At 38.1% G+C, this 226,085-nt stretch overlaps 12 protein-coding genes and 2 pseudogenes across 46 annotated transcripts; all 14 read right to left on the bottom strand.

Moving 5' to 3' along the window:
- Positions 1-19,753: 19,753 nt before the first annotated feature.
- On the bottom strand, positions 19,754-129,134 carry LOC306889427 (protocadherin gamma-C5-like; the record flags this gene model as incomplete). 31 transcript variants are annotated; one of them, XM_079448348.1, is made up of 6 exons in its annotated part: positions 19,760-21,597; positions 23,142-23,260; positions 24,096-24,149; positions 24,661-24,719; positions 28,429-28,453; positions 33,936-36,461. In XM_079448348.1, 6 exons carry the CDS (start codon positions 36,350-36,352, stop codon positions 21,368-21,370), a joined length of 2,904 nt encoding a protein of 967 aa, XP_079304474.1. In that variant the 3' UTR covers positions 19,760-21,367. The 31 variants fall into 31 exon arrangements, with proteins under 31 accessions (XP_079304459.1, XP_079304460.1, XP_079304474.1 ...); XM_079448339.1 differs by lacking the exons at positions 28,429-28,453; positions 33,936-36,461 and adding an exon at positions 114,033-116,602; XM_079448331.1 differs by lacking the exons at positions 28,429-28,453; positions 33,936-36,461 and adding an exon at positions 105,848-108,476.
- LOC306889983 (protocadherin gamma-C5-like) lies at positions 37,607-38,806 on the bottom strand (annotated as a pseudogene). Its single transcript has one exon. The product of its transcript is annotated as a protocadherin gamma-C5-like (transcript).
- Positions 76,127-78,550, bottom strand: LOC306889980 (protocadherin gamma-A2-like; the record flags this gene model as incomplete). Its single annotated transcript, XM_079449400.1, has 1 exon — positions 76,127-78,550. The coding sequence occupies one exon, from the start codon at positions 78,548-78,550 to the stop codon at positions 76,127-76,129; it is 2,424 nt and encodes an 807-aa protein (XP_079305526.1).
- LOC306889975 (protocadherin gamma-A12-like) lies at positions 97,720-101,506 on the bottom strand (the record flags this gene model as incomplete). Its single annotated transcript, XM_079449386.1, has 3 exons — positions 97,720-97,749; positions 97,834-98,821; positions 100,920-101,506. 3 exons carry the CDS (start codon positions 101,504-101,506, stop codon positions 97,720-97,722), a joined length of 1,605 nt encoding a protein of 534 aa, XP_079305512.1.
- On the bottom strand, positions 109,680-113,328 carry LOC306889974 (protocadherin gamma-A6-like; annotated as a pseudogene). The gene is made up of 2 exons: positions 112,955-113,328; positions 109,680-111,673 (listed from the first exon to the last, which is right to left on the bottom strand). The product of its transcript is annotated as a protocadherin gamma-A6-like (transcript).
- On the bottom strand, positions 116,886-136,132 carry LOC306889431 (protocadherin beta-7-like). Of its 2 annotated transcripts, none has more exons than XM_079448358.1 (2): positions 133,596-136,125; positions 116,886-117,210 (listed from the first exon to the last, which is right to left on the bottom strand). In XM_079448358.1, the coding sequence occupies exons 1-2, from the start codon at positions 136,002-136,004 to the stop codon at positions 117,187-117,189; spliced, it is 2,433 nt and encodes an 810-aa protein (XP_079304484.1). In that variant the 5' UTR covers positions 136,005-136,125; the 3' UTR covers positions 116,886-117,186. The 2 variants fall into 2 exon arrangements, with proteins under 2 accessions (XP_079304484.1, XP_079304485.1); XM_079448359.1 differs by lacking the exon at positions 116,886-117,210 and adding an exon at positions 133,280-133,380 and having other exon boundaries at positions 133,596-136,132.
- On the bottom strand, positions 130,212-132,632 carry LOC306889973 (protocadherin beta-15-like; the record flags this gene model as incomplete). Its single annotated transcript, XM_079449385.1, has 1 exon — positions 130,212-132,632. The coding sequence occupies one exon, from the start codon at positions 132,630-132,632 to the stop codon at positions 130,212-130,214; it is 2,421 nt and encodes an 806-aa protein (XP_079305511.1).
- A 997-nt stretch (positions 136,133-137,129) lies between the features above and the next one.
- Positions 137,130-139,448, bottom strand: LOC306889157 (protocadherin gamma-A12-like; the record flags this gene model as incomplete). The annotated part of the gene is made up of 1 exon (XM_079447885.1): positions 137,130-139,448. The coding sequence occupies one exon, from the start codon at positions 139,446-139,448 to the stop codon at positions 137,130-137,132; it is 2,319 nt and encodes a 772-aa protein (XP_079304011.1).
- An 865-nt stretch (positions 139,449-140,313) lies between these two features.
- Positions 140,314-143,154, bottom strand: LOC306889430 (protocadherin beta-15-like). The gene is made up of 2 exons (XM_079448357.1): positions 140,630-143,154; positions 140,314-140,414 (listed from the first exon to the last, which is right to left on the bottom strand). The coding sequence occupies exons 1-2, from the start codon at positions 143,150-143,152 to the stop codon at positions 140,385-140,387; spliced, it is 2,553 nt and encodes an 850-aa protein (XP_079304483.1). The 5' UTR covers positions 143,153-143,154; the 3' UTR covers positions 140,314-140,384.
- An 853-nt stretch (positions 143,155-144,007) lies between these two features.
- Positions 144,008-149,938, bottom strand: LOC306889156 (uncharacterized protein; the record flags this gene model as incomplete). The annotated part of the gene is made up of 3 exons (XM_079447884.1): positions 144,008-144,040; positions 144,082-146,411; positions 147,532-149,938. 3 exons carry the CDS (start codon positions 149,936-149,938, stop codon positions 144,008-144,010), a joined length of 4,770 nt encoding a protein of 1,589 aa, XP_079304010.1.
- Positions 149,939-153,026: 3,088 nt separating this feature from the next.
- On the bottom strand, positions 153,027-183,344 carry LOC306889429 (protocadherin alpha-C2-like). 2 transcript variants are annotated; one of them, XM_079448356.1, is made up of 4 exons: positions 180,877-183,344; positions 165,637-165,695; positions 162,588-162,676; positions 153,027-155,696 (listed from the first exon to the last, which is right to left on the bottom strand). In XM_079448356.1, the coding sequence occupies exons 1-4, from the start codon at positions 183,241-183,243 to the stop codon at positions 155,383-155,385; spliced, it is 2,829 nt and encodes a 942-aa protein (XP_079304482.1). In that variant the 5' UTR covers positions 183,244-183,344; the 3' UTR covers positions 153,027-155,382. The 2 variants fall into 2 exon arrangements, with proteins under 2 accessions (XP_079304482.1, XP_079304481.1); XM_079448355.1 differs by lacking the exon at positions 180,877-183,344 and adding an exon at positions 167,350-170,076.
- Positions 183,345-184,973: 1,629 nt separating this feature from the next.
- On the bottom strand, positions 184,974-187,313 carry LOC306889155 (protocadherin alpha-2-like; the record flags this gene model as incomplete). Its single annotated transcript, XM_079447883.1, has 1 exon — positions 184,974-187,313. One exon carries the CDS (start codon positions 187,311-187,313, stop codon positions 184,974-184,976), a length of 2,340 nt encoding a protein of 779 aa, XP_079304009.1.
- Positions 187,314-187,465: 152 nt separating this feature from the next.
- On the bottom strand, positions 187,466-196,982 carry LOC306889153 (uncharacterized protein; the record flags this gene model as incomplete). The annotated part of the gene is made up of 5 exons (XM_079447880.1): positions 187,466-187,576; positions 188,518-190,975; positions 191,864-192,432; positions 193,876-194,052; positions 194,619-196,982. The coding sequence occupies 5 exons, from the start codon at positions 196,980-196,982 to the stop codon at positions 187,466-187,468; spliced, it is 5,679 nt and encodes a 1,892-aa protein (XP_079304006.1).
- Positions 196,983-197,779: 797 nt separating this feature from the next.
- On the bottom strand, positions 197,780-224,934 carry LOC306889151 (uncharacterized protein; the record flags this gene model as incomplete). Its single annotated transcript, XM_079447878.1, has 8 exons — positions 222,185-224,934; positions 221,602-221,663; positions 221,114-221,226; positions 220,695-220,927; positions 217,350-219,808; positions 201,357-202,401; positions 199,968-200,095; positions 197,780-199,832 (listed from the first exon to the last, which is right to left on the bottom strand). The coding sequence occupies exons 1-8, from the start codon at positions 224,687-224,689 to the stop codon at positions 197,780-197,782; spliced, it is 8,598 nt and encodes a 2,865-aa protein (XP_079304004.1). The 5' UTR covers positions 224,690-224,934.
- Positions 224,935-226,085: the final 1,151 nt, after the last annotated feature.

Below are 226,085 nucleotides of genomic sequence, written 5' to 3'. Positions count from 1 at the left end.
AACTTCTGTAGTGTGCTTGGATGAAAAAAATGTTTTGTTAAGGAAATGTCCATATTACTTGTGCCAAACATGCACATGTTAAAAGGTCGGGACAAAACACTCTGATAGGCTATGCAAAAAAACATGTAGTCTAGAGTTTCAAAACCATTATTTAATAAACTTAAAGGGGTTATATTGCGCGAATACATGTTTTCTGTGGCTTTGGTGTGTTATAAGTTGCCCATGCATGTATTAGACACGTAAAATTGCTAAAATTAAAGTATCGGAACAAAAGATGTCACCCAGACCTGCCTGAAACACCTCGTGTAACCACACTCCCACAAATCTACGTCAGTTTGTGGTATGATTTGAGTATGACCACCCAAATGTAAACGCAAGGTGAGCAACCTGTCAGTACAATTTCTTTGGAACCTGATGTTCCAAATATGAGAATATAAGGGGCGTTACCCTACAAGATTATTAATTAGCATTTTTGGGAAAATGGAGGACATACAGATGTTATACTTAAGGGTGAATAATTAATGGCATCATTTAAATTTTTCATCGGAGTAACCCTTTAATTGAATGACACTTTACACTTCAACTTGACACTTGATGCAGACTTTAATGTTTACCCATAAAGTCCATGAAACCGCAGCGTGTCCCGTTTGTCATTGCTCACTGCCCCACCCTTGATAATATATGTATAGTAGTAGCTAAATCATTTTTAATGGTTAGTAATACTTACTTGCGTTCTCTTTCATCAGCATATCCATCTTGACAGCTCAATCATCATATCTCTCACATCCCTTGCTTCAGTCCAGATGTTTGGTAAATTTCTCTGCAGCCTCCAAATATAGTGCATCACTGTCTTCTGCATGTAGTGACGTTGAGTACAACAACAGCAGAGTGAAATTCTCTTTTTTATCCTCTGTTTATACATAAAAACTCTGGTTAATCAGCTTAAAATAGTACTGTAATAGAAAGAACAACACCATACATGTGATCTGATCTTCAAATGCACCCACACGTATACTATTTTGATATCATCATTTAATCAGTTAATCACTCACTTTTGAATTCTCCTTGATAAACAGCTATAGGCCTATATCAGCAAATGTCAGGGATCAGAGATTAAAGTTGTATTACTCATTACTCACTTATACTTGTAGTAAAAATAGTGACTAACATAAAACAAGCTGTAACATATCCTGCAATTAATATAAACTGTGAAATGTCAATACCACTAGATGTCGCCATTTACCTACAAATGAAACCCAGACTGTCCAATTTGACGGCGGAGGGGGGAGAGAGAATGATCATGATTTTGAGCAATGATCTTGCATTTATTTGGGGTGTTTATTAGCTGGCTAATGAGTGCACACTATTGTGAACTCTCTTTGTTTAGAATTTCATACATTACTTCATATAGGCTACAACCTATTGTTTGTTATGTATAAAAATTATATTATTGAGTCATTATTAAGTTTTTAATTTATTGGTATAGCTGTGTCATGGTATCTACAACTTTTTGTATTAAACAGAATCCTGCAAACAAGCAGGGACTGAATGAGATGTTGATTACAGGGAAGGAATAACAGTTATAACAAGAAAATGATTGTAAGCTGTCATACAATATGGACAATTGTTATCACAACAGAGGTAAGTCAAGTAAAAGATATAATTTTCGTCCCTGCCTCTCTTACCTCCATAATTATGTCAATTCATTTGATACAAAATGACCATAGTGCAGTGTCTGTTTCAGAAAAAGTGCCATATATTCACTGCAGTCGAGTGCTCCTGCCTGCCTGATGCCCTTGAGGCTCAAGCGCAGCTCTTTAAGATGCAGAGAACGTTGCCTGCATCCGGCTGCAGCAGAATACTGTAAAACTCCTCATGTTTTTCTATTACATGACCGGTTCAATCAATCGATTATATTTTACAAAAGCATTATTTTCTAAGACTAAGAAAATGTTCCTCGCAATTAGAAAGGCTGTTTTAAATAAACAAAGATTTAGTAAAATGTTTTTATTGAACACCTATAGTCATTTGTATCATATAGATAGACAAGGGAAAGGGTAAGCAAGTGTTTAATATTTAAGTATGATTCTCAGTTTCATCAGTGTAGCTTGTTCTGCACTGTTCTGCTGTTCTTAGAGTGAGTTTAAGACAGGGGCTCTTAATTTGTAAGAATGCACGAGCAATGCAATGCAATGCATCAGGAGGACAGAAGAGTACCAAAAAGTCTTAATACAAAGTAAGTACAATGAGTTAAAGCAAAAATAATTCAATTAAAATTACAATGTACAAATTCCAGATATTATCAGCAAAAATATTGCATACATTTAATGAATGAATATGCAACATGGTGCTGGATGTGAGAATTTGGATGACCGAGGATTCTGATGCACGATTATTCCTTTTCTTTTCAATAATTACGATGCTAGTATCAACAATTAAACTTTTATTAGGATATAGTGCTTAAAACTGGAGCAGACAAGTAACCACGTTGCCCTCACACATGTTTCTTCTTTACCCCAGCACCACACCCTTCAAGAAAGACAAAAATAAAAGTCCATACTAGAATGAGAAATAACCATAATAAATCACATCATTATGAAATAAAACACAAATGAACTACAAAGTTATTCATATTAGGCCTATATATAAACATATATTAAAAATTCTGCTTCAGAGTTGAAATATTGCAAATGTTCTATTACGTGTACAGCAATAGTATCTGTATGAATAATTGTCTGTAATAATTATCTCATAGATTTCTTATTGAAAAGTGAGCATTTCTCAGGGACAGAAAGAAATTTATTGAAAAAAAATATTATATACAGTATATATATATATATATATATATATTGTATATTTTAAAGTGTGAAATCAGTTATTACTAGTTAATAATCAGTTAGTAAACCAGTGTTATTGGCAGTATGTTTTTGAACTATTAGAGGATTGAAGGCACACATTTGATCTGTTTGCATGCTTCCTGAATTTTTAACCAACTGCCATTGCACTTGTATGTTTCCAATTGTTGTTAAACAAAAATAATTTGAAATAAAACAGTTTTAATCTATTGTTTAGAATGATAATTTTTTCTTTTTTATTTGCCACTTTTGTCATAATTAAGGGCAGATAATGAGGTCCAATAATTGCTGTACAGCTCTTCAGCAAATACAAAGAATGATGGCAGCAATAATAGGCTACCTTTGTTTGTTTCCATCACTCCATCACTAAATGAGACTATGATACTGTAATAATACTGATCATTCTATTATTCTCAGGTAAATTATTTTGATCAACAGGCGATATATTTTGTTTCCGAAAATGATTTAAATGCAGATTTTGAAGTCTTTCATTCATATGTCGTGCAGATTCACGTGATTACATCAATTGGCTTGACTGACTTTGCTTCTAAATAATATGTGCAAATAGGCTAGTTCATTTGGTTATTTTTTATACATAAATCAAATCTGTGTGGAATAAAATAGAATAAATAAAAACATGTATCAGTGTTTGTGATTTTATTTTTTTATCATTAGTTGAGGATGTTCTGTTTCTTTTGCACAGTTTTTTACAGAAAACTAAAAAAGGTATATAAAATAAAATGAACACTTGTAGTTGCACAAATCAAACGCCAGATGTGCGCAAGTGAGTCGCACTGAAACCCCACCCCCTGGGCGGGCTTCCATTGTCTGCTCCGCCTATTTCCTGCTGTAGTTCCGCCTATTTTTTCCCCTTCTCGCGGCCCCGCCCGACCATCTGCCACAATGCCGACATTTCCTGCACTCCAGCTGCCAGCCCTGAGTTTATTCCCTTCCTGCTTTTCTGCTGCTAACAGGATGAAAGGATCCCATTCATCCATCGCCCCCCTCCTCACCCCCTTCCTTTATTCCGTCTCCATGGGAAACAAGCAACTCTGGGGCAAAAGAAAATGCCGCATATGTGCTGTCCTCACGCCAAGCGCGTCAGCAAGCAGAAATGTATTGTTTGGGGTTTTAAAGTTTAAAGAGACATAGTACGAACACTTCAGACATACAAACACTAAGTAGCCTGTCATTCGAACTACAAACCCCAAACTAATTGAGCCCAACTAGCCTGTCCCTTTAAGCTTTTGCAGTATAACAAATTACATGTAAATATGCATTCTTGATTTGGGACCTGTGTGGGGCATTAACTGATGGAATAAAGACAAATAAGAAAACTTTATAAACTGTATAATAGAAATTTCTCAACAAACTAACAGGGAACAAACAGTTATAATCGAACCAGAGAAAGCACAGTTAAAGTGGAGGTAATACTAGAACATGTTTTCCTCACCATAAGAAATACAATTCTAGGTCACCCCCTCCTTTTGGCATCCTGAGTAAGTCCACAACTCAAGGCCTTTTATGGGAATAAAAGAGTCAAACAGAGGAGAGAAAGTTGAGAACAGACAGAACTAATATTGATACACAGAAGCGTATATGATTAACTACAGAAGTTTCTCGGTCATGAGATGAATGCAATGTGTTATTTGTTTGTGTCACAAGTCAAGAACTATCTTGTGAGTTTAGCTTTAGTTAATGGATTACATGGCCTTTACAGCTTGTCTATAGCTTGTGGTTTCTTGCTGTAGGCTAAGTGCGCATGTGATTTGTTGTAATGAATGCACTGTGCTGTTGGATCACATGCCATTCGTTTGTATCTCTGAGGAAAACAAATTAGTTAAGAATTCCTTTCTTTATGACCCACACACACACACACATATCCACACACACACTATCAGTGTGTCAGTAGGGGGAGCTATTGAACCATGGATGGGCATGTTGTGCTTAAAGGTTTAGCCCCCATTTTATATTTCTAATCCAAATTCTCTTTTTTAATACTATACTACTCGTGCTAACCTAAAGGGACTGGTGTTGTGTTCTCAATAATAGCATAACTTTGATTCATTTTTAATCCTCCCACCCCCCTGCCTAATGTGAATCATGCCTAGTCACCCACACACAGACTGACACGAATTTGGCCTGGAAGAGGGAAAGGAGGTTATGGGGGCTGTAAAAAGGGACAGAATCCTCCCAAGACACAACTTAGCTGAGGATTAGTAAACGCAGCCATCTGTCTATCTCTGTATCTGCACAAAGTGTGTGTTTGAAAGAGACAGACAGAGCTTAATGCTATTCTATTCTATTGTATCATTTTTTATTTTTGGTCTTTTCATGTTATAGTACAGCCCTTTGGGAGACACTGGTTGTATTATAAACCAATGTGTAGTTATATTGGTTTACTTCTTGAATTGTTTTACATTGTCTTTTTCTTAAGACCGACATTTTGGTGATCTGTGTTTGGGGGTTGGGGTGCTTTTTAGAAAGAATGCTGATGGATGCAGTTGCTGGTTTGACCTCTGTAGTGTCAGGGTTATTCCTGGAGCAGCTGCCAGTGAGTCTGGTTGAGAGTGGGTGGCTGGATGCAAAAAAAGGCCAAGAAAGTTAATTTGTAACACTGAACTGGTCTGTGCATCTGTTGTGCTGTTTGTCACTATAGTTATGCTTACATGCAACATACTGTATCTTTCACTGTCAGCGGCTGTGTAGATCACGTGCTTTCGGTATTCAAAACATCTTTTTGTTTTTTAATGTGTTGGTATACTTCCTGTGTTATTGGCTGTGCTAAACAAAGCCTGGATGCTTTATTACCTTCTCTTCTCCCACAATGTAAATCAGCTTCTGCATGTGCCGTGCATTGGGTTTCATAGAAATATGTTTGCATACAGACCTACATACTTTGCAAATGTGCAAATGCAAAAAAGGTATTTGCATTTACATTGGGTACAGTGCCCAAATGAGGCATGGCTGATTAACTTCAAACAAATACAGACGTTTTTTACCTTTCAAGCTGTGGCCTTTTTATTATCAATATCAGTTTTCGGTTAAAAATGCAATTTTATCTCAAACGTTCTTTCTCAGTATGTCTGTATGTCCATCACAATCTCTTTTGCAGTTGTACGATGAGGACAGTTGGGGGCACTACAATATCATTGCATGTCTTTCTGTGGCTGATAAAGGTGTGTGTGTGTGTGTGTGTGTCAACAATGGTTTAGACAGAACCCAGATGCATGCAAAAGGGTTAATTTAGAAAACTTTTATTAAATAAACAGTGCTAGAAAACTTGAGACAGGAAGGACAGAGTCCTGACAGTGTGTGTGTCTCCTCTCTGCTGTGACACTGTGCTTTATTTGTCAAGAAAGTCCTTGGAAAATAATTCCAGAAGTTTATCTAATCAGAGCAGGCCTCTGTTGTGATGCGTTTATGGAATGTGTATGAAGGATTAGGGTGGCCACACTGGGATAGATGAAAGTGTTCGGGTGTGAGGTGGAAACTTATTGTTCAATTTATCTGCTGTAGCCCAAAAAGAGAGCAACAGTCTCTCAAAGCCCTTTAAGAAAGAGGAGACGTACAATTACAACTATGAAGACCAAAATACAGCACATTTAACCCATTTATTCTTCTGGAGATGAGGGACTACATGGAAAATCTGGGACTCTTGTAGCTTTGCGTGACACGTGAAAAACCAGGAGATTTTGTGTCTTTGTTCAGAACAGCTCTGCAGAGATATTACAAGACCCTTTATGGCAATCCTGCTTTCTATGTATACTGGGTTTAGTATGTGTTTACATAATATGTCTGTGCACTGTGCATATTAATTTTGTATTTCCCTGTATATATTTAAAAAATACATTAAAAAGACTAAATGTTTATATATTATTTAAATGATTTACTTATATCAATATATACATGCAGATATTTCCTAAATACAATCATTTATGTGTATGTTTTTATAAATACAAAATTAAAATGCACAGCGCACAGCCATACAGTTTATAATGTAAGTATATAATTGAAAACACAAACCTTTATTCTGGATGCGGTTAATCATTGAACGCTGCTATTTAGGCTAATGTTCAACTTTGATACTTGTAAAGTAGGCCTACACTTTAAGCTCTTTGTCAAGATGTTACATGCTCTCCTGTTTGTAAGTCACTTTGGATAAAAGCATTAATAAATGTAAACGTAAGGGTTGCAGAATTTTATACAATAAACTATGTCATAACTTATTTAAAGTTTTTTCATAAACTTCATGCAGTGCAAGTTTTCGATGTGTCTTTAAAGGCTAAAACAGAGTTTTGGTGTTTTTGTATTTTACCTTTTACATTTTTTGTGATGTTTGACCTTTTACAGCGATTTTGCCTAGCTTCAACTGTAGGTTTAATTTCTTTCGCAGTTTTGCATTCAGAAACCTTGTTTCTATGTGGCTATGCACATCTGTTTCTAATCAAGCTGCCATGGTCCACATTCCTCTGCGTTGTGTGTGTGTGTGTGTGTGTGTGTGCGAGTGTCTGTTCCAGCTACCCTTCTCTTGTTCCACATAAAAGTTCACATAAAAACACATTACTTATTACTGTGCAATAATTCCTGTTTGTTTTTAATGAATCCTAGAATAAAAATATATAGATTGTATAGCTTTTCCATTATTTATAATAGTGTATTCTAACAAGAGGAATTCCTGACCTCCCCCCATTTCTTGAGTCAGAATTTACATTGTCTGTGTGATTGCTGACCAGCAGAGAGATGAGAAGAGGAAAGAAAACCCTTCTCTGAAATGTTTAGTGACTTATATATCGTGTGCATGTTTTTCTCATATTGAATGACACATAGATGTAGTTTTCTGCTCTTACCAGTAGAGGTTAGTGTTGTTTTGTGGAGAGTAGATAGCTCAGATTATTATAGTGTGTATGTGAGTGAATGATTGTGTGAGGGGGGGGCACATGTGTGTTAGTGGGTCAGCTGTAGTTTCACCGTGTTTCCTTTAGTGGTCAGTGTTGTCGATGAAGCATTGCAGCTCTTCTATGAGTTGTGTGACTGTGGAGATTATCAGCCAGATGGTGCTGCTATTGTTTCCACAGTTAAAAACTGAATCCATCCTGTTTAAAGTATAAACTATATTTGAATACCAGGTGTCATAATCCTTGACTAATGAAAAAATGATGTTGTATGGGACCAGGTTTGAATTTATTTAGTCTCTGTTGCTTTCATCTGTTTAAAATGCATGTTTATGGATAAATGTACACACCTTTGAGTTTGCAATCATATTTAGAATGGTATAAAGCTTAGAATCAGTGACATGAATCAATATAGTTTTTTAGTTATGTAGTTCCTGTATTCAGTATTGTATAGCAAGTCTCTGTTATTACATAAAATAAGTTACTGGATTCTTGTTGTTACCGGATAGTTGAAATATTTAGCTAATAAACAAGATTTGAGGTAAACATTTCTTGAAATATATACATTTATATGGAATGTAATCTTAGCTTTATTGCATTTTACTCTAATTATAGTTTGCATACACAAAATATGTGGCAAATTAATTTGGACATTTAAAAAATAAATGGATATTATATTGAGTGCAGAATGTCACAGTATAAAACACTGATAAAACTGCTTCATATTATGAAACTTGAAAATATTTGTGCTTCTGGGGCATGGTTTTTAATGCCATGGTGATGCCCACTAGATGGGGTGTAAGATCTGTACTACAGTCAGAAAGTGCTGATGTAATTTGGAGCAGACCATCAATGAGATTGTGGTGGGGGTAAGCTGCCTAAAAGTGTGTCAGTAGGGGTATTGATTCAGTGTAGAATGGGTAAAGGAAGAAAGAGGGAGTGCATGTTTTCACATTAGATATTTTATACCAGGTCAAAATATCACATTTTAACATTTTGCACTATATAAGCCTCTCCCATTTAAATCATGGCCGTTTAGAAAAGAATCCACATTATAATTATATGTATTTTCAAAATTGAATCAACTTTCTCCTTTGTAATTAGAATGTTTAATGTGCAGGAGAGGTGTGTATATGATCAAAAGTGACATGAAGACATGGCTTACTGCAATCTATTGCTCGGCAAATCCATCAGAATCCAGTGAATGTGGTTTTATGGATTAATATGTATTGCTTTTTGTATAGAATTGCAATAGCCACACTTTTTTTCTAAACGACAGGACCTCGGCAGAATATATTCAGTTATTTCAATATTTTTATTTTTAAAAAGTCAATGTTTTGGCTATTCTGTATGTGGCAGACTGAAACTAAACAATGTCTTTGTCTCATTGAGTTTCTTTGTGTCCTTGAGTGCAATTGTTTGTTTTTGACCTTGTCTAATGACATAAAAAGCACAACAAGAAATACACTTTCTTCGTTTGCTTGCAGTTGAAGGCCAACAGATGAATAAAACAATGTCGAGCTTATTTTGGAAAGTCGGGCATGTGTCATATATTTTCATTACAGCATCTACAATCACTGTGTCTGTGGTCTCTGAAATGTATTTGGATGGTAGGCATGATGAGCCAGATTGGAGTCTTTATCAGATTACAGACCTGATTTAATGATCTGCCCAGCAGCAGTACCGGATGAGAGTGTTGTCTGGCTGGCACTTTGGGTATAATTGCAAATAAACAAGAAACAATATGAGTACATACTTTGTTCTAAATATGTTTAACAGTTTTTCATTGTTTGGCGGATCGTAGTCAGGATTGCTCAAAGAGGAAGACTTCTATAGTTGCTGCATATTAAAGTAATGATAATTCTGCCATCTTTAACTTATCGTATTTATTTTAGTGTTACACATTTCTTTAAGTCTGGAGAGAAGGAAGTATGTTAATATTAGAAATGTTCCAATGTGTGCTCTTTGTTATTAAGATCACATGGCCATTTGTGCACATAACCAAATTCCCCTTTTCTGTATGTGGCATGTAGATCTCTTGTGCCACACTCTTTGTCCTTATTTATAAGACTTCTATATTCCACTCTAGCATAACAGCCTCCCAGACACACTTCCTCTTTCACACAAAAGCGGGATCCATTTCCCTCTCTCCCCCAGCTTTGTGGAAGAGAACAAAGGCTGAGCGTGTGCCATCGCAAACTGTCTGGCCTTCTGTGCTGGAATGTGGCCTGTTTGTGTGTGTGTTAGTGAATGATGGCTGTAGGTCATATATTAGTGCCAAAGGTCTCTCAATAAAGGGACATCTGCACAGCCATAACACAAAACAACAATTATCATTATAATGGTACACAATCACAACTATTTAAAGAAACAGAACGCTCAAAAATAAAATTGAGACATGGGTTATACCTTCCAAAAGTAACATGGACTGTATTTATAACACTTTTGAGGTGTTTTTAAATAATACATCTTTAAATGGACAGTTCGCCCCAAAATTCTATCATCATTTACTTACCATCAGATTGTTTTCTGCTAAACACAGAGACACTAATTTCATTTCTGGGACATCATCCACCAACATAATAGAAAAACAAAACAAAATTCAGTTCTGTTGAACACAAAATTTGAAATTTTGAAGAATTTAGGTAAACACACATTTCACCTTTGACTACCATAACATTTTTTCTAGTAGTCAATGATGTCCCACTAGTGAAAATTACATTCTTCCAAATATATTTTTCTGTGTTCATCAGAACAAAGTAATTTATACAGGTATGAAATAAAATGGGGTGAGTAAATAATGACCATATTTTCATTTTTGGGTAAACTATGGCTTTAAAACTTTGTGTTTCTACTTGTATTAACATTTTTGCAGAAAGGATAGCCTCTAAATGACTGATCAAGTAATGCATGTTACATGTTGCTGCTGTCCTTCTTAAACCTTGTAGAACCTTTTTTTGATTTACATTTTTAAAAAGTGCTTGTCTTTGCAAAAGTTCAGATTTTTCCATTCCCTGACAAACAGCGGAATTTGGACATCCGGAGCCTTATAGACAATAAAGAAATATTTCCCATTCTGATGTTTTTTCTTTTGGTACTTTTATGAACCTTTTTCATTTGTCTGCTATACAAATAGATGTAAAATGTAAATGTTCTCTGATGTTTTGGTCTTAACTTCATGATCCATTTTTTTCTTTATGTCTGTCTTCAAAGTGAAGCGCTTTAAAGTTAAGTCCTCCAGTGTATTCAAGCCTGACTCACTCTATACCGGGTCATTTCTTCAGAATTCAATTAGAGCTTTTCTTTTTTTATGCTTGCGTTTTAACAGAGTGTTCCTCACAGGAACAGAGTGTTAATGGAGTTAGAACATTGTCACATCCCAGAATAGATTCTTTAAAAGCAAGTTACAGGCAATAAATGTATTATCTCCCCTCTTTCTGCAGTTCGCATGGCGCCATAGGCAACCTCCCTGTTTCTTTCTACAGATAGAAGTAATGCTTAGTATTGCAGGGTTTTGTCCTGCTTTGCTTTGGGTTTGTTTGAGAACAGATGGACCATTTGTGAATTCAGGCTTCACCACACACTGCATGGACCAAATATAATCAGTGGGTTGATAGCGGAAGCACAGCCTTATGAGACTGCATGATACCACATGCAGGTGAACACCCATCACACACATGCACGTCGTAGGATTACGAGATGACATATATATTGTGGTGGTATTGAAACTGCAATACACAAAGATAACGCTCGTTGGTATCACCTTCGATCAGCTTTATTATGCCTGCTTTTTTCTTTTATCTTCTGGTTTTCTAATACCACATTTTATGAGCTGAAGTTGTGCTTTGTTTATATGATTGTTCTGCTTAATGTAAATCTGATCTAAATTGGACATCTGTTCCCTCACTTTTGGCCAACAGACTCAGTCTCTCACATGTAGTTCGCCTTACTGTCATGCAAAGATATCTTTTCAGGCATAACCATGGTTGCCACTATCTCCAATCTTACAGAGGAGCATGGGCTATCCGCTTTTATACTCACTGGCAATAATATTCTCTTCTGCCCTCCCTGTTCCTCTCCTTCGCTCCTACCCTCCATTTCGCACATGCACACACAGCACGGCACTGCAGGGGTTAAAGAAATCTGCTTCACCCTGACAGAATCTAACTCTGACCTAAATAATCCAAAATGGCTGCTGTGTAGCTCAATATAAATGTATCTCATTCTTTCTTAGCTGCTCATTGTCCATCTCTATCCTCCATCTCACTCTGTCTTGATCCAGTACTGTATGACTCTGAAATAAACAGTTACACTCTATAATAAGGACTTATTTATTAACATTTGTTAATAACTAACATGAACTGACAATGAGCATTTATTAAGTTGTTAATGTTAGTTAAAAATATTCAGTTGTTCATTGTTTGATTGTTAGCTCATTGTGTGTTTACTAATGTTACCAACGTTTGATGTCAAGAATGTATTTGTAAATGTTGGATTTAACATTAAGATTCTTAAATGTGGTTGAAATATTGTTAATTCCTAACCAATGTACTTAACTAATGATAACAAAATGAAACGTATCGTTAAGTGTTACCATACATATAAAGATGCGGTCACCAAATTTCAGACCTGCGGTCTCTGTCAGAATCATGGTGTTAACAGTAGGGTGTGTTGGCTGTGTGATCACTGTGTTACACCATGTGTTCCTCTGCAGGGATGAGCTATGCTAATCCTCCGTCTCTGAGCTTAGCACAGATCAGATCAGCAGTTTGTTTTCTTTGTGTTTTTCAGCACCTGCGGTTAAAAGTTCAACCTCAGGACGGTCACATGTGTGTCAGAGAGTTTTGAGGATTCTGGGCATGTCCATGAATACTTTCACCGATTTGCTCCATTCCTTAATGGAGCAAATAGGTGAACTATCAATTCTATTGCCAATGGCAGCTTAAATGTTGGCATGATAGTTGTACTTTAGTTCTTTATCTGTCATGGTAGGAGTCAACATTTGTGGCTTCAGTATTTGTTAAGTCTGAGGAGAAAGTGGGTCTGTTTCTTCCCTAGAACTTGAGCTGATGAGTGGTTAATTATAAAAATCAATGAGAAATGAAATGTCATTTGATAAAATAAATGAATAGATGCAGCTTCATAAAAGGAAGATGGATTTGTGGGCAATAAAGTACATGAGAGACCAGTGGATGAAAGAGAATTTTTAGACGACGTGCGTGCTTCATCTGATGTTAAAATGGTCTCACAAGACGTGTTTTGCATTAAGCGAAGCAAAACAAGTCAGGTGATCATTGCATGAGGTCACAGCTAGATCAGACCGTCTCTAAACTGCCGTCCCACTGCTTCAGTCATCACTTAAATGCATTATTCTGCCCAAGGGCAAAGTCAGCCAATCAGCTTTAAGAACTACATGTAAGTAGAAGCTGATTGGAGGAAGTGTGCACGAGTCTCCAGGTAAAACAAGTTGCCCTTGTAGGAAAAACAACACCCCTGCCACACTGACCCTTTGTTGTTAGATTAGATGGATGGATGGATGGATGGAGAGAGAGAGAGAGAGAGAGAGATAGAGATATATCTATATATATCTCTATATATATATATATCTATATATATATATATATATATATATATATAGAGAGAGAGAGAGAGAGAGAGAGAGAGATAGATAGAGAGATAGAGATAGAGATAGATAGATAGATAGATAGATAGATAGATAGATAGATAGATAGATAGATAGATAGATAGATAGATAGATAGATAGATAGATAGATAGATCTTCATCTGTGTTAAATCACAGTCACCCTCATGCAATCTAAAACATACGATGGCATTACATGGATGCATGTAAATCATGTACAGTGTGGAATTACACTTCCATGGTTGTTTAGAGCAGAACCAGAGAGAGACGTCTCATCACCCTGCCCTTCATCTGTCAGTCTGTCACAACTTAATTAGCTTCAGGCTAACCGTACAAAATGGCGATACAATACAAAATCACCACACATCAGTGCCTCATGCTTTAGATGGAAGCATAGTACTTATTTTTACATCAAAGGACACCATACACTGCTTGGGAATTTATAATTGTCATAAGAAACAAATCAAATATCTTCAATATCGGTTTGCTTACAGACACAATGTAATAGCAAAAATTTTGATGTATTTGTTAAGGCTACAACTGTGATGCAAATGCTTTTTACGACATGAACTGTATCATGGCTAACAATGAATCCCTTTTTACGTCAGCAAAACATTTTCATAGATATGTGACATGGGATGTCTTTTATATTGTGTGGAATTTTCCACATTATCTCCTACAAGCATGACACGGCTATGAATCACTCTTCACACCCACATTTTGATATTTGACTGTGGTCCTATGTATAAATCTAGGGCACGTTTTATGGTCAGTATAAATCAGACTGACATGATTGATGATGATGGTGGGGTGGGTCAGTCTACGACCTAGAATGTTTCTATTTGTATGTGTAGTTCTGTCTGTATAAGCTCTTGCTGACTGACAGTACTGGCTTACAGTAGAGTATATTGTCTCGTTGTCTTTCTTCACAATCTCGTATGAACTGTGACAGCAGAGCAGTCAGTCGCTCGACCCACATCAGTGTGGCAGACGGCATGGAGGAACAATTGGGCTACTGTCAGGAAGGGGGAGGCCTACACAAACAACAACACATTTCTCTAGTGACCAACTAAATGATTATCTGCCGAATTACTGCTTTCTTCAGCCTAGTAGGTCCTGCCCACTCATCCCCTGAGTGCTGTTTATTCTAATCTTATAAAAAACATTCAGTCAGTACAACAGAGAATGAAACGCTATGCAGAAATGTGACTGAAATAGTGCATGGATATGTAGTGGATGTTTTGTTTCCTTTGTTCAGTGGGTGGAATAAACTTCTAGATATTTGGCATTTCACATAGAAAAGACTCACATTTTAATACAAACATTTGATTTCATGATTCATTCATGCTTTCATAAAACAAAAACATTTGCGATTGAACTGATTTTAAAAGGATCACATATGATCATCCTGAATATGACAAATAATTATATTGTTCTTATTTGAAAGCGAGACCGGTTAAAAATCAACACTTTCGTCCTTTTGTAAACCATTTTCTTCTGCCATTCCCCCTATAAAATGTCGTCATCTCTTCTTTGTCTGTTGCCATGGTTACCTTGCTTCTTGTTCATGATGAGGTTCCTCTCCCCCAGCCTGTGTGTGCATGTTTGTGTGGTAGTGTAATATGGCATGTTTGTTAATGTACTTGTATTCCATCCATGGTTGCAAAATAAAGAAAGAAAGAAAGAAAGGAACAAAGAAAAAAGTATTAAATATTAAATTCATTACATTATTAAATTAATTTAAAATGCATAGTAAATAAGAGCAGGGGAACGGTGGGTGTGTGTGTACGGAGATGACTGTAATCTTCTTACAGTGATGACACACTGTGCAGCTTTAAGCATGATAGTTTTGGCACAGGAGGAACAAGAAAAAGGCAATAGGAATGATTGAATCAGAGAGAATTATGTGATACTTGCATACAGATATAAACTTCTGCATAAGATCAGCTTAGGCTTTTAGTACTATTTTTACTCCAGCGACCTGGAAAAAGCATTGCTGTTGCACTGGGGGGTTAAAGTTGAGCTACGACCGCATAGTTGGCAAATCTAGGTTTAGGGATGCAAGGTTGCTATAGAAACGGCAACGGCTGATGGAAGTTGGGGACAGACCCGTTTTATGAACCCACGCTCTGCAGAGCCTCTGTGGTGCATAAATATTATATAGGACAAGGACCCGCTGCGCTGACATGAATCTATAAATATAGACGAGCTTTGAAAGGAACGATGTGTAGTAGGAAAAGAAATGGCATGTTTGGATGTAGAAAGAGGAGGAGGGAGAATAAAGGACTGAAGAAGGAAGAGAGATGCTGGTGGGGGTTTGGTGGTAAAGGTGACGTCATGTTGCATCCCTTTGATGGCTGTGAAGTGGGGCAATGAAGCGTTTATATTCTTAGCAGACCGTATGATTTTTTCACACTCTTTGCAATCTGCAGGCATGTCTAAAGGAAGGAAAATAAACTCTTTCTGTAGAGTTTTTTGTTGATGGAAGATATAGCTGCATTTTTTTCTTTATGGTAATGTCTATATATATATATATATATGTGTGTGAGTGTCAAAATAAATTAGCTTGCCCTGTCATCTCACTAGTGCAAGTCTTCACATTCCCATAGATGGATTTTATTGACTTTTTAGCACAGCAGCCCGATGACTAGATGAAGAGAGAGATAAACGTTCTCCTTTTAAGTCTCTGTGTTCAAAATGTCGTTTTCGGATGCTCAAAATCTTCTGTGCTACCCTTGTGATGGTGGGAGGGCTTTGTCGACAGCCTGGTTTCCATGACAACGGCAGCTGCACAGGTTTTGTGTGTGCTGCCGACTCTATATTCGCTCTGAGCAGGGTGGGGGAGGTAATAGAGTTGGGAGGAGGTGGGGTGCGGATGCTTGTTCGCCTGGCAGATGGAGTCCTTTTATTCCGGCGGAAATACTCACTCACTCCTGTTCTCCCTCTGAATGACTTGAGTGCTGCATCACAAAGCGAGGAGAAGCAACAAATCTGTTACCAGAAACACAAACCTTACTGTCTGGAGGTTTTGTGTGCAAATTAGTGCACAGAAGCCAATACGTTTGAGCAGTAAGGTACTAAAACCCATTGATGGTGATCAGGTTATATTTAAAGAGATGTCTTTAAAGATGCATTTCATTGTCCGCTGATCTTTTGCAAGTACATTGGATTCAGTATTTTAAACCGCCAACGGGTCCAAAATTACATCATAAAAGTATTCCCTTAATGTTAACATGTACTTCTGTAACTCTAAGCTTTCAAATGATCCCACATTTGATAGTTTCTGGAGAAGTGCACCATTTTGGCATTTATTGTAAATTAAAATTTTTCATAATGCTCAATGTCCAACATGTTCAAGTTATGAAGCTCTTATTCTACAGATTCTAGATCTCCAGTTGGATTTATTGATATTTTACCACAGATCGAATGCGAATTAATTATGATGTATGAAATTGATATTTGTAAACAAACAACACATCCATTGAATATCTGAGCTAATAACTGCATCCCACAATTACACTTTGCCACAAATGCTACACAATCTTTTTCATTAGGGTATGTTTTCTACAAAATACGTCCATTGCTACCTCTTTCGTGGTTTTAAAAGTTAATTATCCGCTTCCAATATCTCCCATCAACGTGCTGCGTCAGCAACATGATATAAAAACTTGTATAGTTAGAAAATTCTGTAAAATATCTGAACCTCTGTCTATCCACATAAGAATCAGTGCATCCGGAAATTCACAGCGCTTCACTTTTTCCACAGCGCTTCATTTTTTACAGCCTTATTCCAAAATGGATTCAATTAATTATTTTCCTCAAAATTCTATAAACAATACCCCATAATGACAATGTGATAGTCATTATGGGGTATTGTTTGTAGAAGCTCTATCGGAAGCTCAGACTCTGACCTCTACATAGACCTTCATTTGTCCAAATAGGCAAATCAGAGGCTGAGATATGGCAATGCGCAAGAGGGGAGGCTGACCAAAACACAATATAGCATGTTTGTGTTCACCACGAGAAAACTCAACCCCAAGTTTGGCTTGTAAAATGCACTTTCAGCCATATTACATGCAATTTTGAGAGGTTAACTGTAAAAAATATTCAATTTACACCAGTGTATGTGGTTCTGGGATCTTGGTATGCCAAATTCAGGCATAAATTACAAAAAAGGACACTTGAGTTGCTTTGGAATAATAATTGAATACCACATGATAGAGACAATGTGATTCCTCTATTTGTTGAGAACCTTTGGAAGTAATACACTTTCAAAAACAGACTTAAGAATCTTTTTTATCAAAAGCACCTTTATTTTTGTGTCTTTTACATGGACTGACAAAACATACAATGTTTATCACTTTCAGCAGTTTATTATGAAATTTGGATGGGTTTCCTGGAATATGCAACATTTTGTATTTACACCACTGTATGTGGATATAGTGTGCCTATAAAATTCAGTATGCCAAATTCATGCGGAAATCCCCAAGAAGGGCTCAGAGTTAAACGGGTTAAATGAACTGACCTTTCTCTGATGGAATGACCCGTGGCTTGGTGTGATGACAGCTGAAAAGACCATCTGCCCTGCAAGTGATGCTTCTGTGTAGGTCCACAGGCTCTGATCAATGACCTTATTTATGCTGGTTAACAGACAGCTCTGATTGAACTGCGTAAATGGGGCCATTGAATGTTGCTGCATGGTGAACTCGGAGATGAGAAAAAAGCTAAGCTTCTTATGCTCTTATGCTTATGCTTGTAGTTTTTATTTTCTATTTTGAAGTTACGCCAAGTAAACGTTGTTTGCTGTCAGGCAGCAGCAGTCATTCAAGAAGTTTGGTACTGTAGATGGCTGCATAATCTGGGATTCAGAGAAAATGAAGACTTTAACACTGAAAAATCTGCTTTAACACTTTAACACTGGAGATCTGCCTGTCTGATGATGCTTAATTTGTGCTTTTTCTCTTGAGAATTTGCAGTTATTAGAAAGTCATGCGTATGACCTCTAATCCAGCTGTAGCCTCTCTGAGTCATTCCCTGCGGCGAGATACTGTCTCAGCCGCTTATGCGCTTCTAAAACCCTACTGCAATTCCACAGTTATCTGAAGACTGAGTATAGGTTTTATCTATATATATATATTTTTAAAGCACAGTTATAACAAATAAGTTTCACTCTTCTTAATAGTCTGACCCCTGTGAGATCAGTAATTTTTACTATTTGATGTTTGTGCCATTGTATGCATTTCACCTGACTGACTGAAAGCGCATGCTGCTGTTTCTCAGAATATTGGTGCCTTTCTCTCATCACCAAGGCAACCACTGCAGTTGTGTGAGGGGTCGGCCATTTTGTGGGAAAGAGGAAATGGCTTCGGTGAGAGCAGCCGGCCTGCTTTAATTCAATGGAGGGTTAAACCTTTAAAGAAGCTCATCTCATTTGACCGTGTTCTCAGCTTTAGTCGATACAATCTATAATGTTATTGTGTAAGTGCATTAAAGAACACATGACCTTGGGTTTCACGTTGATGGTGCTCTGCGAACTGCAATTTGTAACGTTGGTGTTGAATCAGCATTTTTCAGTTGCGTCACTACAATCACTTTAGCACATAAGGTAAATTTTTGTTTGTGACAGGCACTTTGACCAGGACAATTGAATGTATTAAGCTATTTAACAGCCGTTGAGTCAATGGCTTTTAAAGTTGAAATGAAATCAAGATCAAGAATACAGCAATTTAGTGTTTCTGAACAAAAAAATGGCAGATTGGGTTAAAGGTTTTGCGTGATAATCACATATTTCTGTTTTATTATTTGCTTGTTTTGAGGTGTTGATAATCTTTATATAATGCATGACAAAAAAGCATCACCAAAACACTAATTTTGCTGTGTTTGTGTCTTCTGTGTTTGTGTCTGCCTCTGCTTTGGAAACGAGAATTTAGACAATGCCCTACTTTCTAAATCTCTTTTTAGTAACAAGGTTTCTGAATCAACATAATGCTTAAAATGGGTCATATGTTTTAAAGCTACAGATGTGCTCATTTAGATTAGCTTTTGTAGGTCACTGTGGAAAAATAAGCACCAACTTATTAGTGTGCATTGTTTTTATTTGCACTACAAAACTAGGAAACTAGGAAAGAACTATAAGTTGTGTGAAGTATGAAAAATGTTCTGAATTCATTAATATTGTCATCTTTGCATGCCTGAATTAAAATATGTTATTTCTTTTTAACCTAGTGGTGATTTTCACAAAATCATATCACATTTCCTGTTTTTATATCATTGTTAAATCATACAAAACCGCACATCTGAGTATTTCCTGTCATGTTCGCAGAACAAGTAAACGAATAAAGCAATGATTACAGCTCAATCCCGACTTTGAGTTCTGACAAAATTTTATTTAAAATGTAAGTGTTCCAATAATAAAGTAAAACATAAATCAACAGCAATATAAATATTAGCTTATAAAATCATAAATGTGAGATGAGGTGCTAAGCATCGCTTAAAAATAATCACAATCAAATACAGAAAGGAAGCCAAGCAGCAGACAGACATTTATATATATAGATAGATATTCATAGTCAAACAGACAGGGGTGGCATTCCAGTATCATAATCGACTGGTTGGAATTACAAGCACAGAAAAGTACAGTTAGATGTGGGGAGGGTTGGTAGTCTAAACATTAAGTGTTGTCTGTTATTTTTCAAAGTTTAGGTGACTGGAGAAGAGGAAAGAAAGTAAAATCCAGGGGGAAAACACAAAAATATGCACATACTTCACAAGCTACGATTGCATGATTGAAAATTGTATGTACAGTTTGGTTAGTTAATGATCTTGAAGGTTTTTATTCTACAACACTACACTGTATCTTTTTCTATTGTCTTTTTTCATCACATTTTCTTTAAAAATACTGAAACATTCCTGTAACAGCCAGCTTTCGTGGCTCTAATGTTTGTACAGGCAGGTTACATATTTTATATACATTGCGGCGGTGATTATGGTGTAAAACAATGAACAGAATCCTTTCACGATCAGAGATCCATTCAAGTGCAGTGTTGTGTGTACAATATCCCTTTGACAATCCTTAGTGTGCCTTGTATTCATTACTAACTAAACGTTTACAACACATTGTTACTGCGTAGATCTTACAAAGTCCTCACCAATCCACTTTCTAAAGTGTTATACAAAACACCCTTTCACTGTGACCCAAATTATCCTGACTTGACAGAGGCTGGGACATCAGTTATCTCTTCCAAAAACACTGTTTACTTAATGCATTTCCAAAGGATTCATATACCACGCTAACAGGTAAATGATAACAATGAATAATAAAACTATGTAACCCTAACATTAAGCTCTGATTTACTGCCTAGTTAATAAAAAGACTGAAATCATTTTTGATATCATGCCAACAGTCCAATATCTCATTTAATGCATTATCTTACTCTGAAAACAGACATAACATCTTAATATGCTTAAGCGTGTCCCCTTATTTAGTTGTTTGTCCTCTCCACTGCATAGTTTAGCTCAATACTCTTGTTTGTCAGTCAGGGTATAGGTTGTGGCACATTATAAAAGCCTAACAGCATTTTATTATTAACCACAAAAAGCATCTACTTTGCTTTAATCAAAAGAACACAAACGGCCTAACACGTGACATTTGAAAAAAAATTATACTTGGTGTAGTAAAGCTATTTACAGGACAGAGTTTTCTGTCTGAGATAGAGCTCATGGAATCTGAACACATCACCTCTTTGCCCGTAAATCGCTGTCCCAAGAGGACGATAAATGCTCTGAGAACTCTCAGCTTGGGTTATTGATCAAGAGACCAGATACAATCAAAAACACATTGAATTCAAAGAATGGGAGAACCCAACAAATAAAATCCACAGCATTTTTAAATGTAGGCTTTTTTGATTCTTCAAATCAACGGACACATTTTAAGGGGGGAAATGCTCAGATCCCATAATTCTGCAGCTTCCGTTGTCTTACTTCTTGTCTTTCTTGGTGGGCTTCTTCTTGCTGGCTGGTGTCTGAGCTGCTTTGGGGGCTTCGGCAGGGGGGAGGGCTTGGGGAGGAGGGAGGGCCTGCTGGGGTACCTGCTGCTGAGGGTTGGGTGTAAGAGTTGCGGTGCTGCCCGGGATGTAAACGTTCTGACGGTAGTCTTGGCCGTACTGCAGGTTGTAGCGAGGTCCCAGAGTCGCGGTGGCTTCACTTGCTTCTGACAGAAACAGGGCAGCATCAAAAAAGAACAAATAGAAAAGAAGAGAGAGACAAGTAGAGCTTTAGAGTGATCTTTTTCAGAACAGGGCTCAAATCTCACACAGCCGCTCAAGAACTGCATTGCAGCTTCTTCAGTAACCTGCCTCTGCCTGCCCATCCCCCCATGCATTATGTATGACGTAACATTGACGTACACAAATCACACACTCAGCACCGCTCTTACAAGAACAGCATACGCACATGCACGGTATTCATACTTCCTGTAAAAAGCACTGAGGAAAGTGACTCTATCCTTTAAAGGCATGTTATGTCTTTATGCTGCAATATATTACATTTGTGTGCATTCATTTATTTTGTCACAGTAATTTTCGATTTCACCAATCAAACTACCATTCAAGTAAAAACATGACAGTGAGTTTTAAACATGGTCAGTCTAATCCAGTCCCAAGTCATAAATAACCAATCGGTATTTAATGGTTCATACCAGTTCATTCATAAAACATTTAGTGCCGTGTTACTAAATAAGCACATGCTAAATTAATCTCTGAATACACTCACAAACTCCTGAGATTGTGTTTAATAGAAAGATAATGGTCATGTTATCTAGACAAGAACAGCAGCACAGAGCTGTCGTTCGGATTGCAGCTGCTGAGACGGAGAAAGACTCGTGTGTCTCTTTATACTCAATTAGGTTGACTCCATAACAGTCAATGACTGGTAAGGTCTATTGTACTCTGTAGAAGCTGCACTCTCTCTTCCTTTTCCGGCTTCCTAACACACTTCAGTATCTGATGGATCAAAAATCCTTGATTTATCATGTGTATGTGCACATCGTCTTAGCTAAAAAGACCACCAATGTTGTGATTTGCCAATTCGTTGTTTAACTGTTCAAACCAGTTGGATTATTATAAACACCTAGTTTATGATGTTAGCAATAGTATTCTTTTGTCTTGGCTAATCTGTAAGGTTTGGCGCAATTATCCGTGTTTTTTATTTGTAAAAGTGTTACCATTCGTATCACTGTTAAATGCTGTCAAGTTCGGGTTAAATGTGGAAAAACCCAACCACTGGTTTAAACAAACCTGCTAGAAAATGCTTACAATTGCATATTTAACCCAACCATACAGTAGGTTGATGCAATCTAGCATATATAAAACAACTGAACAGTTGGGTTTGTCCGTATTTTACCCAACCAAGTATTAAAAAAAACAAGCAATTTGTGCATGGTTTAACTGATGTCCAAATGGTGGTTGCTATGATTTTACTACAAACTGAATTTATAATAAAACTAAAGTTGTTATAGTGGTTGTGCATGTTTCATTTTCATTAAAGGTACTCTAGCGAGGAAATCTATGACTGCTCAAGGTGTTTGTTTCAGCAAGCTTTGCTTATGTGCTTTGTAATGTGTTTCTCTATTTTCTTTCAACTGATGATTTGTAAAAACAAAACAGGCGAAATGCTGAGACAGAGGAGCAGTAGTGATAACGAAAAACAGATATGCCTTAGAAGGGTGATGGAAAGTCATGAATTGAGATTCACCGTTTGCTGCAGCCATCAGAGCCTGGAGCTGTTCGGCTTCGGTAGGGGGGTTGGGCCATGGTCCTGTTCCAGCAATGACACCAGGACCGGCACCTGCCTCATCAGGACGAACTCCAGCCCTACACAAGAGAGTGGGGGTTAGTGACTGAATACGTACACAAACAGACGCTTTTACATATGCTTAACACAATGCCTTCAGCATTTTCTCTCTCTCTGCATTATTCTACCTCTCACACATATGAGAACATCAGCCCCCGAGTTTGCTAGCAGAAACACACTCGCTTTATTAGCTGAGACGGCCATTTTGTGTAAGAGGGCACGGCAGGACAGTGCAGTCAGAAAATGAAGGCTTGGGTAGGACACAGCAGAGGTTTGACGTGGTGTAAACAGACAGGAAAGAAGATTGAAATATAGAAACAGAATTGTTGTTTCGTCTGATTACACCACGTGACACGTGACAAGACCACAAACTGCAAACTTTGCCCTTCGTTCAAATCTCAATTACTCCCCACAAAAAGCGTACGTTTTTTCAAAGTACGTTTTGGTTAGCTCTCACTTTTAGAAATCACATATGCTTAAATGAAGATCGATTCCATATTCCACCTTGTAAGGACAGACTTCACAGACTTGGCTCTACAAAGCCGAAATAAATTAAACTCAAACAAACAAGTATTTACTAAGCACAGGTTAACACAACGCAATGACATCCTGCAGAGCGAGATGCAACAAACAGCTATCAGCGATACACACACATCCAAACGTATTCTCCTAAAGTGAGCTGCATGTAATATATGTTCACATTTATAAGTGTAGACGCACTCTGGGAAACATTGGACAGCATGTCGCTGGAAGCTGCAGAACATGTATTTGGAAAGACCTAAACACAACATTCCACTAGAAGGCTACATCAGATAATGCCAAGCTCTAGCACACTAATCTTCTCCTCCACTCTACCTGGACTTCTCGTATGGAGTCCATCTCTGCTGCAGGGTATGGAACCTGTGTTGGCTGAAACATAAGCACAGCAACATGCAGCCGTCACTCAAGCACCCTACATCCCATCAGGACGAGACTAACCCGCACATTGGATATGTGAGATGGTCTTAAATGTTGTCAAATGTTTTGTAGGCTTATCATTTTTTGCAGATGTTTCTGATTATTTATTTTGTCATTCTAAACACAGGGGGAGGAACGCTGTAGGAAGGAAGGTATAGATATTTTTATTTGAGTGCTGTCCTAGATTTCTAGATTATTAACACTATAGTCTAACCTCCAAAAGGGTTACTTACTGGCCTCCTCTTCACCTTGTCTAATTTAAAGTGCCTTGCATTCAAGTACGATTTCTCTCACATTGAATAAAAACGTTCTTGTGTCATCATAAATAGCTGTGTTTATTAAGCAACCCAATGGTTTTATTTTAGCTCATCATAGATTTTGATATGATTTTGTACCAACGGACTGTAGAATATCCTCATACAATTTCTGAATCTGCACAGGGGCAAATTAACTGAACACTCACCCGCTTGGTCCGGGCCTCTGGTTGGGGGGAAACCTCCAGTCAGGGTTGGGTGGCTTTTGCTGAAAATGATAAGAAAAGGCATTTTATTAAAACTTTTGTTCAACACAGAAATTCATAAGCACTAATAGCCCGCTCTGGAGTCCTCCATGCCATCATGTTGGTCTGGGATTCTGAAACACAAACTAGTCTAGTCAACAACACAGTTGAATCAAAGCACATCTTCTGTTTATCCCCCGAGCTGTTTCAAATGGCACCTTTTACCAAAAAAGCTGAAATAACCAGAGCAGCAAAAAAGTGAGGTAGGAAGCAGGTAGAGAGATAGAGTGTGTAAATAATTGATCAATCGATTATGTTGCTGACATGCATGATTGAATGTACATGTGGCGAACACACACCGGTCTGTATCAAACAAAATATGAGCTCACCAAAATATGATGTGGATTATAGCTAAAACCAGGAAAACCGTAAATGGTAAAAATACAGTATATCACAACAATTAAAAATATTCTGCATATAAGAATGCATACAGTGTTGATTTTTGGCTTGCAGTGTTTATTCAAGAGAGTCTCTCAAACGTAGATTGCACTCTCCAAACTACCTCTCATAGACAAACCATTATAAGCCACAGTTTTTGTTATAATGTACAGTATACAACCTCATTCAGCTGTTTACGCTATGTAAACCATAATCACAAAAATATCTACCTCTAATCTAATTTAAGATTAGAATTGAATTCATATTAAACGTTCCTTGAAATAGTGTGGATCTGATGGTCTACCTCTTAACACACTTATAGGATTGAATAGTCAGAAAGATGAGTCATAATGACCGGAGCTATATTCTGAATGCCTTTCAGAGGACTAGCTGTTTTAGTACAATTTCCGAGAAATTAATGTTGCATTAAAACCCTGCAAGATTTATATAATTTATTATCAGGATTGAATTGTGGTTTATTTTAATAAAACAAATTATTTCTCACCTTCACAAGTGAGTGAGTGAAGAGTCTTTTTGAGAGACGCATGCTTAGAGTGCTTTGTGGGGCTTTAACAAACACAAAGTCGCTCCTGCTGGAGATGCTGGCATAACCAGGTGCGTATTTATCCCGCGAGGCCCCCACAACCTCCATGTATCTGACTGGACCGTCTGTGTTTAGCTGGAGGTGAAGGTTGTGGTGTTGGTGCGCATGATGTGCCTTCCTGAAACCGAGTTTTTGCGTGAGGAACGTAATGTAACTGTGATGCCCGAGCCAGCGCACCACAATAGCAATGATAGTCAGGACAGAGAAGCCGATAACAAAGGACAGAGTGATAATAAGGTATAGGCCGAGATCCGACTCACTTGATTTTTCAGAAGTAAACCTGCGTTCAAAGGAGATATCTGAGGATTTCCCCCCCAGTGTGATGTTAACCGCTACGCTAGTAGAGATAGAGGGTGTGCCATTGTCTTTAACAATCACAATGAGACTAAAGACAGACTTGCCCTCCTCTGCCGCCAGTTTATGTGCTGTACGCAGCTCTCCAGTATGAGCACCAATGTGAAACATTCCTGCATCAGGCCCTGAAAGGCTGTAGAATAACCAAGCGTTATGCCCACTGTCACCATCAACAAATGCTATCCGATTGACTAGATGTTCAGTGTCAGCTGTGCTAGGTACCATAAACTGCAGTGTTCTGTCAGATGGAAGTGAAGGGTAAATCAAGACAGGAGGGTGGTCGTTCTTATCTATAATAAAAACATGCACTGTGACGTTGGAGCTCAGAGTCGGTGTTCCCTTATCAAAAACCTGCACTACAATTTGAAATGCATTAATTTGCTCATAGTCAAATTTTCTAATGGCATATATCTGGCCGCTCTCTGAGTTTATATAGACATATGAAGACACAGAGGTACCAAAAGCTTTACTCTCCATGATTGAGAAACAGATTGTGGAATTCTCACCCACATCTGGGTCTGAGGCAGACACAGACAAAAGTGGAGCATTTGGGGCATTGTTTTCAGCTATGTCCACTGAATAGGAAGGCTGCGAAAAGACTGGGGGGTTATCATTAACATCTGAAAGACGTAACACAATGTATTCCTGCGATGAACGGGGTGGGGAACCAAAGTCTGTTGCCGTCACGCTAATGTTATATTCAGCCACAGCCTCTCTGTCCAGAAAGCCATCGGTCATTAAGGTTAGGAATCCCTTATAGGGAGAACTCATCTTAAAAGGAAGCCCATAAGGGATCTGAACATTAACTTCACCATTTTTTCCTGTGTCTTCATCTCTTAATCTGATGAGCGCTATGACAGTACCTGAATTTACATCTTCATTGATTACAGGAGAAACCAGATTAATGCTGATTACAGGAGTATTGTCATTCACATCGATAATCTCTATTTTGATAGTCCATGAGCTCTCCATTGAAGGTGTTCCTTTGTCCTTAGCTAGAACCGTGATGTCATAGATATGAGTAATCTCGTGATCTACAAATCCTGTAACTCTAATTTTGCCAGTAAGAGAATCCACACCAAAGAGTTGCAATACATTATGGGGGGTGTATTTATCAAACATATACGATATTTCTCCGTTCAGACCATGGTCAGCGTCAGAAGCGTTAAGAGTTGTAACTAAAGTTCCAACAGGTGAATTTTCTAAAAGCCTGACTCTTTTTGCTGGATTATAAAACTCTGGCGCGTTATCGTTAACATCAAGAATATGCATAATAATGGCAGTATTTCCAGATTTTTCTGTGATACCACCATCCACCGCAGTCAAAATTAATCTGAATGTATTCTTCTTTTCTCTGTCAAGTGGCTTGTTTAAGACCAAAACGGGAATTTTACTTCCGTCACTTTTAGTTTCTACTTTCAGAATGAAACAATCATTTTGACTAAGAAAGTAAGCGCGCAGTGAATTTGTTCCCACGTCAGGGTCGTGCGCGCTTTCTAAACGGAACGTCGTCCCGGGTGCAGCCGCTTCTGAAACTTCCAAAGAAGTGTTTTTGTTTTGAAACAGTGGCGCGTTGTCATTAACATCCACGATTTCAATTGTGACGCTATGCATTTCCAAAGGATTTCGAAGAGAAATCTGAATTCGTATATAACAGTGTAAACGTCCTCCGCACATACTCTCTCTGTCCATTGTTTGTTTGACCACCAAAGCTCCAGTTGTCAGGTCTACGTCAACATATTTGTCTTTATATTCCGAGATTATTTCCATGTCCCTTGGAGATATCATTTGAATGTCCATCCCTATATCTTTAGTCAAGTGTCCAATAATAGTTCCTTTTTTAGATTCCTCGGCTGTGGAGTATAAAAGTTCCGATGCATGCGTTGCAAATAATAACACATGCAGAACAATCCAAATTAAAGCCCAATCCAATGATCTATGAAAAATCTCCTTCCTCTCCATTTTAGGTGTGCATTTTTTAACACTATAGACTCCTTCGGGACATAATTACATTGTTTATAATCGTTGATTGTGCCGCACTGAACACCTACACAATTTGTTGTAACTCTATAAAGCTCGAGAGATCAACAAGCGTGTGTGGGACGGGTGAAGGCGAACACGGGGTGGAGCTTAAAATAAATGTTTTGCTATTGGCTGAAAGTTACTTTGCCCAGACAAAAAAAAACCCACACAATTTCCCTGACCGGGCGCTGTCCTCAACAGTGGTGCTGATTCTAGCGTAAATGCTTCTCCCACCAATCATCGCTCAACTAAAACTAAGTAAATCAAGGTTAAAAAAACAATTTATTTATGGAATTTAAATATTTATGTCTCACCTGTTGGCACTCGAACGTCCACGCGCTGTCTGGTAATGACGCATCAAGCACATTTAGTGTGTCTGTGAAGTTTGTCGTGCTACTTGGTTTGAGTAGAGTAAAATCACTAAATTCTGACATTGGAGAGAGATAAGACCCGAAAGACTGACTCTGAGACATCATGTCTCCTCCAAGTACTTCCACGTATTTAATGGGTCCGTCAGTGTTTAGTTGAATCTGGAGGTTTTTGTTGGGGTTCCTGTAATCAGAATCAGTTCGTCTGATACAGCATGTTGAACTTCCTCGCGCACACTTCACTAGTAAGATAAAAAACGTCAGCAAAGACAACAACGACACAGATGCCACAGAGATGATCAAGTACAAAGTAATTTTTCCACTTTTTTTGCTGGGTTCTGCAGTTTTCTTATCATAGTCTGAGATTGGCTCATGGAAACCATCCTCTATTAGTATTTCCACAGTCACCGTAGTGGACTTCTCTGGTTCTCCATTATCCTTTATTTCTATTGTCAGTCTCTGGGATGAGTCATCTTGCTCTGAAACAGAGCGCTTAGTCCTCACCTCTCCGGTATGTAAATTCACATTAAACAGAGACATGTCCGTGGCATCTGCGATCCTGTATGAAATCCAAGCATTGTGACCCGAGTCAGCGTCCACCGCTGTTACTTTTGTAATGAGATGCCCTGATTTAGCAGACCGAGGCATCCTCTGATGGGATACAGACCCCATGACTGTGGAGGGGTAAATTACAGCAGGGACATTGTCATTCTGGTCCAGAATAAACACATAAACTGTGGCGTTACTGGTTAGAGATGGAGATCCATGATCTCTAGCCTGAACTATGACCTCGTACACCTTTATTTTCTCAAAATCAAACGAATGCATACTAAATATGCTACCGTTTTCCGAGTTTATATACATATATGATGATATAGGTGTATGAAATACTTTAGGGTTCTCAATAGTATATGAAATTTTACCATTTAAACCGGTATCAACGTCTGTGGCGGATACTGAACAAATAATGGATCCTGGAGTATTATTCTCTCTTACGTATACATAATACACATTATTAGAGAACGCCGGGGCATTATCATTAACATCAAGAATTTTAACTGTAATTATAGTTTTGCTACTTAAAGGTGGTGAGCCTGAATCAAATGCTGTGATTTCTACGTTATACTCTGGAAAAATTTCGCGATCTAAAACCCCATTTGTAACTAATGAATATTCATTTGAGAATGACGGTTTTAAAATAAAAGAAAGGCCAGAAGGCGTATGCAGTGTAACTTTTCCATTGACACCGGAGTCGATGTCTCGTGCGCTTATTAAAGCTACAACCGTACCGCTTGGAGCATCCTCGCGGACAGGGCTTGGTTTAGACGTAATAACTATTTGCGGCGGATTGTCGTTAATATCTGATACTTCAATTTCGACTGTACAATGGCCTTCCATTTCAGGAACCCCTTTATCTTTAGCGCTTATTTCAATGTTGTACATAGGAGTGGTCTCATAGTCCAAGTCCCCATTCAAAAACATTTCTCCGGTTTTCTCATCAATTCGAAACAAAGAGCGCAGAGAATCAGAAGTGTGTTCCCCTAAAGAATACTGTATCTCTCCATTTGGCCCTTCGTCTAAGTCTGTTGCTTCAACCTTTAAAAATGACGTGTCCCGCTTAGCGTTTTCGTTAATAGCCACTTTGTATGCAGTTTTCTCAAACACGGGATTGTTGTCATTGATATCCAGCACAGTGACATTAATTTGTAAACTTCCAGTTTTAACCGGGGTTCCTCCGTCTAATGCCGTTAGCAGCAGCTGATGCATACTTTTCTTCTCGCGATCAAGGGCTTTCTCCAGTACTAATTCAGGTACCTTTCGGCCATCTCCAAGATCCTTTACCTTTAAACTAAAGCAATCGTCTTTGCTTAAAGTGTACGATTTCAAAGAGTTACTGCCGACATCTGGGTCTACTGCACCCTCAAGAGGAAAGCGCATACCTGGTACGGTCGATTCTGCTATTTTTAAAACACGATCCGTTGACTGAAAATGCGGGTAATTGTCATTAATATCCTGTATGTCAACTTCCACTCGATAAAGTTGCAAAGGGTCCTCGATAACGATTTGGAGAGGTAACAGACAGAGCGCGTTTTTTCCACAAAGACTCTCTCTGTCGATTCTCTCATTAACCACAATCTCGCCTCTGCTTAAATCCACGTTGAAAAACTGCTTGCCTGATTCAGAGGTTATTCGCAATTTACGCTCATAAAGCTCAGATATTTTCAAGCCTAAATCTTTAGCAATATTTCCAACGACAGCGCCAACGTTAAGTTCTTCTGGAATGGAGTAGCGAGTCTGTCCTTCTGTCATAATCCAGAAAAGAATAAAAAGAAAACAGAAAAGCCAAAGACGCTTCCACCCTCTCAATACAATCCTTTTCGTCATTTTGATTTAAAATCCAGACGATTCACCGTGCCAATACAAACTTCGGATCCCACCAAAAAGGCGATTTGCTTGTACATTTTTTCTCAAATATATATTACAGTCCATTTTGCCCGAGCGATTAGAGCATCCCCTGTTTCTGCTTGGTCTGAACATTGTAATGTCAGTGTGGGGGAGGGAGTGGATCTCTTTGTACAATTCTGCATGTCATTGGTGGAGAAAGGAACTGCAATAACCAATAGCAACGGAGCAGTCTCTTAAAGGAACACGTTATACAGAATCTGAACCTGCTGTCAAACTCCCAGCAAAGAACCTTTATATATTTTCAAAGTAAATACATACTTTAGAAAAAAGCCCGAAAATAGCAGATTTTAATTAATCAGCAATGTAATTTTAAGGGGGGATGAGTAGAAAAACGTCCAATAATAATAAAACATACATTATAATAAATCATAATCTTTATAACAAAAGCACAGTTTAAAATGCCTAGCAAATGAATGCAAAAACAAACTTTTTTTTGTTAAAGGATGTTTTGGCTGTATTGGTTATTAAAATCTTCTATAAATCAACTATTTTGGATGCTCACCTGTTGACTTTCAAACGTCTACGTGCTATCGGGCAGAGAGGAATCAATCACGTTGAGTGTGTCTGTAAAGTTTGTAGTGCTGCTGGTTTTTACCCGGGTTAATTCTCTGAATTCTGACATTGGAGAGAGATAAGATCCAAATGACTGACTTTGTGATATTATGTCACCTCCTAGAACCTTCACATACTTAATGTCAGTGTTAAGCTGGATCTGCAGATCTCTGTTGGAGTGCTTGGAACCATTATGGGTCCATCTGACACAGCAGTTCGATCTGCATCTATTGCTTTGTGCGCCTTTCACCTTTGAGAGGAAAAATGTCACCAAAGACAATAAAGACACAGAGGCAAGGGAAATGATAAGATATGGAGTAATTCTGCCACTTTTTTTGTTGAGTTCTTTTAACAACGATGCACCGGACGGGTTATTTTCCTTTATGTAAACGTTGTATGACGTCTGCAGGAATACGGGAGGGTTGTCGTTAACGTCCAGAACTGTTAAGTTAACAACTTTTACTGATTTTAGTGCAGGTAAACCAAAGTCGGTGGCTATTACTTCTATTATATATTCTGCACTGGCTTCACGATCTAAGAGCTTGTCCTTAACTAAAGAATAATAGTTATCAAATTATTGTTTTAGTTTGAAAGGCGAATTTGGAGAAACATATAGTTCCGTTTTCCCGTTTATACTAGAATCTTAGTCCTTGACGTTAATTAGGGCAACCTAATGCAACCGACTGTTGCATTTTCTGTCACAGGATTGGGTGAAGATGTTAAAATAATATCTGGAGGGTTGTCATTCTAGTCAATAATATCAATCGGGGCAGAAGAGTGACCTTCTAACTCTGGATTTCCTTTGTCTTTAGCGCATCAAACATATATGATTTCGTCGTCTCGTAATCTAGGATTCGATTCACTGTGATTTCTCCATTCTCTCTGTGAATACTAAAAGCTTACCTTACAGAATCTGGCGTGTGCGAGTAAGACTTTAAACTGTTACTGCCCACATCTAAGTCCTCAGCACTTTCGAGGGGAAGTCGTGCGCCTGGAGCAATTTATTCTGATATTTTTAATATGCCGTCTTTGGTATCAAAATTGGGTGCATTGTCATTTATATATTTTATTTCAATCTCAACGTGATGCAACTGTAAAGGAGTTTCTATAACAACCTGCAGTGGCATCAGACAGCTGTTTTTTTGTCCACAAAAGCTTTTCTCTGTCTATTCTGCCGTTGACAACCAGCTCACCCTTCCCTTCACACTAAAACTGTCTGTCCAATTCAGAGGCTATTCGTAACTTACGATTTGTAAGATCTGAAATGTCTAAATCGAGATGTCCTGCGACAAAACCTTCTTCCAGTTCTTTTGCTATAGTGTATCTGAGCTTTAATTGTATTCCACAAGAGAGAGAACCCAAACAGCAGAAGTGCTGCCTGATTCCACCCACGGATCCACCTATGTCTCATTTCCCTGGTGCTTTTAATTTTCCAATAGAGAATTGTGCCTTGCAGATCCACATTTTGAAAAATGTCAGATCAATTTTAGTCAGCTTCCCAACCAAGAGTGTATCGTTCAGCTCTCAACATTCTGTTTGGGAGGGAGTGGATCCCTTTGTGTTCTCTCACATCATCGGTAAAAGGCTCACCTGGCTTGTAAAATGGGTTGGACGGATTCTCTAAAAAGGCATGTGATGTACGTTTCTCTGGTTTTGTACAGTGTCTGTGGTTTTAATTATTATTATAAGTAGTAAATAATAATAACGAAGTTTATAATTTGCAACCATACATTTGTCAGTTGTATTAATATTATATAATAAGCCAACACAAACCATATAGTTAGTTTAGAACGCAGCTGCCAGAGTTCTAACCAGGTCCAGAAAATACGATCACATAACCCCAATTTTATCAACCCTTCACTGGCTACCCATTAAGTAACGTATTGACTTTAAAGTTCTTTTAATCACTTATAAAGCCTTAAAGGGTTTAGCCCCTACCTACCTAACAGAGCTTCTATCACACTACAACCCATCACGCTCTCTAAGATCTCAAAACGCAGGACTTTTGATAATACCTAGAATAACTAAATCCACCAAAGGGGGTCGAGCTTTCTCATACGTAGCACCTAAACTCTGGAATAGCCTTCCTGATATTATTCGAGGATCAGACACACTCGCCAAATTTAAATCTAGATTAAAGACACATCTTTTCAGTCAAGCATTCACTTAATGCAAAATATGCTAAATAAACCACCAGGAGATGCTGACATTAGATATTATTTACTTGAATAATTTGATTTATTATATAAAACACCATGTAGTGTGTTTTACCCTTTCTTGGGTTTTTCGTTTTTCCCCTGTAAAGCTGCTTTGGAACAATGCAAATTGTGAAAGGCGCTATATAAATAAAATTGAATTGAATTGAATATCTTTTTCTAAGTGACTATTGTTTTAAATACTGTATTTGGCTCACCTGTTGGCTCTCAAATGTCCACGCGCTGTCTGGTAAAGACGCATCAAGCACGTTTAGCGTGTCTGTAAAGGTTGCAGTGCTGCTGGGCTTAATGAGCGTGAGATCACTAAATTCCGACATTGGAGAGAGATAGGAACCAAAGGACTGACTCTGAGACATCATGTCGCCTCCTAGAACCTCCACATACTTAATGGGCCCGTCAGTGTTGAGCTGGATCTGAAGGTTTCTGTTGGGATTCGTATATCCAGAATTTGATCTCTTAATGCAGCAGTTCCCAGTACTGCCTCGTGCGCATTTCACAAGTAAGATGAAAAATGTCATCAGACACAACAAAGACACAGACGCCAAAGAGATGATCAGATATAATGTTATTTTGCCCGTTTTCTTGTCGGCTTCAGGTCTGATTTTACGGTAGTCTGAAATGGGCTCATGAAACCCATCCTCTATTAATATATCCAATGTGACTGTGGTGGACTGGATTGGCTCTCCGTTATCCTTTATCTCTATTAACAGTTTCTGAGATTGGTCATCCTGCTCTGAGACAGAGCGTTTAGTCCTCACCTCTCCCGTATGTAAATTCACATTGAACAATGACACGTCCGTTGCCTCCACAAGTCTGTAAAAAATCCAAGCGTTATGGCCCGAGTCAGCGTCCACTGCTGTTACTTTTGTTACTAGATGTCCTGATTTAGCAGAATGGGGCATCCTCTGATGCGACACAGTCCCCGTGACTGTAGAGGGGTAAATTACAGATGGGGCGTTATCATTTTGGTCCAGAATAAACACATGGACCGTGGCGTTGCTACTGAGGGATGGAGAGCCATGGTCTTTAGCCTGCACTACAACACTTAGCAGTTTCACTTTTTCATAATCAAAAGAGCTCATACTGTAAATAGTCCCATTTTCTGAATTTATATAAAAATAAGATGATGTTGGCACATTAATTGAACTTGAATCCACAATAGAGTACGTCACAATAGCGTTCTTATCCTTGTCAATATCATTAGCGGTTACAGAAAACAAAGACACACCGGCCTGTTTGTTCTCTTGTATATAAATGTTATATACGGACTGTGAGAATAGTGGAGGATTGTCATTAATATCAAGTACTTTCACATTTAAAATCTTCACAGTTTCTAAAGGTGGTATACCGGAGTCCGTGGCTTCTATTACTACCTTATATTCAGAATTAACTTCACGGTCCAGAAAAGATTCTGTGATTAACGAATAATGGTTAAGAAATGAAGGTTTCAGCTTGAAAGGAACACCCGGAGAGACCGAAACCTTAACTTTGCCATTGTCACCGGAATCCAAATCTTTCACGTTAATAAGAGCCACTACTGTTCCAACTGTCGCATTTTCAGGCACAGGACTCGGAGAAGATGTTAGGATAATTTCTGGTGGGTTGTCATTCTCATCTACGACATCTATCTGAACAGATGCCTGCCCCTCTAGCCCTGGACTCCCTTTGTCTTTCGCGCAAACATCAAACGTATATAACTTTTTTGTTTCGTAATCAATTTTTCCATTTACCGTGATATCGCCAGTTTCAGCGTTCACACTAAAAGCCGATCTTACACGCTCAGGCGTGTGAGCACCGAAAAAATACTCTATTTCACCGTTAAGACCTTCATCTAAATCCGTCGCTTTTATTTTCATCACACTCGCGCCAATGATAGCTCCTTCTGAAACAGAAGCTTTGTATGCAGCTACGTCAAAATTGGGTTCATTGTCGTTTATGTCTTGAACGATTATTTTCAATAAGCATGTGCCAGATTTAACTGGATTGCCTCCATCAAGGGCTGTTAATATTAGTTTGTGTACGGAGAGTTCCTCTCGATCCAAATACTTATCTACCACAAGCTCCGGTATAATTCTTCCATCCTTTAGACTTTTTACATTTAGACGAAAAAAATTGTTATTGCTAAGTGAATAAGTCCTTAGGCTATTGCTGCCAACATCTAGGTCTTCGGCACTTTCAAGGGTAAATCGTGCGCCTGGCGCAACTGATTCATGTATTTGTAATATGCCATCTTTCGTGTGGAAGTTTGGCGCATTGTCATTAATATCTTGTATTTCTATCTCGATCCTATGCATTTGTAATGGATTCTCAATAACTACCTGCAATGGCATTAGACAACTGGCGCTTTGTCCACAGAGCGTCTCTCTGTCAATTCTTCCATTAACAACCAGTTCACCCTTCCCTGAATCCACAGCAAAATATTGCTCACTGGACTCGGATGATATCTGTAACTTACGCTCGGCGATATCCGAAATGTCAAAACCAAGATCCTTAGCGATGTTTCCAACGACAGATCCTTCCTTTAACTCTTCAGGTATTGTGTAGCGAATCTGAGCTCCAATTTTAATCCACAATAAAGAAAAAACGAACAGCCATGGCGCTGCCCATTTCAATGCACCTATCCTCCTACGTCTCATTGCTTTGCTGGTAATATTCCCATCAATAAACGTTCCTTATACTTCCACAGATAAACTAAATGTTATTCCTCATTTCAAATTGCGACCACTCAACGCGTCTTCATCCCCATAAACCGTGCGTATTTCCCTTCTCTACAGCTCTCATCATACTCCTCCTCTCGCAAGGGGAGGGAGTAGATCCCTTTGTGCGGTCTAATACCTGATTGGTATAGAGCTCGTTGCTCTCTCGTCCAATAGACGGTTTTCTGGTAATGGCATAACCATGTCTCTGTGCTTTGGGTTACACGTCATGGTGAATTGCGCTCTGTTTTGTGGTAGCCACTTCAATATGTATTTCTTGGTTACCCAAATATTTTATAGCCAAATATTTATTGCAAAGTTTAGATTATTAGCATAACATAACAGATAATGTTGTGCATTTCTAATTGTTTTAATGTTTTTTATTAGCGGGAACATAATTAATCTTATTCACTTTTTATAAAGCCTTTTGTGATTTACTAATAAATAAGGTCGTATAAATTTATATATAATTTATGTTTCAAAATAAGTATACTGCCGTCATTACCCATATTTTTGGGTAATGCTCTTTATTTAGATTATCATCAGCCTAAATGTACACCATTTCTTAATGTAATGCAAAAAAGAATTTCTTTGGTAACATTTTTATTTATTATAAATACATATTATTATTTAAAGGCTTTAAACTTCACATACACACATGTACATATTTAAAATAAATGTATTTATGTGATTGCACGTGACGTGGGAGCTGCAGTTAGTACTGTGCCTTGAACGAAATCAGCACAAAACAGAGTGACAATTAATGAAATTAGAGCTTTAGCCAAACTACTCCACGAATCTGCATTACAATAAATAACAGTTCACACATTCATAGATCGTCCCTGCAGTTTTAAAGTTTGACCTATGAGACCCATTTTTTTGTTCAGGGTCACATATAAGCAATTATTTAATCTGAAGTGAAGTGCAGCTCTGACCTAGGCTGCAAAGTTTTTATTTATGGATGGGAAGCCCACTCCTGGAGCTGTCCATGGTTCTGAAATGAAACTGTAGCTATCTTAAATTGAACAATTAGGATTAGGCAGTGCTTCTAAAATGATAACGTGCTATTGTTTATTGATGTATATTTCAGTTAAATTATAATTTGCTCACCTGTTGGCTTTCAAATCTCCACGCGCTGGTAATGATGCATCAAGCACGTTTAGCGTGTCTGTAAAGTTTGTAGTGCTGCTAGGTTTAACTAACGTGAAGTAACTGAATTCTGACATTGTAGAGAGAGTTTTTCAGTTTCCTGTTGACTACTGATCTGATCTTATGATGATCTGAAATGGGCTTTATGAAATGCGTCCTCTATTAATTTATCCACTATGACGGTGCTGGGCTGGATTGACTCGCCATTGTCCTTTATCTCAAGTAAGAGTCTCTGAGAGGGGTCATCCTGCTCTGAAACCGAGCGTTTAGTCCTCACTTCTCCCGTATGCAAATTTACAATGAACATAGAAGGGTCTGTGGCATCTGCGAGCCTGTAGAAAAGCCATGCGTTATGGCCTGAGTCTGCGTCCTGCTGTTACCTTAATAATGAAATGTCCAACTTTAGCAGAATGCAGAATCCTCTGATAGGAAATAGATGCCATGAGTGTGGAGGGGTAAATTACAGCTGGGGCATTATCGTTTTGGTCCTGAATAAACACATGGACCATGGCGTTGCTACTGAGAGATGGAGAGCCATGATCTTTAGCTTGCACTACAACACTGAACAGTTTCACTTTCTCATAATCAAATGAGCTCATGCTGTAAATTGTCCCATTCTCAGAGTTAATGTAAAAATATGATGATGCTTGGATCTGGTATGAGCGTAAGTCCAGGATAGAGTATGTCAGTATAGCGTTCTTATCCTGGTCAACATCAGAAGCAAATACAGAAAACGACGAAGCACCTGCATGGTTGTTTTCTTTTATATAAACGTTCTATTCGGACTGTGAGAAGAGCGGAGGATTATCGTTTACATTTACTTTCACATTTACATTTGCCATAGATTTTAACGGTGGTACACTGGAGTCTGTGGCCTGTATTTTTACATTGTATTCAGAATAATCCTCACGGTCTAAGGAAGAGTCAGTAACCAACGAATAATGGTTATCAAAAGATTATTTCAATTTAAAAGGTGCACTGACATTGACAAATAACTCAACTTTGCCATTATTCCCCGAGTCCAAGTCATTGACGTTAATCATAGCTACTACCGTTCCAATTGTAGAATTTTCAGACACAGGGTTGTGTTAAGATGTTTCATCAATAGATGCAGTCATTATCATCTATTACATCAATCTGAACAGATGACTGCCCCTCTAGCTCTGGATTCCCTCTGTCTTTAGCACAGACTTCAAAATTGTAAGACTTTACTGTCTCGTAATCTAGTTTTCCAATTACTGCCATCTTTTGTGTTTGGCGCATTGTCATTTATTTCTTGTCTTTCTATCTCAAACTTATGCAACTGTAATGGATTCTCAATAACGATCTGCAGCGACATAAGACAACTGGCGCTTTCTCCACAGAGCGTCTCTTAGTCTATTCTTCGATAAACTACCAGTTCACCCTTCCCTAAATCCAAACCGAAATACTGTTCATTTGATTCAGATGCTATCCGTAATTTACACTCGTTGATATCTGAAATGTAAAAACCAAGATCCTTGCGAAATTCTCAACAACAGATCCTTCCTTTAACTCTTCAGGTATCGTGTAGCGTATCTGAGCTCCGATTGTATTCCACAATAGACAGAAATCAAACAGCCAAAGCGCTGCCTCTTTCCATCGTCTGACCCTCCCGTGTTTCATCTCGCTGATAAACCTGTTATTCCCATAAACCAATTTTTGCATTATGTTCACAGAAAAAGAAAACGTTATTCTTCATTTTCGAATTATTATGTCTGCTTAAAGCATCCTCATTGTGGTAAATTATTAAGCCTATCCGTGTACGTTCCTTAGGTCTCTTCATTGAACAAATCATCTGGTTGGGGGAGGGAGTGGATCCCATGTACACTCTAAACCATAATTGGTAAGAGCTAAGCTCGAAGTCGTCCAATAGGTGCTTTGCGGTGGCTTAAAGAAAACAAGTTATTTTTGGGTAAAGCATCCTAAAGATTTGTTGTAAGTAGTCTCCCAGAATAATTTTAAACATATTCATAACCATATATATATATATATATATTTTTTTTTTTTCTTTAAGATGCATTGAAGAATAATTTAAGCAAACTGCAATATGCCGTGTTAAATTCTGTAATGTTTGTAGACCTCAATTTGATACTTCATCAATACTCGACGATTAATTAATTATTATTAATGTGGATAATGCAATTTCTCAAGACATTTCTCAAGACATTCACAATGGACTTAACTTTAACGACATATAAAATAACAAATCTGTAGCAATGGGCATTCGAGCAATAAAGCATTCTTATACTTGCAGTTAACTTCACGCCTCAGTGATACACGCTTTCAATCGGACTGATTGTTCAGTTAAGCTGACAGAAACGCAAGAACATATTCAAAAACACAAACAAGGCACCGCAAAATATATTTCGAGAGAACAAAAAAACGCTAATTGTAATTTCAGTTTCAGAAATGTATTTCCCTCCCTATCCCCTAAGTGGATTAAAACTTTAAACAGTTCAAATATGTGTTTTCCAGAAAACAAAATAAAAACATTATTTAAATACTATTCTGTATCTCACCTGTTGGCTCTCAAACGTCCACGCGCTGTCTGGCAACGATGCATCAAGCACGTTTAGCGTGTCTGTAAAGTTTGTAGTGCTGCTAGGCTTAACTAATGTGAAATCACTGAATTCTGACATTGGCGAAAGATATGATCCAAATGATTGACTCTGAGACATCATGTCGCCTCCTAGAACCTCCACATACTTAATGGGCCCGTCAGTGTTGAGCTGGATCTGAAGGTTTCTGTTGGGATTCGTATATCCAGAATTTGATCTCTTAATGCAGCAGTTCCCAGTACTGCCTCGTGCGCATTTCACAAGTAAGATGAAAAATGTCATCAGACACAACAAAGACACAGACGCCAAAGAGATGATCAGATATAATGTTATTTTGCCCGTTTTCTTGTCGGCTTCAGGTCTGATCTTACGATAGTCTGAAATGGGCTCATGAAACCCGTCCTCTATTAATATATCTACTGTGACTGTGGTGGACTGGATTGGCTCTCCGTTATCCTTTATCTCTATCAACAGTCTCTGAGATGGGTCATCCTGCTCTGAAACCGACCGCTTAGTCCTCACCTCTCCCGTATGTAAATTCACATTGAACAAAGACGCATCCGTGGCCTCCGCGAGCCTGTAAAAAATCCAAGCGTTGTGACCCGAATCAGCGTCCACTGCTGTTACTTTCGTAACAAGATGTCCTGCTTTAGCTGAGCGTGGCATTCTTTGATGTGTGACGGACCCTGTTACTGCAGATGGGTAAATGATAGAGGGAACATTGTCGTTTTGGTCCAGAATAAACACATGGACCGTTGCGTTGCTACTCAAAGATGGAAAGCCGTGATCTTTAGCCTGCACTACAACACTAAACCGTTTCACTTTCTCATAATCAAATGAACTCATGCTGTAAATAGTTCCATTTTCTGAGTTAATGTAAAAATACGACGAGGCGGGTATATGATTCGAACTTAAATCGAGAATTGAGTAACTGAGGAAAGCATTCTTATCTTGGTCGATATCAGACGCAGATACAGAAAATAATGATGCTCCCGGTGGACTATTTTCCTTTGTGTAAACGATATATGAGGACTGTGAGAAAAATGGGCCGTTGTCATTCACATCAAGCACTTTTACGTTGACCGTTTTTGTTGATTTTAAAGACGGTACACCAGAATCTGTGGCTACCAATTCTATGTTATATTCTTCATTGGTTTCACGATCCAAGACAGAGTCAGTAATCAAAGAATAATGATTATCGAACGCTGGTTTCAGTTTAAAGGGAAGACGTGCGGATAGGTTTAAATGTACTTTTCCGTTATCACCGGAGTCCAAATCTTTGACGTTAATCAGAGCTACAACAGTACCAACCGTCGCATTTTCGGACACTGGACTGGGTAAAGACGTCAAAATAATTTCTGGGACGTTGTCGTTTTCATCAACAATGTGTAGCCTCACTGACGAATGGCCCTCTTGCTCTGGACTCCCTTTGTCTTTAGCGCACACATCAAACGAGTATAATTTTGTTATCTCGTAATCAAGCTTTCCAGTTACTGTAATCTCTCCCGTTTCATCGTTGATATTGAAAGATTTTCTCACGGAATCTGGTGTACGCGCACCAAAATAATACCGTATTTCACCGTTAAGACCTTCATCCAAATCAGTCGCTTTTACACTTAAAACATTTGAACCAAATTGAGCGCTCTCCAGCACCGACGCTTTATATTGAGATTGTTCAAATTTTGGCTCATTGTCATTAATATCTTGAACGAATACTTGTATCAAACTAGTTCCTGATGTCACTGGATCTCCACCATCTAATGCAGTTAAAATTATTTTGTACATAGACTGTTTCTCTCTATCTAGTGGTTTGTCAACTATCAGTTCGGGTACTTTTTTACCATCTTCAAGTGTTTTCACATTTAAACGAAAAACTGCGTTGTTACTCAAAGAATATGAACTCAGACTATTTTTACCGACATCTAAATCCTCTGCACTTTCCAGTGGAAATCGTGCACCCAGAGCTACGTTCTCAGCTATTTTTAAAATGGTCTCTTTTGTTAGAAAATTTGGTGCATTGTCATTTATATCTTGTATTTCTATATCAACGCGATGTAGCTGCAATGGGTTCTCTATTACAATTTGTAAAGGCATCAGACAACTGCCGCTTTGTCCACATAGCGCCTCCCTGTCTATTCTGCCATTGACTACTAGCTCACCAGTCCTCGTGTCTAAGCTAAAATACTGTGTACTAGAATCCGAGGCTATCCGTAATTTACGATTAGCGATGTCTGAAATGTCCAGACCAATGTCCTTTGCGACGTTTCCAACAACAGACCCTTCCTTAAGCTCCTCTGGTATGGTGTAGCGAATCTGCGCTTCAGAGTTGTGCCATAACAGAGAGAAACAAAACAGCCAAATTGCTGCCCGTTTCCACATTCGGATGCGTCTCATTTCCACAGTATTTTTAACCGTTCCATCAAAGAATGCTTCGCTTAAATCCACAGATAAACGTAGGTTTTCCTCTCATTTTAAAATCGTAAATCCAGTCCGATTGTGCGTTCGGTTTTGTGGTGATCAGCTTCATAACGTGTGTGTATGGGTCTGCATAGCTCTCAAGTCATTGTACCGCTGCCCAACTAGGGGAGGCAGTAGATCCCTTTGTAAATTCTTGAATCTCATTGGCGCTGAGCGCAGTGCCCCACTGTCCAATGGATGACGAAATCTCTTTTAAAGGCACACGCACACTGTCCATGGTCCTGAAATGTACCTTAACAAGCTTAGCGACAGTGAGCCCCAACACATAAACATCTAGTGTTTGCGAGCAACTCACCCTTGCCAGAATAGCTAAAGCTATCCTTAGAAGCAATCTTCTTCTGATAAAGTGTAGCGAGTCTGAGATCTGACTGTATTCTAATTATCATATTACCGAGGCATACATCACACAGACATACATGGATGTGTTGAAAGAAGCAATGTATTCGGAAATACCTTCACAAAGCTTTACCATTGTTCTTATTTTTATTGCAAGACAAACCGAAAAACTGTGATTAGACTATATACTGTTGGTACCCAAAACTAAATTTGATCAATGAGTGAACGTAATGATGAAAAAAGGACAAATTATATTTTTTATAGCTCCTTCTAAAAATTTGCCTTCACGTTGAAAATAAGTGGTTATTTGGAAAACATAAATTGTATCTGTCTATCACCTTTTTCTATTGAGATATGGCTGCACTGAAAAAAACAAACAAATAGTAGGATTTACCAAAAAACTATGTGCAATGATTTGGCACAATTGTTTTTAATCTTACTAGTATTATTTTCAGTGTAAGGTTAGGATCATGTGTAAAGGGTTTTATTGTAGTATATTATAATTGTTTTAATACTAATTTTGTTTCATATTTAAATATATATATATATGTATATATGTTAATTACTAGTAATTATATTCAAGAATTGACAAAGTTTTACTGAATGTTCCGAACTGAAGCGCAATATCAAGATATAATGACGTTTCAGTGGTGCAATGAAAATACACTTTTCATTTAGTGCCCTATTGAGTCACGCTGTCCAGGCATGTGGTGCTGAAATCGACCAGTGGGTGTCGACGTTTTCTAATTTTTCTCAAACACAAACATAATTATTTGCGCTAATATACCAAGTGTATACAAAATCCAATCAAAACATCATCCATTGAACAAATACACAAAGTCACGCGCTCACCTGTTGGCTTTCAAACGTCCACGCGCTGTCTGGTAATGACGCATCAAGCACATTTAGCGTGTCTGTAAAGTTTGTAGTGCTGCAGGGTTTAACAAGCGTAAAGTCACTGAATTCTGACATTGGAGAGAGATAGGAACCGAAGGATTGACTCTGAGACATCATGTCGCCTCCCAAAACCTCCACATACTTAATGGGACCGTCAGTGTTGAGTTGGATCTGAAGGTTTCTGTTGCTACTTTTGTATCCAGAATCTGCGGTTCGGATACAGCAACTCGAGCTGCCACTATTGCTGCGTGCGCATTTTATTATTAAGATGGAAAAAGTCATAAAAACCATAAGTGACACAGCGGCCAAAGAAATAATCAAGTATAACGTGATTTTACCATTCTTCGTATTGGTTTCTGTGCTTTTTTCACGAAAGTCTTTTATAGTTTCAGGAAACGCATCCTCTATAATTATATCCACTGTGACAGTCACCGATTTCACCGGGTCTCCATTATCCTTTATCTCAATCACTAGCCTCTGAGAGGAGTCATCCTGTTCTGAAACCGAACGTTTAGTCCGCACCTCTCCCGTTTGTAAATTCACATTAAACAGAGATGCGTCCGTTCCTTCTGCGATCCTGTAAAATAGCCAGGCATTGTGGCCCGAATCAGCGTCCACTGCTGTTATCTTGGTAACGAGATGTCCCGTTTTAGCAGAACGGGGCATCCTCTGGTGGGAGACAGACCCTGTGATTGTAGAGGGGTAAATGACAGCAGGGACATTGTCGTTCTGATCCAGAATAAACACACGGACAGTGGCGTTGCTGTGGAGAGGCGGGGAGCCATTGTCTTTGGCTTGCACGACAATTTCAAACACCTTCATTTTCTCGTAGTCAAAAGAGTGCATGCTAAATATGCTGCCATTTTCTGAGTTTATGTATACATAAGAAGAGACGAGTACGTCTCGAGCTTTAGTATCGAGAACTGAATAGACAATTTTGCCATTTTCTCCCATGTCTAAATCTGACGCTGTCACCGATGCTAGAATCGATCCTGGGGCGTTGTTCTCTATTATGTAAACGGAATACACGGGTTCAGAAAAAACAGGAGGGTTATCATTGACATCTAATATATTAACTGTAATATGTTTACTAGATACAAGTGAAGGTGTTCCAGAGTCTGACGCTATAAGTTCAATATGATACAAAGGGTACTTTTCTCGATCCAACTGGGCATCGGTGACCAGTGCGTAATGGTTTGAAAATGTAGGCTTTAATTTAAAAGGAGTACCAGGCGATATGGCAAGGGTTACGTTTCCATTTAGCCCTGAATCCAAATCTTTAATATTTATTAACGCTATCATATCCCCAGCTGGCGCATCTTCTGGCACATGTTTGGGTGAGGAAGCTATAGTAATCTCAGGTGCATTATCGTTTATGTCTATAACAGCCACCTGGATTCTACAATGCCCTTCCATAATCGGCGCTCCTTTGTCTCTGGCGCGAATGTCAAATTTGTACGTGGAGCTTAATTCATAGTCAAGACTTCTTAATATAGTTAATTCACCGGTTTTTGAATTCATAGAAAATACATGTTTAATTGGTTCGGGTGTGAGTGATCCAAACGCATACTGAATTTCACCGTTTACTCCATCATCCAAGTCGATTGCTTTAACTATCTGTATAATCGTACCTGGAGCGGAGTTCTCTGTTACTTTAATTTCGTACAAATCATGTTCAAATGTAGGCGCATTATCATTCGCATCTAACAATCTTACAGTTATTTGGGTTGTGCCAGATCTTGCTGGATCACCTCCATCAATACCTGTTAAGATTAAATGATGTATTGACTGTTTCTCTCTATCAACCGCTTTCTGTAGAACAATTTCTGGGACTTTAGTTCCGTCTTTGTCATTTTTAACATTTAGGACAAAGAAATCGTTTTTATTTAAAGAATACGTGCGCAGAGAGTTTGATCCAACATCTGGGTCTTGTGCAGGCTCCAAACGAAATCTAGCCCCAGTTAGTGTGGACTCTGATACATCAATAATATGTGTATCTGAAAGGAAACTTGGAGAGTTGTCATTTATATCCTGGACGTCCACTTCCACACGGTAGAACTGTAGTGGATCCTCGATTATGAGTTGTAGTGGTAACATACAACTCGTGCTTTGTCCGCATAACGTCTCCCTGTCTATAATTTCATTCACAAGTAGCTCACCATTCCGCAAATTCAGACTAAAATACTGCTTACCGGATTCAGATGCTATCCGCAATTTACGGTCAGATATCTCAGATACATCCAATCTAAGATCTTTAGCTACATTTCCAACAATAGATCCTTCCTTCAGCTCCTCCGGAATTGTAAAACGAAGCTGCGCGTCTGTATTGCTCCAAAGGACAGCGAAACAGACCAGCGCTTGCCAGAAAATAAATTTCCTTTGTATTTGAGTCCTCATTTCCACACACGATGGATTGTTGTTAAGCACTGTGTCCCAATATACATCTTACGTGCGTAATCGATGACAAAAATAATTCACTATTTTAAAATCCATAAAACACCAAAATTGTTTTAGACTGTAATACATTGCTGCAAGTGAACTGCATGTTGTCTCTAGCCTGTGCATTATGATTTCAGCATTCCGTCTGGGGGAGGAAGTAGATCTCTTTGTGCACGTCAGCCCTGGTATTGGTTGAGCGCTGTCCAATCATGACAAGGGCTGCTTTAAAGGCATAGTTCCAAACAAAACGCCCAGCAGAAAAAAATATTTTTTAAATGTGAAGCAAGAACAACAAACTGTTATCCTTTCTTAAGATGACAAATAGTAATGCAAAACATTATTAATAATTTTAAAATAAATAAACTGCAACTTAAATGTGATAAAAAGAGCCCAAATTGCATTTAATGTAAATAGTAAAACAGGCTACACACACGAATGTGACTTTGCTTAGCAACTTCCATAATTACATCCAACATTGTGGGTTCGATCCCAGGGGGATTGCAGATACCTATGTATAGGATAATGCTATGTAAGTCGCTTTGGATAAAAGCGTCTACCAAATACCTAAATGTAAATTATTTCCAAATCCTGCTCTCAGATGCCACCCCCAACGAATTACGCTACGTTTTCTTATCTTTTACATCGAATAAAAATCAATAAACTCATTAACAGAATACCAAAAGTTCTGGGTGTGTGAGATTAGAGAGACCCCACAAACATGTCTGGACTAAAACAATGCTAGCAAAGAAATGTATAGCGTGTATGAATACCGTTAAAAGTTATGAGACAAACTCATCTGAGTTACCAAGATACTTAATTTGCTCACCCGTTATGAATGGATACAAAATAGCACGCGCTCACCTGTTGGCTTTCGAATATCCACGCGCTGTCTGGTAATGACGCATCAAGCACGTTTAGCGTGTCTGTAAAGTTTATAGTGCTGCTGGGTTTAACCAGGGTTAAATCGCTGAATTCTGACACAGGAGAGAGATATGATCCAAAGGACTGACTCTGAGACATCATGTCGCCTCCAAGAACTTCTACATACTTAATGGGTCCATCAGTGTTGAGCTGGATCTGAAGGTTTCTGTTGGAATTCTTGTATCCAGAATCAGTTCGCCTTAAGCAGCAATGTGAATTGCCCAGGCTGTTTCTAACGCATTTCACAATTAATGTAAACAGTGTCAACAGCGATAAAACGGACACTGTGCCCAAAGAAATGATCAAATATAATGTGATTTTACCACTTTTCTTGTTGTTCTCCGTAGTTTTCATTCGGTAATCCGAGATGGGCTCATGAATGCCTTCCTCTATTATTATATCCACGGTCACTGTTGTTGACTGAATTGGCTCTCCATTATCTTTTACTTCAATTAACAGTCTCTGAGAGGAGTCATCCTGCTCTACAAAAGAGCGCTTAGTTCGCACCTCTCCCGTATGTAAATTCACATTAAACAGAGAAGCATCCGTGGCTTCCGCGAGCCGGTAGAAAAGCCATGCGTTATGGCCCGAGTCAGCGTCCACTGCTGTTACCTTAGTAACGAGATGTCCGACTTTAGCAGAACGGGTCATCCTCTGATGAGAGACAGATCCCATGGTTGTTGAGGGGTAAATGATAGCCGGGGCGTTGTCATTTTGATCCAGAATAAATACATGAACAGTGGCGTTGCTACTGAGAGGAGGGGAGCCGTTGTCTTTGGCATGCACGACAATGTGAAACACCTTCGTTTTTTCATAATCAAAAGAGTGCATGCTAAATATGCTACCATTTTCGGAGTTCATGTATACGTAAGAAGAGACGGGCATGTCTCGAGTATTAGTCTCAATAACTGAATAAACGATTTGGGCATTGTCTCCCGTATCTAGATCGGATGCCGTCACCGATGCTAATATTGATCCTGGGGCACTATTTTCTTTCATATAAACGGAGTATACAGTTTCAGAAAAAACCGGAGGATTATCGTTGACATCTAGTATATTAACTGTGATGAGTTTGCTCGATAGCAGCTGAGGTGTTCCAGAGTCTTTCGCTTTAAGCTCAATTTGATATGTAGGAAAAGCTTCTCGATCTAAAGGCTCGTTTGTAACGAGTGCGTAATGGTTTGAAAACGTTGGCTTTAATTTAAAAGGGGTGCCTGCTGACATGTCAAGTGTTACGTTTCCATTGACTCCCGAATCTAAATCTTTAACATTTATTAATGCTACCATAGTCCCAGTGGGCGCGTCTTCTCGAACGGGTTTTGGAGAGGACGTGATGGTGATTTCAGGAGTGTTATCATTAACATCTAAAACAGCCACTTGGATTCTACAGTGACTCTCCATTGCAAGTTGCCCTTTGTCTTTAGCACGTATGTCAATTTTATATGAGGTACTAATTTCATAGTCAAGATGGTTATACACGACTAATTCGCCTGTTACTGGATTAATAGCAAACAAACTTTGAATTGTTTCAGGTGTATGTGCACCAAATGAATACTCAACCTCACTGTTTGCACCGTCATCAGAGTCAATTGCTTTAACAGTGAGTATTATTGTACCTGGGACTGTGCTCTCCGTCACTTTAATATCATATAACTCTAGTTCAAATATAGGAGCATTATCATTTGCGTCAAGAATTTTAATAGTTATCTGGGTTGTACCTGAACGCGGGGGATCGCCGCCATCAATACCTGTCAAAATAAGATGGTGCACAGACTGTTTCTCTCTGTCGACAGGTTTTTCTAAAACGATTTCTGGAACTTTAGTGCCATCTTTATCGTTTTTTATTTGCAAAACAAAATGCTCGTTTTTATTAAGAGAATATGTGCGCAATGAGTTTGTTCCGGCGTCAGGATCCTGCGCAGGTTCCAATCGAAACCTCACTCCCATCAACGTTGACTCTGGTACCTCAATAACATTTATTTCCGAAAGGAACATTGGAGAGTTGTCGTTTATATCCTGGATGTCAACCTCAACACGGTAAAACTGTAATGGATCTTCGATTATGACTTGCAGTGGTAACACACAACTCGTGCTCTGTCCGCAAAACGTCTCCCTGTCTATAATTTCATTCACAAGTAGGTCGCCATTCCGCAGATTTAGACTAAAGTATTGCTTACCAGACTCCGATGCTATCCTTAATTTTCGATTAGAGATCTCCGATACTTCCAAACCGAGATCTTTAGCTACATTCCCAACAACAGATCCTTCCTTGAGCTCCTCCGGTATTGTGTAACGAAGCTGCGCCTCTGTATTGCTCCACAAAACAGCGAAGCAGAACAGTGCTTGCCAGAACCATATTTTCCTTTGTATTTGAGTCCTCATTTCCACGTACGAGAGGTTACCGCCGAATCTAATATCCTGACGTTCATCTTATGAACGTAATCGGCCACAAAGTGAACTCAACATTTTACAATGTGACTCCTATAATTCTATCTTGCTGTTACATTCGTTGCTGTTACAAGCGTCTGTGCGCTATGGCTTTCTGCATTGGGACTGGGGGAGGGAGTAGATCCCTTTGTACAATTCTGCTGCGTTATTGGTTGAGCGTTCTCCAGTCATGGCAAGAATCAGTTTTAAAGAAACAGAGTAAGGCTCTGTTTAAAGAAACAGGGTATTTTCTCAAATGTTCAATTTACACAGAGAGAGAAGGCGAGAGAGAGAGAGAGAGAGAGAGAGAGAAAGAGAGAGTTTGCAAAACATCAAAGAGCTGCTGCAGAATTTAATGTGGATGGCTTTATAGACCAGAATCAAAGTGACATTGATATAAAACTTCTATAAACACCTATACACAAACTTTCATTTATTATTACTCATAGCGACATTTAATACATGTAATACACATAAATACATGTAAGCAATAAGCTATATTAAATTCAAATGTAATGTACTGTACAGTAATGTAGGCACTGTACATTAACTTAATAACGAATTTATTGTACCATATAATTAATCTTGTATTTTTGTCAATTTATTGTCAACGTTTATTTAAAAAATGTTAATTAAAAAGACGTTTAAATTAAATAAATGAAATGTCACCCACAGATTGACATCAATAATACAAACTATAAAATTGCACGCGCTCACCTGTTGACTCTCAAACGTCCACGCGCTGTCTGGTAAAGACGCATCAAGCACGTTTAGCGTGTCTGTAAAGGTTGCAGTGCTGCTGGGCTTAATGAGGGTGAGATCACTGAATTCTGACATTGGAGAGAGATATGATCCAAAGGACTGACTCTGAGACATCATTTCGCCTCCCAGAACCTCCACATACTTAATGGGTCCGTCAGTGTTAAGTTGGATCTGAAGGTTTCTGTTGGGATTTTTGTATCCAGAATCAGTTCGTCGTACGCAGCATCCAGAATTCATCATGCTGTTTTTAACGCACTTCACAATCAGCGTGAAAAATGTCAACAGAGAAAAAACGGATACCGTTCCCAAAGAGATGATCAAATACAAAGTTATTTTGCCGTTTTTTTTGTTGTCTTCTGTAGTTTTCAAACGATAGTCTGAGATGGGCTCGGGAAACCCGTCCTCTATTAATATATCTACTGTGACGGTGGTGGACTGGATTGGCTCTCCATTATCTTTTATCTCTATCAACAGTCTCTGAGAGGGGTCATCCTGCTCTGAAACCGAGCGTTTAGTCCTCACCTCTCCAGTATGTAAATTCACATTGAACAGAGAAGCGTCTGTGGCCTCCGCGATCCTGTAGAATAGCCAGGCGTTGTGGCCTGAATCAGCATCTACGGCGGTTACTTTAGTAACAAGATGTCCCGTTTTAGCCGAACGAGGCATTCTCTGATGCGAAACAGACCCCGTGACAATAGATGGGTAAATAACAGCGGGGACATTATCGTTCTTATCCAAAATAAACACGTGGACAGTAGCATTGCTACTTAGAGATGGGGTGCCATGGTCTTTAGCCTGGACGTGAATCTGAAACACTTTGATTTTTTCAAAGTCAAACGATTGCATACTAAATAAACTACCGTTATCTGAATTTATATAGATATAAGAGGAGACTGGAACGTCTTGAATTTTAGAGTCCAAAATGGAATACGATATTTTTGCATTTTCACCCATGTCTGGGTCATGGGCTGAGACTGAGCACAAAATTGAATCATGGCCACTGTTTTCCTTAACATAAACTGTGTAAGACTTATCCGAGAACACTGGAGGGTTGTCATTTACGTCCGAAATTCCGATTGTGACCACCTTCCAACTAGATAGAGATGGCGAGCCGGCATCAGCCGCGTTTAAAACCACTTTATACTCGGAATATGACTCCCTGTCTAGGGGACCATATGTAAGTAAAGCGTAATGATTGGAAATCGTGGGGCTCAATCTAAACGGTGGTCCGGGTGTCAGCGTAAGCCTCACTTTCCCGTTTTCTCCAAAATCGGCATCTTTTGTACTAATTAATGACACTACTGTACCATTAGGGGAATTTTCAGGTATTGGACTTGACAGGGATGTAATTGTTATATCAGGTGCGTTGTCATTTACATCATTAACCTTTACTTTAACACTGCAGTGGCCCTCCATTTGTGGATTTCCTTTGTCTTTTGCAACTATATCAAATTTATATAAGTTCGATTTTTCATGGTCGAGCTTTCCTTTTACTGTGATGGCTCCCGTTTGTTGATTAATATCAAACAATGTTGTATCTGAAATTTCGTCTGCAAAGAAATACTCTACCTCTCCGTTTAACGCATCATCCAAATCTATTGCTTTGACTCTTAAAATTTCTTTTTGAATTGTTTCGTTTTCATCAACAGTTGTCTCATAAAAGGGTTTTTCAAATTCAGGAGCATTGTCATTATTGTCTAAAACAAAAACTGTAATTTCGCAAGTACCTGTGCGCACTGGAACCCCTCCATCAGATGCCGTTAATATTAATTTATGAACCGGCTGCTTTTCTCGGTCAAGAGAATGTTTTAATATTAATTCTGGGATTTTTACCCCATCTTGCGTTTTCACGTTTAAAATAAAATTATCATTATTGCTCAGACTGTATGATTTTAAAGAGTTGGACTGTACGTCTGAATCAACGGCACTCTCTAAGAGGAATTTAGCACCCGAATTAATAGATTCCGGTATATTCAAAATGCGCTCATTAGATTTAAAATTAGGCGTGTTGTCGTTAATATCTTGCACTTCAATCTCAACTCTATGCATCTGCAGGGGGTTTTCTAAAACAGCTTGAAGAGGCAAAACACATGGGACATTATATCCACATAGATCCTCTCTATCAATTCTCTCATTCACAATAAGACCACCTTTTTCGACATCCAGGATGAAATACTGCTTACCAGTCTCAGATGCTATTTGTAGTTTACGATCTATAATCTTAGTTACATCCAAACTGAGGTCTTTGGCGATATTTCCAACAACAGATCCTTCGCGTAGCTCCTCTGGGATTGTGTATCGAATCTGAGCTTCTATTGTACTCAAAAGAAGAACATAGGCACAGCACAACCAAATTCTCCTCTTAAAGAATATAGATTTCATCATCTCTGCATCCAAGGCTCTTGACGTTTTATCCAAACTTCCTTAGGATTTCAAAAAAACGGAACCCATTACATATTTCCAAGCAGTATTTTGATGACATATTTCCATTTAGCGTGGTCCTTTGATAAAAACGAGTATTCACGCTTTCTCTATGCTCAGAAGGAGCAACTGTGGGGAGGGAGTGGATCTCTTTGTCAAAATCCCTGTCTCATTGGTGGCCTGCGCATATCACTGCAACCAATCCAGTTCTCTGAATGTCTTAAAGGGGTCGTAGGCAAACAAGCAAAAAGATTCAAAGGTAAAGTGCATGAAATAGTACTAGTAGTATAAGTATATTGCAAACAAAATATAAATAGATTGCTTATTAAAGACCGCAATTTATTAATGCAGTTATTGGAATTCGGATGTTTATAATAATTTATAAATATAATCTATAATTATGTACGCTTGTCGATATTATTATTTTGTTATTGTAGTTTTTTTATTCTGATGCTTATATTTGTCTATAAACATAATCTCTAAATATTTATTGCTTTCATAATTATTATAAATTTTTTATAATTGTTCTGCTTATTTTAATAAACATCTCAGGCAAACATTTTAGTCTCCATTCGGAAATTGTGCCGAATGTGCCGTCATGTGGTGACAGAGAAGCGCTGCACTACCCGCAGTGTTGGAGAGACGTGCATAGTGTTGTGTGAGAGAGGTGGGGGCAACGCTGGAAGCTTAAGATAATGTATCCTACATATTAAATTAATATTCTCAGTATTAATTAATGTTACTGCTTCTAAAAAGGGCAACTGAATAACAGTAGTGGTTGTATTATTATTCAAAGGCTCATATATAAGTGCAATACTGCATGGCTCTTGCAACAAAGGACACAACACGAGCGGAGGATACGGAGTGAGAGGAGCAGCCGCAGAGTAAACTGAGCGTTTCAGCACCACGCGGGTGAACAGCGCCACACAGGCGGCCAGATTCAGCACCTACACTCACATGTTCGCAGTGAAACATTTTTACTTAAAAACACAGACTGTTTTTGCTTAAAATAGCAGGTCTTCTGAAGTCGAATGAAACAGGCAACAATATTGGGATCCTTTATCCCTCATTCCTAGAAATGTCCTTCACCATAAGCACTTACCTTGAAATTTGCAATTTAAATCTGCTTATTCCTACGCAGTCAAGAGGTTTGTTTACACACAATGCTTATATGGTCAATTAGAGACACATAGTTAGGAACCTTAAAATGTTCATTAAGGTTTGCTGCAAAATATTAAATATATATATATATATTTAATGGTATTCAGTAGTATTAACCAACAAATTAATGTTGGCCACAGGATAATCCTCTGTTGTGTCCGTGACAAGAGGCCTGTTTTTCTTTTTTGTTCACAGCCTGTTTGCAGTGGATCTTACAATATTTTACATCAAAATATAATGTGTGTTGTGTTTAAAAATGACAATAGACAGCAAGTCATTCTAACATATTCACCATATACATTTAATTAAAACATTCAAGTGAATGTTATTAAATGTTTATGTTAGGGAAATAATTTTGTGTAAGATACAATGCATTAAGTAAGTGTGATTTCTATAAAAAAGACAGGTACATCCAAAATCTGTATGTGTGTTATTGTGATTTACTTGCGGATAAATACATTAACAAACCTGTTTGCTTAGCCAACAGCTGAAACATTACATGTCAGAGATGTTGACCTTTTGTATTAGGGACATGCATTTAATACAGAAAAAGAGTTTGCTCTTACCTTGTTAGTGAAAGCCGTGAAAAACAGAGGTAGGATGTGCCCAACAAAGAAAAGAAAAAAATATTGTCAGTTACAATGTATTTGTCATCAAAAGTTTCTTTTAACAACGCTATTCAAAACATAATTTTAATTAAACTAAACGCAGATGGACAGTAGGTAGCTGGAAAGTGTCGTATATTTTCTGCTTTGAATAGAATAGATCTTGCCAAATGTGTAATCATAAAAATATCACAATAAAACATTTTTAACAATTGGAAGTGTGCAAAATATATAACTTCTTGAGAGAACAACACTTATAATGTCGACACCTTCACTCAGCACAAGAGGGAGCATGGGAGAAGCAGGAGAGCATATCTACTAAATCCCCCCATTATTAAATGTGCAAGCATCCCACCCCTCTAACATGAAAATGGAATAGTCTGTGACACTGCCTGTTGTCATAGAAACACGTGTTGTCAAGGGAGTAGTGTGTGTTACAGAAGGAGAGAGTGTATAGACATCTATATCTATATATCTGTAGGTGGAGTGGGCTGTGTTCAAGCTGTCCAAGGGAAAAAGTCAAAAGAGAAAAATAACATTTATTGTGAAGCACTGCATTTGAACATTTAGGCAGCAATTGTAACATTTTAAGTCTATAAATATATACAGAAAATAAGTGTTGAAATCAAACACTGCATTTGTTGGCACAATTCAAGGTCTGTTTATCAGCATTTGCATGCAGTCCAGCCCTGGTAGGTGTGCACAGACACAGGATTGAGAAGGCAAATATAGGACAAAGAATCTCACTGCAGAGAGAAATCCCCCCCCCGCCTGAGAGTCAGCATTCTGCCCAACACTAGCACAGCTCAGAGCTGCACTCAAAACATCACCCTGTGATTCTATCTTCATGATTCAAATCGACTCCTAGGCCTTGTGCAGTTATCTCTATGTTGTTGTTAGAGATTTTACAAATAAGATAATATTTTATTATAAAGGAACAGCATCACCATGACCAAAAAAGCTAGACGAAATGTCTGCCCCATTAGTCGTTACTGGAGAACTATTGATACAATTTTAAAGCTTTAAATAATCAGCTATTAAAAACAATAAGCAATTAGAAAATAAAGTTGAATTAATTAAGTTTGAAATGCTGTAAATATTACAGAAAGTGATGCTTAACAAGTGCTCTTGGTGTTTCCTAAAACATAACAGCATTTTGAGCAGTGGGCTGCGCAGAACGGATTAGTGTTAATTGTGACACACATTTGGTGCTGAATTAAGTTTTAGATATTTGCAGAGATGCCACTCCCTATTTGAATCTAATCCTGATCTCACACATAGCTGTGTTATGTGTATAATTATGCAGCTGTACAATCATACTGTTCTTTATCTGCATGACTCTTTTGGTTAAAAGGAAACGTTCAAATGTACCAGTTAATGCAGGGGTGTCTGTGCATCAGAGCTAACTGTGTAGTTTCAAATCAGCTTTAGGAGACACAAGATACAGTGTTCAGAAGCCAAATAGAACATCCCTTTCTCTCTGTGTTTTGTAAAACGGCCATGCTGTCTTTGTATCTAGTATATGTCTATATGTGTGTGTGTGTGTGCATGTCCACAAACAGTATGTAAACAACATGTGCAAACATTGCTGTGTGGATTTACATGTTGATTTACTTATTTTACATACTGCAATATTGGTTATTTTCCAGGGAATATAGTGCAGAAATATATTGCTTGAATACACTGTAAACTGGATAAAAGTCAAAGAATTCTGTATACTGTATGTAAATGATAAATTGCAGAACAACTAAACCAACGAAAACAGTCACTTTATATACTGCTGAGCCCCACATAGATATTAAAAATTACTTTGCCAGACACAAAATTGCATTCAACACTAAACAAGAAAAGGCAAAACAAACTAGATCAGAACACACACATGAAGGAGAGAGCTAGCGAGGAAGATTATTTACCTTTATGTACTTTTTGTTGCTCTAATGTTTTAAATCACCCACAACATTTTGACAAAATGTTTAAGTGTTTCTTTGAGTGAACAATTTCTTTAAATGACAATGCCAGTATATCAAAGGGAGCACTGTGGTGTTTACATTAAAGAACATACAAGAATTGTATTTATTAGTCCAAATACCATCTAAACAACATTGTGCAGTAAAATACTTGACAGTCAAACAATCCCAAATACATGGAAATTTCCTCTTAATGCAGACATTAAACTAGCTGACTCAGAGCATTGACCTTAGGCTGTGCAAGATCGTTTGAAGAGGATGTACAAAAAGCACCAAAAGTATTAATATTGGCTAACGTTTACTCTTCTGACAAAATTACGCATCAGTGAACAAAATGACTTGCTTTAAGTTTATATACTCCAGTATGGAAGCGAATAAGAGACATAATGTTTTGAAATTTAACAGCCAATGAATACTTGAGTTTGAATTATTTTACTTTGGAAACCTTGTATCTGAATTTATTTGTTTCGAATTTACCTCTATGAAATTTAAATATGAAAATTCTTGATTTTTCATTTTAAAAACTGGAATTTAATGCTCACAAATTCAGATACAAAACAAAATCAACTTACAGAATTTCAGATAAAATACATTCAGGTTGATCAAATTCGATTGCTCTTATTCAGATCTAAAATTTCAAGTTAATATTTTTCAAAGAAAACATATGTCTAATTCGACTGCTCAAATTCAGATCGAAAAATTCAAGTTAAATATTCACATGGTAACATCCGGGCTACCCAGGATAGGAAAAACAGTTGAGCCCAGAGCCCGTCTGCAATTGAACCGCACCGACGTCGGGCGGCCTATCAGAGCACGTCAACCTGACTGTCTGTCATGACTCATGATCCAAGAAGAGGCAAAGTCACGTATATTAAACCTGTAAAGAAGATGACTTCTAGGGAAAACGAAGGCGATCCGGTAGTTTGCTGTTTATGTACAATCAGACTCGACAGAACAAAAGTATGTTGTTGCTGATTATTTTTTGGAACACATAACTGTTAGCTATGGTTTGTTGTGTGACTCGTCTCTCTATGTAGGTAAGTCAGCTAGGCAACACGTTATAGCCAGCAGGAAAACTTCTCCGGTTACTTTCGTAACCTCGGTTCCCTGAGAAGCGAGAACGAGACATCTGTATAGGTGTCTGTGGCCTAGTGGTTAGAGCGTTGGACTTGTGATCAGAAATTTGCTGATTCGGATCTCAGTGCCAGCAGGTCATGATTGAAGTGCCATATATGCAACATTCTTGTCTTTCACGTGCTTATTTGTACTTTTTCACGTTTTGGTATATAATTGCAATGTTTTTCACTCATGTCTATTCAAAAAATATATAAAAAATAAATTACAACAAAACGAGCAGTTTGCTGATCTTTGTCTTTATTGAATATTACACATTGTTTGGTCTGCTTTGTAATATGACTGCAATTAAAATCTCAGCGCTATGCATACATGACTGCCTCCATATATGATTTAATAATCCCTTAAGTACTTCATTCAGTTCTTTTCTCTCCTTGACAAGTTACAAACGCTGTCTACTGTTGTTAGCCGTTAGCACTAGGTATAAGGAGGGGCTCTGGCATAGATAAGAAACCCTTATTTTAGTTAGATCGAAGGGTCTTTAAGAGAAAGCGTAAAAGCGAACAAAACCCATTGACATCCGTTTTTAAAAAACTAGCCTGTTGTCTCCTTTGCTGTGTTCCGATGAAGCCAAGGTGATAGCATTAGCCGTTGCGCTTTTGGTTTTGGCGTGAGGGAGGAGCTGAGGAGATTAAGTCTCACATCACACAACAGCAGATTCGACTAGGAGCAGGCACGATTCAGATATCTTAAAATATAATTGTGACTAGTCGAAACTGAATTAGAGATATCTTTAAATACTTTGCGTATTTGTGACGCGATAATTTTAGATATCTATGAGGTCATTACAGATATCTAAAATAGAGTTTTGACTGGTCAAAACATATTTACAGATATCTCGAATAATATTTCTTACTAGCGCAATTATAAATGCAGATATCTCTAATTATCAATTTGACTAGTGAAATTACAATTATGACTCGTCGAAATACATTTAAAACTATCTAAAATATATTTTATGGATAGTCAAACCCAAGGTTTTTATGTCAAAACGGCTTGTCGTAAGAAGTCATCTTCTTTACAGGTTTAATATACGTGACTTTGCCTCTTCTTGGATCATGACAGACAGTCAGGTTGACGTTCTCTGATAGGCCGCCCGACGTCGGTTCATTGGTTCGGTTCAATTGTTCGGTTCAATTGTTCGGTTCAATGGTTCGGTTCATTGGTTCGGTTCAATTGTTCGGTTCAATGGTTCGGTTCAATGGTGCGGTTCAATTGCAGACGGGCTCTGGGCTCAACTGTTTTTCCTATCCTGGGTAGCCCGGATGTTACCGTTTGAATATTTAACTTGAATTTTTCGATCTGAATTTGAGCAGTCGAATGTTTTCTTTGAAAAATATTAACTTGAAATTTTAGATCTGAATAAGAGCAATCGAATTTGATCAACCTGAATGTATTTTATCTGAAATTCTGTAAGTTGATTTTGTTTTGTATCTGAATTTGTGAGCATTAAATTCCAGTTTTTAAAATGGAAATCAAGAATTTTCATATTTAAATTTCATAGAGGTAAATTCGAAACAAATAAATTCAGATACAAGGTTTCCAAAGTAAAATAATTCAAACTCAAGTATTCATTGGCTATTAAATTTCAAAACATTATGTCTCTTATTTGCTTCCATACTCCAGCACACAAAATACATAACTTTTAAAAACTAATTACAGTGAAAATTGTAATTCTAAATTAAATTCACTAGACAAGCCTTTTACAGTCTTTGATTAAATCACGTTATCAAGTTAAAGGGATAGTTTACACAGAAATGAAAATTCGAGTTGTTTCAAATCTGTATAAATGTCTTTATTCTGATGGACACAGAGAAAGATATTTGGAAGAATGCGTATAATCAAACAGATTTGCCCCCATTGATTCCCAAAGTAAGAAAAATGACTTCATCATTTTTTAAGTTCTGTTGAACATGAAATAATATATTTTGAAGAATTTAGGACAGGAAACTGTTCTGGGGCACTATTGACTACCATTGTATCTTTCTCTTTGTTCATCAGAAGAAAATCCTTTATACAGATTTGAACTCGAGGGTGTGTAAATGATGACAGCATTTTTTCAACATCTCTCTCTTTGTTTCTCTCTGTGTGTGTGGGTGTACCCTGGTGCATCATGTGTCAATACTGCAATATATAGAAGAGAAGTGGTTCACATCTCTTGTAAGCAAAACAATAAAACACAATTGTATACACACCTGTAATACAATGAAAAAGAAGTCTGTCAAAACGCAAATAAGCTTTTGGCAAACTTTTGCTGGTGCCACAAACTTATAAAAGACTGTCTCACCTCTAAAGTCAAGTCATCATTCCCTTCCTGTTTTTCCCTCTGAACTGTCCCCAAACGGCTTTGGCTCACCAGTGTGTTTTGACTGTAGGGTCTGACAAACTTCACATCACTCATCCTTGAGTCAGTGGTCCCGCACATTTCATAATTATACACTTGCTGTAATGTGCCATCCGCATAAACTGGTGGGTAATATGGAATGACAGGTAGATTTCCCCCAGATTTATAAAACAGCTTATTCTGCCTCCATCTGTAGATTTTCACTGAAATTATTGCAATAATTGAGACTATAAAGAGCAGCGACACTACAGCAAGAGCCAAAATCAAATAAAAAGTCAGATCGTTGTTATATTCCTTGTCGTGTGTAGAGTCTGTGAATTCTGAAAGCACTTCAGGAAAATTATCAGCAACTGCCACATTAATGGTGACGACAGCTGAGCGTGAGGGCTGTCCATTATCCTCCACAACAACAGTGAGTTTTTGTTTGACAGCATCTTTATCAGTCACTTGTCGCACAGTTCTTATTTCTCCATTCTGTAAACCCACTTCAAACAGCGCTCTGTCTGTAGCTTTCTGTAGTTTATAGGAGAGCCAGGCATTCTGTCCAGAGTCCACATCAACAGCTACAACTTTAGTGACCAGATAACCAACATCTGCTGAACGAGACACAATCTCAGCCACCACAGAACCACCAGTTTGTACAGGATACAGAACCTGAGGAGCGTTGTCATTCTGATCTTGAATGAAGATGTTAAGAGTCACATTGTTGGATAAAGGTGGTGAGCCCCCATCTTGAGCTTTCACTTTTATTTGAAAAGATTTCATTTGTTCATAATCAAATGATTTTTCTGCATAGATCACACCAGTCTCTGAATTTATAGAAATGTAAGATGAAAGTGGTGATCCATTTAAATCTCCATCAATTAGAAAATATGAAATTTTGGCATTTTGCCCCCAGTCCATGTCCTCTGCTTTGACAGATAGTATAGTTGCAGATGGTGGGTTATTTTCAGCTATAAAAGCATTATATGATTCCTGCTCAAACTGAGGTGCAAAATCATTAACATCAGATATCTTTAGTTTCAAAATCTCTTTACTTGAAAGAGGTGGGTTACCTCCATCAACAGCAGTTATAGTGATATTATACTCTGATGCCTGTTCCCTGTCTAATTCTGAGTCTGTCACCAGATTGTAATAATTAGTCAATGTGGAGACGATTTTAAATGGAGAGTTTAGATCAATAGAGCATGAAATCTTACTGTTATCACCGGAGTCTAGATCTTGAACATTTAACATTGCTATAACAGTGCCAGGTGCTGCATCTTCAGACACTGCACCTGAAAATGACATTATTGTCATTTTTGGTATATTATCATTTACATCTATCACATCAATAACTATCTCACTTGAGTCAGTCAAACCACCGTTATCTTTAGCTTTGACTTTGATTTTGAATTGCTTGTGTTTTTCGTAATCTATGTCACCCATGACTTTTACCTCACCAGAATCCGCATATATTGAGAACAAAGATTTAACTGTAGATGTAGCGTGCTCAAAATAATACTGTATATTGTGACTCGACTCGTCAGCATCTGTCGCACTTACTGTTGTCACGACTGTACCTTTAACAGCATTTTCAATAACCGATGCTTTGTAAGACGATTGACTAAACACGGGCGCATTGTCATTGCCATCAATAATAATAATATTTATCTGCACAGTTGCTGATCTTTGTGGTTTTCCACCATCAAAAGCAGTCAGAATTAAATTATGATGTTTTTCTTTTTCTCTGTCTAATGGAGAATGAAGTATCATCTCGACGTTTTTACTTCCATCTTCAGCATTCTGAACATTCAATTTAAAACGATCGGTGGGGTGAAGAGTATATTTCTGTAGTGTATTCACACCCACATCTGGATCTATTGCGCTCTCTAATGGAAAGCGCGCACCAGGCAGCGCTAATTCACTGATTTCTAGTTCGATTTTTGATTTCTGAAACGCAGGACTGTTGTCATTGATGTCTTGTATGTCAACTGTCACACGATAAAGCTCAATCGGGTTATCCAAAATAACATCAAAACTGAAACTACAGGCTGATATCTCTCCACATAATTCCTCTCTGTCTATTTTATTCTTTATAACCAGATGGCCGTTCTCATTGTCGAGTCCAATGTACTCACTGCTCTCCGCGCTGAACACACGCGCTTTTCCTGAAATCAGTCGTTTCGTTTCAAGTCCAAGATCCGATGCGATATTTCCAACAATCGAGCCCACAGACATTTCCTCAGGTATAGAATAACGAATCTGTCCGGTCACTTCAGCCGCAAATAAAGAAAGCGCACATACTGTATTGAATAGCCAACCATACAAACAGCCTTTTCCTCCCGACTCCATTTCGACAAACAATAAATGTATCTGATGCATCCAAAGCAAAATATGATGATAAAGAAGGTCGTTTATGTGGATTAACAAAGCAACGGTCTTTGAAAAGCAATTTGTCGGTCTGTTTTGTAGCATCCAGTATCGCCGTTTATGTTGTCTGTTGGCTATTTTGTGAGTGAGATAGGTTTTTGTCAAAGAAATGGAGAACAGCCCCACAATAAGGATATAAGGTTGAACAGCGGCACTTAGAGTCAAAATATAGCACTGCAGGATAGCAACTTATTTAACTAAATGTAGGAAGTATTTAAATAAAAAAGCACAGCACCGGTATTAACTCAGAGTGACATGGCACTTTATGCACTGAGGCCATTGGCACATTTCACCGTCCTAAGTGACATGTCCGGTGGTACATCTGGTTTCCAGTGGAATGTTCCCAAGGCACTGTGATAACGGTTACTGGTACGGCTGGTGGACTGTACAAACGCGAACAGGACGCATGTTCCAGGGTGTGATCTACCGTAGAACGCGTTGGGGACAACATGATTGTGATATTACTGTGACAAAAGAATTGTATATAATGTCGGCACAACAAAGCTCCAAAAATATCAAAAAGCTATTTAAAAGACTTTCGCATGGCGCGTGACGTTTCGAGCACACTAGGCTCTTTATCAGACGACGATATTGTCGGTTATAATTATCCGACAACACTCCTAATGCTTGATAAAATGAGTTGCTGACTTTAAAAATCTTCTTCAACGTGATTGCTTGTGTAAAACAGCGGATACATTGTTTCTGTAGGCTACTTTAAATTATTATTTACTCTAAATACTCTGCATGTATTTAGAAGTAATTTAATAAAGGTTACATGTATGTAATGCACGTACCATTTTTTTTGCCAATTTACCAACGTTGCCAATTTTTTATTAATTTAATATTTAATTGATTTAATAATCCTTATATTTCAATTTATATAACATTATTGTATGGGAGCGGGAGTGAGACTTCAAGAACCTTCAAGAAGACCTCAAGAATCAACTCTGATCAAAGGAGTGTCACTATTTGGGTAGGTACACCTCTAATGACATTAGTGGCATGAGAATGATACTATTGTAATCTTTACATTTCAATTGACAACTTGGTTTACATAAAATGTGGGAAAACCAAAAAGGATTAAGAACGTATGAAGTGCCGACGCTATTATTATATTCTATTATTATTGTTAATTCATCAGTTCGGGGCAGGCGAAACCAAGCTGAACACCGGTTCACTTCCAGCTAATAATATAAAAATAACGTAAACAATATGTTTAGTGTTAAAACTGTCAATGAAGCATTTGATATAATACATCTATAATAATATAAAAAGGACATTTATTGATGATAATTTGTAACAAGGTGAATATTATGCGCAGAATGTAAAATACTCACATACATACATCTAACGCTGTTGCGTGTTTTATAAGTGTACATTTGCTTCAATAAACGACATGACCAAACCTTTAATACCTGTCTATGTATAATACGACATGTTGCCCTCCGTCATGCATGAAACGATAGGATTATTTTCGATGAGACGCACATCTTTCAGTTTGCATAGTCCAGCGCTAGATGGATGTCAGGTTGCCGGATGGAAGCGAGTTGGATTTATTATTGTTTTTGCGCGCAAATGCATTAAAGGGGGCATGATATTACTAAAACGAATAATATATTTTGTTTTAGATGTAATGCAATGTGTATACATGATTTAAGGTTCCAAAACTCTGTATTTCCCTTATACTTTGCATGTTGAATTTCCTCTTTGCCCCGTCTCCCTGAAGCGCAGAGTTACAAAACTCATCGCTCTAAAAGCGAGGTGTGCTATGATTAGCCATGTTAACCAGTGTGTAGTGATTTGGTCGAATACTGCAATCGTTTGACGGAAATGTAACGCCTCTTACCATACTTGCGAATATCAGGTTCCAATGCAATTGTACTGTAAGATACAAAGCGTAACGACAGAGAGAGATTGAATTACATACTGCTTTCAAACACAAGCTTTAAAGTCAGCTATACCAACTTTGAAACTGGGCGTATTATTAGACCAATCGTAAATTTCTTTGTGTTAATAAGCGACATGATTGTCTCATTCTTCAGTAATTCGTTTTCTTCACGTAACCTAGTCGACTTAATACACCAAACGAAATCTTCATAATGTAATAATTATGTCCCCATGAGTCGGTATAGATAGCCTACATAGCATAGTGGGGTCTCTCCCGGAGGTGTTACAACATGCGTCCTGTTCGCAATTGTCCAGACCACTGCCCACCACAAGGGAAAACTGATGTGCCACTAAACAAATTGGCATTTGCCAATGGCATCTGTGTGTAAGATGCCATGTCACCTAATGTTCGAATACTTCGCGTTATTGCGTGCACAGACCTCATCATAAAAGACGTTAAAACATGAATAGCCTATTAGCGATGCTAGCACATACTAATTTATAAACATGACTGGTAATTCTTCAGCACCACGGACAGTACTTTTTAGTGCACATCATCTTGTCTTGTCTCTCTTTCTTTACTCCTTTCTCTCTCTCCTATGGTGCTTCACTCTGTCATCATCACTTTTGTTCTACACCTGATACTTTTACACCTCACTTTATTTTCATGGTAATATAACATGTTTTTTTATTTTTTCGTTATTATTTAATATAACGTTTTTTATCAGTTGTTCTTAAGACTACAATGTTAATATGTTATTGTACAGTCCATTACATAGTATTGGTATCAAATGATATGACATTTTGTACTTAAAAACTGGCTAAAAAGTTAAAAAAAATTATAATAATGAACTAACATTTGTCTCCATCAGAGAGCCCCTTCTTCTTTATCATTTTGTGAAAGATAAAGATACACTAGAGTTTCTATCACAAAAGAGCAAGCAGTTTATTATTAATATAGAAGCCATCCATACTGTCGGTTTCTAAATGTACGCATTGACTTATGTCACATGGTACTCAAATCAAAGAGAGAGAGAGAGAGAGAGAGAGAGAGAGGGAGAGTATGGTAGTGGATGTTTTGTGACAAAACTACAAAGAGTCTCAATAGAGCCATATGAGATGTTTTTAAATGTGTTCAAACATGGTGACATTGTTAGGTCTCACCTCTGAATGTAGGTCATGACTATCATGTTCCTTCTTTTCTCTCTGAACTGTCCCCAAACGGCTTTGGCTCACCAGTGTGTTCTGACTGTAGGGTCTGACAAACTTCACATCACTCATCCTTGAGTCAGTGGTCCCGCACATTTCATAATTATACACTTGCTGTAATGTGCCATCCGCATAAACTGGTGGGTAATATGGAATCACAGGTAGATTTGCTCCAGATTTATAAAACAACTTATTCTGCCTCCATCTGTAGATTTTGACTGAAATTATTGCAATAATTGAGACTATAAAGAGCAGTGACACTACAGCAAGAGCCAAAATCAAATAAAAAGTCAGATCGTTGTTATATTCCTTGTCGTGTGTAGAGTCTGTGAATTCTGAAAGCACTTCAGGAAAATTATCAGCAACTGCCACATTAATGGTGACGACAGCTGAGCGTGAGGGCTGTCCGTTATCCTCCACAACAACAGTGAGTTTTTGTTTGACAGCATCTTTATCAGTCACTTGTCGCACAGTTCTTATTTCTCCATTCTGTAAACCCACTTCAAACAGCGCTCTGTCTGTAGCTTTCTGTAGTTTATAGGAGAGCCAGGCATTCTGTCCAGAGTCCACATCAACAGCTACAACTTTAGTGACCAGATAACCAACATCTGCAGAACGAGGCACAATCTCAGCCACCACAGAACCACCAGTTTGTACAGGATACAGAACCTGAGGAGCGTTATCATTCTGATCTTGAATGAAGATGTTAAGAGTCACATTGTTGGATAAAGGTGGTGAACCCCCATCTTGAGCTTTTACTTTGATTTTAAAAGATTTCATTTGTTCATAATCAAATGATTTTTCTGCATAGATCACACCAGTCTCTGAATTTATAGAAATGTAAGATGTCAGTGGTGATCCATTTAAATCTCCATCAATTAGAAAATATGAAATTTTGGCATTTTTCCCCCAGTCCATGTCCTCTGCTTTGACAGATAGTATAGTTGTAGATAGTGGGTTATTTTCAGATGTAAAAGCATTATATGATTCCTGCTGAAATTGAGGTGCGTGATCATTCACATCGGACATCTTCAGTTTCAAAATCTCTTTACTTGAAAGTGGTGGGTTACCTCCATCGACAACAGTTATAGTGATATTATACTCTGCTATGTGTTCCCTGTCTAATTCTGAGTCTGTCACCAGATTGTAATGATTAGTCAAGGACGAGACAATTTTAAATGGAGAGTTAAGATCAATAGAGCATGAAATCTTACTGTTATCACCGGAGTCTAGATCTTGAACATTTAACATTGCTATAACAGTGCCAGGTGCTGCATCTTCAGATATTGCAGTTGAAACAGACATCAGTGTAATTTTTGGTTTATTATCATTAACATCAAGAACATCAATAATAATCTCACTAGAGTCAGTTAAATCTCCGTGATCTTTAGCTTTAATTTTAAATGTAAACTGCTTGTGTTTTTCATAATCTATGTCACCTATGACTTTAACTTCACCAGTATCCACATCTATAGAGAAAAAAGATTTGACTGTGGAGGTCGCGTGCTCAAAATAATACTGTATAGTGTGACTCGACTCGTCAGCATCTGTCGCACTTACTGTTGTCACGACTGAACCTTTAGCAGCATTTTCGACAACTGATGCTATGTAAGACGATTGACTAAACACGGGCGCATTGTCATTGCCATCAATAACGACAATATTTATCTGTACAGTTGCGGACCTTTGTGGTTTTCCACCATCGAAAGCTGTTAAAATTAAGTGATGATGTTTTTCTTTTTCTCTGTCTAATGGAGAATGAAGTATCATCTCAACATGTTTGTTACCACTAGCACCGCTCTGGACATTCAGTTTAAAATGATCGGTGGGGTGAAGAGTATATTTCTGTAGTGTATTCACACCCACATCTGGATCTATTGCGCTCTCTAATGGAAAGCGCGCACCGGGTACCGCTAATTCACTGATGTTTTTTTCAATTTTAGATTTCGGAAACGCAGGACTGTTGTCATTGATGTCTTGTATGTCAACTGTCACACGATAAAGCTCCATCGGGTTATCCAAAATAACATTAAAACTGACACTACAGGCTGATATCTCTCCACATAATTCCTCTCTGTCTATTTTATTCTTTATAACCAGATGGCCGTTCTCATTGTCGAGTCCAATGTACTCACTGCTCTCCGCGCTGAACACACGCGCTTTTCCTGAAATCAGTCGTTTCGTTTCAAGTCCAAGATCCGAGGCGATATTTCCAACAATCGAGCCAACAGACATTTCCTCAGGTATAGAATAACGAATCTGTCCAGTCACTTCAGCCGCAAAAAGCGCACATACTGTATAGAATAGCCAACAATACCGCCAGCCTTTTCCTCCCGACTCCATTTTTGGTAAACAAAGATTGAGCAGTGGCATCCTAAGCAAAATGAATGATGTATATAAGATGGTGGTTAAGTCTAAATGCTCATTTCTATACGCAACAAAATCAGGAAATAGAAAGCGATTTTCGGTCTGTTAGGTAGCATCCAGTGTTGCCGTTTATGTTGTCTAAATTATGCCTTTGCTTTAGCCTTTGTTGAGAGAGAACGCAAGAAAATGTCTACAAAGGTTGGACAGCGGCACTTAGAGTCGAAAAATAGCACTGTCACTGCACATTGATCACTGGGGGGAACATAACAACGAATTGAAAAATATACAGGAGGTAAACACACCTTACAATTGCGCAAAGACCTTAGCAGAGATGGAATGCTTTAAAACTACAGTAATAACATATTTGGTATATATATTAATTACTTTTATTGTATAAGCGCCAGGAAAGAGAGGAAATGCTCGAATATCTGTGGTAAGACTTAACTACATTACTATGACCAGGGCTCTCAAGTGTTATAAACAGTTTGGAGTGAGACAATATCTGTTAGGAGAGGAGCCACTCAAACAGCGTCCCCTCAGCCCCACCAAATTCTCACAAAGGTCAATAGCAGTTTCATTTTACTATTGTTATAATTGACCAGCACAAATACTCATTTTACAAATTGGTTAATATGATAAAAGAAAGACAAATGAACCCAAATGAAATAAATAGTTTATGTGTTTAGTTATATAATATATAACTAAAAGCTAAGGCAAAGCATTAAATGTCACAATTATATTGTCTTTTATATGCATTGTCTTCAAATACTCATGTTTAATCAGTTATTTCAACCAATAAGAATAATGACAAACTGTAGACAGTAAAATATTATCAAAACCAACAAAAGCCATATTTTAACTGCACTAGCATGCATGGTTTATTACTGTTTAATGCTGGCCATATTTAAACCAATATTACAAAATGTATGATTAACTCAAGTCAACATTCATTTACATACAAAAACACTAATCAAATAGCTAAACTTTTTCTCTTGAGCTCTGCTGGGGAAAGAAAGTCAGGAGGGTTTGGAATATGATGGTCGGTAAATTATCACATATTACATATTAAAATGGGCATTTTGATAAATAAATGTACAAAATTAATGTAAAAGGTAAAACGTTTATTAATAAATAATTAACAAACATAATATAATTCTTAAAGTATATATATTCAAATAGCTAGAAACGTAAGATAATGTGTTTATTAATATTTACTAATACACTTATTAAACATTACCTTATGATTAACAGATCATTGTATAATGTAAATTGAAAGCTTTTGTTATTGTTATTGTTATTGAGTATGATATGGCTAAAGTTAGGGACAGGTTTATTGACATGGTTGGTTAAGGGGGTCAACAGTATACAGGGTTCAATTCGAAGACTATGATCAAATATCATTTTAATTTTTTCTGGATGCTGTACGATTCAAGGAATATTATATTCAATTGTACACAATTGTGTGCTAATGTAAATGTCGACATTCAACATTGCTATAACAGTGCCAGGTGCCAAGTGCATCTTCAGACACTGCACTGAAAAATTACATTATTGTAATTTTTGGTATCATTTAAATGACATCAATAACTATCTCACTTCAGTCAGTCAAACCACCATTATCTTTAGCTTTGACTTTGAATTGCTTGTGTTTTCGTAATCCATGTAAGCTATGACTTTTACCTCACCAGAATCTGCATCTATTGAGAACAAAGATATTACTGTAGATGTAGCGTGCTCAAAATAATACTGTATATTGTTACTCGACTCGTCAGCGTCTGTCGCGCTAACTGTTGTCACGACCGTGCCTTTAACAGCCTTTTCAATAACCTATGTTTTGTAAAACAATTGGCTTAACACAGGCGCATTTTTGTTTACATCAATAAAAAAACATTTATCTGTAGTTGCAGATATTTGCGATATTCCACCATCGAAAGCAGTCAGAATTAAATAATTATGTTTTTCTTTTTCTCTGTCTAAAGGAGAATTAAGTATCATCTGGACGTTTTTGCTTCCATCTTCAGCTTTCTGAAATGCAGGGCTGTTGTCACTTGTGTCTTGTATGTCAACTGTAACGCGATAAGACTCCATCTGGATATCCAAACTAACATAAAAACTTGTTCTGGGTTCCTTAACCATCTATCCCAACAAGGAGCTGTTTATCGGCGAGGGCGAACTCGTGAAATTGTTTACTCTGTTTATCTCTTGCTTTAACGTTCTTTAAGTCACAAATACACTATATTGATCTTCTACTACAAAAAACACTTGTAATAATTATTGAAGTAACTCGCTCTTAAAGCTACGACTTCTAAACCAATATTGTGAGGTGGTCACATGCAACAGGAGTGAAAGGCTAAGGGGTCAATTAAAGGGAGAACATGGTGTTTTGGATACAAGCCCTTTCACATGTTGCTGTACCCTAAGAAGCGCATTTTGAAGGCCTAATCCAATAAACAACAGGAGCAAGCGTAGCACAACACAAATGATAATTCAACTTTTATAAAGGACCAAAGAGAGAACAGAGTCTGTAAATACTAACGCAAGAGAGTGACTAAGTAAATGAACACAGGTGAACTGCATGGGAACTCAGAAAAAATAGTCAAAACTGGTTGACAAAAAAAGAAAAACAACACAACAAAATATCCCCCAAAACTGTCACAAGCGCTCAAAAACATATTAATAAAGTTTGATGAGACACTTTTAAATCCTCAAACAAAGAACATTGTTAGGTCTCACCTCTAAAGTCAGGTCATTATTCTCCTGTTCCTGTTTTTCTCTCTGAACTGTCCCCAAACGGCTTTGGCTCACCAGTGTGTTCTGACTGTAGGGTCTGACAAACTTCACATCACTCATCCTTGAGTCAGTGGTGCCGCACATTTCATAATTATACACTTGCTGTAATGTGCCGTCCGCATAAACTGGTGGGTAATATGGAATCACAGGTAGATTTGCTCCAGATTTATAAAACAACTTATTCTGCCTCCATCTGTAGATTTTCACTGAAATTATTGAAATAATTGAGACTATAAAGAGCAGCGACACTACAGCAAGAGCCAAAATCAAATAAAAAGTCAGATCGTTGTTATATTCCTTGTCGTGTGTAGAGTCTGTGAATTCTGAAAGCACTTCAGGAAAATTATCAGCAACTGCCACATTAATGGTGACCACAGCTGAGCGTGAGGGCTGTCCGTTATCCTCCACAACAACAGTGAGTTTTTGTTTGACAGCATCTTTATCAGTCACTTGTCGCACAGTTCTTATTTCTCCATTCTGTAAACCCACTTCAAACAGCGCTCTGTCTGTAGCTTTCTGTAGTTTATAGGAGAGCCAGGCATTCTGTCCAGAGTCCACATCAACAGCTACAACTTTAGTGACCAGATAACCAACATCTGCTGAACGAGGCACAATCTCAGCCACCACAGAACCACCAGTTTGTACAGGATACAGAACCTGAGGTGTGTTGTCATTTTGATCTTGAATGAATATGTTTAGACTGACATTGTTGGATAAAGGTGGTGAGCCCCCATCTTGAGCTTTCACTTTGATTTTAAAAGATTTCATTTGTTCATAATCAAATGATTTTTCTGCATAGATCACACCAGTCTCTGAATTTATAGAAATGTAAGATGTCAGTGGTGATCCATTTAAATCTCCATCAATAAGAATATAAGACATTTTGGCATTTTTCCCCCAGTCCATGTCCTCTGCTTTGACAGATAGTATAGTTGTAGATGGTGGGTTATTTTCAGATATAAAAGCATTATATGATTCCTGCTCAAACTGAGGTGCATGATCATTAACATCAGATATCTTTAGTTTCAAAATCTCTTTACTTGAAAGAGGTGGGTTACCTCCATCGACAGCAGTTATAGTGATATTGTATTCTGCTATGTGTTCCCTGTCTAATTCTGAGTCTGTCACCAGATTGTAATAATTAGTCAAGGATGAGACGATTTTAAATGGAGAGTTTAGATCAATAGAGCATGAAATCTTACTGTTATCACCGGAGTCTAGATCTTGAACATTTAACATTGCTATAACAGTGCCAGGTGCTGAATCTTCAGACACTGCACCAGAAAATGTCATTACTGTAATTTTTGGTATATTATCATTTACATCACTTACATCGATAATTAATTCACTTGAATCAGTCAAACCACCGTTATCTTTAGCCTTAATTTTGACTGTAAACTGCTTTTGTTTTTCATAATCTATGTCACCTATGACTTTAACCTCTCCAGAAGATGCATCTATAGACAACAAAGCTTTTATTGTAGAGGTCGCGTGCTCAAAATAATACTGTATATTGTGACTCGACTCGTCAGCATCTGTCGCACTTACTGTTGTTACGACTGAACCTTTGGCAGCGTTTTCAACAACGGATGCTTTGTAAGACGATTGGCTGAACACCGGAGCGTTGTCATTTACATCAATAACAATAATATTCATTTGTACAGTTGCTGATCTTTGTGGTTTTCCACCATCGAAGGCAGTCAGAATTAAATGATGGTGTTTGTTTTTTTCTCTGTCTAATGGAGAATGAAGAATCATCTCGACATGTTTGGTTTCACCAGCACCACTATGAATATTCAGTTTAAAATGATCGGTGGGGTGAAGAGTATATTTCTGTAGTGTATTCACACCCACATCTGGATCTATTGCGCTCTCTAACGGAAAGCGCGCACCGGGTACCGCTAGTTCACTGATTTCTAGTTCGATTTTTGATTTCTGAAATGCAGGACTGTTGTCATTGATGTCTTGTATGTCAACTGTAACTCGATAAAGCTCAATCGGGTTATCCAAAATAACATCAAAACCGAAACTACAGGCTGATATCTCTCCACATAATTCCTCTCTGTCTATTTTATTCTTTATAACCAGATGGCCGTTCTCTTTGTCGAGTCCAATGTACTCACTGCTCTCCGCGCTGAACACACGCGCTTTTCCTGAAATCAGTCGTTTCGTTTCAAGTCCAAGATCCGATGCGATATTTCCAACAATCGAGCCCACAGACATTTCCTCAGGTATAGAATAACGAATCTGTCCGGTCACTTCAGCCGCAAATAAAGAAAGCGCACATACTGTATTGAATAGCCAACCATACAAACAGCCTTTTCCTCCCGACTCCATTTCGACAAACAATAAATGTATCTGATGCATCCAAAGCAAAATATGATGATAAAGAAGGTCGTTTATGTAGATTAACAAAGCAACGGTCTTTGAAAAGCAATTTGTCGGTCTGTTTTGTAGCATCCAGTATCGCCGTTTATGTTGTCTGTTGGCTATTTTGTGAGTGAGATAGGTTTTTGTCAAAGAAATGGAGAACAGCCCCACAATAAGGATATAAGGTTGAACAGCGGCACTTAGAGTCGAAATATAGCACTGCAGGATAGCAACTTATTTAACAAAATGTAGGAAGTATTTAAATAAAAAAGCACAGCACCGGTATTAACTCAGAGTGACATGGCACTTTATGCACTGAGGCCATTGGCACATTTCACTGTCCTAAGTGACATGTCCGGTGGTACATCTGGTTTCCAGTGGAATGTTCCCAAGGCACTGTGATAACGGGCACTGGTACGGCTGGTGGACTGTACAATCGCTAACAGGACGCATGTTCCAGGGAGTGATCTACCGAAGAACGCGTTGGGGACAACATGATTGTGATATTACTGTGACAAAAGAATTGTATATAATGTCGGCACAACAAAGCTCCAAAAATATCAAAAAGCTATTTATAAGACTTTCGCATTGGCGCGTGACGTTTCGAGCACACTAGGCTCTTTATCAGACGACGATATTGTCGGTTATAATTATCCGACAACACTCCTAATGCTTGATAAAATGAGTTGCTGACTTTAAAAATCTTCTTCAACGTGATTGCTTGTGTAAAACAGCGGATACATTGTTTCTGTAGGCTACTTTAAATTATTATTTACTCTAAATACTCTGCATGTATTTAGAAGTAATTTAATAAAGGTTACATGTATGTAATGCACGTACCAATTTTTTTGCCAATTTACCAACGTTGCCAATTTTTTATTAATTTAATATTTAATTGATTTAATAATCCTTATATTTCAATTTATATAACATTATTGTATGGGAGCGGGAGTGAGACTTCAAGAACCTTCAAGAAGACCTCAAGAATCAACTCTGATCAAAGGAGTGTCACTATTTGGGTAGGTACACCTCTAATGACATTAGTGGCATTAGAATGATACTATGGTTATCTTTACATTTCAATTGACATCTTGGTTTACATAAAATGTGGGAAAACCAAAAAGGATTAAGAACGTATGAAGTGCCGATGCTATTATTATATTCTATTATTATTGTTAATTCATCAGTTCGGGGCAGGCGAAACCAAGCTGAACACCGGTTCACTTCGAGCAAATAATATAAAAATGACGTAAACAATACGTTTAGCATTAAAACTGTCAATGAAGCATTTGATATAATACATCTTTAATAATATAAAAAGGACATTTCTTGATGATAATTTGTAACAAGGTGAATATTATGCGCAGAATGTAAAATACTCACATACATACATCTAACGCTGTTGCGTGTATTATAAGTGTATACTTGCTTCAATAAACGACATGACCAAACCTTTAATACCTGTCTATGTATAATACGACATGTTGCCCTCCGTCATGCATGAAACGATAGGATTATTTTCGATGAGACGCACATCTTTCAGTTTGCATAGTCCAGCGCTATGGATGTCAGGTTGCCGGATGGAAGCGAGTTGGATTTATTATTGTTTTTGCGCACAAATGCATTAAAGGGGGCATGATATTACTAAAACGAATAATATATTTTGTTTTAGATGTAATGCAATGTGTAAACATGATTTAAGGTTCAAAAACGCTGTATTTCCCTTATACTGTGCATGTTTCAATTTCCTCTTTGCCCCGTCTCCCTGAAGCGCAGAGTTACAAAACTCATCGCTCTAAAAGCGAGGTGTGCTATGATTAGCCATGTTAACCAGTGTGTAGTGATTTGGTCGAATACTGCAAGCGTTTGACGGAAATGTAACGCCTCATACCATACTTGCGAATATCAGGTTCCAATGCAACTGTACTCTAAGATACAAAGCGTAACGACAGAGAGAGATTGAATTACATACTGCTTTCAAACACAAGCTTTAAAGTCAGCTATACCAACTTCAAAACTGGGCGTATTATTAGATCAATCGTACATTATTTTGTGTTAATAAGCGATATGATTGTCTAATTCTTCAGAAATTCGTTTTCTTCAAGTAACCTAATACACCAAACTCAAAACAAAATCTTCATAATGTAATAATTATGTCCCCATGAGTCGGTATTATTAGCCTACATAGTGGGGTCTCTCCCGGAGGTGTTACAACATGCGTCCTGTTCGCAATTTTCCACATACCACAGTCCACCACAAGGGAAACCTAATGTGCCACTAAACAAATTGGCATGTGCCAATGGCATCTGTTTGTAAGATGCCATGTCACCTAATGTTCGAATACTTCGCGTTATTGCGTGCACAGACCTCATCATAAAAGACGTTAAAACATGAATAGCCTATTAGCGATGCTAACACATACTAATTTATAAACATGACTGGTAATTGTTCAGCACCACGGACAGTACTTTTTAGTGCACATCATCTTGTCTTGTCTCTCTTTCTTTACTCCTTTCTCTCTCTCCTATGGTGCTTCACTCTGTCATCATCACTCTTGTTCTACACCTGATACTTTTACACCTCACTTTATTTTCATGGTAATATATCATGTTTTAGATTTTTTCGTTATAATGTAATATAACGTTTTTTATCAGTTGTTCTTAAGACTATAATGTTAATATGTTATTGGACAGTCCATTACATAGTGTTGGTATCATATGATATGACATGGTACCAACTGGCTTAAAAGTTAAAAAGAATTATAATAATGAACTAACAATTGTCTCCATCAGAGAGCCCCTTTAGCCTCTTTTTCTTTATCATTTTGTGAAAGACACAGATACACTAGAGTTTCTATCACAAAAGAGCAAGCAGCTTATTATTAATAAAGAAGCCATCCACACTGTTGGTTTCTAAATATATGCATCAACTTATGTCACGTGGTACTAAAATCAGAGAGAGAGAGAGAGAGAGAGAGAGAGAGAGAGTATGGTAGTGGATGTTTTGTGACCAAACTACAAAGACCCTCAATAGAGCCATATGACATGTTTTTAAATATGTTAAAACATGGTGACATTGTTAGGTCTCACCTCTGAATGTAGGTCACGACTTTCATGTTCTTTCTTTTCTCTGGGAACTGTCCCCAAACGGCTTTGGCTCACCAGTATGTTCTGACTGTAGGGTCTGACAAACTTCACGTCACTCATCCTTGAGTCAGTGGTCCCGCACATTTCATAATTATACACTTGCTGTAATGTGCCATCCGCATAAACTGGTGGGTAATATGGAATCACAGGTAGATTTGCTCCAGATTTATAAAACAACTTATTCTGCCTCCATCTGTAGATTTTCACTGAAATTATTGCAATAATTGAGACTATAAAGAGCAGTGACACTACAGCAAGAGCCAAAATCAAATAAAAAGTCAGATTGTTGTTATATTCCTTGTCGTGTGTAGAGTCTGTGAATTCTGAAAGCACTTCAGGAAAATTATCAGCAACTGCCACATTAATGGTGACCACAGCTGAGCGTGAGGGTTGTCCGTTGTCCTCCACAACAACAGTGAGTTTTTGTTTGACAGCATCTTTATCAGTCACTTGTCGCACAGTTCTTATTTCTCCATTCTGTAAACCCACTTCAAACAGCGCTCTGTCTGTAGCTTTCTGTAGTTTATAGGAGAGCCAGGCATTCTGTCCAGAGTCCACATCAACAGCTACAACTTTAGTGACCAGATAACCAACATCTGCAGAACGTGGCACAATCTCAGCCACCACAGAACCACCAGTTTGTACAGGATACAGAACCTGAGGAGCGTTGTCATTCTGATCTTGAATGAAGATGTTAAGAGTCACATTGTTGGATAAAGGTGGTGAGCCCCCATCTTGAGCTTTCACTTTTATTTTAAAAGATTTCATTTGTTCATAATCAAATGATTTTTCTGCATAGATCACACCAGTCTCTGAATTTATAGAAATGTAAGATGAAAGTGGTGATCCATTTAAATCTCCATCAATTAGAAAATATGAAATTTTGGCATTTTGCCCCCAGTCCATGTCTTCTGCTTTGACAGATAGTATAGTTTTAGATGTTGGGTTATTTTCAGATATAAAAGCATTATATGATTCCTGCTGAAACTGAGGTGGATGATCATTAACATCAGATATCTTTAGTTTCAAAATCTCTTTACTTGAAAGTGGTGGGTTACCTCCATCAACAGCAGTTATAGTGATATTATACTCTGCTATCTGTTCCCTGTCTAATTCTGAGTCTGTCACCAGATTGTAATAATTAGTCAAGGATGAGACGATTTTAAATGGAGAGTTAAGATCAATAGAGCATGAAGTCTTACTGTTATCACCGGAGTCTAGATCTTGAACATTTAACATTGCTATAACAGTGCCAGGTGCTGCATCTTCAGATATTGCAGTTGAAACAGACATCAGTGTAATTTTTGGTTTATTATCATTTACATCAAGAACATCAATAATAATCTCACTAGAGTCAGTTAAATCTCCGTGATCTTTAGCTTTAATTTTAAATGTAAACTGCTTTTGTTTTTCATAATCTATGTCACCTATGACTTTAACTTCACCAGTATCCACATCTATAGAGAAAAAAGATTTAACCGTGGAGGTCGCGTGCTCAAAATAATACTGTATATTGTGACTCGACTCGTCAGCATCTGTCGCAATTACTGTTGTCACGACTGAACCTTTAGCAGCATTTTCGACAACTGATGCTTTGTAAGACGATTGACTAAACACGGGCGCATTGTCATTTACATCAAGAACAACAATATTTATCTGTACAGTTGCGGACCTTTGTGGTTTTCCACCATCGAAAGCTGTTAAAATTAAGTGATGATGTTTTTCTTTTTCTCTGTCTAATGGAGAATGAAGTATCATCTCAACATGTTTGTTACCACTAGCACCGCTCTGGACATTCAGTTTAAAATGATCGGTGGGGTGAAGAGTATATTTCTGTAGTGTATTCACACCCACATCTGGATCTATTGCGCTCTCTAATGGAAAGCGCGCACCGGGTACCGCTAATTCACTGATGTTTTTTTCAATTTTAGATTTCGGAAACGCAGGACTGTTGTCATTGATGTCTTGTATGTCAACTGTAACTCGATAAAGCTCCATCGGGGTGTCCAAGATAACATCAAAACTGACACTACACGCGGATATCTCTCCACATAATTCCTCTCTGTCTATTTTATTCTTTATAACCAGATGGCCGTTCTCATTGTCGAGTCCAATGTACTCACTGCTCTCCGCGCTGAACACACGCGCTTTTCCTGAAATCAGTCGTTTCGTTTCAAGTCCAAGATCCGATGCGATATTTCCAACAATCGAGCCCACAGACATTTCCTCAGGTATAGAATAACGAATCTGTCCGGTCACGTCAGCCGCAAACAAAGAAAGCGCACATACTGTATAGAATAGCCAACCATATTTCCAGCCTTTTCCCTGCGACTCCATTTTTGGTAAACAAAGATTGAGCAGTGGCATCCAAAGCAAAATGTATGATGTGTATAAGAAATATAAGAAGTATACAAAGTCAAAATAAAAATTTCTATACGTAAAAAATCAGGAAATGGAAAGCGATTTTTCGGTCTGTTAGCATCCAGGGTTGCCGTTAATGTTGTATGAATTATGCCTTTGCGTTAGCCTTTGTTGAGAGAGAACGCAAGAATGTGTCTACAAAGGTTGGACAGCGGCACTTAGAGTCGAAATATAGCACTGCTACTGCACAATGATAACTTAATGGGTGAAAACATAATAACGAATTGAAAAATATACAGGAGCTAAACACACCATACACCTGCGCACAGACCTCAGCAGAGATGTAATGGTTTAAAAATACAAGAATAACATATTTTGTGTAGTTTTTCTAATTACTCTGTTAAAAATGTATATAGTATAAGAGCCGGAAATGAGAGGAAATGGTCGAATATCTGGTAAGACTTAACAAAATTACTGTGACCAGGGCTCTCAAGTTTTATCAAAAGTTTTGAATGAGATCATATCTGTTAGGAGAGGAGCCACTCAAAGCCACTCAAACAGCGTCCCTTCAAACCCCACCCAATTCTCACAAAGGTTTCTAGCAGTTACATTTTACTATTGTTATAATTGACCAGCACAATTGTCTTCAAATACTCATGTTTAATAAGTAATTTCAAACAATAAGAATAATGACAAACTGTAGACACTAGACAGTAAAATATTATCAAAACCAACAAAAGCCATCTTTTAACTGCACTAGCATGCATGGTTTATTACTGTTTAATGCTGGTCATATTTACACCAATATTACAAAATGTATGATTCGTGTAATTTAATTGTAATATAAAGTGCAAGTTATATATCAAACATAAATGATAAAAAAGAAAAAAACAAACAGATCTCATCCCCATTGACTCACAGAGTATTTATATTCCCTACAGTAAATAGGGTGATATAATCAGTTTGGTTACTGACATTCTTCCAAATACATTCCATTGTGTTTGGCAAAACAAAATACCCTCAGATTGTTCCAAACCTATATAAATGTGAGTAAATGGTGACAGAATTTTCATTTTTTAGTGAACTGCCCCTTTAATGAGCATATGATCATGTCATAAATAAAAAAAACAAGCACTGCAAGATACAAAAACAACGTTGATGCTTTTGGTGTTGTTATTATAATTAGACCTAATGTACTATTGCTCTTTTATGACATGACATTAGCACCTAATGTACTATTGCTCTTTTATGACATTTCGCTTAATGCTCCCCGAACTCTTTGTAAGTTGCTTTGGAAAAAGCGTCTGCTAAATGACTAAATGTAAATTAGACATTAAAATTGTTTTGCATGTCATGTTCTTACTGGTATTTGCAATAGTAAATATTCACATTGCATGACAGATAAACGTTTATTTAATCTGCGAATAGAGATAAAACAAGTGAAAAACAGTCAATAACTTCATAATCTCACGTTATAAAGAATGAAACGGACTGTATGAAACTCCCTTTATAATAAATGAGTCTTACTGATCGTACAGTATCTGCCGCCAACAAATCTCTTCTACACCGGTGACTCATCTAAACTTCTGATTGGTCCATACGTTCATGCGCTGTCTATGATTGGTTGTGATGACACAGGGACTCATTGGGCGACTCACAGGGGATGCGTGAGACTTGGAAAGATCTGCTATGACCTTTATGAAAACATGAAAATAAAACAAATGAAATGTATCATTAAAGTTGAGACATGGTTACTGTTAAAATACAGACTGGAGCTCTGTTAGTTAACCAATTTGTGAAGTTAACCTTTTCTATTTAGGACAGTGAAAACGTTATAAAGAGAGATGTATAGGGCTACAAAGGCAACATTTGCGATAATTATTTCACCGCTCACTTTCTTTTAAGCAGAGAAAATGATAAACAATATCACTGGAAGGGGAAAGATGCTAAAAGGTGCAGGTGACAATGCACCTGCAAAATGGATGAACCTCATTTCTAGCAACACAATATGGACAACAATCAGAGCGTAAGTAGCCTACTGAATGTGAATGAAGATTTTACAAGCGGATATCTCTCCACATAACTCCTCTGTCTACTTTTCCTGAAATCAATCGTTTTGGTTCAAGTACGAGATCCGAGGCGATATTCCAATAATTGAGCCCACAGACATTTCCTCAGGTATAGAATAACCAATCAGTCCAGTCACTTCAGCTGCAAAGAAATACTACGCACATACTGTATATAATAGCCAACCATACACCCAGCCGTTTTCTCCCGACTCCATTTTTGACAAACATAGATTGAGCAGTGGTATCCAAAGCAAAATGTATGATGTATATTAGATGATGGTTTAGTAAAAATGTCAAATTCTTTATGTAAAAAAAATGGAAATGAAAAGCAGTTTGTCTGTCTATGTCATCTCGCATCCAGTGTTACCGTTTGTGTTGTCTGAATTATATATTTGCATTAGCCTTTGTTGAAGAGAGAGAACGCAAGGATATAATTCACAATGATCACTGGGGGAAAACATAACAACGAATTGAATAATATACAGTAGCTAAACACATAAAACTGTAAACAGACCTCAGCAGAGAATGAATGGTTTAAGAGAAAATATATTGGGATTTGTATTGTCTACTTATCATTTATATTGTACTTATTATAACAATATATAACATTTTTAAGTATTGTATTGTCAGAGTTTTTATTAATAACTTCTCTGTATTGATTCATCACTTCCTCCTCACCCTATCTTCTCTCATCCCTGATGTTTCCCTTTGACCGTATTATCAGCTACAGTTGACACTACTATACATAACTTGTTTTAATGTTGACAATGCTATATAATATATTTTGTATATTATAACTTGCTAATTTATTTTACCAAGAGGTATACATTAATAAAACTTTACTTTATATAAATTATTAATTCATATTGATTATATAGTGTTCAGGTATTTGGTAATTGTGTTTTGATTTGCCTTAATACAAATATGATGCATAATAATATTAATAATTAACATTGTCATCATAATAATAATTATTCTAATAGTTAGAGATGCACTGGTACAATATTTCTCTTGCTGATTGTTCAGTGTGATGTATGTCAAAGCCGATTCCATATTCTGAAGAATAAAATGACATTTCTTAACTTTCAAAGTGTTATGCATGTAATGTCTGTTACTACTGAACATGAAGCTGGTGATGATTTTTAAAATGTTCTTATCAGATCACAAAGTCATTGAATTTTGATTGACATGCTATAACAGCTCTGGTCATCAACTGTTTTTAAACTATAAAAACATGCCAATAGCTGAAAGTGTAAAAATAGCTTTTATTGGCCCATATTCTGTGCATCTTTAAAAAATAATCATCGACATTGTTTAATCTGTTTATCTCTTGCTTTAACGTTTTTAAGTCACAAATACACTATATTGATTTCCTATATTGATGTTGCTGTACCCTAAGAAGCGCATGTCGAAGGCCTAATCCAATAAATGAAGATGAGGCATCCAGGAGCAGGCGTAGTACAACAAAAATGATAATTCAAATATTATAAAGGACCAAAGAGAGAACAGAGACTGTAAATACTAACGCAAGAGAGTGACTAAGTAAATGAACACAGGTGAAGGTGAACAGCAAACTTAGTCAAAACTGGTTGATAAAAACAGGAAAAACCACAACAAAATATCCATAACTGTCACAAGCGCTCAAAAACATATTATTGCAGTTTGATGAAACACTTTTAAATCCTCAAACAAAGAACTTTGTAAGGTCTCACCTCTGAATGTAGGTCATGGCTATCATGTTCCTTCTTTTCTCTCTGAACTGTCCCCAAACGGCTTTGGCTCACCAGTGTGTTCTGACTGTAGGGTCTGACAAACTTCACATCACTCATCCTTGAGTCAGTGGTCCCGCACATTTCATAATTATACACTTGCTGTAATGTGCTGTCCGCATAAACTGGTGGGTAATATGGAATCACAGGTAGATTTGCTCCAGATTTATAAAACAGCTTATTCTGCCTCCATCTGTAGATTTTCACTGAAATGATTGCAATAATTGAGACTATAAAGAGCAGCGACACTACAGCAAGAGCAAAAATTAAATAAAAAGTCAGATTGTTGTTATATTCCTTGTCAAGTGTGGAGTCTGTGAATTCTGAAAGCACTTCAGGAAAATTATCAGCAACTGCCACATTAATGGTGACGACAGCTGAGCGTGAGGGCTGTCCGTTGTCCTCCACAACAACAGTGAGTTTTTGTTTGACAGCATCTTTATCAGTCACTTGTCGCACAGTTCTTATTTCTCCATTCTGTAAACCCACTTCAAACAGCGCTCTGTCTGTAGCTTTCTGTAGTTTATAGGAGAGCCAGGCATTCTGTCCAGAGTCCACATCAACAGCTACAACTTTAGTGACCAGATAACCAACATCTGCAGAACGAGGCACAATCTCAGCCACCACAGAACCACTAGTTTGTACAGGATACAGAACCTGAGGAGCGTTGTCATTCTGATCTTGAATGAAAATGTTAAGAGTCACGTTGTTGGATAAAGGTGGTGAGCCCCCATCTTGAGCTTTCACTTTGATTTTAAAAGATTTCATTTGTTCATAATCAAATGATTTTTCTGCATAGATCACACCAGTCTCTGAATTTATAGAAATGTAAGATGTCAGTGGTGATCCATTTAAATCTCCATCAATAAGAATATAAGACATTTTGGCATTTTGCCCCCAGTCCATGTCCTCTGCTTTGACAGATAGTATAGTTGTAGATGGTGGGTTATTTTCAGATATAAAAGCATTATATGATTCCTTCTCAAACTGAGGTGCATGATCATTAACATCAGATATTTTTAGTTTCAAAATCTCTTTACTTGAAAGAGGTGGGTTACCGCCATCAACAGCAGTTATAGTGATATTGTATTCTGCTATCTGTTCCCTGTCTAATTCTGAGTCTGTCACCAGATTGTAATAATTAGTCAAGGATGAGACGATTTTAAATGGAGAGTTTAGATCAATAGAGCATGAAATCTTACTGTTATCACCGGAGTCTAGATCTTGAACATTTAACATTGCTATAACAGTGCCAGGTGCTGCATCTTCAGATACTGCGGTGGAAAAAGACATTAGTGTAACTTTTGGTATATTATCATTTACATCAATTACATCAATAATTATGTCACTAGAGTCAGTCAAACCTCCGTGATCCTTAGACTTTATGTTGATTGTAAACTGCTTATTTTTTTCATAGTCTATGTCACCTATGACTGTAACCTTCCCAGAATCTGAATTTATAGAAAACAAAGTTTTGATTGTAATGGACGCGTGCTCAAAATAATACTGTATATTGTTACTCGACTCGTCAGCATCTGTCGCACTTACTGTTGTCACGACTGAACCTTTAGCAGCATTTTCAAAAACGGACGCTTTGTAAGACGATTGGCTAAACACGGGCGCATTGTCATTTACATCAATAACAATAATATTTATTTTCACGGTTGCCGATCTTTGAGGTTTTCCGCCATCGAAGGCAGTCAGAATTAAAGTATGGTGTTTTTCTTTTTCTCTGTCTAATGGAGAATGAAGAATCATCTCGACGTGTTTGCTAAGACCACCACCACTATGAATATTCAGTTTAAAATGATCGGCGGGGTGAAGAGTATATTTCTGTAGTGTATTCACACCCACATCTGGATCTATTGCGCTCTCTAAAACAAAGCGCGCACCAGGCACCGCTAATTCACTGATTTCTAGTTCAATTTTAGATTTCTGAAACGCAGGACTGTTGTCATTGATGTCTTGTATGTCAACTGTTACTCGATAAAGCTCCATCGGGTTATCCAAAATAACATCAAAACTGACACTACAGGCTGATATCTCTCCACATAATTCCTCTCTGTCTATTTTATTCTTTATAACCAGATGGCCGTTCTCATTGTCGAGTCCAATGTACTCACTGCTCTCCGCGCTGAACACACGCGCTTTTCCTGAAATCAGTCGTTTCGTTTCAAGTCCAAGATCCGATGCGATATTTCCAACAATCGAGCCCACAGACATTTCCTCAGGTATAGAATAACGAATCTGTCCGGTCACTTCAGCCGCAAACAAAGAAAGCGCACATACTGTATAGAATAGCCAACAATACAAACAGCCTTTTCCTCCCGACTCCATTTTTGACAAACAAAGATTGAGCAGTGGCATCCAAAATAAAATGTATGATGTATATTAGATGCTGGTTTAGTAAAAATGCCAAATTCTTCACGTAAAAAAAATGGACAGCAGTTTTTCTGTCTGTTATGTGCATCCAGTGTTGCCGTTTCGTATCTGAATTATGCCTTAGCATTAGCTTTTGTAGAAGAGAGAGAACTCAAGAATATGTCAACAAAGGTTGGACAGCGGCACTTAGAGTCGAAATATTGCACTGCTACTGCACAATGATCACATAATGGTGGGAAATATAAAACCGCATTTAATGAATACAGGAGTTAAACACACCACAAAACTGCGCACCTACCTCAGCAGAGACGCAATGGTTTAAAAATGCAGGGATCAAATATTTGGTTTAGGTTTTTTAAATAACTTATCCGTCGATATCTAACAATATATGTATTGAAATATATAGCCTAACTATGATCATTTATAAGCATTGTGAAATCAAAGTAATGTTTAATTAATATGTTCTATGTATTGGTTCTTCTATCCTTCCTCACGCAATTTTTTCTCATCCCTGATGCTTCACTTTGACTTTTATTACCCATTTACTACATTTGACACTTTTACTTATTAATTATTTTTCTGTTAACATAATGTCATTTAATATATTTTGTATATAATATCTTGCTACTTTATCATACCAAGGACTATACATTAAAATATAAATACTATGTATTATTTGAATATTAATTTATGATGGATATAGTGTCAGGGTTTGGTAAGGAAGAACCCAAGCGCAGGTAGCAGGGATGAAGGGGTTAACGAATAGACTTTAATAATAAAACAGGAACAAAACATAAACACCCTCGATGGGGAAAACACTATTAAACAAGATACCAACTGAAAACTAAACACTCAACAAGACTAGCAAACACTCAATAGGATTATCAGGAAACATGAACACTCCAACAGGGCAGGAAACATGAATACGTACAACCAACAAGCACAAGACAATAGACAAGAGGGTATTATATAGGGAGACTAACAAAGGGGATAACGATGGGCAGGTGTGGGTAATGCGACACAGGAGGAGAGCTATACTAGAAACGAGAGGGGCAGGGCCAAATGACGAGACAGGAGAGAACGCATATTATGTCCTGATTGACCATAATATGCTCCTCTTCACATAAAACACGTGGGTCTGTCATGATTCTGCCCCTAGACCAGAAAATCAAGACAAGAGCAGGCAGAATCATGACATATAGTGTTTGGTAAATTGGTTATGGCTTCCCTTTTTAATAATAATACAAATAATAATCATCATCATCATTGACTGCATTGTTTTCTCTTTTAACGTCCTGCTTAGCATTCCTCAAAAGTCACAAATACAGTATATTTATTTCCTGCAACAACAAAAAACACTTGTAATATTTATTAAAGTTATTAGCTCGAAATGCTACTGATGACTTCAAAGCCAATATTGTCAGGTTTTGTCACATGCATGAGGAGAAAAGGCCAAGGTGTCAAATTAAAGGAGAACAGTGTGTTTGGGTGACAAGCAGTCCCGGATAAAGAATTCAGGGATCCCTGGGCACGTGTGTCTTGTAGACCCCCCCATACGCAGGATCAATTGCCAATTTACAAACTATGATCACAAACTGAAGGACAATATCAACACCTGTACACATTCTCCATCAAATAGGATTTACACCACAACAATACTTTTCTGGACCGGTAGCAAAAATATCAAGACATTTCCCAGCGTACTGTAATTCACTGTCGTTTGCAAGCACTGCCTCGCCTACCTATTAATTCAGTTCTATCAGATTCTTCCATAATTTACAGACAAAACTGATTATCTAATAACGAAGGCTAAAACTTGGTAAAGTATGGCAGTTAGTCTTGATCAGCATTATATCAAAATTCATTACTGGCGAAGAAACACCACCAAATACAATTAAAAAAAACTCTTAGATTTTGATATTTTTAAAACAACCGTGAGGGTATTCTAACTTAGTGTTACAGGTTCTTTTCGGACCGCTCTGCACTTGACTATATTCTTTCACAAAGCCCTAACCATGTGCATATTAATAGATGAAATGTGTTCGTGTTATACATTCAAACAGTCGATAACAGTGACATGTTCTTGGAAACGCTGTTTTGTATTCACTTCATTAAGAGTCACCTGTCAAATGTGCTGCTTCTTCTTGCCGCTAACTGAGACAATCCCTGCACTGGGAACAGCACTCGCGGGACAGCACTGGCAACATTTTCCCACTCAATGAAAGCTTTATCGGAAGGTTCCTGGATATTTCGCTACGTGCTTCTCCTGAACAAAAACTACAAAGGGTCTTGTAAAAGTTACTAAATCAAGACACAGACTTGCCTACGTCAGAAACACTGTTTTGTGTGCGCACTTGCGTGTGTGCAGGCCAGAGAGGCACACAGAATGAATATAGCGAAAAAAATGTTATATGTGAAAAATGTTCCACCTTTCTTGGACCGCAAGCACACATGGGCCCCTGGGCCGGTGCCCATAAAGCCCATTGGATAATCCAGCCCCGCTAACAAGCCCTGTGAGGTGTTGCTATAAGTGTACAACAAAGGCGTAATCCAACAAATAGTCTTAAATAATAAATCCACAATAAATAAACACAAGGCGTCCAGGAGCAGGTGTAGCACAACACAAATGATCATTTTACTTTCATAACCAGCCAAAGAGAGAACAGAACAGGGAGTGTAAATACTAACGGAGAAGAGGGACTAATGACGTAAGTAAATAAACACAGATGAGCTGGAAACACAGGAAACTAAGTCAAAATGGGTTAACAAAAACAGGTAAAATCACAACTAAATATCCATAACTGTTACAAGCGCTCCAAAAAAAATGTTATACAGATTAATGAAAAACTTTTAAATCCTCAAACAAAAAACATTGTAAGGTCTCACCTCTAAAGTCAGGTCATCATTCCCTTCCTTATTTTCTCTCTGAACTGTCCCCAAACGGCTTTGGCTCACCAGTGTGTTCTGACTGTAGGGTCTGACAAACTTCACATCACTCATCCTTGAGTCAGTGGTCCCGCACATTTCATAATTATACACTTGCTGTAATGTGCCGTCCGCATAAACTGGTGGGTAGTATGGAATCACAGGTAGATTTGCTCCAGATTTATAAAACAACTTATTCTGCCTCCATCTGTAGATTTTCACTGAAATTATTGCAATGATTGAGACTATAAAGAGCAGCGACACTACAGCAAGAGCCAAAATCAAATAAAAAGTCAGATCGTTGTTATATTCCTTGTCGTGTGTAGAGTCTGTGAATTCTGAAAGCACTTCAGGAAAATTATCAGCAACTGCCACATTAATGGTGACGACAGCTGAGCGTGAGGGCTGTCCATTATCCTCCACAACAACAGTGAGTTTTTGTTTGACAGCATCTTTATCAGTCACTTGTCGCACAGTTCTTATTTCTCCATTCTGTAAACCCACTACAAACAGCGCTCTGTCTGCAGCTTTCTGTAGTTTATAGGTGAGCCAGGCATTCTGTCCAGAGTCCACATCAACAGCTACAACTTTAGTGACCAGATAACCAACATCTGCAGAACGAGGCACAATCTCAGCCACCACAGAACCACCAGTTTGTACAGGATACAGAACCTGAGGAGCGTTGTCATTCTGATCTTGAATGAATATGTTTAGAGTCATGTTGTTGGATAAAGGTGGTGAGCCCCCATCTTGAGCTTTCACTTTTATTTTAAAAGATTTAATTTGTTCATAATCAAATGATTTTTCTGCATAGATCACACCAGTCTCTGAATTTATAGAAATGTAAGATGTCAGTGGTGATCCATTTAAATCTCCATCAACAAGAAAATATGAAATCTTGGCATTTTGCCCCCAGTCCATGTCTTCTGCTTTGACAGATAGTATAGTTTTAGATGTTGGGTTATTTTCAGATATAAAAGCATTATATGATTCCTGCTCAAACTGAGGTGGATGATCATTAACATCAGATATCTTTAGTTTCAAAATCTCTTTACTTGAAAGAGGTGGGTTACCTTCATCGACAGCAGTTATAGTGATATTGTATTCTGCTATGTGTTCCCTGTCTAATTCTGAGTCTGTCACCAGATTGTAATAATTTGTCAAAGAGGAGACGATTTTAAATGGAGAATTTAGATCAATAGAGCATGAAATCTTACTATTATCACCGGAGTCTAGATCTTGAATATTTAACATTGCTATAACAGTGCCAGGTGCTGCATCTTCAGATACTGCACCGGAAAAAGACATTATTGTTATTTTTGGTTTGTTATCATTTACATCAATTACATCAACAATAATCTCACTAGAGTCAGTTAAATCTCCGTGATCTTTGGCATTGACTTTGATTTTGAACTGCTTGTGTTTTTCGTAATCTATGTCACCTATCACTTTAACCTCTCCAGATTCCGCGTCGATGGAAAACAAAGCTTTAACTGTGGAGGTCGCGTGCTCAAAATAATACTGTATATTGTGACTCGACTCGTCAGCATCTGTCGCACTTACTGTTGTTACGACTGAACCTTTAGCAGCATTTTCGACAACTGATGCTTTGTAAGACGATTGACTAAACACGGGCGCATTGTCATTTACATCAAGAACGACAATATTTATCTGTACAGTTGCGGACCTTTGTGGTTTTCCACCATCGAAAGCTGTTAAAATTAAATTATGATGTTTTTCTTTTTCTCTGTCCAAATGATAATGAAGAATCATCTCTACGCTTTTGCTTCCATCTTCAGCATTCTGAACATTGAGTTTAAAATGATCGGTGGGGTGAAGAGTATATTTCTGTAGGGTATTAAATCCCACGTCCCGATCTATTGCGCTCTCTAAAAGAAAGCGCGCACCAGGTACCGCTAATTCACTGATGTTTTTTTCAATTTTAGATTTCCGAAATGCAGGACTGTTGTCATTGATGTCTTGTATGTCAACTGTAACTCGATAAAGCTCCATCGGGTTATCCAAAATAACATCAAAACTGACACTACAGGCTGATATCTCTCCACATAATTCCTCTCTGTCTATTTTATTCTTTATAACCAGATGGCCGTTCTCCTTGTCGAGTCCAATGTACTCACTGCTCTCCGCGGTGAACACACGCGCTTTTCCTGAAATCAGTCGTTTCGTTTCAAGTCCAAGATCGGATGCGATATTTCCAACAATCGAGCCCACAGACATTTCCTCAGGTATAGAATAACGAATCTGTCCAGTCACTTCAGCCGCAAATAAAGAAAGCGCACATACTGTATAGAATAGCCAACAATACTCCCAGCCTTTTCCTCGCGACTCCATTTTTGAGCAACAAAGATTGAGCAGAGGTAGCCAAAGGAAAATTTACGAAATAATATGATGGTTTAGTCCAAATGCCAATTGATAAGACTATAGCCTACATAAAAAAACCTGGAGACAGAAAGCGATTTCGGTCTGTTATGTAGCATCCAGTGTTCCGTTTATGTTGTCTGAATGGTGCGTTCGCTTTTGGCTATGTTGAAGAGAAAGATAATGTCTACAAAGGTTGGACAGCGGCACTTAGAGTCGAAATATAGCACTGCTACTGCACAATGATTACTTATTGGGGCAAAACATAACAAAGAATTGAAAATATATAGGAGCTAAACACACCAAAAAGGGGGCACAGACCTCAGCAGAGACAGTTTTAAAATGCAGGGATTAAATATTTGGTTTAGTATTTTAAAACTACTTCTCCGTTCATATTGCATTTAGCAATGTGTAAAACTACAGTAATTATTTATTAGCATTGTAAAATAAGAATAAGGTTTAATTAACACTTTCTCTGTATTGGTTCTTCACTCCTTCTTCACTCCATCTTCTCTCATCCCTGATGCTTCAGTTTGACTTTATCACCCAATTACTACAGCTGACAAGTTTTCTTATTACTTATTTTTATGTTAAAAATGTTATTCCATATTTTTCGTATATTAGGGCTTGGTACTTTCTCATACCAAGACTATAACTTAATACAGAAATACTAGACATCCATAATCAATTGACTTTCAAATAGTATGTGCTATTTTATTTGGTAAATTTGTTATGGCTTACTTTTATATTTATAATAGCAGTAGTAATAATAATAATAATAATCATTGACTGCATTGTTTTCTGTTAATGTTTAGCTTTGGCATACCTCAAAAGTCACAAATATACTACATTGATTTTATACAAAAAAACACTTGTAATCATTGTTAAAGTTATTCACTCAAAATGCTACTGATGACTTCTAAGCCAATATTGTCAGGTTTTGGCACATGCACGAGGAGTATAAGGCCAAGGGGTCAAATTAATGGAGAATAGGGTATTTGAGTGACAAGCCCTGTGAGGTGTTGCTTTACTATATAACGTGCTCAGTGAAGGCATAATCCAACACACAGTCTTTAATAATAAATCCACAGAGAAACAAACATAAAGCATCCAGGAGCAGGCATGGCACAACACAAATTATAATATATATTATCTAATCAGCCAAAGAGAGAACAGAACGGGGAGTGTAAATACTAACGGGAGAGAGGGACTGATGACTTAAGTAAATAAACACAGGTGAACTGAGAACACAGGAAACTTAGTCAAAACAGGTAAATAAAAACAGGTATAACAACAACTAAATATCCATAACTGTTGAAATTGCTCAAAAACATGTTTACTAAAGATTTATGAGAGACTTTTATATCCTTAAACAAAGAACATTGTAAGGTCTCACCTCTAAAGTCAGGTCATTATTCTCCTGTTCCTGTTTTTCTCTCTGAACTGTCCCCAAACGGCTTTGGCTCACCAGTGTGTTCTGACTGTAGGGCCTGACAAACTTCACGTCACTCATCCTTGAGTCAGTGGTCCCGCACATTTCATAATTATACACTTGCTGTAATGTGCCGTCCGCATAAACTGGTGGGTAGTATGGAATCACAGGTAGATTTGCTCCAGATTTATAAAACAACTTATTCTGCCTCCATCTGTAGATTTTCACTGAAATGATTGCAATGATTGAGACTATAAAGAGCAGCGACACTACGGCAAGAGCCAAAATCAAATAAAAAGTCAGATCGTTGTTATATTCCTTGTCATGTGTAGAGTCTGTGAATTCTGAAAGCATTTCAGGAAAATTATCAGCAACTGCCACATTAATGGTGACCACAGCTGAGCGTGAGGGCTGGCCGTTGTCCTCCACAACAACAGTGAGTTTTTGTTTGACAGTATCTTTATCAGTCACTTGTCGCACAGTTCTTATTTCTCCATTCTGTAAACCCACTTCAAACAGCGCTCTGTCTGTAGCTTTCTGTAGTTTATAGGAGAGCCAGGCATTCTGTCCAGAGTCCACATCAACAGCTACAACTTTAGTGACCAGATAACCAACATCTGCAGAACGAGGCACAATCTCAGCCACCACAGAACCACCAGTTTGTACAGGATACAGAACCTGAGGTGTGTTGTCATTCTGATCTTGAATGAAGATGTTAAGAGTCACATTGTTGGATAAAGGTGGTGAACCCCCATCTTGAGCTTTAACTTTGATTTTAAAAGATTTAATTTGTTCATAATCAAATGATTTTTCTGCATAGATCAAACCAGTCTCTGAATTTATAGAAATGTAAGATGTCAGTGGTGACCCATTTAAATCTCCATCAACAAGAAAATACGAAATTTTGGCATTTGACCCCCTATCCACGTCCTCTGCTTTGATAGATAGTATAGTTGTAGATGGTGGGTTATTTTCAGATATAAAAGCATTATATGATTCCTGCTCAAACTGAGGTGGATGATCATTAACATCAGATATCTTTAGTTTCAAAATCTCTTTACTTGAAAGAGGTGGGTTACCTCCATCAACAGCAGTTATAGTAATATTGTATTCTGCTATCTGTTCCCTGTCTAATTCTGAGTCTGTCACCAGATTGTAATGATTAGTCAAGGATGAGACTATTTTAAATGGAGAGTTTAGATCAATAGAGCATGAAATCTTACTGTTATCACCGGAGTCTAGATCTTGAACATTTAACATTGCTATAACAGTGCCAGGTGCTGCATCTTCAGACACTGCACTGGAAAAAGACATTATTGTAATTTTTGGTTTGTTATCGTTTGCATCAATTACATCAATAATGATGTCGCTCAAGTCAGTCAAATCTCCGTGATCTTTAGCTTTGACTTTGATTTTGAACTGCTTGTGTTTTTCATAATCTATGTCACCTATCACTTTAACATCGCCTGAATATGCGTCCATTGAAAACAAAGCTGTTATTGTAGAGGGCACGTGCTCAAAATAATACTGTATAGTGTGACTCGACTCGTCAGCATCTGTCGCACTTACTGTTGTAATCACTGTACCTTTGGCAGCATTTTCAACAACGGAAGTTTTGTAAGACGATTGGCTAAACACGGGCGCATTGTCATTGCCATCAATAACGACAATATTTATCTGAACAGTCGCGGACCTTTGTGGTTTTCCACCATCGAAAGCTGTCAAAATTAAATTATGGTTATTTTCTTTTTCTCTGTCCAATTGATAATGAAGAATCATCTCGACGTTTTTACTTCCGTCTTCAGCAGTCTGTACATTCAGTTTAAAATGATCGGTGGGGTAAAGAATATATTTCTGTAGTGTATTCACTCCCACGTCTACATCTATTGCGCTCTCCAAGGGAAAGCGCGCACCAAGTACCGCTAATTCATTAATTTCCTGAACAATTTTAGAATTCTGAAACGCAGGACTGTTGTCATTTATGTCTTGTATGTCAACTGTCACACGATAAAGCTCCATCGGGTTATCCAAAATAATATTAAAACTGACACTACAGGCTGATATCTCTCCACATAATTCCTCTCTGTCTATTTTATTCTTAATAACCAGATGGCCGTTCTCCTTGTCGAGTCCAATGTACTCACTGCTCTCCGCGGTGAACACACGCGCTTTTCCTGAAATCAGTCGTTTCGTTTCAAGTCCAAGATCCGATGCGATATTTCCAACAATCGAGCCCACAGACATTTCCTCAGGTATAGAATAACGAATCTGTCCAGTCACTTCAGTAGCAAACAAAGAAAGCGCACATACTGTATAGAATATCCAACCATACAAACAGCCTTTTCCTCCCGACTCCATTTTTGACAAACAACGATTCAGAAGGAAAATTAAAAGGAACACCGTAGTATGACTTTCAGATAACATTTCAGTCAAAATGCCCTTTACTTAGGCTTAAAGAATTTGGAGACGGAGCAAAAAAATTGTCGGTCTGTCATGTAGCATCCAGTGTTGCCGTCGATGTATAAATGATGCTAGCTTCAGGCTTTGTTAAGAGAAAACGCAAGAGTAAGTCTGCAAAGGATAAAGAGCGGCACTTAGAGTCAAATCTCAGCACTGCAGTGTGATTTTATTGAAGTATAGAAAGACTTAGAGATGCCGCGCACAGGCCTCGGCAAAGACGAAATTATTCAAATTCAACTGATTACCTGTTATGTATATAATGCTTATAATAATGTAGTACCATGGTAACCCCACAATAAGTATTTATTAGTGTTTTTTATCAAAAAAAATTCAGCTCTCTTTCTTCACTTTCCCTTCTCTCATCCCTGCTTTCTTCATGTGGCCTAATTTCTTTCTTTACAGAGCTGACACCTATACGGTCATCTTAAAATGTATAATTGTATCAACCCTATTTTGTCATTAAAATGGCTTGCCATCAAATAGCATTAGTTTACACTGATATAATATTTAATTAAATTTAAAATTTTGAGAGCCTGATCATTAAAGTTTCTTAGGTTTAAATACTTTCGGATGCAATATATACTTATTCAAGTTTATTGTCGCACACTGTATAATGTTATAAATGCCTAGATTTTCTAACTATAAAATACAAGCACCATCCCCTCTGACTGCAAGTGATTATGTATAAATAGGTTAAGCAGGTTATGTCACATGTTATAAGACCAAAAATGAGGGGTGAGGAGGTGTTGGGCATATAAGGCAAAACATGTGATGATGGAATAATTCCTCAAACAAGGCACATTTAAAACCTCACCTCTGAATGTAGGTCATTATTCTCCTGTTCCTTCTTTTCTCTCTGAACTGTCCCCAAACGGCTTTGGCTCACCAGTGTGTTCTGACTGTAGGGTCTGACAAACTTCACATCACTCATCCTTGAGTCAGTGGTCCCGCACATTTCATAATTATACACTTGCTGTAATGTGCCGTCCGCATAAACTGGTGGGTAGTATGGAATCACAGGTAGATTTGCTCCAGATTTATAAAACAACTTATTCTGCCTCCATCTGTAGATTTTCACTGAAATTATTGCAATAATTGAGACTATAAAGAGCAGGGACACTACAGCAAGAGCCAAAATTAAATAAAAAGTCAGATCGTTGTTATATTCCTTGTCAAGTGTGGAGTCTGTGAATTCTGAAAGCACTTCAGGAAAATTATCAGCAACTGCCACATTAATGGTGACCACAGCTGAGCGTGAGGGCTGTCCGTTATCCTCCACAACAACAGTGAGTTTTTGTTTGACAGCATCTTTATCAGTCACTTGTCGCACAGTTCTTATTTCTCCATTCTGTAAACCCACTTCAAACAGCGCTCTGTCTGTAGCTTTCTGTAGTTTATAGGAGAGCCAGGCATTCTGTCCAGAGTCCACATCAACAGCTACAACTTTAGTGACCAGATAACCAACATCTGCAGAACGAGGCACAATCTCAGCCACCACAGAACCACCAGTTTGTACAGGATACAGAACCTGAGGGCTGTTGTCATTCTGATCTTGAATAATAATTCTTACAGTCACATTACTACTGAGTGGAGGAGAGCCTCCATCCTGTGCTTTCACTCTGAAAGTGAAATGTTTTAGTTGCTCATAGTCAAAAGAGCTTATTGCCGTTATCACTCCACTGTCAGGGTGAACTGACACAAATGAAGAGACAGAGACTCCATTAACAGTGCTGTCTTCTAGAATGTATGAAACACGTGCATTCTGATTCCAATCAGCATCGCTGGCTTTAACTGTAAATATAGACAAACCAGGTTTGTTATTCTCAATGACGCAGGCCTCGCAGTTGCTTTTCTCAAAGGTAGGAGCGTTGTCATTCACATCTGATATCTGTAAAGTGAGAGGGGTACTGCTGTACAGGGCAGGTGCTCCCTGATCAGAGCAGGTAATGCTGACATTGTATTCAGCTTCTCTTTCTCTGTCCAAATGCTGCTCTATACGCAGACTGATGAAATTGCTGGATGCAGCTGTAAGAGAGAATGGAATATTCTCATTTATGGAGCATTTGACCTGACCGTTCACACCAGAGTCGGCATCATCTACTTTCATCATGGCAACAACTGTTCCAGGCATCGAGTCTTCAGACACAAAATTTGACATAGAAAGTATGTTTATCAGTGGTTTATTATCATTAACGTCTATCACATCAATTATTAGTTTACAAGAATCTGAAAGCCCCCCTTGATCTTTAGCCTGAATGTCGAGCTGGTGGAAACTTGCTTTTTCAAAGTCAACCCTACCATTTAAAGTTACCTCGCCACTATGCTGATCTATAATAAACATATTTCCCACACTATCTTCTGTGCTTGCAACGTAGTACGTCACGTGACCATTAGATCCCTCGTCTGCATCAGTGGCACTGACTGTAGTCAATTTAGCTCCTCTTACTGCATTCTCAGATAGTGTGGCTTTATAAACCTTTTGCGTAAACACAGGTGCATTATCATTCGCGTCTAGCACAATTACACGTATTTCAACAGATCCAGACAATTGCGGATCACCACTGTCAATCGCTGTTAGTAACAACGTAATAGACTCCTTCTTTTCTCTATCAAGTGGTCTTTGCAAAACCATTTCGACGTTTTTATTAGCACCTGGTTGGGTGTGTAGTTCAAGAGCAAAATTGTCGGTTGGTCTGAGAGAATAGCTTTGAAGACCATTTACTCCCACATCCGCATCCACGGCTCTCTCCAGCATGAATTTCGCACCCTTTACAGCAGACTCGCTGATTTCAAATTGAATTAGCTTTTTCTGAAAAGTGGGGGGATTATCGTTTATGTCCGTAATTTCAACCGTGATTGTATATAATTCCATCGGGTTTTCCAAAATCATCTGAAGATGCAAAGCACACGGAGTCGTTTTGGCACAAAGAAACTCGCGATCCATTTTCTCTCGAATAAGCAGTAACCCCTTTTCTTTATCTAGGCCTATGTATTCAGCACTGTCTCCTGTAAATATACGTGCTTTTCCTGTCTTTAGTCGTTGTAAATCCAATCCTAAATCCTGCGCGATATTTCCCACCACAGATCCTTTAGATATTTCTTCTGGAATGGAGTAACTGACCTGTCCTCGCGCTATACGAGAGACGACGATGAAAAAAAAAAACGAGTAATATATCAGGATACTAGCCATTTTTAATGCAACAAATATAAAAATAAAAACAAGGTTCTTGATTTCCAAGTATATTTCTAAATGGTTTATTTCAAAGGCAAATCATATTTTATCAGACAAAGAAAAATATTTTCCGTTTGGTTCGTCACTAAGCGAGTCGATAGCCTCCTCTTTTCCGTTCTCACTGAATACATGAGATGATGAGGTTGGATTTAAAAAAAGCATACTATCCCTTTGCTAAGTTGACAAACAGCGGCACTCTGAGCCTAAATCTAGCACTACAGTTGAACACTTTTTACTATTATCTTAAGAAAACAAATCTGCCACAAATATATTTAAAATAGGCTATTCTATAGAAAATGTGCTTTGTTTTTATGTAAATGAAAATAACTTGCTATTAATGTAGTGTGGCGCTGTCCAACAAGTGGCGCTGAAAACAGACAGGCTATCAAATAAATAAATAATATTATTTAGAATTTGAAAGGGAAGCATAGTAATTTCTAAGTCTAATTTAGTCATTTCGAGTTAAAAAAAAACGTAGTAAAAACAGCATTGTCACATTATGGCGCTGTCCAGTAAATGGTGCTGAACTAGTTTTAAGATAAAAGTTTAGTCTACTTTTCACCGAACTTTTTTTAGTAACATTGTTTGGTCAAGCATAAAAACATTCTTACCGATAGTGTCGAGTATTCACCTTCCAAAACGTCAATTTCCTTATTAGCACGTTGAATTGTTTCAGTAAATGTTGGATCCATCACTAAAACACTCTGAGCCCCGAGTGTTGCAAACTTAGAGTCGCTTTTCCTCGAGTCAGTGGTCATGCACACTTCATAATTATATCCGCGTGGCAGCGTTCCCGTAATTCCTGTATCTGTATAGTTTGGTGGGTAGTATGGAATAACAGGCATATTTGACTGATAGAAGATGCGAGATTGTCTCCATTTGTAGATTTTTACTGATATAATCACAACTACGCACGTGATACAAAGGAATGAAACAGCAGCCAGCGCAAGAGTTAAATAAAAAGTCAGGTATTCGGTGTGCTCTTTGGCAGTTGTATCTGCGAGTTCGTAGAGTATTCCAGGAAGGCTGTCAGCCACAGCAACAGCCACGTTTATATTAACCAGGGCTGAGCGTGAAGGCTGTCCGTTATCCTCCACAACAACAGTGAGTTTTTGTTTGACAGCATCTTTATCAGTCACTTGTCGCACAGTTCTTATTTCTCCATTCTGTAAACCCACTTCAAACAGCGCTCTGTCTGTAGCTTTCTGTAGTTTATAGGAGAGCCAGGCATTCTGTCCGGAGTCCACATCAACAGCTACAACTTTAGTGACCAGATAACCAACATCTGCAGAACGAGGCACAATCTCAGTCACAAGAAAGCCTCCAGTTTGTACAGGATACAGAACATGAGGCGAATTGTCATTCTGATCTTGAATAATCATTTTTACCGACACATTACTACTGAGAAGAGCAGAGCCTCGATCTTGCGCCCTTACGCGAAAGTGGAAATGTTTCAGTTGCTCGTAGTCAAACGAGCGCTTAGCTGTAATTACTCCCGTGTCCGGGTGAACAGACACGTATGATGAGACAGAAAATCCATTGACAGTACTTTCCTCTAGAATATATGAAACACGTGCATTCTGATTCCAATCAGGGTCACTGGATTTAATTTCATTTATAGAAATACCAGGTGTGTTGTTTTCGATGACGCATGCTTCATAGTGACTTTTCTCAAAAATAGGCGCGTTATCATTCTCGTCGGTTATTTGTACACGAAAAGAAGCACTGCTGGAGAGCGCCGGCCCTCCGTTATCAGCACATATTACAGTTATATTGTACTCAGCTTTCGTCTCCCTGTCCAGTTCCTGTTCTGTTTGCAAGCTTCAGAAACTGCGAGATGACAATGTAATAGCAAAAGGAAGATCTTCGTTTACGACGCAGTGAACCTGGCCATTCATACCGGAGTCTAAATCGTCCACATTTAGCATTGCAACAACAGTACCAGACCTAGACCCCTCAGATATAGAATGGGAATGAGACAGAACACTAATACTAGGCGAATTATCATTAATGTCCAGCACATCAATAATTACTTTACATGCGTTATAAAGTCCTCCTTTATCTTTTGCCTGAATATTAAGTTCACAATGGTTCACCTTTTCATAGTCGATCTGGCCATTTAATGATAATTCACCATTTTGTTCATTAATTAAAAACATGTCGGCCACATTACTGTCCATTGTATCAGATATGTAATATGTAACTACACTGTTAGACCCTTCGTCTGCATCAGATGCGCTCACAGCTCTTAATATTGTACCTTTTGTTTAATTTTCTGCTATAGCGATTTTGTATGACTTTTGTACAAAGACAGGCACATTGTCATTATTATCTAAGACTGTAATGTGAATCTGCACCGTGCCTGAAAGCACAGGATCGCCGCCATCAAATTCTTCTAACCATAAAGTATGCTAGCTTTGCGTTTCTCTATCGAGTGTTTTTTGTAAAATCATTTCAACATTCTTAGTGCCATCTTCCTGACTGTGCAATTCAAGACGAAATTTATCAGTCGGTTTAAGCGAATAGATTTGAAGAGCGTTTTGACCTATGTCCGGATCTGAGGCTCTCCCGAGCATAAAACTAGCACCCGGCACTGCTGATTCGCTGATCTCAAATCTAAAATAATTTTTCTGAAAAGTAGGCGCTTTATCGTTTATATCAGTGACTTCCACTGTAATTGTGTACAGTTCCATTGGGTTTTCCAAAATCATTTGAAGATGCAAGGCGCACGGGGTTGTTTTTGCACAAAGATACTCGCGATCCATTTTCTCTCTGATCAGAAGCAGGCCCGTGTTTCTATTGAGCTCGATGTATTCAGTGCTGTCTTTCGTAAATATACGTGCTTTTCCTGATTTTATCCGTGGTAAATCCAACCCCCCTGCGCAATATTTGAGGTCACTTGGGTAAAGCTTGTTCAAAATGAGATAATTACCGTTAAGTTACTCATTTAAAAATAAACAGATGTTTACACAGCATTGTCACATGGCGCTGTCCAGCAAGCGGTGCTGAAAATGTTTCCACATTAATTTATACTTAGAGAATATACAATGCTCTTACCGTTTCTGTCGAGTATTCACATTCCAAAACGTTATTCTCCTTGATTAGAAGTTGCATAGTTTGTTTAAAACTGTGGTCCATCACTACAACATTCTTACCGCCGAGCGTTGAAAACTTACAGTCGCTTTTCCTCGAGTCAGTGGTCATGCACACTTCATAATTATATCCGCGTGGCAAAGTTCCAGTTATTCCTGCATCTGTATAGTTCTGTAAATCAACTTCAAACAGCGCTCTGTCTGTAGCTTTCTGTAGTTTATAGGAGAGCCAGGCATTCTGTCCAGAGTCCACATCAACAGCCACCACTTTAGTCACGAGATAACCAACATCTGCAGAACGAGGCACAATCTCAGCCACCACAGAACCACCAGTTTGTACAGGATACAGAACCTGAGGAGCGTTGTCATTCTGATCTCGAATAATAATTGTTATTGTCACGTTACTACTGAGCGGATGAGAACCTCTGTCTTGCGCTGTTACTTTAAACGTGAAATATTTTAGTTGCTCATAGTCAAAAGAGTGCATAGTTGTGATCTCTCCACTGTCAGTGTGAACTGACGCATATGAAGAGACGGAGACTCCATTCAAATTGCTGTCTTCCAGAACATAAGTAACGCGTGCATTCTGATTCCAATCTGAAATGCAGGCTTTAACAGTAAATATCGAAACACCTGGTGTGTTATTCTCCACCACATAGGTCTCGTAGCTACTTTTCTCAAATATAGGGGCATTGTCATTTACATCTGATATCTGCACACGGAGAGAGACACTGCTGGAAAGTGTGGGCATGCCCTCATCAGTACATGTAACAATAATATCGTACTGAATGTCTCTCTCTCTGTCCAGGTCCTGCTCTGTTTGCAAGCTAAAGAAACCATTAGACGGAGACGTAAGATCAAATGGAATGTTATTATTTATATGGCAGTGAACCTGGCCGTTTACACCGGAGTCAAGATCATTTATATTTAACATTGCAACAACAGTGCCGGGGGAAGATGCCTCTGATATAGAATTTGAAATAGACAGGATGTTTATCACTGGTTTGTTGTCATTTACATCAGTGAGATCGACGATAACCTTACACGAGTCAGATAGCCCCTCCTGATCGCGTGCTTGTATGTTAAGTTGATGACAACTTGCTTTTTTAAAGTCAGCTATGCCTTTTAATGTTATTTTTCCGCTCTGTGAGTCCACCATAAACAAATCATTAAAGTCTTTAATGTTCGACATGAAATACGTTACAATACCATTCAAACCTGTATCTGCATCAGTGGCGCTGACAGAAGTAATTACAGAGTCTTTGGGTGAATTTTCAGGAAGAGTGGCTTTGTAGACCCTTTGTGTGAAAACAGAGGCTTCTGTAACACCATCTCCATATTTTTTTCACTGTCCGTTAGGCTTTGCAAACTGAGAATAAAATTATCTGTCGGTTGGAGTGAATAACTGAGAAGTTTATTGACTATTAACTCCTACATCCAGATCTATCGCATTTTCTAACATAAATCTTGCTCCGGTCACAGCTGACTCGCTTATTTCAAAATGAATCTCACCTTTTGGAAAACTCGGGGCGTTGTCATTGATGTTGGTTATTTCAACTGTAATTTTACATTAGCTGAAAATGAAAAGCGCAAGGAGTTGTTTTACCACAAAGAACCACGCGGTCGATTTTCTCCTCGGTGAGAAGTACGCCTTTTCATTTAATCCGATGTATTCCACGTTGTCCCCAGGAAATATGCGCGCCTTGCCTCATCTAAGTCTTTTCACTTCCAATCCCAAATCTTGAGAAATATTTCCAACTATCGACCCTTTTGTAATTTCTTCTGGAATCGAGTAGCTGACCTGTCCCCTCACTTCGTATCGGAAGAGAACCATAAAAAAGCGATAGATGCCACACAAAACATCTATCTACCAGCTCAACCAAAATATTGCCTCAAATAATTAGGCTTTTTTCATCACTCTGACATCAACGGTTGGTAGGTCTGAAAAATACAGACTCTTCGCTTTGTTAATCAACAGCGGCCCTAAGAGCCTTGAAAAGGAAATGCACTCAAGCAATAGGTAAACAGGCACCTGGATGTAAAAAGATTTGTCAAACTAAAGGTCCAGTTTTACTTAAAATATTTATCGTCTGTAAGTCATTTAAAGCATATTAAAGGCATCGGTTCCTTGGTTATAATTTTTTTTTTAGCTAAATTGAGAATTTCTATTAAAGTCTGAAAAGTGATACGATAAAACGTCTACAAAAATAATAAAATATACAAACAAAATAATGTATTTCAGTTCATAAAAAGTTATGTGAAGAGTTAGCCGAACATGGGTATTATATGAGATTATACTTCTGAAATGATCTGTCGCTGTCCAGTGCGTGGTGCTGAAACGTGTAATTATGTATAGTTCCTATGGTGTGTATAATAACTCAAAACAGAGCCATTACTCCTCTCACCATTGAGTTTGGAAAGCATTTCTGAACAATTCCATAACAACTACAGCATCTTTACCGCTCACTTGTCGCACAATATTTATTCCACTATTCTGCAAACCCACTTTGAAACGTGTAACGTGTAACATGACTGTATTAAAATACATCGTAACTGCAGTTGATCTAGTATTTTAGTATTATTATTCTTCCCCCATGGTAGTCTATGGTAGCCCTATGAACCGTATGTAGGAAAGTGGTGAACATTAGCACTCATTAGTCTCGTGGCCAAGGATGGGGTCTCTAGCACTCACCCTATAGCGCCACCAACAGTTAAAAATGCACTTTTCAAACGGCTTTAACTTTTGAACCAATTGATGTTCATGTGCTTAGTATAAGTGATTGCACATCAAGCTCATCGCATTCCTCATCTCGCATTAAAACTCCTCCCATTACATTGAGGCCATTTTGAAAAGTAGGCCTACAGTATTAGGTTTATTCGATACTCCTCCAACAAATTTGAGTCAATTGTCACGAAAATTGTCCACGAAAAGTACAGAAGTACTTATCCGGAATTTAGATTTTCACCTTCATTCGAAGTTAACGACACTGACGTAAAAATGGAGGTTATATCTCAGTCATTTTTCAATCTAACGGTTCAAAACTTTGTACACATGCTTCACACCTGGGACAGGGGGTCCTTGCCAAAACGGGGAACAGCGCCACCTATGGGTCGCGAGATTTGGAAGATGCCTATTTTTGCCTATAACTTTTGAAATGTTTGTCAGAAAATCGTGATCTCGGTGTCCAAGCATTCCAAGAAATTGGGCCGGATCGGGTTATTATGTTGCAATTGAATGATCGGTGTACGATTTTGAAATGTGTTAAAAACCGCGTTATAATTTGAACCGTGTGACGTTTCGGTGCAGTGTATCATTACTTCCGCTAGCGCCTCAGAATGGAGTTTACCACCTTGCATAGCTGCCACAAATACGGCTAGAGGACAGCTAGTCGTTGCTAATGACAAGATCAAAAGCTAGATAAAGGATACAAATTCTTTGTTGAACAGTACCCGTTTGATTATGAAGTTTGATTACCCATGCAAGTGTTTTCTTTTTGTGTTAGCGATGGTGCTAGGATAAGTACTTGAATAAGTGTTCTGTCAGTCAATAACGTTACGTTACAAAATAATAACATGCCTGATACTAAACACAATAATAATCTTACTGATGTCTTGACCACTCATAATTTCAGTCACTGTTGTTAAATTCTTGTGTGTCGGCAAAACGGAAGTTATGATACACTGCTTTGCAAAAGGCGAAATTTGAACAGCGTCATTGTGAAAAGGGGCCTATTAGTGTCCCGAAAGTGCCTGTGACGCTTTAAGACAGTGCCACCTAGCTAATGTAAATTCTTTGACAAATAAGTCAGCTGAATGGTACACCTTGTAAATTGCAAGAGGTTGCTGCTTTGAACCTCGTCTAGCACATTCCTACATTTCAGTTTGCAAGTACGTGCACAAATAGTGTACCTAAACAAACGAAATGTAATGTCATTAAAGATATGAAATAAAATCAAGTGCAATTTAAAGCATGTAATGTAAATATATACACACAGAAACAAGGTAATTGCAAAATGACTTTCTTTCGTTGTCACTTCTGACATCTGTTCCTCCTAGACACTGTATTTCTGCTACTTTTGCTCTACTGTTTCATTTCGTGTCATGGGTCATTTTGTTTGTTGAAATATTTAAAAAAATTTCAACAAACACTCGTCCCTTGCTTCGACATCAAATTCGTATTGCTTTACTTTTTCGCAGTCCAGCATTCCAATTACAGTAATGCCAGTGCTTTCAGCTAAACAATTTCAGCTATAACTTTTGAATTATCAACGCTGTAAGAAACCAATTTATTTGGGCCCTTATATCCCTTATATAATGCCCTAGTATCTTCTGTCTTGTGTCGGATCATTGTATGGGTGTCAGATGTTGCTTTGGTCACACGCCTTGTCCAGTGGTCAAATGTAAGTCTAGTGTAGTCTTTAGTATATTGTAGTCTTGTCTACAGTTGTATTTAGTTATATCTAGCTTTATGTAGTCAGTTTATGTTCCTGTGTACCCTTCCTGTTCTATTATTGTACCCCTTGTTTTGTATTTATTATTAAAAAACCCTTGCTAACCCCTTACCCGCTGTCTGCACTTGGGTCCTCTATCTCTGTTCCAGCAACACGTCCCTGACAAAACTGACTGGTTGAAAACTGGTGCATTGTCATTTACATCTAACACAGTAATCTCTATTTTCGTGTTACCAGATCTTTGCGGATTTCTACCATGAACCGCTGTGAGAATGAGAGATATTTTAACATATTTTATCCCACTTGGTCGTGCATGGTGTTTTAAAAAAAAAGATAATTTGGTGACATTATATAGTTTTGGATATTATTGCACATAATCGGAACAATTCTCTCATTTACAACCAAAATCCCTTTGTCTGTTTTTAGCGCTGTGTACGATGCGGGCCCGACCCAAATGAAGCCTTTGCACATCCAAAACAAGATCATGAGCTATATTCCCCATCAGCGATCCTTTCTTCATCTCCTCTTGAACTTAATAGTGAATCTGTGTGCTGCTGTTTGAGATACTGTATAACAAACAGCTGTGAACAAAAACATCCTCTATACTAAAACAGAATCCAGTGGTTTGCTTCACGATATATAACCTAGAAGCCTCGTGCTAACTGTATTCGCAATCATTTTACAAAATGTTTAAAAAACATACATCCAGTAACATTCAACAATTGATCAACATAATCAGGTAATCTGTATTTCTTCACCACCAACACCCTTTTATCTCCTCCACAATTGCCTCGCAAGCATCACCACCGCTTCACTGAACAGGCAGTTGGAAAGCATGCACATATCTGCAATCAAACAGCGGCCCTTAGAGTTGAGATTTATGTATAACACTTAAAATACTAGATACTGTATTTGGTAGTGGTTAATTATAAAATTTAAGAAATTAACCACACTGTAAAAAATTTAATCAAAAGTCAAATTATTTATAATCCAACGGTTCAGAAACGACACGAGTTGATTCGATCTCAATATTACGTATGTTATATTACATTGAACATTTAAGGTAAACAAATTGTTCTTACCATTTCAGGAGACTCTGGATCTTCTAATAAATTCTTGTCCTTCATTGCGTGCTGCATCGTCTCAGTAAACCTTGGGTCAACCACTAAAACACTTTGACCACCAAGTGTAGAAAACTTACAGTCACTTTTTCTCGAATCAGTCGTCATACACACTTCATAATTATAGCCGTGTGGAAGAGTTCCAGTAACTCCTGTGTCTGCGTAATGCGATGGGTAGTATGGAATAACCGGAAGATTTGACTGATAGAAGCGAGACTGCCTCCATCTGTAGATTTTAACTGATATTATGACAACGACGCAGGTAATAAACAGGAAGGAGACAGCGGCCAATGCAAGAACCAAATAAAAAGTTAGATTGTTGTCATATTCTTTGTTGTGCACTGAGTCCGTAAATTCTGAAAGCAATTCAGGAAAGCTGTCAGCAACTGCCACATTAATGGTGACCACAGCTGAGCGTGAGGGCTGTCCATTATCTTCCACAATAATAGTTAGTTTTTGTTTGACAGCATCTTTATCAGTCACTTGTCGCATAGTTCTTATTTCTCCATTCTGTAAACCCACTTCAAACAGCGCTCTGTCTGTAGCTTTCTGTAGTTTATAGGAGAGCCAGGCATTCTGTCCAGAGTCCACATCAACAGCCACCACTTTAGTGACCAGATAACCAACATCTGCAGAACGGGGCACAATCTCAGCCACCACGGAGCCACCAGTTTGTACAGGATACAGAACCTGAGGAGCGTTGTCATTCTGATCTTGTATTATAATATCTAAAGTCACATTTGTGTAAAGAGGTAGAGAACCTCCATCTTGAGCTTTCACACAAACATGAACACTTTTCATTTGCTCATAATCAAAAGCGCGCAATGCGTGTACCACTCCACTGTCAGCATTTACGGAAATGAAAGACGAAACAGGGGCTCCACCCACTGTTGTCTCATCTAAAAGATACGAGATTCTAGCATTCTGGTTCCAGTCATCGTCTTGAGCACTAAAAGTGAATATGGACAAGCCAGGTTGATTATTTTCCGTAACGTATGTTGTGTAAACACTCTTTTGGAACCTAGGGGGGTTATCATTAACATCAGATACTTTCAGATTTAAAGTTTTTAGACTGAAAAGTGCAGGTGACCCTGAATCTGTAGCTGTGATGGTGATGTTATACTCCTCCACACGTTCACGGTCTAATGCAGCACCAGTAACTAAAGTGTAATAATTGCGTAATGAGGACTGGAGTTTGAATGGCATATTTTGATTTACTGTACAACTAACTTGACCATTGTCTCCTGCATCTTGGTCCTTGACACTAACAATAGCAATAGTAGTGCCAACAGGTGCGTCCTCATTCACTGGGCTTGAAAATGACATAACACTGATAACAGGGGCATTGTCATTTACATCAATTAATTCAACTATGACTTTAGCTGAGTTTCCTAAACCACCCTGATCTTTTGCCTCGATGCCAATTTCGTACTTTTTGGCTCTTTCATAATCAAGTATCCCGGTTAGAGTTATAACGCCTGTTTTTTCATCAATTTTAAAAATATCATTAATGTTACCCTTAATGTTAGCAAAACTGTATGCAATCAAACCGTATGATCCACTGTCTGCATCACTGGCATTTACAATTGTTATATACGTTCCTTTGGATGCATTTTCTTCTATTGCTGCTCTGTAAACCGATTGGTTAAATACTGGTGCGTTGTCATTCGCGTCTAACACAGTTACCTCTATTTTGATATTACCAGATCTGTGGGGGTTTCCTCCATCGACCGCTGTAAGAATGAGAGATAGTCGTGGATGTTGCTCTCTATCGAGAGTTTTCTGAAGCACCATTTCCGCATATTTAACTCCATCGGGGCGCGAATGTTGTTTTAGAATAAAATTGTCATTTGCTGACAAAATATAATTTTGGAGCGCATTCACACCTACATCAGGATCATCCGCGCCGCCCAGTAAGAAGCGCGCCCCAAGTGTGGCCGATTCACTTATTTCTAGATTAATTTCATCCTTAGGAAATGTAGGAGAGTGATCGTTTACGTCGAGTATTTCAACCGTAACATGATGAAGTTCCATTGGATTATCAAGTATTATTTCAAAAGTGAAGCTGCACGGAGTGGTTTCAGCGCAAAGCTGCTCTCGGTCAATTCTCTCTTTTACAACCAAAGTCCCTTTGTCTGTTTTTAGCTCCGCATATTGAGTGCTGTCGCCAGATACGATACGTGCCCGACCCGAGCGCAGTCTTTGCACACCGAGACCAAGATCATGCGCTATATTCCCGATAAGCGATCCCTTCTTCATTTCCTCTGGAACAGAGTAACGAATCTGTGCGGCAATGTCTGGGATATAACAAGCAGACATGAAGAATAAGATCCTGCATAGGAAAACAGAATCCATTGGTTGGATTTACGACGTATACCTAGAAGCCTCGAGCTTGCAGTGATCGCAATCGTTTCAAAAAGTATAATTACAGACACCCGATGATTTTCAACAATGGAAATATGTACTCAAAAGTCCACTTCTTCTGGTCCTTGTCGGTAAATCTGTCTTTCTTCACCAACACTCTTTTATCGATGGCGATGCTACAATTGCCTCGCCAGCATCACCACTGCTTCACATAACTGAAGGCTACACATTTTTGTGCAAACCAACAGCGGCCCTTAGAGTTGAGATCAAAGAATAACACTACAACATACTAAATAGGGGGTAACAGTCTATAATTTTAACAAAAATAAAATAATCCATAAACAATTCAATCCTATGCGCAATAGTTCTATGCAAATCGTTTGTTTGATAAACTAGAATTTGTTAAACTCGCACCTATATAACCAATCAAAGCTTTAGGTAAAGTAAGTTCTAAAAAGGCACAAAATATATACATTTGACACTTAATAGTAGACCTTAAATACAACATCGGCATTATTTCAAGCAATTATGGTCAATCATTCTGGTCTTTACGATTAAGATTTAAATGACAGGAAAGGCAGTGGAATTATAGATTTATGTCACAATTAGTCATAAGACGCTTTATAAATATATTCACAGTGTCATCACTGCTTGAATAAAAATGTAATTGATGATTGATGTGATTTACTATAAACTTATATAGCATTTATAGGTCCAAACATTGTTTTTGTTCATGTCCCACAACTCTGGTCACAAAATTAAGATACAGAAGATAATTGAATTACAATATAACATAATTTCAAATGGAATTGCTAAAAATACACATTTATTTACAGTACTGTACACTGTGTAGTTTACTGATTATTTGGATAATTTTATGATAAGTAAACGTGCCTGTCCCACACGTTTGAGTCCTTACCGCAACAATGAAAATAGGCTTTTTTATGAATTTTTATCAAAGACAAACAAATCTAGTTTTATTGCGTATTCCATTAAATATCAATCAACCTGCAGGTGGTTTGTTTAGATTTTAGCCATAATTACAAAAAAACAGTTTACTTATACAATAAAACGTATTAAAACATGAGCACATAATAAAAACATGATTTGTGAAATTGTTTATTTTGGTTCATTTTGGAATCCTACTCGTCATATATTCTAATTCACAGGGGATTTATTTTGGACAGTCAAAATTGCCCGTTGCAGAAACAACCATTATATTTAAATATTACATATATTAATTTAAGGTACTGTTAAAATAGGATTAATTGTTTTGACTTGATTTAATTTTTTAAATTATTTGGTTTGATTCAATCCAATTTTTTGGTATTTAATCTAAAAACTATTAATTATAGTCTTTTAACATGTAATAGATTTTAAGTTGTCTCACAAAACACATTTATGTTAAATTTGATAATAAATTGAGCATTTAATGAATAGTAGTTGTTCTCACCATTTCAGGGATTTCGCGATCTTCTAAGAACTTGTCCTTCGTTGCGCGCTGCCTCGTCTCAGCAAAACTTGGGTCAACCACTAAAACACTTTGACCACCGAGTGTAGTAAACTTATGGTCACTTTTTCTTGAGTCAGTCGTCATACACACTTCATAATTATAGCAGTGTGGAAGAGTTCCAGTAGCTCCAGTGTCTGCGTAATGCGATGGATAATACGGAATAACCGGAAGATGTGACTGATACAAGCGAGACTGTCTCCATCTGTAAATTTTTACTGATATTATGACAACAACGCAGGTAATAAACAGGAAAGAAACAGCTGCCAGTGCCAGAACTAAATAAAAAGTCAGGTTGTCATATTGATTAATGTGACCGGAGTTCGTAAATTCTGAGATCACCGGAAAGCTGTCGGCAACTGCCACATTAATGGTGACCACAGCTGAGCGTGAGGGCTGTCCGTTGTCCTCCACAACAACAGTGAGTTTTTGTTTGACAGCATCTTTATCAGTCACTTGTCGCACAGTTCTTATTTCTCCATTCTGTAAACCCACTTCAAACAGCGCTCTGTCTGTAGCTTTCTGTAGTTTATAGGAGAGCCAGGCATTTTGTCCAGAGTCCACATCAACAGCCACCACTTTGGTGACGAGATAACCAACATCTGCAGAACGAGGCACAATCTCAGTCACCACAGAACCACCAGTGTGTACAGGATACAGAATCTGAGGAGCGTTGTCATTCTGATCTTGTAATATAATATCTAAAGTCACATTTGTGCTGAGAGGTGGAGAGCCTCCATCTTGTGCTTTCACAATAACCTGAATACTTTTTATATGCTCGTAGTCAAAAGCGCGCAATGCGTGTACCACTCCACTGTCAGCATATATTGATATTAAAGATGAAACAGGAGCTCCACCCACTGTAGTCTCATTTAGAAGATACGAGATTCTAGCATTCTGGTTCCAGTCATCGTCTTGAGCACTAAACGTGAATATGGACACACCGGGTTGATTATTTTCAGTTAAATATGTTGTGAAAACACTTTTTTGGAACTTAGGAGGATTGTCATTAACATCTGATATTTTAAACTCTAATGTTTTCTGACTGGAAAGCGCAGGTGACCCCGAATCTGTAGCCGTGATTGTGATGTTATATTCTGCCACACGTTCACGATCTAAAGCAGCGTCAGTTACTAACGTGTAGTAATGTCGTAATGAGGACTGAAGTTTAAATGGCATATTTCGACCAACTGTACAGCTAACCTGACCATTTTCTCCTGAATCCAGATCTTTAACATTGAGGATAGCCACGGTGGTTCCAAGAGGTGCGTCCTCACTCACTGTGCTTGAAAATGACATAACGCTAACAACCGGTGCATTATCATTTACATCAATCAGTTCAACAATTACTTTAGCAGTCTCCTAAACCTCCCTGGTCCTTTGCTTCGATATCAAATTCATATTTATTATTTTTTTCGTAATCAAGCGCCCCATTTAAAATTACGACACCTGTGCTTTCATTTATCTTAAAAATCTCATCAATTATTTTCGAATTTGCAAAGCTATAAGAAACTAATTGATTTACTCCATTGTCTGCATCACTAGCATTAACAACAGTTATATACGTTCCCTCGGGCGCATTTTCTGCTATTATAGCTCTGTAAACCGACTGGTTGAAAACAGGAGCGTTGTCATTTACATCGAGTACAGTTACCTCGATTTTAACATTACCAGATCTTTGCGGATTTCCTCCATCGACGGCTGTGACGACGAGAGAAATTCGTGAATATTTCTCTCTGTCTAGAGGCTTCTGAAGAACCATTTCAGCATATTTTACACCACTTGGCCGTGTATGCTGTTTTAATATAAAATTATCATTGGGTGACACTATATAGTTTTGGATACCGTTCACGCCTACATCAGAATCATGTGCGCTACCCAGTAGAAAACGAGTTCCTGGTGTTACCGATTCACTTATTTCAACAGTGGCGGCCGGCCAATAGAGGGCGCTAGGGCGCCGCCCCCCTTAAGCCACAAAAAAAAAAATTAAAACAATTAAAACAAAAATAGTAATAATAATGAGAAAAACATCAGTATGTCAATATTTGTGTGTTTTAAATATGGAATGCACCCAGTAATACATGTAAAATATGATACAAAATCATATTTGCAACATTTCCTCTGCCTGTCTGACCGCTTCATCAGCTCTGGGGCGATAGAGAAAGCGCCCCAAGGAGGCGGGTCTATGTAGCAGTTAAGCCAATTGCTAATTTAAGATATGAATGTATGACATAAAATTTAGCCAATCAGCGTTCTTAAATAGAATCCAAGAAGGGCGATCATTTTATCGCCCCAAGCCCTGATAAAATAAGGACTGGGCTCTAGGGGCGCCATTTTTACTAAACGACAATGGCGAGCGCGGACGTTACTCCTCCAAGACCCAACCCTAACTCGGTGAAATCTCTCCTCCAAGATCCGTTTGAGAGGAGAACTTTGTCGGAGAAAGTTCGGGTGAAAGAGCTGGGCCCAGATCAACCTGACCTCTCAATCAAACAGCAGGCTAGCGAAAAAGGGAAGCAGTATATGCGCGGCTTCTCCCGTAGCTTCACACACACACACACACACGTTTCTTTGTATATAGTTGACCTTAGCATAAAAATCATTCAGTTATATATGGTACTCTGAAAAATGTTAATAGTGTGTTTGCTAATATTACTGTATATATGTTTTGTATCAATTAATTGTTGCAGTTCTGGAGCACATTAACAATTAGTTACATTTAGTTTGATCATAAAATACTTTATGCTATTCTTCCAGTCAAAGGTTTGAGTTCAGCCACTTGATATCCATTTCTATATTATACATCCTTTATACAGTGTAAGAATTCCTATAAACTTTATAATAATTTAATGTTATTGTCCACTTTCCACTCTGTCCTGACAGCATGCATATTGTGTTGCCTATTTACTACCAATGGCACCAACAGCCTTTCCAAAAGATGTTACTTATATGTAGAAATAGTCAATTGTTTACAAGTTCAGTTTAAATGCAAATAAAAGGCTTGTGTTTGTGCATCATGATGTTTATGTTTTTGTGTACGAATGCCTCAACTTTTTAATATTGGCATTAAATAATTACTGACTATTTCACTGAGCACTGCTGTCCTGCAGTTTGTGTTAAATTTTATTGCGATGGTTACGGAAACAAAAAAGTATGGCACAGCCCCACCGAGAATATTTTTCACCAGCCGCCACTGTATTTCAATAATTATTTGTTCTTTAGTAAATGCTGGCGAGTGATCGTTTACATCCAGTATTTCAACCGTAACATGATGTAGTTCCATGGGATTGTCAAGTATTATTTCAAAGGTGAAGCTGCACGGAGTGGTTTCAGCGCAAATCTGCTCTCGGTCAATTCTCTCATTTACAACCAAAGTCCCTTTGTCTGTTTTTAGCTCTGCGTATTGAGTGTTGTCGCCAGATACGATACGAGCCCGACCCGAGCGCAGTCTTTGCACATCCAAACCAAAATCATGAGCTATATTCCCGATAAGAAATCCTTTCTTCATCTCCTCTGGAATGGAGTAACGTATTTGTGAACTAATGTCTGAGATATAACAAAAAGCCATAACGAATAAGACCCTCCAAACGAAAACATGATTCAAAGGTTGTCTTCGCAATTGCTTAGCAATAAGCATCGTGCATGCAGTTTTCGCAATCATTTTAAAAAGATCCGATTAATGGCCCCCAAAGACGTGCAACAATCGAAGCATTCACACAGTAATCCAGTTCATCTGCCGCTTGTCGGTAAAATTAAGGTTTTCCTATCGGCACTATCTTTCAATCTCTCCACCACAATTGCACGACCAGCACTGCTTCTCTTAGCGGGCGGTGGCAAATCATGAGATCATAGGGTACAAATGTCTGCAAGCCAACAGCGGCCCTTGCAGTTAAGATGAATGAACAGCAAACATTTGAGCAGATCATGAGCTTATGCTTATAAACTTTGTAAATTATCGATTTAAAGGATCAAATAACATCGTTCTGTTTCATCTCATCCTAAACGGCCAGTTATGTTTTGAAGATTGGACTTCGTACAACGGGCAATTTAATTCCCCTCTTATTATTCAGTATATATTTAGGTATATATTTCAGTATAATTCAGGTTTTTAAAATGTTTATGTGTCGTTGGCATAGCCTTAAAGTTCATTCTGTTTAATTTTAGCTTCAAATAAAGCCAGCAATTTGGATTTTCAATATAAAACACATTTAAATTGTTTCACATGTGTGGTCAATATTACATCAATATTTTAATTAGATTTTCTGGTCTTACCATTTCGGGCAAACTAGGGTCGTCCAAGCAGTTGATGTCTTTCATTGCGTGATGCATAGTTTCTGTAAAACTGGGGTCCATCACCACAACATTCTGACCGCCAAGCGTAGAAAACGTACAGTCCCTTTTCCTCGAGTCAGTAGTCATGCACACTTCATAATTATATCCGTGTGGAAGAGTTCCGGTAATTCCTGTGTCTGTGTAATTTGGTGGGTAGTATGGAATAACAGGCAGATTTGTTTGATAGAAGATGCGTGATTTTCTCCATTTGTAGATTTTTATTGATATTATGACAACTACGCAAGTAATAAACAGGAAAGAGACAGCAGCCAGCGCAAGAACTAAATAAAAAGTCAGATTCACATCATATTCTTGGATATGTCCAGAGTCCATAAATTCTGAAAGCACTTCAGGAAAATGATCAGCAACTGCGACATTAATAGTTACCACAGCTGAGCGTGAGGGCTGTCCGTTGTCCTCCACAACAACAGTGAGTTTTTGTTTGACAGCATCTTTATCAGTCACTTGTCGCACAGTTCTTATTTCTCCATTCTGTAAATCCACTACAAACAGCGCTCTGTCTGTAGCTTTCTGTAGTTTATAGGAGAGCCAGGCATTTTGTCCTGAGTCCACATCAACAGCCACCACTTTGGTGACGAGATAACCAACATCTGCAGAACGAGGCACAATCTCAGCCACCACAGAACCACCAGTTTGTACAGGATACAGAACCTGAGGAGCGTTGTCATTCTGATCCTGAACATTTATGTTTATCGTTACCTCAGAGCTTAAGGGTGGGGAACCTCCATCTCGAGCTGTCACGTTAAAAGCGAAAGATTTCAACTGTTCAAAGTCAAAAGATTTGACTGCGTGAATAGCGCCAGTTTCTGAATTTACTGATACGAAAGAGTCTAGCCGCTCCCCGTGCATGTCTACATCCTTTAGAAAATATGCCAATTGTGCATTGGGACCTGAATCCGCGTCAAGTGCTTTAACAGTCAGAATAGGTAAACCAGGAGAGTTATTTTCGTGAATGAATGTTTTATATTCCTCCGAATCAAATTTAGGCGTGTTGTCATTGACATCGGAAATTTTCAGAGTAACAGTTTTGTTAGCGTGCCGTTGTGGCGTTCCTTGGTCTAATGCCTGGATCGATATGTTATATTCAGCTAGACTTTCTCGATCAAGCATGTCATCAGTAACCAAGCTGTAATAGTCAGAGAGAGATGATTCAATCTTAAATGGGATGTTTTGATTGATTGAGCACTCAACAACACCATTTCTAGCCGAATCGGCATCTTCTACGTTTATGACAGCTATAGTCGTTCCTATAGGGGAATTTTCAGGAATTGTGTTTGAAAGGGACATTAGTTGTATGGTTGGAGAATTATCATTTTCATCAATAACATCTATAACAATTTTGCAAGTATCAGAGAGACCTCCTTTGTCCCTTGCATTAACGTTTAGTTGATAACTGTTTTGAGATTCATAATCTAAATTGGCAAGAAGCGTGATCTGACCGGAATCTGAGTTTATCTCAAAAAGCTCCTTTGCTTCATTACTTGCAAGGGCGAAGGAATATGAAACGTGACCGTTTACTCCTTCGTCAGCATCAATAGCGCTAACAATACCTATGACAGCACCAGGACGAGCATATTCACTGACTTCACTTTTAAAAACAGACTGTTTACACACGGGTGCATTATCATTAGCATCCAGTACATTAACATAAATTCTTACTGTGCCCGATTTCTGAGGTGAGCCGCCATCAGTTGCAACTACAATAAGTCTAATCTGATTTAGTTCTTCCCGATCCAGCGCTCGCTGTAAAACCATTTCAATGTATTTGCTTCCATCATTCTGGCTATGCACATTCAGTTTAAACCTATCACTTGGATGTAATTTATAGCTCTGTATACCATTTAGGCCTACATCTTTATCTATAGCACTATCCAAGGGGAAGCGAGCTCCCACGACTGCGTTTTCAGCTATACTTATATTAACACATTCTTTCGGAAATAACGGTGCATTGTCGTTGATATCTTGCAACTCAACGGTGACCCGATGTAACTGAATGGGGTTTTCAACGATAAGATCGAAGCTAAAGCTGCATGGCGTTGTTTGCTTACAGAGCTCCTCGCGATCAATCCTTTCTCTAATAACTAGAGTTTCTTTGTCTCGGCTCAGGTCAACATACTGTCTACCGCCCTTTGTTACAACGCGAGCTTTTCCAGATATCAGTCTACTTATCTCAATCCCCAAGTCCTTGGCGATGTTGCAAACAAATGATCCTTCTGGCATTTCCTCGGGTATAGAATATCGCGCATTGCAAAAGACGACGTCCACTCGAAAGAAGCAGAGAATAAAAAACACAATCTGCCATTTTAAACGTGTGCTAACCATCCAAGGGTTGTGTAAACTGCTGGACAAGCTAAAAAAATCCATCGTTATAAATCGTGTCGTCAAACCAAGTAAAACATCAAAATACACAATTGGGTCCTTTCAGTACAAATAAAAGGCTTCATCTGACCAACCTACAAACATCAGACAAATTACTCGCCGAAGACTCTTCAGCTGTTATTCAACAGCGGCACTTAGAGTTATAGAGTTGCAAATACAAGCCCAGTACTCCTGGTATATATATAACACTAACAATAGAATACTACTACAGTACAACCATTTAACTACTAAAAAAATAAAAGAAGCGATTTATATGTGAGACACAGGCAGTTTAATCAGTTACGGGACATAAGGGGACACCGCACATCATTTCAGCACCATCGGAATGAACAGCGCCCGATGGATGCAATACAGGAACACAATGACAAAAAACCTCTGTCAGCACTTGCCAGGTATAAGCCACATTTATAAATGACTACAGCCAGGTACAATATGCGATAATAGTAATTCAACGTGTTACAGTGAACATTTAAAGATTTGCGAAAAATAAAAATTATTTAAAAAAATACAAAAACTAAAAAGTTAGGAAAAACACATACAACTGTACTATTAATCACAGACCAAATCCCTTGAAATACTATAGAGACACACAAATATTTTTTTCCCTTTACAATACTTTGGATTCCTGTAAATCATCTAAATTACTGTTGTTCTAATCAGGATTGTCCAAAAGTCTTCATCCATAATTAAGAATTTAGGAAGTAAGATTATGTCTTACCTGTAGAGGAACATCCAGCGTTGTCACAGAGAAGGGCATGGAAAGACAAAAGTGAGATTTAAAATGTTAGGACGGTTTATGTGTAGTGTAAGCATTTTAAGAAGACCGCTTATCTGCAAATTATGGTTACTTAGAAGAAAAACAACATGTTTCATACGATTGGTCAAACTATGCTTTTGAATTTACATACCTTAAAACAACTTATGTAGGTTATTAAAATAGATAGAATTAAAACAATTCACACAGGTCATTGTGTTCAAACATTTACATCCCCATTGCTGTTAATTTACAATATAAATCCCTCAATTGTCTAAGATACAAAAAAACTAGATCTTAACATTATGTAGCCACTGTGCAGAGAATGCAGTTCAGAATAGCGCACTGAAAAAAAAGGACAGTACTCATCATACCCTTAAAAAACACATTTGCACCTAAAGGGTACTAATTTGTACCAAATATCTATATATACTGTATATACAGTGCTTAAAAAATGAAGAGTTTATGTGCGAAAACAGAAAACTTTTATTAATATAGCTTGGAATGCACAATATTGTTTTTTTGATTTTCAGTTTTTGCTAATTAAATCTTTTAATTGAATACACCACCACCCAATGTAAGGTTTGTGGCACAGTTGCCCTATTCTAACACTAAAATAAAATAGAAAATGTATGTTTCTGTAATGGTTAATACACCAGCATGTGTAAACTTCAGCACAGTATCATTTCTAATGCTAAAATATAATTGTTGTTGTTATCCACACATTTTTGCATTCATAATCAGAAAAAATATACTCTGTTTTTATTCATATGCTTAATTTAATTGTAGACCTTAAAGGCGGGTGTTCAATTTCTCTAAGCCATTGTTGATGTTCAAATCACCAAAACAAACACACCCTTACCCCATCTTTCGCTTTCGTCAGTGCTCAGCTCAACAAATTTGAGCATGTCTGTCCTGTGCATTGTGCACCTTACTGCTGATTGGCTACAAGGTTGTTTTGGTACTCGGCCCGACTTTGTCTAAACAAGCGTAATTCAGAAATCAGACACCCCAGCTTAAATAGAAAATAAGTTTAAATGGTGGTCTGTTAATTAAATGCTTGATTAATAAGAAGTTGAATGTGCCGGAGAGATTCCTGAAATAATTTGAGTTTCTCTCTATTAGATCAATAGGCATTCTAATAAGTTTGATAAACACTCTGTATGTTTGGACCTTATTAAAGGGTACAGTCCCAATGAGTTTTCTGAAAGTGCAACTTCACTGCTCAGGATAAACAGGAACATTACAACATGACCAATCATTGATCTTTAAGGAAACACTACATGGTCCGTAAACCTTCTTTTGGAAAACTTTGCAATAAGGTTGTATTTGTTAACATTAATATCTTCATTAACTTACATGAACTCACAGATGAATATAGTTTTTCAGTGTTCGTAGTTCTTATTTTTATTGTTTACTATATTGTAAAATATTATTGCAGATGCTGCATGTGGTATTAACATTTAGATATACAGTACATTTAGTCATTTAGCAGACGCTTTTACATTGGGTAATGACATCACAGCATCATGTAAATGTCACAAGGAGTTACAAGTTAGGAAGAGTGTTGGTGACTATTTATGACATTTTATGTAGTGGTACTACATTAATACACCACAAAAACAAGAATGATCAGCTACAAATTCTCTCAAACACAAGCATGTATGCACCTTGTAACATTTATTTTAATGACTTGAAGTAAAAGGGATAGTTCACCCATTAAATGAAAATTCTATCAACATTTACTCACCCTCAGATTGTTCCAAATCTGAATACATTTCTTTGTTCTGCGAAACACAAATGAAGATAATCGGAACAAGGTCAGTAACCAAACACATCTTATCGCCCATTGACTCAAAGTATTATTATTTCTTCCCCTACTATGGCGGTAAATTGGGGATGAGATCTATTTGGTAACTGATATTCTTCCAGATATCTTCCATTTTGTTTAGCAGAACAGAGAAATGTAAACAGGTTTGTAACAATCTGAGGGTGAGTAAATGATAACAGAATTTACATTTATTGGGTGAACTATCACTTTAAATATATCAGAAAGCCACAACACAATGACACTGAATATTTCTGAATAACAGCAAACAAATATTTATTTAAATATGCTTGCTAAAAGTTATAAATGTTCTTGTCACACATTACAAAACTCAAGATTTACTCCACATTACCCACACAAACACACACACACATTAACAGACCATTACACTCTCTCACAAAGACACAAGCAAATAAAGGCCTGGAGCTAAAACATGCCTCTTTGTAAGATACACTTTAGTCAAAAAGAGTGTTCATATTTCCAAGAGAGAGTTTAATGCAATGCTTTTCACAGAACATGTTAACTAATTGAGTTCTGCCTTTCTGACCTTTTCTAAAAACATGAAAAAAATACTAGCATGGTAGGGCCAAACAATACATGATGAAAGATTTTGTAGAAGTGCAAGCATTTTATGAATTTATATTAAAAAGAAATTAATAATTTACCAGGGTGGGGTAATTGGGTTTTTGTCCTTCCTCGTCACTATATGTGTTGGTTGTATTTATGGAACTGAACATATTTTGAGAAGGAACTGGGTTTTCATTGTAAGACGAGACGAACTTGAAGTCGCTGGTGCGTGAGCCTGTGGTTAAATATGTGTCATATTTATAAGCGCTGTGGAGAGTTCCTGCTCCATCCACCTCTGCATAGTGGGGAGGCAGATAGGCACTGGGGACTGCAACTGCTCCATCAAACAACAGTCTGGGCTTTCGCCTGCGACAAACCTTAACGGCCACAACCAGAATAATAAAAGTAATAAAAAATGTGGAAACTGACACAAGTGCAATAATTAAGTATGATGTTAATTGTGCATTATTCTCTTCAAACACTGTGTCCTTAAGGTCTGGAACTTCTGCAAGATTATCTGAAATAAGTAAATGAAGAGTGCAGGTTGTAGACAGAGGTGGTTTTCCATTATCCTTCAATGAAATGATGAGATTCTGCTTCATGTCGTCAGATTCCAAAATATCTCGTTGTGTTCTGATCTCTCCGCTGTGAAGACCGATACTGAAAAGTCCCGGATCAGTAGATTTCATGATCTGATAGGAGAGCCATGCGTTCTGTCCAGAATCACCATCCACAGCGATCACCTTTGACACCAGAGAACCTGAGAGAGTCGTTTTAGGAATAATCTCAGTCATTGAAGATTTACCGTCTGGAACAGGGTATAATATCTGTGGAGAGTTATCATTCTCATCTGTTATGAAGACTTTCACAGTCACATCACTGCTGAGCCGTGGAGAGCCATTATCTCTGGCAACGACCTGGACTGTAAAGTTTCTGAACTGCTCATAGTCAAATGATCTTACAGCATGAATCACCCCAGTATCTCCATTGATAGATAAATATGAAGACACAGGAATGCCATTGACTTCACTGGGTAGCAGAGAGTAAAGTACAGTGCCATTTTGCCTCCAGTCTGAATCTGTTGCCCTTACAGAACAAATAGATGTGCCAGGTTTGCTGTTCTCAGTCACGTAAGTGCTGTATAATTGGTCCACAAATACAGGGGGGTTGTCATTGATATCAGAAACTGATATATATATGGTTGTGAACGATGACAATGCCGGTGTGCCCCCATCAGTCGCCGTCACAGTTATGTTATATTGGCTTTCAAGCTCACGATCAAGAGGACCTGTTGTCACTATTGAATAATAATTTTTGATAGATGGGTTTAGCTTAAAAGGAACATTTTCCTGAATAGCACATACGACCTTCTTATTATCCCCTGTGTCTTTATCCTGAATATTAATAATAGCTACTTCAGTTCCGGGCTCAGCATTCTCTGGTATTTGGTTTTCTGTTGACTTCAAATGTATTACAGGAGTATTGTCATTAAGATCAATTATGTCTATATCAACTTTAGCATTAGAGGCCAAGCCAGAACCATCCTTGGCCTGAATACGTATTTCATAGTGGTTTTTATCTTCGTAGTCTATTAGTCCGATGACTTTAATTTCCCCACTCGAATTATTGATAGAAAAGAGCCTGGATGCCTTGTCTGAAATTCTGTTAAATTCATACACAACATTTCCGTTTACTCCTTCATCAGCATCTAAAGCGCTTACTGTTACCACCACGGTATTCAAGGGTGAATTTTCCAAAATGCTGGCTTTATAAACAGGCTGAGTAAATATGGGGACATTATCATTCGCATCCAGAACAATTACATGAATGACAACTGTACCAGATCTAACAGGAGTTCCGCCATCGATTGCGACAAGTACCAAATCCATATTTTTCTTTTGCTCCCGATCTAGTTCTTTTTGTAATACCAGTTGGCAATATTTTCCTCCATCTGAATTTGAATGAACTGCTAAAGAAAAGTGTTCGTTTTCCTCAAGTGAATAATTTTGAATACCATTACGGCCCTCATCCGCATCGTGCGCCTCTTCCAATGGGAAACGTGTTCCGGTGCCAAGGTATTCCCCAATTTCAAGTTTGATCAGATTATTAGGAAAGCGCGGCGTGTTGTCATTTACATCTTCTATTTTCACTGAAATCCGATGCAGCTCTAAAGGATTTTCCAAGACTAGATCATATTTCAAAGTGCACGATGATTTCGAACCGCATAACTCCTCTCGATCAATCCGATCCGCCACAAAGAATTCTCCTTTCTGCGGGTTAATCTCACAAAAACGGTTTCCATTTTCATCCGTGTCTAATCGAGCTGTGCGAAACAAAAGCCCGTCCATTTTAAGACCGAGATCCCTGGCTATATTTCCTATGACAGATCCTTGTTTCATCTCCTCTGGTATGGAATAGCTTAAATCTCCACTGCTTTTGTGCACAAACAGCACAATGAAAGCCATACATGTCGACCAAGAAAGGCATCCGAACGTGAATGCCATTATTGGTGCGAATAATATTAAATTTCCCCTTCAACAACCGCTGGGATGTTTACATCGATCCACAGACCGTACAATGATGTGTATAAACGAGGTGTCTCGTTTAAAGCAACATAAAATGGGGGGGGGGGGGTGAAGTCTACTGCATCCTTAGTCAATAGCGACCCTATGAGTTAAAGAATTGCATTACACTTTATTACGATTTGACTTCTATTGCAGTCTATTTTGATTCAGCAACCAATTCGAACAGATAATTATTTATTTTCGCACGATGACATACAATATATGCAACAATATATTACACTTAAAACAGAAGAATGTACTGTTTTACTTACAATTTAGAATTTCTGTTTTTTTATTTTTTATTCAAAATTGTATTGCCCCTCGTTCAAGGTTATAAATGCTTTGCTGTTCTATATGCTTATAAATAAGGATAGTTCATCCATTTACCTTTCGCACAATTTCAGATTTTCAGATTTAGATTGACTTTTACTCTTTATACGTACTCTTCGTTATTTATTTTTCATGTGTTCTTTTACGAAAATCTACTATTATTTATTTTATATAGCCTACGATTTTGATACAATAACCCAAATTAATATTTATTTTAGCAAACCATACTATATAAATAAACAATAAAATTTTCGTAAGGGTTAACAGCATATACTCTCACCGCGTTTTTCACCTATAGGAATTTTCGAGATGCATCATTTTAATTCGTTTTGTTTATTTGTATTAGTTAAAAAGGTTTAAGCTGGTCATTATTTCCTTAAAATTTAACAATATGTCAATATTGCAGCTAAGAAAATATATAATTGTCTTACCTCGTTCGTCTCTTCTGTGTTGATTAGAGTAACAGGTGTCCCAACATAATCGCATTCGTTTGATTTTAGATTGTCACCAGCTGGAATTGTGTTTTCATTGTAAGATCTTATGAATTTAAAGTCACTGGTGCGCGAGCCCGTTGTTAGATATGCGTCGTAATTGTAAGTGCTACGGAGAGTCCCTGCACAATCCACGTCTGCATAGTTAGGAGGCAGATAAGCGCTTGGTATAGCGACTGCACCATCGAACAACAGTCTGGGCTTTCTCCTGCGACAAACCTTCACAGCCAGGATTATTACAATAAATGTCAAGAAAAAGGTGGACACGGACACTAATGCAATGATCAAGTATAACGTTAATTTAGAGTCACCCTCCTCATAAGCCATATCTTTAAGTTCTGGAACTTCAGAAAGGTTGTCAGAAATTAGTAAATATACAGCGCAGGTTGTAGAGAGAGATGGTTGTCCGTTATCCTTCACTGAAATTATGAGATTCTGCTTCATATTATTAGATTCAGAAATGTCTCGTTGTGTTCTAATCTCTCCACTATGTTTACCAATGAGGAAAAGTCCCGGATCAGTAGATTTTACGATCTGATAGGAGAGCCATGCGTTCTGTCCAGAATCACCATCCACAGCGATAACCTTTGACACCAGAGAACCTGAGAGAGTCGTTTTAGGAATAATTTCAGTCATTGAAGATTTTCCATCTGGAACAGGGTATAATATCTGTGGAGGGTTATCATTCTCGTCTGTTATAAAGACTTTCAGAGTCACGTTACTGCTGAGAGGAGGGGATCCGTTATCTCTGGCAACAACTTGTATTGTGAACTTTTTGAACTGCTCATAATCAAACGATCTGACGGCATGAATCAACCCTGTATCTCCATTGATAGATAAATATGAAGACACTGGTATGCCCTTGACTTCACTGGGTACCAGAGAGTAAAGTACGGTGCCATTTTGCCTCCAGTCTGGGTCATTTGCACTGACAGAACAAACAGATGTGCCTGGTTTGTTGTTTTCTGTCACATAAGCACTGTAGGACTGCTGATCAAAGACAGGTGCATTGTCATTCACATCAGAGACAGATAAATGAATTGTAATGGAGGTGGATAATGGTGGAGATCCCCCATCAGTTGCTGTGACAGTAATGTTGTAATCAGATTCTTTCTCTCGATCTAAAGCGTTTGTAGTCACTAGAGAGAAATAATTCTTAATAGATGGGTTTAGTTTAAAAGGAACATTTGGCTGAACAGAGCAACGAATCTGCCGATTTTCTCCAGAATCTTTATCTTGAACATTAATGATACCCACCTCAGTACCTGGCATTGAATTCTCAGGAATTGGGTTATTCAATGATTTCAAAATGATTCTGGGTGGGTTGTCATTAACGTCACTTATATCTATGATCATTTTAGCTGTTGATGATAATCCAGATGCATCTTGAGCGTGAATCCCCATTTCATATTCTCTTTCATTTTCGTAATCAATCTCTCCGATCACCATAATCTGTCCTGTTGTCTTGTCAATAGAAAATGTTTTTGCAGTCATATCTGATATTCTACTGAATTCATACGACACTTCTCCGTTCGGACCTTCATCGGCATCTGTAGCACTCACTGTGATTATTGATGTACCAGGTGGTGTATTTTCAGGCAGAGTAACCTTATAAACAGACTGAATGAATACTGGCACATTATCATTAGCATCTAGAACAGTAATGTGTATGACAGCAGTACCAGATCTCTGTGGAGTACCACCATCGGTTGCTGTAAGAATCATATTTATCTCCTTCTGTTGTTCACGATCCAATTCTTTTTCAAGTACGAGTTCAGCGTATTTTCCTCCGTCTGCAGAATCACGAACACTTAAAGAAAAATGTTCATTTTTCTGTATTGAGTAGCTCTTCACGGCGTTATGTCCAATATCAGAATCATGTGCCTCAAGTAAACGGAATCGCTGTCCCTTATCTGCTGATTCTCTGATTTCAAAATTAATGCGCTCATTGGGGAAACGAGGTGCATTGTCATTTATATCCTGAATTTCCAGTAAAATGCGATGCACTTCAAGAGGATTTTCTAGCACAAGCTCATAACTGAGAATGCAGGAAAATCGAGAGCTCCTCCCGGTCTACAGTCTCTACCACGAATAAATCACCAGAATTTAGATTAATATCACAATACCGTTTTCTGTTATCCTCTGTGTCTATACGAGCCTTTCGATCGGATAATTGTTTTACATTAATTCCGAGATCCTTGGCCACATTTCCGATCACATACTGGCGCTTCATTTCTTCTGGTACATTGTAGCTCAAATCTGCACAAAAGATTTTCAGTGGAAACACAAGAAGAGCCACCAAACACGCACGGAAAGGAATTTTGAGTCCGTTTTCCATATTTGTAGAGTTGATATTAAATTAGTGTTTATTTTCCGCACGATAACTCTTAAACGCATGCTGTCATTTTTTCCGGCGTCGACAGACGACTACTCCATTTTGTGCCGGGTGAATTTTAACAGGCAGAGCTGCTGTTGCATATATTATATGTAGGAGGAGAGATGCATCACTCGGCACTGTTGGTGAGTAGCGACACTCTGAGTATTTTCTGTTCATTGCATTATTTTAAATTTACGCATTTGGCAGATGCTTTTATCAAAGCGACGTGCAATGCATCATCCTAATGCAATTTATACATAGGTATGTGCAATCCACTGGGGTCGAACTGACAACCTTCCGTTGTTAACGCAAAGCTCTTACCACTGAAAAACAGGAAAGCTTGTATGCATTCTATACGAAAAACCTATCGGAATAACAAGTCTAACTACAAAAAGTATTACTACTTTCAAACCGGATTTTAAACGTCATGTACTTTAAACTGATTTTGGAAAGTAATTGAAAATATTTCTTATGTGCTCAAGTTAAAAGTCTGCTGTCCGCGTCTTTGGTGCTGAAACTGGTTGACTTCGCCTAAATAATAAACGAAAAACAGCTTAATTACTCTTTTTACAAAAAATATTTGAAAGGGAAACTTTTTATTTATTCTTCGAACAATCATTACAAATTTTTATAAGTGAGAGTTGATTTAAAGATATCCCCAAAAAAATAGTTAATTTGTGTTTATAAGTGAAAGTTAATTAAAAAATTGTGCTAAAAATGTATTTAACTTTTGAAAGTGAGCGAAAACGGATACGCTACTTTAAATGCGGCTTAGAAGAGCAATGGATAATCTGATAATGACTGTTAAAGTGCCCAATAGCTCATCAACAAAAACAATAAAGATAATAATAAAATAAATCGTTTAAATCTCTCTTTATATTCCAAAACTGATGACATTGTTCTTTTCTGTTTTATCGGTAATGCAAAAAATATATGCAAGTTGCATTAAATGATAAGATCATAATATTTAGGTAAAAATTATTCGTTTAGATGTAAAGATTTTTCCTAAGAATATAAATGTATTTAGAATACCTGCAATGAAATCCGCACATAAAGGTAATGTAAGTGATGCTGATAATACACAGTTTTTAAAGATCGTAAACTGTGACTCTTTATATTGTAAAAAAGGTTCTCTTTTGATTGTTGACTTTAATGTAATATACTGTATGTAATAATATTATACCTTCGGTATTACAAGTTTTTTTAATACTTTATATTAGGAAAATAAGATTTCATGATTTATTGTAATACAGAGTCCACATGAATCATCTTACCTCATCGTCGTCCTCTGTAACGTCTAATGATATCATGTTTGGGTCGAAATATCTATTTTGTTCCTGTTTCAGAGTGCCTCCAGCTGCAAGCGTGCTGTCATTATAGGATCTAACGAATTTAAAGTCACTGGTGCGCGAGCCCGTTGTGAGATACGCGTCATAATTGTAAGTGCTGCGGAGAGTTCCTGCTCCATCCACCTCTGCATAGTTAGGAGGGAGATATGCGCCGGGGACTGCTACAGCTCCATCGAACAACAGTCTGGGCTTTCTCCTGCGACAAACCTTCAAGGCCAGAATCAGTGTAATGAAGGTCAGGAAAAAGGTGGACACAGACACTAATGCAATGATCAAGTATGACGTTAATTTGGAGTTGCTCTCCTCATAAGTCATATCTTTAAGTTCTGGAACTTCAGAAAGGTTGTCGGAAATTAGTAAATATACAGTGCAGGTTGAGGAGAGAGATGGTCGTCCGTTATCCATCACTGAAATGATGACATTCTGCTTCATATTGTCAGATTCAGAAATGTCTCGTTGTGTTTTGATCTCTCCACTATGGAGACCAATGCTGAAAAGTCCCGGATTAGTAGTTTTCACAATCTGATAGGAGAGCCATGCGTTCTGTCCAGAATCACCATCCACAGCGATCACCTTTGACACCAGAGAACCTGAGAGAGTCGTTTTAGGAATAATCTCAGTCATTGAAGATTTTCCGTCTGGGACAGGGTATAATATCTGTGGAGAGTTATCATTCTCATCTGTTATGAAGACTTTCACACTCACATTGCTGCTGAGTGGAGGGGATCCGTTATCTCTGGCAACAACTTGGATAGTAAAGTTTCTGAACTGTTCATAGTCAAATGATCTTATAGCCTGAATCGCTCCGGTCTCTCCATTCATTGATATAAATGAGGACACTGGAACACCATTGACCTCACTGTACACCAGAGAGTAAACTACAGTTCCGTTCTGTCTCCAGTCTGGGTCATTTGCACTGACAGAACAAACAGATGTGCCCGGTTTGTTGTTTTCAGTCACATAAGCACTATAGGACTGCTGCTCAAAGACAGGTGGATTGTCATTCACATCAGAGACAGTTAAATGAATTGTCATGGAGGTGGATAATGGTGGAGATCCCCCATCAGTTGCTGTGACAGTAATGTTGTAATCAGATTCTTTCTCTCGATCTAAAGCATCTGTAGTCACTAGAGAGAAATAATTCTTAATAGATGGGTTTAGTTTGAAAGGAACATTTTGCTGAATAGCGCAACGAATCTGCCAATTTTCTCCTGAATCTTTGTCTTGAACATTAATGATACCCACCTCAGTACCTGACATTGCATTCTCAGGAATCGGGTTATTCAACGATTTCAGAATGATTCTAGGTGGGTTGTCATTCACGTCCCTTATATCTATGATCACTTTAGCGGTTGATGATAATCCAGATGCGTCTTTTGCTTGAATTCCCATTTCATAATTGTGTTCTTCCTCGTAATCAATTTCTCCGATTACCACAATTTGTCCATTTGTTTTATCAATAGAAAATAATTTTGCAGCTTTATCTGACATTCTGCTGAATTCATATGATACTTCTCCGTTTGGACCTTCATCGGCATCTGTCGCACTCACTGTGATTATTGATGTACCGGGTGGTGCATTTTCAGGCAGAGTAACCTTATAAACAGACCGACTGAATACTGGCACATTATCATTAGCATCTAGAACAGTAATGTGTATGACAGCAGTACCAGATCTCTGTGGAGTACCACCATCAGTTGCCGTGAGTATCATGTCTATCTCCTTCTGTTGTTCACGATCCAGTTCCTTTTGTAGTACGAGTTCAGCGAATTTTCCCCCATCTGCAGTATCATGTACAGTTAAAGCAAAATGTTCATTTTTCTGTAGTGTGTAGCTCTTCACTGCGTTATGTCCAATATCAGAATCATGTGCCTCGTCCAAACGGAATCGCTGTCCTTTATCTGCTGATTCTGTGATTTCAAAGATAATGCGCTCGTTTGGAAATCTTGGTGCGTTGTCATTTACATCCTGAATTTGTAAAATTATACGATGCACTTCAAGGGGATTTTCTAGAACAAGCTCATAACTGCGAATGCAGGAAATGCGAGAACCACAAAGCTCCTCCCGGTTTATTGTATCCGCCACGATTAAATCCCCAGTTTTTATATTAACATCACAATATCGTTTGCTGTTATCCTCTGTGTCTATGCGAGCCTTTCGAGCGGACAATTGTTTTACATCAAGCCTCAGATCCTTTGCTACATTTCCGATCACATACTGGCGCTTCATTTCTTCTGGAACATTGTAGTTCAGATCTGCACAATTGATTCTCAGAGGAAACACAAAGAGAGTAACAAAACACGTATAAAAAGTAATTGAAAATCCCTTTTCCATATTTGGATAATTGATGTTGCCTATGGTTTATTTGCCCAAAAGAATCTCGTAAATCATGGTATTCCAAAATAAATCCAGCGTCGACGGACGATTACTCCATTTTGTGCCGGGTGATTTCTAACAGACTGACTGAGCTGCTGTTGCATGCATTAAATGTAGGAGGAGAGACGCATCACTCTGCACTCTGGGTGAATAGCGACACTCCGAGTATTTTCTTCTCATTGCATCGTGTATTTTACGAAGAAACGAAATGGATAAAGCAATGGTAATGGCAGAGTATAAGGCCAACTATTCCGTAAGTGTATTACTGTGAAATTGTAATCTACTTTAACATGAATAACATTGAAAAGGAATATAAAAATAATAGGCCTATTTCTTAAAGGCCAAAGTGAAAGATCTATAGAGGCACTGTCCGTGTTTGTGGTACTGAAACCAGCTGACTTCGCATAAATAAGATACGAAACAAAATTTCCAGTTTGAAATAAATAAAAATATTGGCAAACGAAAGAGAACTGCGTTTTTCGTTTAGTCGAGCTATAAGTTCTTTTTTATCAAAAAACTGATTCCATTTATTGATCTCAAATATACCGTTACTGTCAAAATAGTGCTAAAACTTAATTTTACGTTTGGATATGACCTATAAGAAATACGTTACTTTACAAACGGCTTAGAACAGCATTTGACAGTCTGTTACTGAGGATAGGGCTCAATTATTCATTAACAAAGGCCAGAACGGAAACAAAAGAGAAAAAAGAAAAATTTAAAAAAGTAAAACTATTTCAAATATTGCAAAATCACAACATTGTATAATGTTTTATTGGTAACGTAAATTGTGTGCGAGTAGAAACAAATTATGAGATCAACTGTACCGTAAATCACAAATCTCTGTTTTATATTCGTTTTCAATAGGCTACTGCAATAAGGGTTATTCGGTTCACAGCAATAAAATCAGGACGATAACATAAGTATAACACTTTACCATAAGGCTTGTGGATAAACTGTGACACTGTGAGTTCCTCATTGTTTGCTAACTTTAATGTTAGATATGCCATAATATTCTAACTGCCGGTTATTAAAAAAGCATTCGTAGTTAAAAGAAGCTATGAGTTGTTGTAAAAAGAAGAGTTAATAGTTTCTTACCTCGCCGTCATCTTCTGTAACGTCTAATGATATTATTTTTGCGTCAAAATGTCTATTGTGTTCCGGTTTCAGAGTTCCTTCAGCTGGAAGTGTGTTGTCATTGTACGATGTAACGAATTTAAAGTCACTGGTGCGCGAGCCCGTTGTTAGATAAGCGTCGTAATTGTAAGAGCTGCAGAGAGTTCCTGCTCCATCCACCTCTGCATAGTTGGGAGGCAGATAGGCACTGGGCACTGCGACTGCCCCATCAAAAAACAGTCTGGGCTTTCTCCGGCGACAAACCTTCAGGGCCACAATCAGTATAATAAATGTCAGGAAAAAGGTAGACACGGACACTAATGCAATGATCAAGTATGATGTTAATTTGGAGTCACCCTCCTCATAAGCCATATCTTTAAGGTCTGGAACTTCAGAAAGGTTGTCAGAAATTATTAAATTTACAGCACATGTTGTAGAAAGAGATGATTGTCCGTTATCCTTCACTGAAATAATAATGTTCTGCTTCATATTGTCAGATTCAGAAATGTCTCGTTGTGTTCTGATCTCTCCACTATGGAGACCAATGCGAAAAAGTCCTGGATCGGTAGATTTCACGATCTGATAGGAGAGCCATGCGTTCTGTCCAGAATCACCATCCACAGCGATAACCTTTGACACCAGAGAACCTGAGAGAGTCGTTTTAGGAATAATCTCAGTCATTGAAGATTTTCCGTCTGGAACAGGGTATAATATCTGTGGAGAGTTATCATTCTCATCTGTTATGAAAACTTTCACAGTCACATCACTGCTGAGCGGTGGAGAGCCATTATCTCTGGCAACAACCTGGACTGTAAAGTTTCTGAACTGTTCATAGTCAAATGATCTTACAGCATGAATCACTCCTGTATCTCCATTAATCGATATAAATGAGGACACTGGAACACCATTGACCTCACTGGACACCAGAGAGTAAACTACAGTTCCGTTCTGTCTCCAGTCTGGGTCATTTGCACTTACAGAACAAACAGATGTGCCCGGTTTGTTGTTTTCAGTCACATAAGCACTATAGGACTGCTGCTCAAAGACAGGTGGATTGTCATTCACATCAGAGACAGATAAATGAATTGTAATGGAGGTGGATAATGGTGGAGATCCCCCATCAGTTGCTGTGACAGTTATGTTGTAATCAGATTCTTTCTCTCGATCTAAAGTGTTTGTAGTCACTAGAGAGAAATCATTTTTAACAGATGGGTTTAGTTTAAAAGGAACATTTGGCTGAACAGAGCAACGAATCTGCCGATTTTCTCCTGAATCTTTGTCTTGAACATTAATGATAGCCACCTCAGTACCTGGCATTGAATTCTCAGGAATCGGGTTATTCAGAGATTTCACAATGATTCTGGGGGGGTTGTCATTAACGTCACTTATCTCTATTATGACTTTAGCTGTCGATGACAATCCAGATGCATCTTGAGCGTGAATTCCCATCTCATATTTCTTTTCGTTTTCGTAATCAATTTCTCCAGTCACCACAATTTGTCCACTTATCTTATCAATAGAAAATAGTTTTGCAGCTTTATCTGATATTTTACTGAATTCATATGATACTTCTCCGTTTGGACCTTCATCGGCATCTGTCGCACTCACTGTAATTACTGATGTACCCGGTGGTGTATTTTCAGGCAGAGTGACCTTATAAACAGACTGACTGAATACTGGCACATTATCATTAGCATCTAGAACAGTAATGTGTATAACAGCAGTACCAGATCTCTGTGGAGTACCACCATCGGTTGCTGTAAGGATCATATTTATCTCCTTCTGTTGTTCACGATCAAGTTCTTTTTCTAGAACGAGTTCAGCGTATTTTCCTCCATCCGCATTATCATGTAGGGTTAAAATAAAATTGTCGTTTTTCTGTATTGAGTAGCTCTTCACGGCGTTATGTCCAATGTCTGAATCATGTGCCTCGTACAAACGGAATCGCTGTCCTTTAACTGCTGATTCTCTGATTTCCAAATTGATACGGTCGTTTGGAAATCTTGGTGCGTTGTCATTTATATCCTGAATTTGCAGTAAAATGCGATGCACTTCAAGAGGATTCTCTAGTACAAGCTCATAACTGAGTAAGCAGGGAATTTGAGAGCTACAAAGCTCCTCCCGGTCTATAGTCTCTACCACGATTAAATCACCAGAATTTAGATTAATATCACAATACCGTTTGCTGTTATCCTCTGTGTCTATACGAGCCTTTCGAACGGATAATTGTTTAGCATCAATACCGAGATCCTTGGCTACATTACCAATCACGTACTGGCGCTTCATTTCTTCTGGAACAGCGTAACTCAGATTACAATAGATTCTCAAAGGAAAGACAAGGAGAGCAACGAAACACCCACAAAAATTAAGTAAAAATCCGTGTTCCATATTTGAATCGTTGATGTTGGCCTATGCTTTATTTATCCAAAAGGAATTCTTGACGCATTTCAATATTTTTTCCAGCATCGACGAACGACTACTCCATTTTGTTCCGGGTTATACTAACAGACAGAACTGCTGTTGCGTATATTAAATGTAGAAGGGGAGACGCATTATTCTGCACTCTTGGTAAATAGTGACACTTTGAGTATGATTTGTTCATTGCAACATTCGTGTATTTGACTACAAGAAAAAAAACACGAGAGGAATAATGCAATTTAACAGAAGTATTACTATTTTCAAACTGGAATATTTAAAAAAGCGATCTTCTTTCAAATAACTGATATTGGAACTGTGTAAAAAAGCATCACCCAGGTAAAGTAAAGACGTCTGCACAGGCGCTGTCCTCGTTTATGGTGCTGAAACCGACTGAATTTGCATAGACAATGTACTAAAAAATTTAACTTCTAATTTTTTTAAAATCATCTTAATAAACAACAGAAATGATTGACGCCCCGTTAATCGACCGAATATTTACAAACGGCATAAAACAACAATGTATGATATGAGACTGTCGATGAGCTATTGATTATAAATCAAAGACATAAAGGAAGCCAACAGGACAAAAGAATAAGTAAACCTCTGAATGTTTTCTTAAACTGCTAAATGCAGCATTATATATTGTTTTATTGGCATGGTAAAATAGTCAAAAATTTTAAATTCGTTTTTAACAATGCAATACATTATTGTAGGCTCCCTGCAATAAAAGGGGAAGAAAAATGATAAATTCATAGCCTTAAAGCTTATGGTTAAAATCATATCGTGAGAGGTTTACATTGATTGCCAACTTTAATATATGCCACAATACTCTAACTGGTGTTATTTCTTTCCAAAAACTTTACACAAAAGTTAGATGAAGCTACGCAGATTATTGGGTTAAAAAATTATCTACAAGAGCGAATTAACTCTTACCTCACTGTCATCTTCTGTAAGGTCTAATGTTAATATGTTGGGATCAAACTGTCTGTTGCGTTCCTGTTTCAGAGTTCCTTCAGCTGGAAGTGTGTTGTCATTATACGATCTGACAAACTTAAAGTCACTGGTGCGCGAGCCCGTTGTTAGATAAGCGTCGTAATTGTAAGAGCTGCAGAGAGTTCCTGCTCCATCCACCTCTGCATAGTTGGGAGGCAGATAGGCACTGGGCACTGCGACTGCCCCATCAAAAAACAGTCTGGGCTTTCTCCGGCGACAAACCTTCAGGGCCACAATCAGTGTAATAAATGTCAGGAAAAAGGTAGACACGGACACTAATGCAATGATCAAGTATGATGTTAATTTGGAGTCACCCTCCTCATAAGCCATATCTTTAAGTTCTGGAACTTCAGAAAGGTTGTCAGAAATTATTAAATTTACAGCACATGTTGTAGAAAGAGATGATTGTCCGTTATCCTTCACTGAAATAATAATGTTCTGCTTCATATTGTCAGATTCAGAAATGTCTCGTTGTGTTCTGATCTCTCCACTATGGAGACCAATGCGAAAAAGTCCTGGATCGGTAGATTTCACGATCTGATAGGAGAGCCATGCGTTCTGTCCAGAATCACCATCCACAGCGATCACCTTTGACACCAGAGAACCTGAGAGAGTCGTTTTAGGAATAATCTCAGTCATTGAAGATTTTCCGTCTGGAACAGGGTATAATATCTGTGGAGAGTTATCATTCTCATCTGTTATGAAAACTTTCACAGTCACATCACTGCTGAGCGGTGGAGAGCCATTATCTCTGGCAACAACCTGGACTGTAAAGTTTCTGAACTGTTCATAGTCAAATGATCTTACAGCATGAATCACTCCTGTATCTCCATTAACAGATATAAATGAGGACACTGGAACACCATTTACTTCACTGGAAACCAGAGAGTAAACTACAGTTCCGTTCTGTCTCCAGTCTGGGTCATTTGCACTTACAGAACAAACAGATGTGCCCGGTTTGTTGTTTTCAGTCACATAAGCACTATAGGACTGCTGCTCAAAGACAGGTGGATTGTCATTCACATCAGAGACAGATAAATGAATTGTAATGGAGGTGGATAATGGTGGAGATCCCCCATCAGTTGCTGTGACAGTAATGTTGTAATCAGATTCTTTTTCTCGATCTAAAGCGTTTGTAGTCACTAGAGAGAAATAGTTCTTAATAGATGGGTTTAGTTTGAAAGGAACATTTTGTTGAATAGCGCAACGAATCTGCCGATTTTCTCCAGAATCTTTGTCTTGGACATTAATGATACCCACCTCAGTCCCTGGCATTGCATTCTCAGGAATCGGGTTATTCAACGATTTCAGAATGATTCTGGGTGGGTTGTCATTCACGTCACTTATATCTATGATCACTTTAGCGGTTGATGATAATCCAGATGCGTCTTTTGCTTGAATTCCCATTTCATAATAGTGTTCTTCCTCGTAATCAATTTCTCCGATTACCATAATTTGTCCATTTGTTTTATCAATAGAAAATAATTTTGCAGCTTTATCTGACATTCTGCTGAATTCATACGACACTTCTCCGTTTGGACCTTCATCGGCATCTGTCGCACTCACTGTGATTACTGGTGTACCGGCTGGTGCATTTTCAGGCAGAGTAACTTTATAAACAGACTGACTGAATACTGGCACATTATCATTAGCATCTAGAACAGTAATGTGTATGACAGCAGTACCAGATCTCTGTGGAGTACCACCATCAGTTGCCGTGAGTATCATGTCTATCTCCTTTTGTTGTTCACGATCCAGTTCCTTTTGTAGTACGAGCTCAGCGAATTTTCCCCCATCTGCAGTATCATGTACAGTTAAAGCAAAATGTTCATTTTTCTGTAGTGTGTAGCTCTTCACTGCGTTATGTCCAATATCAGAATCATGTGCCTCGTCCAAACGGAATCGCTGTCCTTTATCTGCTGATTCTCTGATTTCGAAGTTAATGCGCTCGTTTGGAAATCTTGGTGCATTGTCATTTACATCCTGAATTTGTAAAATTATACGATGCACTTCAAGAGGATTTTCTAGAACAAGCTCATAACTGCGAATGCAGGAAATGCGAGAACCACAAAGCTCCTCCCGGTTTATTGTATCCGCCACGATTAAATCCCCAGTTTTTATATTAACATCACAATATCGTTTGCTGTTATCCTCTGTGTCTATGCGAGCCTTTCGAGCGGACAATTGTTTTACATCAAGCCTCAGATCCTTTGCTACATTTCCGATCACATAGTGGCGCTTCATTTCTTCTGGAACATTGTAGTTCAGATCTGCACAATTGATTCTCAGAGGAAACACAAAGAGAGTAACAAAACACGTATAAAAAGTAATTGAAAATCCCTTTTCCATATTTGGATAATTGATGTTGCCTATGGTTTATTTGCCCAAAAGAATCTCGTAAATCATGGTATTCCAAAATAAATCCAGCGTCGACGGACGATTACTCCATTTTGTGCCGGGTGATTTCTAACAGACTGACTGAGCTGCTGTTGCATGCATTAAATGTAGGAGGAGAGACGCATCACTCTGCACTCTGGGTGAATAGCGACACTCCGAGTATTTTCTGCTCATTGCATCGTGTATTTTACGAAGAAACGAAATGGATAAAGCAATGGTAATGGCAGAGTATAAGGCCAACTATTCCGTAAGTGTATTACTGTGAAATTGTAATCTACTTTAACATGAATAACATTGAAAAGGAATATAAAAATATTAGGCCTATTTCTTAAAGGCCAAAGTGAAAGATCTATAGAGGCACTGTCCGTGTTTGTGGTACTGAAACCAGCTGACTTCGCATAAATAAGATACGAAACAAAATTTCCAGTTTGAAATAAATAAAAATATTGGCAAACGAAAGAGAACTGCGTTTTTCGTTTAGTCGAGCTATAAGTTCTTTTTTATCAAAAAACTGATTCCATTTATTGATCTCAAATATACCGTTACTGTCAAAATAGTGCTAAAACTTAATTTTACGTTTGGATATGACCTATAAGAAATACGTTACTTTACAAACGTCTTAGAACAGCATTTGACAGTCTGTTACTGAGGATAGGGCTCAATTATTCATTAACAAAGGCCAGAACGGAAACAAAAGAGAAAAAAGAAAAATTTAAAAAAGTAAAACTATTTCAAATATTGCAAAATCACAACATTGTATAATGTTTTATTGGTAACGTAAATTGTGTGCGAGTAGAAACAAATTATGAGATCAACTGTACCGTAAATCACAAATCTCTGTTTTATATTCGTTTTCAATAGGCTACTGCAATAAGGGTTATTCGGTTCACAGCAATAAAATCAGGATGGTAACATAAGTATAACACTTTACCATAAGGCTTGTGGATAAACTGTGACACTGTGAGTTCCTCATTGTTTGCTAACTTTAATGTTAGATATGCCATAATATTCTAACTGCCGGTTATTAAAAAAGCATTCGTAGTTAAAAGAAGCTATGAGTTGTTGTAAAAAGAAGAGTTAATAGTTTCTTACCTCGCCGTCATCTTCTGTAACGTCTAATGATATTATTTTTGCGTCAAAATGTCTATTGTGTTCCGGTTTCAGAGTTCCTTCAGCTGGAAGTGTGTTGTCATTGTACGATGTAACGAATTTAAAGTCACTGGTGCGCGAGCCCGTTGTTAGATAAGCGTCGTAATTGTAAGAGCTGCAGAGAGTTCCTGCTCCATCCACCTCTGCATAGTTGGGAGGCAGATAGGCACTGGGCACTGCGACTGCCCCATCAAAAAACAGTCTGGGCTTTCTCCGGCGACAAACCTTCAGGGCCACAATCAGTATAATAAATGTCAGGAAAAAGGTAGACACGGACACTAATGCAATGATCAAGTATGATGTTAATTTGGAGTCACCCTCCTCATAAGCCATATCTTTAAGGTCTGGAACTTCAGAAAGGTTGTCAGAAATTATTACATTTACAGCACATGTTGTAGAAAGAGATGATTGTCCGTTATCCTTTACTGAAATAATAATGTTCTGCTTCATATTGTCAGATTCAGAAATGTCTCGTTGTGTTCTGATCTCTCCACTATGGAGACCAATGCGAAAAAGTCCTGGATCGGTAGATTTCACGATCTGATAGGAGAGCCATGCGTTCTGTCCAGAATCACCATCCACAGCGATAACCTTTGACACCAGAGAACCTGAGAGAGTCGTTTTAGGAATAATCTCAGTCATTGAAGATTTTCCGTCTGGAACAGGGTATAATATCTGTGGAGAGTTATCATTCTCATCTGTTATGAAAACTTTCACAGTCACATCACTGCTGAGCGGTGGAGAGCCATTATCTCTGGCAACAACCTGGACTGTAAAGTTTCTGAACTGTTCATAGTCAAATGATCTTACAGCATGAATCACTCCTGTATCTCCATTAATAGATATAAATGAGGACACTGGAACACCATTGACCTCACTGGACACCAGAGAGTAAACTACAGTTCCGTTCTGTCTCCAGTCTGGGTCATTTGCACTTACAGAACAAACAGATGTGCCCGGTTTGTTGTTTTCAGTCACATAAGCACTATAGGACTGCTGCTCAAAGACAGGTGGATTGTCATTCACATCAGAGACAGATAAATGAATTGTAATGGAGGTGGATAATGGTGGAGATCCCCCATCAGTTGCTGTGACAGTTATGTTGTAATCAGATTCTTTCTCTCGATCTAAAGTGTTTGTAGTCACTAGAGAGAAATAATTTTTAACAGATGGGTTTAGTTTAAAAGGAACATTTGGCTGAACAGAGCAACGAATCTGCCGATTTTCTCCTGAATCTTTGTCTTGAACATTAATGATAGCCACCTCAGTACCTGGCATTGAATTCTCAGGAATCGGGTTATTCAGAGATTTCACAATGATTCTGGGGGGGTTGTCATTAACGTCCCTTATCTCTATTATGACTTTAGCTGTCGATGACAATCCAGATGCATCTTGAGCGTGAATTCCCATCTCATATTTCTTTTCGTTTTCGTAATCAATTTCTCCAGTCACCACAATTTGTCCACTTATCTTATCAATAGAAAATAGTTTTGCAGCTTTATCTGATATTTTACTGAATTCATATGATACTTCTCCGTTTAGACCTTCATCGGCATCTGTCGCACTCACTGTAATTACTGATGTACCCGGTGGTGTATTTTCAGGCAGAGTGACCTTATAAACAGACTGACTGAATACTGGCACATTATCATTAGCATCTAGAACAGTAATGTGTATAACAGCAGTACCAGATCTCTGTGGAGTACCACCATCGGTTGCTGTAAGGATCATATTTATCTCCTTCTGTTGTTCACGATCAAGTTCTTTTTCTAGAACGAGTTCAGCGTATTTTCCTCCATCCGCATTATCATGTAGGGTTAAAATAAAATTGTCGTTTTTCTGTATTGAGTAGCTCTTCACGGCGTTATGTCCAATGTCTGAATCATGTGCCTCGTACAAACGGAATCGCTGTCCTTTATCTGCTGATTCTCTGATTTCCAAATTGATACGGTCGTTTGGAAATCTTGGTGCGTTGTCATTTATATCCTGAATTTGCAGTAAAATGCGATGCACTTCAAGAGGATTCTCTAGTACAAGCTCATAACTGAGTAAGCAGGGAATTTGAGAGCTACAAAGCTCCTCCCGGTCTATAGTCTCTACCACGATTAAATCACCAGAATTTAGATTAATATCACAATACCGTTTGCTGTTATCCTCTGTGTCTATACGAGCCTTTCGAACGGATAATTGTTTAGCATCAATACCGAGATCCTTGGCTACATTACCAATCACGTACTGGCGCTTCATTTCTTCTGGAACAGCGTAACTCAGATTACAATAGATTCTCAAAGGAAAGACAAGGAGAGCAACGAAACACCCACAAAAATTAAGTAAAAATCCGTGTTCCATATTTGAATCGTTGATGTTGGCCTATGCTTTATTTATCCAAAAGGAATTCTTGACGCATTTCAATATTTTTTCCAGCATCGACGAACGACTACTCCATTTTGTTCCGGGTTATACTAACAGACAGAACTGCTGTTGCGTATATTAAATGTAGAAGGGGAGACGCATTATTCTGCACTCTTGGTAAATAGTGACACTTTGAGTATGATTTGTTCATTGCAACATTCGTGTATTTGACTACAAGAAAAAAAACACGAGAGGAATAATGCAATTTAACAGAAGTATTACTATTTTCAAACTGGAATATTTAAAAAAGCGATCTTCTTTCAAATAACTGATATTGGAACTGTGTAAAAAAGCATCACCCAGGTAAAGTAAAGACGTCTGCACAGACGCTGTCCTCGTTTATGGTGCTGAAACCGACTGAAATTGCATAGACAATGTACTAAAAAATTAACTTCTAATTTTTTTAAATCATCTTAATAAACAACAGAAATGATTGACGCCCCGTTATTCGACCGAATATTACTCATTTTTATACATGCATGAAAAATATCGTTTAGTTTCAAAGTGGGAGTTAATTTAGAATTATGGTTAAAAAGAAGTATAATCTTTGTAAGTGACAGAAAATAAAATACGCGACTTTACAAACGGCATAAAACAACAATGGATGATATGAGACTGTCGATGAGCTATTGATTATAAATCAAAGACATAAAGGAAGCCAACAGGACAAAAGAATAAGTAAACCTCTGAATGTTTTCTTAAACTGCTAAATGCAGCATTATATATTGTTTTATTGGCATGGTAAAATAGTCAAAAATTTTAAATTCGTTTTTAACAATGCAATACATTATTGTAGGCTCCCTGCAATAAAAGGGGAAGAAAAATGATAAATTCATAGCCTTAAAGCTTATGGTTAAAATCATATCGTGAGAGGTTTACATTGATTGCCAACTTTAATATATGCCACAATACTCTAACTGGTGTTATTTCTTTCCAAAAACTTTACACAAAAGTTAGATGAAGCTACGCAGATTATTGGGTTAAAAAATTATCTACAAGAGCGAATTAACTCTTACCTCACTGTCATCTTCTGTAAGGTCTAATGTTAATATGTTGGGATCAAACTGTCTGTTGCGTTCCTGTTTCAGAGTTCCTTCAGCTGGAAGTGTGTTGTCATTATACGATCTGACAAACTTAAAGTCACTGGTGCGCGAGCCCGTTGTTAGATAAGCGTCGTAATTGTAAGAGCTGCAGAGAGTTCCTGCTCCATCCACCTCTGCATAGTTGGGAGGCAGATAGGCACTGGGCACTGCGACTGCCCCATCAAACAACAGTCTGGGCTTTCTCCTGCGACAAACCTTCAGGGCCACAATCAGTGTAATAAATGTCAGGAAAAAGGTAGACACGGACACTAATGCAATGATCAAGTATGATGTTAATTTGGAGTCACCCTCCTCATAAGCCATATCTTTAAGGTCTGGAACTTCAGAAAGGTTGTCAGAAATTATTAAATTTACAGCACATGTTGTAGAAAGAGATGATTGTCCGTTATCCTTTACTGAAATAATAATGTTCTGCTTCATATTGTCAGATTCAGAAATGTCTCGTTGTGTTCTGATCTCTCCACTATGGAGACCAATGCGAAAAAGTCCTGGATCGGTAGATTTCACGATCTGATAGGAGAGCCATGCGTTCTGTCCAGAATCACCATCCACAGCGATAACCTTTGACACCAGAGAACCTGAGAGAGTCGTTTTAGGAATAATCTCAGTCATTGAAGATTTTCCGTCTGGAACAGGGTATAATATCTGTGGAGAGTTATCATTCTCATCTGTTATGAAAACTTTCACAGTCACATCACTGCTGAGCGGTGGAGAGCCATTATCTCTGGCAACAACCTGGACTGTAAAGTTTCTGAACTGTTCATAGTCAAATGATCTTACAGCATGAATCACTCCTGTATCTCCATTAACAGATATAAATGAGGACACTGGAACACCATTTACTTCACTGGACACCAGAGAGTAAACTACAGTTCCGTTCTGTCTCCAGTCTGGGTCATTTGCACTTACAGAACAAACAGATGTGCCCGGTTTGTTGTTTTCAGTCACATAAGCACTATAGGACTGCTGCTCAAAGACAGGTGGATTGTCATTCACATCAGAGACAGATAAATGAATTGTAATGAAGGTGGATAATGGTGGAGATCCCCCATCAGTTGCTGTGACAGTAATGTTGAAATCAGATTCTTTCTCTCGATCTAAAGCGTTTGTAGTCACTAGAGAGAAATAATTCTTAATAGATGGGTTTAGTTTAAAAGGAACATTTGGCTGAACAGAGCAACGAATCTGGCGATTTTCTCCTGAATCTTTGTCTTGGACATTAATGATACCCACCTCAGTACCTGGCATTGAATTCTCAGGAATCGGGTTATTCAACGATTTCAGAACGATTCTGGGTGGGTTGTCATTTACGTCTCTTATATCTATGATCACTTTAGCTGTTGATGATAATCCAGATGCGTCTTGAGCATGAATTCCCATTTCGTATTCTTTTTCATTTTCGTAATCAATTTCTCCAATCACCATAATCTGTCCTGTTGTCTTGTCAATAGAAAATGTTTTTGAAGCCTTATTTGAAATTCTGCTGAATTCATATGAAACTTCACCGTTTGGACCTTCGTCAGCATCTGTCGCACTTACTGTGATTACTGATGTACCCGGTGGTGTATTTTCAGACAGAGTAACCTTATAAACAGACTGACTGAATACTGGCACATTATCATTAGCATCTAGAACAGTAATGTGTATGACAGCAGTACCAGATCTCTGTGGAGTACCACCATCGGTTGCAGTGAGTATCATGTCTATCTCCTTCTGTTCTTCACGATCCAGTTCCCTTTCCAGTACAAGCTCAGCGTATTTTCCCCCATCTACAGTCTCACCAACACTTAAAGCAAAATTTTCATTTTTCTGTAGTGAGTAGCTCTTCACGGCGTTATGTCCAATATCAGAATCATGTGCCTCAAGTAAACGGAATCGCTGTCCTTTATCTGCTGATTCTCTGATTTCAAAGTTAATGCGCTCATTGGGGAAACGAGGTGCATTGTCATTTACATCCTGAATTTGTAGTAAAATGCGATGCACGTCAAGAGGATTTTCTAGTACAAGCTCATAACTGAGAATGCAGGAAAATCGTGAACCGCAAAGCTCCTCCCGGTCTACAGTCTCTACCACGATTAAATCACCAGAATTTAGATTAATATCACAATACCGTTTGCTATTATCCTCTGTGTCTATACGAGCCTTTCGAGCGGATAATTGTTTTACATTAATCCCGAGATCCTTGGCCACATTTCCGATCACATATTGACGCTTCATTTCCTCGGGAACATTGTAGCTCAGATCTGCACAAAAGATGATCATAGGAAACACAAGGAGAGCTACTAAAGATGCACAAAAAGGAATTGAGAATCCGTTTTCCATAATTGGAGAGTTAATGTTGATTCGTTTATTTATCCAACGTTGACTCTTAAAGCTTGCTGTAAAAATAAATTCCTGTCTTCGACGGACGACTACTCCATTTTGTGCTGCTTTCATTAACACACAGAGCTGCTGTTGCATATATTAAATGTAGGAGGGGGAGACGCATTACTCCGCACTGTTGGTGAATAGCGACACCCTGAGTATTTTCAGTTTATAGCAATATTCGTGAATTTTACGAAAAACCGAGAGGAATAAAGTAAGCTAGCCACAGAAAGTATTATTATATTCAAATGTGATTTGTTAACTTCAAATACTTTAAAGTGAATGATTTTGGAAAGTGATTGAAAATAGCACGTTTTCAACAGTACAAATAATCTACACAAGCACTGTCCGCGTTTGTGGCGCTGGACGAAAACATTTGAACTACTTTTACAAAATTAACTTTTTAACTAAAATATAAGCGTTATTCTTCAGTTCTTCAAACAATTAATATTATTTTTATAATTGAGATCTAATTCAACATTCGTTATAAAAATCAATTTAACCTTTGAAAGTGACCGAAAACAAATACGCTATTTTACAAACGGGAACAGCAATGGATATTATGAGAATGACTGATAAAGGCCTCCTATAGTTCATTAACAAACTGCCTCAAGATTTTTTTCCTTCATTAAGTTAATCTCTTTATATATTCCAAAACGTAAAACAACTTTTTTTGGTAACGCACAAGTTTTGCAATAAGCGAGTTGCAATAAATGAGAAGAAATATTTAGCAAAAGATGAAAATCTCAATTTATTTAAATACAGTGTTTTTAGATTTGCGATAAAGATCAGCCCAAACAAGTAAAATATACATATGATCGACAGCTTTTATGGCTTCTAAACTGTGACTATTAATAAGTGAGGTTCTCTTTGATTGCTCATTTTAATGCAAGACGTGTCATACTATTTTAACTAATGGTACTTTTTTCAAATACTGTATAGTTTAACAAGGTACATGAACTGTTGTAATGAAGAGTCCATATGATTGAATTATATCTTACCTCATCGTCGTCCTCTGTCCCGTCTAGTGTTATCATGATCGGTTTAAAGTGTCTACAGTGTTCCTGTTTTAGAGTGCCCTCAGCAGGAAGTGTGTTGTCATTGTATGATGTAACGAACTTGAAGTCACTGGTTCGGGATCCCGTAGTGAGATACGCGTCGTAATTGTAAGAGCTGCAAAGAGTTCCTGCTCCATCCACATCTGCATAGTTTGGAGGCAGATAGGCACTGGGGATTGAGACTGCGCCATCAAACAACATTCTGGGCTTTCTCCTGCGACAAACCTTCAGGGCCACAATCAGTGTAATAAATGTCAGGAAAAGGGTGGACACGGACACTAATGCAATGATCAAGTATGATGTTAATTTAGAGTCACCCTCCTCATAAGTCATATCTTTAAGTTCTGGAACTTCAGAAAGGTTGTCAGAAATTAGTAAATATACAGCGCAGGTTGTAGAGAGAGATGGTTGTCCGTTATCCTTCACTGAAATAATGAGATTCTGCTTCATATTGTCAGATTCGGAAATGTCTCGTTGTGTTCTGATCTCTCCACTATGTTGACCAATGCTGAAAAGTCCCGGATCGGTAGATTTCAAAATCTGATAGGTGAGCCATGCGTTCTGTCCAGAATCACCATCCACAGCGATCACCTTTGACACCAGAGAGCCTGAGAGAGTCGTTTTAGGCAGAATCTCAGTCATTGAAGATTTTCTGTCTGGAACAGGGTATAATATCTGTGGAGGGTTATCATTCTCGTCTGTTATAAAGACTTTCAGAGTCACGTTACTGCTGAGAGGAGGGGATCCGTTATCTCTGGCAGCAACTTGGACTGTAAAGTTTCTGAACTGCTCATAATCAAATGATCTTATAGCCTGAATCACTCCTGTATCTCCATTAATCGATATAAATGAGGACACTGGAACACTGTTTACCTCACTGGGCATTAGAGAGTAAAGTACTGTGCCATTTTGCCTCCAGTCTGGGTCATTTGCACTGACAGAACAAACAGATGTGCCTGGTTTGTTGTTTTCAGTCACATAAGCACTATAGGACTGCTGCTCAAAGACAGGTGGATTGTCATTCACATCTGAGATGGATAAATTAATTATCATGGAGGTGGATAATGGTGGAGATCCCCCATCAGTTGCTGTGACAGTAATGTTGTAATGTGACTCTTTTTCTCGATCTAAAGCGTTTGTAGTCACTAGAGAGAAATAATTCTTAATAGATGGGTTTAGTTTAAAAGGAACATTTGGCTGAACAGAGCAACGAATCTGCCGATTTTCTCCTGAATCTTTGTCTTGAATATTAATGATACCCACCTCAGTACCCAGGACTGCATTCTCAGGTATGGGGTTATTCAAAGACTTCAGAATGATTCTGGGTGGGTTGTCATTTACGTCACTTATATCTATGATCACTTTTGCAGTTGATGATAAGCCAGATGCATCTTTGGCATGAATTCCCATTGTGTAGTTTTGTTCTTTCTCGTAATCAATTTCTCCGATTACCACAATCTGTCCTGTTGTTTTATCAATAGAAAATAATTGTACTGCTTTAGCTGATATTTTACTGAATTCATAAGATACTTCTCTGTTTGGACCTTCATCGGCATCTGTCGCACTCACTGTGATTACTGGTGTACCGGGTGGTGTATTTTCAGGCAGAGTAACCTTATAAACAGGCTGACTGAATACTGGCACATTATCATTAGCATCTAGAACAGTAATGTGTATGACAGCAGTACCAGATCTCTGTGGAGTACCACCATCGGTCGCTGTGAGTATCATGTCTATCTCCTTCTGTTGTTCACGATCAAGTTCTTTTTCTAGAACGAGTTCTGCATATTTTCCGCCATCTGCAGAGTCGTGTAGTGTTAAAGAAAAATGTTCATTTATCTGTAGTGTGTAGCTCTTCACGGCGTTATGTCCGATGTCAGAATCATGTGCCTCGTCCAAACGGAATCGCTGTCCTTTAACTGCTGATTCTGTGATTTCAAAATGAATGCGCTCATGTGGAAATTCTGGTGCGTTGTCATTTATATCCTGAATTTGCAGTAAAATGCGATGCACTTCAAGAGGATTTTCAAGTACAAGCTCATAACTGAGAATGCAAGAAGATCGAGAACCACAAAGCTCCTCCCGGTCTACAGTCTCTACCACGATTAAATCACCAGAACTTAAATTAATATCAAAATAAGGCTTGCTGTTTTCCTCTGTGTCTATACGAGACTTTCGAGCGGATAATTGTTTTACATTAATCCCGAGATCCTTGGCTATATTTCCAATCACATACTGTCGCTTCATTTCTTCTGGAACATTGTAGTTCAGATCTGCACAATAGATTATCGGAGGATAGGCAAGGAGAGCAACAAAACATGCACAAAATCGAAAAAAAAATCCGTGTACCATTTTGGGAGAGTTGATGTTACCTCTATAATTTATTTGTCCATAAGAAACACTTGACGCCGGGTATTTCAATAATCGCCGACGAAAGACTACTCCATTTTGTTAAGGGGTTTCTTACAGACAGAGCTGCTATTGCATACATTAAATGTAGGAGGAGAGACGCATAGCGCTTCACTCTTGGTGAATAGTGACACTCTGAGTATTTTAAGTTTATTGCAACATTCTTGTATTTGTCAAAAAATGTATGAATAAAGACAGTTAACAACAGGAGTGTTACTATTTTCAAACTGGAATATTTCAAATTAGTTTTAATTTATTTAAAGTGAATTAAGAGGTTATTTTTTAATTCGTTCAAAGTATAGAAGTCTGCACAGGCGTTGTCCGCGTTTGTGGTGCTGAAACCAAATGACATAGCACAGACAATGTACGAAAAGATATTACCTATAATAAATAAAAATCATATTCGTAATGACAGAGAAATGTTTTAAATACCGTTCTTCGACCAAACCGTACTTAATGTTTTACATGAAAAAAATCTCGTCTGCTGTATTAGACTCAAAGCGAAGGTTCAATTAAAATAAAGTGTTTATATTCGTGTAATCTCTGTCAGAAAAGAAATACGCTCCTTTTCAAACGGCTTAGACCACCAATGAGAATGGCTGATAAATGATTCAATAGCTCATTAAAAAGATATAAATTAATAAAGCATGACAAAATAATAATTAAAGTAAACATCTGTATTATTTGTAAGGTAAAATGTTTGCCCAAATGATAAGATGAATACAACAAATTTAAAATCTATTTTTTAGGCTCCCTGCAATGAAATATTGATGCCAATATAGCGATGCCAATATAACCTTAAAGCGTGTGGATAAACTGAGTGTTGTAAATTGGTGAGAGTTTCTCATTGATTTCCCACTTTAAGATATGCTACAATATTCTAACTGGTATATTTTTAAACTATACACAGTAGTTAAAAAATGAAGCTACATATATTGTTATTATAAAAATGTCTCGACGAGAGTGAATCGTCTCTTACCTCACTATTATCTTCTGTAACGTCTAATGTTAATATGCTGGAGTCAAACTGTCTGTTGTGTTCCTGTTTCAGAGTTCCTTCAGCTGGAAGTGTGTTGTCATTATACGATCTGACAAACTTGAAGTCACTGGTGCGCGAGCCCGTTGTTAGATAAGCGTCGTAATTGTAAGAGCTGCAGAGAGTTCCTGCTCCATCCACCTCTGCATAGTTTGGAGGCAGATAGGCACTGGGCACTGCGACTGCTCCATCAAACAACAGTCTGGGCTTTCTCCTGCGACAAACCTTTAGCGCCACAATCAATGTAATAAATGTCAGGAAAAACGTGGACACGGACACTAATGCAATGATCAAGTATGACGTTAATTTAGAGTCACCCTCCTCATAAGTCATATCTTTAAGTTCTGGAACTTCAGAAAGGTTGTCAGAAATTAGTAAATACACAGCGCAGGTTGTAGAGAGAGATGGTTGTCCGTTATCCTTCACTGAAATAATGAGATTCTGCTTCATATTGTCAGATTCGGAAATGTCTCGTTGTGTTCTGATCTCTCCACTATGGAGACCAATGCTGAAAATTCCCGGATCGGTAGATTTCACGATATGATAGGAGAGCCATGCGTTCTGTCCAGAATCACCATCCACAGCGATCACCTTTGACACCGGAGAACCTGAGAGAGTCGTTTTAGGAATAATCTCAGTCATTGAAGATTTTCCGTCTGGAACAGGGTATAATATCTGTGGAGAGTTATCATTCTCATCTGTTATGAAAACTTTCACAGTCACGTTACTGGTGAGCGGTGGAGAGCCATTATCTCTGGCAACAACCTGGATTGTAAAGTTTCTGAACTGCTCATAGTCAAATGATCTTATAGCCTGAATCACTCCTGTATCTCCATTAATCGATATAAATGAGGACACTGGAAGACCATTGACCTCACTGGACAACAGAGAGTAAACTACAGTTCCGTTCTGTCTCCAGTCTGGGTCATTTGCACTGACAGAACAAACAGATGTGCCCGGTTTGTTGTTTTCTGTCACATAAGCACTGTATGACTGCATCTCAAAGACAGGTGGATTGTCATTCACATCAGAGACAGATAAATGAATTGTCATGGAGGTGAATAATGGTGGAGATCCCCCATCAGTTGCTGTGACAGTGATGTTGTAATCAGATTCTTTTTCTCGATCTAAAGCGTTTGTAGTCACTAGAGAGAAATAATTCTTAATAGATGGGTTTAGTTTAAAAGGAACATTTTGCTGAATAGCGCAACGAATCTGCCGATTTTCTCCTGAATCTTGGTCTTGAACATTAATGATAGCCACCTCAGTACCTGGCATTGAATCCTCAGGTATCTGGTTATTCAGAGATTTCAGAATGATTCTAGGTGGGTTGTCATTAACGTCACTTATATCTATGATCACCTTAGCGGTTGATGACAATCCAGATGCGTCTTTGGCCTGAATTCCTATTTCAAATTTTCTGTCTTTTTCGTAATCAACAATTGCAATAACCAAAATATTTCCCGTTGTTTTATCAATATAAAATAATTTTGCAGCTTTATCTGACATTCTGCTGAATTCATACGACACTTCTCCGTTTGGACCTTCATCCTCATCTGTCGCACTCACTGTGATTACTGGTGTACCGGGTGGTGCATTTTCAGGCAGAGTAACCTTATAAACAGACTGACTGAATACTGGCACATTATCATTAGCATCTAGAACAGTAATGTGTATGACAGCAGTACCAGATCTCTGTGGAGTACCACCATCAGTTGCTGTGAGTATCATGTCTATCTCCTTCTGTTGTTCACGATCCAGTTCTTTTTCTAGTACGAGTTCAGCGTATTTCCCCCCATCCATAGTATCATGTATCGCTACCGCAAAATATTCATTTTTTTGTAGTGAGTAGCTCTTCACTGCGTTAAGTCCAATGTCTGAGTCATGTGCTTCATCCAGCCGGAATCGCTGTCCTTTAACTGCTGATTCTCTGATTTCAAAGTCAATGCGCTCATTTGGAAATCTTGGTGCGTTGTCATTTATATCCTGAATTTCCAGTAAAATGCGATGCACTTCAAGAGGATTTTCCAAGAAAAGCTCATATTTGAGAATGCAGGGAATTTGGGATTCGCAAAACTCCTCCCGGTCTACAGTCTCCGCCACGATTAAATCACCAGAATTTATATGAATATCACAATACCGTTTGCTGTTATCCTCTGTGTCTATACGAGCCTTTCGAGCGGATAATTCTTTAACATCAATCCTGAGATCCTTGGCCACATTTCCGATCACATAGTGGCGCTTCATTTCTTCTGGAACATTGTAGCTCAAATCTGCAGAGACGATTTTAAGAGGAAAAAAAACAAGAGCGACAAAACACGTACAAAAAAGAACTAGAAATCTTATGTAGTCCATATTGATGTTTCACTCTTGTTGCTGTTTTACCAACGCCGCAATCCAAATGCTTATTAAATATTTAATTCATTACTTTTTAACAATGATATCTGCATTGACAGACGTTTACTCCATTTATTGCAGTCCTTATTTCTGCCAGACGTGGCTACGTTTGCATTACACTATTTGTGGGTGGAGAGTCTCAACACTTCGCATTGCTGGTGAATAGTGACACTATGAGTCTTTTCAGGTCATTGCATCATTCGTGAATTTTATGACAAGACGGAATGGCTTAATCAAGTTTTTATCTTAGTACTCTTTAACCTCGGTTTACCTTGAAAGTTTTTAAATCGTTTTTATTTACTGAATTATTCATTTATAAAAAAGTAAATTTTCACAGCGAAAGTAAAAGATTCAAGGCGCTGTCCAGCTTTGTGGTGCTGAAAATGTCTGGCCTCACAGATTAATTAAAGGTTATACCAAAATGATTCCGAATTCATACAAAATTATTTTCAAGCAATATTTATATGAACTGAAACTGCAACACGTATCTCCTTCAGTATTCTCATCCATATTTTCACGACAACGTTCTTATACTGCGTGTTGTTTTTATGCTTCTTAGCAAGTTACTTCCCATTTATATGAGGTATGCTTGCCAATACATATGTGTGTGTACATATTGTTGTTTTCTTCAATGTCAAGAGTTGTCATGCTCGGATCAAAATCTTCTTTTCTGTTTTCAGTGTCAGTGTTATCACCAACAGAATGTGTGTTTTTATTTTCTGATCTAACAAAACTAAAGTCACTGGTACATTTGCCAGTTGGAAGAGTCCTAATTGTAAGTGCTGCAGAGAGTTCCTGCTCCATCCACCTTTACAAAATCTGCCTCCACTTCCTGGAGGCAGATGGGCACTGCGACTGCCCCATCGAAACAACAGTCTGGGTTTTCTTTTGCAGGACAAAAATCTCAGGGCCATAATCAGTGTAGTAAATGTCTGGGAAAAGAGTTTAATTTAGAGTTGTTCCCCTCACAAAGCATATCTTTAAATTCTGGAACCAAGATTGTAAGAAGTTATTAAAATAACAGCACAGGTTAATGAGAGAGATGGCTGTCCATTAGCCTTCACTGAAATGATGGTGTTCTGCTTCAAATTGTCAGATTCAGAAATGTTTTGATCTCTCCACTTGGATACCAATGCTGAAAAGTCCTGGATCAGTACATTTCACAATCTGATAGGAGAGCCATGCGTTCTGTCCAGAATCACCATCCACAGCTATCATCTTTGACACAAGAGAGCCTGAGAGAGTCGTTTTAGGAATAATCTCAGTCATTGAAGATCTTCTGTCTGGAACAGGGTATAATATCTGTGGAGAGTTATCATTCTCATCTGTTATGAAGACTTTCACAGTCACATCACTGTTGAGTGGTGGAAAGTCATTATCTCTGCCAACAACTTGGACTGTGAAGTTTCTGAGCTGTTCATAGTCAAATGAGCTTTCATCATGAATCACTCCAGTATATGCATTAAAATATATAAATGAGGACACCGGGACACGATTAATCTCACTGGAATCAAATGATCAGAAGAGCATTGATGCAATCCATTACTGCCATTTAATCCAACACATATTAGATGTGTTCGCCATATTTTCGTGGTCTAAAGTAAATTTGTTGTATTGAAATCCTCATAAAATGGTTGATTTAAGTATGTCATGGACACCAGTGCTTTTCGACAAATGTCAACAGAATAGAAAAACACAGCATCTGATGGGTGTGTGCTTATGCCCAAGAAAACAAAGTTAAAGAAGCACGACCCTCTTCGGTTAATTTGAGATTAGCTTAATCTGCTGCAGTCCAGGCATTTTAAATGATAGTTTCAACAAAATTTGCCACGTATGTAATGTTTTTTAAAAATGTAGCTTTATTTTTTGTGTTCCATTTTTTTTTTAGCTCCTAAAGAACGTAAGTAAATGAAAAGCTCATAAATAGCTTAACATTGCTCCAAAAAAGACAGATCAATAAATAAGCACTAATAATAATGAGAAAAATACTTTTAGCTATATCCTAGATCTCCATGAAATTTTGTTTACAAAATGAGAAATTATTTTTAAGAGCTTAATACATACACTGCAGTAGACTTTTAGTTTGCCACTGCAGAAGAATTATGCAAATACAAAACTAAAAAGTATCTTAAAAAGAATACTGTGCAGTTATTCGTATTGAGTTATTCGCATTATCAAAATATTATTCCTATATCAGGTAATATTAAGGGTGCTGTGCAACGTAAAAATGATCTATTGACATTTTGTGTTTGTCAGATGTTGCCACAAACGGGAGTATGCTATTTCAGCACCACGGACAGCACATTCTATTATCACAGGACTACTGGAATAGAAAGTTGTGCACATACAATTGTTATTGGCTCAAGGGTTTTTTAATGTTTGTTTTTTATTATATATATAAATATATTAACTTATGAATTACATGTGTCTTTTGCAAAGACTGAAGCTCAGTGGTAAGAGCATGGTGTTAACAATGCCGAGGTTATGGGTTCGAACCCAGGGCATTGCACATACTTAGAAACAAATGTATAGCATAATGCAATGCAAGTCGGTTTGGATAAAAGCGTCTGCCTAATGCATAAATTTAAATGGAATCAAATGCACCAATGCTTTACTAACCTACAAAAGCCTGAAGACCCACTAATAGTCTTGCATAAAGGCTTATTCATGTTACCATGCACTGTATCAGGTTAATAGTTCTCATTCAAGGTAGGTTGCTATGTTAAAGTGTTGATATGCGAGCCAGTTTTATGAGCCAGCATTTCTCATATGTAAGAAGAAAATGCATACATGTTTTGCATACAGCATATTAGTGCTGGTGGTGAATAATGAATAATAAGAATGTAGTATAAATTTGTATGATCTAATCATATTTTAATCTTGCATTTGGTTACATACATATTTATTAAAAGCGACTAAATGTTGCAAGCAGTAAACATTTTATGAGTCCACTTATACTATAACCGCGTTTTTTTGCCTACGAACAAAGCTAAAATTACATATACACACCGCCAAAAATAAAACCACAAGATGCTTTATTACTTATGAAAGAAACCTTTATTTGTGATTTATAAACGAAACACATTACCAGATTTCATAAAGTAATATAAAATAATGAACACCATTACACATCATGAGCAGGTGTACAACATTTTTGTCCAACAGATTTGTACCGTCAAAGTCAAAAGCATAGCGCCACCATGGCACTGAATGAGTTGATAGATATTTACTACACACAAGCAGAATACATAGACCCTTTTTATTATTTTTTTATTTTTTTTACCTTTTTATATTATTTTTTAAATTTTTTATGGGGATAGGTTTATACTATAGGGACGAAGGAACTGGTTCACATTACAGTGTTATTGATTTCAAAGGCTAGCACAAAACAAAATATCCTTCTGGATTCAGAAATCATAAGGTTGTAAAGAAAATAGAATCAGACCATAACACTACAGCATTACATATACTAGAATGTTAATGTCATTTGGCACAGGGCCAATATTGTGTGTGTTATTTGATGCTCTGCGTGTTTCTCTCTGCATGTTTACGTATGTCTGAGTGAGTACTTGGACTTATGTAATTCAATAGAGACAATACACATCTCCAGTTCCATTATAATTGAGAAAAAATATTATGAAAAACATTTTTGTTTATTTATATCTATATATAATTTCTGTTTTAACTGCGTTTAACATGCAAACAGTCACTTGGTGATCTGACAGCACTGTGGCACACATGAAAGTGTGTGTGTGTGCTTTATGATGATACAGTCTCATAGCAGCGCAAACAGTATTCTCCTTTACTGAACGGTATCTCTACAGACTAGACATTAGGGAAAATGGAAAGACAACAGAAAACGAAAGCATGTCTGAATGTAAAAAGCATTCAGATTATTTACATAAATCAAATCAACATCTATGAAACTGTCATTAAGGTATGTTTCCCCATGGCGATGTAAAGTAGAAAAAATTGGTACTGCCACCACTGTGGTCCTCTTAATATAATATCCAAATACTCTCCAACTTTGCCCAAGTAAGCACCATATACTGAAGCTAGAAATCCTGGCCTCTACTCAAGCATGACTGCATAGTCCATGGTGTTTCCACAACTGTAAGGGCATAAATATTGATGTGTGCGTCTAAGTGTGCTTATCTTTCCAAGAGAAATGTCTTTTGCCCAAGATTGAGTTAATTGAAATATCTGATTCTGATCACATTATACGATGTGAGCCACTAGGGGGCAGTACTGACATGGGGCTGAGCACACAGCAATGGTAACATCAGAAATTGACAAGCAGAGGGTATTAGGACACATTGCTGGACTAAGACAAATAGCTGGCAAGAACCAAGATGATGTTTTGAGAAAATCTATCAAACATTCAAAACAGCAGCAGAGGGAGAGTGTGTATTGAAATAAGAAACAAGCGTCCAGTTGTAATTTACGGACTTAGCTGTACATGGTGTAGACGGCCTGCGGTTCCTTTCAGGCGTTTCTGAAAATGTTATGCATCAGCAAGAAACTTGTGAGCTTCTAGAAACTAGATTTTTGTTAGTGAAGCTCTATGCACATCATTGTCTGTACAAATTCCGATTCGTACAACTTGGATGTACATGTTTTTTTACTGTGTAAGCAGAGATATACTTGCTCTTATAAAATATATTGAGTAAAGCACTCCTATTCTGAGATTTTAGTTTGGAACAGGATGGAAGTTAGTGTTGGATATCTCTTTGCCCTGCATTAAGGCGGTGTGTGTAAACAAATGCAAGTGTGGTGGATTACACTGCTACATTCCTGCATATGTGCCTGGAATCGTTTACTTAAATTTTGCGTTAACAGGAGATAGACTGCTGTCCATTAAAAACACACAACATTTGTGCCCAGCTCTGATAAAGTTGTAGTTAGATTTTTGCCATTTTTTTATGACAAAGCTTTGTATCCAGCAGAGCAAGGCATGACATGGGCCAGAGGAGATTGTTTTTTTATTCTCTTGGCAAGTCGAAAGCAAATTCCACTCTAAGTATGGCGTGAGAGTTCATATCCAGTTTAACAGGAAATTTGTTAAATCCTTTTAAAAGTGACTTGACTCATCTCAGTTGTAAATGCCATTTACAAGGTTCGAGTGTGCTCAGATTACATTTTGGAGACTGAAGTGCTTTCTTGGATAAATTTAAATTGTCAGAACTAGGGATGTAGCCAATCAGTCACAGAAACATGTGTATTATATATTTTTTGACACAAACCCTCTTTTGGCAAGGACTGGGCATGGTAGGTATGGTAGTTTAGTAGTCAAAGCCACTAAAAAAAATCCACTCTTTACGTTTTCAATATATTTGGTTATTTCTTAACTTCTGCTACAAACATAACTTGATAGCTGTAATATTTTGGTAGCCCATTCTTCTTTACTCATCTCCATCATCTTTTCCCTTATCCTTTTTGTCTTTCTTTCCTTCCTTCTTCTTCTTTTTCTTCTTCTTTGATTCTTCTTTCTTTCCAAAAGTGATGAACTCGCCCTTATCATCCACGGCACCTGGGTCCTGTCGGATGGAGATGATGGCAGGAGAGCCTGGAATTATGAAGGCTTCAGGGGGGATCTCTCCTGGCTTCAGGGCTTGAGGAGGGCCATAACCAGGCCCAGCGCCATAGCGGAAGCTCCAGCTGTTACTGTTGATTCCGGCTCCGACAGGAGGAGACAGCTGCCCCTCTCCCTCCCCATCTAAGTGAGAAAAAATTACATTAGTCAATATGTTTACATATAAATGAATGTATTACGCTGTTTATCACAAAACATTTACAGAGAATTCCATGTATATATACAGTATTTTTATATCTGTGTTCTCTGGAAATCAAACCTTTGGCCTTAGTATTGCTAGTGCCATAGTCTTACTTGAACTACAGAAATATTCTTTACATTCTTTATATTCAAACTTACTGTTTAATTTACTGTATTAAACCCAGAGCCGGACAGTAACGGAGTACATTTACTCGAGTACAGTACTTAAGTACAATTTTGAGGGATCTGTACTTTACTTGAGTATAATTTTTGGGGAGTACTCATGACTTTACTCAAGTACATTTGAGAGGCAAATATTGTACTCTTTACTCCGCTACATTTCTATCCATAACCGTAAGTACACGTTACTTCTAAAAAGGAAAAAGAAAAATCTCGGAAACCACCAATTAGTGTTTTCCCTCTCAAACGTGATTGGATTGTGCAGGCGCCACTTATTGGGCGAGCCTATCAGCAACAATCACCCAGACCTCAGAGCTCTATCATTTGCTGTACACAGCTGTCAATCATCTCACATCTGCATGACACGTCCTGTGTACACTTCCTCATTCAGGACATCCGCGATGAAGCTAAAGTAACATTTCTTCACCAAAACAAGAAGCTAATAAATGCACGATGGAAGAATATGTGTTTTGTGTGTATTTTCATGCGATTTGGGGGTATTTTTATACGAATAAAGAATAAAGGGAAGAGTAGCCAATAGCGTCGTATAAAATGCTAAATATAACATGAAATGAACTTGAAAACATCGCGACCGGTCAGCTGATTTTCTTTAATCATTATTATTTTCTCTTCTTTGCTCTATGCTGCGTGTATAACACGGTCAGGTTCAGAGGTGTGTCAGAACATTGCTATATCGCCTTCTTTGCTGTTTTAGGTTTATTGATTTCAGGGGCGGCGTTTGTGTATGGCCCTAGCGTTCAGAAAACATTGTTGAAACAAAGTACGTGTGCGTAATGAGACTCATTATAGATAATTAAACTACTTTACACTGATGTGTACATGTAGCATAGGCGTCGGAAGCATGTGTATTTGAGAATGTATAAACACCGTTAATTCACATAGCGTCATTGACGTATAGTCGGTAAGACCGAAGATATGTAGTTTTGACGTGACATCATCGTAATGTTGGTTCGAAGCTCTTTTTGGCTAAACTCGTTTGTCTGCATTTTCCACATTTAAGATCATATACAGGCATTTATTTTCAATAAAACAAAGAAACTGTCTACAAAATGCCTAACAGTGGTTATGGAATCAAGTGTGAGGTTATGGGTAGTGGGGATGGTCTTTATTTTCCCAATTAGTTGGCATCCATTTAATAATTTTAATAAATCGAATAATTTACACTATTGTTATTGTATTTCATTCATAATGTAAAACGCTATCTGTGAAAAATTTTAAAAATATATTGTACGGAAAGACATAGCGCAGTCGCAGTTTAGGCTATTATGTATTTTGCGATTTGCCACTAGCTATGCCAGGATTAGCTTAAAAATGAAAAGAATCAAGGCTTAACAACCTTGCGACAAGGTAAGACATGTTTTATATTTAATCTTGTTTGCTGAATCTGATCAATGGTTGGTTTATATTTTAGTCTCATAGTCGATTAACGTAGTCGTTGGTGGTGGTTATGACAACATCTGGCTGGGTTATTTTTTACTACTTTAAGTTTTGTGGTTACATATATGTGGTATCATTTGGTTTCATTGTGGTTCGTTTTTGTATGGTCTGAAGAAATTTCGCCATACCCTAGGTTTTGATGAAACGCCACCACTGATTGATGAAAAAACAGAGAAACTCACATGTACACTTTTGCTAACACAATTGTTAGCTGAATTGTATTTTCTAATATTACTCATTAATGTAAGCAGAGTATTTGCTTTGATGTTCTTGAGTATGCAGTGTGTTGTTTAAAACTGTTCGGTTCAAATGTGGGTGCAAAAAATCCATTAAAACTCTAGCAGAGGTGAAAAGAATAAAGCATGGTAAAAAGATTAAAATTACTTTATTTTACTTTAAATTCCTTTAACAATCTCCAAGGTATTAACATTAACATTTTTCATAACTCCATGTAGGACGTTTCTGTACATAAATGTAAGCACTGTGGCAGTAGTAATGCAATATTTAGAAAATGTACTCTTGTACTCTTGATACTCAAGTACTTTTAAAAACATGTACTTCAGTACTTTTACTTAAGTACACATCTGACTGTAGTACTTTTACTTGTACTTGAGTAAAATTTAGCAAGGGGTATCTGTACTTTTACTCAAGTAATGAACCTGTGTACTCTGTCCGCCTCTGATTAAACCAAATGGATAGTTCACCCAAAAAATTAAATTCTGTCATGAATTACTCACTCTCTATTTGTTCCAAACCTTTATAAATGTATTTGTTCTGTTGAACACAAAGAAAGATATTTGGATGAATGTTAGTAACTGACATTTCTGGGACATCATTGACTACCATACCAGGATCAATTAGTTAAAGGTGCCCCAGAACCTTATGCTTTCCTTAATTCCTTAAAATATATTTCTTTGTGTTCAACAGAACAAAGAAATGTATTCAGGTTTGAAACACCTAGAGAGTGAGTAATTCATGACAGAATTTAAATTTTTGGGTGAACTATCCTGTTAATATGTTTTAAGTTCTCTACATATTTACAATTTTCTCTGTACAGTAGTGTACGGAGTTCGACGAACTATTAGTCATTATTACCATTGTTATTGTTGTTATTTTAGATTTGACAAATTTTCTATTATTTTGGTTTATTGGTTTGGGGGTGTTGAGTATCTGATGATATTAAGCATTCATAGAAAATGGTCAATAAATGTACCAAACTGTTACTGTGGCAGTACTCTTTTCTAAGAGTTCATATTAGTACCTCAGAGGTGCATATTAGTACCAAAGAGTGCAAAGAGCTGGGTTGGAGATCCCTAGAAGGTACCATTGTGTACCGTTTTTTGGTAAATATAAAGCAATGTATACATTTGTACCATTATGTGCCTTTAAAGTACTGCACTCTTTGTTACCAATATCCCTATCTGTGAATGACTGTATGGCCAAGTACACACTGCAATTCCATTCCATGTGCGTCTGAAACAGATAGTCACTCCAAAAATGTACAAAAGTAAATACTTATTTCACTGTTATGTTCTTACATCTTGCATACAGACAAATCCACATCACTGTTGGGAGTTTAAATATGTGATTAACAACTAGTTGTTCAATTCAGTTCCGTACACACAGCGTAACAACTTTTTTAGGAGTTAATTTGGTAGTAAAATGTGGTTGTCACTCCCATAAATTAGTGAACTGTGCGTGTACAGAACAGGATTAAGCAATAAAAGGTGAAGTGACAATCAAATTTATATGCAGTGTGTATGTGGCCCAATATGCTGTATCTGAAACACACAATAAATCAGTAAAAGAACTCCAAGTATCCTGTAAACATGACTGTTTCATCTTGTCCAGATTAGTGCTTATTAGTTCGAGATGCTTTCCCAGTGTTGTAGGCAGTATAGCGAGTTATCTGTGAGCAGTTCATGGGTGTGCGGTCTGATGCTGAGACTGTCTATAAGGTGACCTAGTTACTAACTCTATGTCCTTGAGACATAAACGCTCAACCTCAGAAAGGACTACACCTGCAACTGCAATACTATTCCGAGTTCACGCACCTACATGTATAAAAAACATTTCCTAAATTTGAATAGTGCTGTAAAATAAATGTACGTTTTACTATTTGATTGCTTAAATTCTCACAGGTGATTTACACAATCTGCATCACGGCGGAGTGCACTTTCTAAATAACGTTAATGTTTAAAACTGCAGCTAACCCACGGGAGAATGACACAGAGAACGGAGTACAGAGTGGAAGACTACCAGTTACTCAACTACCTACTTTAATTTCTGTGTTTTATTTAGATCTATCCCTGGCACTGGAATGCAATTCTGTTAGTTTTTATTATTCTGTTTAGGTTTATTATGACAGTACCGCACTGCTTATTGTAAATTAAAAACATTTGCAATAAATTATTGCGAGGATTATCCGTATTCTGATATTCTTCCCATTTTAAAAGAATCTTCATGGGTGGATTGTGCATCTATGCTGTACTAATCTAAATTAGGAATCCTGCTCGCTCTCGATTTCAGGCAGATCCCTAAATTTAGACGTGTCACATCCTACCATTAATATGCAAACATCTCTCTTGCTCGAAGCCAACAGATTCATTTAGAAAAACATTTATAAAATTCTTGAAACTGAAATTTTGACCATCATAAAAACAAACCACCTCTAATGTGTCCCAACAGAACACTCATGGGGAACAGCACAGATAGTAAAGCAAATAGTTGAAGAGAGACTTGTGCATTGTCCCCAGGCTTGCCAGATCACTTTGGCTGAGAATGTCCAGTGAGAGAGTAACTTGTGAATCTATATGTTACTCACGCCTCAATCCATCTCCCTGTGGCTTTTATCATGGCAGTAATATCGGTGCTTGTGTGTGTTTATGTGTTAAATTGTATATCACAGCAGGTCAGCTGAGCAGACTAGCTCTGCTCCTCATGAGACCAACAGAGAGAACATCAGGATGCATGGTAAATGGGTTGGTAAATCAGGTCTTTCATTGCTTTTCTAGCTTTGCAATACACTTACAGAAGCTGTGACTTTATCTGTGTAAATTCTAGGAAGCTGAGAAATTTGTTCATGTTTATGCTATTGTATTGATACTGTATATGTATTTGCCTGATTGATTAAATGTTCAGGACAAGCTCTGGCAAGTATGCAAGACCACACCCCTTTTTGAACCCATATGGGGTATTGGGCCATTGTTTATCATATTTTAGCATCCAGATGTTCTGTCTTCATAAAACCCATTCACAACTAGATGTAGAGCCACACTCGCTATTGAAAGGAATATCAAGTCAGCCATAAAATCAACCACAATTACTTCTACGCCTGCATTAAGGTTACCCTTGCTATTTTTGCCCTTGTAGCCTCCAGTCCTAATCTCTCTCATCCAAATTGTTTCTGATGGCACTACCTCTCTTTCCATTTATTTCTCTCCACTTCCACACCTTTTTCATTCTTCCATTTTGAGTATGAGCGGTTGCCATGGAAACCGCCTCCCCCATCATACTCGCCCACTCCCAGCTGCTACTGCTGCAGTATCTAAGGTTCATTGTTGTTGCCTAGCAACAAGTCACACACTGTTTCCTAGCAACAGGACCACCAGAGGGGTCTGCCAATCCTGAACCTCTGTGCATCTCCAACCTCCGCATCCCCCTCTTGCTTTCAGCACCACTTTCTTTCTCTCAGCCTTCCCGCTCTCTATTACTTGCCGTCTCTCCATACCACATTTTAATCTTTTAAATGACTCTCAGTACAGCATCCTCATATATACTCTGCTCTCTACAGCAAATTTCATCTATGTCTCATTTTCCTGCTAATCTCCTCATGCCTTTGTCTGGTTTGTCCTTTTTCCACTGCCTTCATCTGCATTAAAACCTACAACAGCTTAACCAGAGCTTACACATCACACCTGCATTGGGTCAATGATAGAACATTACCCTTTAAATAATGCGTGCACCATATTTCAGGGAGGAGGGGACTGTTTTTAGTCTAGCACATTATACACAGGGGACCAGTGTATGGTTTATCATTTCACTTGAAAGATCTCTGCAGCCTAAAAGAATCAATGCGTTCCTTTTTGGTTCTCTCACTTTCTTTCCTTCCACATGTGCGGTCTCACTTATTATTCGTTTTTACTCTGTCTACCATTGACTTGTTCGGCTCGGCTCTATCAGCCTGTCGATATCTCCACCGTCCACCCCCCAGGAGACCTGCCACTGCTGCTTTTATTCCTCTAATGGCAGTTTAGACTTATTGTCCCATGTCTATCAAGCCGAACTTGAGAAGAAGCATATCTGAAAAATGCAAATACAATAACCAAACACTTTTAAAAATAAAGGTGCTCCAAAAGGGTATTCGCAGCAATGCCATAGAAGAACCGTTTCCGATTCTTAGGTAAAACCATACAGACAATATTGTTCCAACCTCTCATTTGAATTCTCGGATGACAATAGAATAGTTGCAAGATATTAAAGATATTATCCAAGCATTGCAGATTGCGCTCTTACCCAAGATAAACACAGTTGGTCGATTGTGTCAACTGATGATTGGAAGTTTATGTCTAATTATGTGTTAGGCTTTGGCTAGGCCCAAAATGCCCACTTGAGAGACACACCACTAAATTACAAATGAAAGCCTGACAGGAGATTGGCTTTGTTGCTTTGATTTTTGGGAATGCAACATATTGTGTTCGGAAGGAACCTTTTTCAAAAAGTCCAGAGGGTAATAAACTTTTAGCTGGATTGCTTCAATGACTATGTCATTTTAAATCTCAGCAGCCATATTACAAGTGTAGAAAAAAGTGAATGCACTTGTGTGCATGCAGATGGAAAAAGAGCAAGAGCCTTACTCAACCAACTTTTCTTTTACCTTACACAGGTTATTTTAAACATGCATGAATTCATCTCAGTGTGCGTCGGCCTCAATTTGGGTCAAACGTTGTAGGTATTTTGATTGCCCTTGATTTATTCTAAGATTCATTACAAGAAATCTAAAATCAGCATATGCATTAGGCGTATTAATTTGAACAGATGTAAGAAGTTGATTAACATGATAATTTTGCTAGAGCGAAAATGACTGCAGATTAGAGGCAGCGTGAAGTTCTGTTAGATGATGTTGATGTCATCGGTTTCGGGTGGTTAAGATTTAATGACAGTCAGCAGTGTGTGTGTCTTTAAGATTGACCTCACCTGCAGCACTGGACACCGTGGGCCAGTTGTGGACCAGCATGCCTTGCGCCCCCTGCATGACAGCTGACGCCTCCTCCATATGCACAGAACTAAAAACAAAGACAAAAGTCATTTCTTTTATCTTGTAATATAATTTTTTTTAAACAGAATACAGAGAAAATGCTACAACATGGAGCATATTTTACATTAAGAAGTGATTGGATTTTGGCTATGAATATACAATTGATATACAATTCCTGGCTAGTGTTAGTGTCTCTTTGCTTTAGCTGTTTGGTCCCAAGGTGAGCATGTGTGAGTGTGTGTGTGTTTGCAAATATACATTTGACATGTTGCAGAGTATATGTGATCTAATGTGCATGTGCGTGATGTGTGTGTGGTGTGTGAACTGTCAGGGATTGTTAGTGTTCCTCTCTGACACTTTTACTCCTCCAGACATGACGACAGCAAAGCACATGACATAGAAAGTGTCAAAGACAAATAGAGGAAGATACTGTATGTGGACTGTATATTAACTGACTGTCAACATCTTTAATGCTATAACCAAAAGCCTATTTTTCATAATCGGTTTCCCCTAATACATTGTTCATTTTAAAAAAACATATTTGTCTTTCCTTTCCGTCAGCAGGCCATTTGTAACATATGCCTTGGAATCTGCAGTAGACAGCTGAAGATGTAGTATGTACTTAAGATTTAAACAAATGCACACCCTAGAGCTGTTTTAAAAGACATTACGTAAAAAGTGACGCTCAGTTTTCTATGCACACTTCTTCAGCTTTCATAACAACATGTATGTTTATCGCCCTGGAAACCTTGATCAGACAAGCACACAAAGAATCAGCAGGACAGTGAACTTTGCCACAGCACTCCTATACATCCATTATGAATGTACAGCCATAAGTAGCAGAAAGGAAGTGGGTATAGTAGGACATCTGCAATGCAGCAGATGGTGTGCCCTCCCTTCTAAAGAGTCCAGAAACAATGATCCCGTGTAAACAAGATGGATCTTTCTTATTCTCTTTAGCTTTTTAGCCTGGAGAGGTGTTTTGCATAGTGTTATACAAGGTGGTATGTGTGTCTTTAGAAATCAAAACTCTAAACTTTGCTTACAGTGTCACAAAAGAGAGTTCATGAATAATTAAAGTAAATCAAACATAAAACAAACAAGTAATGTGATTTACTGCATCAGCAAGACATTGCAAGGATACAAGCAATGGTTGAACCTGAAATAGTGTCATATTTCAAATGATGTTAAGAAATCTCTGTGACTGGATGATCTATAAAAATGGGTTTTTAGTCATGGTAAAAGCAACGCCAATGTCATTGGTTTTATTTGCAGGGAATGCACAGATAAAATGTATAATATATTTTGCCATGTTTAAATATAATAAAATACATTTGTCTATTATATATATATTTAAAATATTTAAAACATTTAATTTATTTTATAAATGGATATTGCAAGAAGTTGAAAAAAAGTTTAGCGTTACCGACTGTTTATTAAGATCCCAAATTGTTGCTGATTTTTTGTAATGTGTGCCAAAAAAAGAAAGCTGCTTTAAGCCATTATACGCAACAACCTGGACCCTTTAGCCAAATAAAATTAGTCAAGAGCTGGTAAAGTTTTTAAAAGTTTTAAAAGTCAGCTTTAAAATATTTTTAATATACTGTATAATACATTTTTTAAGATCTTTGCAAATAAATGTCTGTAATTTATCAATTTTCCTGTTCCTTGTTGCTGTAGTTTTTATAATCTTCCTGTAAGTGTTCTTGTATCTTCCCACTTTGACCTGCATTTTATATAAATGTTGCTATGTAAATTGAATAATATGCATTATATTTTTAAGAGTGAGCCAGGACTGTCACTGGTACCCATTTAGAAGTAAATTCGTTCCATGACACCCCTGGTTGTACTGTACTGTATTGTGTTAATGGTGCTACTGCACTGAATGGTTCATCTAAATTATCCCTTGCGTGTGCTGTCATCCTCTGTGTATATTTACACCTGCTTCCAAACAAAGGGAAGCACACAAAACTTACTAAACCATCCCGCAGATAAACCCACAGGCACTCATATATCATATAAAACTGACAGCCCATAACTTTTTGGAAACTGTATGCATGTAATAGGAGGGACCCTCCAAATGTGTTTGTGTGTACGTGTAAACATTGAGAAAGTGTTTTAAGCGATGGCTCATTTTGTCAGCAATTGTGCATCTAAATTATGTTGAGGTTGACAGTATTGTGTGTGCGTAAGCTCACATGCTCGGCTCATCAACTAGCTTGTCCTTTATGCTTGGTTGTGAAGGACTGTGCATGTGCTCTGGAGAATGCTGATGACCTACATACTCAAGATCAGACTACAGACAGCCGCTATGTCAGAAAAAAAATGCCCTCAACAAACGCTTTAGAGCTTGTGTTAGTGCATCATAAAAAGAGACAGAGCACAGTTGGTTCACTGAAAGATGAGCGGATCAGAATAAAGTCAGAAAGCTCCTGGTGGTCTTGGGTCTGGTGTCTGGATGAGTCATAGTTTTACCCTAGTTTGACCCTATCTTTACCTCACTCTTACCAATGAATAATTTAGCAGTTTTTTGTTTAGCTTAAAATTAAATTGACTTTTAGCTAATGAGCTAAAAATTTAAACTGAGACAGTAACACTAACATTATCATGAGTTATTTATAAATGAATGTTAACACAATCGATTAATTCATAGTTGATCTGAGTTAGCAGACAATTTATTTAATCTTGTTAAAGTCTTATTTCTATTTTTTTCCTTTTGATTTACCAGACAATCAAGTCACAGACCATTTGTAATCCTTCATAGACCCCCAACAGACAACAGTTTGAAAACTGCTCGCATGGAATGAAATGTTATGTACTTTTTGATTGTATTGTATGAAGTAATAAACAACACAATGTGCATGCATTATCTCAGGTGTCTAAATAAAGAGAGAACGTAATCCTGTACTGAATAACAAATGCAGGTATGCAACAGCTCAGAGAGAACTGTAACTCTTTTAGGACGTTATTATCAGCAGAAGTGCTTACCTCTGCACTCCTGCCCTCAACGATGCAGAGTAACGCCAGTCAGCATTCGGTCCTTTCGGCTGGAGAGAAAGAGAGAGAGAGGAGGTAGAAGAAAAGAAAAGGGGTTAGATACATTCTCATCAATAAATCATGACGCTCTGTGTGTGTTGCATTTTAATGTGAACCGCATCTGGAAAAAACAGTGCCACTAAGACAACAATTGGCATTAAGCCACAGCCCATGACTTCGTGGGGTTTGCATGTTTTCAGTGTTTATAAAAACAACTCACATGAACGTTGATTTAATAATACACACAAGCCATTATTACACACGTTTTGAATTACCATTCATCACCCCTCCCCCACCACTCAAGAAAAAGCCCCTAAACATCTTTTCTCCTAGCATCCGCTCACAGTGGTACCCGATGATTTCATCCCAAGATACCAGCTGACCTCATGTAAAATGATACTTGAGCATTTTCTGCCCTCAACAGGAATCAATCACAGGATGACCATTTACCTTGTAATATAATACAAAGAAAAGCCTCAAATGTAAGATTGTCATTGGTTCCTCCAAAAGATAACAATGAATGCATTTATTTGTCTCACATGAGAGCAGCATATTGTGTCAGAGCTCCAGCGTGCCACACGTGTTATATTTGACCTAGTAAAATAAAAAACTGGGTTGGGGAATATGTGATGGGATGAGGCTTTAGAGAATGGCCCAGATAATTTGAGTAAATACCATGCTTTAATCAGGTGAATTCAGGGGGGAGAAAGTGCGTGCAAAAAGTCTCTCCCACTCTCACACAATATAATTTGCAGAGCCGAGAAGCAAAAGCTGGAGGTTAATTTCATTGCTGGCTCTCTTATCTCTGACAGGCGGCCTTTGCTCCTAAATCTTCTGCAGTGTCGACTGCGCTTCATTCACTGCTCTGCCATAGACAAATCTGAGAGGATCTGATGCTTTCAAGAACCTTTCCTTGCCAGCTCTACAGTTATTCAGTGCTCAGAGATTTTGATTTTGTGGTTCCTCCCGTGAGCCATCAGGACCTTTAGATCATGTTCTGGCTAATTAAAACACATTTCACGAATCAGAGTGACCATGACATCACACAGATTACACAATGACAGAAAACTCCAAAGGAACCAAAACAAATCTTAGACAGCAAATACACAGCACCTAGCCATGTACTATTACCTAAAAGGTTTGTGAAACGTTTTAAAGACCAAAATATTGTACTTGAGATGCTTTTTGACCTATTTCCCTCAAAAGGCGCGTATTTGCTTAAATTTTGTGTAATATCACAACAGGGCAAAGAATCACTAGAAACATTTGCTATGTATGCAATACAAATACATTTTGGACTACAATACAAATGCACACGTTCATGGGTGGACGACACAGGATGGAAATTATCTCTACAAGAAAATGTGATGACAGCCTTAGATGTAAGAATAAATGCCTGATTCATAAAGAAACAGTGAGCTACTTGAGCACATCTTAATGTTTGACACTAATGTAGGGTGAAGCGAATCTGTGTAAAGCTGCACAAGATAACTACACAGTGCGACATGAGATGACAAGGTCAAAAGCTAGTGACACGTAAGCATAGAGCTTCATTGAAATTCGTGGTGTGACTGCTAAGCTTTATCATTATTCACGTCTTAGATCATTCCAGTGCACACGTTATCCATGCTAATTCTAAAAGGAACTGAAATCCATCAGACAGACCTGTAGACCTGCTGCATCTGGCATGCTGAGCCTGCGAACGAATCCGCTCCCTTGGGTAAAATAGCGCTCGGAGCCCCAGGTGCCACTGATGGGTCGCCCCGTGTTGTAGAACATGAAGGTGTCACTGCCAGATGTAGCGGTCAGACATGTCTTGTAGCAGTAGGTTTTGGTCAGGGAGCCATTACCACGGACCTCAATGTAATGAGGTTCCACTTTAAGGTCTCGGCGAAGCACCACGTTGTTGTTGGGTTGAGAACCAGCACCTCCCCCTCCTCCTCCAGAGCCACCCTCTGCCTGGGCCTTCTGGGACACACAGCAAGGTGAGCAAGACCCTGGCTGGGTGCAGTAGGCATGGCATCGCACAATAGCCAACACAACCACTGTCACCAAGAACACAAACGTGGTGGCACTCAAGGCCACAATGAGGTACAATGTCACATTGGAAAACAAAAGCGTGCTGTGAGGGCGTATTATTCTTTTGGGGTCGGGCGTGACTTTAGGTGGCACTTCCATGACGGCAACATTGATGGTGGCTGTGGACGATAGAGGTGGCTCACCATGGTCCTTTACTAATACGGTCAGACTAAAAGAGGTGGAGTTATCCTCCAAGACTCGGCGTGTGGTGCGAATCTCTCCTGTGTGCTCATGCACTTTAAACAGGTCCAGATCGCTGGCCTGGTCCAGCAGGTAGACGATCCATGCGTTCTGTCCTGCATCTGCATCATAGGCCACTACCTTCGTGATCAGCATACCTGGTTCTGCATTCTTCTGCACTGTCTCTGTTGAGCGGGTGCCATTGGCCGGGGGATTTATTATGTCAGGTGGGTGGTCATTTTGATCCATGATGTAGATATAAACAGTGGCCACACGGCTGAGTGGTGGGATACCACCATCCTGAGCTTTGACTTGGAAGTGAAATTCCCGTAATGTCTCGTAGTCAAAAGAGCGAAGGGCGTATGCAACACCTGTGTCTGCCTTTACTGACACATAGGAGGTGACAGGGATGCCATGATTGTTGTCATTTAGAACCGTGTAGGTGATGCGAGCATTTTCATTGACATCTGAGTCCTGAGCCTTGACGGTACAAAGCGAGGCTCCAGGTGCATTGTTCTCCATGACATAGACAGTGTAGGAAGTCTGCTCAAAGCGTGGAGGGTTATCATTCACATCTGCAACATCCACCTGAATGGTCTTCTGCGAAGATAAGGGAGGGGTACCGCCATCCGTGGCACTAAGTGTGACGTTATAGGCCGCTGTGGTTTCACGGTCCAAGAAGGCAGAGGTTACCAAAGTGTAATAATTTCTAAAGGATTTGATTTTAAATGGAAGGCCAGGTGGAATCTCAAGGGTCACCTGTTTGTTTGCACCAGAGTCACGGTCTGTCACGCTGATCAGGGCCACCACGGTGTCCGCACGGGCATCTTCGCGCACTGGACTGGATAAAGAAGAAAGAACAATCTCTGGAACGTTGTCATTCACATCTACAACCTCCACCACTACTTTGCAATGGGCCGCCACTGGAGCTGGGCCTTTGTCCATGGCCTGGATATACATTTCGTATGAATTGGTGTCCTCATAATCCACGTTGTTCCTGACACGTATTTCTCCAGTGTTAGTGTCCATGCTGAACATTTGTCTGACCCTGTCTGGGGTGTAACTGCTGAATGAATAAAGCACCTCCCCGTTTGTCCCTTCATCTTGATCCGGGGCATTCAATTTAATCACCAAAGTGTCTTTTGGCGAATTTTCAAGCAGTTTGACTTTGTACATTGACATATTAAACACAGGGTTGTTGTCATTTGAATCTAAGACTCGAACATTAATTTTTGCGGTACCTGTTCGTGCTGGTGTGCCACCGTCTGAAGCTGTCAGGATTAATTGGTGGTAAGGGGCGAGCTCGCGGTCCAATGGCTTTTTGAGAACGAGCTCGATGTGCTTAGTATTCAACGAGGGCTTGTTGGAATCGAGAGCAAAATGCTCGTTTGGACTGAGCCGGTATAATCGAACAGAATTGGTACCGATGTCCGGATCTTGCGCGTGCTCGATTGGAAAGCGAGAACCTGGCAAAGCGGATTCAGTAATTTCCAGTTGGTACTCGTCTCTGGGGAACTGCGGCGTATTATCATTCACGTCTGTTATGTCCACCTCGACATTATGCTCTTCAGATGGATTTTCAAGAAGAACCTCTAAATTCAGGACACACGCGGTGCTCGAATCACACAATGTTTCTCTGTCGATTCTCTCATTTACCAACAAATTTCCATTCTTGTAGTCCACGTACCTTTTGCCGCTGTTATTGGTTACCTTTATTTTTCGGGTGGGGAGCTTTCGGATATCCAGACCCAATTCCTGTGCAATATCACCTACAATCGTTCCACTCTCAGATTCCTCTGGCACGGAATATCTTATTTGTCCAAGAGCAAGGCCACAAAATAATAAAAATACCAAAACGGAAAGAGGCACTTTTTTATCTAGGCAATCACATATCCCTGCAAAAGCCATCGCAAGATCATAGGATCCGCAGACGGATTAAAAACAACACTCCGCCTTTTCAGTTTGCAATATCTTGCCTCCCACTTCAGCATTAAAGTCACCTAATTGGTTTTCCATTTATGTGCACGATGCCGTAATTGTTGTTTCCAAATAAGCGCACGAATACTTCTTGGATGCGCCCATGTTTCCTTTGTCCGCGCTTATCCTTTTTTTCTCTGCGCGCCGCTGACGGGTGTGTTTCCTTGCCACTGGTGCTGCATATTTCGGCGTGCGCGCACTCTCCCTCTCCCTTTCCCCGCTTCAAGCCACCCCTCCCATTCGTACTGCTTTTCCTGCTCCTCTTCATAGCTGTTCCATGAGGTTGGTGCGGCACACTAGGGGGAGGGACTGCTTCACACAAAAAGCATTTCGATATTCGAGACTTAAAAAGAAATGATCATAACTTAGCTTGAAATGATAAAACAGAACATAGGCTGAGAATAGTTTTTTCTGGTTCATACGAAAAAAACGTTAATTAGAAAGTGGATAAGTGAATTATTTTTTTCCAGAACTAGGACAGGGCGTGTTAAACTTATGTTCAACGGATTTTTAGGAATGCCAGGACAAAACCGACAATTTAAAAAAATGATTTTCTATAAAAATTTGAGTTCGCCGATCGGTCTCTCCATCTGAATGGCCCTGATTGACTTACCCTAAATAACTATTTTGAGGATACTGTGATGTAAACCCACGCCTCCGCTGCAAATCATATGCATCCTTGACAAGCTTCACAAACATTATTTGTCAGCGTGACCTAAGAACGACAAACCAAATCATTATGAATAATTTAAATAATGTGCAAAATGTTTGCAAAATATCGAATTCTTCTTTGTCTTTTTTTAAATAATTATCATAGCCTACTGCCACAGCATTGCGTTTTATCTTCTCACTTATGTTTCCCCCTGTATATGGCTTTGACTTCAAACAGACCAGGTCATTCGGGCGTGCGCGCCCGCGGCGCGATCTCTGTGCATCCGTCAAAATGCGCCACGTGAGGTACCGTGTCACTGTGAAACCGATGACATAAACTAAGTCAGAGCAGACTGATGCCTAAACCCCTCGGATCAGAGTACCCCTCAAGTCATCTCCATACAAAACATTACTCAATACAATCTTCACTCTGAAGAGTTCGTTTGTTTTTTTAAGTTTGTATACATTCATAATTTATCTTATTTTTCAGAATTTATTCAACATTTTGTAACCGTTGTAAATCCACACCTCTTTATATAGGCTAATGTCTGATTTTGTTTTCAACAGAACCGGGTTGCAGAGACAGATGGCAATTAAATGACTTCTATAGACTGACAGGTACAAACAAACTCATGTACCAATGAGAAATCTTTATGCTTGTCCGAATGCTTGTTTGAGAGAAATGTCTATTTTTGTTAGTTTTTATCTTTTGTAGGAACCACTGTATGACAGTGATGCCAGATGTTATGCACCACGACATACTCTGCACAGAAAAGTACAAAATACCAAAATGTTTACTCGGTTTTACTGACTTCAAGTAGTGTTTTTTCTGCTAAACTAACACTAGAAGCAAAATCATGATATTCCTTGAGGTGGATGTGACAGGTGCAGTGTGATGGACAAATGCAATGATCTGTGCTTTCTGATGTTTTAGAAAGAAAAAAATCATCCCATTGTAGCATAAAACAGTCTTTGAATAACAAGAAATGCAAAATAGATATTCATGGTGCATTTTACCTTTACACTATAAAAAATAAGAAAACTGCTATATTTGATACTATATTGTAAATAATCGCAAAATATGATAAACTTAGAGATATATTGTATATGAGAAATCAAGCTTAATGTCAAGAGTCGTCTTTTACAATTGCATTAATTGATTTGTTTTCCTAAAGCTGTTTTATCAGAGAACTCAATCTGTTCTAGCAGCTATATTATTTATCTTTATCACAAAAGCACAACAAGGCACATCATTTGGCATTTGTACTTTTACTGTCAGTGGTGTGCTGTAACTAAACATGTCTTGACATTTACAGAAGTGAGTTGTGGCTTTATGAAGTAAAGTGTGTTTAGTTGTATACCATAATACCACAATACTGTCAATTAGTACTCCACAACATCAAACGAAAACAAAAAATATCACATTGTTATCATTGTCATCAGAATGCATGTTTGTGCAGAAGATATAGCTGTCACTTCTAAATCTAATGTCAACTATGTACACTATCGTGTTGAAGGATTTGTAACCTCTGGTAATTGGCTTTTATTGCATCACCTTTGACTTGGGAACTCTGAACGTTGGCAGGGCAGAGAGAAACATTCACAAAGTTGTTTTCTCTCTTCTCTGACCCCACTTACATAATTGTGCCAGATTTTAAAAGAGATGCGCTCATCTTAGAGACACCACACAGACAGCCTGCCCTAACACTGCCATTAGCAAGGGCATCCAGAGGCATACCACCCACCGCGTGTGACCTCAACAAAAATCTGTCTCAAACACATATTCATGTCTTGTATTATTTTGTCTTCGTGTGTGGCCCCTTGGTGTTGGTCATGTGGGTCGACACAATAATAAAATCATATGCACTGCTGAACTGTAGATATATTAGCCAAGCCAACATTGACACCTTTTTTCAAAGCGGACAACATAGCTGTACCCTGAGTAAGAAAACCAGCTTTATCACAGGCTCTTGAGGTGACCCTCATCCCCTCACTAAACCACCTGCTTAAGAAGTTTCAAGAGAAAATTTTAATTATAATAAATTATAATATAGTGCTGATCTGAGAGAGAGAATGTTCCCAAAAAGCTGAGGCAAATCATCATGGGAGTGTAAGGCATGTTATATGCAACACAAAGTGACAGTAAAAGAGAGACAGAAAGCAAGGGTGAGCATCTGCAGTGGTTGTGACAGAGGATGGTTGAGAAGTATAATGTGAGAGACAGACCTCTACTGGTGAGGCAGGAAATAAACGCCTCACAGTTCTAGAGGGGATCTTACAGGGTTTTGGGAACCATAGGCAGCACTGCGGCCAACAGAGGGCGCTAGCAAGCTATACACAGCCTCTCCCTCTCTCTGCATTCTGTTCAGCTTGACTCATTCTGCCACCTGCAGCCTTCTGCAGAGATGACCCACCCATACTCTCTCTGAAAAACTGCAGACTGCAGGGAATGATCAAATATCCTTTCTGTTGTGTGACCTAGCAACCTGAGAGATGCATTTCATTTAAGATATGCAGATGATCGTCATAAGCCAAATCCCCAGGGCACACACAAACCATAAAATTAGCATCCTATATAAACTTTAAAGATAAAAGCATCTGCCATATGCACAAATCTAAATATAATTACCCAGATGCTTACAGTCTTAAAGAAATAGAGATCCTGTGGAAGTTTAAAGATAGCTGCTACTTGAATGGAAAATGTGTGATTCATGGAAGCTTATATGTTGGGCTCTGCCCCTCCCTTCGACTGTCACGGTTTTGCAGATAAGAGAGGGATACAATGATACACCCAGAGGGATAGAAATCCCAGCATGACCTTAACAAAAAGCTTATCATTCTCTGTTTTCTGTCTGAGGATAGGCGCAAACACACAGTAAATGTCTCTAAGCATCTATACAACCGTCTTAGCTATTTACAGTCAGTTCACAAAAAGAACACAGGAAGTAATGATAGTGTCTGTATTCATGCACACTGTGTACTGTGACTCATGGTCTCTCACAGAGCTATTGCACTGGCTCTCAATGTCTGTGCCAAGCATATTGTAATGAACAAGATGCACAAGCAAATACAGACATAACATGTACTTTTTAATTAAAATGCTGTTTAAATAGAAAATAGGGTAAGTTCCAATAAACCACAAACTCACAGCTAGCCGGAGCACAGCAGAAAAAACAAGATCCTTGTGGTTCATGCTGAATAATACACGTGGTAATCAAAACTGGATGCAGTTGACATTAATGCACACTAATAGAAGTGAGAGCAAACAAAGGGGGATTTTGTCCAATCGTGATTTTTTTCACATTTTGGCACAAGATTTTATCTTAAGGGACCTTTATTTGAGCTTAACATTTCACCAGTATGTGCACTTCCTGGGACTCAAACCTGTACTCTTTCCTGTAGCTTAGTGGTAAAAGCATGGCACGTGATAGCATGTTTTGCTATCAGCCTGTCTGTGTGCATGTGAACTTCCTCATAATGACATCTGCCACAGATGCTCTAATAGGATAGGACACAGATGTAGACTAATCCTCTGAATTCAGAACAACTACACCAAAAATAAAAACAATTCTCTACTTTTGTCGCTAAAATATGTCAATTGGTCAAAAATAAGTAAACTTTAAATGACAAAAGACAATATTTCTGGCTACCATATAAATTACAATGAAACTGCAAGTTGTATTAAAAGTGCTTCAAAAGGTTTGTTCCTTTAACATCTGAAGAACCTTTCTGTTTCACAAAAGGTTCTTTGTGGCGAATTAAAAGGTTCTTCAGATTATAAAAAAGTAAAGAACCTTTGACTGAATGGTTCTTTGTGGAACCATCATCACTGTGAAGAACCTTATTTTAAAAGTGTATAAAATATTTTGTAGATTATGTGATGAAAGTCCATGAAACATTGACTGCTAAAACTTTTGAAATACAAAAATACAAATTTAATTTGCTGAAAGAAATATAAAGGCTGCATGTCATGTTTTAAACACCACAAAAAAATTCAGATCATATTAACCTGAATCTTCAGAAACACAGTCTGCCATATAAAGACTCACAGTGGTAAGTAGAATGATAGAAATACACATAAATTAAAAGGGTGAGCTAAGACCACATAGAAGCATGTTGATTAAGGTCATAGAGATAAACAATTGACATTAAAGGAAAGAAAAATACAAAGAGGTGTGAAATTAGGTGTAAAATAATATAAAAGTGTACAGACAGAGAAAATTAAAGGGGGATGGTGAATTCACTTGTTCAATTCCTTCTAACAGCATAGAATCTGCTGTGCCTATTTCTCACATAGTCTGCAGTATTACCCTCATATTTATGTGCTGAGAAAAAGAGGGCCTGAAAGGCTTTGGTATAATGCAGGTGGGACTGCAGCACTCCAGAAGCCCAGAGACTAACAGACTTTTAATCCATCTATCTCCCTCATACAGCTGGGCAAAGCAGAACAGGGTACTGACCCAATTGCACGGGAATTTTTTACAGGCCCTGATCGCTGTCCTCTGTCAAGGACTTTGCGAGAAAAAAAAGTGGCACAACTATGAGAATGAGCTGCTATAGACCACAAAGAGCAAGGGACAAATCGGTGAAAGAAGCATAAAAGATTTCAGACTTCACCGCAAGTGACACAAGTTTGGGATCACTCGACTAAAATGTTTCTCATGCTCTTAAAAATCTGAAGGTGTATGTTTCAATGTATTAAATTACTTGTGTGGTCAACTTGTGCCAACATATGATTTTGTTAATTAAAAAACATACTTTGTAAATTGATTACTTGGACAAAAGAATGAATAAAAAGCAACCAATAAGAGTCCAGCATAGATGGGAATTCCTTCAATTCTGCTTTAAAAGCATCACAGTTTATGGCAAGAAAACGATTGTGCAAATTCAAGTCAGAGAATGCCTACTTTGAAGTTAATTTACTTGGAATGCTTTTAGTCACAACATAATTCCCAGAGATACAACTGTATTATTCCATGTTTTTGATGATTTTTTATTATTCTAAAATATGGAAAAAATATAAACAAGTGAGTGATTCCAAACGTTTGACCGGTAGTGTACATTATTGGTATTGGCAGCATATATCAACAAAGATCTACAGCAAAAAGTTTCACTAGACATTTTAGTAACTTTAGCATGCAGACTACTTTAGAGTTCTACCTAAGCAGCTAGAAGCTTATTAAAGATCATTTAAATTATCTTTGAAGGCAGAGCAGTAGCTTTTAAACATTGCTTGCTTCTGCAACTGCAGTCTAAAGGCATTACTAATAATTAAAAAGATCTTGATTAATTAATCATCATATCATTAAAATTCTAGTTTAAAAAGCGGAACAGCTATTGCGGTGTCTGATGCAGTGGGGTGGCGCTGTCCAGTGATGTGGTGCTGAAACTCGTTGTACGGGATAAAACAGCATAGAAGAAAAAACGTGTTCTAAATATACACGCTATTATAATATCATATCAAAAACATGTTTCCGTTTTTATCTGTAATGAAATTTATGAATATTTTGACAAAATTACATTATAGACGAAATATCTGTTTTGAATAATGAAGATCCCATTTTAAGATTTTAACTATATTTAGTCCCGATTATTTTTTGTGAAGTACCCTAAAGTTTCGAACGTCGTACAGTACCATTGTTTTTTGTAAATTATTTAAAATAATGGTGGTTCAAAATTGTTTACTTTCATCTCTGTTCACTCAAACAAAAATGCTGGGTTTAAAATAATAACTGTAATATATCAGAAAAAAACTGTCATATTTCGATTACTTCTCAAGCCCAAAATAACATCATGCTGAAAAGTCATAATGTTGTGGCTCACCTTCCCAGTGGCAGGAAGAGTTTGGGTACGCGTAAAAGTGTCTTCTCCGGTAATGCTGATCAGTTCTGCGTCTGCAGGTGGAAACGGCGAAGGGAAAACCACCATGTCACTTTTTATTGTGTCAGAACTAAAACACACGTCGTACTGTTGCGTTGATTTTGAGTACGACCAGCTCCCATCTGGATGGCTGTTGGTCACCGGGCCGCTGTATCCGCTGAAACTGACGTCTGTTCTGTAGCATTTAGTTGCCATCAAACCAATGAGGCTCAGTAAAAAGATGACTGACACTGACACAACGGCGATGAGCAGATACAGATTCAGATCTGTAAAGTTATCCTTCTTAACCGGATTTTGTCTGAACGATGTCTTTATGTCATCCATACTCTCCATTACAACAACATCCATAGACATAGTTGCTGATAGTGATGGCTCTCCCTCATCAGACACTGTTATAATAAGAGGGTGAGTTTTTAAATCATTGTCACTCATTCTTCTCCTGGTTCTTATTTCTCCAGTACTAGTACCGATTCGAAATAAATTATTTCCTTTAGACTCGGTTATGTGATAAGATAATAGTCCGTTATAACCAGAGTCAGCATCAACCGCCCTGATCTTGGCAACAAAGTAACCCGCTTCAGCAGAGTAGGGAATGTTCTCTGTAGCGACTGATGTGGATTCAGAATACGGAGGCAAAATAACCGGACTGTTATCGTTTTCATCGAGAATAAACACATTTACAGTCGCGTTACTGCTAAGATTAGGCACACCGGAGTCTGTAGCCTGAACATGAAAACTGAGAGTTTTCTGCTCTTCAAAATTGAAAGACTGTAAGATATACATCTCGCCTGTCAACGAGTTAACGCTCAAATAATTCATTGTCGCTTTATTCAAAATGGAATAAGAAACTGCAGCGTTTTCATTTGAGTCTCTGTCAACTGCTGATATCGTGTGAATAAGGGTCCCTGGGGGGGTGTTTTCTTTCAGAAAAACTTTAATGTTGTTTTCGTTAAAACGTGGAGCATTATCATTTACATCTGAAACTTCAACATAAACCACGCTGGTGCTAAAAAGTGGTGGGGTTCCTTCATCTACCGCTAAGAGGTTAATGCTATAATTTGATCTGCTCTCCCTGTCGAGTTGGCCTTCTAAAACAACTGAGTAATAATTTTTGTAAGAAGACTCGAGTTTAAAAGGCAAGTCACCGAGCAATTTACAGCTCACTTTACCATTCATTCCGCCATCCTTGTCGGAAACTGTGACGAGGGCCACAGCAGTGCCAGTTTTCGCATCTTCGCTTAAAGAAGACAGCAGCGACGTTATTGCTATTTCAGGCGCGTTATCGTTGACATCTATGACTTCGACTAAAACTTTGCTGTTAGCTGTCATTGGTGAAAGACCTTTATCTTGGGCTTGCACTCTGATTTCGTAAAAAGATTTGTCCTCAAAATCAATATTGCCCTTTACTTTAATTTCCCCGGTATCAGAAATAATTGCAAATACATCGAGATTTTTTTCCTCACCATGACTGTTAAACGTATACGTCACTTTCCCATTCGGACCTTCATCGATGTCTGTGGCGTTAAGTTGAATTATCTTCGTTCCTCGTGGCACGTTCTCTATCACACGTACTTTATAAAGTGAACTGCTAAATACTGGAGCGTTGTCGTTGCTATCCAAAACATTGACTATAATTTGCAATGTGCCAGACCTGGACGGTTTTCCCCCATCAAGAGAAGTCAATACCAGTGGGATTACAGGTTCTTTTTCTCTGTCTAAAGCTTTTCGAAGTATTAGCTCTGCAGACATGCTATGCTCATTACCCGAGTGTACCTCCAACGAGAAATAATCATTTGTACTAAGTTTGTAGCTTTTCACTGAAAACTGTCCTACATCTTTATCAAATGCACTAATAAGAGAAAACGTTGCTCCCGGCTGCATCGATTCAGAAACATTTAATACCTGAGTTTCAACAGGGAACGTAGGAGAGTTGTCATTTACGTCAAGAATATTAACTATCACTCGGTGAAGATTAAGAGGGTGGTTTACTATAGCCTCAAATCTTAAGGAACAGGATAGCATAGTAGGGCATAGCTCCTCGCGATCTATTCTTTCAGCTACGTACAGTGCACCAGATTTCAGATTGACATCGAAATACCTCGTTCTCGTGCCGAACACAAGTTGAAACGCCCGTGATTCCAAATCCTGAACGTTCAAATTCATGTTCTTCACTACATTCCCGACGACAGTCCCCACATTTACTTCCTCGGATACAGAGTAGACAATCTGACCGTTCACTTGCACTAAAACCGACATCACAAGCCAGAAGAAAAGTAATTCCATACTGTCTGTCAACCTTCTGAATGAGAGGGCAAATGTAAGGAATAAAACGATATACGTAAATAATCCTTAAACGTAGAATGTAGAATGAGAAAGACACACTAACAAAAGCATGATGTCTGGCTACAGCGCGTCAGCCTTATCGTGGGCGGAGTTCAGACTGTATGGTAATTAATAAAGTTTTGCAGTCTATAGTGACACCAAGCGGAATAGTGCAGTTACGCATAACAAACAAATAAACCTCAGGATAGAGTATTCCAATAATTCCAATAATTCATTATCTATACAAAAAACACGTGTTATCCTGCCTGTGAAAACCCAGATAAAGTCATTTTTGTTATTAACTGTTTTAATATAAAATCATCCTCATAATTTAAAGAACATTCTGTGAAAATATAATCTTTTTATAATATTTTTTATAATAGGCCTATTCTTAATGCTGTCCGGTCAACCACATCTGTCAGAACCTTCAAAAAACTACTTAAAACACACCTCTTCTATGAATACTTGACAGAAAAATGAAAAAAAGGTACACTAACCCTCTTCTCCCAATAGGTAGTGGTCTAGCTTTTGTTGAAACTAGTAACTTTGTATCAGCACGTACAGTTGTACTATTGCTCTTTTATGAAATATCGCTTATTGCTCCCCGAACTCTTTGTAATTCGCTTTGGATAAAAGCGTCTGCTAGATGACTAAATGTAAATAATATTGATATATTTAATATTCAATGAGTAAGGCCATGCGAAGGATTGAAATGCTCCTTATCTCATAATTAGATTATTAGACTTTAGCCTGGATTTAACAGGCAGGGTCAATAAATATAAAAAACATGTTTTACGGTAATGCAGTTTCTTACATGCCTTCAGAATACGATGCACTGTAAACTAAATTGTGAACTCTTATTATTTAAATATGTGACATCCAGATATTATTCATATTAAAATGTTACGAAATTCAGAGATACATCAAAAAGTATTTAGTTAGAGATTACAAAACCTCCAAATTTATATGTATAATTAACAAGCATTAAAATATTTTCTTCTTAAATATTTTCAGTATTGGAAGGGATAAATTCTGTCATCATTTAATCACCCTCAGATTATTCCAAACCTGTATACATTTCTTTGTTCTGCAAAGATATTTGGAAGAATGGCAAATCTCATTTCGCATTGACTTCCATATTTATTATGCAGTAAATGAAAATTGTATCTGACATTCTTCCAAAAATCTTCCTTTGTGTTCAGAAGAACAAATACATTTATACAGGTTTGGAACAATCCGAGGGAATGTTTCCGAATCCAAAATCCAAGTTTGATTAAATTAATTTTCTATTTGTGTTCTGCTGCATTTGCTGTGCCAATACGATGTTTAGTTCAAATTATTATATGTATAATACATATTAAAAAATACTCAAAATACTCATGTAATTTAAATACTGCCCATCTCTGACAAGAGTCATATGGTGGTAACCACGGCACTTCTCATATTTCTTTATACCTCTTTTTACGTATTATTCTCCGGCCCATAAGGATTCTTGCTTCAATCACAAATAAGGAACTTTATAGCAATTAAATTATCCATCCTAATTAATAAAAGACAATACATTGGGTCAAAAAGGACACATCCAACTGTTTGGTTAAATGAACCCAGAAAATGTTATCATTCCACCCAATTATGGGTTAAAACAACTCAGCATTTTGGGCTAAAATGACCCAGCACAGGGAAACTCATTCGGGTTCGTCCATTTTTTTAGCAAATACTAGGTTGAAAATAACCCAGCGATAAAAAATATTTTACAACCTTTGCCGCATTTCTGACATAAAACACTTCTTTTTACTTCCACTGGAATAAAGTGCATGACCTGACAAAATAACAAATCCTATGAGATCCTCTTAAGAAAATGAAACAAATCATTTAATGCTTGTTTGACACTACATCAACCCTAATGTGATACTCTCTTACAGTCCAAGACCATGATGCAAATGGTTGGAGCGCCACGAAAATCAACAATTTGATCAGCAGTCACATCAAGCGGGTACGATGCGTGCATATTTTACATAAAAGTATCTCATAGCCAAGTAAACAGAAAACGAATGCAGCGCATGAGTAAATAATGTGTATAATAGAGTAATAAGATAATCTCACCTTAGAAGTGCATGGGAGTGTTTGGGTCATATTAAAGGTGTCTTCATCATTAATGCTGACTAGTTCTGCATCTACTGGTGGAAACGGTGAGGGGAAAACTACCACATCACTCTTTACTGTATCTGAGCTAAAACACACGTCATATTGTTGTGTTGATTTAGAGTAGGACCAGCTGCCATCTGGATGTGTGTTGATCACTGGAGCGCCGTACCTGCTGAAACTAGTGTCTGTCCTGTAGCATTTAGCTGCTATCAAACCAATGAGGCTCAGTAAAAAGATGACTGACACTGAGGCAATAGCGATGAGCAGATACAGATTCAGATCTGAAAAACTCTTCTTCTTAATTGGAACTTGTTTGAACGATGTCTTTATGTCATCCATACTCTCCATAACCACAACATCCATAGACATAGTTGCTGATAGTGATGGCTCCCCATTATCGGACACTGTAATAATAAGAGGATGAGTTTTTAAGTCATTGTCACTCATTCTTCTCCTGGTCCTTATTTCTCCAGTGCTGGTCCCGATTCTGAATAGATTTGTTCCTTTGGGTTCAGTTAGGTGATAAGAAAGAAGTGCGTTATATCCAGAATCACCATCAACAGCTCTAATTTTTGATACGAAGTAACCCGCTTCAGCAGAGTAGGGAATATTTTCAGTATTTACTGATCCAGGTTCAGAATATGGTGGTAAAATTACTGGACTGTTGTCATTCTCATCGAGGATAAAAACGTTGACAGTCACATTACTGCTCAGGGGAGGAACACCAGAGTCTGTTGCTATAACTTGAAACTGAAATAGTTTAGTTTCTTTGTGATTAAATGACTGTAGACTAAATATTTCACCAGTTAAGGGGTTTATATTTACTAGTGTTGTGATCGGAACATTGGAGCTGGAGGTATCTAACAATGAATATGAAATTTCTGCGTTCACACCAGTGTCTGAATCATCAGCTGTAACTTTTGTCACCAAACCTCCAGCTTGGCTGTTCTCTCTCAGGTAAGCATAAATAACAGGTGCAGAGAAACACGGGGCATTATCATTGACATCAGCGATATGTATAAAAATAACACTGCTGTTGGAAAGCGGCTGCGTTCCTTCATCTGTAGCTGTAATTGTGATGTTATACTGATAAACACTCTCTCTGTCCAGAGGTCCATCTACCACTAATGAATAATGGTTGTTATATGATGACTCCAGTTTGAAAGGATACAAGCCTTTTAGATTGCAATGCACAATACCATTTTTACCTCCATCTTTATCAGAAACTGTGACTAAAGCAACTGCAGTTCCTAATTTTGTGTCCTCTTTCACACTCTCTAGCAGAGGAGTCATGACTATCTCTGGTGCATTGTCATTCTCATCCAACACTTCTATTAAAACTTTACATTGTGTGCTCTTTGGTGGAGTGCCTTTATCTCTGGCCTGAACTCGCAATTCAATAGCAGAATTTCTCTCATAGTCTATTACTCCATTCACAATAATATCCCCAGTTTCAGCAATCACAGTGAATAAGCTTTGCTTTTTAATATTACCATGTTCGGCTATAGAGTAAATAATTTCACTGCTTGAACCTTCGTCCGGATCAGTAGCAGTCAAAGAGGTTAGTTTTGTTCCAACAGCAACATTTTCCCTCACCTTGATCTTATACAAAGGTTTGCTAAAGACAGGCCAGTTGTCATTTAGGTCAATTACATTAACTATAATACTTAACGTTCCCGTCTTTGCAGGTTTTCCCCCATCAACACCTGTCAATACAAGTGGAATGACCGACTGCTTTTCACGATCTAAGGGTTTTTGAAGCAGTAATTCAGCAGAAACACTTTGTTCCTCACTTTGTACATCAATAGAAAAGTGTTCGTTCTTGCTCAGTTTGTAGTCTTTCAAAGCATTAATTCCAATATCGTTGTCTTCAGCAACTGGAAGGTGAAATCTAGCCCCTGGAATAACATCCTCCGTAATGTTGATACTTATATGGCTGTTCACAAAATATGGAGAATTATCGTTAACATCCAAAACATTAATTTCAATTCGATGAAGACTGTGAGGATTCTGTAGAACAGCTTCCAAATTAAGAGCACATTGATGATGGTCGGAGCACAAGTCCTCTCGGTCAATTCTTTCATTCACAAACAAGGCTCCCGTTTTAAAATCCACATCAAAATATTTTCTATTGGATCCGGACACAAGTTGCAAGACACGAGACTCCATGTCCGGAACACCGATCCTAAGATCTTTTGCTATATTTCCTACGACGGTTCCCTTATTTACCTCCTCCGAGACCGAATAGACAATCTTGCCAAATGTAGATCCACATAAAGAAAAATAAAGCACTATTCTGGCGTACAAATATCGTAAGCCCACCATGGTTGTTTTTTCAATACCGTAATAATCTATTTAGCCAAAATATAAACGAAGTCCGCTAATTTGTATTCGTTGTTGTCCGTCTCGTCGCCACAGAATATCCTAAATACATTTTCATTCCTCCTTCACTAAACGTGGCTGCTCCTGCACTGTAGGGGAGGAGCCTCATTTTCATAAAACCTATGCTTCAAACTTACGGTCTGTAGCGACATCGCGCGTTTTCGTTCTTATTTAAACTACAGAGTTCGTCCACGAGAATAAAATAAAAATAAACACAAAAGGAGGGTTATTCGTAAATCGTAATAATAAGAATGGCCCTACTTATACTGTAAAATAATAAATATAACAAATACGCTGTGAACAGCAACGTAAAATTGAAATAGCACAGGACAGAGAGAGAGACGAGAAAATCGAAATATGAGGGAATTTATAAAACAGGCAAATATATTTAACCAACACGTTTTTTACGTGTTCGTTGTCCATGGTGCTGAACCATCCCAAATATAGTTTAGTTTATATAAAAGTGGAATATAAATAAATATAAATATACAGTATGTTGCCTATTGCAACCAATGTAGAGTAATAATTGTAGAAATTATAATAATATAATACTACTATTTTTATTTAAAACGAAAACGTATGTTATCGTGTTATTAAATAAAGAATAGTTTTGTCTATGTTTGCATGAAGCAGTTTTAACTTTAGAGTAGTATAATAAAGCTAAGAATAATAAATGAACATTACCATATGCATACACATTATTTAAAAGCAATGTCAGAGACAAGTAAACGTTGGCTATAAGATAACAGCACAACTCGCTTCAGTAATGCAAATAGGCTACCTATAAACATACGTGAGAATCTAAAACACAATTAATGCTTGTAATTTCGCCAATTTGGGTTTAAGAATCGGCTTTCCTTGCCAGTGGCGGGAAGGGTCTGGGTTGCGTTTCCCGTAACCTTCCTATCACTGCGTCGTTCTTAAGTTACAGCACCTTTAGATGCACCTTGCGTTAACATGTGTTTCCCAAAACATTCTTAGTTAACTATACCTTCTGTAAATTAGACGTTCGGAAGCGCTGTGAACTATACCTTATCACTGTTAATAATTCTCCCTTCTAGTTGCCACTGTGGGAAAAAAAAGCTTCTTTACATCTCAGTATATACAAATAATATTCGAAAGTTACGAAATTACACCACTATATTGACGCATTTCATGCCAAGAATATATTTGCCTTTACATTGATGGTTGTTATATAGCTTTCTAATCTTAGGCTAGGTGCATCAGTTGGCAAACCCTATAATTTAGAGTAGGCCTATATTTAAAAAGAAAGATTATAACGGGATGTTTAGTCAAACAGGGATACAGCAATTTTGCTAAATCAAAGACGGTTCTACGCGGAGCATTTTAGAACATTTAATCCGTGAAAACCTGGCTACAATTTATGCTGCAATTATAATTATAGAAAAGTTAAGAGAAACTCAACGGAGAAACCCCGAAATTCAGCTCTATGTGATTTTCCTGCTATAGCTGTTGATTATATGTTCTTTTTTAAATTGCTGCAAAGCCAGGAGATTCCCACGTGCATATACTGAAACGCAATGTCACAGAATTGCAACAAAAAAAGTATAAAGTACATCAACTATTCACTTTACATACTGTATACGTAGTTGCAAAGGAGTGAAACAAACACCTTGGATATACATGAACTAACGATATCAGAAAATAAAATTTCAAGTCACATACTTTTTGCAACGAGGGAATCGTCTTACCTTGCCTGGAAGAGTTTGGGTGCTTGTAAAACTGTCGTCGCAATTAATGCTGATTAGGTCTGACTCTGCGGCCGGATATGGCGAGGGAACTACAACTATGTCACTCTTCATCGTGTCTGAACTAAAACACACGTCATACTGTTGCGTGGATTTAGAGTATGACCAGCTGCCATCTGGATGTGTGTTGATCACTGGAGCTCCGTACCTGCTGAAACTACTGTCTGTCCTGTAGCATTTAGCGGCTATCAAACCAATGAGGCTCAGTAAAAAGATGACTGACACTGAGGCAATAGCGATGAGCAGATACAGATTCAGATCTGAAAAACTCTCCTCTTTAACCGGAACCTGTCTGAACGATGTCTTTATGTCATCCATACTCTCCATAACCACAATATCCATAGACATAGTTGCTGATAGTGATGGCTCTCCATTATCAGACACTGTTACAATAAGAGGATGAGTTTTTAAATCATTATCACTCATTTGTCTCCTGGTCCTTATTTCTCCAGTGCTGGTCCCGATTCGGAAGAGATTCGATCCTTTGGGTTCAGATAGGTGAAAAGACAGAAGTGCGTTGTATCCAGAGTCGGCATCAACAGCTCTGATCTTGGCTACAAAGTAACCCGCTTCAGCAGAGTAGGGGATATTCTCACTATTAACTGATCCAGGTTCAGAATATGGTGGTAAAATTACTGGACTGTTGTCATTCTCATCGAGGATAAAAACGTTTACAGTCACATTACTGCTCATGGGAGGAACCCCAGAGTCTGTTGCCATGACTTGAAACTGAAATCTTTTCGTTTCTTCGTGATTAAATGACTGTAAGCTGAATATTTCCCCATTTAAAGCGTTTATATTTATAAATGTTGTTACAGGAACATTGGAGCTAGAACTCTCTAACAACGAATATGAAAGTTCTGAGTTCACACCAGTGTCTGAATCATCAGCTGTAACTTTTCTCACCAGACCTCCAGCTTGGCCGTTCTCTCTCAGATACGCGTTAATAACAGGTGCAGAGAAATGCGGGGCGTTGTCATTAACATCTGCGATATGAACAATAATAATGCTGCTGTTGGAAAGCGGCTGCGTTCCTTCATCTGTAGCTGTAATTGTGATGTTATATTGAGAAACACACTCTCTGTCCAGAGGTCCATCGACCACCAGAGAATAATGGTTATTATATGATGACTCCAGTTTGAAAGGATACGAACCTTTCAGAGCGCAGTGTACGATACCATTTTTACCTCCATCTTTGTCTGCAACTGTGACTAAAGCAACTACAGTTCCGGACTTTGTGTCCTCTTTAACACTCTCTAGCAGTGGAGTCAAAATAATCTCTGGCGCATTGTCATTTTCATCCAAAACTTCGATTAAAACTTTACTCTGTGTGCTCTTTGGTGGAGTGCCTTTATCTCTGGCTTGAACCCGCAATTCAATAGCAGGATTCTCTTCGTAATCAACTTTGCCATTAACAACAATTTCTCCGTTTTCGGGGACAATAGTAAACAAGTCTTGCTTTTTTCCAAGACCAACAAACGAGTATTCAATTTCACAATTAATTCCTTCATCTAAATCAGAGGCAGAGACAGATATAACTTTCATTCCAATTGCAACATTTTCCTTCAATTTGATTTTATAAAGAGGTTGAGTGAATACTGGATTATTATCATTAACATCCATTACATTTATGATAATATTTAATGTTCCTGATTTAGGTGGTTTTCCTCCATCCACACCGGTAAGCATTAACTTTATGATCGCTTGCTTTTCTCGGTTTAGAGGTTTGTTCAGCACGAGCTCTGAAAACCCACTTTCCTCCCTCTGTGTCTCTAGACGGAAATGTTCATTCGTGCTCAGTTTGTACTCCTTTAGCGAATTACTGCCAACGTCAGAGTCCTCGGCCACTGGGAAGGGAAATCTCTCTCCTGGGCTAGCGTTTTCACTGATATTCAAAGTAAATGCTTTGACCGGAAAATGTGGCGCGTTATCGTTTATATCCAATATCTTAATTTCCACTCTGTAAAGATTCTGAGGATTTTTTGCGAGGGCCTCTATATTCAAAGAACATTTTGCATTCGACAGACATAACTCCTCGCGATCAATTCGTTCACTAACAAACAGCACACCAGTTTTCAGATTCAAGTCAAAATACTTCTTATTAGACCCAGACACAATCCTAAACATACGGTATTCCAGGTCATGGACATTTATATTCAGGTCTTTCGCTATATTCCCGACAACTGTTCCCTTATTTACCTCCTCCTGTACGGAATAGACAATCTGAGCAAACGCAGCATCCATCAAATTTATAAAAAATAGAAATCCACACACGAAACATCCTGTAAGTCCCATGTTGGTCTGCCAATTTGGTTAAAAAAGGAAATGCTTGTATCGAGTTGTTTCCTTCTTAGCGTTCAGAAAACAGCTCACAAAATATACATCTTTATCGTGTCTCAACGCTGCTCAACGACAGTCGTACTACCACCGCGGTTTGGAAAGGAAGGCTGCAGAGCAAATACTTTAAACCTGCAAGTGACGGTCTGCAGTGACACCATGTGCAGGAACTATGCAATAACCGGAATTTCAAGATGTACTAAGAACTGGTATAAAGGACACCACGCTTAACAGTAATCAAAGTTAGCTAAATACTTGAAAGCAAAAATAAAGTCTATCATGACAATTTTTCATCGCAACATCCCGACACTGAAAGGGGCACATGTTAGAATTCGTCCGATACTTCGGCTACTGATGGTTGTCAGGTTTGAATGAGTATTAAAATGACGTTGTCCATGTATGTGTCTTCAGAGCCAAAAAGGTATGCACAATACACCCTTTATTTAACTAGAATTAATATGGTCAAAACATAACAATACACAAAATGTGTTGATAAATGTCATCTGGACTTTGTGTCATATTACACAATCTTATTAAATGAAGGAACATTGAAATGCTTGAAACTAAGATTATAGTAAAATTAAACACATTTCGCAAAACTTAACAAACAAACAAAATATAAATTGCGTTACTATTGTTGTGTCTGAGCTAAAAACATATATGGTTGTGTTGATTTACAGTTTTCGTCATTAATTGCAAATCTGTAAATTAGTATATCAGCATATAGCAAAAATGAAAAACTGAATGTAAATTTAAGCCATGGATCACAAAATATGTTTGGTGCTTGATGTTTTAATAGTTTATCAAATCAAACAATTTATCGCTTTTTGTATCACATACGTGGCAAACATTGGTTTATGTATTTTTGTCTTTCATATATTTTAATTTGTAGGTCTGCATGCAAAATGTGAAATATTTTTTTTAATGTCGATATCCTTTAAAGAATACTGTTACAAAAATCGAATGATAAATGTCAAATTTAAATAATAAAAATAAATAATACAAAATGTCTTGAACATAAATGTTTACAATAGTAACGGAAAGTAAAATAGTTTCAACGTTTGGCTAAAATGACAGCGCTTATACAACTAGGGTTTAAGAATCGTCTTACCTTGCCAGTGTTTGGAAGAGTTTGGGTGCTTGTAAAACTGTCGTCGCAATTAATGCTGATTAGGTCTGACTCTGCGGCCGGATATGGCGAGGGAACTACAACTATGTCACTCTTCATCGTGTCTGAACTAAAACACACGTCATACTGTTGCGTGGATTTGGAGTAGGACCAGCTGCCATCTGGATGAGTGTTGATCACTGGAGCTCCATACCTGCTGAAACTACTGTCTGTCCTGTAGCATTTAGCTGCTATCAAACCAATGAGGCTCAGTAAAAAGATGACTGACACTGAGGCAATAGCGATGAGCAGATACAGATTCAGGTCTGAAAAACTCTCCTCTTTAACTGGAACTTGTCTGAACGATGTCTTTATGTCATCCATACTCTCCATGACCACAACATCCATAGACATAGTTGCTGATAGTGATGGCTCTCCATTATCAGACACTGTTATGATAAGTGGGTGAGTTTTTAAGTCATTGTCACTCATTCTTCTCCTGGTCCTTATTTCTCCAGTGCTGGTCCCGATTCGGAATAGATTTATTCCTTTGGGTTCAGTTAAGTGATAAGACAGAAGTGCGTTGTATCCAGAATCACCATCAACAGCTCTAATTTTTGATACGAAGTAACCCGCTTCAGCAGAGTAGGGAATATTCTCAGTATTAACTGATCCGGGTTCAGAATATGGTGGTAAAATTACTGGACTGTTGTCATTCTCATCGAGGATAAAAACGTTGACAGTCACATTGCTGCTCATGGGAGGAACACCAGAGTCTCTTGCTGTAACTTGAAACTGAAATCTTTTAATTTCTTCGTGATTAAAGGACTGTAGACTAAATATCTCCCCAGTTAAAGAGTTTATATTTATCAATGATGTGATGGGAATAATGGAGCTAGAACTCTCTAACACCGAATATGAAAGTTCTGCGTTCACACCAATGTCTGAATCGTCAGCTGTAACTTTTGTCACCAGACTCCCAGCGTGGTCGTTTTCACTTATATAAGCGTTAATAACAGGTGTGGAGAAATGCGGGGCGTTGTCATTAACATCTGCGATATGAACAATAATAATGCTGCTGTTGGAAAGTGGCGGCGTTCCTTCATCTGTAGCTGTAATTGTGATGTTATATTGAGAAAGACTCTCTCTGTCCAGGGGGCCATCTACCACTAAAGAATAATGGTTTTTATATGATGACTCCAGTTTGAAAGGATACGAGCCTTTCAGAGCGCAGTGTACGATACAATTCTTTCCTCCATCTTTATCAGAAATTGTGACTAAAGCAACTGCAGTTCCTGACTTTGTATCCTCTTTCACAGTTTTTAACAGTGAGGTCATAATTATCTCTGGCGCATTATCATTTTCATCCAAAACATCTATCAAAATCTTACTGTGTGTACTCTTCGGAGAATTGCCTTTGTCTCTAGCCTGAACTCGCAGCTCAATAGCTGGATTCACCTCGTAATCTACATGTCCATTTACGATAATTTCTCCAGTTGTCGGTAAAATGGTAAACAAGTCTTGTTTCTTTCCATGGCCAACAAATGAGTACACAATTTCGCCGTTTATACCTTCATCCAAATCGGAGGCGGAGACAGATATAACTTTAGTGCCAGCAGCAACATTTTCCTTTAGTTTGACTTTATAAAGAGCTTGGCTGAACACGGGGTTGTTATCGTTAATGTCCATGACGTTTATAATGATATTTACGGTCCCTGATTTAGGTGGTTTTCCTCCATCTACACCGGTAAGCACTAACTTGATAGTTGCTTGCTTCTCTCGGTCTAAAGCCTTGTTCAGAACCAGCTCTGCAAGCACACTCTGTTCATCGTTCTGCGTTTCTATAGTAAAATGTTCATTCTGGCTCAATCTGTACTCTTTTAGGGAATTACCCCCATAATCGGAGTCCTCGGCCACTGGGAGGAGAAATCTCTCTCCTGGGCTAGCATTTTCAGTAATATTTATAATAGATGATTTAACATGAAAATGTGGCGCGTTATCGTTTATGTCCAAAATCTTAATTTCCACTCTGTAAAGATTATGAGGATTTTTTGCGAGGGCCTCTATATTCAAAGAACATTTTAGATCCGACAGACATAACTCCTCGCGATCAATTTTTTCACTAACAAACAGCACACCAGTTTTCAGATTCAAGTCAAAATACTTCTTATTAGATCCAGGTACAATTTCGAACATGCGATATTCAAAGTCATTAACATGTATATTCAGGTCTTTCGCTAAATTGCCAACAACTGTTCCCTTATTTACCTCCTCTTGTACGGAATAGATGATCTGAGCAAACGCCGCATCCAGAGCAGAAAATACAAATATAAATCCGCATTGGAAACATCCCGCAAATCCCATGGTTACTACAACGTGTTTGAGGATGGATATAATAAAAGGCGATCCAGTCTTTACTCCGTAGCGTTCAGAAACAGGACACGAAACAGAAATATTCACCCTTTCTCAAAGACGAATACACTACAATCAAGATTTTAGGAGAGGCTATAGATTCTGGAAAGACCTCCATCTCGCGGTCTACAGTGACACCATGTGCTGGAGCGATACAAAAACAGTAATATTCTAAACAAACATTTAAGATCTTAGACAAAACGCGAGCCATACTTTTAAATCTAATATTTTATTTAACCAGATCCAAACATGGACGGGCACAAGTAATTAATTAATAATTGGTATTTAAATGTTGCTGTCCAAGGTGCTGAAGGTACAGAAAACGCACAGAACTAAACTAGTTAGTAGTTAGCTATACAACGGAGCTTGTCAAAACATAAAAACTAAATCGATTTTTTTCTAAATATCATTTGACTCATGTTTTTAAAATGGTAATGTTATTATGCAACATGAAATATTTTGTAAAACTATGCGAAGCGTAAAATTTATAATGAAAATACAATTACCTACATTTAGGGAAATTGCATATTTGAAAACAATTATTCAAGTATCAAGCAAAGCAATAAACATATTCAATAAGATCGCTTAAATGATGACGAGTTGCCATGAAATCCTTTTTGCAAAAACAAAATAAACCAAGTTGTATATACGTATAGATCTATTAAGAAAGTATATTGCAAAAATATACACTTACGAAAAAGCAAAAATAAATAAAGGTAAATGTCTTACCTTCAGATTAGGTAGCGTTTGAGTCAGCGTGAAACTATCTGTATCGTTTATGCTTATCAGCTCGCCATCCATAGATTGTGATGGTACAGGAAATACTACCACATCACTCTTTATTGTATCTGAGCTAAAACACACGTCATATTGTTGTGTTGATTTGGAGTAGGACCAGCTGCCATCTGGATGTGTGTTGATCACTGGAGCTCCATACCTGCTGAAACTGCTGTCTGTCCTGTAGCATTTAGCTGCTATCAAAACAATGAGGCTCAGTAAAAAGATGACTGACACTGACACAATAGCGATGAGCAGATACAGATTCAGATCTGAAAAACTTTTCTCCTGAACTGGAATTCGTCTGAACGATGTCTTCAAATCATCCATACTCTCCATAACCACAACATCCATAGACATAGTTGCAGAAAGTGATGGCTCTGCATTATCAGACACTGTTATGATAAGTGGATGTGTTTTTAAGTCATTGTCACTCATTCGTCTGCTGGTTTTTATTTCTCCAGTGCTGGTCCCGATTCTGAACAGATTCGTTCCTTTGGGTTCGGTTAAGTGATAAGAGAGAAGTGCGTTATATCCAGAGTCAGCATCAACAGCTCTGATCTTGGCTACAAAGTAACCCGCGTCAGCAGAGTAGGGAATATTCTCAGTATTAACTGATCCAGGTTCAGAATATGGTGGTAAAATAACTGGACTGTTGTCATTCTCATCGAGGATAAAAACCTTTACAGTTGCATTGTTGCTGAGAGGTGGAACACCAGAGTCCGTAGCCTGAACGTAAAACTGAAGTGATTTTATTTCCTCGTAGTTAAAAGAATGTTTGGTATATACGTCACCATTTACCGTGTTTAAATCAAGCATGGCACCTAACAGTTTTCCCATACTGTTCCCAGGTATCAGTGAATATATAACATGAGCATTTTCGTTCATATCCAGATCCTGCGCGCTAACTCTGCCTATTATGCTCCCAGCTGGACTATTTTCCTTTATATATATATTAATTACTGGTTCTGAAAATCGAGGCGCATTATCATTAATATCAGAAATGTGAATATTTAAAACCTGGGAGCTTGATAAAGGAGGCGTTCCTTTATCTTTAGCTATGACAGTTATATTATATTGAGACACGCGCTCTCTGTCCAAAGATTCTTCTACCACTAATGTGTAATAGTTTTTATAAGAGGGTTGAAGTTTAAAAGGACTGGGTTCTTTTACATGGACAATAACTTCTCCGTTTTGCCCTACATCACAGTCAGTGATCATTATAAGCCCAACTGCTGTCCCAGGGATGGCATCTTCTTTTATTGTATTTGTGAGCGACGTAACAGATATTACTGGAGCGTTGTCATTAACGTCAACCACTTCAATTAACACTTTACAATGAGATGAGCGAGGAGACGTGCCCCTGTCCTGCGCTTGAACGTGAAGTTCAAACGCAGATGTATCCTCTCTATCCAATTCACCCTTGACTGTAATTTCACCAGTTGTCGGATTTATGTAAAAATATTCCGATGCCTTGTCTTTATCGTGGTTTATCAGAGAGTATACTATTTGTCCATTTAAGCCTGAATCAATATCGCTTGCATTAAGCCTGATGATGGGTACCCCATATACAGTTTTCTCAGGTATGGTAACTTTGTAAAGCTGTTGACTGAATGTTGGAGTGTTATCATTAACATCAACTACATCAACAACAATTTCTACAGTCCCCGATCTAGGAGGTTTTCCTCCATCTACAGCCGTCAGTATTAATTTAATAACCGGCATTTTCTCTCTGTCTAACGCTTTTTGAAGTATAAGCTCGGCAGAAACACTAATCCCTCCATTGTTATGTACATCTAATGAAAAATAATCATTTGGACTGAGCTTGTAGCGCCTAATCGAGTTTATTCCAACATCTGCATCACTCGCCTTTGGCAAAGGAAACTTGTCACCAGTAAATGCAGATTCAGTTATGTTCAAACGATACGTCTTAATCGGAAATAAAGGAGAGTTGTCGTTTAAATCTAATATTTCTATGCCTATACTAAATAGTCTTAGCGGATTTTGCGCAATGGCTTCAATATTAAAAGTGCAAGTTTGACTTGTGGGACAGATGTTTTCCCGATCGATTCTCTCACCTACATATAGCTCACCCGTTTTTAAATTTACCTCAAAATAATTATTGTTTAATCCATTCAAGATATGAAACTGACCAGACTGCAAATCGTTTACATTTAGGTTAAGATCCTTCGCCACATTTCCGACAACAGTTGCCTTATTCCCTTCCTCCGTGACAGAGTAGACGATCTGCCCAGCGCAAAAATCCAATGGACTCAGAAGAAAGAGAACCCACACGAAAAAGGATCCAATAAAAATGACGTCCATCTTCACGCAGTTTTTCCTTTCCACCTAAAGGTATTTTGCAACAACGCAGCACAGCCACATCTATGTCCGTATCTGGCTCGCGGCACGCTTGTGAATCTTGAAAGAATAATAACAAGGTCGCTTGAATGCAACCAAAGACTCTGTCCAGTTCATATGTATCAAAAGGTGGAGTCTTTAGAATATATACCTTCTAATCACGGTCAACAGCGACCTCCTGTGTGTACTAAAAGTAACACATAGGCTAGACGGCAAATAAAGCATTCACATCGAGAGCATGGAATATATCTTCAATAATAATAAAATCAATAAAAAATAGTGAAAATAATTTTTCCTTGTGTCCTTAAGATCCTTTAATAATGATAATTTCCATGGATATTATCTCTCAAATACAAAAATACAAATGTCTGCGATTAAAGATTAGCTAAAGACCCGTAATGTTTAAATAATAAAACTATTTTAGTCAATAATTTGGGTGTGAGTAAAAATCTTCTCCTGAAATAATTCCCTAAATATGTCAGTTTCCGCTATAAATTTGGTGAGTTTTTAAACAACATAATTTCTAATTTAGAAAAAAATCTTTACTCGCTTACCGTTGCTGTTGGAAGAGTTTGGGTGCGTGTAAAAGTGTCTTCTCCGTTAATGCTGATCAGCTCTGCCTCTCCTGGTGGAAACGTCGATGGGAAAACTACCACATCACTTTTAATTGTATCTGAGCTAAAACACACGTCATACTGTTGCGTGGATTTAGAGTAGGACCAGCTGCCATCTGGATGTGTGTTGATCACTGGAGCGCCGTACCTGCTGAAACTACTGTCTGTCCTGTAGCATTTAGTTGCTATCAAACCAATGAGGCTCAGTAAAAAGATGACTGACACTGAGGCAATAGCGATGAGCAGATACAGATTCAGATCTGAAAAACTTTCCTTCTTAATTGGAACTTGTTGGAACGATGTCTTTATGTCATCCATACCCTCCGTTACCACAATATCCAAAGACATAGTTGCGGATAGTGATGGCTCTCCATTATCAGACACTGTAATAATTAGAGGATGAGTTTTTAAGTCATTGTCACTCATTCTTCTCCTGGTCCTTATTTCTCCAGTGCTGCTCCCTATTCGAAAGAGATTCGTTCCTTTGACATCAGTTAGGTGATAAGAAAGAAGTGCGTTATATCCAGAATCATCATCAACAGCTCTGATCTTGGCTACAAAGTAACCCGCTTCAGCAGAGTAGGGAATATTCTCAGTATTTACTGATCCAGGTTCAGAATATGGTGGTAAAATTACTGGACTGTTGTCATTCTCATCAAGAATAAAAACGTTAACAGTCACATTACTGCTTAGATGAGGAACACCAGAGTCTTTTGCCATAACTTGAAACTGAAATATTTTCGTTAATTCGTGATTAAATGATTGTAAACTGAATATTTCACCAGTTAAGGGGTTTATATTTACTAGTGTTGTGATCGGAACATTGGAGCTGGAGGCATCTAAAAACGAATATAAAAGTTCTGCGTTCTCACTTGTGTCTGGATCATTAGCTGAAACTTTTGTCACCATACCTCCAGCTAGACTGTTCTCTCTTATATAAGCATTTATAACAGGTGTGGAGAAATGCGGGGCGTTGTCATTAACATCAGCGACATTTACAACAATAACACTGCTGTTGGAAAGGGGCGGCGTTCCTTCATCTGTAGCTGTAATTGTGATGTTATATTGAGAAACACTCTCTCTGTCCAGAGGTCCATCTACCACTAAAGAATAATGATTGTTATATGCAGATTCCAGTTTGAAAGGAAAATAGCCGTGGACAGCACAATGCACGATACCGTTTTTACCTCCATCTCTATCAGAAACCGTAATGAAAGCAACATCAGTACCCGGTTTTGCGTCCTCTTTCACACTTTCCAAAAGCGGAGTTGTAACCAACTCAGGTGCATTATCATTTTCATCCACAACTTCAATTAATACTTTACTGTGTGAACTTTTTGGAGGAATGCCTTTATCCCTCGCCTGAACGCGCAATTCGAAGGCGGAGTGTTCCTCGTAATCAACGTGTCCTTGAACAACAATGTCTCCGGAATTGGAATTTATAGTAAACATGTTCGTTTCATCCGTATTTCCACGTCCAAGAAATGAATAATGAATTTCACTATTAATGCCCTCATCCAAATCATTGGCTGAAAGAGTAATTATTTTAAACCCAATTGGCGTATTTTCCTTAAGTTTAAGTTTGTACATAGGTTTGCTGAAAACAGGTTTATTGTCATTTATATCTGCCACATAAACAACAATGTTCAGAGTTCCAGATTTTGGGGGTTTTCCTCCGTCAACAGCTGTAAGCATTAAGTTAATAACGGGCTGTTTTTCTCTGTCTAAAGCTTTCTGCAGTATCAACTCAGCAGACATACTTTGTTTCCCGCTGTGAACGTCTAAAGAAAAATATTCATTTGCACTGAGTTTGTAGTCTTTCAGAGAATTACTGCCAACATCAAGATCTTTTGCATTCGGTAGGGGAAATCTCTCACCGATATTTGCGTCTTCTGCAACGTTCACAATAAAAGCGCTGTCCAGAAACAACGGAGCATTGTCGTTCACATCTAAAATTCTAATCTCAAGCCGATAAACACTGCGAGGATTTTGAGCAAGAGCCTCTAAATTTAAAACACATTTCTGATTAGTGCCACACAACTCTTCGCGGTCAATTCTGTCATTAACAAACAGTGCTCCTGATTTCAGGTTTAAATAAAAATACTTTGCGCTAGAGCCAGGCATTATCTGAAACTTACGGAAATCTAGTTCCTGGGCACCAATCTTTAGGTCTATTGATATATTCCCAATCACGGTACCTTTATTTACCTCCTCTGAGACGGAATAGACAATTTGGCCTAGCGAAGGCTCCCATACACACAAAAACAGAATGATCCAGACGCAATGGGATTCGATGAAATCCATGCTTGTAAAAAAGGATCCTGAAATTATTTCAGTGTGACCGAGAAATAAAAATGTAAAATGGCTTCTCCATACAATCCCACATCGCGGTTGGGAAGCTACTAGGCGTCATGCTTACATGCACCTCATCAAATATATTTCCCTTGTTCTTTGCAGTAAAGGAGGAGCAAAAAATCGTCCTCAATGTCATGGTCTGCAGTGCCACCACGTGTTGTATCAATTAGGCAACAAGGAGAAGATGCGACAATTCAGATTTCCATATAAATGGTATGAAGTATGAAATTCTAAAACTGCATGTATGTTTAATCATTAAGACATAGAATAATTTTGTTGTGTAATACAAAATAAATACGTTCACATTTTCAAAAAGTTTAAAAAATAAGAAAAACATATGTCGCTGTCCGTGGTGCTGGACGCAATTTTATGCTTTGTGAAAGTGACATAGTTATGGAAGAAATGTATTGTTTATAAAACGGTTAACACCTAAATTATCCAAACGACCACTTTGAAAGGATAATTTTAATCCTGAATAGTATCTAAACTATTTTTATAGTTTATGGTTTTATTTTATCAACGTCAAAAATCCAGGTATCATATCCGCAAGCCACAGGGGCTCAAGTGCAGGAAAAAATTTAAACTAAACACACAAAATGTCCACACACTGAAACCTGCTCCAAGAATGTATTTGTATAAAAGCTTTTTTCGAAACTTTTATACAAATATAGTGTATTAGTTTCCAGTGTGTGGACACTTTGTTTATTCAGTTTTTATTTATCAACGGCAACAAGAGTCAATGTCAACTATTTAAAATAATGTCTTACCGTTCCCGTTGAAGGAAGAGTTTGAGTTCGGGTAAAAGTGTCTTCTCCGTTAATGCTGATCAATTCTGCCTCTGCAGCCGGAAACGGTGAGGGGAAAACTACGACGTCGCTCTTCATCGTGTCTGAACTAAAACACACGTCATACTGTTGCGTCGATTTGGAGTAGGACCAGCTGCCATCTGGATGTGTGTTGATAACTGGAGCTCCATACCTGCTGAAACTGCTGTCTGTCCTGTAGCATTTAGCTGCCATCAAACCAATGAGGCTCAGTAAAAAGATGACTGACACTGAGGCAATAGCGATGAGCAGATACAGATTCAGGTCTGAAAAACTCTCCTCTTTAACTGGAACTTGTCTGAACGATGTCTTTATGTCATCCATACTCTCCATGACCACAACATCTATAGACATAGTTGCTGATAGTGATGGCTCTCCATTATCAGACACTGTTATAATAAGTGGGTGAGTTTTTAAGTCATTATCACTCATTCGTCTCCTGGTCCTTATTTCTCCAGTGGTGGTCCCGATTCGAAATAGATTTGTTCCTTTAGGTTCAGATATGTCATACGACAGAAGTGCGTTATATCCAGAGTCGGCATCAACAGCTCTGATCTTAGCTATAAAATAACCCGCTTCAGCAGAATAGGGAATGTTCTCAGTATTGTCTGATCCGGGTTCTGAATACGGCGGCAGTATAACAGGACTGTTGTCGTTTTCGTCCGTTATAAAAACATTTACTGTCAAGTTGCTGCTTAGTGGTGGTTTTCCAGAATCAACTGCATGAACCTCAAATTGAAATGATTTGAGTTCTTCGAAGTTAAAGGATTGTTTACTGTACAACTCTCCACCCTCGGTGTTTACATCTATCACTGATATAAATGGAATGACAGTTTTGTCTCTGCTAATTAAACTGTACGTAAAATGAGCATTTTCGTTGATATCTGAATCCTCAGCAGTCACCCTTGCTATAATAGCGCCTGCTGGGCTGTTTTCTTTTAAATACACGTTCATCACAGGTTCTGGAAAGCGTGGCGCGTTGTCATTCACATCAGATATGTGAACTGTTATAACACTTGTGCTAGAAAGTGATGGTGTCCCTTCATCTGTAGCTCTTATTGTGATATTATAATTCGCTATTTCCTCTCTGTCCAGTTGCCCGTTGACAACTAAAGAGTAATAGTTTTTATAAGATGACTCGATCTTAAAAGGTACCTGACCTAAAATATCGCAGTGCACTATTCCGTTTTTACCTCCGTCTTTATCAGAGATTGTGATTAAAGCTACAGCTGTTCCGACCTTTGAATCTTCTTTAATAGTGCTTGCCAACAAAGTCACCATGAGCTCGGGCAGATTGTCATTCACATCAGTTACTTCAACTAACACCTTACACTGCGAACTTTTTGATGGTTGACCTCTATCTTTGGCTTCCACCCTTAATTCAATAGCAGCATTTTCTTCATAATCAATATTACCTCTGATTTTTATTAGTCCGCTTTCGGAATTTATTGAAAACAGATCTGACACTTTGGCATTCCTTAGCTTAACAATGGAATATGTAATATCGCCATTTATTCCCTCGTCTAAATCAGTGGCGGTGAGGGAGATGATTTGTGTTCCTAAAGCTATGTTTTCATGTACCTTCACTTTATAAAGAGATTTGCTGAACACGGGAGAATTATCGTTTACATCCAACACATTGACTATTACCTCTAATGTTCCAGACATCGGCGGTTTCCCTCCATCAACAGCAGTCAGTAATACACAAATGACAGACTGCTTCTCTCGGTCTAAAGGCTTTATCAGTAGCATTTCAACAGTAACACTTTGCTCTACGTTCTGCACATCTAGAGAAAAGTGTTCGTTGGGACTAAGTTTATAGCTTTTAACTGCATAATTGCCCGAATCCGGATCTTCGGCTAAAGGAAGAGAAAATTTCTCTCCAAGAGAGGAGACTTCTGTTATGTTTAGTACATGACTGTTCATCGGAAATGATGGAGCGTTATCATTGATGTCAATTATATTGATTTCTATTCTATACAGATTTAACGGATTATGAGCCATTGCTTCTACAAGCATTGTGCATTTCTGGTCATTAGAGCACAGATATTCTCGATCGATACGGTTATTCACAAACAGAGCACCAGTCTTTAAATTTACCCCAAAATACCTTTTGTTGGTTCCGTACACAATCTGAAAAAGACGAGGTTCCAGTTCATGCACATTGATGCCAAGATCTTTTGCGATATTTCCGACAACGGTTCCTGTATTGACTTCCTCTGAGACAGAATAGACAACCTGACCGGAAGATAAGGTCCATGAACAATAAAACAGCAAAATCGTAGTCCATGTGGATCCAACATATTGATTCATCATTGTTCACAGTCAAGACTTAAAACACGTATACAATGAAACAATCTTCCGAAATAAATGAACAAGTGAATCAAATGTTCGATGTGTCGTATGCCAAAAAAACGCTGTTCTGCATGGTTGGGGTATAATGATTCGGAAGGAGGAGTTTTTAAAATAAGATGCCTATAACGATCCTGCTAAGAAAATCACGGTTAACAGCGCCTCCACGTGGCTACTAAGTACCAGTGTTTTACCAACGCTAGAATTAATCCAATAAAGGTCATAAAACGCCTTTGTGCATATCAGCAACAAAGAACCGTAGTTTAGCAATAAAGTAAAAACAATATCGTAAATATTTCCTAAATAGCAGGAAAAAAATGCTTGCAATCACTCATAAGTGTCAGCAATGAATAGTAATCACAATCTATTAAACACATTTTCAGCAAATCTGGAAAGACCACAACGTCTATTCAGTCAGATCAGCATGTAATTGATTAAATCATTCAATAATGATTTGCCTGATGTTTGCCTACAGGACAATCACTGGATCTGCACCAGCATACCTTCACACCGTGCCACACTCCTATACCCCATCAAGAACCCTGCGTTCAGCAAAAGGGCCACGTCTTGTATTGCCTTCTCATAAGGGCATTCAATTGCTTTCCCGCTCATTCTCCTTCACAGCTCAATGGTGGAACATTCTTTCTAACTCGGTCCGGTCAACCACATCTCTCACAACCTTCAAAACACTACTTAAAACATACCTCTTCTGTGAATACTTGGTACAGGAGGTGGTCTGGCTTTTGTTGAAACTAGTAACTTTGTATTAGCACCTATTGTAATAATAATAATAATACATTTTATTTGTATTGCACTTTACACATGACGGACACATCTCAAAGTGCAACAAGTGCACAGATAAAAAATACTAAAACATAAAAACAGTCAAAAACAGCATAAAAATAAATTACAATACAAAATAAGTAGGTCAATAATTTATGATCGCCCTCAGGTGGTTGGGGTTCCACCATCGAGGTGAATAAAATGACCAAAAACTAGTGCAACTTTAAACAATGACCACTGTCCAATGGGTGGTTCTGAAATTCAATGTTATACGCTGAAAAGTAGCAACAAATGCAAGAAAAAAAAGATTAAGTCTATACTTTTAAATTTTAATAACAGCCAACGCAAATGAACAATGGCTTACCTTGTCTGAGGTTGGAAGAGTTTGGGTGCGTGTGAAAGTATCTCCACTATTAATGCTGATCAGTTCTGCATCTGCTGGTGGAAATGGCGAGGGAAAAACTACTACGTCACTCTTCATCGTGTCTGAACTAAAACACACGTCATACTGTTGCGTGGATTTGGAGTAGGACCAGCTGCCATCTGGATGAGTGTTGATCACTGGAGCTCCGTACCTGCTGAAACTAGTGTCTGTCCTGTAGCATTTAGCGGCTATCAAACCAATGAGGCTCAGTAAAAAGATGACTGACACTGACACAATAGCGATGAGCAGATACAGATTCAGATCTGAAAAACTCTCCTCCTTAACTGGAACTTGTCTGAACGATGTCTTTATGTCATCCATACTCTCCATGACCACAACATCCAGAGACATGGTGGCTGATAGTGATGGCTCCCCATTATCAGAGACTGAAATGATGAGGGGGTGCATTTTTAAATCATTGTCACTCATTCTTCTCCTGGTCCTTATTTCTCCAGTGCTGGTCCCGATTCGGAATAAATTTGTTCCTTTGGGTTCAGATAAGTGATATGACAGAAGTGCGTTGTATCCGGTATCAGCATCAACAGCTCTGATCTTGGCTATAAAGTAACCCGCTTCAGCAGAATAGGGAATATTCTCAGTATTAACTGATCCAGGTTCAGAATAAGGAGGTAAAATAACAGGACTGTTGTCATTCTCATCAAGAACAAAAATGTTTACAGTTGCACTGCTGCTAAGGGGAGAAACACCAGAGTCCATCCCTTGAACATGAAACTGCAGGGTGTTTACCTGCTCATAGTTAAAAGACTGCATGCTGTATATCTCCCCAGTCACAGAGTTTATGCTTATGGCTGTCGATAAGGGCATACTGGAACCGTCAAGTAGCGAATAAGTCACTTCAGCGTTTTTACCAAAGTCATTATCTTGCGCAAAAACAGTCGCTACCTTAGCGCCTGGTGGGCTGTTCTCCTTCACATAAACATTAATAATGGAATTTTGGAATAAAGGAGCGTTGTCGTTCACATCAGAAATATGAATCACTATGACGGCGGTGTTTGATAGAGGCGGGGTGCCTTCATCTGTAGCTGTAAGTGAAATATTGTACTGTTGCGTTTCTTCCCTGTCAAGTGATTTGCTCAAAACAAGCGAGTAGTATTTCCCCTGTGTGGACTCCAATACAAAAGGGGAGTTCTTAGGGATGGAACAATGTACTTTTCCATTCTTACCTGCATCCTTGTCTTGAACTGTGATAAAGGCTATTACAGTACCTTGTCTTGCATCCTCACTTACAATGTCCAACAGCGATGAAAGTGTAATATCTGGTGCATTGTCGTTTATGTCCAATATTTCCACAAGGACCTTGCAATGAGATGCAAGCGGACTTTGGCCCCTATCCCAGGCCTCCACGCGGATCTCAAACACAGTAACTTCCTCATAATCCAATATGCCAGTGACTGATATTTCGCCAGTGCTATTGTTAATAGCAAACTTATCTGCGATTCCTTTTTGGCCTTGTTTAAAACTATACACTATTTCACCGTTAAGACCCTCGTCGGGGTCTGTTGCATTCAGTTTAAGCACAGTAGTGCCAATTGGCACGTTTTCTAAGACCTTAGTTTTGTAAATTGGTTTGGAAAATACGGGTGTGTTATCATTGGCATCTAAAATAGTAACAATAACATTTGATGTGCCGGAACGTGAAAGTTTTCCTCCATCAACAGCAGTCAGAATCAGCTGGATTGTAGACTGTCTCTCTCTGTCCAGAGGTTTTTGCAGAACCAACTCAGGTGAAAGACCATCTGCCTCCATATTCACCTCCACGGTGAAATATGGATTGTTTGACACTTTGTATGTGGTAACCGAGTTGCTTCCAACATCTAAATCTTCTGCGCTCAGCAGGGGGAATTTTGCGCCAGGCAATGACAGCTCAGATATACGAATAAACTGTGATTTTTCTGGGAAAAGAGGCGAGTTGTCGTTGATATCCGACAGCTTTACCTCTATGCTGTAAACATGTAAAGGATTATTAACAATAGCCTCTAAGCTTATTGTGCAAGTGTTGACATTAGGGCACAGCCGTTCCCTATCCATTATCTCCTGTACATATAGAACACCAGTTTTTAAGTTCACAGCAAAATGGTTTTTAGAGGTTCCTGAAACTATCCTAAATCCCCGTGATTCTAGATCATCCACCTTAAGATTTAAGTCCTTGGCTAGATTTCCTACAAATGTTCCTGGACTCACCTCCTCGGACACGGTATATGCAATCTGTCTCGACATCACAGTCCCAGCAAGATAAAATAGCAAAAATGTAGAGATAATCCATACACACGTATTCTTCCTGAATGATGCCATTATTCAAAGCTTACGATTAGTTGGTTCTTTAAGCACAATCAGTTATTTGTACAAGGTTTGGTGAACGTGATAAATGATCGGTTTTTATTCCACTACTCCAACAGACGATATAAAGCAAAATGCAGGGCTCTTCTGTGGGAGTGTGTGTGAAAAGGTGGAGCAAAGCGAAAACACGGCTACTTAATTTGCAAGTAGATAGTGCCACCATGTGGTGATACAAAGTAAATAAGTTAACATTTGCCATATATGAATCAAGCATCTGGATTTTGGTTAGTTTGTCTTGACCACATTAGATGTAAATGTCCTAAAATGCACAGATTGTCAGTAGCTTATGACATCTTAGACATATGTTGCTCAAAAATATAAAGGGAACACCTGATCATCACAGCTCAACACCAAGTCAGTTAACACTCAGGACTATCAATCAACCCGGTATGTAAGCATAAGTGATTGTGAACCATTTTCACTTGTTTTGGTGCAAATAAAAGTGACAACAGGTACACTGGAGAGGCAACAACATGGGTGGTCTGGGGAGGACCATTCTCAGAGGATCTTATAGACCTCCACGTGCAATGAAGTATTGGGATGAAATCCTCAACTATATTGTCAGATCTTATGCTGGTGCAGTGCAAAGCCCTCCTGGTGCATGATAATACCAGACCTTATGTGGCCAGAGTCTCTAGGCTGTTTCTGGATGATGAAGGCATTGATGACATTGACTGGCCCCTCACGTTCCCCAGACCTAAATCCAGTTGAGAACCTCTAGGATGTATCCGAAGCCATTAAATAGCACCATAGACTGTCCAGGAGCTCACTTATGCTCTGATCCAGGTCTGAGAGAAGATCATGTGCCATCTCATCAGGAGTACGCCCAGACATTGCCCATGCACATGACTGACTGACATTGTGAGTTTCTGTGGTAAAACTTTAAAAGTTGAATGAGCCAATATTTCCATTTTTTTACAGGGATTTTACTGTAATTCCTGCCCTGAATGTGTTTACAATTTTGGCTTTCATCGACCATTGTCACATTATTTTGTTCTCGCAAGTTATGCAAAGTATGTAAGTGAAGAGATTTAACGTGGATATTTTGTTCATTGAGATCTAATGTAGTGTGATTTAGGTGTTCCCTTTATTTTTTGATCAGTATATATATATATATATATATTGTGACGAGCGTCCCAAGCTCACATCAGCGTTGCCCTGGAAACAGACAAGAAGCACCTGGCAAAACTCATCAAAGGGTTTAGGTCACAGCTGACAGCGATCAACAGAGGGACTTATAAACAGCCAGCGCACAGAGAGAAGGTGAGACACCTCTCCATGAGACCTGAACGAATGCGCTCTTTGTTGCACTACAGAGTACAGCCTGTGACCGGCCAATCCCGCCATGAGGACCTCACAGACAAACACTCACAGAGGACACGGAGAACAGCATGGAAGAGGGATCCCACATGCACTTTCACACCACCACATATCTGTAAAATAAAAACCACCCTCTGGGGCTTTTCATTTTGAGCTAACCTTGTCGTGTATTCTTCCACCTTGCTACAATATATATAAATGCATTGTACTGTTTTTTCATAAAAAATGCTGACAAACCTGTGTGGGAACATGCAGAACACATAGGCCTACTGAGGACCGCAAAAAATGAATTAAACAGACGCACTGCATTCAATGGACTGGCCATAAGGGTGTACCCTTCCTCTGGCCTTAGATGCTGTGGTAGACTTTAGCCCTGCCAGCTACCCTAAGAGGACAAGTATATTTGGAAACTGGATGGATATAATCCATAAAAACAAAAATGCGTAGCTTTGTATACTGTGCTGCACTATGCATTGTTGTTCTTTTGTTGCAGAATTGCCTAAATGAAAAGTCACACAGGTTTTGAACAACATGACGGTTAGTATGTTTATTTGGGTATTAACTCCCCTAAAATTCTTTTAACATAAACATTTATGTCAAATAAAGTTGACACTGCTGCAATCCTGCAAACAATTCACTGTGATGCGATAAGATTGAACTATGTACTTCGCAAAATGAGAGAAAATAACATTTTGAGTAATTTGTTGGCATGTTCAAATTTACATTACTTAGTAGTAAATCCACGTGTTTTATCTTCTTTTGTAATCTTTGTGCTTTCCTTATCCAGAAGCTTGATAAACAGCCCCCACTAGTGCCACTGGATGTATTACATAACAATACATATTTGAAGACTTAATTGCCGTGTGTGTACTCTGGTGTGTATTATTATTATTTAGTGGTTGTGTCTACCACTATAAAAACATAGTAGTGCACACAACATTTAAAAAAATGTTTGAGTAAGTGTTTGCCTTTGCCAGAGATGCATGATATTTTGCAACGTGTGAATGTTTTGTGGCTGTGCGTGCAGAGAAATCGAGAGGTTGGGTGTCAGACATTTAAGAAAAAAAACTGTTAAAGCGGTATGACACATGTTCTTAATAAATGGATCTTATACTGTGCTTAATATTTGTATGATCTTGCACTTCACACATTGATATGGTTTCATGGTTTAGTTTTGTGACAAACCATGAAGATGTTTGACAACTGCATAATTTCTGTAATGTTAAATGTGTGAGATGAGGAGAATGTCGAAGGGCAGACTTCCCTTCAGCCCATGCAGTATTCATCCTTAGAAAACTTTACTAGGAGTGTTGTGTTGTTGTGTTGTGTTGTGTTGCTAATGAACATAAACTAAATGTAATAATAATTTATTGATAATGTTTTTTATAATTTTATAATCCGATTACAGAACACACAGAACATAGAAACCACAGGCAACATGCGTCTTTTTTGGTCATCAGTTAAAAAATAAACATCTGATTTAGAAGAGGGAGAATCCCTTATTACATTGACCATGTGGATTCACATTGAGATTAACATGTTTCTCTATTGTAAAAGTTGGTGTACTGCACTACTAAATTTACTGAATGGTTATTTTGTATACAGTGAACACATTAGTCAGTATGATTAGAGTCCTTTCCGTTTTTGTCTAAAAGACGCAGGATCAGACTGTGGGTGGTCGGTAGGCGTGTCTTCTTAGGCTAAAGTACATAAACAACCACAAGAGACGAAGATTAAGCATTTGCAGTATTATCTCTAAGGATTAGACATGTTTGAGGGTGCTTTGCACAACATGGATATTTCTGAACCACATGAGCAACACGGAGAAGATGATTATGAGATGCCTATCTATGCAAATGAAACTATGAACTTCAATGATGTCCATACAGGAAAAGAACATTCAGACACCAAGAGAAACCAAACAGGTAATGAGATTCATTTAATTATTTTTATACATAATCACAGATACATTTTCAGATGAGCAAGTAAAACCTAAGAAATTTCTTTCCTCCCAGTTCTAGGAGTTGAATGTATGAGGATCAGAAGTTACCAAGCAGTTATAGTGTGTTTGGGTCTACTGTGTGTCGTTCTGGTGGTTCTGTGTGTCAATACCAATCACCAATGTCAATTCAGAAACAATGAATTAACAGATGACAATAATAACCTCATCAAAGAGAGAGACCATTTTCGAGCCAATAATACCAAACTCACTGAAGAAGGAGACCAGTTACAAACCAATTATAACAGACTCAGAGAACAGAGAGATAAGATACAGACCAATTATACCAGACTCACAGAAGAGAGAGACCAGTTACAGACCAATTATACCAGACTCACAGAAGAGAGAGACCAGTTACAGACCAATTATACCAGACTCACAGAAGAGAGAGACCAGTTACAGACCAATTATACCAGACTCACAGAAGAGAGAGACCAGTTACAGACCAATTATACCAGACTCATACCAGACTATACCCAGACCAGTTATGCATCTAAATTCCCAGATTTGAAAAATGCTTACAAACCAACAGTTCCGAAGTATTAAACGCCTCACTTCCACTCTACTCTAATGGAACTGATCTGAATTTCTTAAAAACAATCTGACTGTGAGTGTGCATTTTCTAAAGATGATGAAATTCTTGTGAGTAGACATACATTTTGTGTTGTATTTAACTTCTTATTTCCCTATCCTTATTATTCTTTATAATAATTATTTATGATTTGTTCTATGTTTCTTGGTTATAGATTATATTCATTTCCATAGTTATTATATTCTATATTACTTTTTCTTAATGCTATATTCTACACTCTGTTGGATGCTGCATTTGTTTTGTCTTCACGAGTAGATATGAATTTGCAGTGGTCTCATTCTCAAGGTTTATAATAACTTCAGGAGACAAGCAGTATTTTTCCACTGTCTATGTTGTGTAATAACACATGCTCAATGCGTTTCTAGTCAGACGAAGTCGGACAAAGTTAGAAGCAGAATTCTAGTCAGAGTAAGAATGGGCATCTCAACGCAACTAGTTTTCTCTCTACAATAAACTTTGTTCATTTACATCACTTCTTCTCCTGCCTGCTGTTCTTCCCATCTGACATTCAAGTCTGCAGGACATTTACATTTATTCGTTTTGGCATATGAACAAGATGGAACAACACATTTGGATCAATAACAAGATATTAGAATCCATCAGATCTATCACAACCAACCTCACGTTACCAGCCAGAAGTCCTAATAACAGTAGCAATGAATGGACAGGTGTGAATACCAACCTCACAAATAAGAGAGAAAGAAGACCAGCTACAAACCAAATATACTAAACTCACCAAAAAGAGAGACAAGTTGCGAACCAATAATACCAGACTCACTGATGAAAGAGACCAGTTACAAACTAGTAATACCAGAGGAAAGAGACAAGCTACGAAACAATAAGATCAATAAAATAATAGGTACAATGGTTACAAACCAATAGTTCCATACTCATTGAAGAGAAAAAATAGCATCCTCACGATACCAGTCAGAAATCCCTGTTTTACAGAGAGCATTTATTTTACAAAATGTGGCCTGATACAGTACATGATATACACTCCAGATCATACAGTGATGGTTCCTCTGAGCTCTATGTAAATTGTATTCCCATCTGAGTCTATTTCTAATCCCACATATATTGAAATGTTACTAAAACTTTATTACTTTTCCTTGCATGTATTCTTTTTTTACTAGAAAACTTTCGATGGATGCATTTTATTGATCAGAAGTTGACAAATCTGTAGACTTTGTCACCAATCTACCTGTCATGCCTTGGTTTTGCCACTAGCGGCCCCCACTAGCGGTGTTCTGTTTTTGGTTCCTTTGTAATTAGAGTAGATGTTGTCACCTGTGTTTTATGTTGTAGTAAGTCCTCAGTCTTCCTTGGTTCTTTGGACTAAGTTTGTATGTGTAGCACTCATCACATGTGTTTAACCTGCGCAGACTATTGCCTCTCTCCTGAGACAGGATCACCTTTTTGGAGCTTGTGGATTTTCTACCTTTTGAATTTTCTGCCTTTTGACTGTGGATTTACTTCCCTTGCCTTTGTAGAACTACTATTATTTGCCTTTAGCATTTTGCCCTTTAATGAACTGATCTACTGAACCTGCTGTCCTTGCCTTTTGCCGTGCGTGGCTCGATTGGTGTAGTGACTGTCTCTCACACCTGAGACCCGAGTTTGAGCCCGGGTCCTAACAGATGTGTTACTTGTCATGTATTTGCTTTTATCTTAAGTGTTGTTGACTTTTTTTTAAATGGCATGGGTTAATAAGATTCATGTTCACAACATAAATGGTACAGCCATATGTCTGATAAAAGTCAAACTGATAAAACTATAAAGGCACTTGTTGCCCCAGAATTGACCTTCATCTACATAATTTAGTGCTAACAATTCAGAGTTAATGTGCAGTTTAAAATATTGACAAGAATTTGAATTATACTTTCTGCCTAAATGTTATCCAGGACTTTGATTTGATTTTAAAAGTTTTGTATGACAGATGAAGTGAAAAAAGCATGAGAAACTGTTTAATTGTTATTGTCTAATATATCATGTCTACTATGCAAAACTTGTTCTTAATAAACCTCTTACATCTTGTATTTGTGGCTTTTGCATGATCTGTTAATCACACATTGTGACGGGTTTTATGTTGTGGTTTCGTAAAAGTTGTGTGAACATGCTTAAAATATGTTAACTCTGTAATGTCTTTATATGTAGACTATATACAAGCAGACCTGCCTTTACAGTGTTGGAAATAAAGGTGCTACAAAAGGTTCCCCACAGTGATGTTGAAGAAGAAGATTTTTTATGATCTGTAGAACTTTTTCCATTACAAAGAACCTTTTGTATGACAGATCTAAATGTGACGCTGAGGTGATATGCAGGAGGAAGACGACGACTCAGAACAAACTTAGATGTAAGTTATCTGAAGTGATTTATTTGCAGCCTACTTTTCTAATGGTATTGTTTAAACAAATAATAAAAATTACAAAACAAAACGACGTACACGACATACGATAGGTTCGGGCAACGTGGGCTCCCAGAACCCGCCCACACAACACTGAGCAAACAAGTAAGATTATGCAAATGAAATATGAATCATAAATAGAACTCAAAATTTTACGATTTCAGAAAGTAAGCATACTTCTATATAAAGACATGAAACAATCAATAAAGGTCTTTTCAAATCATATATACATCACCCGAAACCATAACCTACTATAACATTAACATGACTTACACAGCATAGATGTAATACATGCAGATGTAATAATACATCCAAGAGAAGTCATTAACAAGTCCCAATTTTAACATGACGCCGTAAGGTAGTAAAATACACTTTAAACAGAGAGCCCCGTTGAGATTGAACTCCAGTGATGACATCATTAGGCAGAAACGTCATCACACAATATATGATGTTTTGGTATACCCAAATTGCAACGGGTCAGAGAACAAAACAACCCCTATCGACAACTCCGTCGACGATTATGGTCCTTCGGCATCCTCAAATGACAGCCAGCTCACCAGCGCCCGACAGGATACCTCAGACAAACCCGCGGCTGCTCCAAGGGGCCGTCAGCCCTACCGCATCTAGATCTATGTTCCTGCCAGATCACTGAGGTCTGCAATGGAACAACGACTAGTGGTACCATCCCAAGAAGGAAATAAGTCACTCTGCCATACCTTCTCTGGATCTGTTCCACATTGGTGGAATGATCAACCTGCTGCTACAAGATCAGCAGCCTCGGTTGCCATCTTTAAAAAAAATGCCTAAAAACACATCTCTTCCGTCAACACGTCGCTGATTGATTTAACCTAATTCTTTTCCCTTGCCTTCTTAAAAAAATACTAACCTCACGATTCTTAGCTTTGTATACTGTGCTAGGCTTTAATGGACTAGTTTTGATGCACTTATGTATTTTGTTGTTATAATTGCTTACAATGTTTCCTCATCTGTAATTCGCTTTGGATAAAACCATCTGCCAAATGATTAAATGTAAATTTCAGAAGATCACAAGCTAAATCCCCATCGGACCCTCTCTTCATAGATGACTCCAGTCGTCCAGTTCCAAAATCATCTCAAAACCGTCTTGCTCCAATCTGGCAGCCACGCAGAACACTTCTCTAGCCATTCCTTTCGCATCAGCGCAGCTACCACAGCCGCCCGAAAAGGTCTCTCCCAGCGTCAGATCCAAGCACTTGGCCGCTGAACTCAAGAGGCTTCTCAAAAGCTACATCCCGTCGGACTGCTCACTCATCAAAAAAGCCCATTGGATACTAATCATCAGATTATCAGGCAGCAACCTACCCTCATCCCGTAAATCTTTCAGACTCAGCAACAACGGCTTTTGTACCAAGCATGGCCAGTTCATTAGCAGTCCTGCACTAGTTGCATCTGTTGGGGGGAGTATAGTGAATATAAATAGTGAATTCTGGTGGCGAAAATGGTGGCCTCGATTATTTGGATCTTGCGACATTAAACAATAAATTAAAAGTTTATTGTCATAGACATGTGATCGGAAAACCTAACTGCATTTGGAGTTTTATTACCTCCCATATTTTCTCCAAGTTTGGTGGCATAACATTTTTCCTTAGCTGTAATTGTGACATTGACAAAATACCCGCAAAGCTCGCTGAGTTCCATCGCTAAGCCTCATATATGTTTTATATGGAATAATAGAGATATTTTGTTTAAGCGTAAATCTCTTTTTCTTAATAATTGGTTTAAGAACGGTTTGATTCCGGTAGATCAGTTATTTAACTCAAATGGTTTTCTTTTCACGTTTGATGATTTTGGGGGGTTTTACAAAATCCCTGTAGCACCAAAGGATTAGGTTTTTGATGCCATATCTCCTCAATTTGCACTTTATTTAGACACCAAATAAAGAATTAACACTTAACTCTGGTCCCTACTTAATGTTATAAATACCTATGTAGGTGGGAACTGTCTGTCTCCTAACTAAAAATTGATTTAAAAAAAGAAATGTATTTAAAAAAAATGCTGTTTCTTTGCCATATTTTCATTCATTTTGGAACCGGTTCACAGATTATATGGAAAAAGGTTTGGCTACTTCCAAATCAATATTTGAAGAACAATAAAGGAAGTGTCATTTAAATGTATACATAGAATCTACCCTACAAAACATGTCCTTATGAAATAAAATAAAGATAGAAACTATGGTTCATTTATACTGGTACTCCCCATTTGTGAAACCTTTTTGGGAAATGTTTATGATTTTATTATTAAGAATGTTGACAGACATTTTCTTTTATTTGGAAATTTTTGTGTTTTGGAGAATCATCAAAGAATTTACCATACTTTTAGTTGTATTTATATGATTAATTTGATCCTTTTGTAAGCAAAGTTTCATATACACAGATGCTGTACAAAGACTCGTTGAATTATACACTAACTGACACAGACGTATTTTCAGATATGTGCAATTTCAGAAGGGTTTTATTTCTTTCTGAGGAAGTGAATCTGTGTGGATAAGAAGCTACAGAGCAACTACTGTATGTTTGGGTCTGTTATAAGTTCTTCTGCTGGTGCTCTGGGTCAATGTCATTTGCAACTGTCAATTTAAAAGCAACCAGTTGACAATTGAGAGAGACCAGTTACTAACCAAGAATGCTAAACTAACAGAAACGATTTATCAGTTGGTAACTGAAAAAACAACCTTGAAAATATGAAATACTGGATTAGTTGACAGTGTTTTCGTCCTCATTGTATCTGAGATGTATAACACTTGCGGTAAAAGAAAGAAAGATTCTCACCACTTTTGAACATCTTTGAATAAAATCTGCTTAAGAAGTGTACAGTTAACTTTTGTTCTTATGAATTTTTCTCACACAATACATGAATGTAAGGAATCCAAGACCATCATACCAATCAGAAGACATTCACTATAATTGATTTGTTGTGGTAAGTTGCAAATGCAGATGTTTATTTAATATACTGTATTTGTGTTGGGACCACATGAATAATTTCATGTGGTCCCAAGATGATTGAGTTCACAGCATACTTTGTTTCTCAGAAATAATTGATTGTTAGAACTGAATGTTATGTGTGTTCTGAAACTAAATGTTTGTTATGTAATGTTGAAATTCAAAGAGTTTCTGCTAATTGTGAGTTTTTGTGGATTACCACCATAATGGTGAAAAATGAATATGTCACTTAGTTTAAGAACAAGCTACATTCTGCATGTGCTTATTATCTATATAATAATCCGGTTTGTGTAGTTTCCTAAAAAGAGAAGTAAAAATAAAGAACTTAAAACATTGTTTCATGTCTGTATCCACAGACCAGCTCAAGTGTGCCTGTGGTTTCTGTGAGATGCTGTGAGATGCGGTCTGCACGCTTTCGTGTGTCACATTCACCAACGTATAGCAAAACTTCTTCAAAAGTTATTTTTTATTCTTCTTTTGATACCTGACTGTTGATTTCATTCATTATATATATATATATATATATATATATATATATATATATATATATATATATACTGTATAATACATTTAAAAAAAAGATCTTGTTTGCACATAAAAATATACATTAACATACATAAATATAAATTTGTAAGGGTAAAAGGTTACTGTAATAGCTAAACAGCCCCTACCAGTGGCAACATACAGTATAAAAACAGACATGCCATCAAAATTTGCCTGGAAATCCTAGCTACAGTCAATACAGCATGTGGACAGAGATTTTGTGTAGCGTGTTCATAATACAAGGGGTCTGACCAGGTCTGTTTTAATTCTTTATACAAACAAATGTCATTTATTTTATATAATTAATGATTTGACCGATTTTTGGTTTAAACATTGGTTTTGTCCCCAGACCTGGTGCACCTGTAAATTGACTTAAAACTGTTGTACTGCAATTTTATTAATGCATGTTTATGTTAGTCCTGTATACACAAATGTAGACATAACAGTTAAAATCATTTGCAACCTAAAGCATATTACATGTGACCCGGTCTGTGAAAACCAGCCTAAAGTCTCAAAATCGAATGTTGAGATAACAGGCATGAAACTTTTAATTCCACCATTAATTTCATTATGATTTAAATCTTTGACATGGCCTTACTTAGTCAATATTGAAGACATCAAGATTACATTTTAAAAGAATGTTCTTATATGTAGGATGATTTTACACAGAAAACAGTAAACCACAAAAAAGTGACTTTTGCTGGGTTTTCACAGACCGGGTCACATGCGTGACATACTGAAAAAGCATCAGCCTCAAATCTGCATGTGTGTGTGTGTGTGTGTAAAAAAAGTGTGCTTCCATAAATGTGAAGAGATGTTCTCATAGTAACTGTTTCTATGGAGACTGTATTGCCTTGGTCAGCAGAAATTTAATTTGTGGTTTTGACATTATGTGACAATATATCCCAGTTTTGCCTCAGAAACTCACTCCCCACCCGACAAACTGAAAGTCATGAAATATACTGCAAAAGCGTTTATTCACGTTGCTGTATTTACAAGCTAATGACAAATCAAATAGTCCAACGGGGACACAAAGGCATCGGTTACTTGTTTGCATACGGACGTTTTGCATATAAGGCAACAAAAAGTAAACACAATGAGAAACCCAAGATATGCCAGTAAGATATAAAGTGTCCATTAGTGGGAAAAGAGTTTAAGACTCATTCTGTAACCTCATCAGGAAGGGACCAAAGTCATTTTAAGATTACGGTCACTCCAGACAATAATTACAGGCACACTTTATTTCTCCACCCTTAAGCAAACAGCTAAAGGCACAATACACTTTACTTGTGTGATATACTATGTGGGGCGGTTTCACGAACAAGGATTATTTTAAGACACCTCTAACATTACAGTCAGTCTGGGACTAGGTTTAAACTTGTCTGGGAAACCGGCCTTATTAGTGTTTAAATTCTGATCAATATTTATACTGTTTTATCACAGGAGTTGAGTTTAAAACATTTTGAAAACACATTTAAAAAAATTTGATGTAAATCCATCTTTCTAATAATTTATATATTTTTTACCATTAATAATAAATCCAAACAACATTTAATTCACATAAGAAGTAGCATTAAAGAAGCTTTTTTTCATGTTAGAGTAAAAAACAATTAAAAACCTCAAAAAATCCATGTAAACAAAGTCAAAACTGATACTGAATTGCAAGTTAACAGTATACTTTTAAACTCTTGTACAAAAAAGAAATAAATGTTTAATTATTATTATTATCTGTGATCATTTCTGTTTGTGCCAAGATGATAATATTGTAGTACTGGCTATACATATCTGAAGAGAAGGTAGATTCATAGTGTGATGAGGGCCCCCAACCCCTTTTCTATTTTATTTACCCCATTTTCATTAAAATGTAATAATTTTTTAGCATCTGTCTAGAGTTTAAAATACAGTTGAATTTTCAAAATCAATCAATTTGGTAGATAGCAAAAAAAGTCATGTACTTGATATATTGTATGTGCACCACACAGCTTTCAAACCATGTACTCTGAGGTATAGGCGATGTCTGACTTCTTAGATTGTGCTCATCAGTCACAGCTTTCTCCTCAGCATGATTCGACCATGTAAAAATAAGATACAATAAATTCCAGAACATTGAAAAAACAGTCTTTTTGTTCGGCCTACTCATTGCAATTCATGTCACAAAAAAAGATCTAAAAGTCCAAAATGAATGAATGAGATTCTTTCCACTGAATATCGGTTTAGTTATCAGGAAGTATTACTTTTTCCTCTGTGCATGACTATATACAGTAGATGTCTTAAAGGTCGAAAGGTCCTTTTTTTGGCCTAGCCATGCAATGTCATGCTCAATGTGGAAATGTATTGTTGACACTGTCTGGATTTGAAGTAAGGGGTAAAACAGATGATCAATCTCCCCTCATGGATAATGTTCAAAAGATCCAGCTGTAAACCAGCAGTCAGATCAGGGTAAATCACTACTCGATTCCTGTCAACAAATAGAAACATAAATGATCAACAATCCAAAGAAAGGAAATTTGCACATAAGTTGTAGCAAAAGTTTTTTTTTTATTATCATTATAAAGTAGATGATCAAGTATAAAATGTCACTAGTGTTAGAAAAAATCCAATAAGAACATTTTATGCATGTAAATGATTTTGCACATCTGGTTTTGGTAATGAATCTGTGAAGGCTTGAGACATGTGGTTGCTAGGTCTAGTTTTACTGCATTTTCAAACCTATCAAAAGTTTGAATAAACTCATTCCCAATTCAGCAGAATACTTCCATCTTAAAACCCGAATTAAGCTTGTGGGTTATGTTTCTTTCATTTGGAGTACTTCAGAAAACTAGAAGCATTCAATCAGTAAAACAACAAACAAACCCCTGTTCATCTCACTGTCAGTGAATCTGTCTCACACTTTAAAATTAAATGTCATTGCTCCGGTTTCACATTCAGGCTTAAGTCGATTTTGAGCTGTCTCCACTGAAAATAACATGCCCTGAAATCTTAAAATAGATCAGTGCCATGGTTTTTTTCAAGATGCACATCAGTAATGGGTTTTTTTCTAAGGCATTTTAATAAAAGTGACTAAAATAGCCAAAATGAATTAAGGCATAGTCCTAGTTTAGGCTAAGCCTTGTCTATGAAACCGGGCCATTATATATTAATCCATATGTACTAAAAACTGTTAACAGTATCATTTTTTTAATTCTGTGGAACATAAAAGAAGATATTTTGAGTAATAGTTCTGTGGTGTTGCACAATTGGGTTTTACGTCAACATTATTAAAAATATCTTCTTTCGTGTTTTTCAGAAAAAAAAGAGGAATTCAAATTTTGAATGACATAATGGAAAGTAAATGATTTTTGGCAAACTGTCCCTTTAATTCTTTCTTCTGTCACTTCTTGTCACACTTACATTCAAATATAGGCACACTGAAGTGTTCTCACGTCTGATTTGTATGATGTGAGATAACTGTATGTATTATTGAAATCAGTAATATGACGTTCCTATCTCTATTCATACAGCTGATTGTGTGTTTATATTTGTGCACAATTCAATACAAATGATGCCAAACTTTTTCGTTTTTCTGTTTTTTGTGATAGACTTGGTGATTCTAGTAGATGTGCAAAGTCAATTGCCCTCAAGCTCACACAGGTATCATAAGTATGATATTTAGCTATGTTTTTAAATGTTTATGGTTAAGTGTAAGGCCAGCAGCATATACATTCTTTGTAAATACACTAGCAACCCAAATTTGTGTTACAGTACCTGTAATGTGGATCTTGACGCACTGGTCTCTGTAAGAGCAGCACTTCCTGGGATACTTGACACAATAAACCCTGAGCCATTAGGGAGGGGCTGTCGTACCACCACATTTCCTTTTCTAGTCTCTGCCAGAAATAGACTGTACCAATAGGCATCACTCGAGATAAGAGTAGAGTCAGCAATGGTCGAGTTCCTCTGGCTAATGATGCTGTTCCTGCCCTGGGTAGCAGCTTTCGAAGGTTTAGGTTCTTGACATTTTAGCACACAGATGACCAGAATAGTGATGAGCAGCAGAAACAATACTGAGCCCAAACCGATCAACAAATACAAGTTTAAATCTGTGAACAGATCGTATTCTATAGGCACCTCTGTGGTTTCTGTAAACTGTGTCACCATCTGTTCCACCGTGGACACCTTGATGGTCACTGTGGCCGAGCGAGGAGGTTCTCCGTTGTCTCTGGCAATGATGACAAGCCGTTGATGTTTGGGGTCCCTGTAGCTGAACATGCGTGTCGTTCGAACCTCACCATTGTACTGATCCAAGCTGAACAGCGTTGTGTCCGTGGTTTGCAGAAACTGATATGTTATACGGGAGTTCTGCATCGAATCAGCGTCCAGTGCGATCACCTTGGTGACAAGAGACCTTTTATCGGCTGATCTTGGAATTATTTCCTCAATGACAGAGCCCTGTGGGCGCCACGGGGAAACTATAAGAGGGGTGTTGTCATTTTGGTCTAGAATGATGATGTGGACAGTGACATTACTGCTAAGTGGAGGGACTCCAGAGTCTCTTGCTTCGATGTGAAACAGAAACTCCTTTTCTCTTTCGTAGTCAAACGTGCGTAGAGCGTAGAGGTTTCCATTCTCAGGGTTGATGGAAAACAGCATGGATATTGACGTGTTGGCAATCTCTTTTTCTATGATGACATAAACAAGATACTGATTTTCATGTAGATCTGGGTCATGAGCTGTGAGGGAAGCTAACAAAGCCCCAGGTTCATTGTTTTCCAATAAATGAATAGTATAGTGGGTTTGGGAAAACATAGGCGCATTATCATTGACATCTTGAATTTCAACGCTGATCATTTCATTATCGTTCAGAGGGGGAGTTCCTCTGTCTGTCACATGGAGTATGATGTCGTATTTAGAGATTTTCTCACGGTCCAGTGACTCTGTGACAGTTAATGCAAAAAAGTCCTCGGATGACTTGCTCAGCGCAAAAGGTAACACCTCAGCATTCTGAATCGAGAGAAGAAGTTTGCCATTATCTCCAGAATCCCTGTCACTGACACTGATGACAGCTATGACTGTTCCTATAGGGTCGTTTTCTTTAATTGAACCTTGAAATGAATTGATGGTAATTTCAGGATAGTTGTCATTTAGATCAGTGATGAATACTAATATTTTACATTGACCAGACAGGGGATTTGCTGCCTTGTCTTTTGCTTCTACATACATCTCAAAGCTTTTAACCTCTTCGAAATCAATCACGTCTTTGACTCTTATTTCACCTCGGCTGGGATCTAGAGAGAACTTTTCCTGCGTTTTCTCAGGCGTATACAAAGTAAAGGAGTAAGTAATTTCTGCGTTAGTACCCTCATCCAAATCTGTGGCGTTCAGCTGCAATATAAGTGTCCCAGCAGGTGCGTTTTCGATCAGATCAACCGAGTAAACTTGCAAATCGAACTGTGGCGCGTTATCATTGGTGTCCAACACATTAATGATAATACTGGCTGTACCTGACCGAGGAGGTATGCCACCATCCACAGCGGTGAGAGTCAACGTATGCACAGCTTGCTTTTCTCTATCTAAATTTGTTTTTAGTACCAGGTCGACGTATTTAGTTCCATCACTCCCAGACTGAATCTCAATGGTAAACTCGTTGCTCTCACTCAGATAATAGGTTTCGATAGAGTTTTCCCCCACATCAGCATCCACTGCATTCGTTAAAGATAACCTCTCCCCGGGCGTCGCTGATTCCGAAATATCAAGCGGTATCCTCTCCCTCCTGAACTGAGGCGCATTGTCGTTTATATCCATAATTTCTAATTCGATATTAAAGATGCGTATTGGACTCTCGATAGTCACATCCATCTTTAGAAAACAAAACGATGATGACTTGGCGGGGCATAAATTCTCCCTGTCGATTTTCTCGGCTATAAACAGCTCTCCGGTGGCTTTATTTATATCTAGGTATTTTTTACTATGAATATGATCCAGCTTTACATTTCGCTCCGCAAGGCTGTGCGCGTCGAGGCCCAGATCGGAGGCGATGTTTGCGACCACGGAGCCCACTGGAATTTCTTCGGGGATGGAGTATCTTGTTATAGCTAAAGCGACGGTCCACATCGCCGGGAGGACGAGGAGAGAGAGGTGCCGTCTCCTCGAAAGCACGCCTGAATGCGTCTCCATTGCAGAGCGCAAAATGCTGCAGCTGCCAAAGCGATAGCTCACGTTCTGACAAAAGATGTAACCAAAAATGTAAAAAATAAAGGTCGAAAGAGCACATTGACTGACATTTCATAAACCATAAAACGAGCTTAGCTTAGCTTTTTTTTAAAGATCCAAAGCATCACAATAGCGCCGTGCCGTGGATTTAATCAATAAACCCCCACAGATATCACAAACATCCTATCAGCTGGCTACATAAGCGCTCCTCTCACTGGCGCTGTCCAACAGCTTGGCTCCTGGTGTGCCTGCATTTCTTCTCTTGTCTGCTTTTAGAAGTAACTTGTAGCAGTGCAGCGACATCATGTGAACAGAAACGTTTATCAAAAATGTATATTTTATAAAAATCTTGTTTATTAAAGGAATATTATTTTTGCATTGACTTTTTAACTTTTTGACACCATTGTGACACCATTGTGACACCATTGTGACAAAGTGAAACTTGTTTACTGAAGGTCCTTACTAAACCCAGCATATACAGTCAAGTGTCATGAGTCTGTAGTTGTCGAAATTAACGAATGGTTTCAATAAAAGATGTAGCCTATGGCATTATTTTTAGGGACCCTGTTAAATACATTTCTAATAATCTTCTTTATTAAATATTTTTTGTCTATGAAGAAACAAAATGGATGGATATAGAAATGGAAAATATTAACTTGGACTATGTGAGCAATTACAATTAAAGCAACAGCCTGTTTAATGCATTCTGAATTTTTGACAATGCTTGACACACGAAAAATGAAAAGAAAAAAAAATTCAGTTGTATTTTTGTAATGACATTTATAGAGGCAAATCATACTGAACAATTTAACTAAAGCGTACACTTCTGACACACACAATGCGTAATTTAAATACATAAAAGTTCAATTCATTTGAAAAAATCATTGGTTTTTACTGCATCCTCTTGGCAGTTATTGTTTGGCATTAACTTTTTCTTCTTTCCAAATGTTGAGAATGAGTTGTAGACTTCGAGGTCACCATTGTTAGCCACCTTGAGGGTACAGTGTGTTGATGGTGTTCCAGGAATATAAACATTACGCTGATAATCCAGCGGTGATTGCAGTGAATCCTTGCATGGAGTCCATGAGCGATTGGGAATACCAACCATCTTGGGTGACGTCTTAAAATCTGTTTTAAAAGACAACAAGAAAACAAACTATAAAGGGACAATGCAGCTATAGTTACACATCTGCAGCTTTTAGAACTGGCACCTCACATCTATTACCGGATAAGTGGCCTCTATTTAAAACACGTGTGAGGTTTGATTTAACATATTACGTACTGTAGTTAGCCATATAAAAAATAATGTCTTACCATGCATGTGATTCCCCCAAGTCCAGTAGTGAGAAACAGATTGATATGCATGGTTATCTGGATCTTGCATCATTCTGCACTGAAGTGTTCTACCTGTGTTTATCGCAGAATGGCTAGATATACAAAAACATGGAAATCAAATGTTGAGAGAGAGAGAGAGAGAGAGAGAGAGAGAGAGAGAGAGAGAGAGAGAGAGAGAGGGAGAGGGAGAGGGAGAGGGAGAGGGAGAGGGAGAGGGAGAGGGAGAGGGAGAGGGAGAGAGAGAGAGAGAGAGAGAGAGAGAGAGAGAGAGAGAGAGAGAGAGAGGGAGAGGGAGAGGGAGAGGGAGAGGGAGAGGGAGAGGGAGAGGGAGAGGGAGAGGGAGAGAGAGAGAGAGAGAGAGAGAGAGAGAGAGAGAGAGAGAGAGAGAGAGAGAGAGAGAGAGAGAGAGAGGGAGAGAGAGAGAAATAACTAGTTATTTAATAACTTTTACTTTATACAGTAATTACCTTTTATATGTATAATTGAGCTGGTTTTTGTTGAGAGTGAGATCTTTGTTTCCCCATTTGCGCTGTAAAAAGCGAAATATTAATATATCAACTTCATTTGCAAATGAGAGGTTTTACTTCAAACATAATTGTTCATGCCCTAAACAAAACAGTGTGGCACTTTACTAATTCAGTATTCACATCAACCTTGCACTTGCACTACCTGAGACCAGAGCAGTTAGAAATTATTGAGTAAGACATATATTCATTATTTTACCATTTAAAAACTTTACATTTAAGATTTATTTACAAGATTGTTATCGTACAAAAAAGTCCAAAATAATTATAATGATACTAATTGTTGAAACGAACAATATTTTTTATTTGCAAGCTCTAATTTTCCATTTCTAAACTTTAATAACCCAGCTTCCTCTGAGCAAAGTGGCTTTATCCAGTGGAAAAATTAAGATGTTATATCTTTGCCAGCATACAGATACTAGATACTTGGGATGTATTTATATAGGCCTATTATTTTGTTTGTTTTAATTCGCTCTTCTCTGTTTTTTTCAATACCCAATCCTATATCATCCGCTTAATTGTTTACCTCATTAGGGGAGATCCTCTCATTCTTTGTAATGAGACTGTTGCTTGCTGGGCTCCAAGTTAGAGTTTTGTTGTCAACTTCCTTGATGTTATTTCGAGAAGCTATTGTTCCAGTTGGGCTACATGGCTTCAGGAACATGAAGTCACTCTTCGATGACTCCGGAGTTAAACACATTTTATAGTAGAAGTTTTGGCCGATTGGATCATTCCCGTTGATTTCCACGCTGTGCGTGGATCCCTTAGTTCCTGGTGATATGTGAATATTCAAATTAGACTTTTTTATGCTATCGTTATCAGAGGTCTTAGAATGAAAACCACAGCATGACCCGAGAGACGAACTGTAATTACGCACGGAATGTCTGTCCCTGTATCCTTTTATGGTGGCCAGGACAATAATAGCCACTAGAAAGGTAAATGAAACTGCGCCCAGAGATACTATTAAATACAGCGTGAGGTTTGACCGGTACTGGGGGCTGAGTGCGAGGTCGCCGAGATCAGGCAAGGATTCTGGCACGTTGTCAACAACTGACAAGATGATTGAAGCCGTGGCCGAGAGGGGCGGCTGACCGTTGTCCTTGATCAAAACGACCAGTTTCTGCCTCGTGGGGTCGTTCTCCATCAGCCGGCGAATTGTCCTGATCTCTCCAGTGTATAGGGCAACACTGAATAAACTGGGATCTGTAGCTTGGAGGACCTCATAAAACAGACGTGAGTTTTGTCCCGCGTCTGCGTCCACGGCGGTGATTTTAGCCACTAAGTATCCACCATCGACATATCTGGGGACAATTACCACACCTTTATCATTCGCAGGCACTGGTGCAGCAACTACTGGCGGGTTGTCATTCTGGTCTAAAACAAACACGTTTACAGTCACGTTCGTGCGCAGAGGAGGAAAGCCAGCATCTTCGGCTTGAACCACGATGTGAAAGTTCCGAAGGTGCTCGTGATCGAAAGAACGCAATGCGTAAATGTTGCCATTGTCTGAATTGATAGACACGTATGTGGAGACGGGCAATCCGTTGATGTCATTTTCCAAAATAGAATATGACAGATACGAATTCTGATCCGCGTCTGCGTCTTGTGCTGTTATGGTGCAAATTGAGGCACCCGGCGCGTTGTTTTCGGTCAGATAGACGGTGTAGGAGGGCTGCTTAAATCGTGGTGCGTTATCGTTGGTATCAGACACCTGCACCAGAATGTTTTTTCTAGTGAAAAGAGGCGGCGATCCCATATCACGGGCCGTGAGAGTGATGTTGTACTCTGAGATAGTCTCTCTGTCTAGAAAATCCCAGGTAACCAACGTGTAGTAGTTTTTAAAGGAAGAGTGTAGCTGAAAGGGAACGTGATGAGGGATTTCACAGTCCACGTTTCCATTCTCCCCAGAATCCTTATCCATAACGCTAATAACTGCGATCACTGTGCCAGGGGGTACATCCTCTTGGACAGGTGTGGACACTGATGTAAGGATCACATCAGGAAGATTGTCGTTGACGTCAACGATATTAACCATAACTTTACAGTGTACCGCTACTGCAGACGGCCCCCTGTCTTTAGCTTGTACATATATCTCATGCATTCGTGCCTTTTCATAATCTATAAGTCCTTTCACCTTTATGTCTCCAGTGCGGGGATCCACAGAGAACAGCTCACGCACTCTCGTTGGCGCGTGTCCACTAAAAGAGTATATGATTTCTCCATTGGGTCCTTCATCGATATCAGTAGCATTTAGTTTTATGACAACCGTTCCTCGTGGTGCGTTTTCAACCAGTTTTACTTTGTAGAAGTTCTGATCGAACACTGGCGCGTTGTCATTTGCATCCAGAACAGTTATGTTTATTTGCGCAGTCCCCGACCTCTCCGGCGCGCCCCCGTCCACAGCTGTTAGAACCATATGGTGGGTCTTTTGCTGCTCCCGGTCTAAAGGGGACTGGAGAATCAGCTCGGCGAATTTGCTGCCGTCGCTGCGCGTCTGCACATCTACGATAAAGTGTTCGTTTACGCTCAGCAAATACGAGCGGAGAGAGTTGTCACTGACGTCCCAGTCCTGCGCGCTTTCCAGTGGGAAGCGTGATCCGGGAACGGCGGATTCTGATATATCCAAATTAAATTCACTCCACTGAAAAACAGGGCTGTTGTCATTGACATCCAATATTTCAACTTCTACCCTGTATAATTCTAATGGATTTTCAATAACAATCTGGAGATGAAATGAGCAATATGGATTTTGCTCGCACAATTCTTCTCGATCGATTCTTTCGTTCACAAACAAGACGCCGTTTTCTAAATTTACCTCCAAGTATTGCTTATTCGCACCAGAGACTATTCTAAATCTGCGGATAGAGATTTTGTTGGTGTCCAGTCCAAGATCCTCCGCTATATTTCCAACAAAGGACCCGTGTTCCAGTTCTTCGGGAATCATGTAACGAATCTGTGCCAAAACAACATCCACCACACATGCCATTAGTGCCAGGCGGGACACCTGCCATGTCCATATCCACAGCCCCATTGGAATAAAGTCCTTTTTAATGTGCGCCTTCAAATTTAGCCCCCATAATCACGAAGCTTTAGATTAGGTAAGAAAGTATAGGCTAGTAACAAAAGTTGCAAAAGTTCCCCTAAATGCCCAGAAACATTGCAAGAAAGATAATAGCCACTGCGTGCTATAGACAGTGTAGTGTCAAGTCCCCGAACCTCTTACTTTAACATCAGAGCGCGCGCCCTTGGCCAATGGAACGTGCGCACAGTGAATGCGTTTGGGTGAGGGAGAAAGAGCGGGTGAATGGGAGTCCCTCTGTTGGGATTGAAATGTCCAAGTCGTATATTCCACTTTAAATACTCGATTTTATTACCACAAACAATTTATTATAGTGCTACACAAATAAAGTAGTCAAAATTGACTAAATATATGTGCAATAAGCATAAAAATAAAAAGTGAACAAAAATTATTACAACAAACAATCTTCCATATGTTAAAGGTTATAAGATAAAATGTAAAGTTTAGATTTTTTTTGCTGCGTGTTTTCAACAACGTGTAGCCTAACATCCGAAGAATTGACAAATTATTTCAAAAAAGGTTATTTGTAAGAAAAGGGATCTTTATGAAAAGTTAAAAGGAAAGAGTTATTTGGCAAATGTTTGACTGAGTTTTTGTATGGATAACCAAAACAGGTTAGCATCACTGCGTAGAACATTTAGGGTCACCATTATTTGTGTAACTGTAATAATACCATAGCAAAAATAACTGTAGCCTATGGAAAAAAATAAGGAAAATGAAGCTGAATACAACCGGTTACGAATTATTGTTTTCCTCCGTATAATATCTCTCACTCCTGTCTTTTTTCTTACCCCAGTACTGTCTATATAACACAAAGAAATACTGTGCTTTAAATAAGCACCAAACACAATCCGTGAAATGAAACTGCAGCAGATGGCACGATCTTCCAGGAGCTCGTTCTCTTTTTTAATTAATGTAGTGGGGATTACAGGGCCGCGGGTCCGATCGTTAGCGAACAGTGGTATTAAAAGGTTTTGGAAGGCATAATCCTGCCGCTCCCGTTCGGTTGAGCAGCAAAATACACGCCGTTCCCATGATATTCTCCTGCTCTCCATTACCTTAAGTGCATACTAAATGGCATAGAGCCGAGTCGGAAATAAAGCGACTTAAATCGACGCACTGAACAAACACATTTGCTCCTCTTAATGACCAAAAAGAGGACACAGATGTTCCTTCTCTTTATTTTTATTTTAGGACATTTTACGGCTGAATAAATGTAATGTAAAAGCGTCAATCGCCAAAACAGGTTAATTCAAAACGTGAAAGCAGAGACACTTATAAATGCTGGCAAAGGGGATATGTTAAAAAAGCCCCCTACTGATTTTAGAGAGTCACGTGGAAGTTCAGA

Source organism: Barbatula barbatula, assembly GCF_947034865.1.
Source record: "Barbatula barbatula genome assembly, chromosome: 24".
Classification (NCBI taxonomy): domain Eukaryota; kingdom Metazoa; phylum Chordata; class Actinopteri; order Cypriniformes; family Nemacheilidae; genus Barbatula; species Barbatula barbatula.
The sequence above is the reverse complement of the archived record's forward strand: the minus strand, read 5'-3'. Positions and strand labels throughout refer to the sequence as shown.

What these genes read in the sequence shown, in the direction of transcription:
- LOC306889431 (XM_079448359.1), bottom strand. Translation starts at nt 136,004, where the DNA reads ATGGAAAAGGGATTTTCAATTACTTTTTATACGTGTTTTGTTACTCTC. An exon ending in TTACAGAAGATGACAGTGAG is followed by an intron (nt 133,381 to 133,595) that starts GTAAGAGTTAAT and finishes CTTTTATTGCAG; the next exon opens with GGAGCCTACAATAATGTATT.
- LOC306889430 (XM_079448357.1), bottom strand. Translation starts at nt 143,152, where the DNA reads ATGAAAGCAGCACAAAATGGAGTAGTCGTCCGTCGAAGACAGGAATTT. An exon ending in TTACAGAAGATGACAGTGAG is followed by an intron (nt 140,415 to 140,629) that starts GTAAGAGTTAAT and finishes CTTTTATTGCAG; the next exon opens with GGAGCCTACAATAATGTATT.
- LOC306889429 (XM_079448355.1), bottom strand. Translation starts at nt 169,851, where the DNA reads ATGGCTTTTGCAGGGATATGTGATTGCCTAGATAAAAAAGTGCCTCTT. An exon ending in CAGATGCAGCAGGTCTACAG is followed by an intron (nt 165,696 to 167,349) that starts GTCTGTCTGATG and finishes CTTTCTCTCCAG; the next exon opens with CCGAAAGGACCGAATGCTGA. An exon ending in CACGGTGTCCAGTGCTGCAG is followed by an intron (nt 155,697 to 162,587) that starts GTGAGGTCAATC and finishes TTTCTCACTTAG; the next exon opens with ATGGGGAGGGAGAGGGGCAG.